The sequence below is a fragment of the Bufo gargarizans genome, chromosome 3 (assembly GCF_014858855.1).
Source record: "Bufo gargarizans isolate SCDJY-AF-19 chromosome 3, ASM1485885v1, whole genome shotgun sequence".
In the NCBI taxonomy this organism is placed as follows: Eukaryota; Metazoa; Chordata; class Amphibia; order Anura; family Bufonidae; genus Bufo; species Bufo gargarizans.
Window position 1 is genome coordinate 543322567 of NC_058082.1, and position 288358 is coordinate 543610924.

The 288358-nt window shown below is 43.2% G+C and overlaps 3 protein-coding genes across 3 annotated transcripts; 2 read left to right on the forward strand and 1 right to left on the reverse strand.

Annotated features, from left to right (window-relative positions):
• Positions 1-74215: 74215 nt before the first annotated feature.
• LOC122930583 (zinc finger protein 84-like) lies at positions 74216-185766 on the reverse strand. Its single transcript, XM_044284073.1, has 2 exons — positions 185726-185766; positions 74216-75809 (listed from the first exon to the last, which is right to left on the reverse strand). Exon 2 carries the CDS (start codon positions 75694-75696, stop codon positions 74440-74442), a length of 1257 nt encoding a protein of 418 aa, XP_044140008.1. The 5' UTR covers positions 75697-75809; positions 185726-185766; the 3' UTR covers positions 74216-74439.
• On the forward strand, positions 138099-155153 carry LOC122930581 (acidic mammalian chitinase-like). Its single transcript, XM_044284072.1, has 11 exons — positions 138099-138123; positions 142471-142500; positions 144940-145141; positions 146662-146718; positions 146801-146966; positions 148626-148750; positions 152382-152505; positions 152667-152852; positions 153153-153272; positions 153371-153512; positions 154844-155153. Exons 1-11 carry the CDS (start codon positions 138099-138101, stop codon positions 155107-155109), a joined length of 1443 nt encoding a protein of 480 aa, XP_044140007.1. The 3' UTR covers positions 155110-155153.
• Positions 185767-187812: 2046 nt separating the features above from the next.
• LOC122930580 (gastrula zinc finger protein XlCGF26.1-like) lies at positions 187813-196674 on the forward strand. Its single transcript, XM_044284071.1, has 2 exons — positions 187813-187874; positions 194827-196674. Exon 2 carries the CDS (start codon positions 194940-194942, stop codon positions 196314-196316), a length of 1377 nt encoding a protein of 458 aa, XP_044140006.1. The 5' UTR covers positions 187813-187874; positions 194827-194939; the 3' UTR covers positions 196317-196674.
• Positions 196675-288358: the final 91684 nt, after the last annotated feature.

The following is a 288358-nucleotide window of genomic DNA, read 5'->3' on the forward strand; positions in this document are numbered from 1 at the left end:
ACCACCTCCGTCACCAAGCATCTCAACCATGTCACACGGCAGCGTTCAGCTCTCCATCTCACAAACATTTGAGAGAAAGTGTAAATTCCCACCTAGCCACCCTCGATCCCTGGCCCTGAATGCCAGCATTTCTAAACTACTGGCTTATGAAATGCTGTCATTCAGGCTGGTGGACACAGACAGCTTCAAACAGCTCATGTCGCTTGCTGTCCCACAGTATGTTGTTCCCAGCCGCTACTACTTCTCCAAGAGAGCCGTGCACAACCAAGTATCCGATAAAATCAAGTGTTCACTGCGCAACGCCATCTGTGGCAAGGTCCACCTAACCACAGATACGTGGACCAGTAAGCACGGCCAGAGACTCTATATCTCCCTAACTGCACACTGGGTAAATGTAGTGGAGGCTGGGCCCCAGGCGGAAAGCTGTTTGGCGCACGTCCTTCCGCCGCCAAGGATCGCAGGGCAACATTCTTTGCCTCCTGTTTCCTCCTCCTCCTACTCGGCTTCCTTCCTCCTTCTCTTCTTCCACCTGCTCATCCAGTCAGCCACACACCTTCACCACCAACTTCAGCACAGCCCGGGGTAAACGTCAGCAGGCCTTTCTGAAACTCATATGTTTGGGGGACAGTCCCCACACCGCACAAGAGTTGTGGCGGGGTATAGAACAACAGACCGACGAGTGGTTGCTGCCGGTGAGCCTCAAGCCCGGCCTGGTGGTGTGCGATAATGGGCGAAATCTGGCTAGCCGGTTTGACGCACATCCCTTGACTGGCGCATGTGCTGAATTTGGTGGTGCAGAAGTACATTCACAACTACCCCGACATGTCAGAGCTGCTGCATAAAGTGCGGGCCGTCTGTTTGCGCTTCCGGCGTTCACATCCTGCCACTGCTCGCCTGCCAGGTACAAATGTGGCCAGCCAGGGCCCACTACTGGAGGACGAGGAGTGCGAGGATGAGAAGAAGGTGGAGGAGGATGAAGCATGTTCACAGCGGGGTGGCACCCAACGCAGCTCGGGCCCATCACTGGTGTGTGGCTGGGGGGAAACGCAGGACGATGACGATACACCTCCCACAGAGGACAGCTTGTCCTTACCTCTGAGTAGCCTGGCACACATGAGCGACTACATGCTGCAGAGTTACCCACATTTTAACGTGTGCGGACTACTGGGTTGCCACCCTGCTGCATCCACGGTACAAAGACAATGTGCCCACCTTACTTCCTGCACTGGAGCGTGATAGGAAGATGCGCGAGTACAAGCGCACATTGGTAGACGCGCTACTGAAAGCATTCCCAAATGTCACAGGGGAACAAGTGGAAGCCCAAGGCGAAGGCAGAGGAGGAGCAAGAGGTCGCCAACGCAGCTGTCTCACGGCCAGCTCCTCTGAGGGCAGGGTTAGCATGGCAGAGATGTGGAAAAGTTTTGTCAACACGCCACAGCTAACTGCACCACCACCTGATACGGAACATGTTAGCAGGAGGCAACATTTCACTAACATGGTGGGACAGTACGTGTGCACACCCCTCCACATAGTGACTGATTGTTCGGCCCCATTCAACCTCTGGGTCTCCAAATTGTCCACGTGGCCAGAGCTAGCCTTTTATGCCTTGGAGGTGCTGGCCTGCCCGGCGGCCAGCGTTTTGTCTGAACGTGTATTCAGCACGGCAGGGGGCGTCATTACAGACAAACGCAGCCGCCTCTCTACAGCCCATGTGGATAAGCTGACTTTCATAAAAATAAACCAGGCATGGATCCCACAGGACCTGTCCATCCCTTGTGCAGATTAGACATTTATAACTACCTCCCCTTAACCATATATTATTGTACTCTAGGGCACTTCCTCATTCAATCCTCTTTTTATTTTCATTTTACCATTATATTGCGGGGCAACCCAAAGTTGAATGAACCTCTCCTCTGTCTGGGTGCCGGGGCCTAAAAATATCTGACAGTGGCCTGTTCCAGTGTTGGGTGACATGAAGCATGATTCTCTACTATGACATGAAGCCTGAATCTCTGCTATGGGACCTCTCTCCTCTGTCTGGGTGTCGGGGCCTAAATATCTGACAATGGACTGTTCCAGTGTTGGGTGACGTGAAGCCTGATTCTCTGCTATGACATAAAGCCTGATTTTCTGCTATGGGACCTTTCACGCCAGCTACCGGCCGGGGCGGCGTACACGCTCTGAGGTTGAGCAGGAAGAAATCCTTTGAAGAAGCGCTGCGCAAGCTACCGTATCCTGTCACCATACCCGACAGTCGCTAGACAACCACGGATCAAAACCCCACATAGGTACAAGGTAAATCACTAAACTAAATTTAAATTCCAGCGCTGGTACCGAACATTAGTTTGTTCACTCCCATTACTGTTTATACTACCTTGGACCGGAGCAGCCGTCATCCAATTAGGTACCCAGCAGCGGCTCTATCTGCATTAGTGCACTTAGAGAAAACCTAAAAGCGACAGCGCAGGCACAATTGTAAATATTCGACCTTTCTCCTCTGTCTGGGTGCCGGGGCCTATATATCTGACAATGGACTGTTCCAGTTTTGGGTGACGTGAAGCCTGATTCTCTGCTATGACATGAAGCCTGAATCTCTGCTATGGGACCTCTCTCCTCTGTCTGGGTGCCGGGGCCTAAAAATCTGACAATGGCCTGTTCCAGTGTTGGGTGACGTGAAGCCTGATTCTCTGCTATGACATGAAGCCTGATTCTCTGCTATGACATGAAGCCTGAATCTCTGCTATGGGACCTCTCTCCTCTGTCTGGGTGCAGGGGCCTAAATATCTGACAATGGACTGTTCCAGTTTTGGGTGACGTGAAGCCTGATTCTCTGCTATGACATGAAGCCTGATTCTCTACTATGGGACCTCTCTTCTCTGTCTGAGTGACGGGGCCTAAATATCTGACAATGGACTGTTCCAGTTTTGGGTGACGTGAAGCCTGATTCTCTGCTATGACATGAAGCCTGAATCTCTGCTATGGGACCTCTCTCCTCTGTCTGGGTGCCGGGGCCTAAATATCTGACAATGGCCTGTTCCAGTGGTGGGTGACATGAAGCCTGATTCTCTGCCATGAGACCTCTCTCCAATTGATATTGGTTAATTTTAATTTATTTTATTTTTATTTTTATTCATTTCCCTATCCACATTTGTTTGCAGGGGATTTACCTACATGTTGCTGCCTTTTGCAGCCCTCTAGCCCTTTCCTGGGCTATTTTACAGCCTTTTTAGTGCCGAAAAGTGACTTCAATGGGGTTCGGGGCGAAGTTCGGGTCGAGTTCGGATCCCGAACCCGAACATTTCCGGGAAGTTCGGCCGAACTTCTCGAACCCGAACATCTAGGTGTTCGCTCAATTCTATTCGTCATCAAACTAGTCATCACAGGCCGTGCAAGATTTTGCACTAGATCTTCAATCAAGATGTCAGGGTCCAGCTCTTTCTGATCAAATTAATGAGTTAAGTATGATTTTCTTATTTATTTATTTTTATTTTACAACACTGCATTATTGCTGTCAGATGCCGCAATCCTATATGATCGAAACATCTGAGGGGGTGAGGGGGGCTCAAACTCTGCTCCCTGTCATTGCACTAACTAATTACAAAGAAATGAGTTTCGTGACAAAGTAATTTGTCACAAAGTGGTTTTTTTTGTATAATTCGCCGAGGCAGCGAATACAATTTTTCAATACTTTGCTCATCTCTACTTTCTATCTATAATTCACATATATAAAAAAAACTCCATATTATATCCAGTATAACAGATTATAAGACTTTCATTATCCATAGGTCCGTATTTCTTACAGATCTGATTTGAAGGCTGAATGAATTTGAAAAAAGTAAAAAAAAAAAGATTGATAAAGAAAATATATATACAGTATAAATATATATATATATACATTTTCAATTGTTACAATCACACTGACCCATAGAATAGTTATGTCACTAATACTGCACAGTGAACACCAGAAAATCCAACAATCCCTCCCCCCCCTAAAAAAAAAATAGGCAGAATCACTACAAAAAGTTTTTAAAAGTTATATATTTTGAAATGCAGATGAGAAAAGGTGAAATTCTTATCGTATTGTTATGGACCAAGCTTGGTTGTATATTTAGTGCTTGAAATTAGCATGAAATCTAATAAATGGTGAAAAAAATGAACTTGCCGTCATTGGGTTAAATTAAAATGATAAAGTTCCACAAATATATTTAACTGAAATGTGTAGATGAGGCCGCGCCTTGTGTATCGTCTACCACATTCACAGAGACATGTGATTGTCCACACAACAATAGTGAGAGATCGTTACCTGGACATTAGCCTCACAATGACTACTACTCAGACAGTTAAATTATTCAACCGAAATGTGTAGATAAGGCCGCGCCTTGTGTATCATCTACCGTATTCACAGAGAATAGTGAGAGATCCTGGACATTAGCCTCACAATGACAACTACTCCAGTCATTCAGATGGTGATTGTTCTCACCTCCAGATACCAGTTTAGGGGTTTGGGGCAAAAATAAATAAAATCCAAAAGAGAAAATTGAGATTTGATTTGAAAAGGTACCAATTTAGGATGAACAATTTAGGTTGAACACGTTAACTCTACCCTTGATAGGAGTGCGGTGGATTTACCAATATTTCAAATGTATTAACACAGATTAGTTCTTTTTTTATTTCTTAGCTCAGATTATAGAAAGTGATTTGAGATTCATAGAATGGATAAACTCAGTTTGTCAAATGAATAAGAAGACAGGTAATGTAATTATAAATGCCCTGATACCACCGCATGTTTGTTTTCACAGATGAATTTGGGTTGGTTGATAAATGTTTCTTATGACATCTACAGGTACAACATGTGTGTAAAACACTATCGGATGTGGACTCCACAAGGGTTATTTCATACATTGATTAATATTAAAATTAGAATATACGTAGTAGTAGGACGCACAGGGCCACTAGTCACCAATCAGGGTGCTCACAGTCAAAGTAGTATCACTCCACTACTTGATAAGGACAAAATATATATGGAAAAGACTGGGCACACCTGAGGAAATTTGGTCACTACGTTTACCACTGAGGAAGGGGATATTAACCCCAAAGCGTGTCTGGTCAGACCCCCCCCCCCCTCCCCACCTGAATGTGAGTGCACCACAAATAACCTGAGAAAGATAACTGCCGAAACACTTACTGCTATATCCACGGGAGAAGGTGATGTGGAGCTGAAACCTGGACTTGAACCAGCGGGCCCAGGTGCAACAGTTCACCAACGCGGCAAGCGAATCTCCTGGAAGACAAAAGGAAAGTATCCACTCAGAGTCTACAGGATGGCAGAAATCTTCAGGAACCGGTAAGATCGTTCTGAGAATAGAGTGATCACCGATCTGACTATTTATTTCTAGCGGGACGCCGCTAGGTGTAGTAACAGCGGGACGCCGCTGCATTCAACCAGAGTACTGTTCATTCACTCATATGCACCTGCTGTGCTGTCACTGACCTAGCGCATAGGTCTAATGCTCCACGATTGAGCTAGCAGTGACGGTGAAGTGTGCGCATGATTCAGAGTATCGCACTATCGTACAAATATAAGGATTTTAGTGTGTTGAAATTTGCACATGTTCTCAAGTATTGGAAAGACCAAATAATGGAATGATCAGTGACTTTTCATGTCGGACAGCCGCTGTGATACAATTTGTTGCCAATAGTGTATTGGAAGTATTGGACTAAAGTTGCCACTCAGCATTGTGTTGCCTATTGTTGCTGCTTATTTGCTATTTATTGGACCGAAGCTGCCACCTAGCATCTGCTGCCCAGTATTACAGTCTTTTTTTTTTTTTTTTGTATAAACTTTATTCTTTTCTTTCTTAAAACATATAATCTTGGGTCACATCAATAACATAGTATAACATATTCTATATTACAACTATAACAAACATTATTAATTATCACCCAACCACCCACCCACCACCCCTGGGGCGGAAAGGGGGGGGAGAGAGAGGAGCGAGGAAAAAAAAAAGTTACTATCAACCTAATATGGCCATTTTTTTCCAAGTCTCGTCGAATCCCGCTGTATTTTTAGTATAGCACTCAGAAACCCGTTGAATTTTAATAAGATTAACTATTGCTTCACGCCACTGTCCCACTGTGGGCGGATCTCCTTTTCTCCATTTCCTGAGTATAAGGAGTCTAGCTTGAAATAGTATTTTACCCAAAACCATTTGTACTTCCTTCTTTAATTTCAGATGTTCAGTTGCTCCCAGTATACAAACTACTGGATCTTCAATCACCTGAACATCCAGAAATACAGATATAATCTCTGCTATCTCCTTCCAATATCTAAAAAGTCTGGGACATCTCCAAAAACAGTGAATTAAATCTGCATCCCCTTCCCTACATTTTGGGCAATTATCCAATATTCTGACCCCCATTTTCTTTAACATCTTAGGGGATCGATGTAATCTATGTATTATAAAGAACTGTGATATTTTGTGTGAACCCCTATCCGACACCATTGGATAACTTCTAAGGGCATCTTTCCATTTTTCTTCGGAAAAAAGAGGCTGGAGTTCCTTTTCCCATCTTTTTTTAGCTAGTATTGTAATCCGTTCTTTCATTCCTTCCATCAATATCCCATATCTTTTTTTTGTTGCACCACTTTTTTCTCCTCCATCAGTAAATTTATATATTCGATCTGATTGTTCCTTTCTATATTTATCTAATTTTGCCCCTGACCTCAAGGCATTCCTAAACTGATAATATTTATAAATATCCTTTTGGGGGATCCCAAACTCCCTAACAAGTGTATTAAAATCCTTCAATTTATCATCTTCAAATACTTGAGCTAAATATTTTATCCCCTTTTTTTCCCAGTCAATATAACTCCTGATCGTTTGAAGTTCCCTCAAGTTGAAATTATTCAAAATAGGTGTATATTGAAGAAAACCATTTATCCAAAGTAATTTTTTAATCTGTCCCCATATGTGATCCATTACATTCATAATTCTATTTCCTGTATTATTTTTATCAAGTGTACCCGATTCCATTATCTCTAAGTGATTGTGTTCCCCTCTCCAACCCCTTTTTGTTAGTTCCTGTCTTCCCACTAAACTATTCAAACTTCCTCTTATCTGACTATATTGTGTTATCAAATAATACCTAAACCAGTTGGGAACCGCCAAACCACCTTCTCTCACTGGTAGCTGAAGCACTTCTTTTTTTATCCTGGGAATAGAGCCCTTCCATATAAATTCCCCCATTAGGCGATCAAATAATTTAAATATCTTCTGCGGGAGTCTTACTAGGGCATTTTGTAACACATAGAGTACCTTTGGTAAAAAAATCATTTTTATTAGATTTACCCGACCTTGAATAGAGAGTGGTAGTCTTTTCCAAATATGTATTTTAGTTCTAAGTTCTTTTATTACCGGGAGTACATTCAGTTTTTCATAGTCTTCTATATTGCCGGAGATTTGTATACCTAAATATTTAAAACTCTCGTGTTTCTCAAGTACTTGAAACCTTAAATCCCTCCCTAACTGCCCGTCACCCAGTACCATCATATGGGATTTCGCCCAATTAATATTTAATCCAGAAAAAATGCCAAACCTATCTATTTTATCTAATATTCTGCTAAACTGATCTCCTGTGTTGTGCATAAATAACAAAATATCATCGGCATACATTAATATTTTTTCATCTCCTTCCGCATATTGAAAACCTTTTATCTCCCCATCATCTCTTATTATACTTGCGAGAGGTTCAATTGCTATAGCGAATAATGGAGAGAGGGCATCCCTGCCTGGTGCCCCGGTGAAGGCAGGAGGCAGGGACAAGCTCCCATCCACCATCACTCTAGCTCTTGGATTGAAATATATAAGCTGAATCCATTTTATAAACCCCTCGCCAATACCAATCCTTTTTAAGACTGCCCATAGGTACTCCCATTCAATACAAGTCGAATGCCTTTTGAGCATCCAATGAAAGTATTGCTTTGTCACCTGGTTCTGTTCTAGTTAGCCTCAATATTAAGGTACACCCTTCTTATATTTGAATATATTGTTCTACCCGGTATAAAACCGGTCTGATCTTCATGGATTATACCTTTAATCACTTTAGAGAGCCTCCCTGCCAGAACCTTTGCCAGGATTTTGACATCCGTGTTCAACAAAGATATTGGTCTATAAGATCCGGGATCTAGTTGTTCTTTACCCTTTTTTGGGATCAAGGTAATAATTGCCTCTTTCATGGAATCTGGTAGATCCCCTATCCTTTGTGCCTCCTTCAGTGTTATTACTAATTCAGGTATTAAAACCCGGGAAAGGGCCTTATATATTTCAAAGGGGAGACCGTCACACCCTGGCGTTTTTTCGAGTCTTACTTTACCCAGAACTTCATTGATTTCGGCTATTGATATTTCTCTATCCAAATATTCCTTTTGGGACTGGGATATCTTTCTCCAAGCAACCTGGTCTAAATATGAATCCAACTCTGATCTTGAATATCGTACCCTAGTTTCATAGAGATCCTTAAAATACTCCCTAAAAACATTTTTAACTCCTTCCGGTGAGGTAATTATTTTATCCTTATTATCTTTAATTGCCCCCATCCAAGATTTACCTCTTTGATTTTTTACAATACCTGCCAAAATTCTCCCCACTTTTTCTCCCTCTGAAGCCAGTCTAAACCCTTGGAAGAACAATTCTTTCCTACTTTTCTCAAGCTGATGTATTTTTAGTTTTTCCCGTTCTTCATCCCATTCCTTCCTATTTTGTTCGGTAGGATTGATCATATATGCCCTACTTAGTTCTTGTAGTTTCTTTTCCAATAAATTACCCTTTTCCTTATTAGATTTTTTCCAGTAATTTACCTTTTTAAACAAAATTCCTCTCAAAACTGCCTTGGCTGTGTCCCAGACTATTAATCTACTGGCCGAATAATTGTTCTCCTGAAAAAAAAAATTTATTTCCTCAATTATATTATCTAAATCTACGATAAATGACAACCAATGGGCATTGAACTTGAACAATGGAACCTTGTTCTTCCTAGTCAAATCTATTTCAGTTACCACTGCACTGTGATCCGATAGGACCATGGGTATATACTTTATCTTAATCCTATTTAAAAGCATTACATTTTTATTCCCCAACACCATATCTATCCTTGACCATGATTGATAGGTTTTTGAATAACAGGAGTACATAATTTCCTCCGGGTTCTGATAACGCCACACATCTATCCAGTTAAATTCCAAGGCCAATTTAACCAAATCCACATTTTGTGTCCTTCCCCCTCTGCTAGAAAACCTATCCCTGAGTGGATCCATTACAGCGTTATAGTCTCCTATCGCTACCATTATACAATCTTGTCTATTCACCATAAATCTATGTAATTCATACAGAACCTCTGACTTATATGGTGGTGGAATGTATATATTTGCGATTACTACTTTAACCCCTTCTATATTACACTGTAAAAAGAGGTATCTACCACAGTCGTCCGCCTCGTGTGTAACACACTCGAATCTAATCCCACTATGTACCAAAATTGAGACCCCTTTAGAATAGGTAGTATATACCGAGTGATATCCTGCAACTATCCATCTCTTGTCTAACCACCTTAAAGATTCTTTGTCCAAGTGTGTTTCTTGGAGGCACACGATGGCTGGCAAAAACCTCTTCATCCACTCAAGGATAGCATATCTCTTTACTCTATCTCTTAGGCCTCTCACATTCAATGAAAGAATCCTAACCATCTAGCAGAGAGGGAGGGAAAAATAAATAAAAATCCCTTTCTCTTCCGTCCTCTCCCACCCTCCTCCCCCCTCCCTTAAATAGCCCCCCAAACCGCTGGTCAGCGAATGGGGCGGCTCCATTACTTTGCATATTGCTCCTTATCCCCCCCCCCCACACCTTGCCCTCAAAGACCCAACCCATCCGCCCATTCACTGGCCTCCAGTGGCGTCTGAAAAAATTCCAGCCTTCCTTTATATTCAACCATTAATTTTGCCGGGAAAAATAAACCATACTTCAGGCCTGCCTCCCTTAATCTCTTTTTGACGGTTATGTACTCTTTTCTACGGGCGTTCGTATCAGCTGAGTAATCCGGGAAGTATCTGTCTACTTGCCATTTGCTGCTATATTTATTGTTGCTTTTAATTATTATACTTATGTACAGGATTTTCTAGACACCTTTAGATCATTTTTCCTGCGCATTGTGTACTGCTTATCTGGATTTTAGATATTATATATTGATCGTTTTTTTATACTTTTAATTAGTGAATTATCCTTTTATGTATGTGCCTATAACCTTCAACAATTAAACGTAGTGAACAAATTTCCTCAGGTGTGCCCAATCTTTTTCGTAATATTAAAATTAGAAAATTTTATTGACAACATTTTATTATTTGGTTGGGCAAAAGAAATGTAGACTACAGGATGAAAAATAACATAGACCAGGACCTGTGGTTGAATGCTCTGTAAATGATTCCTAGAATATCCCGGAATAATGTAACCAGAGTAACATAATTATTTTTGCTCTATAATGTACATTATACTCCTAAGCTATTGAAAAAGACCTATCCAACTAAAGAGTATTCTTCTCCTAGATATAAAAGTATTTATGCAGTACCAATCCATATTGTATGGTTTTTGCCCAAGCTTCATACCTACTCGTCTACAGCTATTATAAAACTAAATGATATTGTGTTGTAATTTCATCCAATTAAAAGGGTTATCTGGTAATTAGTATTGATGACTTATGCTAAGGATAGGTCATCAATATAAAAATGTCAGGAATCCGACACCCCAGACCCTCGCCGTTAGCATTGCTGCCACTTCCTAGGTCATATCATGTCACCTTATATCGTCACATGGTCTTGCTGCAGCTTAGCCCTATTGAAGTAAATGGGACTGAGTGTCAAAACCAAGCACAGTCTCTATACAATGTATGGAGCTTTTCTTGGAGCTTTTCTTATGGCTGGGAGCCAGCTGTTTTGGGACTCTAAGTGGCCCCTTCCTCAGTGGTTTGGATCCTCCTTTACAGCATAAAGACAACGGCAATCAACAGCAACTACTTCTAAAACATAGTAAAAAGATTGCGACTATACCAAACTTTGTGACATCCCAAGAACCGGAACTACATATGAACTCACTGGCGCCAGTTGGGAAAACATTTGTATAAAGTAGATGTTGACAAAGAACATCGTAATCGAGACATATTTGACATCACAGCAGAAACCAACACTTTCGATATACTACGTACCTCTGGTGAAATATTCAACACTCACGTGAGTAAGCAGGAGGGGGGGGGCCAGGTGCAACTACCACGCGGGAAGCCGCGCTCTGTACACTGGATTCCGCCCGAGATTGGACCTGGCTTGTGAGTAAATACAATAGAGGATAACTAAAGCGATTTTGTTGGTGGTGGAGTCGATTGTCTAGCTTGATTCGAACATTTCAATAGCATATTATAATCGAATGGTACGGTTCTAAGATTACAGTCATGAGAATATAAACATTGATTGTGGACATCCACAGATTTTTTATGCAAAAGTTTTTTATGAGAACATTGTCACAATTGTGAAAACGCACACAATTTTTTTTTGCGATAAACAATTATATTGCGATTCTTATATTGATGATTACACTGCAGTGAGAACAGATTTAAGACGGATCCTCCCAATAGTTACTCATACATTCGAGTCCTATTGGAGAAGATTGTTCTACTTTAAGTCTGGTCAGACTATATATACTTTTCTTTTATTTATTGTATGCATTTAATGTGTGTTTTAGTCACTGGACATGGTTATTGTTTTTTTCTGAATATTCCCACAAATAAAGCACCATTTACTCCAGGTAATAGTGAGTGCCCAGCCTTTTCTTGACATTTAGCAGACAGAGAGCACCCATCCGGGAGACCTGATGCAATAGTGCTACCTGTAAATATTTTTCATCCAATCTTCTGTGATCCACCAGGTTTTGAAGCTGAGTCCTGCAGTAAATATGCTTTGCATTTCTAAGAAGCTATGCTACGAATATCATGAAGAATTGGAGAACATTTTTTCATTATGGTCAAAATGGCTGGGAAATATTAGAATTTTCTTTTCCTACTTATTTTTCTCGGGTGGGGGGCAAAGTTCCTGTGGATGGGTAGGGGTATGATTATTTATTATTGTTTGTGCTTAATCTTTGTATGATCCATAGAAGATCTATTGTGAAATAAGTTTTGGTGACTGAATGAAATTGCAAAGAAATGCAACCAATGTTCTTCTATAATGTGTAGATGAGGCTGCGCCTTGTGTATCATCTACCACATTCACATTAGCCTCACAATGACTACTACTCCATTCATTCAGATGGTGATTTATCTCCCTAAATGAAGGCTCATGCACATGAAAGTGTGCAGCACATGGTCAGAGGGTCCGCAATATACAGGCACCAGTTGTGTGAGCTCCGTAACACGGATGCTGACATATTCACTTGAATGGTTCCGCAATCCGGAAGATACGGTGCAGTGCCGAGCAGAGGCATGGAGCAGAAGCCTCCTGAAGTACTATGGAGTGCTTCTGTGGTATTTCGGCCGGTGCCTCCGCATGTGTTATGTTCTATTTTTTGCAGTGCGGAATGTTTCTTGTAGATTGTGGACGCATTGAAGTGAATGGCTCTGCATCCAAAAACAGCCTGCACACGCCCTGTGCCCGTACATTGCAGACCACTAATTGCTGTCCCCAGCACGGGCACGGGCTACACAATGTCGATTGCTTGTGCCCTAACAGTGGGAGGTGTTTTGGGGGAAAATAAAGCAAAAACAAAAATTACATTTTCAAACTATTCCAATGGACTGTTTGCTATTAAATGTACATTTTATTTCTCAAATTTTGGGGGCAGGTTTAACAACTTGGAAAAACATAAACCTTTTTTTAGAAGCATTTGTTCAGGTGCATTACTTTTAGTAGTTTGACTGGGCAGTTTTATTTTTTTTTCTAAAGAGAAGCCTGTGGTATAATACCTGGAAAAAACTAACAAACTTAGAACATGCTGCATTCTGGAAGCAACATCATGGACTCAGAAAACACAGCAAAAACCTATGAGTAGAAACATCACAAGAAATGTAGTGTATTTTATTATTTTCTATTATTTTGCACACAGCTTTTTTCCAACAAAATGTTGAATAAAACAATTAGATATAAACACTATGGATGAAGCCTTGCCTTAAACCTACCAGATATGAGTTGCACTGGTGACACTCTGCACTTGCAGGGCCTGAAACACACACACGTGCAGGCAACTGACTGCTATTCTATTACAGTCCAAAAAGTTTTTTTTTTTTTTAATGCAAGCTACTGTGACACCAGATATGAGTGGTGGTATACGCTTTGAGCCTGACACACACGCTGGCAGGCAACTGCAATTAGATTACACAGGAAAAAAAAAAAAATGAAAAGCAGACTGATGTACTAGCCCTAAAAAGGGCTTTTTGGGGTGCTATCAGGACGCTGTCCTTACAGCAGATCAGAAGAGTCTTTCAGGACTGGAGTGGACACTGAATACACTGGCCTAGCTATCGGTTTCCCTATTAAATCAGCAAAAGCTACACTGTCCCTCCTCTCACTAAGATTGCAGCTTCCAAATGAATCTAAAATGGATGCTGTCCAGGAGGTGGGAGTGTCTGGGAGGGAGGGTCTGCTGCTGATTGGCTGGAATGTGTTTACACAATGATGACGAATAGGGGGCGGACCGAACATCGCATATGTTCGCCCGCCGCGGCGAACAAGCTATGCTCGCCGGAAACTATTCGCCGGCGAATATTTCTGGACATCTCTAGTGGGTAAGTTCAACTGTTAGATATATACACTAAATAAAATAACATATGTATTAGTGAACATAGGGGTACAGTGTAAAGAGGCCTTAGTAATGGGGATCTTTATTAGAAATATTCTCTTATGCCGATTTGTTATTTGTGGAGGTCGGGTGGTGAACCCGACAATGATGCTGGTAATGAGCGGCCGAAGGGAAGGTTACGTGATCCGGGAGTCACCATTCACGTGCCCAGTTCCCTTGGATACTGGAGACACTGCAGAAGAGGCGACCAATGAGAACTGGAAGTTTCAGAGGACACGTGACTGGCTCCTCTCATGTGCTCCCTGAAGTGGGCAGAGGGAGAAAGGTCCTACGGATGGTAAACACAAGTGGTGGAGGTGATAGGCGCCGCTAGAGTCAACATCACTCGGAGGGGAGGGGGATGGTGGCAGCTCGATATGTAAAGAAATATGTATGGGGATGAATGGGAGTATACAGGAGAATGATGATGTGAGGAATATTTGAAGGACTCATGTGTAATATACTATATGGAGATGAAGATGAAATGATTAAATGGATGAGGGAAACATATAAGAAATGGTGCTAGAGGGAGGGGTGGGGGGCCTATATACCTGGACCTATATACCTGGACGTGTATACCTACACTGGACATAATGGGGGCCAATACGATAGGGGAAGTGCAATTATGTATGTGGGTAGGTTGAGGAAAAAGGAGTATGGTATACATAAATAATTATGTATAAAATAAACAACATTAACAAATATACATAAAGGATGATAATATGAATAAAGGAGGATTCTAGTGACTATAAAATATTACTCATGAAATACATAAACAGGTAAAATTATAAAAGAGATATAAATATATAATATATAAAAATGTATATATATAAATATACATATAAAACTGATGAAATATATAAGATAAGGGTGTAAATGGTTTAATACCGGGGAGGGCGCACTGGGGGCTGATGGAGAAGGCACTGGGGGCTGATGGAGAAGGCACTGGGGGCTGATGAGGGGCACTGGGGTCTGCTGGAGATGCAGTGACTGGTGGCTGCTAAAGAGGCAATGGGGGGCCGCTGGTGAAAGGCATGGGTGCTGATGGAGAAGCACTGTGGTCTGATGGAGAGGCACTGGGGGCTAGTGAGAGGCACTGGGAGCTGGTGAGAGGCACTGGGGGCTAGTGAGAGGCACTGGGAGCTAGTGAATGGCACTGGGAGCTGGTGAGAGGCACTGGGAGCTGGTGAGAGGCACAGGGGGTTAGCGAGAGGCACTGGGGCTGGTGAGAGGCACTGGGAGCTGGTGAAAGGCACTGGGGCTGATGGAGAGGCACTGGGGGCTGATGGAGAGGCACTGGGGGCTGGTGAAAGGCTACTGAAGGTTGCTGTAATGCTACTGGGGGCTGCTATGAGGCTACTGGGGGCTGCTATGAGGCATGGGGCTCTTATCTGAGGTCTGATTGGTGGTAATTCATATTGGGTTCTGAGCTGAGGTGTGATCTGAGGTCTTATTGGGGTCTTATTAACATTGGGGATCCTATTGGGGCTGTTAGCTGAGGTCTGATTAATATTGGGGGTCTGATTGGTGCTCTGATCTGAGGTGCAATGACATTTTTTTTTTTTTCGGAGCAGCTTGGAGAAAAAAGGCGTCACAGTCTCCCACACTCCTTCTGCCCGGCCAATTGAGCCAGCACCCCTGAGGCCAAGTCTGTTAGAACCCCTGAGGCCAAACCAGCCAGCACCCCTGAGATCAAGCCTGTCTGCACCCCTGAGACCAAGCTTGTCTGCACCCCTGAGGCCAAGCCAGCCAGCACCCCCGAGGCCACGCCAGCCAGCACCCCCGAGGCTAAGCCAGCCAGCACCCCTGAGGCCAAGCCAGCCAGCACCCCTGAGGCCAACCCTGTCTGCACCCCTGAGGCCAAGCCAGCCAGCACCCCTGAGGCTAAGCCAGCCAGCACCCCTGAGACCAAGGCTAGGCGCTTCACAGTAGTTATTAACCCCTTTCAGCAGTCCTCCATTCACTGAAGAGGGGACTGCTGAAAGAGGTTAAATACTACTGTGAAGGGGGGACTGCTGAAAGGGGTTAATAACTACTGTGAAGGGGGGGACTGCTGAAAGGGGTTAATAACTACTGCTTAGGCCCCCCCCCCAGGTGATGGGGTGGGGTGTGGCTTCACGGGGGCGTGATACAGTGGGCTTGTGCCCCGCATGTTTTCAACCCTAGCATCGCCCCTGCTCTCCACTCCTATGTCATGGGCCCACTACTTGTATCAGTGTGTAACAGAACAGATCTCCAGCAATCTACCTTGTATCAGCAGACAGTTTAAAATGAGAGAGCTCTTTCACTCTATAGTACAATCTTGGGTTACTACTCGTTTAAAACCTGATGCTAACATTGACCTGTAAGTCTGATCACACTTTAGTTATTTGGTCAGTTTTGGCCCTGCAAATGACCAAATAAGTGAAGTGTGAACTGAGCCTGTCAACTGCCTGTCATACTGAAGCGCAGTGACTGTTTCACTACCACAGCGGACTAGCCATGCACGTTTCTGCAATGCACAGTAATGTACAATGATGCACATGCTCTCTGCAGCCAGGAAAAAGCTGATTTTTAACTCTCTTCATTACAAATAAATTCAGATCGAAAAAATTAGTTTGGTATAGTTGAATTTTTGAAAACTTCACTCATCTGTAGTGTACGCTTGTATCTGTAAAAGAACATCAGGGGGCTGCCTGGCTTGGAGATGTGACTTTTTAAAATATTACACAACATATGTAAGTTATTCATGTTTTCTATCTGACATCCTGACCTACTTTTCACTCCATTTCTGAAAGTGGTGAAGCACACCAAATGTCATCAAATGAAATTAAAACAGGTGTCAGGCCAATAAGATTCAATAATACAAATAACATAACCTATACCAATACGCCGATAACCCCAACCAATTACGAGCATCAGCAAATGGATCACAATATATAAATGTTTATTGGAATACACACCACGCAAACATTAAAAAAATACCACAGCAAAAAAATTAGGATGAGCCCAATAATACTGCTAGAGACACAGGACCACCACTAAGTATGTGGACAACTCGACTATATATATTATATAACACGGGGGCTCCTGTCGAAAGAACAATGTTTTGGCCGCCCTCAGAGCCTTCTGAAGGCCAAAGGCTGCCATAGCAATTGAACGGCTCCCTCAATCTCAGTGCGAGGGAGCTGTTTTAGCCATGGGAGCACAAAGTCCCCAGGATTTCACAATTGCCTATTTCTTCTCAGGGGTACAATGATTATGACTGGAAATACCGCCTCTGTGTGTCAGCTATGTAAATCAGCCTCTTTAAAATGCAGACATTTTTCATTTAGTCATTCAGATGGTAATTTCCCCTCCCTGAGATGTGAGCAGCACGTGGTCGCATTGGAGTTTGCAAACAGGCCGGTCGGCAATATATAGGAAACGGCTGTGTAAGCTCCATAACACGGAGCTGAAGACCACTGAAGTACTAGGAGTGCTTCTGTAATATTGTGGCCCGTGCCTCCGCACATGCCATGTTTTATTTTTTTTGCAGTGCAGAAGGTTTCTTGTAAATTGCGGACCCATTCAAGCGAATGGGTCTGCATCTCCAAACAGTCTGTGCATGACCTATATATTGCTTGAGCCCTCAGGCCTCATTCACACGACCGTATTTTGTTTCCGTGTCCGTTCAGGTTTTTTTTGCGGATACGATGCGGACCCATTCATTTCAATGGGTCCGCATAAAACACGGACAGCACGCGGTGTGCTGTCCGCATCAGTATGTCTGTTCCGTTGCTCCGCAAAAAAAATAGTGCACGTCTTATTTTTTCGAGTTTGCGGACAAGGATAGGCATTATTACAATGGATCAGCAAAAAAAATGGATCCTCCAAAAAATGGATGCCATACGGAAAGTCATCCTTTTTTTGGCGGAACCGCAATTTGCAGGACCGCAAAACACACACGGTCGTGTGCATGTAGCCTAACAGTGGAAGGGTTTGGGGGGAAAATAAAGCAAAAACAAAAGTTACATTTACAAACTATTCAACTGGCTGTTCTTTATGAAATTTACATTTTATTTCTCTAATTTTTGGGGCTTTTTTTTTACATAAAATTTAAAATATGAAATTCATACTTTTTTTCAGAAGCATTTGATTAGTTGCATTTTTTTGGTCACACACTTTTATCAGTTTGACTGGTCAGTTTTATTTTTTTTCTAAAGATGGCTTATCTTTAAGCAATCTGGTATAACACCTAAAAAAAGGCCAAATCTCGAGCATGCTACATTCTGGAAGCGACATCATGGACTCGGAAAACACACCAAAAATGAAGGGAAACATCACAAGAAATGTAGTGTCATTATTTTCTATTTTATTGGACAGCTTTTTGCCAGAAAAATGTTGCATAAAACAAATAATTAGATAAAAGCACTATGGATAAAACCAGTCTAATGCCTTAAGCCTTTGAGCTCATGCACACGGCCGTTACCATTTTTGCGGTCTGCAAATTGCGGATCTGCATCAAATGGAATCCTGCCGTGTGCATTCTGCATTTTGTGGAACGAAGTGGCCGCCCCTTACAGAAGTGTCTTATCCTTGTCCGTTTTGTGGACAAGAATATGACATGTTCTATATTTTTGCGAAGCCACGTATCAGACATACAGATGTGGACAGGGTGCACTATCCGCATCTTTTGCAGCCCCATTGAAGTGGTCCACATCCGACCACGTGTTTTGTGCATGAGCCCTTATTCACACTTGAGGGTTTTGGTCAGTGATTTCCATTAGTTATTTTGAGCCATAACCAGGTGCCAGTGCCGTGTGCTTTTAAACCGGCTGCTTGATAAGGGAGTCAAACTGTGTTTATCCATAGCTCAGAGTCTCTCAGACATGATTTACTATTGCTGTCATTGCATTCAAGAGCTTGAGGAGGGGGAGAGAAAAATACATAAAAAAAGGGAAAGAAAATACATAACACATTTTCCTAAAAGTTTAGGAGACTAAAGGGTGTTATATATAAACTTCCTATAGAGTTTAATGGTCTCTAGGACCTAAGCGTAGCTTTTGCATCCTCTCTGACTAGTAATTATAAAATGTTTTTCTTTATTGTTTGCTCTGTAAAACACATATAACTCTTAGGAACTAACTTAAAATTCCTCGGGGAAGACAGGAAGGGAATTTGTCTCCTTTGTGTATTATATATTCTAATACATGTTCAGATGGACCTTGTCTGGGTGGAACACCTGATCATTTCTCAGGTCTCTTAACCCTGCAATTTCACTCTATCTATCACTATCTGAATGAGCTTTCCCACTATGGGGTCCCTACCTATAATCCCTGAACTAAAATCTGTGCCGGGGTAATTTGGTTTGGCTTAAACTGATTCTGATCTGAACCAAACCTTTAGAAAAATTTGGCAAACCTAAACTGACCAGAACCTTGAATGATTCGTCCATGTTTACTTTACACATGTTCAGGCCAGACTAGGACCTGTAGTTTCATGCTTTGCATACTTACATTTCTGGTGCTATATTTATCTGCCACATTTGGTTCTAGTGCTGTAAGTATTTAATGAGATCGATTCTGGTGCTTTATTTATGCACTTTGCTTAGTTCTGGTGCTGTATTTATGTAATGAGCTTGATAAGGCACCACTACTACTAGGGGATGCACAATATCCTCTCCATTCACTGCTGTGGAACCTGTGGAAAAGTCCCTTATTGGTTGATGGAGGGATCATTATGTATATTTGCAGAGCTATGTTTGTTGGGGCAGGAGGGTGAGTGCAAAAATAGCATGGCAGCGCAAGGACAAGAGGCAGCCGGACTAAAAGTACTGCCACTGGAACCCCACCCCCATAATAGTCAAAGGGGAGCGGCAATCCGCGAGCACAAGTGAACTAGTTCCAGGACGGGTCCGACAGGCTGTTCACCCGCCGGAACAGCCTGCCGGAGTCCCCTGCCGCTAGTGTGAAACTAGCCTAATTGTCAAGTGTCTCAAATAGAAAAGCATCCAAAAGGTAGAGGATTTAAAGTAGTTTTGAAGATTGTTAATAAATCTTTGATTATATTTAATATTTATGCCTCTAATAATCCAGGTGAGGAATTCCTCAAATCTTTAAAGAATTGTCTTAACTTAGATTATTTACAATATAAGGTATTGGCAGGAGATTTTAATTTAGTATGGAATATTAAAATGGATAGGTCCTTCATGAATAGATTATATAACAAGTTATTTTCTTACTTGGTATTGTAACATGGCTCTATTAAAGTAAATTGGGTCACATTATAATGCCACACTTAACCTGTGGACAGGTAAGGAGATATTTTGAGAGGAAAGGATCTGATTCTCTAAACCTAGAAAAATAAAAACCTTAAACTGATGCACTTAGTGCAGGTTACATAAATGTAGATCATTTTATTATGGGAATGTATGAGCTAGGCTCGTGAGCTGACCTTGCTCCATACAGAGCAGATGCTGGCTATGAAACAAAACTGAACCCGGTCATAATGAGAGGGATCAGAAATAACTCTGATACTGCTCATTTCACCCATTATAGGCAACAGTCAGTAGCATCTACAACATCATGATGGTTGGAGGTATTGAATTTCTTCTGTCTTCAGGGTCATTGTGACAAATTGTGGGATTCAAATTGGTTACCCTGGGACATATGTAATGCAAAAATAAAAATTGGTCTAATATTTAGAGAATTATATATCAGAACATAGCTTTAGGTAGTAGATCCTAAAATGAAGCTTCACATATGCCAAATCTATCACAGTCCACACATTTTAATGGATTGTCACCTTAGGAGGTTCTCTTATGTGATAATTGAACATTAGACACACATTGATTCACCCTTCTAAATTCTCAGATGATAGACAAGATTGTTTTTTTTAAGTTTAAATTTTTTTTTTCACATTCTGTGCATTAATATGGCTCTCTTGTGTGAATTCTCTGATGTCTAGCAAGACTTGATTTTTGCCTAAAACATCTACCATATTCAACACATGAATATGGCTTCTCTCCCGTGTGAATGCTCTGATGATTAACCAGAATTGATTTATCACTAAAACATTTATCACATTCAGGACATGAAAATGGCTTCTCTCCTGTATGAGATCTCCGATGTGTAATAAGTATTGATTTCTCTGAAAAACTCTTCCTACATTCAGGACATGAAAATGGCTTCTCTTCTGTATGAGCTTTCTGATGCTTATTAAAACCAGTTTTCTCAGTAAAACATTTCTCACATTCAGGACATGAATATGGTTTCTCTCCTGTGTGAGTTCTCTGATGTATATTAAGATGTGATTTCCGATAAAAACGTTTCCCACATTCAGGACATGAATATGGCTTCTTTTTCTGTGTGAATTCTCTGATGTCCAGTAAGACTTGATTTCTGACTAAAGCATTTCTCACATTCAGAACATGAAAATGGCTTCTCTCCCGTGTGAGTTTTCTGATGTTTAATAAGACTTGATTTCTCACTAAAACATTTCTCACATTCAGTACATAAATATGGCTTTACTCCTGTGTGAGTTCTTAGATGTCTATCAAAGTGTGATTTGCGACGAAAACATTTCCCACATTCAGTACATAAATATGGCTTCACTCCTGTGTGAGTTCTTAGATGTATATCACAGTGTGTTTTGCGACTAAAATATTTCCCACATTCGGGACAGGAAAATAGCTTTAACCCTGTGTGAATTCTCTGGTGTATCACAAGATTTGATTTATGACTAAAACACTTCCCACATTCTGCACATGAATGTGACTTCTCTCCTGTGTGGATTCTGAGATGTTGAACAAGATGTGATTTTTGAGTAAAAGTTTTTCCACATTCTGAGCAGCAATTTGTCTTCTCTCCTGTGTGAGTTTTCAGATGTATCGCAATATAATTCTTACTCTTAAAACGCTTCCCGCATTCTGGACATGGAAACAGCTTCTCTCCTGTGTGAATTGTCTGATGTTCAACAAGATTTGCTTTCATCCTTGTGAATTATCTCATGTATATAAAGATATAAAGATAAGATTTCTTTTCAAAATGTTTTCCACTTTGACAACTCACAGACATCTCACCCGGTCTATATCCAGTACTATTACTGACATTCTGTGGATGATTATCTTCTACTTTATAAAAGGGAGGTAACTTTCGGCATCTATGGAAGCCTCTCATCCAGTCTTAACCTGGAAACAAAATCATTTTTATAAGATGAGAGATTCTCTATTCATAGCAACACACAAAAAGTACAAAGGTGTAAGAAATATCCAGTATCATGTAGTCAACTGTATTTATTGAAAACAAAATTTGCCAAAGTTAGAAACACTAGTTGTCAATCAAAAATTGATAAAATCTCAGATTAAAGGGAGATTGCAACTAAATTTTATTCAGTACATTGCACTGTTGGTACAAAGTGCCAGTTAGGAGTCTCTATGTGCATAGAAACTTGAAATGTCATTTTCTAGTTATTAAAGTGGTTTTCTTATTAGAGAAAGGATCTAGTAATTGGAAAAACAATATGAGGGACATTTAAGGGGCGGAGCTAGCGCCTGAACTGACTGGATGCATGCAGCAGTAGCTCCGTCGGTTAAATCGCCCATACAGCCTGGTATATCAGCTTGTTCGATCCAGGATGGTGAAGATAGGAGGCTCTAAAGCTGGCGATTCCTCCAGCCATCACAGAACCTCGAATAACGAAGTGGAAATTGACAAATTTATCAAGAAAGCTGCCTCTGCCTATGCCGCGAGAGAAACCAAGATGGCGCTGACCTCGCTGCGCACTACTGGCCACAAGCAGACAGAGGCTCCTGAGACCGCTCACGGAGGTGAGGAGGATGTAGACACCCTGTCCATCTCCCGTACGTACCTCATAAAAGCCCTCATCTCCTCACTGGCATCTGCTTTGGAGCCCCTGAACTCCGACCTCTTGGCTATAAAGCAGGACGTCCGACACATAGGACGCAGGGTAGAATCGCTGGAGGAATCTCAAACTGCCATGATCCAGCACCAAATTGCAGTCAAACATAACCTCCATGTGATACAATACAATATAAACTCTCTTTATAATGCCATAGAGCAGTGATGGCTAACCTTGGCACTCCAGCTGTGGTAAAACTACAACTCCCAAGATGCCCCCCTTGCTTGGTTGCTCTCAGAACTCTATAGAAAAAAATGGAGCATGCTGGGAGTCGTAGTTTCACCACAGCTGGAGTGCCAAGGTTAGCCATCACTGCCATAGAGGATCAAGAAAACAGAGGGAGGCGCAATAATCTGCGCTTCAGGGGTATACCAGAGCCAGTTACCCCAGGGGACATACCCAATACCATTGTTCAGATATGCCTCTCTCTCCTGGGCCCAGATTCTGCGCATGAAGTCCTCCTGGAAAGAGCCCATAGGGCTCTTAAGCCTAAGCCAATATCCACAGCCCCTCCCAGGGACATTGTCTGCAAGTTTCTTCACTTTCCAGTAAAAGAGGCTGTTATCTCCAAAGCCAGTGAAGTAAAATCGATCAAACGGGATGGCCAGGACATTCTTCTATTCCAAGACCTTGCCCAATCAACCCTGAAGAAGAGATGGGCCTTAAAGCCACTACCAGATTTTCTCAGATCAAATAGTGTCCCATACAGATGGTCCTTCCCTTTTGGACTCTCCTTTAATCATGAGGGACACAGAATGAACATCTCGTTCCTGGACCTGGATCAAGTATTCGAGCATCTGGGGATTGAACCCCTAGAAATACAAAAACTGGGACCCTGTCCGGGACTTAGCCAACCTGTCGGACCAACTACATCTGGAGCTCTGGGAAAAGCAGAAAACCCCAAAGGTGCAGAAGATGAAACTCCAAATCAACACCCAGAAGACTTACAATGGGAGAATGAGATGAACTTATCCAGCCTGTTTCATGAGGAACCTCCTCATTGGGGTCACTCCACCCCAAATCCAATTGCTGCCTTTTTCTCATCCCTCTTCCTGTCAGTTCCCCCTCCATCAGCTTATTCTGATACTCCTTTTCTCATCCTTTTCTGGATCCCTAAGGGCGATACATCATGTGATTTTGTAACCCCCCCCCCCCATTCTCTTCTCTCCCCCTGCTCTCTTACTTCTCAACTCCCTTACTCCTAAAATACATGTCTGTAATGTCTTGTATATACCTCTTCCTCCTCAAACTCCCTTGGGAGTTATGCTACCTACCACTTAGTAACCTGCATACATTTTTGCACATATTTTTATGTTTTACTGTTCCTTTTAATTATGTTTTTGCTCTTAGACATGGGTGGTCTGGAAACAGGCTACTATACTACTGTTCCATATGGTTGTTGGGGGCTCCCTCCTCTCTGGGCTGCACTTTCCCTCTCCTCCCACCAGCTGATTATACCTATGTGGCCAGATTAACCTTCGCACCCCTACCCTCACTCTCACATCCCAACATGAATGACCTCAGATTAGTTTTGTATAATGTTAAAGGACCGAGGTGACCATCAAAGAGATGCCAAATTTTCTCACTTTTGAATAAGGAGAGGTGTTTGATAGTCTTCCTCCAGGAAACTCATTTTAAACATGGCAATTATCCTAACTTCTCCTTCTCCAAATTTGCCGTATCAATGTGGGGCCAGAGGTGCCACCTCGAGGGGAGTTAGCATTGATTTCCATAAAGGGCTATCTTTCCAATACAAATCTTACACCTAGTTTCCTAAGGGTAGATATCTCATCCTGAAGAGCCTAGTAGGGCAGACCCTATTCACATTTGTAAATGCATATGCTCCAAATGCAAATCAAATTAATTGGCTCCCCTCCCTCTTTTCGCTGGTTGAAACCCACAGAGAGGGCATCTTAATTATAGCTGGAGACTTTAACTTGGCCCTTAACCCCCTCATATATACCTCCTCCAAGAGATCCTATATTCCCTCAAAAGCTCTAAAACTACTGCAAACCAAACTTTTCAATTTAGGGGTACTAGATACTTGGCGCTGCCTTAATCCTAACTCACTTAAATACTCTTTTTATTCCTTAGCAAACAAATCATATAGCAGAATAGACTACATCTTTATCTCAAGAGAACATCTACAATCCTGCTCTTCAGCCAAGATTTGCGATATGACACTCTCGGATCACTCCCCAATATTCTGCGATGTTCATCCTGCCCCCAGGTCGGGTAAGAATATTAACTGGAGGTTCAATGAGTCCCTGCTGGGTAATCCTAACTACAAATCCCAAATTTCCTCCTACCTGGACGATTATATCTTCATTAACAATACCCCAGACCTGTCCCCCCAGGTTCTGTGGGATGCCCACAAGTCCTATATTAGGGGTAGATTAATCAGCCTTTGCTCTTTCCTTAAAAAGGAATCTGAGAAAAAATTAACAACCTTACTGTCAAAAATATGAGGGACATTTAAAACATGTTCTACTTAGTTTTGTGCCATAAAGTCACAATTAATGTCCACATTCAAAATAGCAAAATAGCATCACCAAAAAAAAACTTAAAGCTGGCACCAAAATTACAGTGCTATATATTTTGTTTGACCTCTATGCCTCAAACTTCAAAAAAACAGCAAGGCTAGAATCCAGGTTGAAGGCAGTTAACCTATAGGGCAAGAGAAACGAAGACACGGACTTCAAACTTATTTAGATTTGGATCTAGATTTCTGAAACCCAGACAAAGACAAAAATAAAAACTGTACAAACTTCGATCATAACTTCTGGAAGCCAAACTTACAGAGACTTCAGAAAATCTGATATTGACAACAAGCCCTGTTCTGGCCATACAATTCAGAGAGAACATCAGATAGAACTAATGAGGCAAGACTAATGAGGACATAAAAAAGTGCGGATTTAGGCACAGATTGGGAATTAACCCCTTTGGAACCAGATTAGATAGACACACTGTGCACTGCCACACTGAAACATTGCCCTAGATACATACTGTATATTCCAGCAACCAAGTCACACATTATAGTGAACAGTGTGACTTTGTTGGCAAATAGTGAGCAGAAATAAAACAAACCATAAATTATAAAAAAAAAAATCTATATGTCTCAATTAGATCATAAGAGCCTTAGAAAGCAATTAAGTGTGGTGAGGGACGTGGTAACAATACAGATATCCAGAAATATCACATTACCCCACTCCACCCAGGTATTAACTGCAACCTGCATAAATGATCAAAAGCTTTTATTGTTTCAGTGCAGGGAGGGGACGTCTAATACTGCGTGTCATCCACTCCATCTATTACATAGAGACACATAAGACATCACTAGTTCTACTTGGAACAGATGCTGGGAAAGCATTAGACAGAGTGGATTGGATATTTCTGTGGGGAGTATTAGAGACGTTTCATTGTCCCCTGCGTTTATCATGGAGGGGACGTATAATACTACATGTGTCATCTACTCTGTCTATTACATGGAGACACATAAGACATCACTAGTTCTACTTGGAACAGATGCTGGGAAAGCATTAGACAGAGTGGATTGGATTTTTCTGTGGAGAGTATTAGAGACGTTCCATTGTCCTCTGCATTTATCTTATCTATTTCTTCACACTACTATAACCCCAAACCCTAGGCTGTCTAATTCATTCCATATTCACAATGGCACTTGGCGGGGTTGCCCCCTTGTTTTTATTAGTTATGGAAACCCACATTCTAAAAATTCAACAATCTCCTAAAATTTCTAGATTAAAACGTTTTAATGCTGCATTTACGTCGTATTTACACTACGGTTAATATAAATATACATGGAGACATTACAGACAGATACACATTGTCCTTATACAAAGCACAGATTACAATATCTTATAATTTCTTCAACTTACAGTCAGTTCAGTGATACTTACCAGAAATGCACCCTCCACAAATTCCACAGGGCATGATCTCCAGTGTCTTCTTCTCAAGTCAGTGATCTAAGCAAATTCCCTTGGTGTATTTCAGCTTTCTGAGACATGCTTGGGTCTTTTATACCCCTTTGGTGGTTATAGCTATCTGCTCCTCCTCTTCTCCCCAGAAGATGCTCAGTCCCACCAATCAATGAAAACCTTTCATCATCAGATCTGGCTTCCCTCATTACCATATAAAATGGAATAATAATGGTGCCACCTCCTTATCAACCAGTTTAGCATTTTCTGGCCTCCTGAAATGGTCCTTCATTTACACATTGTATTTGCAGGGTAGAGACCTATTGTTCGCACTCCTATTTAGCATCTGTAAGAGATTCCTGGGATACTCCGAGACCTTTTCATATGAGAATCATTGTAAACAATGAGCATTTTACATCCTGATGAGATACATTCCATCCATCCCCTGCTTGAGTGAATCAAACTCTACGAAGTGGAATTTAATCAGAATTTTAGGGAAAATTTGAATCACCATTAAGGCGAATTTCCTTGTGCTTTCTGGTAGCAAATCGATTTTCTCTGAATGGTGGTTAAAAAAACGAAAACATACTTACCAAATGTGTTTGAGCGTGAAGAGCCATCTCCATCTTGATTGAAAATCTAATACGTAATCCAGCGCTCAGTGATGTGTGATGTCACCATTCCGGACGATGTGATGGCATCTTTACCAGTGAGAACAGGCAGGGGCAATATTCGAATTTGTGATTATCAGGCATTATTTTCGGGAAATTTTGTGATAGAAATTCACTATATGAAAATTTGCGATCAACACTACTCCTAAAGTCAAGGATATTGCAGCCTTCTCATTGGCCCACAAGCAAGAATCAGTGAGGGATCATGGGTATTGATGAAAAAATCTTGAATATTCGCAATTACGAATATACAGGTCCTTCTAAAAAATTTTGCATATTGTGATAAAGTTCATTATTTTCTGTAATGTACTGATAAACATTAGACTTTCATATATTTTAGATTCATTACACACCAACTGAAGTAGTTCAAGCCTTTTATTGTTTTAATATTGATGATTTTGGCATACAGCTCATGAAAACCCAAAATTCCTATTTAATTTTTTTTTCATATCATGAAAAGGTTCTCTAAACGAGCTATTAACCTAATCATCTGAATCAACTAATTAACTCTAAACACCTGCAAAAGATTCCTGAGGCTTTTAAAAACTCCCAGCCTGGTTCATTACTCAAAACCGCAATCATGGGTAAGACTGCCGACCTGACTGCTGTCCAGAAGGCCATCATTGACACCGTCAAGCAAGAGGGTAAGACACAGAAAGAAATTTCTGAATGAATAGGCTGTTCCCAGAGTGCTGTATCAAGGCACCTCAGTGGGAAGTCTGTGGGAAGGAAAAAGTGTGGCAGAAAACGCTGCACAACGAGAAGAGGTGACCGGACCCTGAGGAAGATTGTGGAGAAGGACCGATCCCAGACCTTGGGGGACCTGCGGAAGCAGTGGACTGAGTCTGGAGTAGAAACATCCAGAGCCACCGTGTACGGGTGTGTGCAGGAAATAGGCTACAGGTGCCGCATTCCCCAGGTCAAGCCACTTTTGAACCAGAAACAGCGGCAGAAGCGCCTGACCTGGGCTACAGAGAAGCAGCACTGGACTGTTGCTCAGTGATCCAAATTACTTTTTTCGGATAAAAGCAAATTTTGCATGTCATTCGGAAATCAAGGTGCCTGAGTCTGGAGGAAGACTGGGGAGAGGGAAATGCCAAAATGCCTGAAGTCCAGTGTCAAGTACCCACAGTCAGTGATGGTCTGGGGTGCCATGTCAGCTGCTGGTGTTGGTCCACTGTGTTTTATCAAGGGCAGGGTCAATGCAGCTAGCTATCAGGAGATTTTGGAGCACTTCATGCTTCCATCTGCTGAAAAGCTTTATGGAGATGAAGATTTCATTTTTCAGCACGACCTGGCACCTGCTCACAGTGCCAAAACCACTGGTAAATGGTTTACTGACCATGGTATTACTGTGCTCAATTGGCCTGCCAACTCTCCTGACCTGAACCCCATAGAGAATCTGTGGGATATTGGGAAGAGAAAGTTGAGAGACGCAAGACCCAACACTCTGGATGAGCTTAAGGCCGCTATCGAAGCATCCTGGGCCTCCATAACACCTCAGCAGTGCCACAGGCTGATTGCCTCCATGCCACGCCGCATTGAAGCCTCCTGGGCCTCCATAACACCTCAGCAGTGCCACAGGCTGATTGCCTCCATGCCACGCCGCATTGAAGCAGTCATTTCTGCAAAAGGATTCCCGACCAAGTATTGAGTGCATAACTGAACATAATTATTTGAAGGTTGAATTTTTTTGTATTAAAAACACTTTTCTTTTATTGGTCGGATGAAATATGCTATTTTTTTTTAGATAGGAAATTTGGGTTTTCATGAGCTGTAGCCAAAATCATCAATATTAAAACAATAAAAGGCTTGAACTACTTCAGTTGTGTGTAATGAATCTAAAATATATGAAAGTCTAATGTTTATCAGTACATTACAGAAAATAATGAACGTTATCACAATATGCAATTTTTTTTAGAAGGACCTGTATAGCACTATATTCTAGATATTTGCGAAGTGCCAATATTCACACGAAAAATTTGCGATTAGAATATTTGCGATCAAAACTAGTCATCACAGGCCGTGCAAGATTTTGCACTAGATCTTCAATCAAGATGGCAGGGTCCAGCTCTTTCCGATTAAATGGATGAGGTACTGTAAGTATGATTTCATATTTTTTTTATTTTTATTTTACATAGCATTATTGCTGTCAGATTCCGCAATCATATATGATCGAAACATCATTGTACTGACTACTTACAAAGAAATTAGTTTCGTGACAAAGTAATTTGTCACAAAGTGTTTTTTTTATTTTTATTCGGCGATGCAGCAAATCAAATTTTTTAATACTTCGCTCATCTCTACTTTCCATCTATAAATCACATTTATGAAATACTCCATACTATATCCAATATAACAGATTATAAGACTTTCATTATCCATAGGTCCTTATGTCTTACAGATCTGATTTGAAGGCTGAATGACTCTAAAATATGAAAAAAGTTTTTTTTTAAAGATTAATAAAGAAAATATATATACAGTATAAATATATATACATTTTCAATTGTTATAATCATACTGACCCATAGAATGGTTATTATGTCACTAATACTGCACAGTGAACACCAGAAAATCCAACAATCCCCCCCCCCCCCAAAAAAAAAATCACTACAAAAAGTTTTTAAAAGTTATATATTTTGAAATGCAGAGCATAAAAGGTGAAATACTTATTGTATTATGAACCAAGCTTGGTTGTATATTTAGTGCTTTAAATTAGCATGAAATCTAATAATTGGTGAAAAAAATGAACTTATTGTCAGTGGGTTAAATTAAAATGATAAAGTTCAACAAACATTCAACCGAAATGTGTAGACGAGGCCGCGCCTTGTGTATCGTCTACCATATTCTCAGAGAAACGTGTGATTGTTCACACAATAGTGAGAGATCATGGACATTAGCCTCACAATGACTACATACCCCAGTCATTCAGATGGTGATTTTCCTCCCCCCCAGATACCAGTTTTGGGGTTTGGGGAAAAAAAATCAAAAAAATCAAAAGAGAAACTTGAGATTTGATTTGGAAAGGGAACAATTTAGGTTGAACACTTTAAGGCTAGGTCTACACGACGACATTTGTCGCGCAACATTTTGTTGCACTAATGTCGCGCAACAATTTTTATAATGGCAGTCTATGGTGTCGCACTGCAACATGAAACATGCTGCGACTGCGACTCAACAGTCGCAGAAAATCTATTCGAGATGGATTTTTCTGCGACTGTTGCATCACAGTCGCAGCATGTCGCATGTTGCAGTGCAACACCATAGACTACCATTATAAAAATTGTCGCACGACATTAGTGCAACAAAATGTTGCGCCCTATCTGTCGTGTGACTTATTGTTGCGCGACAAATGTCGTAGTGTAGACCTAGCCTTACTCTATCCTTGATGCGAGTGCAGTGGATTTACCAATATTTCAAATGTATTAATACAGATTTTTTATTTTTTTTATTTCTTACCACAGATTATAGAAAATGATTTAGGATTCATAGAATGGATAAACTCAGTTTGTCAAATGAATAAGAACACAGGTAATGTAATTATAAATGCCCTGATATCACAGCTTGTTTGTTTTCACTGGTGAATTTGGGTTGGTTGATAAGTGTTTCTTACAACATGTGTGTAAAACACAATTGGATGTGGACCCCACAGGGGTTATTTCATACATTGATTAATATTAAAATTAGAAAATTTTTATTGACAGCATTTATTTATTTGGTTGGGCAAAAAAATTGTAGACTACAGGATGGAAAATAACATAGACCAGGACCTGTGGTTGAATGCTCTGTAAATGATTCCTAGAATATCCCGGAATAATGTAAACATAGTAACATAATTATTTTTGCCCTATATTGTACATTATACTCCTGAGCTACTGAAAAAGACCTATCCAACTAAAGAGTATTCTTCTTCTAGATAAAAAAGTATTAATACAGTTCCAATCCATATTGTATGGTTGTGCGAATCGGTGGGGGTGCCAGGACTCGTATACCCGGTGATCTGATAATGAAAATCATTATATTTACCAGGATAACCCCTTTATTTCTATCATTAAGAGTAGTTGTGGAATAATAGGGAAAAAAGTTAAAATACTTGTAGGCCCCAAGACTCTTCTGTGATCCACCAGGTTTTGAGGCTCGGAGTCCTGCAGTAAATATGCTTTGCATTTCTGAGAATCTATACCATGAATATCATGAAGAATTGGAGAACATGTTTTCATTATGGTCAAAATTGTTGGGGAAAGATTAGAATAGATTTTTTTTTTATTATTATTTTTCTCGGGTGGGGGGGCAAAGTTCCTGTGGATGGGTGGGGGATTGATAATTTATTATTGTTTGTGCTTAATCTTTATATGATTATCCATAGAATATCTATTGTGAAATAAGTTTTGGTGACTAAATGAAATTGCAAAGAAATCCAACCATTGCTCCCCTGTAATGTGTAGATGAGGCCGCACCTTGTGTATCGTCTACCACATTTACAGAGACGTGCAATTGTCCACACAACAATAGTGAGAGATCGTCACCTGGACATTAGTCTCACAATGACTAATACTCCAGTCAACGTCGAATCGTCGCTATAACTATGCTGTTTTTGTGAATAAACCACCATCTTCATCTTCTACACTGGCGAGTGCTGCGGATTATTATTTTATTGAGACGCTGGGACCTTTGGCCAGGATCCTCACCTGCGTGCACCACCACCTATAAAGTTACTTCTAATGGCCTCCCCGAAACTGGGATCAGTAGTGCTGCCAAAACCTCATTTTTGCATACTTCCCCCATATAGTAATTTCTACCACACTTCCCTATATAGTAATTTCTCCCACAGTGCCCCATATAGTAATTTGCCCCCACATAGCAATTGTAGCTCCTTGCCCTAGGAGATCAGTGTCTCTCAGACATGACTTACTATTGCTGTCTTGGCATTCAAGACTTTGCGGAGTGGGGATGGAAAAAACGAAATATACATAAAAAAGAGGAAGGAAAATACATAATATGAGACTAAAAAGTGTTATATACCAATTTTCAGGGCAATTAGAGGTAATTTGGTTTGGCTTGAACTGATTCTAATCTGAACCAAACTTTTAGAATAATTTGGCAAACATAGAATGTGTCGGCAGATAAGAACCATTTGGCCCATCTAGTCTGCCCAATATACTAAGTACTATGGATAGCCCCTGGCCCTATCTTATATGAAGGATGGCCTTATGCCTATCCCATGCATGCTTAAACTCCTTCACTGTATTTGCAGCTACCACTTCTGCAGGAAGGCTATTCCATGCATCCACTTCTCTCTCAGTAAAGTAATACTTCCTGATATTACTTTTAAACCTTTGGCCCTCAAATTTAAAACTATGTCCTCTTGTAGCAGTTTTTATTCTTTTAAATATTCTCTCCTCTTTTACCTTGTTGATTCCCTTTATGTTTTTTAAAAGTTTCTCTCATATCCTCTCTGTCTTGTCTTTCTTCCAAGCTATACATGTTAAGGTCCTTTAACCTTTCCTGGTAAGTTTTATCCTGTAATCCATGTACCAGTTTAGTAGCTCTTCTCTGAACTCTCTCCAAAGTATCAATATCCTTCTGGAGATATGGTCTCCAGTACTAAACCTAAACTGACCAGAACCTCGGATGGTTCGTCCATGTTTACTTTACACATGTTCAGGCCATACTGGGACTTGTAGTTTCATGCTTTGCATACTTATATGTCAATGGCTAACTTGACTGTGCAGATGATATCTGTATGTAATGAGCTTGGTTCTGGTGCTATATTTATGTAATGAGCTTGATAAGGCACCACTACTACTGGAGATGCAAAATATCCTCTCCATTCACTGCTGTGGAACCTCTGAAAAAGTCCCTTAATGGTGGACGTAGAGATCATCATGTGTGTTTGCAGAGCTATGTGTGTTAGGGGAGGAGGGGGGGGGGCAAAATTTCCTCTTGCACAGAGTGCCATGTGACCTAAGGCCAGCCCTGACTGGAAGCTAAAGTTCCTTAGATGATGTCACAAATTGAAAAGGCCAGCACCAGGAAGGGGATACTATGGTGTCAGATATCAGGTCTGGTAACCAGGCCAAAATGTATGAGAAACCATGAGTGACATTTTTCCAGACACATGTTTTACTTAGGACTACACTGGATGTTATATGCTTCAACAAAGGATGGATTTGTTTAGAAAGAAAATAGATTGTGTGTGATGTGTATGTCGCTGATCTGTGTTTGTTAGTAGAGATGAGCAAAGTATTTGAAAATTCGCTTTGGCTGCCTCGCCAAATGTAAAAAAGAAAAAAAATCACTTTGTGACAAATTAATTTGTCACAAATCACATTGCTTTGTAAGTAGTGGGTGTACTGACCGGGAACGTTGATTGCCGTCCCTCGTCATTGTACCCTTAAGATGCCCCGTTTATACATGATCGAGGCATCTAATATACATAACACAGTGTAAAAAAAAAACATACTTACATGCTCCATTTGCTTGCAATGGGTCAGCTGCCTTCTTGCTTAAAGATCTGGCGAGAAATCTTGCGCCGCCCAAGATGACGCCATCATGAATGCAGGTGTGGTGACGTAATACATCACTACACACAGGATTTCAGCCAAGATCTTCAATTAAGATGGCAGCCAGCCCATTATTTCCAAATGGAGCAGGAAAAGTGTTTATTTTTTTCTCACTATTTCAGGTTAAATCGATTCGCTACCACGAAGGTGTGTGTATGTTAGCTGCGCAGCAATGCTGTGTTTGCTAGGAGTGTGTATAGCAGGGCTGTGTGTATAGGAAGGAGGACCAAAGACACTTTTGTTATCCTGGTTCAAGGGATATTTTATTTTATGCATTCAATTTTATTCGGTGCAGAAAAATATGTTACAATGTATCAAGTATTACTCATATATCGCAAAACTTTTCGGTCAATCCCCGATATTCTAAATAAAAGTAAAATTAACATAAACAACAGAAAACCAAAACATCTGAATTAGATGCAATCATGGACCATGTCACTGTCTGTAGAAAGATGCATTTTGTTTATTAGATACAATAGATATTTTTTCTTAATGCAAAATGTTTTCCCAAATCACAAATGGCGGTAAATCACTCAAATAATACTATAGGAGAGAGATGACAGTAAGACTGCGGATTATGCCATGGAGAAATCATAATGATAAAAAAAAGGATTCAAGATTCAAGATTTTTTTGAGGAGGAACAATGTGCACTTGAAGTTTTTCCCTCTTTTCTCCCCTTTTTTATTATATCTCATGCTCCTTCTAAATTAGATTTCTTTATATTTGATATGTTATAAATATATTTTGAGAAGATAGGAGAAAGCACAGGGGGGTTAGGGAAGTTTATAATAAAGGTTGAAGCGGGACCTACAGCTCTAAAGAGCCAACCTATGTATGAGTATGGGACTGTTAAAAATCTTATCCTAAAATTTTAAAAGTTGATCTACTCCCATTATGAGAGATAAAGTATTAAGGCATTTACATGGATTGGGAGCAAATGTAACATTATTACAGGAGACATATTGTTTTCATGAGAAATAAATGGATAAAAGATGTCAAATGTGGGTGAGCTCTGCCAGGAGGATGCGTGAAATTAGGAGAAGAGCTGGGTTGATTATTTTCTTCATAAGAAAGTTTAGTGTTCTTTCAGATTAGTGGCAGGGGACTCCAGCAGGTTGTTATGGCGGATGAACAGCCTATCAGATCCGTCCTGCCTCTAGTTCACGTGTGCCCCCGGACTGCCGCTTCTTCCTTATTGACTATAATGGGACGGGGGCAGAGTTCCGGAGGCAGCACGGCAGCGCACGACGAGAAGCAGCCGGACTAAAAGTACTGCAAGTACTTTTTGTCCGGCTGCCTCTCGCCGTGCGCTGGCATGCTGCCACCGGAACTCTGCCCCCACCCACATTATAGTCAAACGGGATGGAGCGGCAGTCCGGGTGCCCACGTGAACTAGCGGCAGGACAGATCCGACAGACTGTTTACCCAATGGAACAGCCTGCGGGACTCCCCTACCGCTAATGTGAAACTAGCCTAATTGTCAAGTGTCTCAAATAGAAGAACATCCAACAGGTAGAGGATTTAAAGTAGTAGTTTTAAAGATCATTAATAAATCTTTGATTATATTTAATATTTATACCTCTAATAATCCAGGGGAGGAATTCCTCAAATCTTTAAAGAATTGTCTTAACTTAGATTATTCACAATATAAGGTATTGGCAGGAGATTTTAATTTAGTATGGAATATTAAAATGGATAGGTCCTTCATAAATAGATTATATAACAAGGAAAAAAGATTTTTCTGAGTTATTTTCTTACTTGGTATTGCAACATGGCTCTATTAAAGTAAATTGGGTCACGTTATAATGCCACACTTAACCTGTCGACAGGTGAGGAGATATTTTGTTAAGAAAGGATCTGATTCTCTAAACCTAGAAAAATAAAAACCTTAAACTGATGCACTTAGTGCAAGTTACATAAATGTACATAATTTCCTTATGGGAATGTATGAGCCAGGCTCGTGATCTGAGCTTGCTCCATACAGAGCAGATGCTGGCTATGAAACATAACTGAACCTGGTCATAATGAGAGGGATCAGAAATAACTCTGATCCTGGTCATTTCACCCTTTATAGGCAACAGTCAGTAGCATCTACAACATCATGATAGTCGGAGGTATTGAATTTACTCTGTCTTTAGGGTTTAGAGAATTATATAATCTTTAGAGAATTATATATAAGAATATAGCTTTAGGTAGTAGATCCTACAATAAAGCTCCACATATGCCAAATCTATTACAGTCCACATGTTTCAATGGATTGTCACCTTAGTTGGTTCTCATATGTGATAATTGGACATTAGACACATATTGCTTCTCCCTTGTGAATTCTCAGATGATAGACAAGATTAATTTTAAATTTGAAAAAAAAAATTACATTCTGTGCATAAATATGTCTTTTCTCCTCTGAATTCTCTAATGACTAGCAAGACTTGATTTCTGACTAAAACATCTGCCACATTCAACACATGAATATGGCTTCTATCCTTTGTGAATTCTCTGATGTTTCACAAGATTTGATTTATCACTAAAACATTTATCACATTCAGGACATGAAAATGGCTTCTCTCCTGCATGAGTTTTCTGATGTTTAATAAAACTTGATTTCAGACTAAAACATCTGCCACATTCAACACATGAATATGGCTTCTCCCCTGTGTGAATTCTTTGATGTTTCACAAGATTTGATTTATCACTAAAACATTTATCACATTTAGGACATGAAAATGGCTTCTCTCCTGTGTGAGTTTTATGATGTATGATAAGACTTGATTTCTGACTAAAACATCTGCCACATTCAACACATGAATATGGCTTCTCCCCTGTGTGAATTCTTTGATGTTTCACAAGATTTGATTTATCACTAAAACATTTCTCACATTCAGGACATGAAAATGGCTTCTCTCCTGTATGAGTTCTCCGGTGTGTAATAAGTATTGATTTCTCAGTAAAACTCTCCCCACATTCAGGACATGAAAATGGCTTCTCTCCTGTATGAGATTTCTGATGTTTATTTAAACCAGTTTTCTCAGTAAAACATTTCTCACATTCAGGACATGAATATGGTTTCTCTCCTGTGTGAGTTCTCTGATGCATATTAAGATGTGTTTTCCGATAAAAACATTTCCCACATTCAGGACATGAATATGGCTTCTTTCCTGTGTGAATTCTCTGATGTCCAGTAAGACTTGATTTCTGACTAAAGCATTTCTCACATTTAGAACATGAAAATGGCTTCTCTCCCGTGTGAGTTTTCTGATGTTTAATAAGACTTGATTTCTCACTAAAACATTTCTCACATTCAGTACATAAATATGGCTTTACTCCTGTGTGAGTTCTTAGATGTCTATCAAAGTGTGATTTGCGACGAAAACATTTCCCACATTCAGTACATAAATATGGCTTCACTCCTGTGTGAGTTCTTAGATGTATATCACAGTGTGTTTTGCGACTAAAATATTTCCCACATTCGGGACAGGAAAATAGCTTTAACCCTGTGTGAATTCTCTGGTGTATCACAAGATTTGATTTATGACTAAAACACTTCCCACATTCTGCACATGAATGTGACTTCTCTCCTGTGTGGATTCTTAGATGTTGAACAAGATGTGCTTTTTGAGTAAAAGTTTTTCCACATTCTGAGCAGCAATTTGTCTTCTCTCCTGTGTGAGTTTTCAGATGTATCGCAATATAATTCTTACTCTTAAAACGCTTCCCGCATTCTGGACATGAAAACAGCTTCTCTCCTGTGTGAATTCTCTGATGTTCAACAAGATTTGCTTTCATCCTTGTGAAGTATCTCATGTATATAAAGATATAAAGATAAGATTTCTTTTCAAAATGTTTTCCACTTTGACAACTCACAGACATCTCACCCGGTCTATATCCAGTTCTATTACTGACATTCTGTGGATGATTATCTTCTACTTTATAAGAGGGAGGTAACATTAGGCATCTATGGAAGCCTCTCATCCAGTCTTAACCTGGAAACAAAATAATTTTTATAAGATGAGAGATTCTCTATTCATAGCAACACACAAAAAGTACAAAGGTGTAAGAAATATCCAGTAACATGTAGTCTACTGTATTTATTGAAAACAAAATTTGCCAAAGTTAGAAACACTAGTTGTCAATCAAAAATTGATAAAATCTAAGATTAAAGGAAGATTGCTACTAGATTTTATTCAATACATTGCACTGTTGGTACAAAGTGCCAGTTAGGAGTCTCTATGTGCATAGAAACTTGAAATGTCATTTTCTAGTTATTAAAGTGGTTTTCTTATTAGAGAAAGGATCTAGAAATTGGAAAAACAATATGAGGGACATTTAAGGGGCGGAGCTAGCGCCTGAACTGACTGGATGCATGCAGCAGTAGCTCCGTCGGTTAAATCGCTCCCATAGAGTCTGGAATATCAGCTTGTTCGATCCAGGATGGTGAAGATAGGAGGCTCTAAAGCTGGCGATTCCTCCAGCCATCACAGAACCTTGAATAACGAAGTGGAAATTGACAAATTTATCAAGAAAGCTGCCTCTGCCTATGCCGCGAGAGAAACCAAGATGGCGCTGACCTCACTGCGCACTACTGGCCACAAGCAGACAGAGGCTCCTGAGACCGCTCACGGAGGTGAGGAGGATGTAGACACCCTGCCCATCTCCCGTACGTACCTCATAAAAGCCCTCATCTCCTCACTGGCATCTGCTTTGGAGCCCCTGAACTCCGACCTCTTGGCTATAAAGCAGGACGTCCGACACATAGGACGCAGGGTAGAATCGCTGGAGGAATCTCAAACTGCCATGATCCAGCACCAAATTGCAGTCAAACATAACCTCAATGCGATACAATACAATATTAACTCTCTTTATAATGCCATAGAGCAGTGATGGCTAACCTTGGCACTCCAGCTGTGGTAAAACTACAACTCCCAAGATGCCTCCCTTGCTTGGTTGTTCTCAGAACTCTATAGAAAAAAATGGAGCATGCTGGAAGTTGTAGTTTCACCACAGCTGGAGTGCCAAGGTTAGCCATCACTGCCATAGAGGATCAAGAAAACAGAGGGAGGCGCAATAATCTGCGCTTCAGGGGTATACCAGAGCCGGTTGCCCCAGGGGACATACCCAATACAATTGTTCAGATATGCCTCTCTCTCCTGGGCCCAGATTCTGTGCATGAAGTCCTCCTGGAAAGAGCCCATAGGGCTCTTAAGCCTAAGCCAATATCCACAGCCCCTCCCAGGGACATTGTCTGCAAGTTTCTTCACTTTCCAGTAAAAGAGGCTGTTATCTCCAAAGCCAGTGAAGTAAAATCGATCAAACGGGATGGCCAGGACATTCTTATTTTCCAAGACCTTGCCCAATCAACCCTGAAGAAGAGACGGGCCTTAAAGCCACTAACATATTTTCTCAGATCAAAGAGTGTCCCATACAGATGGTACTTCCCTTTTGGACTCTCCTTTAATCATGAGGGACACAGAATGAACATCTCGTTCCTGGACCTAGATCAAGTATTCGAGCATCTGGGGATTGAACCCCTAGAAATACAAAAACTGGGACCCTGTCCGGGACTTAGCCAACCTGTCGGACCTACTACATCTTGAGCTCTGGGAAAAGCAGAAAACTCCTAAACCCCAAAGGGGCAGAAGATGAAACTCCAAATCAACACCCAGAAGACTTACAATGGGAGAATGATATGAACTTATCCAGCCTGTTTCATGAGGAACCTCCTCATTGGGGTCACTCCACCCCAAATCCAATTGCTGCCTTTTTCTCATCCCTCTTCCTGTCAGTTCCCCCTCCATCAGCTTATTCTGATACTCCTTTTCTCATCCTTTTCTGGATCCCTAAGGGCGATACATCATGTCATTTTGTAACCCCGCCCCCCCCCATTCTCTTCTCTTCACTCCCCCTGCTCTCTTACTTCTCAACTCCCTTACTCCTAAAATACATGACTGTAATGTCTTGTATATACTTCTTCCCCTCAAACTCCCTTGGGAGTTATGCTACCTACCACTTAGTAACCTGCATACATTTTTGCACATATTTTTATGTTTTACTGTTCTTTTTAATTATGTTTTTGCTCTTAGACATGGGTGGTCTGGAAACAGGCTACTATACTACTGTTCCAGATGGTTGTTGGGGGCTCCCTCCTCTCGGGGCTGCACTTTCCCTCTAATCCCACCAGCTGATTATACCTATGTGGCCAGATTAACCTTCGCACCCCCTACCCTCACTCTCACATCCCAACATAAATGACCTCAGATTAGTTTTGTATAATGTTAAAGGACTGAGGTGACCATCAAAGAGATGCCAAATGTTCTCACTTTTGAATAAGGAGAGGTGTTTGATAGTCTTCCTCCAGGAAACTCATTTTAAACATGGCAATTATCCTAACCTCTCCTTCTCCAAATTTCCCAACTGGTATCACTGTGGGGCCGGAGGTGCCACCTTGAAAGGAGTTAGCATTGGTTTCCATAAAGGGCTAGCTTTCTAATACAAATCTTACACCTAGGATCCTAAGGGTAGATATCTCATCCTGAAGAGCCTAGTAGGGCAGACCCTATTCACATTTGTGAATGCATATGCTCCAAATGCGAATCAAATTAATTGGCTCTCCTACCTCTTTTCGCTGGTTGAAACCCACAGAGAGGGCATCCTAATTATAGCTGGAACTTTAACTTGGCCCTTAACCCTCTCATATATACCTCCTCCAAGAGATCCTATATTCCCTCAAAAGCTCTAAAACTACTGCAAACCAAACTTTTCATTTTAGGAGTACTAGATACTTGGCGCTGCCTTAATCCTAACTCACTTAAATACTCTTTTTATTCCCTAGCAAACAAATCATATAGCAGAATAGACTACATCTTTATCTCAAGAGAACATCTACAATCCTGCTCTTCAGCCAAGATTTGTGATATGACACTCTCGGATCACTCCCCAATATTCTGCGATGTTCATCCTGCCCCCAGGTCGGGTAAGAATATTAACTGGAGTTTCAATGAGTCCCTGCTGGGTAATCCTAACTACAAATCCCAAATTTCCTCCTACCTGGACGATTATATCTCTATTAACAATACCCCAGACGTGTCCCCCCAGGTTTTGTGGGATGCCCACAAGTCCTATATTAGGAGTAGATTAATCAGCCTTTGCTCTTTCCTTAAAAAAGAATCTGAGAAAAAATTAACAACCTTACTGTCAAAAATATGAGGGACATTTAAAACATGTTCTACTTAGTTTTGTGCCATAAAGTCACAATTAATGTCCACATTCAAAATAGCAAAATAGCATCACCAAAAAAAAACTTAAGGCTGGCACCAAAATTACAGTGCTATAGATTTTGTTTGACCTCTATGCCTCAAACTTCAAAAAAACAGCAAGGCTAGAATCCAGGTTTAAGGCAGTTAACCTATAGGGCAAGAGAAACAAAGACATAGACTTCAAACTTATTTAGATTTGGATCTAGATTTCTGAAACCCAGACAAAGACAAAAATAAAAACTGTACAGACTTCGATCATAACTTCTGGAAGCCAAACTTACAGAGACTTCAGAAAATCATACAATTCAGAGAGAACATCAGATAGAACTCAGAATCTAAAAGGCAAGACTAATGAGGACATAAAAAAGTGCGGATTTAGGCACAGATTGGGAAGTAACCCCTTTGGAACCAGATTAGATAGACACACTGTGCACTGCCACACTGAAACATTGCCCTAGATACATACTGTATATTCCAGCAACCAAGTCACACATTATAGTGAACAGTGTGACTTTGTTGGCAAATAGTGAGCAGAAATAAAACAAATCATAAATTATAAAAAAAAAATCTATATGTCTCAATTAGATCATAAGAGCCTTAGAAAGCAATTAAGTGTGGTGAGGGACGTGGTAACAATACAGATATCTAGAAATATCACATTACCCCACTCCACCCAGGTATTAACTGCAACCTGCATAAATGATCAAAAGCTTTTATTGTTTCAGTGCAGGGAGGGGACGTCTAATACTGCGTGTCATCCACTCCATCTATTACATAGAGACACATAAGACATCACTAGTTCTACTTGAAACAGATGCTGAGAAAGCATTAGACAGAGTGGATTGGATATTTCTGTGGGGAGTATTAGAGACGTTCCATTGTCCCGTGCGTTTATCATGGAGGGGACGTATAATACTACATGTGTCATCTACTCTGTCTATTTCATGTAGAAACATAAGACATCACTAGTTCTACTTGGAACTGATGCTGGGAAAGTATTAAACAGAGTGGATTGGATTTTTCTGTGGAGAGTATTAGAGACGTTCCATTGTCCCCTGGATTTATCATATCTGTTTCTTCACACTACTATAACCCCAAACCCTAGGCTGTCTAATACATTCCATATTCACACTGGCACTTGGCGTGGTTGCCCCCTTGTTTTTATTAGTTATGGAAACCCACATTCTAAAAATTCAACAATCTCCTAAAATTTCTAGATTAAAACGTTTTAATGCTGCATTTATGTCGTATTTACACTACGGTTAATATAAATATACATGGAGACATTACAGACAGATACACATTGTCCTTATACAAAGCACAGATTACAATATCTTATAATTTCTTCAACTTACAGTCCGTTCAGTGATACTTACCAGAAATGCACCCTCCACAAATTCCACAGGGCACGATCTCCAGTCAGTGTCTTCTCCTCAAGTCAGCGATCTAAGCAAATTCCCTTGGTGTATTTCAGCTTTCTGCGCCATGCTTGGGTCTTTTATACCCCTTTGGTGGTTATAGCTATCTGCTCCTCCTCTTCTCCCCAGAAGATGCCCAGTCCCACCAATCAATGAAACCTTTCATCATCAGATCTGGCTTCCCTCATTACCATATACAATGGAAGAATAATGGTGCCACCTCCTCAACCAGTTTAGCATTTTCTGGCCTCCTGAGATTGTCCTTCATTTACACAATGTATTTGCAGGGTGGAGACCTATTGTTCACACTCCTATTTAGCATCTGTAAGAGATTCCTGGGACACTCCGAGACCTTTTCATATGAGAATTATTGTAAACAATGAGCATTTTACATCCTGATGAGATACATTCCATCCATCCCCTGCTTGAGTGAATCAAACTCTACGAAGTGGAATTCAATCAGAATTTTAGAGAAAATTTGAATCACCATTGAGGGATCGATCATGTCAAACAAATTTAATCAGTTTCTATGAGGAGGTAAGTTCTAGACTTGACAGCGGCGAATCAATGGATGTCGTGTATCTGGACTTCTCCAAAGCATTTGACACTGTACCACATAAAAGGTTAGTATATAAAATGAGAATGCTCGGACTGGGAGAAAACGTCTGTAAGTGGGTAAGTAACTGGCTCAATGATAGAAAACAGAGGGTGGTTATTAATGGTAAATACTCAGATTGGGTCACTGTCACTAGTGGAGTACCTCAGGGGTCCGTATTGGGCCCTATTCTCTTCAATATATTTATTAATCATCTTGTAGAAGGCTTGCATAGTAGAATATCAATTTTTGCAGATGACACTAAACTGTGTAAAGTAATTAACACTGAAGAGAACAGTATACTACTACAGAGGGATCTGGATAGATTGGAGGCTTGGGCAGATAAGTGGCAGATGAGGTTTAACACTGACAAATGTAAAGTTATGCACATGGGAAGGAATAATGCAAGTCACCCGTACTTAAATGGTAAAACACTCGGTAACACTGACATGGAAAAAGATCTAGGAATTTTAATAAACAGCAAAGCTGCAAAAAACAGTGTCAGGCAGCTGCTGCTAAGGCAAATAAGATAATGGGTTGCATCAAAAGGGGCATAGATGCCCGTGATGAGAACATAGTCCTACCACTTTACAAATCATTAGTCAGACCACACATGGAGTACTGTGTAGAGTTCTGGGCTCCAGTGAACAAAGCAGACATAGCAGAGCTGGAGAGGGTCCAGAGGAGGGCAACTAAAGTAATAACTGGAATGGGGCATGAAAGATTATCAAAATTAGGGTTATTCACTTTAGAAAAAAGACGACTGAGAGGAGATCTAATTAATATGTATAAACATATCAGGGGTCAGTACAGAGATCTATCCCATCATCTATTCATTCCCAGGACGGTGACTGTGACGAGGGGACATCCTCTGCGTCTGGAGGAAAGAAGGTTTGTACACAAACATAGAAGAGGATTCTTTACGGTAAGAACAGTGAGACTATGGAACTCTCTGCCTGAGGAGGTGGTGATGGTGAGTACAATAAAGGAATTCAAGAGGGGCCTGGATGTATTTCTGGAGCGTAATAATATTACAGGCTATAGCTACTAGAGAGATATTGTTGATCCAGGGATTTATTCTGATTGCCTGATTGGAGTCGGGAAGGGATTTTTATTCCCCTTAAGTGAGGAAAATTGGCTTCTACCTCACAGGGTTTTTTTTGCCTTCCTCTGGATCAACTTGCAGGATGACAGGCCGAACTGGATGGACAAATGTCTTTTTTCGGCCTTATATACTATGTTACTATGTTACCATTAAGGCAAATTTCCTTGTGCTTTGTGGTAGCGAATCTATTTTCTCTGAATGGTGGTTAAAAAAACAAAAACATACTTACCAAATGTGTTTGAGCGTGAAGAGCTGGCCATCTCCATCTTGATTGAAAATCTAATACGTAATCCAGCGCTCAGTGATGTGTGATGTCCCCATTCCGGACGATGTGATGGCATCTTTACCAGTGAGAACAGGCAGGGGCAATATTCGAATTGTACTGATTCTAATCTGAACCAAACTTTTAGAATAATTTGGCAAACATAGAAACATAGAATGTGTTGGCAGATAAGAACCATTTGGCCCATCTAGTCTGCCCAATATACTAAATACTATGGATAGCCCCTGGCCCTATCTTATATGAAGGATGGCCTTATGCCTATCCCATGCATCCACTACTCTCTCAGTAAAGTAATACTTCCTGATATTATTTTTAAACCTTTGCCCCTCTAATTTAAAACTATGTCCTCTTGTAGCAGTTTTTCTTCTTTTAAATATTCTCTCCTCTTTTACCTTGTTGATTCCCTTTATGTATTTAAAAGTTTCTATCATATCCCCTCTGTCTCGTCTTTCTTCCAAGCTATACATGTTAAGGTCCTTTAATCTTTCCTGGTAAGTTTTATCCTGCAATCCATGTACCAGTTTAGTAGCTCTTCTCTGAACTCTCTCCAAAGTATCAATATCCTTCTGGAGATATGGTCTCCAGTACTAAACCTAAACTGACCAGAACCTCGGATGGTTCGTCCATGTTTACTTTACACATGTTCAGGCCATACTGGGACCTGTAGTTTCATGCTTTGCACACTTATATGTCAATGGCTAACTTGACTGTGCAGATAATATCTGTATGTAATGAGCTTGGCTCTGGTGCTGTATTTATGTAATGAGCTTGATAAGGCACCACTACTTCTGGGGATGCACAATATCCTCTCCATTCACTGCTGTGGAACCTCTGGAAAAGTCCCTTAGTGGTGAATGGAGGGATAATCATGTATGTTTGCAGAGCTATGTGTGTTGGGGAAGGGGGGGGGCAAAAATGTCCTCTTGCACAGAGTGCCATGTAACATAAGGCCAGCCCTGACTGGAAGCTAAAGTTCCTTAGATGATGTCACAAATTGAAAAGGCCAGCACCAGGAAGGGGATACTATGGTGTCAGATATCAGGTCTGGTAACCAGGCCAAAATGTAAGAGAAACCATGAGTGACATTTTTCCAGACACATGTTTTACTTAGGACTACATTGCAATGAAGTGTCAGAGGTGAAAAAATCTTTTATCACACTTGGTAATGACGTACAGGATTTTGCATCCACCATTTCATTTTCTGAAGTTCTGCCTGTGCATTATGTTCAGAATGATAGGCAGAGGCGCATAAAGGAGTTCAACATATGGCTTGGTAAATGGTGTCAAGAGCAAGGATTTGGCTTTGTTTCTCATGATAGCTCTACTTGGAATAGAAAGGAACTGTACAAAAAAGATGGTTTGCATCTTTCTCTCAAAGGAACAAATGTACTTGGTGAACAACTCCAAGAATTTGCAAAAGAGTATTTAAACTAGGAAGGGGGGGGCAAAAGAGTGAAAATAAAAGAGTCCAATTGCCCCCCGAAACAATGCCAGAACAGGTCAGAAGCACAGAGGTTAAGAAATGATAAGCTCAGAGTCCTATCTACAAATGCTCGCAGTTTAGGTAAAAAAATCAATGAACTTTGGTCAATAATGGCATCTGAGAATGTAGATTTAGTGGCTGTTACAGAGACATGGTTTAATGAAAGAAATGACTGGGACATAACCATACCAGGGTACTCTTTATACAGAAGAGACAGAGAAGGCAAGAAAGGAGGAGGAGTGGCCCTGTATGTGAAAGATAGCAATAAATCTAACCTAATACAAGTTGGTGAGGCCAACATAGAGTCAGTTTGGGTTACGTTGCAGTTTGCTAATCATGCAGTAACTCGTGTAGGTGTGATATATAGACCACCTGGTCAAGTTAAAGAACTAGATGATCTACTAGTTAAAGAAATAGCTAAAATGACAATGAAAGGAGAAGTTATCATCATGGGAGATTTCAATCTTCCAGATATAAACTGGAAAACCAAAATAGCAAGTTCTACCAGGAGTACAGATATTCTAAATTCCCTACTGGGGTTATCCCTACAACAAATGGTTGAAGAGCCAACCCGGAGGGAGGCCATTTTGGATTTGGTATTCACAAATGGGGATTCGGTATATGATGTCATTGTAGGCGAAACCTTGGGATCTAGTGATCACCAGTCAGTGTGGTTTAATATAAGAACTGTGAAAGAGTCCCACCACACAAAAACAAAAGTTTTAGATTTTAGAAAAACAGACTTTTCAAAAATGAAATTAGTCATAAATGAGTCCTTATCAGACTGGAACGGATTACATGGAGTCCAGGAGAAATGGGACTACTTAAAAGGTGCATTATTGAAGGCAACAGAAAATTGCATTAGACTTGTCAATAAAAGCAAAAAAAGGAAGAGACCACTGTGGTACTCAGCAGAAGTGGCCCAAATCATTAAAAATAAAAAGCTAGCATTTTGTAATTATAAAAAAAAACAGAGCAATGAAGATAAGGAAATCTACAAGATTAGGCAGAAAGAGGCCAAGCAAGTTATAAGAACTTCTAAAGCGCAGGCAGAAGAAAAACTAGCTCAGTCTATGAAAAAAGGGGATAAGACATTCTTCAGATATATAAATGAAAAAAGGAAATTAAAACAAGGAATAACTAAATTAAAAACAAAGAACAGAAGGTATGTAGAAGAGAATAAAGGGCTAGCCGACTGCCTTAATGAATACTTCTGTTCAGTTTTTACAAAAGAAAAAGAAGGAGAAGGACCTCCACTAGAAAGGATGACTAATAAATTGTTTGATGCATGTGTCTTTACAGAGGAAGATGTTCTAAGTTTGCTGTCTAAAGTGAAGACAAATAAGTCACAGGGGCCTGATGAGATACACCCAAAATTATTAAAAGAGCTTAGTGGTGAGCTGGCAAAACCGTAAACAGATTTATTTAACCAATCATTAGTAACAGGAGTCGTCCCGGAAGATTGGAAATTGGCAAATGTCGTGCCCATTCACAAGAAAGGTAGTAGGGAGGAATCGAGCAACTATAGACCAGTGAGTCTGACATCAATAGTAGGCAAATTAATGGAAACCCTATTACGGGATAGGATTGTGGAACATCTGAAATCCCATGGATTGCAAGATGAAAAACAACATGGGTTTACTTCAGGGAGATCATGTCAAACAAATCTTATAGATTTTTTTGACTGGGTGACTAAAATAATAGACGGTGGAGGTGCAGTAGACATCACATATCTAGATTTTAGTAAGGCTTTTGACACTGTCCCACACAGAAGACTTATCAATAAACTGCAGTCAATGAGCATGGACTCCCATATTGTTGAGTGGATTAGGCAGTGGCTGAGTGACAGACAACAGAGGGTTGTAGTCAATGGAGAACATTCAAAACAAGGTCATGTTACCAGTGGGGTTCCACAGGGATCTGTACTGGGACCAATTTTGTTTAATATCTTCATAAGTGATATTGCAAAAGGCCTCGATGGTAAGGTTTGTCTTTTTGCTGATGACACAAAGATATGTAACAGGGTTGATGTTCCTGGAGGGAAACGCCAAATGGAAAAGGATTTAGGAAAACTAGAAGAATGGTCAGAACTCTGGCAACTGAAATTTAATGTGGATAAGTGCAAGATAATGCACCTGGGGCGTAAAAACCCAAGGGCAGAATATAGAATATTTGACACCGTCCTGACCTTAGTATCTGAGGAAAGGGATTTAGGAGTAATTATTTTAGAAGACTTAAAGGTGGGAAGACAATGTAATAGAGCAGCATGAAATGCCAGCAGAATGCTTGGATGTATAGGGAGAGGTATAAGCAGTAGAAAGAGTGAAGTGCTTATGCCGCTGTACAGAACACTGGTGAGACCTCACTTGGAGTATTGTGCGCAGTACTGGAGGCCATATCTCCAGAAGGATATAGATACTCTAGAGAGAGTTCAGAGAAGAGCTACTAAACTAGTACATGGATTGCAGGATAAAACTTACCAGGAAAGGTTAAAGGACCTTAATATGTATAGCTTGGAAGAAAGAAGAGACCGAGGGGATATGATAGAAACTTTTAAATACATAAAGGGAATCAACTCGGTAAAGGAGGAGAGCATATTTAAAAGAAGAAAAACTACCACAAGAGGACACAGTTTTAAATTAGAGGGGCAAAGGTTTAAAAGTAATATAAGGAAGTATTACTTTACTGAGAGAGTAGTGGATGCATGGAATAGCCTTCCTGCAGAAGTGGTAGCGGCAAATACAGTGAAGGAGTTTAAGCATGCATGGGATAGGCATAAGGCTATCCTTCATATAAGATAGGGCCAGGGACTATTCATAGGATTCAGATATATTGGGCAGACTAGATGGGCCAAATGGTTCTTATCTGCCGACACATTCTATGTCTCTATGTTTCTATGTTTCTATGTTATATGCTTCAACAAAGGATGGATTTGTTTAGAAAGAAAATAGATTGTGTGTGATGTATATGTCGCTGGTCTGTGTTTGTTAGTAGAGATGAGCAAAGTATTTGAAAATTCGGTTTGGCTGCCTCGCCAAATGTAAAAAAAAAACTCACTTTGTGACAAATTAATTTGTCACAAATCACATTGCTTTGTAAGTAGTGGGTGTAATGACAGGGAACATTGATTGCCGTCCCTCGTCATTGTACCCTTAAGATGCCCCGTTTATACATGATTGCGGCATCTGATATACATAACACAGTGTAAAAAAAAACATACTTACATGCTCCACTTGCTTGCAATGGGTCAGCTGCCTTCTTGCTTTAAGATCTGGCGAGAAATCTTGCGCAGCCCAAGATGAGGCCATCATGAATGCAGGTGTGGTGACGTTATACATCACTACGCACAGGATTTCAGCCAAGATCTTCAATTAAGATGGCAGCCAGCCCATTATTTCCAAATGGAGCAGGAAAAGTGTTTATTTTTTTTGCACTATTTCAGGTTAAATCGATTCACTACCACGAAGGTGTGTGTATGTTAGCTGCGTAGCAATGCTGTGTTTGCTAGGAGTGTGTATAGGAAGGAGGACCAAAGACACGTTTGTTATCCTGGTTCAAGGGATATTTTATTTTATGCATTCAATTTTATTCGGTGCAGAAAAATATGTTACAATGTATCCAGTATTACTCATATATCGCAAAACTTTTCGGTCAATCCCCGATATTCTAAATAAAAGTAAAATTAACATAAACAACAGAAAATCAAAACATCTGAATTAGATGCAATCATGGACCATGTCACTGTCTGTAGAAAGATGCATTTTGTTTATTAGATACAATAGATATTTTTTCTTAATGCAAAATGTTTTCCCAAATCACAAATGGCGGTAAATCACTCAAATAATACTATAGGAGAGAGATGTCAGTAAGACTGCGGATTATGCAATGGAGAAATCATAATGAAAAAAAAAAAGGTTCAAGAGTCAAGATTTTTGAGGAGGAGGAACAATGTGCACTTGAAGTTTTTTTTTTAATTATATCTCATGCTCCTTCTAAATTAGATTTCTTTATATTTGATATGTTATAAATATATTTTGAGAAGATAGGAGAAAGCACAGGGGGGTTAGGGAAGTTTATAATAAAGGTTGAAGCGGGACCTACAGCTCTAAAGAGCCAACCTATGTATGAGTATGGGACTGTTAAGAATCTTATCCTAAAATGTTAAAAGTTGATCTACTCCCATTATGAGGGATGAAGTATTAAGGCATTTACATGGATTGGGAGCAAATGTAACATTATTACAGGAGACATATTGTTTTCATGAGAAATAAATGGATAAAAGATGTCAAATGTGGGTGAGCTCTGCCAGGAGGATGCATGAAATTAGGAGAAGAGCTGGGTTGATTATTTTCTTCATAAGAAAGTTTAGTGTTCTTTCAGATTAGTGGCAGGGGACTCCAGCAGGCTGTTATGGCGGATGAACAGCCTATCAGATCCGTCCTGCCTCTAGTTCACGTGTGCCCCCAGACTGCCGCTCCTTCCTTATTGACTATAATGGGACGGGGGCAGAGTTCCGGAGGCAGCACGGCAGCGCACGACGAGAAGAAGCCAGACTAAAAGTACTGCAAGTACTTTTTGTCCGGCTGCCTCTCGCCGTGCGCTGGCATGCTGCCACCGGAACTCCGCTCCCACCCACATTATAGTCAAACGGGATGGAGCGGCAGTCCGGGTGCCCACGTGAACTAGCGGCAGGACAGATCCCACAGACTGTTTACCCAATGGAACAGCCTGCCGGACTCCCCTACCGCTAATGTGAAACTAGCCTAATTGTCAAGTGTCTCAAATAGAAGAACATCCAACAGGTAGAGGATTTAAAGTAGTAGTTTTAAAGATCATTAATAAATCTTTGATTATATTTAATATTTATACCTCTAATAATCCAGGGGAGGAATTCCTCAAATCTTTAAAGAATTGTCTTAACTTAGATTATTCGCAATATAAGGTATTGGCAGGAGATTTTAATTTAGTATGGAATATTAAAATGGATAGGTCCTTCATGAATAGATTATATAACAAGGAAAATAGATTTTTCTGAGTTATTTTCTTACTTGCTATTGCAACATGGCTCTATTAAAGTAAATTGGGTCACGTTATAATGCCACACTTAACCTGTCGACAGGTGAGGAGATATTTTGTTAAGAAAGGATCTGATTCTCTAAACCTAGAAAAATAAAAACCTTAAACTGATGCACTTAGTGCAAGTTACATAAATGTACATAATTTCCTTATGGGAATGTATGAGCCAGGCTCGTGATCTGAGCTTGCTCCATACAGAGCAGATGCTGGCTATAAAACATAACTGAACCTGGTCATAATGAGAGGGATCAGAAATAACTCTGATCCTGGTCATTTCACCCTTTATAGGCAACAGTCAGTAGCATCTACAACATCATGAGAGTCGGAGGTATTGAATTTACTCTGTCTTTAGGGTTTAGAGAATTATATAATCTTTAGAGAATTATATATAAGAATATAGCTTTAGGTAGTAGATCCTACAATAAAGCTCCACATATGCCAAATCTATTACAGTCCACACGTTTCAATGGATTGTCACCTTAGTTGGTTCTCATATGTGATAATTGGACATTAGACACATATTGCTTCTCCCTTGTGAATTCTCAGATGATAGACAAGATTAATTTTAAATTTGAAAAAAAAATTACATTCTGTGCATAAATATGTCTTTTCTCCTCTTAATTCTCTAATGACTAGCAAGACTTGATTTCTGACTAAAACATCTGCCACATTCAACACATGAATATGGCTTCTATCCTTTGTGAATTCTCTGATGTTTCACAAGATTTGATTTATCACTAAAACATTTATCACATTCAGGACATGAAAATGGCTTCTCTCCTGCATGAGTTTTCTGATGTTTAATACAACTTGATTTCAGACTAAAACATCTGCCACATTCAACACATGAATATGGCTTCTCCCCTGTGTGAATTCTTTGATGTTTCACAAGATTTGATTTATCACTAAAACATTTCTCACATTCAGGACATGAAAATGGCTTCTCTCCTGTATGAGTTCTCCGGTGTGTAATAAGTATTGATTTCTCAGTAAAACTCTCCCCACATTCAGGACATTAAAATGGCTTCTCTCCTGTATGAGATTTCTGATGTTTATTTAAACCAGTTTTCTCAGTAAAACATTTCTCACATTCAGGACATGAATATGGTTTCTCTCCTGTGTGAGTTCTCTGATGCATATTAAGATGTGTTTTCCGATAAAAACGTTTCCCACATTCAGGACATGAATATGGCTTCTTTCCTGTGTGAATTCTCTGATGTCCAGTAAGACTTGATTTCTGACTAAAGCATTTCTCACATTCAGAACATGAAAATGGCTTCTCTCCCGTGTGAGTTTTCTGATGTTTAATAAGACTTGATTTCTCACTAAAACATTTCTCACATTCAGTACATAAATATGGCTTTACTCCTGTGTGAGTTCTTAGATGTCTATCAAAGTGTGATTTGCGACGAAAACATTTCCCACATTCAGTACTTAAATATGGCTTCACTCCTGTGTGAGTTCTTAGATGTATATCACAGGGTGTTTTGCGACTAAAATATTTCCCACATTCGGGACAGGAAAATAGCTTTAACCCTGTGTGAATTCTCTGGTGTATCACAAGATTTGATTTATGACTAAAACACTTCCCACATTCTGCACATGAATGTGACTTCTCTCCTGTGTGGATTCTGAGATGTTGAACAAGATGTGCTTTTTGAGTAAAAGTTTTTCCACATTCTGAGCAGCAATTTGTCTTCTCTCCTGTGTGAGTTTTCAGATGTATCGCAATATAATTCTTACTCTTAAAACGCTTCCCGCATTCTGGACATGAAAACAGCTTCTCTCCTGTGTGAATTCTCTGATGTTCAACAAGATTTGCTTTCATCCTTGTGAAGTATCTCATGTATATAAAGATATAAAGATAAGATTTCTTTTCAAAATGTTTTCCACTTTGACAACTCACAGACATCTCACCCGGTCTATATCCAGTTCTATTACTGACATTCTGTGGATGATTATCTTCTACTTTATAAGAGAGAGGTAACATTAGGCATCTATGGAAGCCTCTCATCCAGTCTTAACCTGGAAACAAAATCATTTTTATAAGATGAGAGATTCTCTATTCATAGCAACGCACAAAAAGTACAAAGGTGTAAGAAATATCCAGTAACATGTAGTCTACTGTATTTATTGAAAACAAAATTTGCCAAAGTTAGAAACACTAGTTGTCAATCAAAAATTGATAAAATCTAAGATTAAAGGAAGATTGCTACTAGATTTTATTCAATACATTGCACTGTTGGTACAAAGTGCCAGTTAGGAGTCTCTATGTGCATAGAAACTTGAAATGTAATTTTCTAGTTATTAAAGTGGTTTTCTTATTAGAGAAAGGATCTAGAAATTGGAAAAACAATATGAGGGACATTTAAGGGGCGGAGCTAGCGCCTGAACTGACTGGATGCATGCAGCAGTAGCTCCGTCGGTTAAATCGCTCCCATAGAGTCTGGTATATCAGCTTGTTCGATCCAGGATGGTGAAGATAGGAGGCTCTAAAGCTGGCGATTCCTCCAGCCATCACAGAACCTCGAATAACGAAGTGGAAATGGACAAATTTATCAAGAAAGCTGCCTCTGCCTATGCCGCGAGAGAAACCAAGATGGCGCTGACCTCACTGCGCACTACTGGCCACAAGCAGACAGAGGCTCCTGAGACCGCTCACGGAGGTGAGGAGCATGTAGACACCCTGCCCATCTCCCGTACGTACCTCATAAAAGCCCTCATCTCCTCACTGGCATCTGCTTTGGAGCCCCTGAACTCCGACCTCTTGGCTATAAAGCAGGACGTCCGACACATAGGACGCAGGATAGAATCGCTGGAGGAATCTCAAACTGCCATGATCCAGCACCAAATTGCAGTCAAACATAACCTCAATGCGATACAATACAATATGAACTCTCTTTATAATGCCATAGAGCAGTGATGGCTAACCTTGGCACTCCAGCTGTGGTAAAACTACAACTCCCAAGATGCCCCCCTTGCTTGGTTGTTCTCAGAACTCTATAGAAAAAAAATGGAGCATGCTGGGAGTTGTAGTTTCACCACAGCTGGAGTGCCAAGGTTAGCCATCACTGCCATAGAGGATCAAGAAAACAGAGGGAGGCGCAATAATCTGCGCTTCAGGGGTATACCAGAGCCGGTTGCCCCAGGGGACATACCCAATACAATTGTTCAGATATGCCTCTCTCTCCTGGGCCCAGATTCTGTGCATGAAGTCCTCCTGGAAAGAGCCCATAGGGCTCTTAAGCCTAAGCCAATATCCACAGCCCCTCCCAGGGACATTGTCTGCAAGTTTCTTCACTTTCCAGTAAAAGAGGCTGTTATCTCCAAAGCCAGTGAAGTAAAATTGATCAAACGGGATGGCCAGGACATTCTTATATTCCAAGACCTTGCCCAATCAACCCTGAAGAAGAGATGGGCCTTAAAGCCACTAACAGATTTTCTCAGATCAAAGAGTGTCCCTTACAGATGGTCCTTCCCTTTTGGACTCTCCTTTAATCATGAGGGACACAGAATGAACATCTCGTTCCTGGACCTAGATCAAGTATTCGAGCATCTGGGGATTGAACCCCTAGAAATACAAAAACTGGGACCCTGTCCGGGACTTAGCCAACCTGTCGGACCTACTACATCTTGAGCTCTGGGAAAAGCAGCAAACCCCTAAACCTCAAAGGGGCAGAAGAGGAAACTCCAAATTTACACCCAGAAGACTTACAATGGGAGAATGAGATTAACTTATCCAGCCAGTTTCATAAGAAACCTCCTCAATGGGGTCACACCACCACAAACTCAATTGCTGCCTTCTCTCATCCCTTTTCCTGTCAGACCTCTCTCCTTCAGTTTATTCTGACATGCCTTTTCTGATCCTTTTCTGGATCCCTATCTCCACTAAGGGCGATAAATCTTGTCACTTTGCAACCCCCCCTCCTTCTCTTCTCTTTACTCCCCTTACTCTCTTACCTGTCAACTCCCTCACTCCTAAAATACATGATTGTAATGTCTTGTATAACTCCTTCCTCCGCAAACAAACTCCCTTGGGAGTTATGCTACTTACCACATAGTAACCTGCATACATTTTGCCCATATTGTTATGTTTTACTGTCCCTTTTAACTACATTTTTGTTCTTAGACATGGGTGGTCTGGAAACAAGCTACTATACTACTGTTCCAGATGGTTGTTGGGGGCTCCCTCCTCTCGGGGCTGCACTTTCCCTCTAATCCCACCAGCTGATTATACCTATGTGGCCAGATTAACCTTCGCACCCCCTACCCTTACTCTCACATCCCAACATAAATGACCTCAGATTAGTTTTGTATAATGTTAAAGGACTGAGGTGACCATCAAAGAGATGCCAAATGTTCTCACTTTTGAATAAGGAGAGGTGTTTGATAGTCTTCCTCCAGGAAACTCATTTTAAACATGGCAATTATCCTAACCTCTCCTTCTCCAAATTTCCCAACTGGTATCACTGTGGGGCCGGAGGTGCCACCTTGAAAGGAGTTAGCATTGGTTTCCATAAAGGGCTAGCTTTCCAATACAAATCTTACACCTAGGATCCTAAGGGAAGATATCTCATCCTGAAGAGCCTAGTAGGGCAGACCCTATTCACATTTGTGAATGCATATGCTCCAAATGCGAATCAAATTAATTGGCTCTCCTCCCTCTTTTCGCTGGTTGAAACACACAGAGAGGGCATCCTAATTATAGCTGGAGACTTTAACTTGGCCCTTAACACTCTCATATATACCTCCTCCAAGAGATCCTATATTCCCTCAAAAGCTCTAAAACTACTGCAAACCAAACTTTTCATTTTAGGAGTACTAGATACTTGGCGCTGCCTTAATCCTAACTCACTTAAATACTCTTTTTATTCCCTAGCAAACAAATCATATAGCAGAATAGACTACATCTTTATCTCAAGAGAATATCTACAATCCTGCTCTTCAGCCAAGATTTGTGATATGACACTCTCGGATCACTCCCCAATATTCTGCGATGTTCATCCTGCCCCCAGGTCGGGTAAGAATATTAACTGGAGGTTCAATGAGTCCCTGCTGGGTAATCCTAACTACAAATCCCAAATTTCCTCCTACCTGGACGATTATATCTCTATTAACAATACCCCAGACGTGTCCCCCCAGGTTCTGTGGGATGCCCACAAGTCCTATATTAGGGGTAGATTAATCAGCCTTTGCTCTTTCCTTAAAAAGGAATCTGAAAAAAAATTAACAACCTTACTGTCAAAAATGTGAGGGACATTTAAAACATGTTCTACTTAGCTTTGTGCCATAAAGTCACAATTAATGTCCACATTCAAAATAGCATCACCAAAAAAAAACTTAAAGCTGGCACCAAAATTACAGTGCTATAGATTTTGTTTGACCTCTATGCCTCAAACTTCAAAAAAACAGCAAGGCTAGAATCCAAGTTGAAGGCAGTTAACCTATAGGGCAAGAGAAACAAAGACATGGACTTCAAACTTATTTAGATTTGGATCTAGATTTCTGAAACCCAGAGAAAGACAAAAATAAAAACTGTACAGACTTCGATCATAACTTCTGGAAGCCAAACTTACAGAGACTTCAGAAAATCAGATATTGACAACAAGCCCTGTTCTGGCCATACAATTCAGAGAGAACATCAGATAGAACTCAGGATCTAAAAGGCAAGACTAATGAGGACATAAAAAAGTGCGGATTTGGGCACAGATTGGGAATTAACCCCTTTGGAACCAGATTAGATAGACACACTGTACACTGCCACACTGAAACATCGCCCTAGATACATACTGTATATTCCAGCAACCAAGTCACACATTATAGTGAACAGTTTGACTTTGTTGGCAAATAGTGAGCAGAAATAAAACAAACCATAAATTATAAAAAAAAAAATCTATATATCTCAATTAGATCATAAGAGCCTTAGAAAGCAATTAAGTGTGGTGAGGGACATGGTAACAATACAGATATCTAGAAATATCACATTACCTCACTCCACCCAGGTATTAACTGCAACCTGCATAAATGATCAAAAGCTTTTATTGTTTCAGTGCAGGGAGGGGACGTCTAATACTGCGTGTCATACACTCCATCTATTACATGGAGACACATAAGACATCACTAGTTCTACTTGGAACAGATGCTGGGAAAGCATTAGACAGAGTGGATTGGATATTTCTGTGGGGAGTATTAGAGACGTTCCATTGTCCCCTGCGTTTATCATAGAGGGGACGTATAATACTACATGTGTCATCTACTCTGTCTATTTCATGTAGAAACATAAGACATCACTAGTTCTACTTGGAACCGAAGCTGGGAAAGCATTAAACAGAGTGGATTGGATTTTTCTGTGGAGAGTATTAGAGACGTTCCATTGTCCACTGCATTAATCTTATCTATTTCTTCACACTACTATAACCCCAAACCCTAGGCTGTCTAATCCATTCCATATTCACAATGGCACTTGGCGTGGTTGCCACCTTGTTTTTATTAGTTATTGAAACCCACATTCTAAAAATTCAACAATCTCCTAAAATTTCTAGATTAAAACGTTTTAATGCTGCATTTACGTCGTATTTACACTACAGTTAATATAAATATACATGGAGACATTACAGACAGATACACATTGTCCTTATACAAAGCACAGATTACAATATCTTATAATTTCTTCAACTTACAGTCCGTTCAGTGATACTTACCAGAAATGTACACTCCACAAATTCCACAGGGCACGATCTCCAGTCAGTGTCTTCTCCTCAAGTCAGTGATCTAAGCAAATTCCCTTGGTGTATTTCAGCTTGCTGGGCCATGCTTGGGTCTTTTATACCCCTTTGGTGGTTATAGCTATCTGCTCCTCCTCTTCTCCCCAGAAGATGCTCAGTCCCACCAATCAATGAAACCTTTCATCATCAGATCTGGCTTCCCTCATTACCATATACAATGGAAGAATAATGGTGCCACCTCCTTATCAACCAGTTTAGCATTTTCTGGCCTCCTGAAATGGTCCTTCAGAGCTGGCCATCTCCATCTTGATTGAAAATCTAATACGTAATCCAGCGCTCAGTGATGTGTGATGTCACCATTCCGGACGATGTGATGGCATCTTTACCAGTGAGAACAGGCAGGGGCAATATTCGAATTTGTGATCATCAGGCATTATTTTCTTGATTGTGAAATTCGGCAATCGGGAAATTTTGTGATAGAAATTCGCTATATGAAAATTTGCGATCAACACTACTCCTAAAGTCAAAGATATTGCAGCCTTCTCATTGGCCCACAAGCAAGAAGCAGTGAGGGATCATGGGTATTGATGAAAAAATCTTGAATAGAGTTGAGCGAACACCTGGATGTTCGGGTTCGAGAAGTTCGGCCGAACATCCCGGAAATGTTCGGGTTCGGGGTCCGAACCCGATCCGAACTTCGTCCCGAACCCGAACCCCATTGAAGTCAATGGGGACCCTAACTTTTCAACACTAAAAAGGCTGTAAAACAGCCCAGGAAAGAGCTAGAGGGCTGCAAAAGGCAGCAACATGTAGGTAAATCCCCTGCAAACAAATGTGGATAGGGAAATGAATTAAAATAAAAATTAAATAAATAAAAATTAACCAAAATCAATTGGAGAGAGGTCCCATAGCAGAGAATCTGGCTTCACGTCACCCACCACTGGAACAGTCCATTCTCAGATATTTAGGCCCCGGCACCCAGGCAGAGGAGAGAGGTCCCGTAACAGAGAATCTGTCTTCATGTCAGCAGAGAATTAGTCTGCATGTCATAGCAGAGAATGAGGCTTCACGTCAGCCACCACTGCAACAGTCCATTGGCATATATTTAGGCCCAGCACCCAGGCAGAGGAGGGAGGTCCCGTAACAGAGAATCTGTCTTCATGTCAGCAGAGAATCAGTCTGCATGTCATAGCAGAGAATCAGGCTTCACGTCAGCCACCACTGCAACAGTCCATTGGCATATATTTAGGCCCAGCACACACACAGGCAGAGGAGAGAGGTCCCGTAACAGAGAATCTGTCTTCATGTCAGCAGAGAATCAGTCTGCATGTCATAGCAGAGAATGAGGCTTCACGTCAGCCACCACTGCAACAGTCCATTGGCATATATTTAGGCCCAGCACACAGGCAGAGGAGAGAGGTCCCGTAACAGAGAATCTGTCTTCATGTCAGCAGAGAATTAGTCTGCATGTCATAGCAGAGAATGAGGCTTCACGTCAGCCACCACTGCAACAGTCCATTGGCATATATTTAGGCCCAGCACCCAGGCAGAGGAGGGAGGTCCCGTAACAGAGAATCTGTCTTCATGTCAGCAGAGAATCAGTCTGCATGTCATAGCAGAGAATCAGGCTTCACGTCAGCCACCACTGCAACAGTCCATTGGCAATATTTAGGCCCAGCACCCAGGCAGAGGAGGGAGGTCCCGTAACAGAGAATCTGTCTTCATGTCAGCAGAGAATCAGTCTGCATGTCATAGCAGAGAATCAGGCTTCACGTCAGCCACCACTGCAACAGTCCATTGGCATATATTTAGGCCCAGCACACAGGCAGAGGAGAGAGGTCCCGTAACAGAGAATCTGTCTTCATGTCAGCAGAGAATCAGTCTGCATGTCATAGCAGAGAATGAGGCTTCACGTCAGCCACCACTGCAACAGTCCATTGGCATATATTTAGGCCCAGCACCCAGGCAGAGGAGGGAGGTCCCGTAACAGAGAATCTGTCTTCATGTCAGCAGAGAATCAGTCTGCATGTCATAGCAGAGAATCAGGCTTCACGTCAGCCACCACTGTAACAGTCCATTGTCAGATATTTAGGCCCAGCACACAGGCAGAGGAGGGAGGTCCCGTAACAGAGAATCTGGCTTCATGTCAGCAGAGAATCAGTCTGCATGTCATAGCAGAGAATGAGGCTTCACGTCAGCCACCACTGCAACAGTCCATTGGCATATATTTAGGCCCAGCACACACACAGGCAGAGGAGAGAGGTCCCGTAACAGAGAATCTGTCTTCATGTCAGCAGAGAATTAGTCTGCATGTCATAGCAGAGAATGAGGCTTCACGTCAGCCACCACTGCAACAGTCCATTGGCATATATTTAGGCCCAGCACCCAGGCAGAGGAGGGAGGTCCCGTAACAGAGAATCTGTCTTCATGTCAGCAGAGAATCAGTCTGCATGTCATAGCAGAGAATCAGGCTTCACGTCAGCCACCACTGCAACAGTCCATTGTCAGATATTTAGGCCCAGCACACAGGCAGAGGAGGGAGGTCCCGTAACAGAGAATCTGTCTTCATGTCAGCAGAGAATCAGTCTGCATGTCATAGCAGAGAATCAGGCTTCACGTCAGCCACCACTGCAACAGTCCATTGGCATATATTTAGGCCCAGCACACACACAGGCAGAGGAGAGAGGTCCCGTAACAGAGAATCTGTCTTCATGTCAGCAGAGAATTAGTCTGCATGTCATAGCAGAGAATGAGGCTTCACGTCAGCCACCACTGCAACAGTCCATTGGCATATATTTAGGCCCAGCACCCAGGCAGAGGAGAGAAGTCCCGTAACAGACAATCTGGCTTCATGTCAGCAGAGAATCATTCTGCATGTCATAGCAGAGAATCAGGCTTCACGTCACCCAACATTGGAACAGTCCATTGGCATATATTTAGGCCCCGGCACCCAGACAGAGGAGAGGTTCATTCAACTTTGGGTAGCCTTGCAATATAATGGTAAAATGAAAATAAAAATAGGATTGAATGAGGAAGTGCCCTGGAGTCCAATAATATATGGTTAAGGGGAGGTAGTTAATGTCTAATCTGGACAAGGGACGGACAGATCCTGTGGGATCCATGCCTGGTTCATTTTTATGAACGTCAGCTTGTCCACATTGGCTGTAGACAGGCGGCTGCGTTTGTCTGTAATGACGCCCCCTGCCGTGCTGAATACACGTTCAGACAAAATGCTGGCCGCCGGGCAGGCCAGCACCTCCAAGGCATAAAAGGCTAGCTCTGGCCACGTGGACAATTTAGAGACCCAGAAGTTGAATGGGGCCGAACCATCAGTCAGTACGTGGAGGGGTATGCACATGTACTGTCCCACCATGTTAGTGAAATGTTGCCTCCTGCTAACACGTTGCGTATCAGGTGGTGGTGCAGTTAGCTGTGGCGTGTTGACAAAAGTTTTCCACATCTCTGCCATGCTAACCCTGCCCTCAAAGGAGCTGGCATTGACACAGCTGCCTTGGCGACCTCTTGCTCCTCCTCTGCCTTGGCCTTGGGCTTCCACTTGTTCCCCTGTGACATTTGGGAATGCTCTCAGTAGCGCGTCTACCAACGTGCGCTTGTACTCGCGCATCTTCCTATCACGCTCCAGTGCAGGAAGTAAGGTGGGCACATTGTCTTTGTAGCGTGGATCCAGCAGGGTGGCAACCCAGTAGTCCGCACAGGTTAAAATGTGGGCAACTCTGCTGTCGTTGCGCAGGCACTGCAGCATGTAGTCACTCATGTGTGCCAGGCTGCCCAGGGGTAAGGACAAGCTGTCCTCTGTGGGAGGCGTATCGTCATCGTCCTGCCTTTCCCCCCAGCCACGCACCAGTGATGGACCCGAGCTGCGTTGGGTGCCACCCCGCTGTGACCATGCTTCATCCTCATCCTCCTCCACCTCCTCGTCCTCCTCGTCCTCCAGTAGTGGGCCCTGTCTGGCCACATTTGTACCTGGCCTCTGCTGTTGCCAAAAACCTCCCTCTGAGTCACTTCGAAGAGACTGGCCTGAAAGTGCTAAAAATGACCCCTCCTCCTCCTCTTCCTCCTCCTCCTGGGCCACCTCCTCTTGCATCATCGCCCTAAGTGTTTTCTCAAGGAGACATAGAAGTGGTATTGTAACGCTGATAACGGCGTCATCACCACTGGCCATGTTGGTGGAGTACTCGAAACAGCGCAACAGGGCACACAGGTCTCGCATGGAGGCCCAGTCATTGGTGGTGAAGTGGTGCTGTTCTGTAGTGCGACTGACCCGTGCGTGCTGCAGCTGAAACTCCACTATGGCCTGCTGCTGCTCGCACAGTCTGTCCAGCATGTGCAAGGTGGAGTTCCACCTGGTGGGCACGTCGCATATGAGGCGGTGAGCGGGAAGGCCGAAGTTACGCTGTAGCGCAGACAGGCGAGCAGCAGCAGGATGTGAACGCCGGAAGCGCGAACAGACGGCCCGCACTTTATGCAGCAGCTCTGACATGTCGGGGTAGTTGTGAATGAACTTCTGCACCACCAAATTCAGCACATGCGCCAAGCAAGGGATGTGCGTCAAATTGGCTAGTCCCAGAGCTGCAACGAGATTTCGCCCATTATCGCACACCACCAGGCCGGGCTTGAGGCTCACCGGCAGCAACCACTCGTCGGTCTGTTGTTCTATACCCCGCCACAACTCCTGTGCGGTGTGGGGCCTGTCCCCCAAACATATGAGTTTCAGAATGGCCTGCTGACGTTTACCCCGGGCTGTGCTGAAGTTGGTGGTGAAGGTGTGTGGCTGACTGGATGAGCAGGTGGAAGAAGAGGAGGAGGAAGCCGAGAAGGAGGAGGTGGCAACAGGAGGCAAAGAATGTTGCAATGCGATCCTTGGCGGCGGAAGGACGTGCGCCAAACAGCTCTCCGCCTGGGGCCCAGCTGCCACTACATTTACCCAGTGTGCAGTTAGGGAGATATAGCGTCCCTGGCCGTGCTTACTGGTCCACGTATCTGTGGTTAGGTGGACCTTGCTACAGATGGCGTTGCGCAGTGCACACTTGATTTTATCGGATACTTGGTTGTGCAGGGAAGGCACGGCTCTCTTGGAGAAGTAGTGGCGGCTGGGAACAACATACTGTGGGACAGCAAGCGACATGAGCTGTTTGAAGCTGTCTGTGTCCACCAGCCTAAATGACAGCATTTCATAGGCCAGTAGTTTAGAAATGCTGGCATTCAGGGCCAGGGATCGAGGGTGGCTAGGTGGGAATTTACGCTTTCTCTCAAATGTTTGTGAGATGGAGAGCTGAACGCTGGCGTGTGACATGGTTGAGACGCTTGGTGACGGAGGTGGTGGTGGTGGTGTTGGTGGTACATCCCCTGTTTGCTGGGCGGCAGGTGCCAACGTTCCTCCAGAGGCGGAGGAAGAGGCCGAGGCGGCAGCAGCAGAAGAGGCCGAGGCGGCAGCAGCAGAAGAGGGAGCAGGGGGAGCCTGAGTGACTTCCTTGGTTTTAAGGTGTTTACTCCACTGCAGTTCATGCTTTGCATGCAGGTGCCTGGTCATGCAGGTTGTGCTCAGGTTTAGAACGTTAATGCCTCGCTTCAGGCTCTGATGGCATAGCGTGCAAACCACTCGGGTCTTGTCGTCAGCACATTGTTTGAAGAAGTGCCATGCCAGGGAACTCCTTGAAGCTGCCTTTGTTTGGGGTGCTCGGTCCCAGATGGCGGCGGTCAGTAGCAGGCGGAGTCTCTTGGCGGCGGGTGTTCTGCTTTTGCCCACTGCTCCCTCTTTTGCTACGCTGTTGGCTCGGTCTCACCACTGCCTCTTCCTCCGAACTGTGAAAGTCAGTGGCACGACCTTCATTCCATGTGGGGTCTAGGACCTCATCGTCCCCTGCATCGTCTTCCACCCAGTCTTGATCCCTGACCTCCTGTTCGGTCTGCACACTGCAGAAAGACGCAGCAGTTGGCACCTGTGTTTCGTCATCATCAGAGACATGCTGAGGTGGTATTCCCATGTCCTCATCATCAGGAAACATAAGTGGTTGTGCGTCAGTGCATTCTATGTCTTTCACCGCTGGGGAAGGGCTAGGTGGATGCCCTTGGGAAACCCTGCCAGCGGAGTCTTCAAACAGCATAAGAGACTGCTGCATAACTTGAGGCTGAGACAGTTTCCCTGGTATGCATGGGGGTGATGTGACAGACTGATGGGGTTGGTTTTCAGGCGCCATCTGTGCGCTTTCTGCAGAAGACTGGGTGGGAGATAATGTGAACGTGCTGGATCCACTGTCGGCCACCCAATTGACTAATGCCTGTACCTGCTCAGGCCTTACCATCCTTAGAACGGCATTGGGCCCCACCATATATCGCTGTAAATTCTGGCGGCTACTGGGACCTGAGGTAGTTGGTACACTAGGACGTGTGGATGTGGCAGAACGGCCACGTCCTCTCCCAGCACCAGAGGGTCCACTAACACCACCATGACCATGTCCGCGTCCCTTACTAGATGTTTTCCTCATTGTTATCGTTCACCACAACAACAAAAATATTATTTGGCCCAATGTATTGTATTCAAATTCAGCTGGATATAAATTTGAGGCCTAGTATTTAGGCGCTGGGTGACAGGTATGGGTTTAGTGACAGAATTAGACTTGGAAATGCACAGTAGCGTGTGTGTGTGTGAAGTTATTCTGAATGACCCTATGTGCACCTTCAATATGATCTACCCTTTTAGGGATAGATTTCAAATAGCTCTGATACAGCAGAAACCACTAAATATTTAAATTGCTAAATTGGGAATTGTATTTCAACCCAGAACAAAAAATGTGCTTTGACGGACACTAAATAACTTGCCCAGCCAGAACAGTACAGCGGTAACGAGAGATTTAGCGGGATATAAATTTGAGGCCTAGTATTTAGGCGCTGGGTGACCGGTATGGATTTAGTGACAGAATTAGACTGGGATATGCACAGTAGCGTGTGTGTGAAGTTATTCTGAATGACCCTATGTGCACCTTCAATATTATATACCCTTTTAGGGATAGATTTCAAATAGCTCTGATATAGCAGAAACCACTAAATTTTTAAATTGCTAAATTGGGAATTGTATTTCAACCCAGAACAAAAAATGTGCTTTGACGGACACTAAATAACTTGCCCAGCAACAACAGTACAGCGGTAACGAGAGATTTAGCGGGATATAAATTTGAGGCCTAGTATTTAGGCGCTGGGTGACAGGTATGGATTTAGTGACAGAATTAGACTGGGATATGGCCAAAAAATAACCACACTATTGCTGGTTAAATGCACTTGGTGACGGGCGCAGCTTGCCCCTGATGTAGTATATGGCCAAAAAATGAACAGACTATTGCTGGTTAAATGCACTTGGTGTCACAGCTTGACCAACCACACTACTGAGGGTTAAATGCACTTGGTGACGGGCGCAGCTTGCCCCTGATGTAGTATATGGCCAAAAAATGAACAGACTATTGCTGGTTAAATGCACTTGGTGACGGGCGCAGCTTGCCCCTGATTTAGTATATGGCCAAAAAATGAACAGACTATTGCTGGTTAAATGCACTTGGTGTGATAGCTTGACCAACCACACTACTGAGGGTTAAATGCACTTGGTGACGGGCGCAGCTTGCCCCTGATGTAGTATATGGCCAAAAAATAAACTGACTATTGCTGGTTAAATGCACTTGGTGTGACAGCTTCACCCTGATGTAGGCTTTAGCCAAAAAACAAACGCACCATTGAGGGTTAAATGCACTTGGTGACAGGCGCAGCTTGCCCCTGATGTAGTATATGGCCAAAAAATAAACAGACTATTGCTGGTTAAATGCACTTGGTGTGACAGCTTCACCCTGATGTAGGCTTTAGCCAAAAAACAAACGCACCATTGAGGGTTAAATGCACTTGGTGACAGGCGCAGCTTGCCCCTGATGTAGTATATGGCCAAAAAATAAACAGACTATTGCTGGTTAAATGCACTTGGTGTGACAGCTTCACCCTGATGTAGGCTTTAGCCAAAAAACAACCACACCATTGAGGGTTAAATGCACTTGGTCGCAGCTTGTGCTGGCGCACCACAAGACACAAAATGGCCGCCGATCACCCCAGAAAAATGTGACTGACAAACGGTCTGGGCAGCCTAAAAACAGTGAGCAATTGAGGATCAGCAGCTCAATGATCCACAGCTGCAGATCGATCAGTTATTCAAGTCCTTTGGAGGAGTTAATCTGCCTAATCTCGCCCTACTGTCGCAGCCGCAACCTCTCCCTACGCTAATCAGAGCAGAGTGACGGGCGGCGCTATGTGACTCCAGCTTAAATAGAGGCTGGGTCACATGGTGCTCTGGCCAATCACAGCCATGCCAATAGTAGGCATGGCTGTGATGGCCTCTTGGGGCAAGTAGTATGACGCTTGTTGATTGGCTGCTTTGCAGCCTTTCAAAAAGCACCAAGAAAGCGTCACAAAAGCGCCAAGAAAGCGACGAACACCGAACCCGAACCCGGACTTTTACGAAAATGTTCGGGTTCGGGTCCGTGTCACGGACACCCCAAAATTCGGTACGAACCCGAACTATACAGTTCGAGTTCGCTCATCCCTAATCTTGAATATTCGCGATTACGAATATATAGCACTATATTCTAGATATTTGCGAATTCTCGATGTGCCAATATTCACAAGAAAAATTTGCGATCAAAACTAGTCATCACAGGCCGTGCAAAATTTTGCACTAGATCTTCAATCAAGATGGCGGGGTCCAGCTCTTTCCGATTAAATGGATGAGGTACTGTAAGTATGATTTCTTATTTTTTTTATTTTTATTTTACACTGCATTATTGCTGTCAGATGCCGCAATCATACATGATCGAAACATCACTGCACTGACTACATACAAAGAAATTAGTTTTGTGACAAAGTAATTTGTCACAAAGTGTTTTTTTTTGTAAAATTCGGCGATGCAGCAAATCAAATTTTTTAATATTTTACTCATCTCGACTTTCCATCTATAATTCACATTTATGAAATACTCCATATTATATCCAATATAACAGATTATAAGACTTTCATTATCCATAGGTCCTTATGTCTTACAGATCTGATTTGAAGGCTGAATGACTCTAAAATATGAAAAAAGTTTTTTTGTTTTTAAAGATCAATAAAGAAAATATATATACAGTATAAATATATATATATATACATTTTCAATTGTTATAATCATACTGACCCATAGAATAGTTATTATGTCACTAATACTGCACAGTGAACATCAGAAAATCCAACAATCCCACCCCACCAAAAAAAAAAAATAAAAAAAAATAGGGAGAATCACTACAAAACATTTTTAAAAGTTATATATTTTGAAATGCAGAGCATAAAAGGTGAAATCCTTATTGTATTGTTATGAACCAAGCTTGGTTGTATATTTAGTGCTTTAAATTAGCATGAAATCTAATAAATGGTGAAAAAAAAGAACTTATTGTCCGTGGGTTAAATTAAAATGATAAAGTTCAGCAAACATTCAACCGAAATGTGTAGATGAGGCCGCGCCTTGTGTATCGTCTACCATATTCACAGAGACGTGTGATTGTCCACACAACAATAGTGAGAGATCCTGGACATCAGCCTCACAATGACTACATACCCCAGTCATTCAGATGGTGATTCCCCCCCCCCAGATAACAGTTTTGGGGTTTGGGGAAAAAAAAAAATTCAAAAGAGAAACTTGAGATTTGATTTGGGAAGGGAACAATTTAGGTTGAACACTTTAAGGCTAGGTCTACACAACGACATTTGTCGCGCAACATTTTGTTGCACTAATGTCGTGCGACAATTTTTATAATGGCAGTCTATGGTGTCACACTGCAACATGCTGCGACTGCGACGCAACAGTCGCAGAAAATCCATTCGAGATGGATTTTTCTGCCACTGTTGCGTCGCAGTCGCAGCATGTCGCATGTTGCAGTGCAACACCATAGACTGCCATTATAAAAATTGTCGCACGACATTAGTGCAACAAAATGTTGCACCCTATCTGTCGTGTGACTTATTGTTGCGCGACAAATGTCGTCGTGTAGACCTAGCCTTACTCTATCCTTGATGCGAGTGCAGTGGATTTACCAATATTTCAAATGTATTAATACAGATTTTTTATTTTTTTTATTTCTTACCACAGATTATAGAAAATGATTTAGGATTCATAGAATGGATAAACTCAGTTTGTCAAATGAATAAGAACACAGGTAATGTAATTATAAATGCCCTGATATCACAGCTTGTTCGTTTTCACAGGTGAATTTGGGTTGGTTGATAAGTGTTTCTTACAACATGTGTGTAAAACACAATTGGATGTGGACCCCACAGGGGTTATTTCATACATTGATTAATATTAAAATTAGAAAATATTATTGACAGCATTTATTTATTTGGTTGGGCAAAAAAATTGTAGACTACGGGATGGAAAATAACATAGACCAGGACCTGTGGTTGAATGCTCTGTAAATGATTCCTAGAATATCCCGGAATAATGTAAACATAGTAACATAATTATTTTTGCCCTATAATGTACATTATACTCCTGAGCTACTGAAAAAGACCTATCCAACTAAATAGTATTCTTCTTCTAGATAAAAAAGTATTAATACAGTTCCAATCCATATTGTATGGTTGTGCGAATCGGTGGGGGTGCCAGGACTCGTATACCCGGTGATCTGATAATGAAAATCATTATATTTACCAGGATAACCCCTTTATTTCTATCATTAAGAGTAATTGTGGAATAATAGGGAAAAAAGTTAAAATACTTGTAGGCCCCAAGACTCTTCTGTGATCCACCAGGTTTTGAGGCTCGGAGTCCTGCAGTAAATATGCTTTGCATTTCTGAGAATCTATACCATGAATATCATGAAGAATTGGAGAACATGTTTTCATTATGGTCAAAATTGTTGGGGAAAGATTAGAATTTTTTTTTTTATTATTATTTTTCTCGGGGGGGGGGGGGGGGCAAAGTTCCTGTGGATGGGTGGGTGATTGATAATTTATTATTGTTTGTGCTTAATCTTTATATGATTATCCATAGAAGATCTATTGTGAAATAAGTTTTGATGACTAAATGAAATTGCAAAGAAATCCAACCATTGCTCCCCTGTAATGTGTAGATGAGGCCGCACCTTGTGTATCGTCTACCACATTTACAGAGACGTGTGATTGTCCGCACAACAATAGTGAGAGATCCTCACCTGGACATTAGTCTCACAATGACTACTACTCCAGTCAACGTTAAAACGTCGCTATAACTATGCTGTTTTTGTGAATAAACCACCATCTTTATCTTCTACACTGGCGAGTGCTGCGGATTATTATTTTATTGAGACGCTGGGACCTTTGGCCAGGATCCTCACCTGCGTGCACCACCACCTATAAAGTTACTTCTAATGGCCTCCCCGAAACTGGGATCAGTAGTGCTGCCAAAACCTCATTTTTGTATACTTCCCCCATATAGTAATTTCCACCACACTTCCCTATATAGTAATTTGCCCCCACATAGCAATTGTAGCTCCTTGCCCTAGGAGATCAGTGTCTCTCAGACATGACTTACTATTGCTGTCTTGGCATTCAAGAGCTTGCGGAGTGGGGATGGAAAAAACTAAATATACATAAAAAAGAGGAAGGAAAATACATAACACGTTTTCCTAATAATTTAGGAGACTAAAAGGTGTTATACTGTATACCAATTTTCAGGGCAATTGGAGGCAACTGATTCTAATCTGAACCAAACTTTTAGAATAATTTGGCAAACATAGAAACATAGAATGTGTCGGCAGATAAGAACCATTTGGCCCATCTAGTCTGCCCAATATACTGAATACTATGGATAGCCCCTGGCCCTATCTTATATGAAGGATGGCCTTATGCCTATCCCATGCATGCTTAAACTATAGAAACATAGAATGTGTCGGCAGATAAGAACCATTTGGCCCATCTAGTCTGCCCAATATACTGAATACTATGGATAGCCCCTGGCCCTATCTTATATGAAGGATGGCCTTATGCCTATCCCATGCATGCTTAAACTATAGAAACATAGAATGTGTCGGCAGATAAGAACCATTTGGCCCATCTAGTCTGCCCAATATACTAAATACTATGGATAGCCCCTGGCCCTATCTTATATGAAGGATGGCCTTATGCCTATCCCATGCATGCTTAAACTCCTCCACTGTATTTGCAGCTACCACTTCTGCAGGAAGGCTATTCCATGCATCCACTACTCTCTCAGTAAAGTAATACTTCCTGATATTACTTTTAAACCTTTGCCCCTCTAATTTAAAATGATGTTCTCTTGTAGCAGTTTTTTTTCTTTTAAATATTCTCTCTTCTTTTACCGAGTTGATTCCCTTTATGTTTTTAAAAGTTTCTATCATATCCCCTCTGTCTCGTCTTTCTTCCAAGCTATACATGTTAAGTCCTTTAATCTTTTCTGTTAAGTTTTATCCTGCAATCCATGTACCAGTTTAGTAGCTCTTCTCTGAACTCTCTCCAAAGTATCAACATCCTTCTGGAGATATGGTCTCCAGTACTAAACCTAAACTGACTAGAACCTTGGATGGTTCGTCCATGTTTACTTTACACATGTTCAGGCCATACTGGGACCTGTAGTTTCAGGCTTTGCATACTTATATGTCAATGGCTATCTTGACTGTGTAGATGATATCTGTATGTAATGAGCTTGGTTTCGGTGCTATATTTATCTGCCACATTTGGTTCTAGTACTGTAAGTATGTAATGAGCTTGGTTCTGGTGCTGTATTTATGTAATGAGCTTGATAAGGCACCACTACTACTGGGGATGCACAATATCCTCTCCATTCACTGCTGTGGAACCTCTGGAAAAGTCCCTTAGTGGTGGATGGAGGGATCATCGTGTATGTTTGCAGAGATATGTGTGTTGGAGAAGTGGGGGGGGGGGAATGTCCTCTTGCACAGAGTGCCATGTAACCTAAGGCCAGCCCTGACTGGAAGCTAAAGTTCCTTAGATGATGTCACAAATTGAAAAGTCCAGCACCAGGAAGGGGATACTATGGTGTCAGATATCAGGTCTGGTAACCAGGCCAAAATGTATGAGAAACCATGAGTGACATTTTTCCAGACACATGTTTTACTTAGGACTACACTGGATGTTATATGCTTCAACATTGGATGGATTTGTTTAGAAAGAAAATAGATTGTGTGTGATGTGTTTGTCGTTGGTCTGTGTTTGTTAGTAGAGATGAGCAAAGTATTCGAAAAAATTCGGTTTGGCTGCCTCGCCAAATGTAAAAAAAAAATATCACTTTGTGACAAATTAATTTGTCACAAATCACATTGCTTTGTAAGTAGTGGGTGTAATGACAGGGAACGTCGATTGCCCTCCCTCGTCATTGTACCCTTAAGATGCCCTGTTTATACATGATCGAGGCATCTGATATACATAACATAGTGTAAAAAAAAAACATACTTACATGCTCCACTTGCTTGCAATGGGTCAGCTGCCTTCTTGCTTTAAGATCTGGCGAGAAATCTTGCGCCGCCCAAGATGACGCCATCATGAATGCAGGTGTGGTGACGTAATACATCACTACGCACAGGATTTCAGCCAAGATCTTCAATTAAGATGGCAGCCAGCCCATTATTTCCAAATGGAGCAGGAAAAGTGTTTATTTTTTCTCTCACTATTTCAGGTTAAATCGATTCGCTACCACAAAGGTGTGTGTATGTTAGCTGCGCAGCAATGCTGTGTTTGCTAGGAGTGTGTGTAGCAGGGCTGTGTGTATAGGAAGGAGGACCAATGACACTTTTGTTATCCTGGTTCAAGGGATATTTTATTTTATGCATTCAATTTTATTCGGTGCAGAAAAATATGTTACAATGTATCAAGTATTACTCATATATCGCAAAACTTTTCGGTCAATCCCCAATCTTCTAAATAAAAGTAAAATTAACATAAACAACAGAAAACCAAAACATCTGAATTAGATGCAATCATGGACCATGTCACTGTCTGTAGAAAGATGCATTTTGTTTATTAGATACAATAGATATTTTTTCTTAATGCAAAATGTTTTCCCAAATCACAAATGGCGGTAAATCACTCAAATAATACTATAGGAGAGAGATGACAGTAAGACTGCGGATTATGCAATGGAGAAATCATAATGATAAAAAAAAAAGGATTCAAGAGTCAAGATTTTTTTGAGGAGGAACAATGTGCACTTGAAGTTTTTCCCTCTTTTCTCCCCTTTTTTATTATATCTCATGCTCCTTCTAAATTAGATTTCTTTATATTTGATATGTTATAAATATATTTTGAGAAGATAGGAGAAAGCACAGGGGGGTTAGGGAAGTTTATAATAAAGGTTGAAGCGGGACCTACAGCTCTAAAGAGCCAACCTATGTATGAGTATGGGACTGTTAAAAATCTTATCCTAAAATTTTAAAAGTTGATCTACTCCCATTATGAGGGATAAAGTATTAAGGCATTTACATGGATTGGGAGCAAATGTAACATTATTACAGGAGACATATTGTTTTCATGAGAAATAAATGGATAAAAGATGTCAAATGTGGGTGAGCTCTGCGAGGAGGATGCGTGAAATTAGGAGAAGAGCTGGGTTGATTATTTTCTTCATAAGAAAGTTTAGTGTTCTTTCAGATTAGTGGCAGGGGACTCCAGCAGGTTGTTATGGCGGATGAACAGCCTATCAGATCCGTCCTGCCTCTAGTTCACGTGTGCCCCCGGACTGCCGCTTCTTCCTTATTGACTATAATGGGACGGGGGCGGAGTTCCGGAGGCAGCACGGCAGCGCACGGTGAGAAGCAGTCGGACTAAAAGTACTGCAAGTACTTTTTGTCCGGCTGCCTCTCGCCGTGCGCTGCCATGCTGCCACCGGAATTTCGCCCCCGCCCACATTATAGTCAAACAGGATAGAGCGGCAGTCCGGGGGCACACGTAAACTAGCGGCAGGACAGATCCGACAGACTGTTTACCCAATTGAACAGCCTGCCGGACTCCCCTACCGCTAATGTGAAACTAGCCTAATTGTCAAGTGTCTCAAATAGTAGAACATCCAACAGGTAGAGGATTTAAAGTAGTAGTTTTAAAGATCATTAATACATTTTTGATTATATTTAATATTTATACCTCTAATAATCCAGGGGAGGAATTCCTCAAATCTTTAAAGAATTGTGTTAACTTAGATTATTCACAATATAAGGTATTGGCAGGAGATTTTAAGGCTACTTTCACACTAGCGTTCGGGCGGATCCGTTCTGAACGGATCCGCTCATAATAATGCAGACGGAGGCTCCGTTCAGAACGGATCCGTCTGCATTATATTAGCTAAAAAAAGCTAAGTGTGAAAATAGCCTGGGACGGATCCGTCCAGACTTTCAATGTAAAGTCAATGGGGGACGGATCCGCTTGAAGATTGAGCCATATTGTGGCATCTTCAAACGGATCCGTCCCCATTGACTTACATTGTAAGTCTGGACGGATACGCACGGATCCGCACGCCTCCGCACGGCCAGGCGGACACCCGAACGCTGCAAGCAGCGTTCAGCTGTCCGCCTGTCCGTGCGGAGGCGAGCGGAGCGGAGGCTGAACGCCGCCAGACTGATGCAGTCTGAGCGGATCCGCTCCATTCAGAATGCATCAGGGCTGGACGGCTGCGTTCGGGTCCGCTCGTGAGCTCCTTCAAACGGAGCTCACGAGCGGACCAGCGAACGCTAGTGTGAAAGGAGCCTAATTTAGTATGGAATATTAAAATGGATAGGTCCTTCATGAATAGATTATATAACAAGGAAAATAGATTTGTCTGAGTTATTTTCTTACTTGGTATTGCAACATGGCTCTATTAAAGTAAATTGGGTCACGTTATAATGCCACACTTAATCTGTCGACAGGTGAGGAGATATTTTCTTAAGAAAGGATCTGATTCTCTAAACCTAGAAAAATAAAAACCTTAAACTGATGCACTTAGTGCAAGTTACATAAATGTACATAATTTCCTTATGGGAATGTATGAGCCAGGCTCGTGATCTGAGCTTGCTCCATACAGAGCAGATGCTGGCTATGAAACATAACTGAACCTGGTCATAATGAGAGGGATCAGAAATAACTCTGATCCTGGTCAGTTCACTCTTTATAGGCAACAGTCAGTAGCATATACAACATCATGATAATCAGAGGTATTGAATTTACTCTGTCTTTAGGGTTTAGAGAATTATATAATCTTTAGAGAATTATATATAAAAATATAGCTTTAGGTAGTAGATCCTACAATAAAGCTCCACATATGCCAAATCTATTACAATCCACACGTTTCAATGGATTGTCACCTTAGTTGGTTCTCATATGTGATAATTGGACATTAGACACATATTGCTTCTCCCTTGTGAATTCTCAGATGATAGACAAAATTAATTTTAAATTTGAAAAAAAATTAACATTCTGTGCATAAATATGTCTTTTCTCCTCTGAATTCTCTAATGACTAGCAAGACTTGATTTCTGACTAAAACATCTGCCACATTCAACACATGAATATGGCTTCTATCCTTTGTGAATTCTCTGATGTTTCACAAGATTTGATTTATCTCTAAAACATTTATCACATTTAGGACATGAAAATGGCTTCTCTCCTGTGTGAGTTTTCTGATGTTTGATAAGACTTGATTTCTGACTAAAACATCTGCCACATTCAACACATGAATATGGCTTCTCCCCTGTGTGAATTCTCTGATGTTTAACAAAATTTGATTTATCACTAAAACATTTCTCACATTCAGGACATGAAAATGGCTTCTCTCCTGTATGAGTTCTCCGGTGTGTAATAAGTATTGATTTCTCAGTAAAACTCTCCCCACATTCAGGACATGAAAATGGCTTCTCTCCTGTATGAGATTTCTGATGTTTATTTAAACCAGTTTTCTCAGTAAAACATTTCTCACATTCAGGACATGAATATGGTTTCTCTCCTGTGTGAGTTCTCTGATGCATATTAAGATGTGTTTTCCGATAAAAACATTTCCCACATTCAGGACATGAATATGGCTTCTCTCCTGTGTGAATTCTCTGATGTCCAGTAAGACTTGATTTCTGACTAAAGCATTTCTCACATTCAGAACATGAAAATGGCTTCTCTCCCGTGTGAGTTTTTTGATGTTTAATAAGACTTGATTTCTGACTAAAACATTTCTCACATTCAGTACATAAATATGGCTTCACTCCTGTGTGAGTTATTAGATGTATATCAAAGTGTGATTTGTGACGAAAACATTTCTCACATTCAGGACATGAAATTGTCTTCACCCCTGTGTGAATTTTAAGATGTTCAACCAGCTTTGTTTTGTCATCAAATATTTTCTCACAGTCAGGACATGAAAATGGATTATCCCTAATGTGATTAATCTGGTGTCTCACAAGATTTGATTTATAACTAAAACACTTTCCACATTCTGCACATGAATGTGACTTCTCTCCTGTGTGGATTCTATGATGTTGAATAAGATGTGATTTTTGAGTAAAAGTTTTTCCACATTCTGAGCAGCAATTTGTCTTCTCTCCTGTGTGAGTTTTCAGATGTATCACAATATAATTCTTACTCTTAAAATGCTTCCCGCATTCTGGACATGGAAACAGCTTCTCTCCTGTGTGTATTCTTTTATGTTCAACAAGATGTCCGTTTGTATTAAAAACTTTTTCACATTTTGAACATGGAAATGACCTTTCATCCTTGTGAATTTTCTCATGCATATAAAGATAAGATTTATTTTCAAAACATTTTCCACTTTGAGAACTCACAGACATCTCGCCTGGTCTATATCCAGTTCTATTACTGACAATCTGTGGATGATTATCTTCTACTTTATAAGAGGGAGGTAACTTTGGGCATCTATGGAAGCCTCTTATCCAGACTTCACCTGGAAACAAAATAATTTTTATAAGATGAGAGATTCTCTTTTCATAGAAACACACAAAAAGTAAAAAGGTGTAAGAAATATCCAGTATCATGAAGTCAACTTTATTCATAGAAAGTAAAGTTAGAGAAACACTAGTTGTCAATCAAAAATTGTTAAAATCTGAGATTAAAGAAGATTTTTACTAGATTTTATTTAGTACATTGCATTTCTCTTTTAGTAATTAAAATAGTTTTCTTTTTAGAGAATGCATCTAGAAATTGGACAAACAATATCAGGAAAATGTATAACATTTTCTACTTAGTTTTTTGCCATAAAAGTCGCAAGTAATGTCCACATTCAATATAGCGATAAAGCTGGCACCAAAATAACAGTGTTATGGATTTTGTGGAACCACTATGCCTTAAACTTCAAAAAAACAGCAATGCTAGTATTCAGGTTGAAGGCAGCTGACCTTTAGGGCAATAAAAACAAAGATATGGGGCCAGATTTATCATTAGCTCAAGTCAGAATAATAGAGTGAAAAAGTCGCAAAAAAATGTGCAAACGCTAAAACTGCACACAAATTTGTGACTTTTTCTGCTCTGCACTATGCTTGCCAGTTTTATGAAAGTGGGCGTGTTTTCTTATGTAAATGAATCTCTAGACAGATTTACTATTGGGACTATTTAAAAAGTCGCAATTTCACTCCAGTGAGGACCATGCTTATCTTATGAGACTTTTTAATAGAACATGCGACTTTTTCATAAAAACTTTCAACTTTTTCGTAAAGATGTGTGACTTTTGTAAAGCTGCTTACTGACGGATAAACTGCTACCGTCAAACCACATTTATTACAGTCTTAAAGGGCCGATCATAAATCTGACTTGGCTAAAACTGACTTTAGCCATAAGTGAAAGTGGAGTGAGCTGTCAGAGTAATGATAAATCTGGCCCATGGACTTCAAACTTATTTAGATTTGGATCTATATTTCTGAAACCTTTACAAAGACAAAAATAAAAACTGCACAGACTTCGATCATAACTTCTGGAACCCAGACTTACAGAGACTTCAGAAAATCAGATAATGACAACAAGCCCTTTTCTGGCCACACAATTCAGAGAGAACATCAGATAGAACTCGACAAGACTAATGAGGACATAGAAAAGATGTGGATTTAGACACAGATTGGGAATTAGCCACTTTGAAACCAGATTAGATAGACACTCCGAAACATTGCCCTGCCACATTACAGTGAACAGTGTGACTTGCTTGGCAAATAGTGAGTAGAAATAAAACAAACCATAAGATATCAATTTCGTCTATGTCTCAATTAGTTCAAAAGCACCACAGAAAGCAATTAAGTATGGTGAGGGACGTGGTAGCAATACAGATATCTAGAAATATCACATTACCCCCCCCCCCCCAGGTATTAAATACAACCTGCATAAATGATCAAAAGCTCTTATTGGTTTAGACCAGGGAGGGGACGTCTAATAATATTACATGTGTCATCTACTCTGTCTATTTCATGGAGAAACAATAGACATCACTAGTTCTACTTGTAACCGATGCTGGGAAAGCATTAAACAGAGTGGATTTGATGTTTCTGTGGAGAGTATTAGAGACGTTCCATTGTCCCCTGCATTTATATTATCTATTTCTTCACACTACTATAACCCACAAACCCTACGCTGTCTAATACATTTCATATTCACAATGGCACTTGGCCGGGCTGCCCCCTTGTTTATATTAGTTATGGAAAGCCTCATTAAAAAAATTCTAACAATCTCCTGAAATTTCTAGCTTAAGAGTTTTAATGCTGCATTTATATCATATTTACACTACAGTTATAATGTAAGTTATATATAAAAAAAAAAACATGGAGACATTAAATACAGAGACACATTGTCCTTATACACAGCACAGATTACAATATCTTATAATTCCTTCCACTTACATTCAGTTCAGTGATACCAGAAATGGACTCTCCACAAATTCCATAGGATATAATCTCCAGTCAGTGTCTTCTCCTCAAGTAACTGATCTAAGCAACTTCCCTTGGTGTATTTCAGCTCGCTGGGCCATGCTTGGGTCTTTTATACCCCTTTGGTGGCTATAGCTATCTGCTCCTCCTATTCTCCCCAGAAGATGCCCAGTCCCACCAATCAATGAAACCTTTCATCATCAGATCTGGCTTCCCTCATTACCATATACAATGGAAGAATAATGGTGCCACCTCCTCAACCAGTTTAGCATTTTCTGGCCTCCTGAGATGGTCCTTCATTTACACATTGTATTTGCAGGGTAGAGACCTATTGTTCACACTCCTATTTAGCATCTGTAAGAGATTCCTGGGATACTCCGAGACCTTTTCATGTGAGAATCAGTGTAAACAATAAGCATTGTACATCCTACTGAGATACTTTCCATCCATCCCCTTGGGCAAATCAAACTCTAGAAAATGGTATTTAATCTGAATTTCTAGGAAAATTTGAAATACCATTAAGGCAAATTTTCTTTGTGCTTTGTGGTAGCGAATCGATTTTCTCTTAATGGTTTAAAAAAAATCATACTTACCAAATGTGTTTCAGCGCAAAGAGCTGGCCACCTCCACCTTGATTGAAAATATCACACATAATCCAGCGCTCAGTGACATGTGATGTCACCATTCCGGACAATGTGATGGCGCCACGCAAGATTTTGCACTAGATCTTCAATCAAGATGGTGGGGTTGAGCTCTTTGCAATCAAATGGATAAGGTAAGTATGATTTTATTACACTGCATTATTGCTGTCAGATACCGCAATTATATCTGATTGAAACATCTGAGGGGTAGAGGGATGATGGGCTCAAACCCTGCTCCCTGTCATTGCACTAAATACGTACAAAGAATTGGGCTTCGTGACAAAGTAATTTGTCATGAAGTGATTGTTTTTGTAAAATTCGGCAAAGCAGCAAATCAAATTTTTCAATACTTTGCTCATCTCTACTTTTCATCTATACTTCACATATATGAAATATTCCATATTATATCCAGAATAAAAGATAAGACTTTCATTATCCATAGGTCCTTATTTCTTACAGATCTGATTTGAAGGGTGAATGACTCAAAAATTTGAAAAAAGATTTTATCATAAAAAAGAATAATAAAGAACATATATACACAGTATAAATATATATACATTTTCAATTGTTTTAATCACACTGACCCATATAATAGTTATTATGTCACTAATACTGCACAGTGAACATCAGATGACCTTTAAAAAATGTTGTTGCGGACCCCTTTGGCGCTGCCTATATCTTGATTGAATGAACTTCACAATTGAAGTGTCTGGTATTAAGAAATCTTTTATTATACAATATAGTCTATAGACTATACTGTATAATAAAAGATCTTCACTTGGTATTACCAGACACTTCACTTGGGAAGGTAATTCAATCAAGGTATAGGCAGCGCCAAAGGGGTACGCAACAGCGTTTTTTAAAGGTTATTTCTCTTCATCTGCCACCTGCCTTGAGCACACGCAGAGGACCGCGGCCGCAGTCCAAGACAACCGCACGCTGGTCGGGACTCCAAATAACCAGCAAAGTGATCTTCAGTTGCTGTGACTCTTCACAACAACATCTGTAAGCAGACTCGTAAGCTTTTTAACACAATAAGGAAGCGTTTAATGCACATGTGGAGCTCTACTCTCCCAATTTTATCTCTACATACAAAAAGTTTTTAAAAGTTATATATTTTGAAATGCAGAGGAGAAAAGGTGAAATACTTATTGTATTGTTATGAACCAAGCTTGGTTGTATATTTAGTGCTTTAAATTAGCATGAAATCTAATAAATGGTGAAAAAAATAAACTTGCCCTTCATTAGGTTAAATTAAAATGATAAAGTTCCACAAATATATTTAACTGAAATGTGTAGATGAGGCCGCGCCTTGTGTATCGTCTACCACATTCACAGAGACATGTGATTGTCCACATAACAATAGTGATCGTTACCTGGACATTAGCCTCACAATGACTACTACTCAGACAGGGATTTATCAGGGGGTGCTCCCACAACATTTTGTGTTTGTCATGAAGAAGGACCCTGATGCTTTAGAGGTATGAAACACGTCACTTGTTTACACCTTGCTGTGTGGAATTTTATAACCACTGAAATAAAAAAGCCACGTATTCACACCTGACCGGAGCTGGACTTTTCCTTCCTGTCATGGTCTTACCTCCTTGCTGTTCCCTTCGTTTGACATGTGCTGGCGGCCATCTTGGTTTCTGGGTTTTCTTGTAGCCTCCCACCCTGCGGCTCCTCCTTCCCACTGGGAGGAGCTGGATGCCTAGCTCATATATATAGGAGGTCTGTGGCTTCAGTTCCTTGCTTGGTCCTCCTGTGTTCACATGCTTCCAAGACTGCTGCTGCTTCTGGTTCCTGATCCTGGCCTCGTCTGACTACCCCGTTGGTTCCTGATTCCGGCTTCGTCTGACTACCCCGTTGGTTCCTGATTCCGGCTTCGTCTGACTACCCCGTTGGTTCCTGTTCCTGGCTTCGTCTGACTACCCTTCTGGTTCCTGACCTCTGTCTCCGCAAGACCCTGCTTCGGTTTAGCCATCCGTTCGGACTTTGCTTACGGCTTGCTCTTCAATAAAACCTTCTTATTTTCCACTTATCTCTTGTTGTACGTCTGGTTCATGGTTCCTTGACACTTCCTTTGGAATTGTCTGTATATTTTCGCATCCAGCTGCGGCGTCTGTGCCCGGAGGGTGTTGTGGAGCAGGTGAGAGCTGCCTTACACTTAATCATTGATTAATATTAAAATTTGAAAATAATATTGACAACATTTTATTATTTGGCCAGGGCTCGTATACCCGGTGATCTGATAATGATAAGCATTATATTTACCAGGATAACCCCTTTATTTCTATCATTGAGAGTAGTTGTGGAATAATAGGGAAAAAAGTTAAAATACTTGTAGGCCTCAAGACTCTTCTGTGATCCACCAGGGAGATTGAGTCAAACATCTCAAATTAAGAGAAGCGTTTTGGATCCATAAATTGGAAAGCCTAGAGCCCAAAGGATTAAACAGGGAATACGAAATTCAGAGCCTATTATAACTTATCCTGATACATCAAGTCAAAATTATGATAATATTTTTTTCTGCTTCTTTCACAGGTTTATTGATGATCCTCCTACTATTATTTTTTTCCCATCAATTTTTCCCATCTCCTTTCTACTTCTTTCCCAACTTTATTCCTAGTTCCCCTCTTCTTTGTGGTCACAAATGGATATGATATATCCTTTTTACTTATTCATGTATCCCTACCAGCTCTATATTCTATTCTATTAGCGTTAGCATCCTCTGGAATTGCAGTTGCGTCCCATGGATCACGTGGGTGCGTTTCATGGGTCACGTGATCGCGTTCCACTGGCTAACTCACTTCCGGTCTGTACGGCCGATACCGGAAGTTTCTGATGCGTTCCACATGCGTTTCACCGATTATCTCACTATCGGTTTAAACAGCCGATACCAGAAGTGATGCTCACATGGCAGAGACGCGGGCTGCCTTTAAATATCAGGCTTTATCTTCTGTACTCAGCGCTGTCTTTACTAGCGGTATCTCCGCAAATTTATCTCTACATTGCGCTTGATCTCCCTTTATCACCAGCGGCATTAGGTAAGTGAGTTCCGGACGCCAGTAGGTCTCCTTGACATCAATAGTACAACTTATAGCACACTATGTTGATATTTTCTGCACCTGCTAGAATGTACCAGTTTTTCCTTAATCAATACATTGTATTAGATGATTAATGTACCGTTAAAATCATGGTCTTGATGGGAATGTGATTGGTCAATAACCAGATGAATTGATTGCAGTACCATGACAGTCAACTTTGAAGGGGCTTACAAATGACAGTAATTAATTTATGTAATTTCTGGATAATACTACAGGGCGACCAGCAAGATTATCCAAATTAAGCTGGAGTCTTTTACTTCACGTAAACATAGTAACATCATTATTTTTGCTCTATAATGTACAATATACTCCTGAGCTACTGAAAAAGACCTATCCAACTAAATAGTATTCTTCTCCTAGATATAAAAATATTAATGCAGTTCCAATCCATATTGTATGGTTGTGCTCATGGTTGTGCGAATCGGTGGGGGTGCCAGGGTTCGTATACCCGGTGATCTGATAATGATAAGCATTATATTTACCAGGATAACTCCTTTATTTCTATCATTGAGAGTAGTTGTGGAATAATAGGGAAAAAAGTTAAAATACTTGTAGGCCGCAAGATTTTTCTGTGATCCACCAGGTTTTGAGGCTCGGAGTCCTGCAGTAAATATGCTTTGCATTTCTGAGAATCTATACCATGAATATCATGAAGAATTGGAGAACATGTTTTCATTATGGTCAAAATTGTTGGGGAAAGATTAGAATAGATTTTTTTTTTTTCTTTATTATTTTTCTCGGGTGGGGGGGGCAAAGTTCCTGTGGATGGGTGGGTGATTGATAATTTATTATTGTTTGTGCTTAATCTTTATATGATTATCCATAGAAGATCTATTGTGAAATAAGTTTTGGTGACTAAATGAAATTGCAAAGAAATCCAACCATTGCTCCCCTGTAATGTGTAGATGAGGCCGCACCTTGTGTATCGTCTACCACATTTACAGAAAATTGCAATTGTCCACACAACAATAGTGAGAGATCCTCACCTGGATATTAGTCCCACAATGACTACTACTCCAGTCATTCAGACGGTGATTTCACTCCCTAAAAAAAGGCTCATGCACATGAAAGTATGCAGCACATGGTCGCTCTGCAGTTTGCAAACAGCGGGTCCGCAATATTCAGACACCGGCTGTGTGAGCTCAGTAACACGGATGCGGACATATTCACTTGATTGGGAGCGGTGCGGAGCAGAGGCATGGAGCAGAAGCCTCCTGAAGTACTATGGAGTGCTTCTGTGGTATTTCGGCTGGTGTCTCCGCACATGTTAAGTTCTACTTTTTGTGGTGCGGAACGTTTCTTGTGGATTGTGGACGCATTGAAGTGAATGGGTCTGCATCCCCAAACAGCCTGCACACGGCCTGTGCCCGTACATTGCAGACCACAATTGTCCCCAGCAAAAGCACGGGCTACACAATGTTGTTTGCATGAGCCCAAACTGTGGGAGGGTGTCACCGCCAGCTCTCTGAGAAGGTCTGACAGATGTTCTTCTGTACCTCTTGCATGATGTTCTTTGTTTTAGTTTCACTTTGTCATCTCATTTCCTTCTCCCAGGTGTCACCTATTTAGACTAATCCTCTTTCCTTTATATTCCCTCCCATACTGCCTCACTTTGCGGTTTATACTATTTCCTGGATTGAAGTGATTGTTGCTGGAGACTTCTGTTGCTGCTTGTTCAGATAAGTCCTTTCTTGTATTGTGTTTCTTTGCTGGCTTGATTCTAGGTGACCCTGACTCCCTCCGTATTAAGTGCAATGAGCCGGTAGTCGTGTCCCCTCACTATTATAGGGTTTTCAGGTGTCACACAGTCTAGGTACGAGGGCATGCAATCGTCTACCTCTGAGATTGCGTTCCGATGTTCAGTTTTTTTCCACGCGAGTGCAATGCTTTTTGCACACGTGTGAGAAAAAACAATGTGGTATCCAGACCCGAACCCAGACTTCTTTACTGAAGTTCAGGTTTGTGCTAGGTGTTCTATTAATTTTATTATTTTCCTGTATAACATGGTTATAAGGGAAAATAATAGCATTCTTAATACAGAATGCTTACTAAAATGTTGCTTGAGGGGTAAAAAAATAAAATTAACTCACCTCATCCTGTTATTCGCACAGCCGGCATCATCTTCTTTCTTCATCTTTCAGGACCTTCAAAAGGACCTTTGATGACGTGGTGAGCGCGGTGACGTCAGCGCAGGTCCTGCTGAATGAAGATAGAAATCAATTTACTAACATCATCTCCTAGCAACCATACGCAAAAATCGCATTGCATTCGCACTTGCTTACGGATTCTATGCAATTTTCACGCATCCCCATTCATTTCTATGGGGCCTGCGTTGTGTGAAAAACGGTGAATATAGAACATGCTGTGATTTTCAAGCAACGCGCACGTGATGCGTGAAAATCACTGCTCATCTGAACAGCCCCATTGAAGTAAATGGGTTCGGATTCAGTGCAGGTGCAATGTGTTCACCTCACGCATTCCACAAAGTGGAATTTGATCCGAATTTAAGGATAAATTAGAATCTCCTAAAAGCCAAATTTCCTCTTGCTTCGTGACAGTGAATCGATTTAACCTTAACATAAAAAACAAAAAAATGAAAACTTACCACCTTCATTTACTCACTATGGGCCACCAGCCTCTATCTTGCTTGAAGATCTCGGCCGAAATTCAGAGCGTCGCGATATTCCACATCACGCCGGCTGGCGTGGTAACGTCATACGTCACCATGCCAGCCGGCGTGATGACGTAATCTTGCGATGCAAGGGATCTTCCAGCAAGATGGCGGTGGCCGGCCTGTCATGAGCAAATGGAGGCGGTAAGTTTGAATTAATGTTTTTTTATTCTTAATTTTACACTCAGATGCTGCGATCATATATGAACGCGGCATCTGAGAAGTACAAAAACAGGTGCAGTGCTATTGCAGCTCCCTGTCATTGCACCGGCTACTCACAAAAAATGCGCTTCATGACGAAGTAATTCGTCATGAAGCAAATTTTTTTGTACAGTTCGGCGAAGCAGCCAAATTGAATTTTAAAGAAATTCGCTCATCTCTAACTGCCAAGCCAAGATTTGGAGGAGAGATCCGCTGCTACCTCCTATAAGCGGGCAAGTAGCGACGATGAGAGTTGTATCGGCGCAGATGTTGCAAGAGGTCAGGGAAATGGCAATGAGATTGGTGAGTGTGACATCAGTGACATGGAGACAGTAGTGAATGATGATGTAGCCGATCACATGTGGGAGCCAGGTGAAGAGGGGTCTTCATCATTAACATTAAGGGACGAAGATGGCAGTTTGTGAGTGAGGTGGCGGTTGAGCAATCAGGGTGGTAGTATGCCCATGAGTCAGCAGGGTGGCAAAAGTGTGTGGTTTGGAGCCAAATGTGCCCGGGATAGACCATCTACTACTCAGGAGCCTACCTGTACAGAAAGAACTAGCGGTACACAGATTTATAGAGGCTGTGGCAAGCAGTCGCCGGAGGACATCAGCATGGCTGTGTGTAGAACCTGTAAGCAGAAGGTGAAGTGTGGTCAGGGTACCAATGTTGGCACTATAAAGTGGCATTGGAAAACCATGGCGCTAATGTTTTGGCACTGCCTGAGGAATCTCCTAGTGGCCCACAACTATTTTCTAGCAGTCAAGACTCCACTACCTCAGAAGAGAGCTGTGTTTCCTTTCAATCAGCTACAGGTCCTGATACTCCTCCTACTCCTTGTCAAGCATTTCACCAGCAATCAATCACTGAGGCCATTGCAAAAAGACAACAGAATGTTCACGACAGTGTCGATGTGTGAAGCCAAAACTATGGTCAAAGACAATATATGTCCTTTACGGCCCATTGGGTAATCGTGGCTCCTGCCCAGGCACACTAGCGTCATGCACCTAGTTTGCCTAGGCGAGTCACCCCAGGGAGAAACTGCTCAGAGTCCTTCAAGAGGAAATTTAATCTTGTCTATCTCCTCGTCAAATGAAGATCGTAACCATTGTCACCGATAACGGGAAGAACATTGTGTCAACGATGCGTCAAGGAGGGCTAACCAATGCGCCCTGCATGGCGCATGTCTGGTTGTAAAATGTTCCCTGTAGTCTTTCATCCACCTGCAAAACATCTTGAAAATGGCCAGGAAACTCCCCTATGTAACTTTGACGCTAGACGGTGACAGCTCATGCGTGACAGCTGCCATTTGCTCTGGCCCTTTGAGGAGGCCACTTTATTTTTCATTCTCCAGGACTATGGGATAAATGATGCTTGATAAAGGCTCTACAGCCAAAACAGCCATCCATTTGTTTCTATTTATATGCGGATCATCTGATCAATGGGGGGAAGCTTAAACATGCAAAAATATGGAGAAATTTGTGCCCGCCATATTCTTTTACATTATAAAGAACTTTGACTAATGACACATCCATCAGGTGGTAAAGGACAGCCAATTGAGACATTTCAGCACATGGACGTACCCCCTACCTTATAAATAAACCTGATCTGGCCGCCATTTTACATTCAGTGTTTTGCCAGTGTGGGAGAGGTTGCTGTGTGGAGCAGGGACAGACTGTTAGGGACACCAAACGCTAGCCACAAAAGTCGGTTTAAAGGGCTTCTATCAGCCCACTAAACAATTTTTTTTTGTTGTTTACTAATAATCCGTATACTGCGATCTCTGCATACATTAGCTAAATAATCATTTTGGTTCAGTAAAATTTGATAAAAAAAGGTATTTTTAAAATATGCAAATTACCTTGCTACCAGCAAGTAGGGCGGCTACTTGCTGGTAGCAGCCGCATCCTCCGATCCTAAAGACGCCCCCTCCGCATTGTGATTGACAGGGCCAGGGAACGGAATCGTTCTCTGCTGGCCCTGCCTGTTTACATTTAAAATCCGGCGCCTGCACCGCGGCCGTACCTATCTTCAATCTGCGCAGGCGCAATGAGAGGCGGCCGCTCGCTCGGCCGCTCCATCCTCAATGCGCCTGCGCCGGGTGTAGATGTGACGTCATCGGCGCAGCCGCATTGAGGATGGAGCGGCTGAGCGAGCGGTACGAGCGGTATGGAGCGGCCGAGCGATAGGTACGGCCGCGGCGCAGGTGCCGGATTTTGAATGAAAACAGGCAGGGCCAGCAGAGAACGATTCCGTTCCCTGACCCTGTCAATCACAATGCGGAGGGGGCGTCATTAGGATCGGAGGATGCGGCTGCTACCAGCAAGTAGCCGCCCTACTTGCTGGTAGCAAGGTAATTTGCATATTTTAAAAATACCTTTTTATCAAATTCTACTGAACCAAAATGATTATTTAGCTAATGTATGCAGAGATCACAGTATAGGGATTATTAGTAAACAAAAAAAAACGGTTTAGTGGGCTGACAGAAGCCCTTTAAGCACTAGTATAGGTGTGCTATTGATATGTGTGATACACAGAGGGGTGCGATATACTTATAATATACTTTTATAATGAGTCAAAAACACATAGATCTATATAGTGATCACCTGGAAGTCAGAGGCCTAGGGGCTAGGGGCTTACTAGGGCCATATTTATATAGGGTAAGGTTCCGGACGGGGGTCGCTCTTATCAGGGCGGGTGGTCTGTGGTTAGGCTATCAGGGCCAGAATAGCACCCCCCTGTATGGCAATATCAGGGACAGTTCTTTCCTTTAATACCACATCATCATCTAGTCCAGAGATAGATGTTTTTTGCTTCTCCTTCAGGATTCATGGATGTGCACTGGAACCCCCCGGATTGTGCTAGGACATATGGTTTTTGATTAGGTGCCTTCGAGCACCTGATTTAGTGCCGCCGAGTACTTGTTATTGCCTAACACATCTATGCTTTTTGCTTAACTTTAATAATTTAATTTATTTTCATTTTGAGCAATAACTTTTCCATTCACACGTCCGCAAAATGGGTCCGCATCCGTTCCGCAAAATTGCGGAACGGGTGCAGACCCATTCATTTTCAATGGGGCCGGAATGTGCTGTCCGCATCCGCATTTGCGGATCCACATCTGCATTTGCGGATCCGCACTTCCGCATCTGTGCTTCCGTTTCCGCAAAAAAATAGAACATATCCTATTCTCCGCAATTGCAGACAAGATTAGGCATTTTCTATTATAGTGCCGGCGATGTGCGGTCCACAAATTGCGGAATGCACATTGCCGGTGTCCGTGTTTTGCGGATCTGCAAAACACTTACGGACGTGTGAATGGACCCTCATAGTAACATTATTAAAGGTTAACTTTTATCTTTATGTATATTCTAATGGATTGCCTTCCTTGTACAATGTTATAATATACTTTCTATTTTAGAAAGTATATTATAGCGCATTTGAATTGTGCGGCAGTTGTGTGCGGTTCTGCTGCAATACTGCAGGTATATAGAGGAATACAGGGTGTGAATAGGATGCACAGAGGTGTTGGTCCCCCAAAGAAGGGTGCTCACAGTCCCACTGTCAATAGAATAGAAAGAATATTTGAATAAAAGGACTGGGCACACCTAGGATATTGGATCGGTCACTTTAATTAATGTAGTTATAATGTAAAATATTAAATTAGCAATAAAATAAAACCTTAAATAAATAACTCAGTGTTAGACAAGGACATCGAATCATCAGTAATGGCAAATGCACAATATCAATAGGTTAAAAAGTTGTAGTGACTGACATAAAAGATTATAGCAGCAAATTAGGCAAATGTATCCATATAGCAACAAAGTTCATTAGATAAAATGAATCGTATTGATAGCAGGTGGTATTTCCACCTATGAAAAATGGCTCAATACCTCGTACGGTACACAGTTCTAAATTAACCCCAAATGTTCCATGAAAAAAGGGGGGGCTAGTTCTGGTGCGGTTTTATAGGGATGCGATTTTCCCACACCAAATTATTCCAAATGTCCTCAAAGTTAAATGTTTATGTTGGGTCCTTTGGTCGGACTTTTTATAGATATAGGCGGCAAATACACATTATAGGTGGCAGTAGATAGTCTGTAATTATAGTAAAAGGCGGCAAATACATACAGTGTTCCTGGCCTGGCGGCGTCCCGCTTGCGGTCAGTGTTGAGGCTAAACTGGTATTGCCGACTTTTTAAATGGTAACGATCTTACCGGTATAGCAGGTCTCCGGTCTTTGGTGTTGGCGGTTTCTTCTGTCCAGGAGAAGCTTGCTCAGGTCCCTTCCTTCAGTCGGGAGGGTAACGTGTCCACAGTGTTCTATGTTCACTCCACGTTAGATCGCTTGTTTGAGTGTGGGCACCGTCTGTTTCTCACCTCTCGAGCAAACCCCTCAATTGGCTTCTGCACTATTCGTTGGTGTATTTGATGTGGTGCACTCACATATGTTCGGGGGTCTGACCAGACGCGTTTCAGGGTTGGAGTATCCCCTTCCTCAGTGGTAACCAGACCACCCGAACTTGGTTTCTTTTATACCTAAAAAAGGTGTTGGCTGCAAGACCCGACATGGACTCCATTCCGGAAGTTGTCTAAATATGTCCATCTTATGAATCTGTTCCGTTTTTCATTTTATTCTTTATGGCTATTTTGCCATCTAAGCAATCAATTGTACTAATTATTTTCCCATACAGATTTAGTTCGATAGGACAAGCACCTATCGAACTAAATCTGTATGGGAAAATAATTAGTACAATTGATTGCTTAGATGGCAAATTAGCCATAAAGAATAAAATTAAAAACGGAACAGATTCATAAGATGGACATATTTAGACGACTTCCGGAATGGAGTCCATGTCGGGTCTTGCAGCCAACACCTTTTTTAGGTATAAAAGAAACCAAGTTCCGGGGGTCTGGTTACCACTGAGGAAGGGGATACTCCAACCCCGAAACGCGTCTGGTCAGACCCCCGAACATATGTGAGTGCACCACATCAAATACACCAACGAATAGTGCAGAAGCCAATTGAGGGGTTTGCTCGAGAGGTGAGAAACAGACGGTGCCCACACTCAAACAAGCGATCTAACGTGGAGTGAACATAGAACACTGTGGACACGTTACCCTCCCGACTGAAGGAAGGGACCTGAGCAAGCTTCTCCTGGACAGAAGAAACCGCCAACACCAAAGACCGGAGACCTGCTATACCGGTAAGATCGTTACCATTTAAAAAGTCGGCAATACCAGTTTAGCCTCAACACTGACCGCAAGCGGGACGCCGCCAGGCCAGGAACACTGTATGTATTTGCCGCCTTTTACTATAATTACAGACTATCTACTGCCACCTATAATGTGTATTTGCCGCCTATATCTATAAAAAGTCCGACCAAAGGACCCAACATAAACATTTAACTTTGAGGACATTTGGAATAATTTGGTGTGGGAAAATCGCATCCCTATAAAACCACACCAGAACTAGCCCCCCCCTTTTTTCATGGAACATTTGGGGTTAATTTAGAACTGTGTACCGTACGAGGTATTGAGCCATTTTTCATAGGTGGACATACCAGTGCTGCTATCAATACGATTCATTTTATCTAATGAACTTTGTTGCTATATGGATACATTTTCTTAATTTGCTGCTATAATCTTTTATGTCAGTCACTACAACTTTTTAACCTATTGATATTGTGCATTTGCCATTACTGATGATTCGATGTCCTTGTCTAACACTGAGTTATTTATTTAAGGTTTTATTTTATTGCTAATTTAATATTTTACATTATAACTACATTAATTAAAGTGACCGATCCAATATCCTAGGTGTGCCCAGTCCTTTTATTCAAATATTCTAGGTATATAGAGGGACAAGTGTTATTGGAACAAATAATTTCTACTGGTGTGATATACCAGTCGCCCCCCAAAAAAACTGATTGAAGCGGGGGGTTATATACCAATATACTTTCTTTATAATGCATTTGGGTACTGTATAGAGCATTTGCGCATGCGCAAAAATTATATTGCCGATATTTTGCATTGAAAAAAAATAATGAATGGAGATTGCAAATTCGAATAATACATCTGGTATGTCACTGTCCATGTTGTGGGACTATTTGTGCACTTCTAGTAATTATTTCTTGGCTGCAAATATGAGCTGAAGGTTTTTCAGGTTCGCCTGCCATTAAAATGAATGGGACCCACCGCAAACTTACGGTTCGCGAACATTTGATCGCGTTTGCGCACTGTCCCGGCAGATGTTCGTCCATCACTAGTGTGGAACTCACCTCATCACATACTCTCAGGTACTCTGAGAGGTAGGAATTTATACCCTTATGAAGACTCCTGCTAATAAAAACACCTGAGCCGAATGGGGAGGAGTGCTGATACCAGAAGGGAAAAGAGCATAGATTCTACAGTTATGTAAAATATAAGAAAAAGACCTGGATCGCACATCCTCAATGCTATGCTTTCATCTAACTGCTTCTCAGCATAATTTACATCGCTTCTCAGCGCAATTTATCGTATACATACCCCTATGCTGCATGCTATACATGAGGCATTAGTATACACCATGGCATTATGCAGTGGACATGGAAGCAGGGAATCACTCTCCCTTGCGCAAATGACCAGATGCATGCTGAGTTGTTTGCATATTTATATTCGGCAAAGGGGTGACTAATGGCTCTCCACCATGTTAGATCCTTGCTACCAGTCCAAAATGAGGGGTCTTTGTCCACCTGATGAGAGAGAGGATAAACTCATCTACTATCTAGACATCCTATGTAGACAGTTGGTCGCTGCCCATGTGCGCCATCGCCCATCCTCATGAAGCTCTTACCGGGGAGCTCTCTGCACTAATGCTCCACTGTCATGACTGCTGGAGGCGGGTGAGGGGCCAGGAGCAGCACCAGCTCTATGAACTTAAATCTGGAGTCTCTAATGGGCACTTTTCTTCACCCGCCTACTGAAGAAACCACCCAGCTCCAACAGCAGCAGGACATGGAGCAGAATGTGAATCAGCAGGTGGTTGCATACTTCGACTGCACTCTGCCACCCCACATCCAAGATCCCCTGGAATAATCGGCAGCTATACTTAAAATTTGGCCGCAACTGGCCAAGTTTGCCCTGGACATTATTTCCTGCCTGGCCAGTAGTGTGGCATCAGAGCAGGTATTTAGTGCAGGGCAGGGCATAGTTACCTCTAAGAGAACTCTCCTTTCCAGCCAAAATGTGAAGAGGCTGACCTTTGTGAATATGAATCAGGCATGGATCAGCCAGGATTCCCACATGCCAGTGCCTAACGCATCAGACTAGATCATTCTGCGTGCCACACCAAAACATTGTGAAAAAAGACCTGTTTCTTCTGGACATGTGGTTCAGCCACTTTTTTGATACTGCCACCTGCATGATGCCACACACCTGCTGCCATCTTCTCCTTCTGCCATTATCTTGTGATGCTTTTGCCACTGCTGTAGTCCCCCACCTCACCACTCTGTGACTAGGCTTCTTTGTTGATTCCTCATGTGGTTGCCACCCTCACCACTCTGTAACTGGACCACTATGTTGACTCCTCTCGCTGTTGCCACCCTCACCACTCAGTGACTGGGCCACTATATTGACTACTCATGCAGTTGCCACCCTACCCACTTTGTGATGGAGCCACTAGTGCCCCTGTTTGGTCTTAATAACATCACTTTTTATTGTACCTTTCTTCTGATCTGTCAGAAGAACAGAAAATTTAAAAGCACAACGGATCCTGTCTTTGAACCCTGCCATCCCACATCCAAGATCCCCTGGACTACTGGGCAGCTAAACTTTCCTGCCTGTTCAAGCTTTCCTGCCTGTTAAGTTGTGTGGCATCAGAGCTGATGATTAGTGCGGCACAAGGCATAGTTACCCCAAAGAGAACTCGCCTTTCCACCCAAAATGTGGAGAGGCTGACCTTTGTGAACATGAATCAGGCGTGGATCAACTAGGATTCCCACATGCCAGTGCCTAAAGCATCCGATTAGATCATTATGTGTGCCACAACAAAACATTGTGAAAAAAGACCTGTTTCTTCTGGACATGTGCTTCAGCCACTTTTCTGATACTGCCACCCGCATGATGCCACACACCTGCTTCCTCTGATGTCATCTTCTAATCCTGCCACCACCTTGTGCTGCTACTGCCACTGCTGTTGTCCCCCACCTCACCATTCTGTGATGGTACCACTAATTTGACTACTAATGCAGTTGCCAACCTCACCACTTTGTCACTGGTCCACGGTCTTGACTCCTCATGCGGTTGTCACCCTCACCACTCTGTAACTGGGCCACTATGTTGACTCCTCTTGCTGTTGCCACTTTCCCTCACCACTCTGTGACTGGGCCACTATTTTGACTCCTCATTCGGTTTCTACCCTCAGTACTCTGTGACTGGGCCACTGTGTTGACTTCTCATGCAGTTTCTTCTCTCACCACTTCATGATGGGGCCACTGGTGTACCTGTTTGGTCTTGATGTTGGGGTTGATGTTCCTGGAGGGATACACCAAATGGAAAAGGACTTAGGAAAACTAGAGGAATGGTAAAAAATCTGGCAACTAAAATTAAAGGTTGATAAGTGCTAGATAATGCACCTGGGACGTAAAAACCCAAGAGCAGAATATAAAATCAGTGATACAGTCCTAACCTCAGTATCTGAGGAAAGGGATTTAGGGATCATTATTTCAGAAGACTTAAAAGTAGGCAGACAATGTCAAAGAGCAGCAGGAAATGCTAGCAGAATGCTTGGGTGTATGGGGAGAGGCATTACCAGTAGAAAGAGGGAGGTGCTCATGCCGCTCTACAGAGCACTAGTGTTGACGCGAATATTCGAATTGCGAATTTTTTTCTCGAATATCGCAATTTCGAGATTTCGCGAATATTTAGAATATCGTTCTATATATTCGCGAAATCGAATATTAGTTTTTTTTTTTTATTGTTATATTTTTTTCTTTCCCACTTCCCTAAAGTTGTTCTTACCTGTCCTTTGGATTCCTGGCTTCCTGGCTGCTCCAGTCAGTGGCGTTTTCAACTTACTGCTATATTCCATATTAGCTAAATTACAATCTAATCTATATGTGTATTTTACGAAATTTCGCAATATTGCTCTAACTTCGTCTTTTAGAATATTCGTAATATTGCTCTAACTTCGTCTTTCAGAATATTACGAATATTCTAAAAGACGAAGTTAGAGCAATATTAAGAACATACGCAAAAGTTGAAATTTCGATGCGAGTAATATAACACAAAATAATCACATGAAGATTTCAACTTAGCACTGCTATATTCCATATTCTAGCCTAATATGGAATATAGCTTACTCGCATCGCAATTTCGACTTTTGCGTATGTTCTTAATATTGCTCTAACTTCGTCTTTTAGAATATTCGTAATATTCTAAGAGACGAAGTTAGAGCAATATTACGAAATTTCGTAAAATACACATATTAGCCTAGCCATAGTCAATTAGCATAGGAACGTTGCCTTATACTATCAAGATAAATAATCGCAATACGCGAAAAATAAATCGCATATTATTCGCGATAATTGGAATAATTGCGAATATTCGATTTCGCTGAATATAACACGAATATTCATTCAAATATTCGCGAAATATCGCGAAATCGAATATGGCACCTCCCGCTCATCACTACAGAGCACTAGTGAGACCTCATTTGGAGTATTGTGCGCAGTACTGGAGACCATATCTCCAGAAGGATATTGATACTTTGGAGAGAGTTCAGAGAAGAGCTACTAAACTGGTACATGGATTGCAGGATAAAACTTACAAAGAAAGATTAAAGGACCTTAACATGTAGAGCTTGGAAGAAAGACGAGACAGAGGGGAGATGATAGAAACTGCTAAATACATAAAGGGAATCAGCAAGGTAAAAGAGGAGAGAATATTTAAAAGAAGAAAAACTGCTACAAGAGGACATAGTTTTAAATTAGAGGGGCAAAGGTTTAAAAGTAATATCAGGAAGTATTACTTTACTGAGAGAGTAGTGGAGGCATGGAATAGCCTTCCTGCAGAAGTGGTAGCTGCAAATACAGTGGAGGAGTTTAAGCATGCATGGGATAGGCATAAGGCCATCCTTCATATAAGATAGGGCCGGGGGCTATCCATAGTATTTAGTATATTGGGCAGACTAGATGGGCCAAATGGTTCTTATCTGCCGGCACATTCTATGTTTCTATGTTTCTTAACATCACCATTTATTTTACCGTTCTTCTGATCTGTCAGAAGAACGGAAAAATTCAAAGCACAACGGATCCTGTCTGTGGAGCATCCTTTTATTCTCTATCATATGGTCCCTATTTTGAATCAGGATTTGATCATGATTTGGAAGCCAAAAGCAGGAATGAGTACAAAATACAGAAGACATGCAAATATTCCAATCACGTGTCATCTCTGTTTTGGATCCACTCGTTATTTTTTGGCCTTAGCAATACTGAAGGATTACTGACCACATGCTGACCATGTGAAGCCGATGCTCAAAAGACAAGATCCATTTTTTGGGGGGGTTGTTCTTATGATGAATCAGAAGAAGGGCAGAATAAACAGTGATGTTAACAGAAACGTACTGCTCGCATGCTCTCCACCAGGGGCGTCGTTAGGTCAAAATATTCAGGGCTTTAGCCCCGGATGTTTTGACCAGTGCCCCGAATGTTATGCTGGCAGAGTGGCAGGGCCGTCCGCTCTGACTCTCTTGCGCTGCGCAGCGTGACCCTACACCATCCCCGCGATCCTAATCCGTATCCTGCACCGGCCCTGCACTTATTCCCCCCCCATCATTGGTGGCAGCGGCAGTTCCGATCGGAGTCCCAGCAGAGTAATGCTGGTGCTCCGATCGGCTACCATTGCAGCCAGGACGCAACTAAAGTCCTGTGTGCCATGGTCAGTTACTCTGCAGCAATTTACTTACATGTGCTGTGGCCGCCCTGCGCTCCTTCTTCTTGTAACTTGTCACAGGTCTGTGCGGTGCATTGCTATAAGCATAAGCAATGCGCCGAACAGACCTATGATGTAACAATAAGAAGGAGCGCTGGGCGGCCACAGCTCATGTAAGTATGCTGCTGACTAACTGACCATGGCAGCCAGACATGACTTCAGTAGGGTCCTGGCTACCATGGAAAACTGAACTGCCGCTGTCACCAATGATGGGAGGAGGAGGGGGTGCACTTCCCACCAATGATTTTAATACTGGGGGGGTGCACTGCCCACCAATGATTTTAATACTGTGGCGGGCGAACTACCCACCAATGATTTTAATACTGGGGAGGGGGAAGGGCGCACTGCCCACCAATGATTTTAATATTTGGGAGGGAAAGGGGGAGGGCGCACTGCCCACCAATGAGTTTAATACCGGGGATGGGTGGGCGCACTGCCCACCAATGATTTTAATACTTGGGAGGGGAAGGCGCACTGCCCACCAATGATTTTAATACCAGGAGGAGAAAAAAAGAGTCCTGCTTCGGCACTCCAAAACAACTTTGAGCCGGTCTTTTAAAAAATATATTCTTCTTTATTGAATAAAAGGTGCATGTGACAACAACGCGTTTCGAGGAATCTTAAGTCCCCTCAATCAGGTTGAAAGAATACAACTGTGTCATAAAAGTGTAAGGACTTAAATACATAAAAAAAAACGCCAAAAATTGCACAAAAAACGCACCCCTGGGCGGGAACCAAAGTTGGGGCCCGCCCCCAGGAGTGGGTAGTAGAGATGTTGCAAACATAAAATTTTCCGTTCGCGAACGCGAATTTTCGCAAACGGGCGAATCGGGCGAATTTTAAAACCCACAGGGACTCTTTATGGCCACAATAGTGATGGAAAAGTTATTTCAAGGGGACTAACACCTGGACTGTGGCATGCCGGAGGGGGATCCATGGCAAAACTCCCATGGCAAATTATGTAGTTGACGCCGAGTCGGGTTTTATTCCATAAAGGGCATAAATCACCTAACATTCCTAAATTGTTTGGAATAACGTGCTTTAAAACATCAGGTATGATGTTGTATCGATCAGGTAGTATAAAGGTTACGCCCGCTTCACAGTGACAGACCAAACTCCCTGTTTAAAGCACTGCAAAGAACCGCAAACAGTCCATTTGCACAACCACAAACTCACCATTTGCATAAGGTTGGATACCAAGCTAGCCATGTCCCATTCCTTGTCCTCACTGACGTCATTGAAGGTCTCTTCCTCCACCCAGCCACGTACAACACCAGGGGTCCCCGAAAGGTGACAACAAGCCCAATGGGACGCCTGCTGTGTTTGGTCTTCCACCTCCTTAAAGCCCCCTTCCTCCTCTGACTCCTCTTCTTCAGACTTCTCTCTCTGCATTGCCGCAGGTCTAGCAATCGACGACGACAAGGCTGCTTCTGGTGGTGATGGTGACCACAACTCTTCCTCTTCATGCTCATCTACGGCCTGTTCCAGCACTCTTCGCAGGGCACGCTCCAGAAAAAACGCTATGGGATGAGATCGATGATGTTGCCTCGGGTTTGACTGACCAGGTTTGTCACCTCTGCAAAAGGACGCATGAGCCTACAGCCATTGTGCATGATCGTTTAGTAACGCGGCCCAAAAATACCCAGCTCCGCAGAGGCTGTCCTCTTTTTTTTTTTATTAAAAAAAATCTGTTCTTAACAGTTTAATCTATGTTTTGTCCCCTATCAGGGGCCGGTGTATGGAATAGATTTTAGGAAGCGGGAGATGGAAAATGATGCTTGGTCAGTCCTCTTACTTCCAATTTGAGGCACTGCGCGTACGGCTTGTAATGTACTGTGCCACCAGATATGAGTGGTGTGTTTAAGTAGTGCTATTCCTATCAGTTTAATCCCTGTTACGTCCCCTATCCGGGGACTTGTATGGAATAGATTTTAGGAACCGGGAGATGCAAAAAGATGCTTGGTCGATCCTCCTACTTTCAATTTGGGGCACTGCGCGTGCGCCGTGCAATGTACTGTGCCACCAGATATGAGTGGTGTGTTAAGTAGCACTATTCCTATCAGTTTAATCTCTGTTTTGTCCCCTATCAGGGGCCGGTGTATGGAATAGATTTTAGGAACCGGGAGATGGAAAAGCATGCTTGGTCGGTCCTCTTACTTCCAATTTGGGGCACTGCGCGTGCGCCGTGCAATGTACTGTGCCATCAGATATGAGTGGTGTGTTAAGTAGTACTATTCCTATCAGTTTAATCCCTGTTACGTCCCCTATCAGGGGCCGATCTATGGAATAGGTTTTAGGAACCAGGAGATGGAAAAAGATGCTTGGTCGGTCCTCCTACTTCCAATTTTGGGCACTGCGCGTGCGCCGTGCAATGTACTGTGCCACCAGCTGTGCCACCAGATATGAGTGGTGTGTTAAGTAGTACTATTCCTATCAGTTTAATCCCTGTTACGTCCCCTATCAGGGGACGTGTATGGAATAGATTTTAGGAACCGGGAGATGGAAAAATATGCTTGGTTGGTCCTGCTACTTCCAACTTGGGGCACTGCGCATGCACCGTGCAATGTACTGTGCCACCAGATATGAGTGGTGTGTTAAGTAGTACTATTCTTATCAGTTTAATCCCTATTACCTCCCCTATCAGGGGACGTGTATGGAATAGATTTTAGACAACCGCAAAGAGTTGTCAATAGTTGCCACACTCATGACATAAATTTTATTCCTCTATGCGTCAATCTTGGTGTAGTGTAAACTGTGTTCGTGCGCACGTTTGGGAGATTGCAAGTGATGGGGGTTTTTAAAAGCCTATGGTCGTGCTGAGGTAGTTCAGTGACAGTTAAGTGACCCAGAAAACAATGATTCTGCAGTGTGGGCCCATTTTTGGCCTTGTAGGCTTTAATGATTACTTTAGATGACCACAAAGAAAATTAATGTTTTTTCTATGCAAAATTATCCAGCTGATCACTTTTGGTCGGTTCACAATGAAAAAAAGATAATAATAATCACCAAAAAATGAAGCTGACTTTCGTGTATATGAAAATCCCAAAAGCTTTATTGTAAAAATAAATGAACAGTACATACATGTATTATAAAACAGGCAGCACAAGGCGGGACACACAAATGAGGAGCAGGAGCCAAGGAGAGGCCGGGAGATCAGTGCACGGAAACACAGGGAAAAAGAATACTAGCTGAAAGAGCATACCTCAGATCCTCATGGCAGCAACGCCCCAAACACAATGCAAAAGAGGCAATTGTAGAGACTGAGGTTAAAATGGAAGGAACACAAAGGAACACAATTAAACATACCCTGAATGGTGCAAAGATCTCTCCTCCAACTCCTGACCCAACGCCGTTTCGCCAGTAAATATGGCTTCTTCCGGGAAAAATTAGGCATGTACACATGCCTGAAAAATTGGTGTTTTCCAGGCAGAAAGTGCACTAAAACATTGCGGCTTTAACCATAGTTGGTGGCGGATAAGTCACGCAAGTCATCCGGCATACAGAGATAAAATACAGCAGCGTGTGGACCATTTTTAGCCCAAGGCAGCTCATCTCATCAGGCCTTTTTTAGTCAAATGTATTGCCCACTGTCAGTCCCTTCGGGATCCATGCCTCATTCATCTTAATAAAAGTGAGGTAATCTAGACTTTTTTGACCTAGGCGACTTCTCTTCTCAGTGATAATACCTCCTGCTGCACTGAAGGTCCTTTCTGACAGGACACTTGAAGCGGGGCAGGCCAGAAGTTCTATTGCAAATTGTGATAGCTCAGGCCACAGGTCAAGCCTGCACACCCAGTAGTCAAGGGGTTCATCGCTCCTCAGAGTGTCAATATCTGCAGTTAAGGCGAGGTAGTCTGCCACCTGTCGGTCGAGTCATTCTCTGAGGGTGGACCCCGAAGGGCTGTGGCGATGCTTAGGACTTAAAAAGCTGCACATGTCCTCCATCAACACGTCTGTAAAGCGTCCTGTCCTTGCCGGTGTGGTCGTGGGAGGATTACTTTCACCTCTTCCCGTTAGATTCCCGTTGTGCTGTGACATCACCCTTATACACTGTGTAAAGCATACTTTTTCATTTTGGAACTGCTGCATCCTTTCTGACTTCAGGTAATTCGGTAACATTTCAGGCACTTTCTGCTTATATCGGGGGTCTAGTAGCGTGGCCACCCAGTACAGGTCGTTCTCCTTCAGCCTTTTTATACGAGAATCCCTCAACAGGCACTACAGCATGAAAGACCCCATTTGCACAAGGTTGTATGCCGAGCTACTCATGTCCAGTTCCTCGTCCTCACTGACGGTATGTTCTTCCCCCCAGCCATGTACAACACCACGGGTACCAGATAGGTGAAAACGAGCACCCTGGAATGCCTGCTGTGGTTGGTCTTCCTCCTCTTCATCAAAGCCACATTCCTCCTCTGACTCCAATTCCTCAGACTCCTCTTCCAGCGTTGCCGCAGGTCCAGCAAGCGATGCTGATAAGGCTGTTTCTGGTGGTGATGGTGACCACAACTCTTCCTCTTCACGCTCATCTACGGCCTGATCCAGCACTATTTGCAGGGCACACTCCAGGAAGAAAAAAAATGGGATGATGGTGCCTTCAGTGCGACTGACTAGGTTTGTCACCTCCTCAAAAGGACGCATGAGCCTACAGGCATTGCGCATGAGCATCCAGTAACGTGGCAAAAACATTCCCAGCTCCACAGAGGCTGTCCTAGCACCCCGGTCATACAAATACTCGTTGATGGCTTTTTCTTGTTGGAGCAGGCGGTCGAACATTAGGAGTGTTGAATTCCGACGTGTCGGGCTGTCGCAAATCAAGCGCCTCACCGGCATGTTGTTTCACCGCTGGATATCTGAAAAGTGGCCGTGTAGGAATGCCTGAAATGGCCACACACCTTCCTGGCCTGCTTGAGGACATCCTGTAAGCCTGGATACTTATGCACAAAGCGTTGTACAATTAGATTACACACATCTGCCATGCATGGCACATGTGTCAACTTGCCCAAATTCAATGCCGCCAACAAAAAACAAGTGGGCACAGTATACGCTGTGAACCTGACACACACGCTGGCAGGCAACTGCAATTAGATTACACAGAAAAAAAAAAAAAGAAAAGCAGACTGATGTACTAGCCCTAAAAAGGGCTTTTTGGGGTGCTATCAGGACGCTGTCCTTACAGCAGATCAGAAGAATCTTTCAGGACTAGAGTGGACACTGAATACTCTAGCCTAGCTATCGGTTTCCCTATTAAATCAGCAGCAGCTACACTGTCCCTCCTCTCACTAAGAATGCAGCTTCCGAATAAATCTAAAATAGATGCTGTCCAAGAGGTGGGAGGGTCTGGGAGGGAGGGTCTGCTGCTGATTGGCTGGAATGTGTCTGCTGACTGTGAGGTACAGGGTCAACGTTTACACACTGATGACGAATAGGGGGTGGACCGAACATCGCATATGTTCGCCCGCCGCGGCAAACGCGAACAAGCTATGTTCGCCGGAAACTATTCGCCGGGGAATCGTTCGGGACATCTCTAGTGGGTAGGTGGGTAGGTTAGATATATGCACTAAATAAAATAACATATCTATTAGTGAACATAGGGGTACAGTGTAAAGAGGCCTTAGTAATGGGGATCTTTATTAGAAATATTCTCTTATGCCGATTTGTTATTTGTGGAGGTCGGGTGGTGAACCCGACAATGATGCTGGTAATGAGCGGCCGAAGGGAAGGTCACGTGATCCGGGAGTCACCATTCACGTGCCCAGTTCCTTTGGATACTGGAGACACTGCAGAAGAGGCGACCAATGGGAACTGGAAGTTTCGGAGAACACGTGACTTGCTCCGCTCATGTGCTCCCTGAAGTGGGCGGAGGGAGAAAGGTCCTGCGGCTGGTGAACACAAGTGGTGGAGGTGATAGGCGCCGCTAGAGTCCACGTCACTTGGAGGAGAGGGGGGTGGTGGCAGCTCGATATGTGAAGAAATATGTATGGGGATGAATGGGAGTATACAGGAGAATGATGATGTGAGGAATATTTGAAGGACTCATGTGCAATATACTATATGGAGATGAAGATGAAATGAATGAATGGATGAGGGAAATATATAAGAAATGGTGCGAGAGGGAGGGGTCCCCCACCCCTCCCTCTCGCACCATTTCTTATATATTTCCCTCTCCATGTACATTTTTATATATTATATTATATAGGCCCCCCGCTTATATACCTGGAACTAAGTATACCTGGACATAATGGGGGCCAATACGATAGGGGAAGTGCAATTATGTATGTTGTATGACTTTGGATAGGCTGAGGAGAAAGGGGTATACATAAATAATTATGTATAAAATAAACAACATTAACAAATATACATAAAGGATGATAATATGAAAAAAGGAGGATTCTAGTGATTATAAAATATTACTCATGAAATACATAAACGGGTAAAATTATAAAAGGGATATAAATCTATAATATATAAAAAATGTACATATATATATATAGAGAGAGAGAGAGAGAGAGAGAGAAGGATGGAAAAGTCCAGTGGGAGCACCAACCAGAACGTGGGTGCACGGTCCTGTGCAGGGTAGCGGCAATCCCCAATGGTATAGGAAACGAAGAAGTAGGACTGCACTCCAAAATAGTGATAAAATCTGCAGTAGTTTATTCAACCTTGAGGAAGGCTCTTGTGAGCCGAAACGTCGCAAGACTTGCCATATTATGGGTGAATAAACTACTGCTGATTTTATCACTATTTTGGAGTGCAGTCCTACTTCTTCGTTTCATATATATATATATATATATATATATAAATATACATATAAAACTGATTAAATATATAAGAAAAGGGTGTAAATGGTTTAATACCGGGGAGGGCACACTGGGGGCTGATGGAGAAGGCACTAAGGGCTGGTGAGAGGCACTGGGGGCTGATGGAGATGCTGTCGCAAATCAAGCGCCTCACCGGCATGTTGTTTCACCGCTGGATATCTGAAAAGTGGCCGTGTAGGAATGCCTGAAATGGCCACACACCTTCCTGGCCTGCTTGAGGACATCCTGTAAGCCTGGATACTTATGCACAAAGCGTTGTACAATTAGATTACACACATCTGCCATGCATGGCACATGTGTCAACTTGCCCAAATTCAATGCCGCCAACAAAAAACAAGTGGGCACAGTATACGCTGTGAACCTGACACACACGCTGGCAGGCAACTGCAATTAGATTACACAGAAAAAAAAAAAAAAGAAAAGCAGACTGATGTACTAGCCCTAAAAAGGGCTTTTTGGGGTGCTATCAGGACGCTGTCCTTACAGCAGATCAGAAGAATCTTTCAGGGCTGGAGTGGACACTGAATACACTAGCCTAGCTATCGGTTTCCCTATTAAATCAGCAGCAGCTACACTGTCCCTCCTCTCACTAAGAATGCAGCTTCCGAATAAATCTAAAATAGATGCTGTCCAAGAGGTGGGAGGGTCTGGGAGGGAGGGTCTGCTGCTGATTGGCTGGAATGTGTCTGCTGACTGTGAGGTACAGGGTCAACGTTTACACACTGATGACGAATAGGGGGTGGACCGAACATCGCATATGTTCGCCCGCCGCGGCAAACGCGAACAAGCTATGTTCGCCGGAAACTATTCGCCGGGGAATCGTTCGGGACATCTCTAGTGGGTAGGTGGGTGGGTTAGATATATGCACTAAATAAAATAACATATCTATTAGTGAACATAGGGGTACAGTGTAAAGAGGCCTTAGTAATAGGGATCTTTATTAGAAATATTCTCTTATGCCGATTTGTTATTTGTGGAGGTCGGGTGGTGAACCCGACAATGATGCTGGTAATGAGCGGCCGAAGGGAAGGTCACGTGATCCGGGAGTCACCATTCACGTGCCCAGTTCCTTTGGATACTGGAGACACTGCAGAAGAGGCGACCAATGGGAACTGGAAGTTTCGGAGAACACGTGACTTGCTCCGCTCATGTGCTCCCTGAAGTGGGCGGAGGGAGAAAGGTCCTGCGGCTGGTGAACACAAGTGGTGGAGGTGATAGGCGCCGCTAGAGTCCACGTCACTCGGAGGAGAGGGGGGTGGTGGCAGCTTGATATGTGAAGAAATATGTATGGGGATGAATGGGAGTATACAGGAGAATGATGATGTGAGGAATATTTGAAGGACTCATGTGCAATATACTATATGGAGATGAAGATGAAATGAATGAATGGATGAGGGAAATATATAAGAAATGGTGCGAGAGGGAGGGGTCCCCCACCCCTCCCTCTCGCACCATTTCTTATATATTTCCCTCTCCATGTACATTTTTATATATTATATTATATAGGCCCCCCGCCTATATACCTGGAACTAAGTATACCTGGACATAATGGGGGCCAATACGATAGGGGAAGTGCAATTATGTATGTTGTATGACTTTGGATAGGCTGAGGAGAAAGGGGTATACATAAATAATTATGTATAAAATAAACAACATTAACAAATATACATAAAGGATGATAATATGAAAAAAGGAGGATTCTAGTGATTATAAAATATTACTCATGAAATACATAAACGGGTAAAATTATAAAAGGGATATAAATCTATAATATATAAAAAATGTACATATATATATATATATATATATAGAGAGAGAGAGAGAGAGAGAAGGAAAAGTCCAGTGGGAGCACCAACCAGAACGTGGGTGCACGGTCCTGTGCAGGGTAGCGGCAATCCCCAATGGTATAGGAAACGAAGAAGTAGGACTGCACTCCAAAATAGTGATAAAATCTGCAGTAGTTTATTCAACCTTGAGGAAGGCTCTTGTGAGCCGAAACGTCGCAAGACTTGCCATATTATGGGTGAATAAACTACTGCTGATTTTATCACTATTTTGGAGTGCAGTCCTACTTCTTCGTTTCATATATATATATATATATATATATATATATATATAAAACTGATTAAATATATAAGAAAAGGGTGTAAATGGTTTAATACCGGGGAGGGCACACTGGGGGCTGATGGAGAAGGCACTAAGGGTTGGTGAGAGGCACTGGGGGCTGATGGAGATGCAGTGACTGGTGGCTGAATGAGAGGCAATGGGGGGCCGCTGGTGAAAGGCACTGGGAGCTGATGGGGAGGCACTGGGGGCTGTCGAAGAGGCATTGGGGGCTGATGGAGAGACGCTGTGGTCTGATGGAGAGGCACTGGGGGCTAGTGAGAGGCACTGGGAGCTGGTGAGAGGCACTGGGGGGCTAGTGAGAGGCACTGGGAGCTGGTGAGAGGCAGTGGGAGCTGGTGAATGGCACTGGGAGCTGGTAAGAGGCACTGGGAGCTGGTGAGAGGCACAGGGGGCTGGTGAGAGGCACTGGGGGCTGATGGAGAGGCACTGGGGTCTGGTGAGAGGCTACTGAAGGTTGCTATAATGCTACTGGGGGCTGCTATGAGGCTACTGGGGGCTGCTTTGAGGCTACTGGGGGCTGCTATGAGGCATGGAGCTCTAATCTGAGGTCTGATTGGCGGTAATTCATATTGGGGTCTGAGATGAGGTGTGATCTGAGGTCTTATTGGGGTCTTATTAACATTGGGGATCTTATTGGGGCTGTTAGCTGAGGTCTTTTTTTCGGAGCAGCTTGGGGAAAAAAGGCCTCACAGTCTCCCACACTCCTTCTGCCCGGCCAAGTGAGCCAGCACACCTGAGGCCAAGTCTGTCATAACCCCTGAGGCCAAGCCAGTCAGCACCCCTGAGGCCAAGCCAGCCAGCACCCCTGAGACCAAGCCTGTCTGCACCCCTGAGGCCAAGCCAGCCAGCACCCCTGAGGCCAAGCCAGCCAGCACCCCTGAGACCAAGCCTGTCTGCACCCCTGAGGCCAAGCCAGCCAGCACCCCTGAGGCTAAGCCAGCCAGCACCCCTGAGACCAAGGCTAGACGCTTCACAGTAGTTATTAACCCCTTTCAGCAGTCCTCCATTAACTGAAGAGCTTGTCCCCTGCATGTTTTTTTAGCATCGCCCCTGCTCTCCACTCCTATGTCATGGGCCCACTACTTGTATCAGTGTGTAACAGAACAGATCTCCAGCAATCTACCTTGTATCAGCAGACAGTTTAAAATGAGAGAGCTCTTTCACTCTATAGTAGAATCTTGGGTTACTACACGTTTAAAACCTGATGCTAACATTGACCTGTAAGTCTGATCACACTTTAGTTATTTGGTCAGTTTTGGCCCTGTAAATGACCAAATAAGTGAAGTGTGAACTGAGCCTGTCAACTGCCTGTCATACTGAAGCGCAGTGACTGTTTCACTACCACAGCGGACTAGCCATGCACGTTTCTGCAATGCACAGTAATGTACAATGATGCACAGGCTCTCTGCAGCCAGGAAAAAGCTGATTTTTAACTCTCTTCATTACAAATGAATTCAGATCGAAACAATTTTTTGGGTATAGTTGAATTTTTGAAAACTTCACTCATCTGTAGTGTACGCTTGTATCTGTAAAAGAACATCAGGGGGCTGCCTGGCTTGGAGATGTTACTTTTTAAAATATTACACAAAATATGTAAGTTATATATGTTTTCTATCTGAAATCCTGACCTACTTTTCACTCCATTTCTGAAAGTGGTGAAGCACACCAAATGTCATCAAATGAAATGAAAACAGGTGTCAGACCAATAAGATTCAATTATACAAATAACATAACCTATACCAATACGCCAATAACCCCAACCAATTAAGAGCATCAGCAAATGGATCACAATATATAAATGTTTATTGGAATACACACCACACAAACATTAAAAAAATACCACAGCAAAAAACATAAGATGACAAAGGATAGAAAAAGCCCAATAATACTGCTAGAGACACAGGACCACCACTAAGTATGTGGACAACTCGACTATATATATTATATAACAGGAGGGCTCCTGTTGAAAGAACATTGTTTTGGCTGCACTCAGAGCCTTCTGAAGGCCAGAGGCTGCCATAGCAATTGGACGGCTCCCTTAACCACTTGCCATCTGGGCCATTTGCCCCCCTTCCTGACCAGGCCTAATTTTGCAAAACTGACATATCTCACTTTATGTGGTAATAACTTTGGAACGCCTTTACTTATCCAAGTCATTCAGAGATTGTTTTCTCGTGACACATTGTACTTCATGATAGTCATAAATTTGAGTCAATATATTTCACCTTTATTTATGAAAAAATCCCAAATTTACCAAAAATGTTGAAAAATTTTCAATTTTCTACATTTCAATTTCTCTGCTTTTAAAACAGAAAGTGATACCTCATAAAATATTTATTACTTAACATACCCCATATGTCTACTTCATGTTGGCATCATTTTGGAAATGTCATTTTATTTTATTTAGGACGTTAGAAGGCTCAGAAGTTTAGAAGCAATTCTTAAAATTTTTAAGAAAATTGCCAAAACCCACTTTTTAAGGTCTGAAGTCACTTTGTGGGGCTTACATAGTAGTTACCCCCATAAATGACCCCATTGTAGAAACTACACCCCTCAAGTTACTTAAAACCGATTTTACAAACTTTGTTAACCCTTTAGGCGTTCCATAAGAATTAAAGGAAAATGGAGATCAAATTTTTTAATTTCACTTTTTGGGCAGATTTTCCATTTTAATCCAATTTTTTCTTTAACACATCGATGGTTAACAGCCAAACAAAACTCAATATTTATTACCCAGATTCTGCGGTTTATAGAAACACCCCACATGTGGTCATAAACTGCTGTATGGGCACACGGCAGGGCGCAGAAGAAAAGGAACTCCACCTGGTTTTTAGATGCCATGTCCCATTTGAAGCCCCCTGATGCACCCTTACAGTAGAAACTCCCAAGAAGTGATCCCATTTTGGAAACTAGGGGATAAGGTGCCAGTTTAATTGCTACTATTTTTGGGTACATATGATTTTTTGATCATTCATTATAACACTTTATGGGGCAAGGTGACCAAAAAATGGGTTGTTTTAGCACAGTTTCTATTTATTTATTTTTACAGCGTTCACCTGAGGGGTTCAGTCAAGTGACATTTTTATTGAGCAGATTGTTACGTACGTGGCGTTACCTAATATGTATACTTTTTCTTATTTATTAAAGTTTTACACAATAATAGCATTTTTGAAACAAAAAAATTATGTTTTAATGTGTCCATGTTCCGAGAGCTATATTTTTTTTATTTTTTGAGAGATTTTCTTATGTAGGGGCTCATTTTTTGCGGGATGAGGTGATGGTTTTATTGGTACCATTTAGTGGGACATACGCATTTTTGATCACTTGGTGTTGCACTTTTTGTGATGCAAAGTGACAAAAATTGCTTGTTTTGACACAGTTTTATTTTTTTTACGGTGTTTACCCGAGGGGTTAGGTCATGTGATATTTTTATAGAGCTGTTCTTTACAGATGCAGCAATACCAAATATGTCTATTTTATTTTATTTGTTTCACTTTAACACAATAATAGCATTTTTAAAACCATAAAAATGATATTTTAGTGTCTCCATGTTCTAAGAGCTATATTTTTTTTTATTTTTTGGGAGATTTTCTTATATAGGGGCTCATTTTTTGCGGGATGAGGTGACGGTTTTATTGGTACCATTTAGTGGGACATACGCATTTTTGATCACTTGGTTTTTCACTTTTTGTGATGTAAAGTGACAAAAATAGCTTGTTTTGACACAGTTATTATTTTTTTTTACGGTGTTCACCCGAGGGGTTAGGTCATGTGATATTTTTATAGAGCTGTTTTTTACGGACGCGGCAATACCAAATATGTCTATTTTATTTTATTTTTTATATTTTTAACATTTTTTTTTTCCTTACGTGGGGAATTTTTTTTTTACATGTGAAACCTTTTTTTATTTTATTTTTTCAACACTTTATTTTTTAATTTTACACTTTTCGTCCCCCATAAGGTCATACAAGACCTCTGGGGGACATTTACTTCACTTTTTCTTTTTTTTTTCACTGTTGATTTCTCCTGTAACTGGGGCTGACATAGTAGCCCCAGTTACAGGAGAAATGCACCCCCCCAGAGAGGCTGTACAGCGTAATACAGCGCTGTACAGCCTCAGTGCAGGGCTGATCGAGGTCTGTGAAAGACCTCACACAGCTCATGCACTCTCCGGTCCCGGCGGTCACATGACCGCCGGGCCGGAACAGGAAGCGCATAGCGATTCCTGCTCTGCATACACAGCGCTCGGTGAGCGCTGTGTATGCAGCAATCTAGAAGGCAGGGACACCTGGGCACTGTCCCTGCCTTCTCTCTGGGGTGCCCTGCTGTCACTGACAGCGGGCAACCCGATCAGCAGCTGCACGATTAGCGTGCAGCTGCAGTTTCTGAACGGACGTTCAGAAACGTCCGTTCAGAAATAGAGATCCACCCATAGGACGTTTATATCCTATGGGCGGACGGGAGGAGGTTAATCTCGAGGGAGCTATTTTAGCCATGGGAGCACAAAGTCCCCAGGATTTCACAATTGCCTATTTCTTCTCAGGGGTACAATGTTTATGTCTGAAAATAATGCCTCTGTGTGTCTGCTATCTAAATCAGCCTCTTTAAAATGCAGACATTTTTAATTTAGTCATTGAGATGGTAATTTCCCCTCCCGAGATGCAGGCGATTGCACACGAAAGTGTGCAGCACGTGGTCGCATTGGAGTTTGCAAACAGCCGGTCGGCAATATATAGGAAACGGCTGTGTGAGCTCCATAACACGGAGCTGAAGACCACTGAATTACTATGCAGTGCTTCTGTAATATTGTGGCCCGTGCCTCCGCACATGCCATATTCTATTTTTTTGCGATGCAGAAGGTTTCTTGTAAATTGCGGACCCATTCAAGCGACTGGGTCTGCATCCCCAAACAGTCTGTGCATGACCTATATCTTGCATGAGCCCCAACAGTGGAGGGGTTTGGGGGAAAAATAAAGCAAAAATCAAAGTTACATTTACAAACTATTCCAATTGGCTGTTCTCTATTAAATTTACATTTTATTTCTCACATTTTGGGGGCTTATTTTTTTTACAAAAATTAAAAAACATGAAAATTCATACTTTTTTTCAGAAGCATTTGATTAAAAAAGGGAAAGAAAATACATAACATTTTCCTAAAAATTTAGGAGACTAAAGAGTGTTATATACCAACTTCCGGGGCAATTGGAGGTAATTTGGTTTGGCTTGAACGGATTCTGATCTGAACCAAACCTTTTGAAAAATGTGGCAAACCTAAACTGACCAGAACCTTGAATGATTCGTCCATGTTTACTTTACACATGTTCAGGCCAGACTGGGACCTGTAGTTTCATGCTTTGCATACTTACATTTCTGGTGCTATATTTATCTGCCACATTTGGTTCTAGTGCTGTAAGTATTTAATGAGATTGATTCTGGTGCTTTATTTATGCACTTTGCTGTATTTATGTAATGAGCTTGATAAGGCACCACTACTACTGGGGATGCACAATATCCTCTCCATTCACTGCTGTGGAAGCTCTGGAAAAGTCCCTTAGAGGTGGATGGAGGGATTATCATGTATGTTTGCAGAGCTATGTGTGCAGGAGGGGGAGTGCAAAAATAGCACGGCAGCGCAAGGACAAGACTTTAAGTCCATCTGCCTTTCACCATGCGCTGCCGTGCTGCCACCAGAACCCCGCCCCCACTATAGTCAAAGGGGACGGAGCAGCAGCCCGGGAACACACGTGAACTAGCGGCACGATGGATCCGACAGGCTGTTCTCCCGCCGGAACAGCCTGCCAGAGTCCCCTGCCGCTAGTGTGAAACTAGCCTAATTGTCAAGTGTCTCAAATAGGAGAACATCCAAAAGGTATAGAATTTAAAGTAGTTTTAAAGATCCAGGTGAGGAATTACTCAAATCTTTAAAGGATTTTCCTAACTTAGATTATTCACAATATAAGGTGTTGGCAGGAGACTAGATTTTGGTATGGAATATTAAAATGGATAGGTTTTTCATGCATAGATTTTATAATAAGGAAAATAGATTTTTCTGTTATTCTCTTACTTGGTATTGCAGCATGGCTCTATTAAAGTACATTATAATACCACACTTAACCTGTGGACAGGTGAGGAGATATTTTGGGAGGAAAGGATCTGATTCTCTAAACTTAGAAAAATAAAAACCTTAAACTGATTACATAAATTTAGATAATTTCCTTATGGGAATGTATGAGCCAGGCTCGTGGGCTGACCTTGCTCCATACAGATGCTGGCTATGAAACATAACTGAACCAGGTCATAATGAAAGGGATCAGAAATAACTCTGATACTGGACATTTTACCCTTTATAGGCAACAGTCAGTAGCATCTACAACATCATGATAGTCGGAGGTATTGAATTTCTTCTGTCTTCAGGGTCCTTGTGAAAAATTGTGGGATTCAAATTGGTTGCCCTGGGACATATGTAATGCAAAAATAAAAATTGTCCTAATCTTTAGAGAATTATATTTCAGAACATAGCTTTAGGTAGTAGATGCTAAAATAATGCTCCACATATGCCAAATCTATTACAGTCCACACATTTTAATGGATTGTCACCTTAGGTTCTCTTATTTGATAATTGGACATTAGACACATTTTGATTCTCCCTTGTGAATTCTCAGATGATAGACAACATTTTTTTTTTTAAGTTTGAAACATTTTTCACATTCTGTGCATTAATATGGCTTCTCTGATGACTAGCAATACTTGATTTCTGACTAAAACATCTGCCACATTCAACACATGAATATGGCTTCTCTCATGTGTGTATTCTCTGATGTTTAAAAAGATTTGATTTATCACTAAAACATTTCTTACATTCAGGACATGAAAATGGCTTCTCTCCTGTATGAGATCTCCGATGTGTAGTGAGTATTGATTTCTTAGTATAACTCTTCCCACATTCAGGACATGAATATGGCTTCTCTCCTGTGTGAATTTTCTGATGTCCAGTAAGAATTGATTTGTGACTAAAGCATTTCTCACATTCAGGACATGAAAATGGCTTCTCTCCTGTATGAGATCTCTGATGTATATTAAGATGTGATTTCCGATAAAAACATTTCCCACATTCAGGACATGAATATGGCTTCTCTCCTGTGTGAATTCTCTGATGTCCAGTAAGACTTGATTTCTGACTAAAGCATTTCTCACATTCAGGACATGAAAATGGCTTCTCTCCTGTATGAGATCTCCGATGTGTAATGAGTATTGATTGCTTAGTAAAACTCTTCCCACATTCAGGACATGAATATGGCTTCTCTCCTGTGTGAATTTTCTGATGTCCAGTAAGAAATGATTTGTGACTAAAGCATTTCTCACATTCAGAACATGAAAATGGCTTCTCTCCTGTATGAGATCTCTGATGTATATTAAGATGTGATTTCTGATAAAAACATTTCCCACATTCAGGACATGAATATGGCTTCTCTCCTGTGTGAATTCTCTGATGTCCAGTAAGACTTGATTTCTGACTAAAGCATTTCTCACATTCAGGACATGAAAATGGCTTTTCTCCCGTGTGAGTTTTCTGATGTTTAATAAGACTTGATTTCTGACTAAAACACTTCTCACATTCAGTACATAAATATGGCTTTACTCCTGTATGAGTTCTTAGATGTCTATCACAGTTTGATTTGCTACGAAAACTTTTCCCACATTCAGTACATAAATATGGCTTTACTCCTGTGTGAGTTCTTAAATGTATATCACAGAGTGATTTGCGACTAAAACATTTCCCACATTCAGCACATGAAAATGGCTTCAACCCTGTGTGAATTCTCTGGTGTAACACAAGATTTGATTTAACATAAAAACACTTCCCACATTCTGCACATGAATGTGACTTGTCTCCTGTGTGGATTCTGAGATGTTGAACAAGATGTGATTTTTTACTAAAAGTTTTTCCACATTCTGAGCAGCAATTAGTTTTTTCTCCTGTGTGAGTTTTCAGATGTATCACCATATCATTTTTACTCTTAAAACACTTCCCGCATTCTGGACATGGAAACAGCTTCTCTCCTGTGTGAATTCTCTTATGTTCAACAAGATATGCTTTTGTATTACAAACTCTCATTTTCTTAACATGGAAATGGCCTTTCATCCTTGTGAATTTTCTGTTTTCCACTTTGACAACTCACAGACATTTAACCTGGTCTATATCCAGTTCTATTACTGATATTCTGTGGATGATTATCTTCTACTTTTTAAGAGGGAGGTAACATTAGGCATCTATGGAAGCTTCTCATCCAGTCTTCACCTGGAAACAAAATCATTTTTATAAGATGAGAGATTCTCTTTTCATAGCAACACACAAAAAGTACAAAGGTGTAAGAAATATCCAGTAACATGTAGTCTACTGTATTTATTGAAAGCGAAATTTGCCAAAGTTAGAAACACTAGTTGTCAATCAATTTTTTTTAAATCTCAGATTAAAGGAAGATTGTTACTAGATTTTATTTGGTACATTGCACTGTTGGTACAAAGTTCTAGTTAGGAGTCTCTAAGTGCGTAGAAACGAGAGACTTCCTCTTCTAGTTATTTAAGTGGTTTTCTTATTAGAGAAAGCATCTAGAAATTGGACAAACAATATGAGGGACATTTATAACATTTTCTACTTAGTTTTGTGCCATAAAAAGTCACAATTAATGTCCAAATTCAAAATAGCATCACCAAAAAAAAACTTAAAGCTGGCACCAAAATCACAGTGTTATGAATTTTGTTTCACCACTATGCCTCAAACTTAAAAAAAAACTGCAAGGCTAGAATCCATGTTGAAGGCAGCTAATCTATATGGCAAGAGAAAGAAAGACATGGACTTCAAACGTATTTAGATTTGGATCTAGATTTCTGAAACCCAGACAGACAAAAATTAAAACTGTACAGACTTCAATCATAACGTCTGGAACCCAGACTTACAGAGACTTCAGAAAATCAGATATTGAGAACAAGCCCTGTTATGGCCATACAATTCAGACAGAACATCAGATAGAACTCGGGAACTAAAAGGCAAGATTAATGAGGACATAAAAAGTGCGGATTTAGACACAGATTGGGAATTAATCCCTTTGGAAACAGATTAGATAGACACACTGTGCACTGCCACACTGAAACATTGCCCTAGATACATATATTCCGACAACCAAGTAACGCAGTATAGTGAACAGTGTGACTTAGCAAATAGTGAGCAGAAATAAAACAAACCATAAATTATAACTTTTTTTTCTATGTCTAAATTAGATCATAAGAGCCTTAGAAAGCAATTAAGTGTAGTGAGGGATGTGGTAACAATACAGATATCCAGAAATATCACATTACCCCACTCAACCCAGGTATTAACTACAACCTGCATAAATGATCAAAAACTCTTATGGTTTCAGAGCAGGGATGAGACGTCTAATACTACATGTGTCATCCACTCCATCTATTACATGGAAAAACATAAGACATCACTAGTTCTACTTGGTACCGATGCTGGGAAAGCATTAGACAGAGTGGATTGGATTTTTCTGTGGAGAGTATTAGAGACGTTCCATTGTCCCCTGAATTTATCTTATCTATTTCTTCACACTACTATAACCCACAAACCCTACGCTGTCTAATACATTTCATATTCACAATGGCACTTAAGAGTTTAAATGCTGCATTTACATCGTATTTACACTACAGTTATAAAGTTATATTTAAATATACATGGATACATTAAAGACAGAGACACATTGTCCTTATACACAGCACAGATTACAATATCTTATAATTTCTTTCACTTACAGTCAGTTCAGTGACACTTTCCAGAAATGCAACCTCCACAGATTCCACAGGGCACGATCTCCAGTCAGTGTCTTCTCCTCAAGTCAGTGATCTAAGCAAATTCCCTTGGTGTATTTCAGCTTTCTGAGCCATGCTTGGGTCTTTTATAACCTTTTGGTGGCTATAGCTATCTGCTCCTCCTATTCTCCCCAGAAGATGCCCAGTCCCACCAATCAGTGAAACCTTTCATCATCAGATCTGGCTTCCCTCATTACCATATACAATAGAAGGATAATGGTGCCACCTTTTCATCAACCAGTTTATCATTTTCTGGCCTCCTGAGATGGTTCTTCCTTTACACATTGTATTTGCAGGGTAGAGCCCTATTGTTCACACTCTTATTTATCATCTGTAAGAGATTCCTGGGAGACTCCGAGACCTTTTCATATGAGAATCAGTGTAAACAATGAGCATTTTACATCCTAATGAGATACATTCCATGCATTCCCTGCTTGAGCAAATCATATTCTACGAAGTGGAATTTAATCAGAATTTCCGGGAAAATTTGAATCACCATTAAGGTGAATTTCCTTGTGCTTTGTGGTAGCGAATCGATTTTCTCGGAATGGTGGTAAAAAAACAAAAACAAAAAAACATCCTTACCAAATGTGTTTGAGCGTGAAGAGCTGGCCATCTCCCTCTTGATGGAAAATCTCATACGTAATCCAGCGCTCAGTGATGTGTGATGTCACCATTCTGTACAATGTGATGACATCTTTACCAGTGATGAGCGGCAGGGGCAATATTCGAATTCGCAATAATTTGCAAATATTTGGGCGAATATTCATATATTTGCGAATTCGAGAATTCATGATCTCCAGTCATTATTTTCTTGATTGTGAAAATCGGCAATTGGGAAATTTGCGATAGAAATTCGCTATACGAAAATTCGCAATCAACACTACTCCTAAAGTCAAAGATATTGCAGCCTTCTCATTGGTCCACAAGCAAGAAGCAGTAAGGGATCATGGGTATTGATGATAAAAATCTAAAATATTCACAATTACGAATATATAGCACTATATTCTAGATATTTGCTAATTCTCGAAGTGCTAATATTCACAATAAAAATTTGCTATTAGAATATTCGTGATCAAACTAGTCATCACAGGCCGTGCAAGATTTTGCACTAGATCTTCAATCAAGATGTCAGGGTCCAGCTCTTTCCGATCAAATGGATGAGGTAAGTATGATTTCATTATTTTTTTTATTTTTTTTTACACTGCATTATTGCTGTCAGATGCCGCAATCATATATGATCGAAACATCTGAGGGGGTGAGGGGGGCTCAAACCCTGCTCCCTGTCATTGCACTAACTAATTACAAAGAAATGAGTTTTGTGACACAAAGTGTTTTTTTTTTTGTAAAATTCGGCGAGGCAGCGAATCAAATTTTTCAATACTTTGCTCATCTCTACTTTCTATCTATAATTCATATATATAAAAAACTCCAAATTATATCCAGCATAACAGATTATAAGACTTTCATTATCCATAGGTCCTTATTTCTTACAGATCTGATTTGAAGGCTGAATGACTTTAAAATTTTAAAAAAGTAAAAAAAAAAGAAGATTGATAAAGAAAATATATATACAGTATAAATATATATATATATATATATACATTTTCAATTGTTATAATCACACTGACCCATAGAATAATTGTCACTAATACTGCACAGTGAACACCAGAAAATCCAACAATCCCTCCCCCCTAAAAAAAAATAGGCAGAATCACTACAAAAAGTTTTTAAAAGTTATATATTTTGAAATGCAGATGAGAAAAGGTGAAATTCTTATTGTATTGTTATGAACCAAGCTTGGTTGTATATTTAGTGCTTTAAATTAGCATGAAATCTAATAAATGGTGAAAAAATGAACTTGCAGTCATTGGGTTAAATTAAAATGATAAAGTTCCACAAATATATTTAACTGAAATGTGTAGATGAGGCCGCGCCTTGTGTATCGTCTACCACATTCACAGAGACATGTGATTGTCCGCACAACAATAGTGAGAGAACGTTACCTGGACATTAGCCTCACAATGACTACTTCTCAGACAGTTAAATTAACAAAAAATCTTGTTGTCAGTGGGTTAAATTAAAATGATAAAGTTCAACAAGAATTCAACCGAAATGTGTAGATAAGGCCGCGCCTTGTGTATCGTCTACCGTATTCACAGAGAATAGTGAGAGATCCTGGACATTAGCCTCACAATGACAACTACTCCAGTCATTCAGATGGTGATTGTGCTCCATCCAGATACCAGTCTAGGGGTTTGGGGCAAAAATAAATAAAATCCAAAAGAGAAAATTGAGATTTGATTTGGGAAGGTACCAAAAATTAGAATATACGTAGTAGTAGGACGCACAGGGCCACTAGTCACCAATCAGGGTGCTCACAGTCAAAGTAGTATCACCCCACTACTTGATAAGGACAAAATATATATGGAAAAGACTGGGCACACCTGAGGAAATTTGGTCACTACGTTTACCACTGAGGAAGGGGATATTAACCCCAAAACGCGTCTGGTCAGACCCCCCCACCTAAACGTGAGTGCACCACGAATAACCTGAGAAAGATAACTGCCGAAACACTTACTGCTATATCCGCGGGAGAAGGTGATGTGGAGCTGAAACCTGGACTTGAACCAGCGGGCCCACGTGCAACAGTTCACCAATGCGGCAAGCGAATCTCCTGGAAGACAAAAGGAAAGTATCCACTCAGAGTCTACAGGACGGCAGAAATCTTCAGGAACCGGTAAGATCGTTCTGAGAATAGAGTGATCACCGATCTGACTATTTCTTTCTAGCGGGACGCCGCTAGGTATAGTAACAGCGGGACGCCGCTGCATTCAACCAGAGTACTGTTCATTCACTCATATGCACCTGCTGTGCTGTCACTGACCTAGCGCATAGGTCTAATGCTCCACGATTGAACGAGTATCGCACTATCGTACAAATATAAGGATTTTAGTGTGTTGAACTTTGCACATGTTCTCAAGTATTGGAAAGACCAAATAATGGAATGATCAGTGACTTTTCATGTCGGACAGCCGCTGTGATACAATTTGTTGCCAATAGTGTATTGGAGGAATTGGACTAAAGTTGCCACCCAGCATTGTGTTGCCTATTGTTGCTGCTTATTTGCTATTTATTGGACCAAAACTGCCACCTAGCATCTGCTGCCCAGTATTACTGTCTACTTGCCATTTGCTGCTATATTTATTGTTGCTTTTTATTATTATACTTATGTACAGGATTTTTTAGACACCTTTTAGATAATTTTTTCTGCTCATTGTGTACTGCTTATCTGGATTTTAGATATTATATATTGATCGTTTTTTGATTCTTTTAATTAGTGAATTATCCTTTTATGTATGTGCCTATAACCTTCAACAATTAAACGTAGTGACCAAATTTCCTCAGGTGTGCCCAATCTTTTCCGTAATATTAAAATTAGAAAATTTTATTAACATTTTATTGTTTGGTTGGGCAAAAGAAATGTAGACTACAGGATGGAAAATAACATAGACCAGGACCTGTGGTTGAATGCTCTGTAAATGATTCCTAGAATATCCCGAAATAATGTAACCAGAGTAACATAATTATTTTTGCTCTATAATGTACATTATACTCCTAAACTATTGAAAAAGACCTATCCAACTAAAGAGTATTCTTCTCCCAGATATAAAAGTATTTATGCAGTACCAATCCATATTGTATGGTTTTTGCCCAAGCTTCATACCTACTCGTCTACAGCTATTATAAAACTAAATGATATTGTGTTGTTATTTCATCCAATTAAAAGGGTTATCTGGTAATTAGTATTGATGACTTATGCTAAGGATAGGTCATCAATATAAAATTGTCAGGAATCCGACACCCCAGACCCTCGCCGTTAGCATTGCTGCCACTTCCTAGGTCATGTCATGTCACCTTACATCGTCACATGGTCTTGCTGCAGCTTAGCCCTATTGAAGTAAATGGGACTGAGTGTCAAAACCAAGCACAGTCGCTATACAAAGTATGGAGCTTTTCTTGGAGCTTTTCTTACGGCTGGGAGACAGCTGTTTCGGGACTCTAAGTGGCCCCTTCCAGCCGGTGTGATAACGTAATCTTCAAACACACCACTGGTCACTGGACCAAAAATCCCTGTAGGGGTACTACTGTATGAGAATTAAAACATTAAACTTTATTTGATCATATAAAATATGGTTATAGATGAACCAATACCCACACACTTAAAACTATCAGATGATAGTGCTGGAATGTGCTGAGTTGCTGATTGAAACTATTTCTCTCACATTAAAGAGAGGAGATTGAAGGAGGGTGAAATGTTGTGGTTTAAAGTGTGCAGTTTTGATGCACAGGAACAAAGGATGTGACCCTATTTGGGGAACACTTAGACCTGGGCCCAGGTCGTAACTGTAAATCCTAACACCTATTAACATGGTGGACCTGCGTATCACTTGCCACTGCCACTAGTAACACACCATCCACACACACCCAGGAACGTATTGCTCGTATTCCTGAAACCATATGTACTTTTTAAAGCACATTTTGAGCACTAACATGTGCCTAAAATCGAGTGCGCCTAACACTAGTCCCCACCCGACATGTTTCGCCGCGATGCGGCTTTGTCAGGGGTTAGGGGTATTAGCTAATACCCCTAACCCCTGACAAAGCCGCATCGCGGCGAAACATGTCGGGTGGGGACTAGTTTTAGGCGCAACTTAATTTTAGGCAGATGTATGAATGCGGCATCTGTGGGGTACAATGACAGGGGTGGCGCTATTGCAGCTCCCTTTCATTGCACCAGCCACTCACAAAAAATGCGCTTCATTGCGAAGTAATTCGTCACAAACCAAATATTTTTGTAAAGTTTGGCGAAGCAGCCGTATCAAATTTTCAAGAAATTCGCTCATTTCTAACTGCCAAGATTTGGAGGAGAGATCCACTGCTTCCTCCTGTAAGCGGGCAAGTAGCGACAATGAGAGTTGCATCAGAGCAAGAGATCAGTGAAACGGGCATGAGACTAGTGAGGGTGACATAAGTGAGATCGGTGACATAAGTGTGATAAGATAAGATCGGAACCATTGTCACCGATAACGGGAATAACATTTTGAAATCGAAGCATCAAGGAGGGCTAACCAATGCACCCTGCTGGCACATGTCTTTAATCTGGTTGTAAAGTGTTCTCTGTAGTCTTTTATTCACCTGCAAGACATCTTGAAAATGGCCGGCAAACTCCCCTATGAAACTTTGACGCTAGACGTTGGCAGCTCATGCGTGACAGCTGCCGATTGCTCTGGCCCTTTGAGGAGGCCACTTTATTTGTCAGTGGCCAGGACTATGTATGAGATAAATGATGCTTGATAAAGGCTCTACAGCCAAAACAGCCATCCATTTTCCATTTTCTATTGATATGCGATTCATCTGATCAATGTGGGGAAGCGTAACTCTACCCCTGGAGACGTGCACCCTTCGATGCTCAAATTTTGTATGCTGTCCTCCTCTCTTTTTCAAGTATGGGATGAATTATGTCATTCTACTCCTTCACGTCCTGGAGCAGATGCTGATAAATCGGGCTGGCCAGGGCACAGGAGAAGTGGCACCTACATCTCACAGCCACCTGAGCTCTTTGGGGGCTGAATTGACAGAGGAGATGGAGGAGGACATTCACGCACAAGCAATTTTTACAGAAATGGGTGATTTAACTGCACAAGTGACAGAAGAGGAGCAGGAGGAGCTGGAGGGCAATGAGTAAAAGCATGCAGATGAACCCAACACACCATGGGATGCATGCTGAGTTGTGTGCATATCAATATTCGGCAGAGGGGTGACTACTGGCTCTCCACCATGTTAGATCCTCGCTACTGGTCCAAAATGGGGGATATTTTTCCACCTGATGAGAGAGAGGATAAACTCAACTACTATTTAGACATCCTATGTAGACAGTTGTTTGCTGCCCATGTGCGCCATCGCCCATCCTCATGAAGGTCTGACCGGGGGGCCCTCTCCATTAACGCTCAACTGTCATGACTGATGGAGGTGGGTGAGGTGCCAGGAGCAGCACCAGCTCTATGAACTAAAATCTGGAGTCTCTAATGAGCACTTTTCTTCACCCGCCTACTGAAGAAACCACCCAGCTCCAACAGCAGCAGAACATGGAGCAGAATGTGAATCAAGTCTGTCTTTGCACACTATATTTAGGACTCTCTTGTATTTTATTTGCAAAATTATTAAATGTTATATTTTAGGATTACCCCTCTCCGAATTATGCCTTCATTTTTGGTAATCTAGAGCGCAGATATATACCAGTTCTGACCTCTTATTCAGTTATTTATAGTAATCAGAATGTGAATCAGCAGAAGGTGGCATACTTCGACTGCACCCTGCCACCCCACATCAAAGATTCCCTGGACTACTGGGCAGCTATACTTGATATTTGGCCACAACTGGCCGAGTTTGCCTTGGACATGCTTTCCTGCCTGGCCAGCAGTGTGGCATCAGAGCAGGAGTTTAGCGCAAACCGGGGCATAGTTACCTCAAAGAGAACTGGCCTTTCTAGCCAAAATGTGGAGAGGCTGACCTTTGTGAAGATGAATCAGGCGTGGATCAGCCAGGATTACCACATGCCAGTGCCTAACGCATCAGACTAGATCATTCTTTGTGCCACACCAAAACATTGTGAAAAAAGACCTGTTTCTTCTGGCCACGTGCTTCAGCCATTTTTCTGATACTGTCACCCGCATGATGCCAAACACCTGCTGCCTCTGCTGCTATCTTCTCCTCCTGCCACTATCTTGTGCTGCAATTGCCACTGCTGTAGTCCCCCACCTCACCACTCTGTCACTAGGCTTATGTGTTGACTCCTCATGCGGTTGCCACCTTCACCACTCTGTGACTGGGCCACTATGTTGACTCCTCATGGGGTTGTCACCCTTACCACTCTGTGACTGGGCCACTATATTGACTCCTCATGTAGTTGCCACCCTCACTTCTCTGTGACTGGGCCACTGTGTTGACTTCTCATGTGGTTGCCACACACACCACTTTGTAATGGAGCCACTAGTGCCCCTGTTTGGGATTCTTAACATCACCATTTATTTTACCTTTCTTCTGATCTGTCAGAAGAACGGTAAAATTAAAAACACAATGGATCCTGTCTTTGAACCCTGCCACCCACATCCAAGATCCCCTGGACTACTGGGCAGCTAAACTTGATTTGTCACCACAACTGGCCAAGTTTGCCCTGGACAAGATTTTCTGCCTGGCCAGTTGTGTGGCATCAGAGCTGATGTTTAGTGCGGCACGAGGCATAATTACCCCAAAGAGAACTCGCCTTTCCACCCAAAATGTAGGGAGGCTGACCTTTGTGAACATGAATCAGGCGTGGATCAGCCAGGATTCCCACATGCCAGTGCCTAATGCACCAGATTAGATCATTCTGGGTGCCCAACAAAACATTGTGAAAAAAGACCTGTTTCTTCTGGACATGTGCTTCATGATACTGACACCCGCATGATGCCACACACCTGCTGCCTCTGATGACATCTTCTCCCCCTGCCACTATTTTGTGCTGCTACTGCCAGTTCTGTTGTCCCCCACCTCACCACTCTGTGATGGTACCACTATGTTGACTCTTCATGCAGTTGCCACCTTCACCACTTTGTCACTGGGCCACTGTCTTGACTCCTCCTGCGGTTGCCACCCTCACTACTTTGTCACTGGGCCACTGTCTTGACTCCTCCTGCGGTTGCCACCCTCACTACTCTGTAACTGGGTCACTATTTTGCCTCCTCATGCTGTTGACACCCTCATTACTCTGTGGTAGTGATGTCCCGAATAGTTCGCCGGCGAATAGTTCCTGGCGAACATAGCTTGTTCGCGTTCGCCGCTGCGGGCGAACATATGCGATATTCGGTCCGCCCCCTATACATCATCATTGAGTAAACTTTGACCCTGTACCTCACAGTCAGCAGACACATTCCAGCCAATCAGCAGCAGACCCTCCCTCCCAGACCCTCCCACCTCCAGGACAGCATCCATTTTAGATTCATTCGGAATCTGCATTCACAGAGAGAGGAGGGAGAGTGCTTCTGCTGCTGATCTAATAGGGAAAGCGTTAGCTAGGGCATTGTTCTGTGTCCACAGACTCATCTGCTGTAAGCACAAATTGTAAATAGAAGCAGCACTATACGATCCTTCGTCGATGTGTAAAAGGATGCAGCAGCCTCACCATGTATGACAAAGGCTGGGATTCAGCCGAAACGTTGCTGTTTTTACTGGTCTGGGGGTCGCAATAAAAGTTTGGAAGATGTGAGATGCTGCCGGTGCCATTTTTTCCACATTCATCTGCTGTAAGGACAGCATCCAGACAGCACCCCAAAAAGCCCTTTTCAGGGCTGGTACATCAGTGTGATTTTTTTTTCTTTTTTTCATATATATATATTGCAGTTGCCTGGCTGCCCATGTGTGAGAGGCTGCAGGCTCAGTCATAGACAGCACTGTGTGCACAGTGCACACCATTCATACAGGGTGTGACAGAAAATACCTTGCAGATAAAAAGAAATTCTATTTAATATTTTTCTGTGATCTAATCACATTTGCAAGCCCATTTGTGTCAGGCCCCCATACATACTGTATTGTGTCCACTGGCTAGTGGCTGGTTCGGCCTGCACTCATACCGTTACAGGGTGTCATTCACCCAAATACCTTTCAGAAAAAAAATATGCTATTTTAAATTTAACTGTGATCTATTCACATTTGCAAGCCCGGGACGGTTTGTGTCAGGCCCCCACACATACTGTATTGTGTCCACTGGCTGGTTCGGCCTGCACTTATATTGTTACAGGGTTTTATTCACCCAAATACCTTTCAGAAAAAAATAATTCTATTTTAAATTTAACTGTGATCTAATCACATTTGCAAGCCCGGGCCTTGTGTGCACACTGCCCACCACTTATATAGAGTGGCACAGTACCTTGCACGCATAGTAACACTTATCTAATAAAAAATGACAGGCAGAGGCAGGCCACGCCGCAGGGGCCGTCGTTTTCGTGGTGCTGTGATTTCCACTGGCCCTGGAATAATGGCCATTGTTCAGAGGCCACGTACCCCGAACCCAAAAATTCTGAGACAATTGTTGACTGGCTTACACAGGACACCCAATCTTCAACAGCTTCCACTAAGAACCTTGACTCACCATCCTCCTCCAGCTCAGCTTTGGTCCCCACTCTCCCGCCCGCCGCCACCACCACCACTACCACCACAGCCACCACAGCCGCTTCACTTGATCCCTCAGAGGAGTTATTTTCACATCAGTTGGATGAAATTAGTGATGCATAACCATTATTGCCAGGGGATGTAGATAACAGGGATATGTCTCAGTCAGGCAGCATTACACACATGGACGTACAGTGGGATGATGATGTTGTACCCGCTGCTGCTTCCTTTGCTGAGGTGTCAGATAAAAGTGAAGCGGTTGATGATGACGATGTGTCCGTGGATGCCACGTGGGTGCCTGCTCAAAGAGATGAAGAAGAGGGGGAAAGTTCAGGAGAGGAGACAGAGAGAAGGAGGAGACGAGTTGGAAGCAGGGGGAGGTCATCACAAGGAGCTAGTGGCACAGTCAGACAGCATGCATCGGCACCCGGGGTCAGCCAGACAGCACGCCAATCAACGCATGCTGTTGCCACCAGCAGAATGCCGTCATTGCAAAACTCAGCAGTGTGGCATTTTTTTTGTGTGTCTGCCTCTGACAACAGCGATGCCATTTGCAACCTGTGCCAAAAGAAACGGAGTCGTGGGAAATCCAACACCCACCTAGGTACAACTGCTTTGCGAAGGCACATGATCGCACATCACAAGCGCCTATGGGATCAACACATGATGACGAGTAGAAGCAGCACACAAGCTCAAAGCCACCATCCTCCTCCTGGTCCAGCATCTTCAGCCACGTCAACCACTGCTGTCCTCCTTGCCCCCTCTCAAGCACCCGCCACTCCGCCTCTCACCTTGAGCAGTTCCATCTCATCTGCCCACAGTCAGTGGTCTGTAAAGGAAATGTTTGAGCGTAAGAAGCCAATGTCACAGAGTCACCCCCTTGCCTGGCGTCTGACAGCTGGCTTGACGGAACTCTTAGCCCGCCAGCTTTTACCATACCAGCTGGTGGAGTCTGAGGCCTTCAAAAAATTTGTCGTTATTGGGACACCACAGTGGAAGGTACCCGGCCGAATTTTTTTTTATAATAAGGCAATCCCAAACCTCTACTCGATGATTGAAAAGGAAGTCATGGCATCTCTGGCATACAGTGTTGGGGCAAGGGTCCATCTGACCACTGATACCTGGTCTGCAAAGCACGGTCAGGGCAGGTATATCACCTACACTGCGCATTGGGTCAACCTGCCGGAGGCTGCCAAGCATGGAATGGTGGCTCTGCAGCGGAGTTTGTGACACCGCCACGACTTGCAGGCAGGCCTACTGCCACCTACTCTACTCCTCCTACTCCATCCTCTTCCATGACCTCCTCGGCTGAGTCCTCTTCTGCTGCGGCGTCTGAACCCCCCAGCTCCCCAGGGGCTATTCCACATCCCGGATACGACAGTGTCACACTGTCTTGGGGTTGACTTGCCTGAAAGCAGAGAGCCACACCGGACCAGCACTCCTGTCCGCCCTGAATGCACAGGTGGATCAGTGGCTGACCCCCGCACCAACTGGAGATTGGCAAAGTGTTGTGTGACAATGGAAGCAATTTGTTGGCGGCATTGAATTTGGGCAAGTTGTCACATGTGCCGTGCATGGCACATGTGTTAAATCTCATCGTACAGCGCTTTGTGTCTAAGTACCCAGGCTTACAGGACGTCCTCAAGCAGGCCAGGAAGGTGTGTGGCCATTTCAGGCGTTCCTACACGGCCATGGCGCACTTTGCAGATATTCAGCGCCGAAACAACATGCCAGTGAGGCGCTTGATTTGCGACAGCCCGACACGTTGGAATTCAACACTCCTAATATTCGACCGCCTGCTCCAACAAGAAAATGTCGTCAACGAGTATTTGTATGACCGGGATGCTAGGACATCCTCTGCAGAGCTGGGAATTTTTTTGCCACATTACTGGACGCTCATGCGCAATGCCTGTAGTCAGTCGCACCGAAGGCACCATCAGCAACCTCATCCCATCTGTTTTCTTCCTGGAGCTTGCCCTGCAAAGAGTGCTGGATGAGGCTGTTAATGAGCGTGAAGAGGAAGAGGAAGAGTTGTGGTCACCATCACCACCAGAAACAGCCTTGTCATCATCGCTTGCCGGACCTGCGGCAACGCTGCAAGAGGAGTATGAGGAAGAGGAGTCAGAGGAGGAATGTGGCTTTGAGGAGGAGGAGGAAGACCAATCACAGCAGGCATCCCAGGGTGCTCGTTGTTGTCACCTATCTGGGACCCGTGGTCTTGTACGTGGCTGGGGGGAAGAACAGACCGTCAATGACATCAGTGAGGAGGAGGAACGAGAAATGAGTAGCTCGGCATTCAACCTTGTGCAAATGGGGTCTTTCATGCTGTCATGTCTGTTGAGGGACCCTCTTATAAAAAGGATGGAGGAGAACGACCTGTACTGGGTGGCCACGCTACTAGACCCTCGTATAAGCAGAAAGTGACAGAAATGTTACCAAATTACCGGAAGTCAGAAAGGAAGCAGCAGTTCAAAACCAAATAAAAAAATATGCTTTTACACAGCTTATAAGGGGGATGTCACAGCACAACGGGAATCTAACAGGGGAAGAGGGGAAAGTAATCCTCCTCCTACCACAACCACGGTGGCAAGGACAGGACGCTTTACAGATGTGTTGTTGATGGAGGACATGCAGAGCTTTTTCAGTCCTACACATCGCCACAGCCCTTCGGGATCCAGCCGCAGAGAACGACTCTACTGACAGGTAGCAGACTACCTCGCCTTAACTGCAGATATCGACACTCTGAGGAGTGATGAACACCTTGACTACTGGGTGTGCAGGCTTGACCTGTGGCCTGAACTATCCCAGTTTGCGATAGAACTTCTGGCCTGCCCCGCTTCAAGTGTCCTGTCAGAAAGGACCTTCAGTGCAGCAGGAGGCATTGTCACTGACAAAAGAAGTCGCCTCGGTCAAAAAAGTGTTGATTACCTCACCTTCATTAAGATGAATGAGGCATGGATCCCGAAGGGACTGACAGTAGGGGATACGTTTAACTAACAAAAGGCCTGATGACATGCCTTGGCTTCAAAATGGTCCCCACGCTGCTGTATTTAATGTCTGCACACCGGATGACTTTTCTGAATTCTCCGCCACCAACTAGGGTTCAAGCCGCAATGTTTTAGTCACTTTTCTGCATTGAAAACATAAATCTTTCCGTCCGCTGCTACAACAGCGGCTACAACAGTAACATTATTTTTCAGGCATGTGTGCATGCCTAATTTTTCTGGCCTCTGGTGCTGCACTGTGGCTGCAAAAACAAAAAAAAACAAAAAAATGCACATACATGTGTCAATTCCCCTTTTGTGATCGTAACCTTGTTGTGGTGAAGGGGCTTGCGTATCACAATGAAGCGATCATCACCTCTATGAGTGTGTTGGCAATGTTGCCACACCCCAGATGATAAGGCCGTTGCTTCATTATGATCTGACCAAAAGCGATCGGCTGGATCGCTTTTTTTTTATTTTTTTTATTTTTTTTAAGTTGTATGGGTGGGTTTTTAATACATAAAATAAAAAAATCATAATAAAGTCTCTTAATAGTTTTTTAGAAATAATGCAGACAATTAAAAAAATCCCCAATTCCAATACAAAGCAATGATTAATCAATTCGACACACGTCCCCGGATAGGGGACGTAACAGGGATTAAACTGATAGGAATAGGACTAGTTAAGACACCACTCATATAGGGTGTCACAGCACATTGCTCCGTGCACGCGCAGTGCCCCAAGTTGGGAGTAAGAGGACCGATCAAGCTGCTTTTTCCATCTCCCGGTTCCTAAAATCAATTCAGTTTGGTGTATCAGAGTTTGGTCTGTCACTGTGAAGGCAGCCGAAGGTACCCGGTCAAATTTTTTTTTCACAAAAGGCAATTCCACCCTGATATGGGACGTAACAGGGATTAAACTGATGAGAATAGTACTACAGAAAATACCACTCATATCGGGTGTGACAGTAAATTGCACGGCGCAGACGCAGTGACTGTGGCGTGGATTCAAACAAAGGGGAGGGAGCAAGCAATTTTTTAACCATCTCCCCGTTGCAAAAAATCCATTTAAGAAATGGACCCCAGATTGGGGACGTAACAGGGATTAAACTGATGAGAAGAGAGAACTATAGAAAATAGCACTCATATCGGGTGAGACAGTAAATTGCACGGCACAGACGCAGTGACCGTAGATATTTTTCCCTTAAAACTGTAAATTTTCTCTGTTTAAACTTTTGTTCCGTGATTTATGTTCTATTCTGAATAAAATATTAGAATTTGGCACCTCCACATCATTGCATTCAGTTTTTATTCACAATTTGTATTGTGTCCCAACTTTTTTGGAATATGGTTTGTATCTTTATTGTAATGCATTGCCTATGTGTAATACACTGACAGTTGCCTTGGAGACCCAGCCAGGGGCTAGATCTCCTAGGCCTCTGTAGAAGCCAAGCCCCAATGCCTATGCAAGGCTTTCTCACCCATCGAGTCCCTGTCACCGCAACGTGGGGACCCGATGGAGGCCCTTACCCACTGCATACACCTATTCATCGCTGACCACAGCATAGAAGGGGTTAATCCACCGACATCTGCTTTTACAGCAATGCCAGCAGATACAGCTGTCAGTGACTGCAGGGCCTCTGCATTGATCAGGCCTGCACCACTCCAGTGCCTGCCCAATCAGCATGAAGTACTAGTACATCAAATGTCAGGAAGAGGTTAAACACACATGTGTTATGGGGAAGGACAAGGACAATATATGTCCTTTACAGTCCATTGTGTAAATGTGGTTCCCTCCCAAGCACACCAGCAACTTGGTCTAGTGATGGCAATGCTGCCTCCGCAGTAGGCACATTTGAGAGTGGTCCTCCAGCATACCACCTATACAAAGCACTGCGTTGTCATGCAGTTCTGCACCTGGTCAGTCTGGGAGAACGGAGTCAACACGTGGAGGAACAGCTTTGCGCCATTAACCAAGAAATCGAATCCTGGCTGTCTCCTCACCAACTGGAGATATGAACCATGGTCACCAATAACTAGAAAAACATTCTGTCTGTGTTGCATCAATGAGGGCTGACCCATGCGCCCCGCATGGCGCACGTCTTAAATCTGGTTGTCACCCGGGTCCTGAATTCTTCCACCCAACTGCAAATTGTCTTCAAAATGTCAAGAAAATTGTGCGTGCACTTCAGCCACCCTTACCATGGAAAACACACCCTCCTGGAGCTGCAAAGGCAAAATGCTCTTCCCCAACATCACCTGATAGGCAACATTATTACTCGTTGGAACAGCACGCTCCATATGTTAGACTGCCTGTAAGAGCAGAGGAAAGCAGTCAATGATTTCTTAAGGCTGCAGGTGGACTAGACAACTCCCCGCTGTAACTTCAACATTAGACAGTGGCAGCTCATGAGTGACACCTGAAGTTTGCTCAGGCCCTTTGAGGAAGTCACTTTATTTGTCATTCGCCAGGACTACAGGATGAATAATGTCCTTCCATTCCTTCACATCCTGGAGGGGATGCTGATAAATCTGACTGGCGAGAAGACAGAAGACATGGTGCCTACATCTCATGGCCACCTGAGCCCTGTGGAAGATGAACTGGCGCAGGAGGAGGACATAAATGCCCAGGAATTCTATACAGAACTAGGTAGTTTATCAGCCCGAATAAAAGGCGTGGGATGACTACTGGCTCTTCACAATGTTAGACCCTTGCTACTGGGAAGGATGATAAACTCAACTACTATTGAGATATCCTTTGTAGTCGGTTGGTGGCTGTGCCATTGCCCATTCTCACGAAGTTTAACCAGGGGGACCCTCAGAGCTCACGCTCCACTGCCATGACTGCTGGAGGGGTGGGGGTTAAGGAGCAGTACCAGCTCCATCAACAGCAATTTAAGTCTTGAGTCTCTGATTTTGGGGCCATTACTGTGACTCTTCATGCTGTTGTCACCTTCCCTATTTTGTTCCAGTGCCACTATTGTGACTCTTCATGCTGTTGTCACCTTCTCCACTCTGTTCCTGGACACTAGTGTCCCTGTTTGGCCGTATTGACATAATTAGACATTTTTATGTTTTTCTTGTCTTTCAGAAGAACAGAAAGAAAAAAAAAGAAACGGGAGCGTACAGAAGTCCTCTATCACATGGTCAGTACTTTGCATTAGGTTTTGATCAAGATTTGGAAGCCAAAAGCAGAAGTTTGTCAAAAACACAAAAGACATGCAAATATTTCCATGTTATCTCTGTTTTGGACTCACTCCTGTTTTTGCCTTACCAAATACTGACCGTGTGATAGAGGTCATTAAAGTCCTGCATGCAGGACTTTTTTTCCATCTCAATAAAACCGATTTGAGAGGCAAATGGCCAAAACACATGCAAATTGAGCATGAGGATGAGGTCTCTATCACACAGTCAGCGTTTAGCATCAGGATTTGCTTATGATTTGGAAACCAAAAGCAGGATTGGGTACAAAACACAGAACAGATGCGAATATTTCCATCACGTGTCATCTCTGTCTTAGTTCCACTCCTGTTTTGCCTTACAAGTATTGATCAAATACTGACGTTTTGAAGGCGGATGCTGAAACAACAGAATCCGCTTTTTTTTGTCTTTTCTTCTAATAGATCAGAAGAACGGAAAAATAAACAGTCCAATGAACACAGCCTTACTGCTGGCACCCTCCCCACTGTCATGGGGCCGCTACTAGAATCTTGGGCCACTGCACGTTTAAGTCCACGCCGATAAATTAACTTTACAGGTCAATGTTATAATCAGGTGTGAGTTCACACTTCAGTTATTTGGTCAGTTTTTTCCATCACTTTTTAAGAGCCAAATTCAAGGGCCAAGCCTACTCTTGGATTAGGCATCATGAATAAATCTGCACTTGTTCTGTAGGTTTGACCCGCACTTCCTTTGGATCGACAATAACTGATGAAAAGTGAAATGTAAACTAAGCCTAATAATGACGCACAGTCATTCTACATCGAAACAAAGGGATTCAAACGCATGTGTCTGCACTGCAACAACGTGGATTAAAAAACTCATTTTTTTTTCTCCAGTACTTTATTGGCGCTGCCTTCATGTCCTTTTTTTTGTTCCACTAAAGAGTCATTGGGACACCTGCAAGGACATGCAGCCTTTTTTTTTTTGCTTTACTTTTGGATGCTGTATGCTTTTCTTTTGGTTTAGCTAGGGTTTAGCTAGGAATGTTAGTGGCCTACACAATGATGCGTACATCCATATATGTGATCTTGTTAAATTATCCTCCAGCCCTGCGCTTTTTTTCTGAAGCTTTTAACCAGACAGCTGATTCACGCAGCTGACTGGGGCAGTGGGGAGACTGGTGAGGTGCAGAGAGGAGGAGGGGGGAACAACAGGCAATGCTTCCCTACCTATACTGTATAACATGAGCACTGCACTGGTTGATGAAGATGGCAGTCAGCCTGCTGCTCTACCAATCAGATCTCAATATTCACAGTACATGCTGCCTGTACTCACACGAGTGGCACAGCAGCCTATATGTCTTGTCAGTAGCATTGTGATAGTGCTCTGCCGGCAATATAGTGCTAGCAATGCTACATTAAATGCCCTAACCCATACAGTGCCAGGCTCTTGCCCCATAGCAGTCAGTGGCATAGCTATAGGGTCAGTTGCACACAATAGAAAGAAAGATTTGCCTGTATAAGAACACTGCAGTCATGACCACAACATCACAGACATGAAAGTCTTGATATTAAAAGGGAATTTCAAACCTTAGGACAGGAGAATCTGGGAATACCACCAGCTCATGATGCAGTATGCTATGGAGACATTGCCTGTTCCTAACGCGGGCGGTCTCAATGACATCATCACACTGCTTAAGAGGCAGGCAGTTACAATGATATAATCACGTGGCAACTGTCTGTGCTGCTCTATGACCTCATAGATTTCATGCCTACTGGACTGTGGCCTATGAGAGTGAATGGGGGAAGCCGGAGCAAATACACATATAATGTGTATGGCCAGCTTTATGTGAGACTGTCTGCTGGGCAGACAGGAAGTTAAAGGCTCTTGACAGGAAGTAGGATACATGGAGTTACTTAAAGGGTTTCTACCACTTGCATATCACATATTTGGTGATCAGACACTAGCGATCCGCTAGTGTCTGATGTAGCTTACAAGCTAATTATTACCTTAATCCGTTCGGCCCATACCTCAAAAAAAGCACTTATATCTTTATGCAAATGAGCCTCTAGGTGCTATGCAGGCGTTTTTCCAGCACCTAGAGGCTCCGTCTACCTTGCAGTTTGCCGCCCAGCGCCTCGCTCCAGCACGCCCATCTTCAACTCTATTCGATCCTCCCCCTGCTTCTGCCTTCCGAAATCTCGCGCCTGCGCCGTTCGTCGCGGCATTCGGCGCAGGCGCAGTCAATGTCTGACCGCTCCGTGCTCAGACATTTCCACTGCGCCTGCGCCGATGACATCGGCGCAGGCGCAGTGGAAATGTCTGAGCACGGAGCGGTCAGACATTGACTGCGCATGCGCCGAATGCCTCCGAATGCCGCGACGAACGGCGCAGGCGCGGGATTTCTGAAGGCTGAAGCAGGGGGAGGATCGAATACGGTAAGAGATGGGCGTGCTGGAGCGAGGCGATGGGCGGCAAACTGCAAGGTAGACGGAGCCTCTAGGTGCTGGAAAAACGCCTGCATAGCACCTAGAGGCTCATTTGCATAAAGATATAAGTGCTTTTTTTGAGGTATGGGCCGAACGGATTAAGGTAATAATTAGCTTGTATGCTACATCAGACACTAGCGGATCGCTAGTGTCTGATCACCAAATATGTGATATGCAAGTGGTAGAAACCCTTTAAAAAATATACTAAGAAAACTCTCAACCCATTTAATTTTTTTTTTTATAAAAACATAAAATATTCACTTATAGGTTGTGTGGCAATGTGAACATTGAGGTGTTGTTTGCACCAGGAGCGTGTCACCAAGGTGCCCGGCCTTGGTGGAGTAAAAGCCCTAGTCCAGGTGTCCACTAAAGTAGTTGGAGGACACCATATAGATAGTGTTGCTGGTTCAGCTATTTCAGGGCGGGCTTTTACTGGTAACAGGCAATTTGTTGGGTGGGTGCCTGAATTTGGAATATGCCCATGTCCAGGGATGGTATTTGATCCTGTTGCTGGACTTGGGTGTGGCTCCCAGTCTCACTCTGGAGAGTGTGCAGAGGCCTGGTGAGGCTTTGTCAGTGTGGTCTCAGCTAGGCAAGGCTGAGGGGCCACGAGGCTATGCAATAGCCTGGACTTTGGGGGACTCAGCAACGCCTGGGAACAAGCATTGAAAGGTCAGAGTCAGGGGGACTGCTAGACCACAACCCCCTCCAAAGATACTGCATTTGTTACAGCCTGAGGGCTGGTGGACTGTATGTCTGGGGTAAGCCACAACTGGTTCCATGTGTGAACGCTATCGTATAGCCGAGTTAGGGATACAATGTTTATTATCTTTAGGTAGAGCCCAGATGGGCAGGCTTTTTTTTTATGCCATGTTGTGTATGAAGAGTGTAAAAGAAATCACACTGTTTGGACCTGAAACCCAATAGCTATAAAGATAATTCTGTGAGAATGATCCCCAAATAAGTGATGATCCCTTATAGTTGTCAATTAGAGTTGAGCGAACACCTGGATGTTCGGGTTCGAGAAGTTTGGCCGAACTTCCCGGAAATGTTCTGGTTCGGGATCCGAACCCGACCCGAACTTCGTCCCGAACCCCATTGAAGCCAATGGGGACCCGAACGTTTCGGCACTAAAAAGGCTGTAAAACACCCCAGGAAAGGGCTAGAGGGGCTGCAAAAGGCAGCAAAATGTAGTTAAATCCCCTGCAAACAAATGTGGATAGGAAAATGAATTAAAATAAAAATAAAATAAAAATTAACCAATATCCATTGGAGAGAGGTCCCATAGCAGAGTATCAGGCTTCATGTCATAGCAGAGAATCATGCTTCACGTCAGCCAAAACTGGAACAGTCCATTGTCAGATATTTAGGCCCCGGCACCCAGACAGAGGAGAGAGGTCCCATAGCAGAGATTCAGGCTTCATGTCAGCTGAGAATCAGTCTTAATGTCATAGCAGAGAATCAGGCTTCACGTCAGCCAAAACTGGAACAGTCCATTGTCAGATATTTAGGTCCCGGCACCCAGACAGAGGAGAGAGGTCCGATAGCAGAGATTCAGGCTTCATGTCAGCAGAGAATCAGTCTTCATGTCATAGCAGAGAATCATGCATCACGTCACCCAAAACTGGAACAGTCCATTGTCAGATATTTAGGCCCCGGCACCCAGACAGAGGAGAGAGGTCCCATAGCAGAGATTCAGGCTTCGTGTCATAGCAGAGAATCATGCTTCACGTCACCCAAAACTGGAACAATCCATTGTCAGATATTTTGGCCCCGGCACCCAGACAGAGGAGAGGTTCCTTCAACTTTGGGTTGCCCCGCAATATAATGGTAAAAGGAAAATAAAAATAGGATTGAATGAGGAAGTGCCCTGGAGTACAATAATATATGGTTAAGGGGAGGTAGTTAATGTCTAATCTGCACAAGGGATGGACAGGTCCTGTGGGATCCATGCCTGGTTCATTCTTATGAACGTCAGCTTGTCCATATTGGCTGTAGACAGGCGGCTACGTTTGTCTGTAATGACGCCCCCTGCCGTGCTACATACACGTTCAGACAAAACGCTGGCCGCCGGGCAGGCCAGCACCTCCAAGGCATAAAAGGCTAGCTCTGGCCACGTGGACAATTTGGAGACCCAGGAGTTGAATGGGGCCGAACCATCAGTCAGTACGTGGAGGGGTGTGCACACGTACTGTTCCACCATGTTAGTGAAATGTTGCCTCCTGCTAACACGTTCCTTATCAGGTGGTGGTACAGTTAGCTGTGGCGTGTTGACAAAACTTTTCCACATCTCTGCCATGCTAACCCTGCCCTCAGAAGAGCTGGCCGTGACACAGCTGCCTTGGCGACCTCTTGCTCCTCCTCTGCCTTCCCCTTGGGCTTCCACTTGTTCCCCTGTGACATTTGGGAATGCTCTCAGTAGCACGTCTACCAATGTGCGCTTGTACTCGCGCATCTTCCTATCACGCTCCAGTGCAGGAAGTAAGGTGGGCACATTGTCTTTGTACAGTGGATCTAGCAGGGGTGGCAACCCAGTAGTCCGCACACGTTAAAATGTGGGCAACTCTGCTGTCGTTGCGTAAGCACTGCAGCATGTGGTTGCTCATGTGTGCCAGGCTGCCCAGAGGTAAGGACAAGCTGTCCTCTGTGGGAGGCGTATCGTCATCGTCCTGCGTTTCCCCCCAGCCACGCACCAGTGATGGGCCTGAGCTGCGTTGGGTGCCACCCCGCTGTGAACATGCTTCATCCTCCTCCACCTCCTTCTCATCCTCGCCCTCCTTGTCCTCCAGTAGTGGGCCCTGGCTGGCCACATTTGTACCTGGCCTCTGCTGTTGCAAAAAAACTCACCTCCTCTTCCATCATCGCCCTAAGTGTTTTCTCAAGGAGACATAGAAGTGGTATTGTAACGCTGATAACGGCGTCATCGCCACTGGCCATGTTGGTGGAGTACTCGAAACAGCGCAACAGGGCACACAGGTCTCAAATGGAGGCCCAGTCATTGGTGGTGAAGTGGTGCTGTTCCGCAGTTCAACTGACCCGTGCGTGCTGCAGCTGAAACTCCACTATGGCCTGCTGCTGCTCGCACAGTCTGTCCAGCATGTGCAAGGTGGAGTTCCACCTGGTGGGTACGTCGCATATGAGGTGGTAAGCGAGAAGGCCGAAGTTACGCTGTAGCGCAGACAGGTGAGCAGCGGGAGGATGTAAACGCCGGAAGCGCGAACAGACGGCCCGCACTTTATGCAGCAGCTCTGACATGTCGGGGTAGTTGTGAATGAACGTCTGCACCACCAAATTCAGCACATGCGCCAGGCAAGGGATGTGCGTCAAACCGGCTAGTCCCAGAGCTGCAACGAGATTTCGCCCATTATCGCACACCACCAGGCCGGGCTTGAGGCTCACCGACAGCAACCACTCGTTGGTCTGTTGTTCTATACCCCGCCACAACTCCTGTGCGGTGTGGGGCCTGTCCCCCAAACATATGAGTTTCAGAATGGCCTGCCGACGTTTACCCCGGGCTGTGCTGAAGTTGGTGGTGAAGGTGTGTAGCTGACTGGATGAGCAGGTGGAAGAAGAGGAGGAGGAAGCCGAGTAGGAGGAGGAGGCAACAGGAGGCAAAGAATGTTGCCCTGCGATCCTTGGCGGCGGAAGGACGTGCGCCAAACAGCTCTCCGCCTGGAGCCCAGCCGCCACTACATTTACTCAGTGTGCAGTTAGGGAGATATAGCGTCCCTGGCCGTGCTTACTGGTCCACGTATCTGTGGTTAGGTGGACCTTGCCACAGATGGCGTTGCGCAGTGCACTCTTGATTTTATTGGATACTTGGTTGTGCAGGGAAGGCACGGCTCTCTTGGAGAAGTAGTGCCGGCTGGGAACAACATACTGTGGGACAGCAAGCGACATGAGCTGTTTGAAGCTGTCTGTGTCCATCAGCCTGAATGACAGCATTTCATAGGCCAGAATTAGACTTGGAAATGCATGGTAGCGTGTGAAGTTATTGAGAATGACCCTATCCGCACCTTCAATCTAATATACCCTTTTATGGATAGATTTAAAGTAGGCCTGATACAGCAGAAACCACTGATTTAGGGAATTGCTAAGTTGGGAATTCTATTTCAACCCAGAACAAAAACTGTGCTTTAACGGACACCAAATAACTTGACCAGCCACAGCAATAATGACAGATTTAGCTGAATATAAATTGTAGGCCTAGTATTTAGGCGCTGGATGACAGGTATACGGTTACAGACAGAATTAGACTTGAAAATGCACGGTATCGTGTGAAGTTATTGAGAATGATCCTATCCGCACCTTCAATCTAATATACCCTTTTATGGATAGATTTAAAGTTGGCCTGATACAGCAGAAACCACTGATTTAGGGAATTGCTAAGTTGGGAATTGTATTTCAACCCAGAACAAAAACTGTTCTTTGGCGGACACTAAATGAATTGACCAGCCTCAGCAATAACCACAGATTTAGCTGAATATAAATTTTAGGCCTATTATTTAGGCGCTGGATGACAGGTATACGTTTACGGACAGAATTAGACTTGAGAATGCACAGTAGTGTGTGAAGTTATTTGAGGATGACCCTATCCGCACCTTCAATCTAATATACCCTTTTATGGATAGATTTAAAGTTGGCCTGATACAGCAGAAACCACTGATTTAGGGAATTGCTAAGTTGGGAATTGTATTTCAACCCAGAACAAAAATATATCCTTTGCCAGACAGCAGACAGTATTACAATTGGCTAGCCACAGCTGAAACAGCAAATTTAGGGTACTGCTATTTTGGCAATTGTATTTCCCCCCTTAATAAAATAGCAAGCACAGCCAAGCCCCTGATGTAGGATATAGCAAAAAAATAACCAAACTATTGATGGTTAAATGGACTTGGTGGCAGCTTGTGCTGGCGCACCACAAGACACAAAATGGCCGCCGATCACCTCAGAAAAAAGTGACATAAAAACGCTCTGGGCAGCCTAAAATAAGTGAGCAATTGAATAGCAGAAGATGAATGATCCACAGCTGTAGATCGATCACTTCATTAAGTGTTTTTGCTGAGTAAATCCCTGCCTAGTGCCTAATCTCGCCCTAACAGCAGCAGCTGCATCCTCTCCCTACACTGATCAGAGCAGAGTGACGGGCGGCGCTATGTGACTCCAGCTTAACTAGAGGCTGGGTCACATGCTACACTGGCCAATCACAGCCATGCCGATAGTAGGCATGGCTGTGATGGCCTCTTGGAGCAAGTAGTATGACGCTTGTTGATTGGCTGCTTTGCAGCCTTTCAAAAAGCGCCAAGAAAGCGACGAACACCGACCCAGAACCCAGACTTTTACAAAAATGTTCGGGTTCGGGTCCGTGTCACGGACACCCCAAAATTCGGTACGAACCCGAACTATACAGTTCGGGTTCGCTCATCCCTATTGTTAATATGTGATAAAAAGTTTTTGATGTAAATGTCCCTTTAACATTGCCTACTAATGCTAAATGTTGGGAAAATAATAATTTCACCAATTTATGGAAAGATAAATAAAAAATTACTCAAATCCTAACTTCTAATGACAACACCGAGTGGAAAACCAATAATTATAGACTCACAGGGTATCTATTTAGTTTCCATTAAAGCCTATTTTTGGCACATGCCAATTTGGCTTCAAATGGTTCTAATCCAAGGTGATTAAATACTTGCGAAGGTCATAGTTGTAACAATATCACACTGTTTACTTCTGGCTAACGGGTTATCTGGCTAGGAATGTTACAGAAGGGCATTCATTGGTTGGAAACATACGTCATTCATAAATCACACATTTTAGCTTCTGCCCGTCACTTCCCTGCAAAAGTCGCTGAGCACAAGAAGCCGTCCAAAAACAATATCTTAATTCTGATAACACGTTATTAAATAAAGACTTTTTGATCAAGATACCAACAAGTAAAACAAAAAAAGATTTCTGTTCTGTATTTACAGAGTAATTAATTTGTACAATTTACATTGTTAACGTGATAAGAAAAGTGGAATGGAAAGAGAAGTATAAATAGTGATACCATTCTAACTGAAGCCGGTATAGAGGCAAGATGGCAAGACTTATCCTCCTGACAGGTATGGAAATCATAGAAATGCTAAAAATTATATGGTTACAGTATACAGATGTAGTAGAGTTAACACACATGCTTTATGAGACGTGTTATCTAAAATAAGTGCGTTAAGCAAACACCTTCATTTGCTTTTTAATGGCTTTTGTTTCAGGATTTAACATGATGAATTAAGAAATTTGAGTTAAGAGTTTGTGTGTTGGGTCTTGGAATTTCTTTACTTGTGTTTCTTCTTCTAATTTATAGCTTTAGGACAGCGTGATCAAGTTCGCACCAAAATTTGATTTATACTCACTATGAGGCTGGAATATGAAGCCGTTTTTGTAAAATTCTGTCAAAATATCAAAAGTTTTGATTGGTGAGGGAGAAAAGAGGTTAAATATCGCTTTCTCCTCATTGCAGGGGACGAAAGAGATAGAACCCTAGATTTCTATTAAGTCTCCTGCTGCAAGTAAGAGAACATGATACGCAAGAACCTCAATCTCTTCATTCTAGGGATCGGTGGGAGAATCCGTCCACAGACCCCAACCGATATATACCGTACTTCTAAAATGTCTCTATGTGCTCAGTACTCAGTGGCTCTTTAACCAAAACCAGGAGTCAATTCGAAGGCAATACAAATATAAAGGAATGACTTTTCCTGCAAGATCCACTTGGTTTTGGCAAAAAATAAAATAAAAATGCATTAAAAATTGCACGTCAAAAGGACCAAAACCAGCATGTGTGTTTCCAGCTCTGCAATTTCTGGTTCAGTAGCTGGAAGATATACTGTGTAATGACATATTCCAGTATAAGAACTACAGATATGAAGGGTCCTTAAATGGGTTTTCCAACAATACAGGTTGGTTTCCTTATCCAACAGCAAGAACTCCTGTCAATTATAAGAATCAAGATCCTATTCCCCTAAATAATGGAGCAGCGGGTAGAGTAAGCTTACTGCTGCACCATTCATTCCACAGATTACCCGACCTGGTACTCCATTAATTCACATCAGGGTAACATGAACCCCATTCTCATGATGGTAACAGTCCCAGCTAAAGATGATTTGATTCAGCTGCTTTGACGAATTTCACAAAGAAATTTGCTTTGCGACGTATTACTTTGTTACAATGTGCATTTCTTTGTAAGTAGCCGTCATTAAAGCTCTCCGATGCCGCGTTTTATGGGTTTGCATTTCACAGTATTCCCTAAGTGGTAAAACTGACCTGTGATGTCCCTTAAAGTGCCTTCTAAAGTAGTAATGTACCCCAAAGTGCCTCCTACAGTAGTAATGTCTCATTGTACCCCTCAAAGTAGTAATGTCCCTCACAGTGCCACCCCAAAAGTAATGTCCCCATTGCCTCCTAGTAGAAATGTTCCTACAGTACTCTTCCTCCAGAGCAATATCCCCCGGTAGAAATGTTCCCCTCAGGGCCATCCTTAATAGTAATGTCCCCACAGTGCCCCCGCAGTAATAATGTTCCCCACAGTGCCACCTCCTATAGTAATATCAATCACATTCCCTCTCCCCCTAGCACTGACCAAGAACTGCTCTTCGCCATCTGTGATTCAGGCATACCAAACTGTAATTCTTATTTGAGAAGGACTTTAATTATTTGTTTTAAAGGTGTTATGTTCAGTGGATGTGGGGCCACTGTGTCAACCAACTGATTTGACTTTACATTAAGACCAAGGGCATTATCCTGGCAGTCCCCTAGTTTTAACTTTTTATCCCTTATACAGGGATTTAGCCTTCACTGCAAGAAAACCACCAAGCCACTACCTTCAGGAGTAGTCTCTGTGGTTGACAGTTTATCCACAAGGGTCAGAGACTCCAGTGTGGGGCACTGAGGGATCAGGCACAACTCATAATCAGTAAGAAGCTGGGGTCAGGGAAAGCAGACTATGTGTGATCTAGTAAATGGCTTAAGATCAGGGCAGGCAGATATGTGAAATACATGAAATGGGTCTGAGGTCAGGACTGGAAACAGAGGGTTAACAAGATGATCAAGCACAGGTCAGAACATGGGCAGATAATAAAATAGCTCACCTTTGCAGGATACTTAGAAAGCTAAGAGACCTTATTGCTCAAGCACCTTCCCACTGGGTAAGGTGCCCTAAGCACCCTAAGTGTTGCCAGCCATTGGCTAATGAGGATTAGGTAAAATGTGCTCTGGCCTTTTAAGAGCTGGAGGGAATGGGCACAGAAAGATGGACCTTGCTGGTAAGCAGGTTGGGGTGTGCATGGAGAGTAGGATGGCCACTGGCTTCAGCTCAGAAAGCCGGACCTCACCGGCCACGACCCCTTTGTGAAGTCATGCCCCTGCCTCCGTGAAGCCACGTCCCCATCGCTGGCTGGGAAAAAAATGGGGGGAAGAGATTGAAGAACTTTCTGAATAGAAGGTGAGCTGGGGGCAGTCGGGATGCTTCTGTCTCCCTCAGTCAGCCGCAGGGAGCCATGTCTGTGGCTCTAGTGACTGACTGGGGGTGAGAGAAGCCTCAGTCAGTTGCTGCAGCTCACGCTCAGATAGCGCAGTGCTGCTGTCTGAGTGTGAGCTACTGCAAGGGTGGACATCCCTGTGTCCGTCCAGGCTCTGCACCGGACTGAGGGCAGGGAGCCAGAAAACCGGACTGTCCAGCCTAAAACCGGACATCTGCCCACCCTAATGGAGAGACAGAGAGAGCCTGTTCACGGAGCCCTCTAGGAAGAGGAGGACAACGGGAGGTATATTTTAGGTCACTGGAGACCAGGGGCCAAGATCGGTGAGCAGAACTGCTGTGGGCTAGAGCCGCCACTGTAACAAAAGGTCGTAATAGGTTGAGTTTCCACATTCGGGTTTTTAGATGCAGTTTTTGAAGTAAAAATCAGGTATACACCCTGAAAGGAAAGAATATACTTTATAACCTCTCTGTCAGCAGATTTGTGCCTATAAAACTGGATGACCTGTTGCATGTGCACTTGGCAGCTGAAGGTATTTGTGTACCAATGTTCATAGGTTTCTGCATTGCTAAGACAATTGTTTTAATATTTTAAAGAAGCTTCTAGGATCAACTGGGGTTTTGCCGTTACATCTAGAAACTCTGCTTTCTTGGGAACTGCCACACCCTCTCCACTTTCCACTGATTGACAGAGCCAGGCATGTTGATGTTGATGTCTGGCTTTGTCAATCAAAGTGTAAAGGGCATGGCAGTTGTGGAGACAGCATAGCCTCTAGGTGTAATGGCAACGCACCCGTTGCTTCTAGAGACTCATTTGCCTATATTAAAACATAATGTTTCTCAGCAATGCGGGCACATATGAACATGGGACCCACACAGATGCCTTCAGCTGCAGAGTGCACATGTAACAGGTCAGCCTCTGTCATAGGTACAAATCTGCTGACAGATGCCCTTTAAATAAGCTCTCTATTGCTACAATCTGATATGCAATTGCACCAAAGTATTTTTATGTTTTTTATGCAAATGAGATCCTTGGAGTACTGAGGGATGGGACTAACTCCTCGGAGCACCTCTTCCATCCCCCTCCCCCTTCCTTGTTGCCACTCTTCCTCATGATCTGATTGAATGGGCTAGGCATTCTCACTGCTTAGATTCCTGGGTCACGCTTGCATTGGAAAGACTTCATCAGCGCAGCTCCTTCTGCTCTATAACATTTTGCCTGCTTGATGGAACTGCATATTTACAGTAACAATGTACTTTTAAGTGTACAATGAAAAGCAAAAGCATTGACAAATTGAAGGAAATATTGTTCAGATCTTGAAGCAGTTGTGTCTCAGACTTTGGCAGGTCTTAAAGGGGTAGAATCTCAGACTTTGGTAGCATATTATTATAAAAGGGCCCCCAAAGTAAAGGTGTGTGCACCACCCATGCAAAGTGTGCTCTTAATTCACTTCTTTGGGAATTCCAAAAATAGCCTAGCAAGTGCGCTCAGCTATTTTCAGAAGTCCCATGGAAATGGTTAAAGAGAGCTCTGTGGAAGCACAGTCAACTCTCCATTCACCTCTTTGAGACTGCTAGAAATGGCCAAACCAGTGCTCGGCTATTTTCGGAACTCCCATAGAGATTTATGGAGGGTGGCTGCACATACATGGATGTACTCCATTCACTTCAGGGGCCGTGTTCTAGAGAAAGGAGGGTCCCAGAGGTTGGGACCAGCAGCTATCTGACATTGGTGGCAAATCCTACCGATATGCCACCAGCGAATGAGGTTAGACAACCCCTTTAATATGAAAAAGGAAACTAGAAATGTAAATTCTTTTTATACAGATGAAACCATTGAAAATTAAACCCCAAAAATGTTTACCTAAAAAATTATGTTGACTGTGCCTTATCTTAACATGCATTTAATAAAGTCATTAATATTTCAATCTTGTAGGACTGGCACTGCTGCTGAACGCTCAGCTAGGTAAGTGGTAATCTGTAAACCAATGGACTTGTTTAACAAACACATAAAATAATGAAAAAGATGTGGAGTAATACATCTAAGATAATTCTAATTAAATTATGAAGCATTTCCATCCTCAACAACTGAGTATACGTGTGAGCATTTCCAAATGGGAAACCTACCTTAAGGCGTTTCTTCAGGAATGGAGGGGTTTGGCAAACCCCAACACTTGGCCCTTTGTCTTCTGTCCTGTGATGCTCCTCTGGGGTCTCATGCTGAAAATATCCAGGTTGATGCCACATACAGCCAATCACTGGACATGGTGGTAACTGGCTCCCCTTATGTCATGACAAATGGTCACAGGACATAAGAGGAGCCAGTCACTTTCGTAGACATTGATTGGCTGTAGGTGGCGTGAACCCAAATGTTTTCAGCAGGGAGGGCAACTGAGCATCCCTGGCCTGGAGAAGAAGTGGAGAGCCAGTACCGGGATGCAGGTAAGTAGGCTTCTCTTTATATGTCCGGCCAAGTGGTGTTGTTTTGCTGACCCCTATCAATTCCCATTCCTGTACAACTCCTTTAGATTAAAATCAAAACTCAACTGATTGTAAGACTAGTGAGAGATTATTTGCCCAAAAGATTATTGCCTCCTCAATGTACAAAGCAAGAAAGCTAGAGTACTGTGAAAATATTCACATAGAAATGTGGGGGACTTCTTAAAGGGGTTGTCATGTCACATGATTAAAGTGAATAAAATGAAAATTACACTTCATATAGTACATGACAATCTCTTTCTAACAAAGCTAGAGCCATCACTGCACCTCACATGAATCCTCAGGGTTGTGTCTTTTCTCAAGGGGCGTGTCCTTTCTGCTGCATCTCAGGGAATGTGTTCTTTCTGCTGCAACTCCCTCCCTATCACAGCTCAGGGGTGTTTAATTTCTGCTGTGGCTCTCTCCCTGTGATTATCATATCTGGTGGCAGTTGAAGGATGGAACTGAGCATGTGTGAGCTGGTCAGAAAAATAAGGAAAAGAACAAGCAGCGGGTGGCGATATATAGATACATTTCATTGAATAGCTCACTGGCTATACTACATTTTTAACTAAATGCAATTAACAGAGATGAGCGAAGTTTTGAAAAATTTGATTTGGCAACTTCGTGATTTGTCACGAATTGCTACAAATCAGGTATACCCAGGCCACTCTGCTTTAAGGTATGGCCTCACGGAGTGGCTGTGCTGCCTTTAATTTAATAATGAAGACCCCACTGCAAAGTCGTATTTTCATTGTTAATAGTCAGGGGGCACAATATGCAAATTATTGTTGGCCTGGCCTGCAATCTCCTGCAGGTTATTTGACAGTAAACACAGAATATTATCCAACTTCTCCAACCCCAGCGCTCTCCTGCCCTACAGATAGAAGCCCTTCTTCTGCCATCTGCTTTTCCTCCTTTTCCACATCATCTAATATTGATAAGAATATGTCACCAGGGACATCCAGCTCCTCCTCTCTCTGCATCTTGCTGACTTTTCTAGGACATGGAGACCAAGAAGGATGATTTGGAAGAAGTAAAGCTAGCAAAAGATCCTTGGTCATTATTTACACCTGCCATAAGGGTTGCAGACTGGATGATATTCCATCTTATTGGTATTGAATTACATATCGTAATTTACGCCTGATGTAGGAATAAAGGAATAAAAACTGAAGCAGAATAGGTCTCCCTGCACTCTCCCTCTCCATTATTCTTCTATTAATCGTTTTTAGCAACGCGGTCCCTAGCGCATTGGCGCTTGTCACATCTCTCCCTATACTCAGCTCACAGGCTAATTTCGGAGACCATGAAGGATGACAGTTTTCTAGGGCTGTGACATCACACAGGATGGCTATCTACAGATTGGCTGGTTGCACGGCATTATGAGTGATCTTGCATTCCCGGGCTTGTCGCTTCTACACTTAGTTTCACTTTGTAACTTGCAGCCGCCATTTTAGGGAAACCTGATTCTTTACCACAAATCGCGAGAGAATTCTAATTTGTTGCGAATCGAAGTTTTCCTAAATTCCAGAACAGAGTTCTGTTTCGAATGCTTTGCTTCACTCAACACTAGCAATTACAAAAGTATTCAGATCCAGGAGATGCTTTGAAACATTTAAAATAAGTTTCATGAGACAACCCCTTAAATGACTTCTGCTGCGGCCTCACCAGTGCTAAACAGCAAACCCAAATTCTAGGTTGTCTTTTGCCCCCTACAGACCATTTACAAGTCACAGCTACTAGTGTAAGTCTAGCAGGTAGACAGAGCGCTCTACTGTCAGCTTACTGGAGAGGGTGCCACCTCACACTGGATACAGAGATACTAGTGAGCTTTAGAAAAAGTAATATAATATATGTCTGTAGACTGTATACATATACTACTGTTTTTGAATATTTGTATGCGTGTGCTTATTTTTACTCCATATAGGCTCTGCCTACGTGCTGTCATGCTATTTCACCAACTGGGCCCAGTACAGACCTGGACTGGGGAAGTTCATGCCTGATAATATTGACCCATGCCTATGTACTCACCTGATTTATGCCTTTGCCGGCATGTCCAACAACCAGATTGCCCCAATTGAATGGAATGATATAACCTTGTACAGCTCCTTCCAAAACCTAAAAAATCAGTAAGTAGCCATGTCTTAACGTAACATTGGACAATATTGTGTTCTCGGATATATGAGCATCTTTTACTATACTTTTTTTTTTAAACTTAAAGATGTATTGCCATCTGGGACATTTATGGAATATTGATAGGATATGCCAAAAATGTACAATGGGTGCTGGCTCCACTTCTGGGATGCACTCTTAAATCAATGACTGGACTCCTAAGAGATATGAGACTTCCCAAAATAGGCAAGTACTGTCTCAGCTATCTTTCAAGTTTCATAGAGGTTTATAGAGGGGTGGCCATGCATGCGTGGCTTACTGATTTGCTGCTATAGGGCTTCCTAATAAAGGGGATATTTATGGCATGTCCTATCAATATTATATATGTCCAGGTGTGATGACCCCTTTAAATTATTTTCAAATTTGTTAAGAATGTTGCATTTGTGTTCTGTACTAAGAAGTTTTATTAACCCCTTTAAAACTGTAATATGTATATATATATATATATATATATATATATATACAGTCTAACTGCCTATGCCCCATGCAGTTAGCACATATATGTTCATAGGGGACCAGTCTTTAAACCTAGCATTGCAAAGCACTTGGATTAAAGCTCCTGCAGTCTATCAGAAGCAGGTCCCAGTTGTCAGTTAGAGTGGGGCCCCAGGGGAGAAGACAGAAGCCATTTATTAATGCTTCAGCCTTCTCCTGATCCAGCGAGTGCTATGCAGTGAATAAAGGGCCATAGTTTTTTCCTTTATTGGACCAGGTTATTATGTGATCACTGGGTGTCTTGGTTACAGAGCAGAGCTGCAGGGTCTTAGCTGACCCCGATCAGCTGTCCCTGTGTACATTGCCCCCATTTGTGGCTGTTTTGTCATGTCCCAAGAGATCTTTTAAAAACATTCTAAGGGACATATTTTATGCTAGAATATAATAACAAAAAAGTCAATAAAAATATAAAATAATAGTAAAATTAAATAAAAAACACTTCAAAAACGCCCACACCAAACAAAAAACTGTCACCATAGTTGTCCCATGCATGGAAAACCCTACATATTATATATCAAAATGAGTGAAAGATAAAAAAATCTATAGTTAAAAAAAATGTTAAAAAAATATGTTTTGCTTTTCCACAATTAAACCTAAAGAAAGCAGAATTCTCAAAAAAAAGAAAAAAACATTATTATCGGGTGTCACTAAAGAGTCACAAAAATTATTTTGGTAGTCCAACAAATAAAAAACATTCTCCCCTAAAAACAGTGCTTGTGAATAAATCCATAATCCAATTTCTGACAGTATGTGGCACATTTTTTTAAAATGTGTTTTCAAACCTGTATGGCTCTATATGAAATTGTGCCATAGGAAGTTCCCATTGTGCTCATGGAGTTCTATGCTTGCTATATTATGGCTTTGTACAACCCAGAGGACTAAAATACAATGTTCCACTTATTGGTACATGGTCTTCATACTAGAAATAGGCTCCTGAGTTAAATGTAGAGTCACTAGAATTAATGCATTTTCTTAATTTCAGAAATGGTAACCTGAAGACTCTGCTGGCCATCGGAGGTTATAACTTTGGCACTGCACCGTAAGTAGCAAATATGAAAAATGCCCAGATGCCGGTCAATCTAGACTTAAAACAAATAATCTATATTCCAATATGTTTGTAGCTTTACTACAATGGTCTCTACTGCTCAGAACCGACAAACCTTCATTTCATCTGTGATCACATTCCTGCGCCAGTATGGTTTTGATGGGCTTGACATTGATTGGGAATACCCTGGCTCCAGAGGCAGCCCTCCTCAGGACCAAGCTCTGTTTACCACTTTGGTTCAGGTAATGCTAGGTTTATGACATTCTCATATACAACCCATTCGGAAACTCTTCAGACCCTTTCAGTTTTTTTTTTCAAATTTTGTTATGTTGCGGCCTTGTGCTAAAACAGTTTTCTCCATTATTCATCACTCAGTACCCCATATTGATAAAGTGAAAAAAGATTGATAGAAATCTTTGCTAATTTAATAAAAAGGAAAAACTAAAATCTCACATTGACCTAAGTATTCAGATCCTTTACTTAGGACTTAGTTGAAGCCCCTTTGGCAGAGATTACAGCCTCCAGTCTTCTTAGGGATGAATCCACAAAGTTTACACAACTGGATTTGGGAATTTTCTGCCATTCTTCTCTGCAGACCCTCTCAAGCTCTGTCAGGATGGAATTGACCATAGGTAGACAGCCATTTTCAGGTCTCTCCAAAGATATTTTCTTGGGTTCAAGTCAGGGCTCTGGCTATGCCATTCAGGGACATTCACAGAGTAAGCCACTCTAGTCTTCTCTTCGCTGTGTGCTTAGGGCCATGTTGGAAGGTAAACTATTGGCCCAGTCTGAGGTCTAGAGCTCTGGATCAGGTTTTCATTAAGAATATCTCTGTACTTTGCTCCATTCAGCTTTCCCTCAACCATAACGAATTTACCTATCCCAGGTGCTAAAAAACACCACCACAGCATGATGCTGCCATCACCATGCTTCACTATAGGAGTGAAATTGGGCAGGTGATGATCAGTGCCTAGTTTTCTCCAGACATGATGCCTAGAATTGAGGCCAAAAAGTTTAATCTTGGTTTCATCAGACCAGAGAATCTTGATTCTCACAGTCTGAGAGTCCTTTAAGTGTGTTTTTTATTTTTTTATTTTTGTGTGCAAATTTCAGATGGTTTGCATATGTCTTTTTATTATTAAAGAGAGTCATATTTCTGGCTATTCTTCCATAAATCCCAGATTAGTCGAGAGCTGCAGTGATGGTTGACCTTCTGGAAGTTACTATTGAGTTCTTTTTACCTCTCTTACCCAGGTCTTTTCCCCCCATTTACTTATTTTAGAGGGATAGCCAGCTTCAGGAAGAGCCATAGTTGTTTTGAATGTCTTCCATTTAAGAGTTAATGAGTCCACCTTTCTCTTTGGGATTTTCAGTGAAGCAGTCTCTGAGCTCTATAGACAGTTTTGTCTCCTCGTGGCTTGGTTTTTGCTCTGATGTACATTGTCAGCTGTGATACCTTACATAGACTAGAGTGTGTCTTTTCCAAATTATGTCTAATCAACCAAATATACCGCAGGTGACTCCAATCAAGGTGTAAAACATCTCAAAGATGGGAAGAGAAATGAGAAGGCTCCTGTTGCTAAATTTCAAGTGTCATAGCAAAGAGTCTGAATATTTATGTCCATGTGAAAGTTTAGTTTTTCCTTTGCAAAGAATTTCCAAAATTCTGTTTTACTTTTTCGCTATGGGGTACTGAGTGCAGATTGATGGCAGAAAACCTGATAGTTTTTGAATTTTTTTTATTTCAGCACAACATAACAAAATGTGAAAAAGTGAAAGTTGTGAAGACTTTTTAAAAAAGCATTAGGGATAGTGTCCAAACTGCAAAGGCAGATATAAAGACTCATAGATTTATTCTCAGATTTAATTTAAAGTATTTAATGTAAATTGCATTCTTAAAGGAACTGAGGGCAGCTTTTGAGACAGAGGCTTCACAAAGCAACAAACCAAGACTCTTGATTACTGCTGCGGTGGCTGCTGGAATCTCCAACATTCAGTCTGGTTACCAAATTGCTCCACTGGCTCAGTAAGTACATAAAAGACATAATAGATGTTGTCATTGGTATACAGTAAAAGATGTGATGTACAATTTAGCTGCAAAGAATATGTACTAAAGTGAAATTTTACCATAGCTTGTAGCTACCGCTGCCAGATGTTTTTTACAAAGGCATTTGCAATTCTTTTTGTGTTCCTTAAAGACTACAGCTTTATTAGTAGTAATAGTAGTACATGTTGCAAATAATTTGTAGTATGCAATGAAATTCTGAGGCACATTTTAATTGCTTGTGAAAAAGGAGTTAAACTCTAAATAAATTATTAAAGGGTTTGTCTATCAGAGAAACATTTTTGGCAAAGGGCTCAGATCCCGCACCACTCCTGCCTGTTTAGCAAATCAGTAGCTGAGGCATGTCATTCACCTTAAAAACTTACATTAAAAAAATTCCTTAAAGGGGTTTTCCACCTTTTAGATATTGATGTCCTACAGTATACTCCAGACAGGTCATCAATATCAGGTGGGGAGTCCAACACCCAGTACCCCCACCAATCATCTGTTTATGGCAGAAGGGAGTGGCAGAAACATTACACTCAACAAAGGCAAATTGGAAAGATGACACATAAAGGCACCTGTAATGATACCGTTTTCTCAAGGTTGTATGTGAGAGTACAGGCTGTATAATGAGCACCTCTGTGAGTCTCTGTCTATCTAGTTGATGTTAGCAACTCATTGTAGCCCAGGGGTGAAAATTCTCTTGCAAAATCAGTCCTCACTCTTCATATAACACCATAGGTCCACACTATGGGATGTAGCCTTTTAACAGATGGCCAAACTTTCTCAGAAGTTTGACTTGGTACCAGCAGCGTATACTCCTGGCCAAATGCAGTGAATTCCACAACCTCACTTCATTCATTATCTACAATGACATTATGCCCATGCACCGTCATTTGTATTGGTCCTCAACCTTCTGTCTGATACAACTCTACTTACCTTCAGAGGCTGGCTTGTATTAGGGTCACTTCTCTGGTTACATGTGGCTCTCAATGCTGGCAGGTCCCTGTAATAAGATGGCATAATAATTGCTAGAAGTTAATCTCTTCAACATAAGAACTGAGTTCAGACAGCTTTTCCTCCTCCCTCTCACTTACACACAGCTCAGTATCTTTGCTCTATGTATTATGGGCTATAGTGAGACTGAAGGTGGAATTACACTGCCCGATCTTTGGGCAGTCCGAGCACTGATGGATGATAGTCATCTATCGGAGCTTGTTTGCACCAGCCTGATTACACAGGCCAATGAAAACTTTGAATGAGGGAGGAACAATTCCTACTGAGGTCATTCCTCCCTCATTCTCTTCAATAAATGATCGGCAGCACATCCCTGATTACACAGAGAGATATGCTGCCAATAATCGTGCATCTTTCATCCTGATGAAAGACGGCCATCACCCGATAAATGAGCTGATAGCTTACTCCATTATAGAGCCCATTTATTGGGAACAAGCATTTGCATTCCTGATTATTGGCCCAACAATGTGCATAATACTTACAGACAATGTGAAACACTTTAAAGGGAAATTGTCACCATGAAATGCAGTGCAATCTGCAGGTAACATGTTAAAGAGCAGGAGGAGCTGAGCAGATTGATAGATATATGGGAAAAAAAGTCAGTAAAGTAAAGTAAAAATGTATATATTTCTGATCTTTCTGACTTCATTTGCACACAGGCAGTGTTTTATCAGTGATTGATAGCATTCTCTGTGTAAGAGTGTATACAGAGATAGCGGTCAGTCAGTGATAGCTGTTTACAGAGGAGGTGTTATCAGTGATTGACAGCATTCTCTGTGTAAGTGTGTATAGAGGGGTGGATGTCAGTCACTAATAGTTGTACACAGGGAGGTGTTATCAGTGATTGATAGCATTCTCTGCATAAGTGAGTACACAGAGATTGCTGTCAGTCACTGGTAGCTGTACATGGGGGAAGTGTTACCAGTGATTGATTGCATTTTCTGTGTAAGAATGTATACAGAGATAGCTGTCAGTCACTGGTAGCTGTACACAGGGAGGTGTTACCAGTGATTGATTGCATTTTCTGTGTAAGAATGTATACAGAGATTGCTGTCAGTCACTGGTAGCTGTACATGGGGGAGGTGTTACCAGTGATTGATTGCATTTTCTGTGTAAGAATGTATACAGAGATAGCTGTCAGTCACTGGTAGCTGTACATGGGGGAGGTGTTACCAGTGATTGATTGCATTTTCTGTGTAACAATGTATACAGAGATAGCTGTCAGTCACTGGTAGTTGTACACGGGGAGGTGTTACCAGTGATTGATTGCATTTTCTGTGTAAGAATGTATACAGAGATTGCTGTCAGTCACTGGTAGCTGTACATGGGGGAGGTGTTACCAGTGATTGATTGCATTTTCTGTGTAAGAATGTATACAGAGATAGCTGTCAGTCACTGGTAGCTGTACATGGGGGAGGTGTTACCAGTGATTGATTGCATTTTCTGTGTAAGAATGTATACAGAGATAGCTGTCAGTCACTGGTAGCTGTACATGGGGGAGGTGTTACCAGTGATTGATTGCATTTTCTGTGTAAGAATGTATACAGAGATAGCTGTCAGTCACTGGTAGCTGTACACAGGGAGGTGTTACCAGTGATTGATTGCATTTTCTGTGTAAGAATGTATACAGAGATTGCTGTCAGTCACTGGTAGCTGTACATGGGGGAGGTGTTACCAGTGATTGATTGCATTTTCTGTGTAAGAATGTATACAGAGATAGCTGTCAGTCACTGGTAGCTGTACACAGGGAGGTGTTACCAGTGATTGATTGCATTTTCTGTGTAAGAATGTATACAGAGATTGCTGTCAGTCACTGGTAGCTGTACATGGGGGAGGTGTTACCAGTGATTGATTGCATTTTCTGTGTAAGAATGTATACAGAGATAGCTGTCAGTCACTGGTAGTTGAAGACGGGGAGGTGTTATCAGTGATACAGCATTCTCTGTGTAAGTGTATATATGAGATAGCTGTCTGTCAGTGATAGCTGTTCACACAGTAGAAATTACAGAGATATGTGTGAAATACAAGTTTTACCGATATTTTTTCTCCACAAAACGATATATAAATCTGCTCAGCTCCTTCTGCTCTATAACATGCTTTCTGCATAATGCACTATGTAGTGACAGGTCCTTCTTAAAGGGGTTGTCCGATCTTGGACATTGGGAGCATATTGATAGGATATACTCCCAAGGCCTAATAGGTGCGCGTCTCACCTCTGTGTACCGTCTGCAAAGTGACTGCCGTCCATTCATTTCTATGAGAGTGCCAAAAATTGCCAAACGGTGCCCTCAGCTATTTTAATATATTGAAATTAATGGGAAGTGCACCGCTCAAGCAGAAATAGCCAAGCGAATCCTCGGCTATTTTCGGCACCGTCCGTCACTTTGTGGGCTCTGATCAAAAGATAGGTGCAGGACCCACACCTATCAGACATTGGAGGCATATCCTAGTGATGGGACAATCCTTTAAATTACTTTTAAGAATTTTAAGATTTTTTTTCTTTTTTGTTGAGCAGAACAGATTTAATGAATAACAGACCAAAATATTATGTAGTTACTTGTACACAATGTTTTAAAGGTTTACTGTATTTTAGGGCTTTGGATTACTTCCATGTTATGACCTACGATCTGCATGGTTCTTGGGAAGGATATACTGGAGAGAATAGCCCTCTGTATTCTAACCCTTCTGCCACTGGTTACAACTCTTACTTGAATGTGGTTAGTATCTCTGAAAAGCTATATCTGCCAGGTGTATTGTGTATATGCTGTGTGCATGATTGTGAAGCATGACTAGCTGAGTTGATTCATCTCTGCAATAATTGCTTGCTATGGTAAAAAATCTGAAAAAGTACATTTGACAAATTCTCACTAAATTCTAGAATTACGTCATGAACTACTATCTGAACAATGGTGCCCCAGCTTCTAAACTCATTGTTGGATTCCCAACTTATGGACACACTTTCATCCTGAGCAACCCATCAAACACTGCCATTGGTGCTCCTACTTCTGGACCTGGACCTGAGGGACCTTACACTAAGCAGACAGGATTCTGGGCCTACTATGAAGTAAGACCTTCTAAACTAAATACTAAAACCTTGTAGTACCATAGAATAAGATGAGGTTCAATGAATAATATCTCTAATAGACACATAGGATACCGGTATCCGAGCCCGCTACTGGAGCACTGGCCACCGCCGTAACAAGAACCTATTTAGACAAGCAGCAGACTATGCAAAAGAAATTGTGTTGCTTCATAAAAACACCCCAAAAATAATTTACATTATCTACATGAGAAAATAAAGAAAAACAAACTTAAAAATCCTATTGTTAAACAGAATATCATACTTTGCCATTTATGTCTGCAGATTTGTACTTTCCTGAAAAATGGGGCTACTAATGTTTGGTCCTCTGCTGAAGATGTCCCCTATGCCTACCAGGGTAATGAGTGGTTGGGATATGACAATGAGAAGAGTTTCCAGACAAAGGTAATTGCATTTTTCTTTTCAGTAAAAAAAAAAAAGCTAATAAAAAACACACAACAGAGAAGTGCGCTAACATGGATTGTCACATTTCTAATTTAAAGGCTCAGTGGCTGATGCAAAACAACTTTGCAGGTGCTATGATTTGGGCAATTGATTTGGATGATTTTACTGGTACTTTCTGCAACCAAGGCAAATACCCTCTAATAACCACACTGAAGAACACTCTTGGCATACAAGCTTCCGGTGAGTATTATGTCTATAGATAGACATTATGTAGCCTTTTCCAGGAAGAATGACGATAGCCTTCGAAGCACGTCATATACTTTACGTATTCTATATTTTGAAATATTTTATTTCTTTATATGTTTTAATAAATCCCAAGTTTTGCAACTCATCTGGACAACGCCCGTAAATCCTCTTACCTTGGCTTTCTTTTTCTGTGATATACTGCCATATTCATACAAGTCACAGTCAGAGACACAATAGACAGGGCTATTGCTATTTAATGTAGAATGCTGGTTTAGTCTGTTCAGTTGCCAGTAGGGGGCAGGAAAGGATATTTCCACTTTTTAGCATATTGGTCTATATTGGATGAACTTCATAAGCTTAATGGATTAACTCAAAGAGGTTTTCCAAAGACATTTTATTCTGATGACCAGGCTCAGACTGGCCAACAGAGGAACAGGTGAATCCCCCAGTGGGGCCCACTGTAAACCTACCTGCAAATATGACCTGTCTGTCGCAGTGTGAGCAGGTAATATTTGCAGATAGATTTACACTGGGCCCCAGAATTAATTTTACTGTTGTGCCCTAAGAAACCCGAGTCCGATACTGCTCATGAGAAATCCCCATGGACAGGTCATCAGTAGGGATGAGCGAATTGACTTTGGATGAAAGTTTGTTCCAATACTGTACGGAGTAATACTGTACGGAGTAAGAGCTCCATATAGTATTAGAATGTATTGGCTCAGATGAGCCGAAGTTATTGCTTCACGAAGTCTCGTGAGACTTTAGGTAATAACTTCATAAATTTATTTGTACTGTAAAAAAACACTTGCCAAAGTCTCGAGAGGCTTTGCAAAGCAATAACTTCGGCTCATCGGAGCCAATACATTCTAATACTACAGTATTGGAACAAAGTTTTAAGGCGAATCGACTCCCACTGATTAGCTATCTGAAAGGTAGCAAGGTAGCCTCCTCTCTATCCCCCAAATACAGAGCCATACATCGAGTACATACAGTCACTTCAATGGGGCTGAGCTGCACCTAAACCATGTGACCAATTAATATGACGTCACATGGCCTAGAAGAAGCTGCGAGAAGGCCGCGGAACTACTGCGCGCATTGGGGTCTTCTCACACCTGATCTTATTGGAGGAGGTGCCGGATGTTAGACCCCCATCGATCAGATACTGGTGACCTATTCAGAAGATAGCTCATCAGTATAAAAGTCTCTGAAAACCCCTTTAATAAACTTTTTTTTTTCAGTCCACTATACAAAAACTCATGCCAACAAAATTAGTACTATAATTAAAAAATCATGTTCTAACCAACATTATTCCATTTTTTTTGTAGGATGCACACCCCCTGCTTCTGTTGCCCCAGTCACAGCTGCACCACAGACTGTGCCCAGTGGGGGTGGGTCCAGCGGTGGCGCAACTGCTAGCTCAGGAGGTAGCTCAGGAGGTAGCGGATTCTGTGCAGGAAAGGCTAATGGACTCTACCCTGTGGCCGGAAACAAGAATGCTTTCTGGCACTGCTTGAATGGCATCAGCTACCAACAGAATTGCCAATCTGGTCTTGTTTTTGACACTAGCTGTCAGTGCTGCAACTGGGCATAATCTGGGAAGCATTAATAAAGGCTGCAAAGGGAATGTTAAGCTGAACTTTCACAAGTGCTGCAAAAATAAAGAAGTGTTCAGCATATTCAGTGTTAATATTTTATTATTTTACGTTTCTTCCAAAACTAGCAGTGCGCCATACAAGTTTTTTTTACAACTACCAAGACCTCCAGTCTCACCACATAAGAAAATTATTCCCAGAGCTCAGTAGGAATCTTCAATTACATCACTATCGGAGTGAGAAGGTATCATCAAAATGTATTAGACTATGGAGATCAAAATAACATACACAATAAGGCCTCATGCACATGACAATGAAAAATGACCATATGACAGCCGTTTAAGTAACGGCCGTCACACGGCCATTTTTAGCACCAATGACAGTCTGTGGGGCTATTCACATCTCCGCTCAGTGAATAGCGTCTGTCCAAAAATAGGACATGTCCTATTTTTGGCCGTTTCTATGGCCAGACGGATCCCATTGATCGAGTTGCAGCAGTCTCTCCTCTCTTCATTGAGCAGGACCTGCCGAAGGACCTGCAATATGCGTCATGACGTAGCCACATGGGAGCGCGCAATGATGTCATCGCGCACATCGCAGGTCTTCGATAGATCCTGTTGAATAAAAAGAGAAGAGACTGCAGCAGCGCAATCAAATGGACAAGGTGAGTTATTTTTATCAAATCAACTTAAAAAAACATCTGTGGGCCACTTTGGGGCATTATTAAAGCTGGGGGCATTAAAAAAAAATGGCTACATTATGGGGGAAATTATTTTAGCAGGAGGCCTACATGGGAAGCATTATTAAAGCTGGGTGCCATAAACTAAAATGGCTGCACTATAGGGGACATTATTTTAGCTGGGGGCCTACCATCCTGTGGGTGTTCTCAGAAGGGTGGATCTAGAAATAACTATCAAGCAAATTCATCGGTATTAACGGACAGGAAAAACTGATGCAAATGGATATTAAATGGACACACAGCCAGAAAATGGATGCACACACTGATGCAAAATGGCCATGAATTTATTTTTCTCATGGCCGTGTGAATGTAGCATAAAGGTTATAAAAAGGCAAACATTGCAGCAGATCTACTGATCCACCTTAAAGTGTAGACAGTGTAAACGTAGACATGAAGCCTGAAGATGCGCCAAATTTGCCACTGTGGCTCACGCTCTACAATAAATATGGTGCACAGCTGGACACTTCCATCTAACGCTATACCACCTTACCACCTATTGATGGCCTTACATAGTGCCAACATTTTGGTGCAAATTATTACATTTCTAGCCACACACCTTTACCTTAGCCCCTTGATGATGATCGCCGTATATGTACAGCACTTGTCATCTCTTTAAAGATGGCACCTACTCTGGCGGGGAGCTGGCACTGTAGCCACCAGGTGTTTGCTGTTTTTCACAGAAGCCACCTGAACGCAATGTCTGTGATCAGCAATAACATCAATCATGGACATTTAACCCCTCAGATACCATGGTCATTTGAGGGGTTAAATTTCCTCCTAGGGCTCAAATGGCTCCCTGTTGTGAGATTGAGGAAGACATTCATTCGCTGTGGTAGCCTCAAGCCTGTTCAAGTCCCCTAGGGAGACTTTACCCCTTTAAAGTCCGGTTTTCTTTTTGCGCTCCCTGCCTTCCCAGAGCCATAACTTTTTATTTTTTCTGTTTGCATAGCCATATGAGGGCTAGTTATTTGCGGGACAAGTTGCACTTTCCAACTCAACCATTTAATATTGCATATGATGTAGTGGGAAGCAGGAAAAAAAAATTCCAAATGGGGTGAAATTGCAAATAAAAACAATTCCAACACAGTTTTACGGCTTTTTTATTTACGAAGTTAGATTTTTGATAAAAATGACCAGTTACTTTTTTTCTTCAGGTCAGTACGAATCCGGCGATACCTTATATGTATAGTTTTTCTTGTGTTTTGATAGTGATAAAAAAAATTTAAACTGGGAAAAAAAATCAGTTTTATTTTTTGTTGCCATATTTTGACCCCTATAACTTTTTTGTAATTATGTGTACGGAGCTGTATGGGGGCTCATTTTTTGCGAGGTGATCTGAACTTTTCAATGATACCATCCTGGGTGTGTGTATGACTTTTTGATCACTTTTTTTTGTAAAAAGAGGCCACCAAAAACGGCGAATCGGTCATTTGGACGCTTTTTTCTGTTTTGCTGTATGGGGAATATATATTTATATTTTTATACTATGGGTGTTTTCGCACATCGCTACACCCATGATGTGTATTTTTTTAAAAAATTTTGTTCTTTTATTTTTATTTGGGGAAAAGTGGGTGATTTGATTTTTTTTTTTTATAGTTCCCATAGTGAACTATAACATGCAATCATTAGACTCAAATGCACGTGTATTGGAATCTATGATGATTTTACTAGTTTCCTATGGAGCCTTATTACAGGCAAGGGCTCCATAGGAAATACTATGCAGCAGCCTCCTGTCATTCACAAAGACAGGGGCTGCTGCATACACACTCCAGCTCCTTCGATCGACACACAGGGGAGCCAGAGTATAACCGAAAGCGCGCACCTTGACCGCGGCATCTGAAGGGTCAAATGTACTCGAACGGCAATAATGCCAGTTGTGGACATGAACCGTGGGTGTCTGCTATAAGAAGCAGGCGGCCACCCAGGGCTATGGTGCCTGCAGCACTCAGGAGCGGGCGCCATATCTTTAAAGACCACGCCAGCGCCGTACATGTACGGCACTGGGCATTAAGGGGTTAAAGAAGTGTAAAAAATGTTCTTAAAAATGTAAAAAAAATAATAATAATAAAATCAACCTTCTGTACAGCTCACACCTCCCTTTAATACTCCTCTATGGAGAAGCACTGCTATAATAAAGTTTTTTTGTGCCTCATAGTATTACTGTTTTGTTTTATTAACTATTGCAATACAGTATTTGGTATCCCTGTAATCATAATAACTCTTACAATATAGTCAACACATTATTTATGGGGATTGGTAAACAGCGTGACTAAAAATGGTGCAATTTATGATTTCCATTATTTAACCCATAATAAAAGATGAGAGAAATTAAAATCTTGCTTATGTGTATGGTAAAATACTGAAATAAGATAATAATGCACTTATTAAAGTAGATGCAAGCACTATATATGGACAAAGTCCTCACTCTGATAAGATAAAATCTGAGACACTTAGTCAATATATTTTGATCAAAACACATCTAAGCCCGCCTACCGAACGCCAAGGTGGTCTCAGGTCAGGCGGGTCCTACTCTAAACCTACCTAAGCCGCTGGGCTTCAATGTTCAGGAGCGCAGACGCCGCACATATTGTGTGCTGCTCCTAGTCCCCTTCATGTGCATCAAGAAACCAATGGGAGGAGGAGCAAGCATAGCCATATGTACCACCTAATCAAGGCGCTCTATTGGATAGGGGAGGGGGGCAAAAGTGCAGAGGAATGCTACTCCCAAGATAATAGGTGCGCATTCACACTTGAAGGTGCCACTCCCTCAAGCAAATACTACATAGACAAAAAAAAATCCACAGAAAAAACTAAGATAAAAACATCCTGCACGATATGATATACAAATGTGCGGATGTCCCTGGCCATATTATTGAAGAAAACCACAGAAATAAGATAATAATGCACTTATTAAAGTAGATGCAAGCACTATATATGGACAAAGTCCTCATTCTGATATGATAATATCTGAGACACTTAGTCAATATATTTTGATCAAAACACATCTAAGCCCGCCTACCGAATGCCAAGGTGGTCTCAGGTCAGACGGGTCCTACACTAAACCTACCTAAGCCATTGGGCTTCTATGTTCAGGAGCGCAGACGCTGCACATATGGTGTGCTGCTCCTAGTCACCTCCATGTGCATCAAGCAACCAATGGGAGGAGGAGCAAGCACAGCCATATGTACCACCTAATCAAGGCGCTCTATTGGATAGGGGAGGGGGGCAAAAGTGCAGAGGAATGCTACTCCCAAGATAATAGGTCCACATTCACACTTTAAGGTGCCACTCCCTCAAGCAAATACTACATAGACAAAAAAAATCCACAGAAAAAACTAAGATAAAAACATCCTGCACGATATGATATACAAATGTGCGGATGTCCCTGGCCATATTATTGAAGAAAACCACAGAAGCCCAACGGCTTAGGTAGGTTTAGCGTAGGACCCGCCTGACCTGAGACCACCTTGGCGTTTGGTAGGCGGCCTTAGATGTGTTTTGATCAAAATATATTGACTAAGTGTCTCAGATATTATCATATCAGAATGAGGACTTTGTCCATATATAGTGCTTGCATCTACTTTAATAAGTGCATTATTATCTTATTTCTGTGGTTTTCTTCAATAATATGGCCAGGGACATCCGCACATTTGTATATCATATCGTGCAGAATGTTTTTATCTTAGTTTTTTCTGTGTATGGTAAAATACCCTGAAGCAAAAGAAAAACACAAAGTTATGGGTACGAATGTGAGAAGGACTAGGTGAGACGGACTAGGTTGACAAACGGTTTGCCTGAGTGACTCTTTTCCAGGCTTGGGCTGCAATGATTATAAGGCTGAATTTCGGCAAACACTTTTAGGTCAAAAGTGACAGACTGCTAAAATCAAAGTATCCGACACCATTTTATACTGCACCCAGTAAGGTCACATAAATCACTAAAAAAGGTGCGCCACAATAATACGCGACTGACCATACTGGCTAGACCCTCACTCTGATGTTAAAAGCTGAGACTTTAGCCAATATATTCTAGTCAAGAACATATCGGAGCCCTGCACACCCCGTCAAGGTATCTCAGTGTGGCGTGGGTCCTACCGCTAAACTACCTATAGTGTGTAAACACAGTCTGATAGGTGCTAAAGATCGAAGCTCCTACATACCTCCATAGTAAGATCACTAATATAATGGGAGGGAGGAGGAGGCTACGAGCCCCACCTATAACAGGCCATGTGACACAGGCTACCGGTGCACCAGAATGTTACCAATGACAAGCATTAGCACATTCAATATATATAAATAAAAATAACTGAATAAAGTGCCTAAATGGGAGGAAATACTCAACCCCAAAAACTGTAGCGTGTTTATAATCGGGGGAGCAATTCCTCCGCAAGTGATCCGTTGCTAACGGCAATCCCCTGCAAAAATGCTTACAATGTAGGATGCCAGCAGCGGACCACATGCACCACAAAAACATCCTACACAAGATGGGATAATGTGTGGATGAAAATATAAGAATACATAAATCACTGAAAAAAGTGCACCACAATAATACGCGACTGACCATACTGGCTGGACCCTCACACTGATGTTAAAAGCTGAGACTTTAGTCAATATATTCCAGTCAGGAACATATCGGAGCCCTGCGCACCACGTCAAGGTATCTCAGTGTGGCGTGGGTCTTACCGCTAAACTACCTATCGTGTGTGAACACAGACTGATAGGTGCTAAGGACTGACTTACAGCCAAGCTCCTACATACCTCCATAGTAAGATCACTAATACAATGGAGTACTCAAACAAAACAATAGTTGACCTTAGGGAAACCAGCTACAGAAAACACTGTGGAGCCTCATTTAAGAGTCTCGACACAGCAATTCCTTTGCTTGGTTTTCCATCCTTTGAGGGATATCTGGCTTTCACTGTGTTGAAGACCCATAACTGGGGCTCCACGGTTATTTTGCATATTACTGTTTCCCAGGGAGCTTTGCACTTTGGATTGCTGTGTCGAGACTCTTAAATGAGGCTCCACAGTGTTTTCTGTAGCTGGTCTCCCTAAGGTCAGCTATTATTTTTTATGAGTAGTCTCCAAGGCATTGCTCCCGTTTAGCCAGAATCTTACGCCACACTGATGAGGGGCAACACCCCAAAACAGCTGTCTGTGGATGGATAACTGGCTTAGGTCTTCCCCGTCACATCCTTAAAGCTTGTAAAAGAGTAGGATCTTGACATAGGGGCCACTTAATATGGTGGATTTGGTGATCTCTGAAATGGGGACACCCCTTTGCTTGGTTTTCCTTCCTTTGAGGGATATCTGGCTTTCACTGTGTTGAAGACCCATAACTGGGGCTCCACGGTTATTTTGCATAATACAATGGGAGGAGGGAGCACTTGCGGAGGAATTGCTCCCCCGATTATAAACACGCTACAGTGTTTAGGGTTGAGCATTTCATCCCATTTAGGCCACTTTATTCAGTGATTTTTCTTAGTAAGGTCAGCATAAAGTTGATGACAGTTTGTCTTTAAAACAATAGTTCAGTCTCCTAAATTGATAGTCATTATAAAGTTCTTCCTCTGCCTTGTATAAGAAAATAGCAAATAGAAACAACTTCTGGCTTCAGAGAGGAGTAGTTGTGCAATAATTGTTCAGTAACATGACCAAGTGTGCCCACTCACTATATTTTATCACAGATGCAGGCACAGTCTTAGATTGTCCCTTCTTCCCATATTGGCATTTAAAGGCTGTGTACAACCTTTGGAGACAATTTTTTTTTCTGATTGAATTTTACTCATTTTGGGCTAAAAATCATTTTCTCAATTGGTCTTTATTTAAAAAAATATTCAGCTGTTTGGTCACAAATGGTTCACTGTTTGTCTAGCTGTGTGAATCATAGTTTCACTTTCACGTGCCGGTCACCCTAATAAACATTTCTCCAATTACTAAAAGGTCATAAACACTTATTTAAGACACATTCATAAGGTCCCTTTACACTGGACAATTTCCTTCCTGGCAATCGCCTGCTCTTCAGAGTAGGAGACCGCTCCATTTATATGCAGCCATCTCCTTTACAGTATTGGAAAGAGTGATTGCTAAAGCCACCACTCATCTCCATACAGACTCATTGTTTGCAAACAGCAGTGCTTGTTTACCCAGCACGATCTGCTGCCAGCCAATGAAGATTTAGGTGCCTGTACAAATGAGCATATCATCCAATGAACGAGCATTTCACTTGTTCATAATCTGCTACACCTTTACACCACCAGATGATCTCCAATGAACATTCCTATAAACGCTTGTTAGTAAATATCTGACGGATTCTCAGCCTGTGTAAAGGAGCCTTTATCAGTGAGAGAAGAATTGAGCTATAATAAGGGTTTAGGAGGTTAAAGATAAGGCACTGTTCATGCTTGATGGCAAACAGTAAAAATACAGAGCCTGCTACTAGAGAATCTCAAGGCTGTACAGAGACAGGGGCTCAACATTTTCAATAAAGAGTAATTGAAAATATATATTTTAAGCATAAAGGGACTGTGTAATCACTTTTTTTATGTTTAACTTATTTTAAAGAATGTTGGATGATTTCAATTTTCCACGTATTCCATATATTTAAACAAAAAATATAATATCCTGCGGTTAACTCATTCTAATCCTGCCTCTAATGATATCACCTCTGTGTATACATAAGACAGGATTTACTGTAGGTGATTGTCAGAGCTTATCTATTCCCTCCCTGTACAATGATCTCTGCACAGGTCACAGAGCATGCCTAGAAAACTCTCCCATAGAAGTCAATAGGGTCCCCTCCTGTCCATTGTGTCTACGGACCATGGGGCTGCCGTAAAGCAATTTTCTTAATGCTTTCTAAATGCTGTTAAGAACAGCTAAGGCAAGATGGCCAGTGTTTAGGAAATAAAATAAAATAAAAACTACAATCAGAAAATAAAAACAGATAAAAAAAAAGGATATGTGCTACTATTTGGTTTTAACTGATAGATATATCTTTGGATGACACAATGCAAAAATTAAAAAAATACCCCCAAAAGTGTACATAGCCTTTAAGGGGAGCAGTGATCTTGAAGGAGTTTCCAGACTCCCAATATTACTGATGTATCCTAGAATGGTTTTCGGGCGCCATGTCACATTTGCAGAGACCCTATGGTATCCCTACGAGGGAAAAGAGAGCTGGTGTTATGGTGAACCATGGTAAGTACAAGGATATCCCTCTTGTCCTTCTACTTAACCAAATTTTTACATGGAGGAGAGCCCCGCTTTCGCCCTTTCTAAGTGGTTGACCAGGAAGAGACCTAGGGAGGCCTCTATAATTATTGCGTACTGTGCCACAAGTTATAGTACCTTTGGAATTTAGGGACTTGAATAGTAGAATACTTGTGTAATAGTTATCCACATAGAGGTGGTAATCCTGGTGTAGCAGTCCCACTAACACCTAGGACAGGGAACATTCTGGGGGTTCTATCCAGGTTAGCATGGCAGAAAAAAACCTTCCCTTTCCAAAAACTGAGCGCAGGTGCTGATCATTGACGTATGCAGTTCAGGGCAGAAAAAAATTGAATAAAAAAAAAAGACTCACAGAGGCCAAAAGTACATAGAAGGGAAGGGCATAGGGACAGCGACTGGCACTAGATCACTAAACACAGCAGAAGTTCCAGGAATACTTTCATTTCACAGTAAAACAGTAGAGCACAGTGCAGGTGCACCAAAAGTCCCAGCAGGCCACAGCACAACACAGAGGGGCACAGAACCCCTCAGCACGCCGTCACCAACTAAAATGTCACAAGCCAATCTTGTGCTGTGATGAGTTAGTATACCTTACCAGCCAATCGCAGTACCTACAGGAGAAACCAAAAAGTGGTGTCCCCTGTCCAGCACCAATCACCTAGATCTGAGCCCACCTGCATCCCCCTCCGAGTTTTTCAGTGAGGAGGTTGTAATTGGATCATCAGCATTGATCTGCAAATCACAGCAATGACGCTACACCCCCTCCCCCCTCCCACCACCTCACTCCTTGAGCATTGCTGGAAGAGCAATACCTTATCCTGGTGAACCTGCTATTATTCACAATGCCCGGTTTTCACAATGCCGTACATCCTTAATGGGTTTGGATAGTTTTAGGCACCTCTGGCAGGCTATTCTGGCAGGGAGCAGCCTGCCTTAAAAATCTGGATCTGGCACTGCCGGATGTTGCCTGATAAGCGCCATCCACTATAATGGGGACCTGTGGAGATCCAGTGGAACCCGGCAAACAAACCAAGAATCGTCCGGTTAGTCAGATAAAAAAAAACAAAAAACGATCCTATGCATCAGTTATACACATTGAGTGTCCGTTTGAGCCATTTCTGTCAGAGATCCCTTATTTCAGACAGAAAAAAAGGACTAAATGCAAGATGTCTGAAATAACGGATCTATGATGGAAATGGCTTGAATGAATGCCAAATATGCACAACTGATGCAATGGATCAATTTTTTATTATTTTTCTGCTCTTCTGCTGTGTTAGAAGACTGGAAACATAACTCCCTTAGGCCTCATGCACACAACCGTATGTATTTTGAAGTGCGTAAAAATCAGATCCGCAAAAGATACGGATGACATCCGTGCACATTCCGTATTTTGCAGAATGGAACAGCTGACCCCTAATAGAACAATCCTATCCTTGTCTGTAATGCGGACAATAATAGGACATGTTCTATTTTTTTGTGGAACGGAAATACGGACATAGGGAAATGGAATGCACTTTTTTTTTTGCGGACCCATTTATGTGAATGGTTCCGCATACGGTCCGCAGAAAAAAAAACGGAACGGACAGGGAAAGAAAATACGTTTGTGTGCATGAGCCCTAACAATACCTATGTAATAAAAAAATACAAAAACTATACTTTATGTCCAATTTTTGCAGCTGAGGTGTAAGGAACTTACCTGTCCGGGTCTAAACGGCGTGATCCTCAGCACGCTGTGGGGAGAAGCAGAGCATTGCACCGGTTTATAAGGTCGTAGACGCATACTTAACAACCAGTGCAATACTCTGTTTCTCCCCACAGCACGCAGAGCCAGAGATTACCTAGCTGCACCCATGCTAGCAAGAAAGGAATCGCCAGCACGAGGCGTATACAACAGTTAAGCTACCTGCTGTCAATGTCATCATGGTGCGCGACAGCACCAAGAAGTGAAGGATCCCGACGCCCGTGACAGAAGCACACGCACGGAGCACTAAAAGATAAAACGACATAGTGGTCATTGTTGCATGTCCATGAGTAAAAAGACGTTTTATCAAAGCATACGACCTGCCCGAACTGATAAACCAAGTTATATAAACATTGAGCAAGAAAGAATAGCGAGAGGGAAGTACTCCTCCTGAATCATGCATGCATTCGAGCAACATTGGACATCAGAATTAGCATGTGTAGCAATAAATCTAATAATGTAATCCGTTTTTTTTAGTAAAGGTCTAAGGTAGATGGACCTACTAATAAATAATCTCAGTGGTCTCTAACTCTATATACCGCACTGAGTATGTTTATTGTTTAAAGTTAAGATATAACTTTTATCTATTTCTAATAAAATAAATGAGACACTAAATAGAGTGAAATACTGCACTTATTTGGAGGGTAAACAGGGTATATAGTGACATAAGTGGCCTGGTGTGGTTCCTTATATACAGGGGGGGGGGGGTGGCCTTATAGTGAGGCGGGTAATTCTCTACCTAAGCACTATCCCTCTGTCACCTAGTCTATGTGCAGGGAATACCCCAATGGCTGTAATCGGGGCAACCGCCCTGAGAAGGACGACCCGCGGCCTCTGGAACCTCGGGCCTGTGCTAAAGTTCCCTAAACACTTACCTCCCTAGTAGATCGTTTCTTGTTCCATTATCCTATGATGGAACAAGAAACGATCTACTAGGGAGGTAAGCGTTTAAGGAACTTTAGCACAGGCCCGAGGTTCCAGGGGCTGGGGGTCGTCCTTCTCAGGGCGGGTGCCCCGATTACAGCCATTGAGGTATTCCCTGCCCATAGACTAGGTGACACAGGGATAGTGCTTAGGGAGAGAGTTACCCGCCTCACTATTAGGCCACACCCCCTGTATATAAGGAACCACACCACGTATTTCACTCTATTTAGTGTCTCATTTATTTTATTAGAAGTAAATAAAAGTTATATCTTAACTTTAAACAATAAGGCATACTCAGTCCAGTATATATAATAAAACTAATAACCGTCAATATTGAACATAATAACTCTTGGAAAATTAAAAAGGTAGAGGGACATGGAGTACTGTGTACATAGAAGAGGATTCTTTACGGTAAGAGCAGTGAGACTATGGAGCTCTCTGCCTGAGGAGGTGGTGATGGTGAGTACAATAAAGGAATTCAGGAGGGGCCTGGATGTATTTCTGGAGCGTAATAATATTACAGGCTATAGCTACTAGAGAGGGGTCGTTGATCCAGGGAGTTATTCTGATGCCTGATTGGAGTCGGGAAGGAATTTTCTATTCCCCTAAAGTGGGGAAAATTGGCTTCTACCTCACAGTTTTGTTTTTTTTGCCTTCCTCTGGATCAACTTGCAGGATAACAGGCCGAACTGGATGGACAGAGGGCTTTTTTCGGCCTTATGTTACTATGTTACTATGTTACCTTAAAATGTAAACAAAGTTTTTTTATTTTATCATTGTTTTATTATAGGTGTTTCTGTTATTACCTCCTCCTTTTCAATGTGTTATCAGTCCATCTTTGTAAGCAGTTAAAGCTCAGTGACATACTACTGAGACCCTATAATGGTGTGGGTACACGAGCTATGCCCTCAACATTACACCATTATACAGCTGGTGTCCTGCTCTCATTGACAGGATCATAGATGTCCCCAATCCTGACAGTTTAACCCATTACATGCCAGAATCAATGCTGTCTGTATATTTTACTGATATTAAGGAGGGAGAGTGCTTCCTTTCTCACCCTATTACCCTCCATGATTTTATTGTTAGTATGTAGGGTTACTATTTAAAATTAAGGCCTAGCAATGTCCCACAGGCCTGCCATGTACAGTTATCAATGAGAACCTCCTTTTAGGGATATCAGTTTTTATAGTAACAGGTATAATGCATTGCAAATCAGAAGTTTTACAGTGTATTAAATGCGCAATGAGCAGATCAAATGTTCGTGATCCTGAAAAACTTTAAAATATCTTAAGGGAAAAAATTGCCTTTAATTTTTTTAGCAAACACCTACAATATATATTTGATATAACAAATGAAAAAAAAACATATGAAATTTCTATCAGTTATATCTAATAAGCTATACAATAAAATGATTGCATTTTGCCCTACATGATAAGCAATGTAAAAGAAAAATGCCATAGTTTCAAAAAAAAATTCAATCTCACGAAAATACAATTAAGAAAGGAATCAAAAAGTTGTATGCACCAATGGAAATTAAAACTTGTCCCTCAAAACAAGCTCTCATGCAGAAAGGTACAAATGTTATGGGTCATTGAATGCAGAGATGCAAAAAATATAAAGAAAAGTTTTTTACTGTGCAAAAGTTAAAACAGTAAAAAAAAAAACTGCACATTTGGAATTTCTGTAATTGATCTGAACCAAAGAATAAAATTATGTAACTAATGCTATAACAATAGCAAACTCAAAAAGCAACAACAGAATCAGTATTTTTCATGTTGTTTGTTATCTCTTTTGAAATGTGCAAATGAAATAGATTAAAATTGCTGTGTCCTTATGAAACAAATGCAAATAAAAAGTTTGAAAAATCATGAAAACATTGCCGCACCGGGATGTGTAGATGAGGCCGCACCTTGTGTATCGTCTACCACATTCATAGAGACGTGTGATTGTCCACATAACAATAGTGAGATCCTCACCTGGATATTAGCCTCACAGTGACTACTACTCCAGTCATTCAGATGGTGATTTTTCTCCACCCAAAAAACTCTCAGGGCCACACTTTGTCTAAAACCCACCATGTGCTTTCCAAAGTTATTACCACTAGTGTTGAGCGAATTGAAGTATCCGAAGTGGTCCGCATCTTTCGTGGCCCAATTGAAGTGAATGGGTTCGCTTCTAAGCTCCAAAAAATGCCGCTCAGATGCGGAACCAAACAACGTTCGTGTGCATGAGGCCTTACGCTGCAGTTTTTCTGCACAAGAATCTGCAAAGAGAAAAGATGCTGCGTTTATAATGTGGGCAGCTACTATTAGGGAGCATTTATCCACAGTGCTTTCATCTAATCCATTGCTTTTTGCAGCATTTAATTGGCATTTTTGCTACTTTTCTGGGAAAATAACCCATAGCCAGATGTTTGCTAGAAGTAAATAAAATATTTTGAAACCCCCTCCAATTATTTGTGATGTTTTCTTCACTTTTGCAGTGTTTTTGGGTCCATAGTGAAGTTTCCAGAAAGCAGAAGGTTTGGCTTTCAGATGTTATACGCCGGGTTTCTGTAGAAAAACTTCCTAGACCAGGGATGCTCATTCTGCGGCCCTCCAGCTGTTGCAAAACTTTTCACTTCAATGGGGCAGAGCTGCAAATAGGCCAGGTGTCCGATGTACAGTGATATCATATGGCCAACGGAGAGGCCGCAGAAATGCCTTTAACTCTTTAAAGGGGTTGTCTGGGTTTCAGAGCTGAACCTGGACATATCCCCATTTTCACTCTGGCAGCCCCCTGATATGAGCATCGGAGCATTTCATGCACTGTGCTCCCACTTGCCCAGCGCTGGATCACTCCAGGCAAGGGCACTTTAAAAAAAATAATTCACTACTAAGTGGAGGCTTCCGCCTAGCAGTATTGCCAGTGACATCACTGGCACTGATGAGTGGGCTTTAGTGCTGCCCTAGCCAGGCTAGGGCAGCACAAAAGCCTGCCCATTGTTGCCGTCACTGGATTCCCAAAAAATACTTTGCCTGCACGATTCAGTGCAGGTCAAAGGAGAGCATTGGAGCATGAAATGAAAGCAGCTCTGAACCCAGACAACCCCATTAAACACCCATACACCTTTTAACACTTTTTCTCTAAGGGTCTTAGGCTGGGCCCCACCCTACTTACGATGGCCCGGTCTAAGCGCTGAAGGGCTGTACTGTGCAGTGGAGAGCGAGGGCTCGGCTCTTTACTCTCTGATCTATTTTTTCATTTAGTCCTAACGGACCCATTGCACGTGCCTTCACTATTAACCAGGCTTCTTTTTGTAAGATGTCCTTCATGCATCTCCCTAACATGGCTGATAAAGCGAGTGGCACCCTGCCCTGTACTCATAGAGCAATAACGTTCATAAAACCTCTCATATAGGTAACGAATTGTCCGACCAATGAAAACTTGTTGCAGGGGCAACAAATACAGAGCATAAACTGCAAATTTAGTTCTGCAATTCAAGAAATCCTTTACCACCCACTGATCTCCTCCCAATATTAGACTTCTTAAAGTACAATTAAAATGGCAAGAGGGGCAATGGCCACATTGAAAATTACCCTTTGAAATCATGTTATCAAGCCATAGATCAGCCAAGACCAAATGCTTTAATAATTGGCATAAATGTTATGTTATTTTAAAGAAAAAACATAAAATGATGTTGATGCTTGTTTGATCGAGTCTGTTCTGGTAAATTGTTTCATTTACAACTTAAAAGTAGCAGCTTGACACCAATGATAACAACAAATACTCATGTAAAGTTGTCTAATAGTTTTCTCCCCTTAAGGCCCCATGCACACGACCGTGTTGGTTTTTCGATCCGCAAACCACCGATCCACAAAACATTTATACCGGCCTTGTGAACAGTGTGGACCTCAATGGGGCCATGATCCACATAAAACGCTGAAGAATAGGACCTTCGTTCATCCTTAAATGGCGACTTTCATATATGTGAATTATAGATGGTGAGTCATGTGGTTGTAGGTCTGGATGGAATGTATCTCATCAGGATGTAAAATGCTCATTGTTTACACTGATTCTCATATGAAAAGGTCTCGGAGTATCCCAGGAATCTCTTACAGATGCTGAATAGGAGTGTGAACAATAGGTCTCTACCCTGCAAATACAATGTGTAAATGAAGGACCATCTCAGGAGGCCAGAAAATGCTAAACTGGTTGATGAGCAGGTGGCACTATTATTCTTTCATTGTATATTGTAATGAGGGAAGCCAGATCTCATAATGGAAGGTTTCACTGATTATTAAGGTGGGACTGGGCGTCTCCTGGGGGAAGAGGAGGAGCAGATAGCTATAGCTACCAAAGGGGTATAAAAGACCCAAGCATGGCTCAGAAAGCTGGAATTCACCAAGGGAATTTACTTGGATCACTGACTTGCTGAAGAGAAGACACTTGCTGAAGATCAAGTCCTGAGTGTGTGGAGGGTCCATGTCTGGTAAGTGTCACTGAACTGACTGTAAGGCCTCATGCACACGACCGTAGTCCGTTCAGAGGCCCTGCAAAAAAAATATAGCATGTCCTATTCTTGTCCCTTTTGCGGACAAGAATAGGCATGTCTACAATGGGCCGCCTGTTCCGTTCAGGTACACGGGCAGCTTCCATTTTTTATGGACCTGACCGTATGTGTTTTGCAGTCAGCAAATTGCGGATCCGCAAAAAAAAATGGATGACATCCGTATGCCATCCATTTTTTTTGCGGATCCATTGAAGCAATGAATAGGACATGTTCTATTTTTTTTGCGGGGCTACGGAACGGATATATTGATGCGGACAGTGTGCTGTCCGCATTTTTTGCGGACCCATTGAAATGAATGGGTCCGCATCCTATCCGCAAAAAAAATGGACACGGAAACAAACAACGTTCGTGTGCATGTAGCCTAACTCCCATCATAACTGGACACTGATTTTCCACCCTTTACAATACACATTTTCTAAACTTCTTGTATTTCATTTCTTGCTCTGAACCTTAGAATCAGACCCAGTAAGGGTCCATTCACACGTCCGCAATTTCGTTCCGCATTTTGCGGAACGGAATTGCGGACCCATTCATTTCTATGGGGCAGCACGATCCCGAAAAAAGTAGAACATGTCCTATTCTTGGCCGCAATTGCAGACAAGATTAGGCATTTTCTATTAAGTGCCGGCAATGTACGGTCCACTTAGAAGTGTCATAAAGCCGTCCAGAATGTCTTTTAAAGCTTTTTTTGTGTCCTTATGACTTAAATAAATTCTTAATTAAGAACATGAGCGACTGGAGGACAATCTTCTAGTTTGGAACTATATTAAAAAGAGGAGAAAAGCAAATGGTTAAAAGAGCTTTATGGCAATTAATATTATTATTATTATTAATTCATTTAGATTCCATCATTTCCTGGCACTAGACCAATCCAATATAAAATGTATATAAAATGCTGTACAGAAACAATGTCAATCAGAAAACAGATTCTAGTGATTTTACCATAAGAAATATGTGTCAAAGCCTCACTTCTCCACCTGGGTCCATGTGCCAGTCTCTAGGGCAGTGATGGCTAACCTTGGCACTCCAGCTGTGGTAAAACTACAACTCCCAAGATGCCCCCCTTGCTTGGCTGCTCTCAAAACTCAGTAGAAATAAATGGAGCATGCTGGGAGTCGTAGTTTAACCACAGCTGGAGTGCCAAGGTTAGCCATCACTGCTCTAGGGACAGTTGGGATCCATGTACCAATCTGTAACTCCTCATCTCCCACAATTAATTAAATAAAATGGTAGAGAATACTGAAAAATTACTTTATTATAAATGCATTACCAGATTCCTCTCATTATTTATAATGGCAGTGTCATGGTGTGGCTCACTGTGACACGGGTTGCCATGTTTCCTCACATTGGTTGCTCTGGTGTACGAGCTCTGGTGGATACCGTGTAGGCTGCTTCCCATGGGTAGGTACGGCAGCCTGTGTGTATACTGTTCTTTCACCCCTCCCTGTTGTCTGGTTCTTGTGGGGTTAATGTCTTGGTCTGGGTATAGTCGCTATGTGCTATATATTCCTGTTAGCTGTGGGCCTGGAGGTCAGTCTGTCTTCAGCTCTGATGGCTGCAGGAGCTATGCACCTGACATGGTTTTTTTTCTATCTGCCCTGTCTGTGTGGTCACCTACATCAAGCTCACCTTGTCCGGTTCCATGTCTTGTGTGCAGCTCTGTCTGTTCGCCCATGGACTAACACTCCATGGGGAACATGTATCTGCTAGTCTGGTTTTTTGCCTACGGGAAGAGGTCTCCTGGGTTCTCTGGAGAAAGGACATATTCTCCATGTATCCTGCTCTGTCTGTGACCACCATGCATCCGTTTTGCATGGATTCCAGGCCTCTACTTGTCTGCCGGTCTTTGCAGCTCTGCCTGTGATCACAATGCATCCGTTCCATATGGGGTGTAGGCATTTGTCTTGTTTTCTGGTTCCCATTATGACTTGTCTAAACAGTGTCCTGAATTTGTTTGGGTTCCTGTTTGTGTTCCTGGGTTGCAGTCTGTCCCGTGTCTTTCTGGACTGCTGGTGATTGCACCAACATCTGTCTCTGCTTGTAAGTGGCCAAGTGCACCGGGACCATCCCGGAGGTGCGATCAGTGAGCCCTCGGCTAAGTTCATCCCCACCATCAGGGGCTTTGTGAAAAATGGGGATCACTGAGCTTCTGCCATTTGGGTTTGGCCCAAAGTCAAACTAGTGCACTTAGTCCACATTACCTGCCAATTTACCCTTACCTGCTGGTCCAGGTCATGTCCTGATCTAAAGTATTCATTATGGACCTTGTCTGTTTGCTAGCTTTGGTGTGTTATGCCTGAGAGATGTTCTAGGAATCCGTATGACCCTCGCTAGAACATGACAGGCAGTCTGTGTGCCGCCGTCCTCTCTGCACTTCTCTCATCTCTTCATGAGCTCCGTTTCTATGGAGACTCAGCTAAGATCTCACCCATTGTATGGAGGATGGTGATCATTGACAGGCAGAGCAGAGAGGAGGCTGAGGAAGGTCTGTAGATCTGAAATAACCCATCCTGCTGTGCGATTAGGACCGGTTTTCTTTGTACTTATAGGATGGTGGCCATTTTATTCTAGACTAATCATTGCCCTGTAGAGAAGACAAGCCATTATAAACAACAATATGTTTGATGAATTTATAGTAAAGTAATATTTCTGTATAATAATGTTATTTAATTACTTCCCAGAGAACCCCTTTAGATATGGCTTATATACTGCCCTCAGCAAGTTATGTAGTTCCTTTGGATTTGCTTCCACAACTATTATAAACCTGCAATCTAGAAATTGATGTCCCTTACAGAAGGGGAACTAGAAGAGATACAATTGATTTACAACAATGTCTGGCCTCTTTTCCAGGCTATATGCAGCAGTGCCCAATGAGCATTATGTAGTGAAGAGAGGAAGAAGCAAAGCTGCCTCATCTATTGGACTTGATCATGTGACCATAGCTGTCCTGTTCAACTGAGACTTTATATATTATATTTCATGATGGAAATATCTGAAGTCAGTTTTCCGAGTCTGTGTTGAAGTACTTTGTGCCAAACATCTTAAATGTCCTACATTGTTTGATCAATTTGGCTCATCTTTAAATTTAACGATTTTGCCTAGAAATGTTACTCCAGATTTCTACACCACTGCTCTACTGGAGGGCTTTGGGACTTCGTTATGACTTCTTAAAAAATTCAGAGTGATAAATCTGGAGTAAAGCTCATTAGCATAGCTAACCACACCCACTTTCCATCTATTGTTCAGAACTGGTGTGTTGTCTTTGTGCTGCTGGAGTTTTGTGTTAGGCATTTGGGAAGCAGGAGCCTTAAGCAGAGAAATTGTTTATGAAGTTTAACACCTTCCCACATTATCACATACATGTAAGTGAGGGAATGCAATATCTTGTTTCTTGCTGTTCTTGTCTCTTGGGAGTTTCTACTTTAGGGGTGCATCAGGGGGGTCTTCAAATGTAACATGGTGGCTAAAAACCAGTCAGCAAAATCTGCCCTCCAAAAACCATATGGTGCTCTTTTACTTTTGAGCCCTGTCATGTACCTTTACAGCAGTTTACGACCACATAACTGCAGAATCAGAATAATAAATATTGAGTTTAGTCCTGAGCTGGAATGCCCTAGTAAATATGCCTGTGTGGCTGATATTATTGATGAAAGCCTAGGGCCAGCAACACATCAGCAGGGCATTTCTCCTAGCAACCAGGAGGATGACCGCTGCAGGAAGGATGGGAAAAGGAGTGCAGAAAAGGTCAGACAGATGCTGGTAGTAGGGAACCCTATTATTAGGCGAACAGACAGGGTCATCTGTCGCCGAGACCATGATTGCCAAACAGTGTGTTGTCTGCCGGGTGCTCGGGTTCGGCATATTGAGGATCGGATTCATAGATTGCTGGGTGGGGCTGGGGAAGACCTGGCGGTCATGGTACAGATTGGCACCAATGACAAAGTCAGTGGGAGATGGAAGGTCCTTAAAAATGATTTTAGGGAGCTAGGTGAGAAGCTCAAATCCAGGACCTCCAAGGTAGTGTTTTCAGAAATACTACCAGTGCCACGAGCGTCACTAGAGAAACAACAGGAGCGTAGGGAGTTAAATAAGTGGCTCAGAAGCTCATCCAGGAAAGAAGGGTTTGGGTTCATGGAGAACTGGGCCGACTTCGCAGTCGGTTACAGGCTCTACAGTAGGAATCCGAAAAAAAGCTCTACAGTAGGAACAGGCTGCACCTCAATGGGGAGGGTGCAACTGCCCTGGGGGAAAAAAATGGTTAGATGGCTGGAGGAGATTTAAAACTAGGATCTGGGGGGGAGGTGTCATACAAATAAGGGGATAGATAGTGTAGATAGAGAGTGGGTTATAGAAGGGGACAGTGGGGATTTAGTGGGGGCTAGGGTTAGCAAGGAAAATAGTGAGAAGACTGGGCATAACTATACATTTATAAAAAAAAAATAGAACTGATGGTAACAAGAACCTGTAATAGTAATTTAATATGTATTTTCACAAATGCAAGAAGTCTAGCTAGCAAAATGGGGGAACTCGAGGCTCTGGTACTAGAAGAACACATAGATGTAGTTGGTGTGGCTGAGACATGGTTGGACTCTTCGCATTACTGGGATGTAAATATTGAGGGTTTTACACTATTTAGGAAAGACCGGTGGTGGTGTGTGTCTGTATGTGAGGAGTGATCTGAAGACAAGTGTGAAAGAGTGGGTGAGGAGGTTGAGGATGTGGAAACCTTATGGGTGGAAATTCAAAGGGATATAAACACTGAAAAAATAATTCTTGGTGTAATCTATAGACCCCCTAACATCACAGAAGAGATAGAAACGCAACTGTATAATCAAATAGAGCAGGAATAACAGGCTGGTACTGTGGTCATAATGGGAGATTTTAACTTCCCAGACATTGACTGGGGTCATGGTTCTGCCTCAACTGCAAAGGGGAGAAAATTCCTCAACTTGCTGCAGGACCACTTTATGGGCCAGTTTGTAGAAGCTCCCACTAAGTGCGATGCTCTGTTGGATCTGGTAATTTCTAATGATGCAGAGCTTGTTGGTAATGTTACAGTTCGAGAAACACTAGGTAATAGTGACCACAATATAATTATAAAAAGCAAAAGATGAATAGGCACAACCACTTTCTGGAGTATACTAAAGATTTAATTCAGCACACGGGTATTATAACCCAAATGTTAAAAAACACATATAGACTTCCGGTTCCGGCGCGCGCATGTAAGGAGGAAAGCAGAGAGAGCTCCGTCTCCCCAGACAATTACAGCGGGCGTAGCCGAGACCCGGGGCTTCATTACCCCGACTGTTTCTCCCCCCAACAAACCGGAAGGTAGATGGAGAAGTTTGTGGTGCGCAGTGGCACCCCGCTGACCATCTCGCCTCTCCCGCCGCGTGACTTGGCTGAACTTCAGAGGGGCAAGATGGCGGACGCCGGGAAGAGGATGACTCGCTCGTCCTCACAAAATTCTCAGTCGCAAGAGTCGGAGGAGTCGATACTTACACAGCTGGATAGCACTTAGCAGGCTGGTGAGCTGGAATCCTCGTGCAGAGACATGGCCATAGCGGTGGCTAAATTACTGGCACCGGATATTAAAACCACTCTGGAAGCTACAATCTCAACTTCTCTGCAACAGCTTCAGGCCACTGTGAACCAGCACACAGAACAAGTGCAAGAGCTTGAGCAAAGGATGGGCATTGTGGAGGACGAGCTGGAGAGAGTCCATACCCAGCTCAGGGACATTACACAATCTAATAAGATGCTCCGAGACAAGGTGGAGGACTTGGAGAACAGGTCCTGCAGAAGCAATCTGCGTATCCTCGGTTTACCAGAGAATATTCCTGCGCACCAGCTGTCCCGAATTTGCTCGGTTGAGTTGCCGCAAGCATTGGGACTTCAGGACCCAGCAACAGTTGAGAGAGCACATAGAATCGGTCCGCCGCAAGATAACTTGGAGGCCGAGCCGCAGAGGCGACCCAGAACGACCATAGTGAAGTATCTGAAGTACGCAGATAAAGAGGCCATCTTGTTCAAGTATAGAAGGCTCCAGCAGCCGCTCAAACTGCGTGGCCATCAGATCCTAATTTTTGGGGACTACTCCATGGAGGTATCCAAGAAAAGGAGAGCCTTCTCGCGCATATGTACTGAACTTGTACACAAGAAAGTTAAATTTGCCCTAATTTATCCGGCGATACTGAGAGTATTTCGGAAAGATGGAGGAGTTGATACTTACCTTACACCTTATGATGCTGCGGATGCCCTGGAGGACTGTGATCTACCAAGGGACTCAGTCACGAGATCGCCTAACGGAGGAGCGGCCTCACCAAGTGGAAATCGCTTCGGTAATTCAAGAAACGTGCGGTCAAGAGCATCACCTGAAGCTTCTTCGAGAAGAAGGAGGGAGCCTGCCTCCAGTCCAGATTGGAGATGAATGTACTGATTACCGTTGAGATAGTTGAGAATCTGTGCTGAGGGGGGTGACCCATGCCTGCAAAGAGCTCAGTAAGGAATGTATGGGTTCTCGCTCCTCGTGTTTTGATTCTGTTTAGGGGGGGAGAGGTTAACAGGCAAGTTTGATACCATGGCTACGTCCTCCATTGTATGCATATTTTGCTGGGGTTAGTCGATTACCGCGGTCCACATGCGGTCGGGTTGCTCCCCCTGATTGAGGACACGCCACTGTGTCTGGGGTTGAGCAGCTCCTCCAAAATTGCCACTAATAAATTTTTTTGTTTTTCGTTTTCTGCCTTGCTAGATTTGAGTGTGTCTGCCTTTACCTGGCATTCAAACACTCCTTTGCACCTGGTGACCTCCATCACATGGTCTGGTGTGGGTGTGGCTTGCAGCCTGGCTTCATTCACATCGCACTACCGCAGCATTCATGCTGGGCGTTTGTGGGAAGCTTTCCTGCGAGCTGAATTATATCACCCCCAGACCGTGTTCACACCATAGTTAGAGCAGCGGTTAGGACCCCTTGCCATGCTGAGAACCGTGACGTGGTGCATGATGGGCTCCGATATATCCATCACTGGTATATATTGGCTAAAGTCTCAGCTTTTAATATCTTCATTTGTGTCTTGCCAGTATAGTCAGTGTTATATCTGTTTGGTGCATTCTTTCTCTGTGTTTCATATGATTGCTACATTTTGTGTAGTTTGCTCTTGTGGTGCATGTGGACCGCGCCGACGTCCTCCATTGTATGCATATTTTGCTGGGGTTAGTCGATTACCGCGGTCCACATGCGGTCGGGTTGCTCCCCCTGATTGAGGACACGCCACTGTGTCTGGGGTTGAGCAGCTCCTCCAAAATTGCCACTAATAAATTTTTTTGTTTTTCGTTTTCTGCCTTGCTAGATTTGAGTGTGTCTGCCTTTACCTGGCATTCAAACACTCCTTTGCACCTGGTGACCTCCATCACATGGTCTGGTGTGGGTGTGGCTTGCAGCCTGGCTTCATTCACATCGCACAACCGCAGCATTCATGCTGGGCGTTTGTGGGAAGCTTTCCTGCGAGCTGAATTATATCACCCCCAGACCGTGTTCACACCATAGTTAGAGCAGCGGTTAGGACCCCTTGCCATGCTGAGAACCGTGACGTGGTGCATGATGGGCTCCGATATATCCATCACTGGTATATATTGGCTAAAGTCTCAGCTTTTAATATCTTCATTTGTGTCTTGCCAGTATAGTCAGTGTTATATCTGTTTGGTGCATTCTTTCTCTGTGTTTCATATGATTGCTACATTTTGTGTAGTTTGCTCTTGTGGTGCATGTGGACCGCGCCGACGTCCTCCATTGTATGCATATTTTGCTGGGGTTAGTCGATTACCGCGGTCCACATGCGGTCGGGTTGCTCCCCCTGATTGAGGACACGCCACTGTGTCTGGGGTTGAGCAGCTCCTCCAAAATTGCCACTAATAAATTTTTTTGTTTTTCGTTTTCTGCCTTGCTAGATTTGAGTGTGTCTGCCTTCACCTGGCATTCAAACACTCCTTTGCACCTGGTGACCTCCATCACATGGTCTGGTGTGGGTGTGGCTTGCAGCCTGGCTTCATTCACATCGCACAACCGCAGCATTCATGCTGGGCGTTTGTGGGAAGCTTTCCTGCGAGCTGAATTATATCACCCCCAGACCGTGTTCACACCATAGTTAGAGCAGCGGTTAGGACCCCTTGCCATGCTGAGAACCGTGACGTGGTGCATGATGGGCTCCGATATATCCATCACTGGTATATATTGGCTAAAGTCTCAGCTTTTAATATCTTCATTTGTGTCTTGCCAGTATAGTCAGTGTTATATCTGTTTGGTGCATTCTTTCTCTGTGTTTCATATGATTGCTACATTTTGTGTAGTTTGCTCTTGTGGTGCATGTGGACCGCGCCGACGTCCTCCATTGTATGCATATTTTGCTGGGGTTAGTCGATTACCGCGGTCCACATGCGGTCGGGTTGCTCCCCCTGATTGAGGACACGCCACTGTGTCTGGGGTTGAGCAGCTCCTCCAAAATTGCCACTAATAAATTTTTTTGTTTTTCGTTTTCTGCCTTGCTAGATTTGAGTGTGTCTGCCTTTACCTGGCATTCAAACACTCCTTTGCACCTGGTGACCTCCATCACATGGTCTGGTGTGGGTGTGGCTTGCAGCCTGGCTTCATTCACATCGCACAACCGCAGCATTCATGCTGGGCGTTTGTGGGAAGCTTTCCTGCGAGCTGAATTATATCACCCCCAGACCGTGTTCACACCATAGTTAGAGCAGCGGTTAGGACCCCTTGCCATGCTGAGAACCGTGACGTGGTGCATGATGGGCTCCGATATATCCATCACTGGTATATATTGGCTAAAGTCTCAGCTTTTAATATCTTCATTTGTGTCTTGCCAGTATAGTCAGTGTTATATCTGTTTGGTGCATTCTTTCTCTGTGTTTCATGGCTATATTTTGTCTGGGGGGGGGGAGGTCGGTGAAGAGAGTAGTAGTTTTAGGGAATGGACTCTGAGCTAAGGGTATGCAGCGCTCTAACTCAGGTCGGTGCGAAAAAAGTGAAGTTCACAAAAGATTTGCTGTCTTGTTGGAGCACTTCCCAGTTCCTCAGGGAGGTGAGGGTTTGGGTGTTTTTCGGGATTACGTTGGGAGGGGGGAATGTGTTTATTATGCCATCTAATGTCATGTTTGCAATATACCTAGTGGGCTATGTGGAGGGTTGTTCGCCTCTATATCACCAATACCATTTACTCAGCTCAAATGATTAAGCTAGTCTCCTGGAATGTTAGAGGGCTGCGGTCCCCGCATAAGAGAATAACAGTTTTACGTCACCTAAAGAGACTTCAGGTTGATATAGCCTTGATCCAGGAGACGCACCTTGGGGAGGCCGATTTTTGGCGGATGCGGCGCATGTGGGTGGGACAAGTATTCGGCTCTTCCTCAGATGGAAGGAAAGCAGGTGTGATGATCCACAAGAGGCTTAGATGTGAGGTGTTATCAACAGAGGGAGATGATAAAGGTAGACTACTGAAGCTGGATCTCGATACGGATGCAGGCAAGCTAACACTGTTTAATGTATACGGGCCTAATGCCATGCAAGCTAGTTTTTTTTCGGAGCTAGAGCTGAGGATTGTGCAGGAAAACCGTAGTAGTATGATAGTGATGGGTGATCTAAATGTAGTTCATGACACTCAGGAAGACTGTAGGAGAGTAGAGCCACTAGATAGGAGAAGGCAAGGGGCGACGGTTCAGAGAATGACGCTTGGCTCCTTCTTGCAATCTACTGCCCTGACAGATATATGGAGGCACTTAAACCCGGCAGAGCGTGTGTTCACTCATTTCTCGTCTGCCCATCAGTCGTGGTCTAGAATTGACTATGCTCTTGTCTCACCGGGACTGATGGGAAAGGTAAAAGGAGCAGAGATACTAGATATCCTTATATCGGATCACGCCCCAGTGTCCCTATCCCTTTCTGAAAATGTACCCAGAGGTACGGATTTTATTTGGCGCATGCCTAGCTATCTGGCCACAGATGAGGATTTTCTCCTGCAGTTGAAGGGATGGTGGTGGGAATTTGCAGATACTAATAGGGAACACTGAGACAACCATACCCTATTCTGGGACACGGCAAAGGCAGTCATTAGGGGACGCATAATTTCATATGCCGCAGCTAAAAAGAGGAAGCTAGCCCAAAAATTGAACGTAGCGACAGAAGAGGTAAGACGTTCATATACGACCTTCCTGAATAGCCCAACAGATACTAATAAAACCCGATGGGTCACGGCTAAACACAGTTACGATTACTATGTCGAACAGAATACAAAACTGTCTGGGGATCATAAGAAAGCGCAGTTATTCAAATATGGAAATAAGGCAGGGAGGATGCTGTCGAATCTAGCCAAACCATATGTGCCTAGTACCCATATCAAAAGCGTGATAAATGCGTCGGGACACAGAGTTACAGACCCAAAAAGTATAGTGGATTGCTTTGGGCAATTCTATGCCGCTCTATACGGCCGAGCGGATTATGATGCTAATTTAGCGGAGTAGCTTATTGCTAAAACCTCACTGCCACGGCTTACAGCGGAAATGTGTACCCATCTTAATGCCCAGATCACGGAAGACGAAGTAAAAAATACCATTAAATCCCTTGTAAGTGGGAAGGCCCCGGGCCCAGATGGCTTTGGAGCGGACTTTTATAAGGGACTCAAAGAAGAAATTACCCCCTTTTTGACACAGTTGTTTAATAGTTGCCTGGAGGGTCATAGCATTATGCAATCTGGGAACATGGCATATATCAAACTCATCCCCAAGCCAGATAAGGATTTGATGCAGCCCGCCTCATACCGTCCAATCTCTTTAATTAACCAAGACCTTAAAATACTGACCAAATTGCTGACTAATAGACTGGCGCAACATATGCCATATCTTATAGGACCGCATCAGGTAGGATTTATTAAACATAGAGCGGCGGTGACTAACATCAGATCGGTATTGGTAGCGCAGACTATATACATCACGGACCTGGTTCTGTGGGAGGGGGCCCTGCCTTGTTGTCTGTCGATGCGGAGAAGGCATTCGACACTGTGAACTGGAACTGGTTGTGGAGATCCATGTCTGCTTTTGGCATAGAGGGATCTTTCAAATCATTGGTTGAAAACATCTATCAGAGCCCGCAGGCTCGGGTTAGTATACCCGGCTTTTTGTCGGCTCCTTTCCGGCTCGGCAGGGGTACAAGGCAGGGCTGCCCCTTATCTCCTCTCCTGTTCAATTTGGCTCTGGAGCCACTTGTAAAACACCTGATTCAATCGGATATTTTTAATGGGATTCGGATAGGCAGGAAAGAGATTAAAGTAGTCTACTTTGCAGACGATATCCTGCTGTTTATAGACTCCCCTCACCTTCACCTTCAAAAGATACTTGATACGTTTGAGTATTTTGGAGGAACCACTGGGTACAAAATAAATGTCACCAAGAGCCAACTGTTATTCTTAAATAACAGGGGTGCTCAAGTCCAGCTAGACCGTGATCTTTGCAACGTGGCGGTGGTACCTCAGTATCTGACCTATCTGGGTATTAAAGTAGGGCGACACCCATCCTCGCTGTATAAGCTAAATTATGATCCCCTAATTAGGAAAATAGAATTGGAGCTAGGCAGGTAGACCAGTTTGCCTCTTTCGCTTTTCGGAAGGGCTTACCTGTTAAAAATGGTAAGTTTCGCGAGATTGCTCTATCCACTTCAAACAATACCCCTCCTACTGACACATATTGATGTTAGCAGGATCCAAAGAGCTTTTGTACGGTTCCTTTGGCAGGGAAAACGTCCTAGAATAGCATACGATAAGCTTTGCCTCACTAAGTGGGAAGGAGGTCTCCAGATGCCATCAATAAGGAGATATAACCTAGCCTCATTATTTAGACATGTTAGAGATTGGCTGACAGGCACCTCATTTTTCTCAAATACCCCCCTAGAAAGTGAATTGGTAGCACCTTGGGATCTAGTAGCCTTGTTGCACACTAGAATAAGAGATCTCCCTAAACCGTTCAAAGATTATGTAGTTCTGAAGGACACTCTGGCGGCATGGAGGAGCATGCGTAAACTATATAAATTGCCCATGTATGTTACTCCTAACATGCCATTGTGGAATCTCCCAGCATTTCCGGAGGGTAGGCAATCGGGTCTATTTAGACTGTGGAAGGGTAAAGGGATTCTCGTATTGCGACATTTACTGAATGAGGGAGGTACTGAGCTTTTATCATGGCCTGAGGTCCAATCCAAGTATCAGATCCCAGCCTCACATTTTCTGTCTTATAAGCAGATACACTCTTACTGTAGGGCGCAATCAATGACTCTGGGAGACCCTGAGAGATTGGCCTGGTTTGGGGCCCTGGTGGGAGCACAGGGAAACTCTTTGTCTGATCTGTATAGAAGAATGCAGAATATTCTCTCTACCCCAATAGGGGATAAAGTATATAAGAGGTGGGAAGAAGAACTAGGAGAGGACGCAGTCACTCCTAAATTGAGGGAAGGGATGGAGAGGGTGAGACAGGCAATCGCAAATGAAACGTGGAGAGAGATGCATTTTAGGATCCTCCATAAGGCTACGTATGCCTTTGATCTGTCCTATAGAGACGCGCCCGCGCACTATCTGAGATGGTGCCCAAAATGTTCACAGCAGAAAGCTAACCTGTTGCATGGGCTTTGGCATTGCCCTCACTTGAAATCTCTGTGGGAAGACTCTGTCGGGTATATCCAGCAAGTCTGGGGAATAAAACTGCAAATGTCACCCTTGCACTGCATCTTCCATTATATTCCACTGGATGAAAAGGGAGAAATATCCCATTCTACTAGTATTAAGGGGATACATTTATTCCTTTTGGCAGTAGTAAAGACCATACTTAGACACTGGATATACCCCACAGTTCCTACATTTCAAGAAGCACTGGGGGTTATGAAATATGTCATGTATCTGGACAGGCTAGATGTAGAGAGTAGCAAGGAGAGGTCCGCAAAACAGTTCTTTCATACTTGGAAAAGATTTATTGTGCATTCTTTGACTCCGACAGAAGTATCTGAGGTTGTTAGGCCTTTTGTACATACTAAGTGGTATCTGGAAGGGAAATTGAAGGGCACATTAGGGGAGCTGGAGGTAGTCTAGAGGGGGATAACAGTAGTGATCGTTGACAATACTGCATCCGACTGCGAGCTACTTGGCCCGGCGGTTCTATTGTGAGACACTGACATGGCATTGTGAGTTGGGAGACGGTTGGGAGGGGAGGGAGGGAGTTATTTGTTAAGGGGGGGAGAAAATTGAAAAGTCGGATATGGCACGTATTATTTGCATGCTGGTCAGATATGTACAGTCATGTGAAAAAATTAGGACACCCTTTGAAAGCATGTGGTTTTTTGTAACATTTTTAATAAAAGGTTATTTCATCTCCGTTTCAACAATACAGAGAGATTAAAGTAATCCAACTAAACAAAGAAAACTGAAGAAAAGTCTTTTCAAGATCTTCTGTAAATGTCATTCTACAAAAATGCCTATTCTAACTGAGGAAAAAGATAGGACACCCTCACATGTATTCCCTCTTAAATTGGCTCAGATCTCACACAGGTATATCACACCAGGTGCACATAATTAGTAGATCGTTACTCTGCATGTTGAATGAGGCTTGCCCTATTTAAACCTCAGACATTTAGTTTGGTGTGCTCCTGACTGTTGAAGTGAGAGTGAGCACCATGGTGAGAGCAAAAGAGCTGTCAGAGGACTTCAGAAAAAAGATTGTAGCAGCCTATGAGTCTGGGAAGGGATTTAAAAAGATCTCAAAAGATTTTGAAATCAGCCATTCCACTGTCCGGAAGATAGTCTACAAGTGGAGGGCTTTCAAAACAACTGCCAACATGCCCAGGACTGGTCGCCCCAGCAAGTTCACCCCAAGAGCAGACCGCAAGATGCTAAAAGAGGTCTCCAAAAACCCTAAAGTGTAATCTCGAGAACTACAGCAGGCTCTGGCTACTGTTGATGTAGAAGTACATGCCTCTACAATCAGAAAGAGACTGTACAAGTTTAACTTGCATGGGAGGTGTGCAAGGAGGAAACCTTTGCTTTCCAAGAGAAACATCGAGGCCAGACTGACATTTGCCAGAGATAAAGTTGACAAAGACCAGGACTTCTGGAATAATGTTCTTTGGACAGATGAGTCCAAAATTGAATTATTTGGACACAACAGCAGAGGACATGTTTGGCGTAAACCAAACACAGCATTCCAAGAAAAGAACCTCATACCAACTGTGAAGCATGGAGGTGGAAGTGTCATGGTTTGGGGCTGCTTTGCTGCAGCAGGACCTGGTCAGCTCACCATCATAGAATCCACGATGAATTCTACTGTGTATCAGAAGGTGCTTGAAGAACATGTGAGACCATCAGTTAGAAAATTAAAGCTGAAGCGGAACTGGACAATGCAACATGACAATGACCCAAAACATACTAGTAAATCAACCAAAGATTGGCTGAAAAAGAAGAAATGGAGAGTCCTGGAATGGCCAAGTCAAAGTCCAGATTTGAATCCCATTGAGATGCTGTGGGGTGACTTGAAAAGGGCTGTACGTGCAAGAAACCCCTCAAACATCTCACAGCTGAAAAAGTTCTGCATTGAGGAGTGGGGTAAAATTTCCTCAGACCGATGTCGAAGACTGGTAGATGGCTACAAGAACCGTCTCACTGCAGTTATTTCAGCCAAAGGAGGTAACACTCGCTATTAGGGGCAAGGGTGTCCTATCTTTTTCCTCAGTTAGAATAGGCATTTTTGTAGAATGACATTTACAGAAGATCTTGAAAAGACTTTTCTTCAGTTTTCTTTGTTTAGTCGGATTACTTTAATCTCTCTGTATTGTTGAAACGGAGATGAAATAACCTTTTATTAAAAATGTTACAAAAAACCACATGCTTTCAAAGGGTGTCCTAATTTTTTCACATGACTGTATGTTATTGTGAGAGACGGATTGTGTATCCATGCCTGCGAGCATGAATTCTTATAACCTGCACACTTGTATGCTGCCTATTTCTCCGAAATAAAAATTGTTTTAAAAAAAAAAACACATAATAAAATGGCAATAATAAAATGGCAATCATAAATGGTAGTATACAGCTATACAACACAACAGATAATTAATGAATAGCAATACACAGCAAATAATCAATAAATAATTATAAAATTCACAGCAAACAATAGCAGCAGTTAATAATTAGCCAAAGTCTCTAGATGTAGCAGCAATGTATACCTAATTGGCAGTCAGAAATTCCCAATGTATTGAGGAGGAGAGATGCCCAGTGTGTATATCACGTTGATGTAATCGCACAAGTCCTCATGCTTATTGTAGCATAAAGTCATTTACCGCTCCTTCTCTCTGCTTTATAAATAAATGTGGCATATAATGCCTACTCACATGTATCGCAGTCCAAGAAGTGCAGGCACTTGATTTTTCGTCTGGACGCTGAAAACACTGGAGACACGTGTCCTCTGTGTAATAATGCACTCAAGGACCTTCTGCAGTGTCATCCAGTGGGAGTGTCCTTGATGATGTATTCAGTCAGATGACTGATCAGGTGATCCAGGTCCTTAAGCCAGTATAGGCAAAACACTTTGTTTTCTCGCTGGTCCTTTTTAAGATTCTTCTTTCTTTTAATGGAGTTTTCTGTGCGCACATATACTCCGGTTGAATCCGGTACCACAGTTAGCTGGACTAGACGCGTTTCGAGGCTACTTGCCTCTTCCTCAGTAGATCCAGAACTGTGGTTTTTTACTCCTTTTTATAGGGCATCTTCTAATTAAGGGTATAGTGGAAAACATGACTCCAAATCCATACACATTGGGAATGGGTCTAAATTTTATCCTACATATATTCAACTCTTGCAATGCTGCATAAGTTCCACTTTCATAAACAATATAAAAAATACATTATAAAATACTTTTTGTTTTTAAAAACGTTATAAAAGGCATAAAATTTAAATAATGGGAAATATATCTGTCGGTCACGGTTTCATTGCATTTTCATTACGTTTTCTCTGAATGTCCCATCTTCAATAATAAAATGGTAAATTGATAGATGGAGCTAAATGGTGCCTGGGAGTAAGGGGAGATCAGAGTGCTGGAAATAATACAGCCGGACTCTGATGTCCCATCAGTCCCAGGACACCACATTCAGAGAAAACCGAATACTTCTAGGTCTGCATTTAGGCCTCTTGGCACCAAAGTTCCAAATTCGAAAATCCTTCTCGATTCAATCCGAGACATGTGTTTAATATGGTTCCCTCTTCTCCAGCTTGGTTGTATTTTTTCTATTGCTATATACCGTAATGTGCTGGGATCCTGATTATGATATGTCTTAAAATGCTTGGATGTCTCGTATCCTTTACGGATATTAGAGACATGTTCGGAAACCCTTTTCTTCAGTGTTCGTTTCGTCCTCCCTATGTACTGCTTATCGCAAGTACATTGTAACACATACATTACATCTGTAGTGTTACATGTGAGGAAGTCTTTGATTTTCCATTTAAAATTATTGCTCGTAGATGTAATTTCGTCTATTTTTCTATGATTATTAGTGGTCTTGCAATTCGAGCAACTTCCACACCTGAAGAATCCTTGTAAACCCATCCATTTGTCCATAGTACTTGAATTAGTATTCTGATTATATTTAATGGTGGGTGCTACTTTAAGAGCCAAAGAGGGAACTTTGGTATAAATGATTTCCGGATTTGTTGGTAGAAGGGGGCCAACTATTTTATCTTCACGTAAAAAAGTGCCAGTGCGTATTAATTAACTTTTCCATCTTCTTATATTGTGCGTTAAATGGAAGGATAATTCTTATCTTATCTTCTCCCATTTTTATCCGTTTTTTATTCACACTTTCTTCAAAGAAAGAGGCCCTATCCATCGCCTTCACTTTATTAAGTGCTTTTTCTAGTAGCAATGGTGGGTATTGTTTTTCGTCGAAATCTTTCCTCATTTGTTTTGCCTCCTCCTCAAAATGTTCATCCAAGGTACAATTTATTTTCAAACGTCTAAATTGACTAGTTGGTACATTGGGAGGTGGCAACTTGTATGCAGAATATAACTATTTCTAGTTATTGGTTTGCGGTATGTATTGCAAATTAATTGTGGCCCTTTTACTATAATACATAGGTCTAGAAATTCCACTTGTTCCTTACTGATTGTTGCAGTGAAAACTAAATTTCTATCATTTTGATTCAATTCTGCTATAAATTCCATTAATCTGGTCTCCTCCCCACTCCATATAAAGCTAACTGTGGTACCGGATTCAACAGGAGTATATGTGCGCACAGAAAACTCCATTAAAAGAAAGAAGAATCTTAAAAAGGACCAGCGAGAAAACAAAGTGTTTTGCCTATACTGGCTTAAGGACCTGGATCACCTGATCAGTCATCTGACTGAATACATCATCAAGGACACTCCCACTGGATGACACTGCAGAAGGTCCTTGAGTGCATTATTACACAGAGGGCACGTGTCTCCAGTGTTTTCAGCGTCCAGACGAAAAATCAAGTGCCTGCACTTCTTGGACTGCGATACATGTGAGTAGGCATTATATGCCACATTTATTTATAAAGCAGAGAGAAGGAGCGGTAAATGACTTTATGCTACAATAAGCATGAGGACTTGTGCGATTACATCAACGTGATATACACACTGGGCATCTCTCCTCCTCAATACATTGGGAATTTCTGACTGCCAATTAGGTATACATTGCTGCTACATCTAGAGACTTTGGCTGCTAATATTCCACTAATTATTAACTGCTGCTATTGTTTGCTGTGAATTTTATAATTATTTATTGATTATTTGCTGTGTATTGCTATTCATTAATTATCTGTTGTGTTGTATAGCTGTATACTACCATTTATGATTGCCATTTTATTATTGCCATTTTATTATATGTGTTTTTTAACATTTGGGTTATAATACCCGTGTGCTGAATTAAATCTTTAGTATACTCCAGAAAGTTGTTGTCCCTTTTCATCTTTTGCTTTTTATTCTATATTTCTAAACTGGGTAGGTGACCCAGAGAATAGAGCACCCACTGTTATCGTCCATTGAGGTGTTTTGAGCCTTCCATTTTCTTTCCTTCTTCACAATATAATTATATTTACCCTAAACTATAAAAAAGCAAACTCTGTCAGGCAGAGCAAAGACACTGGATTTTAAAAAGGCTAATTTCCCTGGGTTGAGGGCAGTATTTCAGGGCATTGACTGGGAGCAGCTACTGTCACATAATAATACTGTAATGACCGGTGTCACGCACAGGGAGGAAAACAGGGAAAGCCCTGCCTAAGGGAGAGGGAAAGGTGGTGACCCCTAACTCACCTTGCGGCTGGCACCTGACTGCCCTGACGTCCCTAGACGGGTTCCTCACCCGTGCGGCGATCACGTGCCTAAACCCTGGCTTCCCCTGAAATGAGCCCTAGATAGTGAACGGGCCGGTGGGATCGCTAAGCCTCACCACTGCACTAAGAGGGAAACACCAGGGAGAGGACAGACCATGCAGACAACCATATAATCCCAGGTGGGCGACAACAGCAGACCACAAAGGCCCAACAGGGATCCGGAGGGTAGCGTTCTGAATCAACAGTCAGAGAACGCAGCAACACAGCTCCAGTGGGTCAGTATAGAAGTCCAGGCAGGAAGCTCTATATCTGGCAACCAGAGAAGTGGGAGAGGGGAATATAAGGAGGTTTGGGAGTGCTGGACAAGGAACAGCTGAGGAGAAGGAGCTACGGATCCCTGAGTGAGCCAAAAGGGTTTGCAAAGCAAACCCAGAAAGCTACCATAAGGAAAACAGCCCTATCTTAAATAGAGCGTGCAGCCAACTGCTGCGACTTCCTGACCCCGGGTATAACGGAGTCAGGCGTGGTTCTCGATACCCTCGTGACAAATACAGAGGTAAATGAGAGGACTTCAAATCCACATTGAGTAATTGCACTAAAAAATGTATCTCTTTAGGTAACAAGTATAAACAGCTAAAATTAAACCCCCCATGGCTTACAGCTACTGTAAAAAGAGCAATAAAAGACAAAAAGAGGGCATTTATAAAATACAAATCTGAGGGGTCAGCTGTAGCATTTGAAGATTACAAAGGGCTTAATAAAAACTGCAAAAAGGAGATAAAATTTGTAGTGTTGATCACGAATATTCGAAATTCGAATTTTTATCGCGAATATAGGTACTTTGAAAATTCGCAAATGTTTCGAATATAGTGATATATATATATTCATAATTTTGAATATTAGATTTTTTTTTAATCAGTACACATGATCCCTCCCTTCTTTTAGCTTGTAGACCAATGAGAAGGCTGCAGTATATTTGACTTTAGGAGTAGTGTTGTTTGCACATTTTTCAACTTACAACTATTAGACAAAGAAGATTGTAGCCCTATATTAGCTAAATTCCTCTATATTCGTTTTTTCGAATATTCACAATATTCAAAAAAAAAAATAATAATATAGAGCAATTTAGCTAAAATAGTGCTATAATCTTCTTTGTCTAATAGTTGTAATTTTTTTCTCATCTGAAGTTCAGATTGGAAAAAAATTACAACTATAAAAAAAGATTATAGCACTATATTAGCTAAATTGCTCTATATTCGTTTTTTCCGAATATTCGCTATATATTCTTGTTTTAGAATATTACGAATATTCGAAAAAACGAAGTTATAGCAATATAGCGAATATTTAGAAAAAAAACTAATATAGAGCAATTTAGCTAATATAGTGCTATAATCATATTTTTTTTAATAGTTTGTCACCCCCGAGGGGTTATTTCAGTACCAGGTTTTGCCCTTTGGCCTGCATGGTGCCCCAGCCTTCCAGCGATTGATGGACGTCATCCTACGGCCCCATCGTCCATATGCTTCGGCATAACTGGACGACATCATCGTGTTTAGCCAGGACTGGGAGAGTCATCTGCCCAAGGTACAGGCCGTAGTCAATTCACTTAGAAAAGCCGGACTGACGGCCGACCCAAAAAAAGTGTTCGATTGGGTTCGAGGAAGTCCGGTACCTGGTATACGTGGTTGGAGGCGGGGATTTGTCAAACCCCAGGTAGACAAGGTTGAGGCGATCAAGAGCTGGCCCAGACCTCTTACCACCAGCAAGTACATTTGTTCCTAGGTATGATAGGATATTACATGCGCTTTATCCCCGACTTTGCCACGGTAGCGGGCCCGTTGACGACTTTTAAAGGGGAGGAAGACGGTGATGGTCCGCGGGGATGAGCAGGTGGAAGAGGCATTCTCCCGTTTGAAGTCGGCTCTGTGTGGGTCCCCGGTTTTGGTGACACCCGACTTCATACGAGAATTTTTCGTTCAGACGGACGCCTCTGGAGTAGGCCTACGGGCAGTACTCTCTCAAGAAATCAGTGGGGAGGAACACCCCGTTGTCTTCCTGAGTCGCAAACTCACCACAGCGTAAACCAGGTGCAGCGTGGTAGAGAGAGAATGCCTGGCCATTAAGTCGGCCCTCGAGTCCCTTAGGTATTATCTGTTAGGGAGAAGTTTCTGTCTGGTGACCAATCATTCCCCTCTCCAGTGGATGAGCCAGGCCAAGGAGGGGAGTGCTGGGGTCACCAGATGGTTCTTGTCCCTCCAGAATTTTAAGTTTAGTGTCGAGCACAGGGCAGGCCGCTTACAGGGAAATGCAGATGCCCTGTCCCGGGTACACTGCTGTACACATGTCCAACCTCTCAGAATTGAACAGGGTGTGCAACCCTTTAGGGTTAAACAAAGGGGGGGATATGTAGGAGAGTACCTGGGGTGGTGGTAGACGCGAGGTATGTGCCACAGCGGATCCGGGCCGGCTCTTACTGGGAGCAGGCCAGGCCAGGTTTTGCAGGGAAGGGTTAAAACCCGACCAGCAACAAGGGTATGGTGTGCAATGTGGAGGTTTTTGTTCTCTGGCTGTGAGAGTGAGAGGTGGAGGTGAGCTAGGCTGTGTGCTGAGGCCTGTAAAAAACTGTGCAGGGAACCGCAGTTGAAGCCAGGAGGGATCCATGTTCCGTGGCTAGAAGCCGGACCCAGGGACTTACTTCACCAAGGAGAAAAAGGTGACATTACTCCTGGCTTTAAATAGATTTCGCTTTATGTGACGGAAACAGGCCTCAAGTAGCCTGCAGCAGGTTTGGGGCCCATTCAGGGACTTGCTGTGATTGAACTATTATTTTGTTGTTGTGTGTGACCACCCTCCATATGAACTCTGCACCGCCTTTCACTTGTATGCACCGTGTGAATAAACAAAGCACCGTGTTTTACACCACGACCGGTCTGTGTTGCCTCTATACTGCACTCGCTACCACTGCCTACCAGAGCGGATCCTCACAGCAGGTAGGGCCCCTAAATAATGCTAAAGTGGGGGGGGGGGATCACTGAAGATAAGGAAAAGGCAGAGTTCCTAAATAGTTTTTTTAGCTCTGTATATACAAAAAAAGAGAAAGGAGCTGATAATTGTGGTTCCGGGGCTGTTAGTATATCCAGTGATATACTCAATTGGCCTACTGTAGATATGGTCCAAGAAAAGTTAAATAGGGTAAATGTGAACAAAACTTTGGGTCCAGATGGATTACACCCAAGAGTGCTTAAAGAGCTCTGTTCAGTCATTGCTGTGCCCCTGTTTATAATTTTTATGGATTCTCTAGGGACTAGAGAGTGATTGGCGCAAGGCAAACATGGCGCCCATATTCAAAAAAAGATCAAGGTCCTGAACAATTATAATTATAGACCAGTTAGTTTAACTTTTGTTGTGGGAAAAATATTTGAAGGAATCTTAAGGGACCATATAAATTATATTATAAGTGATAACCAGCATGGGTTTACCAAGAACAGAAGTTGTCAGACTATTCTGATTTGTTTTTATGAGGAGGTGAGTAGTAGTCTGGACAGAGGGGCGGCTGTGGATGTAGTGTTTCTGGATTTTGCAAAGGCTTTTGATACTGTCCTTCATAGATGCTTAATAAGTAAAGTAAGGTCTATTGTCTTGGAAAGTATAGTTTGTAATTTGATTAAAAACTGGCTGAAGGACTTTTTCCAGAGAGCTGTGGTCAATGATCCCTATTCAGAATGGTCCCGGGTTATAAGTGGTGTACCCCAAGGTTCAGTGCTGGGCCCTTTATTATTTAATTTATTATTGAAATTGAGGATGGGATTAATAGCCCCATTTGTATATTTTTGCAGATGACACTAAGCTGTGTAGTACTGTACAGTCTATGGAAGATGTCCATAAACTACAAGATGACTGGGACGCTCTGAGTGATTGGGCATCAACTTGGCAAATGAGGTTCAATGTGGAGAAATGTAAAGTTATGCATCTTGTTAGTAATAATCTATGTTCTTCATATGTCCTAGGTGATGTAGCACTGGTAGAGTCACTTATAGAGAAGGATTTGGGTGTCCTTGTGGATGGTAGATTAAATTACACCACACAATGTCAATCAGCTGCTTCTAAGGCCACCAGGATATTGTCATGCATTAAACGAGGCATAAACTCGCAGAGCAGGGATGTAATACTACCACTTTACAAAGCACTGGTGCGGCCTCATCTGGAATATGCAGTCCAGTTCTGGGCACCAGTCCATAGAAAGGATGCCCTGCAGCTGGAAAAAGCACAGAGGAGAGCGACTAAAATGATAAGGGGCATGGAGGGTCTTAGTTATTAAGAAAGATTAAAATAATTGAATGTATTTAGTCTTGAGAAGAGGCGTCTAAGGGGGAACATGATTAACCTATGCAAGTATATAAATGGGCCATACAAAAAATACAGTGAAAAACTGTTCCATGTAAAATCTGCTCAAAAGACAAGGGGGCACTGCCTCCGACTGAAAAAGTTCAATCTCCAGAAGCGTCAAAGCTTCTTTACTGTAAGAACTGTGAATCTGTGGAATAAACTTCCTCAGAACGTGGTCACAGCAGGAAGAGTTGACAGTTTCAAAAAGGGTTTAGACGAATTCTTAAAGGTAAAAATCATGAAAACGTGTAGAAATCTGAGTCTCACTTCCTTCTGGGATTCGCGTCCCCACCTATCCCTTGGTTGAACGTGATGGATGTTTGTCTTTTCTCAACCGTATTAACTATGTAACTATGTTTAGTTGCTTGATGTCTAACAAAAAAAAAAATGGATATAAATGGAAAATCTGCAAAAAAAATTAGAAGTTTGGAAATTTCACTTCCATTTTTCTTTAATTCTTATGGAACACTAAAAGGGTTATCAATGTTTGTAAAATACGTTTTGAATAATTTGAGGGGAGTAGGTTCTAAAATGTGGTCATTTATGGGTGGTTTTTATTATGTACGCTCCACAAAAGGAGTTCATAACTAAATTAGTACTTAAAAAAGTGGGTTTGGAATAAAAAAAAAAAAAAAATATCAAAATTGCTTCTAAAATGCAAAGTCTTTTAATGTCCTAAAAAATAAAGAGACAATTACAAAATGATGCCAACATAAAATATATTTTTTTATAAATAAAGGTAAAAAATATTGATTCAAATTTAACACTAAAATGAAGTACTATATGTCACAAGAAAACAATCTCAGAATCTCTTGGATAAGTTAAAGCGTTCCAGAGTTATTACCACACAAAGTGGAACTTGTCAGATTTGCGAAATGTGGCCTGGTCTTTATGGTGAAAACTGGCTTGGTCTTGAAGGGGTTAAAGATAAATGTAAATTTATAAAACTGGTACCTGAAAATAATTTCTATAGAGATGGGCAAAGTTCTAAAAAATTCAATACGTCTACTTCGCAGAATTGTACAAAAAAATTTGCTTTGTGACGTATTACTTTGCTGCCCATCCCCGTCAGATTCCGTGTTAATCACTGATCGTGGCATCTGAGATCAATATTAATGCTTTTCAGGGGTTACTCAGTTAAAAAAATATAAATATTAAATTGTACTTACCTCATCCATTTAATCGCGACAAGGCCGCCGTGGCCATCTTACTTGAAGATCGAGCGCAAAATCTCGTGCAGCTCTTGAAGACGAGATTTCACACGGGATCTTCATACAGGATCTCAGTGGTGGCCTTTTTGCGCTCAAATGGATGAGGTAAGTATGATTTCTTTTACTTTTACCACCATTTCAGAGAAAATCGATTTATTACCACTAAGCATGAGGAAATTCGGCTTTGCGTTGAATCAAATTTTTCCTGAAATTCGGATCAAATTCCACTTCGTCAGCTTTGAATTGCTCTACACTAGTTATGTAATCACTAATCATTCAGTGAAACTGCCATTAAAAAAGGGGAAATTAGTGCAGAGTAAATATGACTTAGTGATCGATGCCAATGATGCTCCTGTGTGTGTCAAACTGAATTTAGTGACAGATTTATATTATTCAATGTATTTCATGTCTTATTAGCAGTTAGTATTTATAATTTTTTATATTTATTTTTTATCTGCATGTTAATTACATTTTATATTTTAACTGTTTTCTGTGTAGTTAGGAAAAAGAGAACCTTTGATCTTATCACATTTTTCTTTCTCCAGATGAAGACTGGATAAAAGGCTCCCAAGGCCATCTAATTCTATCTCCTTCTTATGAAATAGAAGGTAATCAATCACAAATTAGCAATAATAGAACTGTGCATAATCTGGGTGAGATGTCTGCAAATTCAGAATATTTGCCATTTCCATGTCCTGAATGCAGCATGTCATTTAAATGTAAAGATCATCTTGAGACTCATCTGATACTTCACATAGGAAAGAAGCAATTTTCATGTTCTGAATGTGAGAAATGTTTTAGTAAAAAATCAAGTCTTGTGCAACATCAGAGAATTCACACAGGAGAGAAGCCATTTTTATGTTCTGAATGTGAGAAGTGTTTTAGTGATAAATCAAATCTTGTGCAACATCAGAGAATTCACACAGGAGAGAAGGGATTTTCATGTCCCGAATGTGAGAAGTGTTTTAGTAAGAAATCAAATCTTGAGATACATCAGAGAATTCACACCGGGGTTAAGCCATTTCCATGTCCGGAATGTGGGAAATATTTTAATGAGAAATCAAATCTTGTGAAACATCAGAGAATTCACACAGGAGAGAAGCCATTTTCATGTCTGGAATGTGGGAAATGTTTTAGGAATAAATCAAGTCTTGTGCAACATCAGAGAATTCACACAGGAGAGAAGCCATTTTCATGTCCGGAATGTGGGAAATGTTTTAGGAATAAATCAAGTCTTGTGCAACATCAGAGAATTCACACCGGAGAGAAGCCATTTCCATGCCCTGAATGCAGCATGTCATTTAAATGTAAAGATCATCTTGAGACTCATCTGAAACTTCACATAGGAAAGAAGCCATTTTCATGTTCTGAATGTGAGAAATGTTTTAGTAAAAAATCAAATCTTGTGCAACATCAAAGAATTCACACAGGAGAGAAGCCATTTTCATGTTCTGAATGTGGGAAGTGTTTTAGTGATAAATCAAATTTTGTGCAACATCAGAGAATTCACACAGGAGAGAAGGGATTTTCATGTCCCGAATGTGAGAAGTGTTTTAGTAAGAAATCAGTTCTTGAGGTACATCAGAGAATTCACACCGGGGTTAAGCCATTTCCATGTCCCGAATGTGGGAAGTGTTTTAGTAAGAAATCAATTCTTGGGGTACATCAGAGAATTCACACTGGGGTTAAGCCATTTCCATGTCCTGAATGTGAGAAATGTTTTAATCAGAAATCACATTTTGATATACATCAGAGAATTCACACAGGAGAGAAGCCATTTCCATGTCCTGAATGCAGCATGTCATTTAAACGTAAAGATCATCTTGAGACTCATCTGACACTTCACATAGGAAAGAAGCCATTTTCATGTCCCGAATGTAAGAAGTGTTTTAGTAAGAAATCAACTCTTGTTCGACATCAGAGAATTCACACAGGAGAGAAGCCATTTTCATGCACTGAATGTGGGAAGTGTTTAACTGAAAAATCAAGTTTTGTGAGACACCAGAGAAGTCACATAGAAGAGAAACCTATTTAATATACAGAATGTGGGAAATGTTTTGGCTGTAAATTAAAGAGGTTGTCCAGGCTTTTAACTCCTTCACGCATTATGACATAACTGTATGTCTAAATGCCTGACAGGATATATAGAGTGGGCCTCTGCAGCGGTGAACGCCATACATACCACAAAAATGGTACCAATACAAAATATAGTTAGTTGCGCAAAAAACAAGCCCTCATACAGCTCTTTAGACTGAAATATAAAAAAATGATATGGTAATGCAAAGAAAGTTTAGTTTTTTTCAAATGTTTTTATGTTTTTTAAAGTAGTAAAAAAAAAAAATTAAATAACAAGTTTGGTATCGCCGCATTTGTATGGAGCCACAGATTAAGGATGTTAGGCAGAATTCATTATTTTTCAAATTTTCCACACAAATAGTTTATTTTTTCCATTTTCCGAAACAAGATATGGTAAATTAAATGATGACATTACAAAATGCACCATGTCCTGCAAAAAATGAGCTCTCATATAGCTATGTGAATGGAAAAAATGAAAAATGTGAGGAGGAAAAATGCAAAAATTTAAATAGTTCTCTTTCCTCATCTTCTCCATTGAGATCAGACCGCCATGATGATTTCTTTCAGCCATCTCTTCTCTCTGCAGAGTTTGACAGACAGACATCTTAGTTTCCTAGTTTTCCATCATCCTTCCACTTTTTGAACACCCCATCTGGCCACCTCTAATATTGTGCCTACTGTGCTCCCTATACCAGTTTCACACAGATAGTTCCCCTTCAATAATTATTGGCACACAGTGTCCTAAAAAATAACTGCACCAGGGAACAATGTCCCTGACACTAATAGTGTAAACATAATGTCCCCCAAAAATAATTGTGCTAAGCTGATACTGTGCCAGGGTGCCCACCAAAGTAACAGTGCTCCCCAAATTCCCACCAATTTAATTAACTATCTACCAGACAACACATAGTAGCAATAGTTCTCCCTACAGTAATAATGCCCCCACTGTGTCCCAGAAGTAACAATGCTCTCAAAGTGGTCATACTAGTATTCAAGTTCCTCATAATCCCTTAACTGTAATAAAGCCCACCATAATGCCCCCGGTAGTAATAATTCTCTTTATAATGTGTAACAGTAGAAAAATGCCCTCTTATAATGTGCGCCAGTACATAAAAATGCCCTGTTGTGTGGTGGTATAAAAAATACCTCCTCTTAGTGCCTCATAATGTGTGCCAATACCCCCTACTGTGTGCCCAAAAAACCCTGTTAGTGCTCCCAGTTGAGCCAAGGTCCCAATAGTGCCCTATAATTTGCGCCAGTATAAAATACTTCTATATCGTGCGCCTCCCCTTGTCCCCATGGTGCCTGACAATGTGCCAGTATAAAATGCCCCCATAATGTGTGCCAGTATATAAGATAGGGTCTCCAGTAGATGCCCCCATAGTGCTCCCCCTTCTCCAAAGTGCCCCCAATGTGAGCTAGCATATAGGATAGGGCCCCCATAGTGCTCCTCCCCCTCCATAGTGCCCCCCATGTGTGCCAGTTTATCAAATAGGGCCCCAATAGTACTTACTCCCCCCCCCCATCATAGTGCCCCCATGTGTGGCAGTATTTAAAATAGGGCCCCCAGTAGATGCCCCCATGAGTGTCAGATAGGGCCCCCCCAAACTCACAAACTTACCTTCTTGCCGCATTCAGTGATGTGATGCAAGCCTCTTCCGGCCTGTGTCCCGTGTTGTACAGGCGGTGTGATGACATCATTGTGCCACCTGCACCGGCCTCCGATAGGCTACAGGCTACAGGCACTAGGCCTGCAGCCTGTGAGAGGACTGGGGAAGGGAGACGCCTCTCCCCTGCCCCGCGACAGCATTCATCTGTATCGCCGTCCTAAGGATGGCATACAGAAAAAATTGAGAGAGATGAGCACTGTGCAGCCAGTGGTATGTGCGCCCCTGGATTATCTGTACGAGGAGACGGCTCGAGCAGCGTGCACGTGCCTTCTCCCTCTCTCTTCCTGCTCTCCACTGTATGGCTATGGGACAGTAGCGATTACCAGGAAGAAAGAAGGGAGACGGCACGTGCACACTGCCTGAGCCGTCTCCTCAAACAGTTTCTCTGTTTAGCACAGTGTATTCTTTATTGTAGCATATAAATCAAAGTTTTTCAGGATGCCTTTCGGCCCATTCAGCCTTCCTCCGCTGATGGAACAGGAACACTGGGCGGGCCGAAACGAGTCCTGAAAAACGTTGATTTATATGCTAAAATAAAGAATACACCGTGCTGAACAGAGAAACTCCTGCTGGGATTACTTATACATTGTTCATGGAGATTGCCCCTTCCTGTGCAGCGCGGACCACGGATCGAGTGCCGTCGGATTTCCTATAAGACTATTCTGAGGATAGGTCATCAATATAGGAGATCCCGGACAATATCTTTAAGTCTAGTGAGACATCTGAATATTCATATGAGGGAGAATCCATACGTGCTTAGAGTCTAGGTGGGATCCATTGTAATGTTCAGAGTGTAGAAAATGTGGAAGGTGTGGAGATTATTTTTCTCAACCGTCAAAATACTTAATTGGTAGTTGTATAAAAGACACTATCACTGAAGCCAACTACCTAAAACATAACTTTTAATAAATATAATAAAAAATCAAGAGGGTCCCTCACATGGGGACTGATATACATACAACAAGACAGACAGTAAGAAACCAAATAAGAATCAGGTATAGGGATAGATGTTGCCAGTGGTGGACCGAGGGCAATACCATATGGGTCCCTAGTGTATCCTTAGGGTATCCCTGGCCTAATCTCTGCCCAGAGATTGTTTCCATGGCCAGTTTCCTGTCAGGTACATTGTTTACAGAGGACCTTATTAAAGAAGCCAAGGATATTTTTTCAGACAAGGAATTGCCGGGTCTATCGAACTCACTCACCTGCAAGCTCACGTTTACTGATGTATATGAAGAGTATAAAAACAATGTTAAATCTTGGTGGGAAATTAAGTCCCTGGAGAGTTATCTAGAACACAAGATAATCCCCCGAGGTCTCCGGATAGGGATCACTCCCGCGGAGCGGATAAGCTCACCAGGTCTCCTGTCCCAATGGGAACAGGAATTAACCAACAGCTCACTTAGACTGATGAATATACTCCTGTGCGAGGAACAACTTTATTTTGAAAAATCATCAGAAAAACAAAAAAATGTAATAGAACTGGCTGTGTCCCTTAAAACTGACCCCGAATTCAATAGGAGGGAGTCCTCTCTGCAAACGACAGTGGAAAGATTCCAGGGGCAAATTAAAGAGAGAAAACACAGGCAGTTTAACAAGGACTTGAGAGAGTTTAGGGAGAATAGGGCCTATCAATTTGAGAAATCCCAGCCCCCCCCCCCCGGATATCGATATTTCATCATCCGAACAAGAATTTTTGGACTCTGAGGTACAAAACAGCAGGGGGAGGAATAATAACAGACGTGGTCAGAGAGGAAGGGGTCGAGGACGCTTTAATAGAAGATGGCCGAGATCGAGCGGCCAAAGAGGGAGAGATGGCGATTATCTCTCACCCTCTCCGTCCTCCTCCTCCTCATCTCTGCCCAACCCTATACCCGCGACTTTTAGTAAGGGGTGGGCCACACCAACTCCGAGACCGTACTTAAGTAAGAACATTTTAGAGGAAAATGATCAGTTACAGATTATCAATCTATCCCCTCGGACATTTAGTATAGCAGAAGAAGCTCTACTGATGCGGGGGTTATCTTTCATTCCCACCACCAGATTTGATCAATTTTTCTGGGTCAAAGATCTTCACCTTTTTACCAGGAAGCTTAAATGGCACAAATTTATGAAAAATAGTAACCAGAATACCTGGCAGTTGGGCTTGCAGGAGAGTGAGTTCGTTGATTTCAGTGTGTTTTGCGATTTGCATGAAGAGGGCTCCCGTATACCCGGCCAGGGTCCCTTCATGGACCTTCGCCCAAAAAGTAAGAAAGCACCTCCACCTATGAACTACGATCACATAGAGATATTTCTATGAATGGTTACTGAGGACATAGATAAATTGCCCCTCACAAAACCATACTTCCACAATCTGTCCGGCAGCGAAACGGAGGCCCTTCGTAACCTTGAAAGGGATGCCTCAATAATAGTTAAACCGGCAGATAAGGGAGGAAATCTAGTGCTTATGGGACACCTTCAATACAAACACATGTGCAGACAACTGTTAAATGATAGGAATTGTTATCGTGTGTTGCCCTCTGACCCCACGGAGATTTTTCTTGGGTGAGCTCACATCCATACTCAATGACGGATTATTAACAAAAGTAATTAGTGAGGCAGAGTACCGCTTTCTGCTGCCAAGCACACCCCAGATAGCAACTTTCTATGGGCTACCCAAGATCCATAAGGGCGTTTCCCCCCTCAAGGGCCGCCCTATTGTATCTGGGGTGGGCTCAATGATACAGAATAGCGGGATCTATATAGACAGTGTCCTCAAGAGTTTTGAATCCTCTCTACCGTCTTATACAAGAGACATGATGGATTTTTTTTGCAAAATTGAAGCTCTAAATATCGAATCATCGTGTTCCCTTGCTAGCATAGATGTGGAATCACTCTATAGCTCGATCCCCTATGATAAGGGCCTGATGGCAACATCTTAATTTCTGAAAACCAGGGCTGTCTGTCACAAACTGCACAATACCTTTGTGGTGACCCTCCTTGAGTTCGTACTTGCACATAACTTCTTTCTCTTCGATGGGCAATTCTTCCACCAGCTCAGGGGGACTGCAATGGGGAGTCCCTGTGCCCCGACCTATGCAAATCTCCTCCTGGGATGGTGGGAGGATAAAGTGGTCTTTCCTGACACATGCACTTGGTGGGGTGACAAGATCGTCTTCTGGACCCGATATATAGATGACGTCTTTATTATCTGGAACGGAAATTCGGACGAGTTTGATTTATTCGTCAGGGCTCTGAACATTAACGAACTGGGGCTCTCTTTCACTTCGGAATTTCACCCTGATTCGTTAACGTTCTTAGATGTCAGGGTTACAAAAACCGGATGCGGTCTTGTTACCTCCACCTTCAGGAAGACCACTGTCACAAACAGTCTACTACACTGGGACAGCCACCACCCAACCAGCCTAAAGAAGGGCATACCCCGTGGACAGTATTTACGTATGAGGAGAAACTGTTCGGACCGAGAGGGTTTTCACTATGAATCAAGGATGAATAAGAATCATGGTGATGGGGACGCTTCATGTTAGAATATACTGAGAACATGACCCCCCCTCCTCCTGTAATTAACTTATTGGTGGCCAGTGCGGCCCCCCCTCCCTTCCCAGTATTAATTATAGCCAGTGCGGCCCCCCTCCCTCTATATTCATCGGTGGCCAGTGCGGATTCCCAGTATTAAATATGACCAGTGCGGCCTCCCCCTCCCTCCCTCCCCAGTAGTATTAAATATGACCAGTGCGGCCTCCCCCTCCCTCTATATTTATTGGTGGCCAGTGCGGATTCCAAGTATTATGACCAGTGCGGCACCCCTTCCCCCCCCCCTAATTAAAATCACCCCCCCCCCATCATTGGTGGCAGCTTAGAGTACCGATCAGAGTCCCAGTTTAAATCGCTGGGGCTCTGATCGGTTACCATGGCAGCCAAGACGCTATTGCAGTCTTGGCTGCCATGGTTACTTAGCAATAAATACAAGCATTATACTTACCTGAAGAGCTGCGATGTCTGACCGGCTGGCGCTCCTCCTACTGGTAAGTGACAGGTCTGTGCTATAGGCAATGCGCCGCACAGACCTTTCACTTACCAGTAGGAGGAGCTCCCGGCCGGACACAGACATCGCAGCTCTTCAGGTAAGTATAATGCTTGTATTTATTGCCAAGTAACCATGGCAGCCAAGACTGCAATAGCGTCTTGGCTGCCATGGTAACCGATCAGAGCCCCAGCGATTTAAACTGGGACTCGGATCGGTACTCTCCGCTGCCACCGATGATGGGGGGGGGGGGGGTGATTTTAATTAGGGGGGGGGAGAGGGGAGGCCGCACTGGTCATAATACTGGGGGCCGCATAATACTTATTGGGGGCCGCACTGGCCACCAATAAGTTAAATACAGGAGGGGGGGGGGCAGTCATGTACACAGTTCTCAGTATATTCTAACTTGAAGCGTCCCCATCACCATGGGAACGCTTCTGTGTTTAGAATATACTGTCGGATCTGAGTTTTCCAAAGTGAAAAATCAGATCTGAAATAAAGTTATGCAAACGGATCCATTCTGAACGGATGCAAGCGTTTGCATTATAGGAGTGGATCCGTCTGTGCAGACACCAGACGGATCCGCTCCTAACGCAAGTGTGAAAGTAGCCTAACTTTGATTTGGTTCTGTTAATTAGTTGTTGTGTGGTCGCTGTGCATTGGCAGCGACTCACTGGATTGTCCAATTCTCTTCTGTCTCCTGACGAACCTTGCTATTTAAGGGGAAACGCGTCGAGACTAGGACTATAATTGAAATAACCAATATAAATTTATTGTATTACATTGAATGACCCAAGCATCCATATGGGTCAATTTTTGTTGTAAGGGCGCTGTAAGTACAGGTAGTCTAGGCACGGGGACAGAGTGCTCCTACCACCTGGGTGCATCTCTGGGCAGAGATTAGGCCAGAGATACCCTAGGGATACACTAGGGACCCATATGGTATTCAGTCCACCACTGGCAACATCTATCCCTATACCTGATTCTTATTTGGTTTCTTACTGTCTGTCTTGTTGTATGTATATCAGTCCCCATGTGAGGGACCCTCTTGATTTTTTATTATATTTATTAAAAGATATGTTTTAGGTAGTTGGCTTCAGTGATAGGTGTGGAGATTAGTTGTAGGACCTGCTACTTCACCATGATTTCTGATCTATAATGTAAAGGTGTTTCCAGGATTAGAAGAACCTCTTTACTGCAAAACATCTCCTCTCCTGTCCAAGGGTTGAGCGCAGCATTGTAATTCTGCCACATTAACTTTATAGAGCCATACTGCAATACCAGACATAATCTGTGGGCAGATGTGGGGCCGTTTCTCAAAGAGTTCAAATCCTGTACAACCTTTGGATATAATACAGAAAACTATTATTACTACAACTATAGATCAGCAAATCTCTTAGTTAGTTGGAGTCCTATTTGTCCAAAGTGACCTTGTAATTCAATTAGGGTGAAATCAACTCTCTTGTATTTGCATGTAATTATAATGTAATATGGCCGCTGAGTTATTTAATAAAATATATCTGTATAGCGCCACCTGCTGTTTGATGTTTTCCTTATTTCTCTATCCACCTAAGTAACATTACTGAGGAGGACGCACATGCTCACTTATGTCCGTCATCGGTCACCAGCCCTTTCCATGGTTAGAAGCCATCACAGGTGCCGGCAGGAATAACATGGACAGGACGAGAGCTGCGGCAGAAAGGACATGCACCATGAAATAAATCTACAAGAGCAATTGAAGACATTAATGGGAACATCATTGGATCCACATAATCTACAGTCTGGATTTATCTTTGTTAGAAAGAGATTATCATGTATTTTATGAAGTCAAATTTTCATTTTTTTTTTTATTAATTATGGGATAATTAATTTAATTGTAAAGTAAGAATAGTTAAATGTGAGTTGATGAGGCAGTTTAAGAAGGGGAGCAAAAGTATCTAAAAGTTTATAATATATATATATATATATATATATATATATATACAGTACAGACCAAAAGTTTGGACACACCTTCTCATTCAAAGAGCTTTCTTTATCTTCATGACTATAAAAATTGTAGATTCACACTGAAGACATCAAAACTATGAATTAACACATGTGGAATTATATACATGACAAAGTGTGAAACAACTGAAAATATGTCATATTCTAGGTTCTTCAAAGTAGCCACCTTTTGCTTTGATTACTGCTTTGCACACTCTTGGCATTCTCTTGATGAGCTTCAAGAGGTAGTCACCTGAAATGGTTCCCAGAGATGCTTAGCACTTGTTGGCCCTTTTGCCTTCACTCTGCGGTCCAGCTCACCCCAAACCATCTCGATTGGGTTCAGGTCCGGTGACTGTGGAGGCCAGGTCATCTGGCGCAGCACCCCATCACTCTCCATCATGGTCAAATAGCCCTTACACAGCCTGGAGGTGTGTTTGGGGTCATTGTCCTGTTGAAAAATAAATGATGGTCCAACTAAACGCAAACCGGAGGATGGAATAGCATGCCGCTGCAAGATGCTGTGGTAGCCATGCTGGTTCAGTATGCCTTCAATTTTGAATAAATCCCCAACAGTGTCACCAGCAAAGCACCCCCACACCATCACATCTCCTCCTCCATATATATATATATATATATATATATATATATATATATATACATATACATATAGAGAGAGAGAGAGTAAGTTACCCTGGAAACCTTCTGGCTGAGGTAGTTTGTAAAAGTAAATCTTTTACAAATGATCTGATAGGAACTATGAAAGGATTAGAAATATTGCTTAGAACAGACAAGGCAGAAGATGTGTGAGCGCTGTTTAGGGGGATGGTAGCAGTAGTAGTAGTAGTGGCAACTAAGTAGCAGGTAATGGAGGTAGTGATGGACGAACATCTGCCGTGATGGTTCGCAAAAGCGATCAAATGTTCGCGAACCGCAAGTTTGCGGCATGTCCCATTCATTTTAATGGCAGGCGAACCTGAAAAACCTTCAGCTCATATTTGCAGCCAAGAAATAATTACTAGAAGTGCACAAATAGTCCCACAACATGGACAGTGACATACCAGATGTATTATTAGAATTTGAAATCTCCATTCATTTTTTTTTTCAATGCGAAATATCGGCGTACGCACATGCGCAAATGCACTATAAAGAAAGTATATTGGTATATAACACCTTCAATAACCGCTTCAATCAGTTTTTTTTTGGGGGGGGGGGGGCGACTGGTATATCACACCAGTAGAAATTATTGGTTCCAATAACACTTGTCCCTCTATATACCTGCAGTATCGCAGCAGAACCGCACACAACTGCCGCACAATACAAATGCACTATAATAAACTGTCTAACATAGAAAGCATATTATAACATTGTACAGGAAAGGCAATCCATTAGAATATACATAAAGATAAAACGTAACCTTTAATAATGTTACTATGAGGGTCCATTCACACGTCCGTAAGTGTTTTGTGGATCCGCAAAACACGGACACCGGCAATGTGCATTCCGCAATTTGTGGACCGCACATCGCCGGAACTATAATAGAAAATGCCTAATCTTGTCTGCAATTGCGGACAAGAATAGGACATGTTCTATTTTTTGCGGAAACAGAAGCACAGATGCGGAAGTTCGGATCCGCAAATGCGGAATGGATGCAGACCCATTTTGTTGATGTGTGAATGGAAAAGATATCCCTCAAAATGAAAATAAATAAAATTATTAAAGTTAAGCAAAAAGCATAGATGTGGTAGGCAATAACAAGTACTCGGCGGCACTAAATCAGGTGCTCGGCGGCACTAAATCAAACACCATATGTCCTACCACAATCCAGGGGGTTCCAGTGCACATCCATGAATCCCGGAGGGAAAGCAAAAACCATCTATCCCTGGGCTAGATGATGATGTGGTATTGAAGGACAGGGTGGGCAAAGAATTGTCCCTGATATTGCCCTACAGAGGGTGCTATTCTGGCCCTGATAGCCTAACCACAGACCACCCTCCCTGATAAGAGCGACCCCGTCCGGAACCTTATCCTATATAAAAATGACCCTAGTAAGCCCCTGACTTCCAGGTGATCACTATATAGATCTATGTGTTTTTGACTCATTATAAAAAGTATATTATAAGTATATCGCACCCCTCTGTGTATCACACATATCGATAGCACACCTATACCAGTCCTTAAAAAGACTTTTGTGGCCCTATTAGCTAGCGTTTGGTGTCCCTAACAGTCTGTCCCTGCTCCACACAGCAACCTCTCCCTACACTGGCAAAACTATAAGTGTAAAATGGCGGCCAGATCTGGTTTATTCATAAGGTAGGGGGTACGTCCATGTGCTGAAATGTCTCAATTGGCTGTCCTGTACCACCTGATGGATGTGTCAAGGGTCAAAGTTCTTCATAATGTAAAAGAATTTGGCTGGGCGAACTGCAAGGCCATCTCTAAAGGGAGGTGGCAGTAGGAGGATTAGATGCAGCAACATGATAGTAGGAAGGCAGACAGGGGCATGATGGTGGCAGCAGCTTTATGCCACAGAACATAATGGTTGGAAAGCAGACAGTGGCAGTGGTATGATGGTGGCAGTAACTGTACAGCAAACAACATGGTGGTAGGCAGGCAGACAGGAGCAGTGGCATGATAGGGCACCCTCTGAGCAGATCCAGTCATTGGCCTCAGCTGGAGAATTGTGAAGATCCTCATGGATCCATGCCTCATTGCTTTGACAAAAGTAATATTTTATGCAGTGGTGAAGGATAACTTGGTTTGCTTGGGCGTCACAACGTCCCCTGCCATGCTGAAAATCCTCTCTGAGATTAAATTAGAGGCTGGGCAAGAGAGAACAGACTGGGCCAGTTCAGGCCATTGTTCCAGTCTGCCTGAACCACATGAAGCAGCAACACCCCATCCTGTTGGCAAACAAAGTTGGCCACCAGCATCCGCAAGAGGAGTTTCATATTTCTCCTGGTCACCCTTGTGGCAACCAGGCCAAATCCAAGGGCGCTACAGTGTCTTTCACATCATCATCATCATAAATTTCTGCTTCTCCTGCTCAGATTCCTCCTTTGCTTCGTTATCATCCATTGATCATGGAATGCATGGCCACAAAACAACTTTACATGCCCCGCAATCCAATAGTGTCAAGCTTATTTCCCACCCAGCCAAGTTGCTGATGATGCAGTCACTAGCATAACATTTGGTAGAGTCCGCCAACTTTAGGAAGTTGATAGTTTGTGCTCAGCCACATTGGAAGATACATAGTCGGCATTATTTCTCCCAAAAAGCCATCCTCACTTTGTACACATGATAGAAAACTTGGGCCACTGTTCATGATTATTGCTGTGCGCAACGTATATGCCTCGGTGGATACCTAGAGCAGCAGTTACGGGCATGAACAGCACTAGAGACAAGCAAATCTATTGAGATTCAGTTTGTTCTGATTTGCAAAATGTTTTTAAAAGTTTGGTTTGAAACAACTGGCTTCAATTGCCCTGGAAATTGGTTACACCCTCTATTCTCCTGGAAATCAGAATTTTAGCTCTTTTAGGGTCCATTCACACGTCCGTAGTGTATTGCGGATCTGCAATACACCCAGCCGGCACCCCCCATAAAACTGCATATTTTTGTCCGCAATTGCGGACAAGAATAGGACATGTTCTATTTTTTTGCAGAGCCGCGGCCCGGAAGTTCGGGGCCGAAGCCCGGAAGTTCAGGGCTGCGCTCCTAAAATGTGGATGCGGAGAGCACATAGTGTGCTCTCCGCATCCCGTTCTGCCCCATTGAGAATGAATGGGTCTGCACTAGTGATGTCCCGAATAGTTCGCCGGCGAATAGTTCCCGGCGAACATAGCTTGTTCGCGTTCGCCGCTGCGGGCCAACATATGCGATGTTCGGTCCGTCCCCTATACATCATCATTGAGTAAACTTTGACCCTGTACCTCACAGTCAGCAGACACATTCCAGCCAATCAGCAGCAGACAATCCCTCCCAGACCCTCCCACCTCCTGGACAGCATCCATTTTAGTATCATTCAGAATCTGCATTCACAGAGAGAGGAGGGAGAGTGTAGCTGCTGCTGCTGATTCAATAGGGAAAGCGTTAGCTAGGGCATTGTTCTGTGTCCACAGACTCATCTGCTGTAAGTACAGCGTCCAGACAGCACCCCAAAAAGCCCTTTTCAGGGCTGGTACATCGGTCTGTTTTTTTGTTTTTTTTATATATATATATATATTGCAGTTGCCTGGCTGCCCGTGTGTGAGAGGCTGCAGGCTCAGTCATAGACAGCAATGTGTGCACAGTGCACACCATTCATACAGGGTGGAACAGAAAATACCTTGCAGATAAAAAACTAAATTATATTTAATTTTTTCTGTGATCTAATCACATTTGCAAGCCCGTGTGTGTCAGGCCACCACACATACTGTATTGTGTCCACTGGCTAGTGGCTGGTTCGGCCTGCACTCATACCGTTACAGGGTGTCATTTACCCAAAAACCTTTCAGAAAAAAATAATTCTATTTTAAATTTAACTGTGATCTAATCACATTTGCAAGCCCGTGTGTGTCAGGCCCACACAGACTGTACTGTGCCCACTGCCCACCACTTATATAGGGTGGCACAGTACCTTGCACGCATAGTAACACCTATCTAATAAAAAATCACAGGCAGAGGCAGGCCACGCCGCAGGGGCCGTCGCGTTCGTGGTGCTGTGATTTCCACTGGCCCTGGAATAATGCCCAGTGTTCAGAGGCCACGTACCCTGAACCCAAAAAATTCAGAGAAAATAGTTGACTGGCTTACACAGGACACCCAATCTTCAACAGCTTCCGCTAAGAACCTTGACGCACCATCCTCCTCCAGCTCAGCTTTGGTCACCACTCTCCCGCCCGCCGCCACCACCACTACCACCACAGCCGCTTTACTTGATCCCTCAGAGGAGTTATTTACACATCAGTTGGATGAAATTAGTGATGCACAACCATTATTGCCAGGGGATGTAGATAACAGGGATATGTCTCAGTCAGGCAGCATTACACACATGGACGTACAGTGTGATGATGATGATGATGATGTTGTACCCGCTGCTGCTTCCTTTGCTGAGGTGTCAGATACAAGTGAAGCGGTTGATGATGACGATGTGTCCGTGGATGCCACGTGGGTGCCTGCTCGAAGAGAAGAAGAAGAGGGGGAAAGTTCAGAATGGGAGACAGAGAGAAGGAGGAAACGAGTTGGAAGCAGGGGGAGGTCGTCGCAAGGAGCTAGTGGCACAGTCAGACAGCATGTATCGGCACCTGGGGTCAGCCAGACAGCACGCCAATCAATGCATGCTGTTGCCACCACCAGAATGCCGTCATTGCAAAGCTCAGCAGTGTGGCATTTTTTTTGTGTGTCTGCCTCTGACAACAGCGATGCCATTTGCAACCTGTGCCAAAAGAAACTGAGTCATGGGAAATCCAACACCCACCTAGGTACAACTGCTTTGAGAAGGCACATGATCACACATCACAAACGCCTATGGGATCAACACATGATGACGAGTAGAAGCAGCACACAAGCTCAAAGCCATCATCCTCCTCCTGGTCCAGCATCTTCAGCCACGTCAACCACTGCTGTGTCCTTGCTCCCGCTCAACCACCCGCCACTCCGCCTCTCACCTTGAGCAGTTCCATCTCATCTGCCCACAGTCAGGTGTCTGTAAAGGAAATGTTTGAGCGTAAGAAGCCAATGTCACAGAGCCACACCCTTACCCGGCGTCTGACAGCTGGCTTGACGGAACTCTTAGCCCGCTAGCTTTTACCATACCAGCTGGTGGAGTCTGAGGCCTTCAAAAAAATTGTCGCTATTGGGACACCACAGTGGAAGGTACCCGGACGATTTTTCTAATAAGGCAATCCCAAACCTCTAATCGGTGATTGAAAAGGAAGTCATGGCATCTCTGGCATACAGTGTTGGGGCAAGGGTCCATCTGACCACTGATACCTGGTCTGCAAAGCACGGTCAGGGCAGGTATATCACCTACACTGCAAATTGAGTCAACCTGCTGACGGCTGCCAAGCATGGAATGCGTGGCTCTGCAGCGGAGTTGGTGACACCGCCACGACTTGCAGGCAGGCCTACTGCCACCTCCTCTACTCCTCCTACTCCATCCTCTTTCATAACCTCCTCGGCTGAGTCCTCTTCTGCTGCGGCGTCTGGCTGCACATCAACTGAACCCCCCCCAGATTCCCAGGGGCTATTCCACATCCGGATACGACAGTGTCACGCTGTCTTGGGGTTGACTTGCCTGAAAGCAGAGAGCCACACCGAACCAGCACTCCTGTCCTCCCTGAATGCACAGGTGGATCAGTGGCTGACTCTGCACCAACTGGAGATTGGCAAAGTGGTGTGTGACAATGGAAGCAATTTGTTGGCGGCATTGAATTTGGGCAAGTTGGCACATGTGTTGATTATGATCGTACAACGCTTTGTGTCTAAGTACCCAGGCTTACAGGACGTCCTCAAGCAGGCCAGAAAGGTGTGTGGCCATTTCAGGCGTTCTTACATGGCCATGGCGCACTTTTCAGACATTCAGCGCCGAAACAACATGCCAGTGAGGCGCTTGATTTGCGACAGCCCGACACGTTGGAATTCAACACTCCTAATGTTCGACCGCCTGCTCCAACAAGAAAAAGCCGTCAATGAGTATTTGTATGACCGGGGTGCTAGGACAACCTCTGTGGAGCTGAAATATTTTTTTGCCACGTTACTGGACGCTCATGCGCAATGCCTGTAGGCTCATGCCTCCTTTTGAGGAGGTGACAAACCTAGTCAGTCGCACCGAAGGCACCATCAGCAAACTCATCCCATTTGTTTTCTTCCTGGAGCGTGACCTGCGAAGAGTGCTGGATAAGGCTGTGGATGAGCGTGAAGAGGAAGAGTTGTGGTCACCATCACCACCAGAAACAGCCTTGTCATCATCGCTTGCCGGACCTGCGGCAACACTGCAAGAGGAGTAAGAGGAAGAGGAGTCAGAGGAGGAATGTGGCTTTGAGGAGGAGGAAGACCAACCACAGCAGGCATCCCAGGGTGCACGTTTTTGTCACCTATCTGGGACCCGTGGTCTTGTATGTGGCTGGGGGGAAGAACAGATCGTCATTGACATCAGTGAGGAGGAGGAACGGGAAATGAGTAGCTCGGCATCCAACCTTGTGCAAATGGGGTCTTTCATGCTGTCATGTCTGTTGAGGGACCCTCGTATAAAAAGGATGAAGGAGAACGACCTGTACTGGGTGGCCACGCTACTAGACCCCCGGTATAAGCAGAAAGTGGCGGAAATGTTACCAAATTACCGGAAGTCAGAAAGGATGCAGCAGTTCAAAACCAAACTAAAAAATATGCTTTACACAGCTTATAAGAGGGATGTCACAGCACAACGGGAATCTAACTGGGGAAGAGGTGAAAGTAATCCTCCTCCTACCACGACGGCAAGGACAGGACGCTTTACAGATGTGTTGTTGATGGAGGACATGCAGAGCTTTTTCAGTCCTACACATCGCCACAGCCCTTCGGGATCCAGCCTTAGAGAACGACTCGACCGACAGGTGGCAGACTACCTCGCCTTAACTGCAGATATCGACACTCTGAGGAGCGATGAACCCCTTGACTACTGGGTGTGCAGGCTTGACCTGTGGCCTGAGCTATCCCAGTTTGCGATAGAACTTCTGGCAAAGAAGTCGCCTCGGTCAAAAAAGTGTTGATTACCTCACCTTCATTAAGATGAATGAGGCATGGATCCTGAAGGGACTGACAGTAGGGGATACGTTTAACTAACAAAAGGCCTGATGACATGACTTGGCCTCAAAATGGTCCCCACGCTGCTGTATTTAATGTCTGCATACCGGATGACCTTCGTGAATTCTCCGCCACCAACTAGGGTTCAAGCTGCAATGTTTTAGTCACCTTTCTGCCTTGAAAACATACATTTATCCGGCCGCTGCTACAACAGCGGCTGTAACAATAACATTGTTTTTCAGGCATGCGTACATGCCTAATTTTTCTGGCCTCTGGTGCTGCACTGTGGCTTGCGTTACCTTGCTGTGGTGAAGGGGCTTGCGTATCACAATGAAGCGATCATCACCTCTATGAGTGTGTTGGCAATGTTGCCACACCCCAGATGATAAGGCCGTTGCTTCATTATGATCAGACCAAAAGCGATCGGGACGGCTGGATGTTTTTTCATAGAAAAAAAATTAAATTTATTATTACATTTTTTTAAGTTGTATGGGTGGGTTTTTAATACATAAAATAAAAATATCATAATAAAGTCTCTTAATAGTTTATTAGAAATAATGCAGACAATTAGAAAAATCCCCAACAATTCCAATACAAATCAAGTACAAAGCTCAGAACTAAATTATTCCAGGATGTCGTAATGGTTCGTTAATTCGCCAATGGTTAATCAATTCGACACACGTCCCCGGATAGGGGACGTAACAGGGATTAAACTGATAGGAATAGTTAAGACACCACTCATATAGGGTGTCACAGCACATTGCTCCGTGCACACGCAGTGCCCCAACTTGGGAGTAAGAGGACCGACCAAGCTACTTTTTCCATCTCCCGGTTCCTAAAATCAATTCAGTTTGGTGTATCAGAGTTTGGTCTGTCACTGTGAAGGCAGTCGAAGATACCCGGCCTAAATCTTTTTTCACAAAAGGCAATCCCACCCTGATATGGGACGTAACAGGGATTAAACTGATGAGAATAGTACTACAGAAAATAGCACTCATATCGGGTGGGACAGTAAATTGCACGGCGCAGACGCAGTGACCGTGGTGTGGATTCAAACAAAGGGGAGGGAGCCAGCGTTTTTTAAACCATCTCCCCGTTCGAAAAATCCATTTAATAAATGGACCCCAGATTGGGGACTTAACAGGGATTAAACTGATGAGAAGAGAGAACTATAGAAAATACCACTCATATCAGGTGGGACAGTAAATTGCACTGCACAGACGCAGTGACCGTGGATTCAAACAAAGGGGAGGGAGTCAGCGTTTTTTTAACCATCTCCCCATTCGAAAAATCTATTCAATTCACCTTTCCGGGACCCTTTGTGTTGTACGTAGCTGGGTGGAGGAAGAAACCTTCAATGACATCAACAGGACATGGCAAGCTTGGTATCCAACCTTGTGCAAATGGGAAGTTTGCGGTTGGGCAAATGGACTGTTTGCGGTGCATTAAAAGGGGAGTTTGGTCTGTCAATGTCTGTGAAGTGGGCGTAACCCTTACACTACTGTCATGGTCTTACCTTCGTTTGACATGTGCTGGCGGCCATCTTGGTTTCTGGGTTTCTTGTAGCCTCCCACCCTGCGGCTTCTCCTTCCCACTGGGAGGAGCTGGATGCCTAGCTCATATATATAGAAGGTCTGTGGCTTCAGTTCCTTGCTTGGTCCTCCTGTGTTCACATGCTTCTAAGACTGCTGCTGCTTCTGGTTCCTGATCTCGTCTGACTACCCCGTTGGTTCCTGATCCTGGCTTCGTCTGACTACCCCGTTGGTTCCTGATCCTGGCTTCGTCTGACTACCCCGTTGGTTCCTGATCCTGGCTTCGTCTGACCACCCTCCTGGTTCCTGACCTCTGTCTACGCAAGACCCTGCTTCGGTTTAGCCATCCTTTTGGACTTTTGCTACGGCTTGATTTCCAATAAAGCCTTCTTATTTCCACTCATCTCTGTTGTACGTCTGGTTCATGGTTCCATGACAACTACCTGATCGATACAACATCATACCTGATCGTATACACACACTGGATGTTTTAAACCATGTTGTTAAAAAAAAATGGATTGTTAGGTGATTTATGCCCTTTATGGATTAAAATCCAACTCTGTGTCAACTATGTAATTTTCCATGAGAGTTTTGCCATGGATCCCCCTCCGGCATGCCACAGTCCAGGTGTTAGTCCCCTTGAAACAACTTTTCCATCACTATTGTGGCCAGAAAGAGTCCCTGTGGGTTTTAAAAGTCGCCTGCCTAAAGAAGTCAATAGTGGTTCGCCCGTTCGCGAACATTTGCAGAAATGTGCGTTCGCCGTTCGCGAAATCTCTAATGAGAAGTACCCTATAGCTTCTCCAGGGTGACCATATTTGGAGGAAATTTCTTCAAATCTATAGAACTGGTCAAGTTTGTTGATCCAGTGCTCCACTTTTGGGATTTCAGAGGAAAGCCAGTGAGAAGGCAGGAGAATTCTGGCCGCAGCTAATAATAACGAGAAAAGAGAGGCTTTATGTGTGTTGATACCTTCTATCCCCAAAGTGAGCAAGACTAATTCCGGGGTGCAGGGGAAGGAAGTCTTGCATATCTGGTTGCAAATTTTAATTATCTCCGACCACCAGGCCTTGATTGGGTCGCAAGACCACCAGATGTGTAAGTAAAGTTCCTCTTTCTTTCTGACATCTCCAACAGATATCTGGGTATCCAGGCTTGTAGAGACTAGTTTTGTCTGGGGTCCTATACCAACGTAGTAATTATTTATAACTATTTTCCTGAATGAGAATACATCTGGAAATCATATGTGGGGTGATCAAGATCTTTGAGGTTTCGGAGGTCGACAGGGAACGCTTCAAATCTCTCTCCCAAAGACCTATTGCAGCAGGTTTAGTGGAAGAGAGGGAAGTCTTAAGAGACTTAGAAATTGTAGATATTACTTTGGGAGGAGGAAGCAAATTGCCTATCAGCCTCTCAAACCAGTTAGTCTCTTTCGGAGGGGGGGGGGTGTTTTTTATGAGGAGTGTTTCTGACTTAATAAAATGCAAGAGCATGTAATTTTGAATGGGTAGACCCAACTTCTTGTGACGTTCAGAATCAGCGGGTATACATCCGTCATGATCCAAAATATCAGAAATGGGAAGCCTGGAAGATCTTAAGGAGGTGGGGCAGCTATCCCTAAGTTCTTTAGGGGCTAGGGCTAAGATGTCTTTTAGAAGCAAGAGGGGAGATGGTAGCGTCAAAGCCACACCACTGGCCAAGAACCACCCCCAAACCTTTATTGTGCTACGAATTATGGGGTTGGGAATAGAGCTGGGTATCAGAGGTGGTTTATCGGCCAATAGAAGGGCCCAAGCTGGGATGGGTAGGAAAGCATTCTCCAGGAAAATCCAAGTTTTATGAGTAGGGTTCCTTATCCAATCCACTGCTCTGGAGAGCTGGATGGCCTTCATGTATATTTCAGGGTCAGGTAGCCCAATACCACACTGGGCTCTAGATTTAGTGAGCGTGTTAAAGGAGATACGTGGACTTTTCCCCTGCCATATGAATCTGCGGATCAATTTATTTAGGGAAATAAAATACGACTTGGGGATCTTAATAGGGAGTACCTGCATCAAGTAAGTTAATCTTGGGATTACTGACATAAGAATGTTCTTTCTCCCAAACCAGGATAGCTATGGAAAGTCCAATGAGTCCAGCTGGGTAGTTATTGAGAGTAATAGGGGTTTACAGTTTAGTTTGAAAAACTATGATAGTTATGGGGTAAGTTTTACTCCAAGGTAAGTCAGTTTCTGGGTGTAGAAGAAAAGTTGGCGTGTGCCGCGCTAATTTATAGAGCAGTATAAGGGATCTGGAACCAAAAATACAATGTGCCAAGTTCGTATTCTACACAGGTGAAAATCACAAATCCATAAAACAATGGTACACAGGCGGATCTCACAAGTCTATATATAACCTGCGAAGATTGTCAGCAACCTTTTGCTCAGCTGCGCATATGTAAAGACGGCTGCCTCACGTCTAATAATCCACATGCGATAAAACGGATGTCCGCCTGTGTTTAAATACATTGCCGGACAAACGGACTTCCGTTTGTCCGGCAATGTATTTAAACATTTAAAAAAAAAAAAATACTAAAATTGCCAAATTAAGTTCTAAAGACTTATACATTAGCAAAGGTATAAAATAACAATGAAATATGAACAATGTAAAATAGTATTAAACATAGTCAAAAACTTGCTTACAAAGTAAAACGTATAAAATTAGTAAAATAATAATATTTTCGGATCAAACCATACAGACAGATTTTATATCCCATTCGATATTATGTCCATTTGGCTGCAATGTATTCATATCATAAATCCATTGCGCCTCCCTTTTATTAATCTGTGTGGCGGGATTACCTCCACGCCAGTGACGTTTCACCAATTCTACACCACAAAATTTAAGACCCATAGGATCTTTCTGATGGAACTTTTTATAGTGTGCAGAGACACTATGAGTCTCGAGTCCTTTTTTAATATTTTTAATATGTTCAGCAACTCGAACTTTTAATTTTCTCAGTGTTCTTCCAATATACTGGAGACCACACGGACACTCCAGAACGTAAATAACTCCCATTGATTCACATGAGATGTTTCCACTGATTTTTTTAGAGATAGATTTGGAGGCAGACACAATATCGTCTTTTCTAATCATTTTTTTATCCTCTCTTGAGCTATGTGAGAGAGTCTTCTGGCACACCGAAATTGCGTAATGGCTTCACTTGGTGCGGCTTCTGTCCATGCTGCAGAAACCGCTCAAGAGAGGATAAAAAAATGATTAGAAAAGACGATATTGTGTCTACCTCCAAATCTATCTCTAAAAAAATCAGTGGAAACATCTCATGTGAATCAATGGGAGTTATTTACGTTCTGGAGTGTCCGTGTGGTCTCCAGTATATTGGAAGAACACTGAGAAAATTAAAAGTTCGAGTTGCTGAACATATTAAAAATATTAAAAAAGGACTCGAGACTCATAGTGTCTCTGCACACTATAAAAAGTTCCATCAGAAAGATCCTATGGGTCTTAAATTTTGTGGTGTAGAATTGGTGAAACGTCACTGGCGTGGAGGTAATCCCGCCACACAGATTAATAAAAGGGAGGCACAATGGATTTATGATATGAATACATTGCAGCCAAATGGACATAATATCGAATGGGATATAAAATCTGTCTGTATGGTTTGATCCGAAAATATTATTTTACTAATTTTATACGTTTTACTTTGTAAGCAAGTTTTTGACTATGTTTAATACTATTTTACATTGTTCATATTTCATTGTTATTTTATACCTTTGCTAATGTATAAGTCTTTAGAACTTAATTTGGCAATTTTAGTATATATTTTTTTTTAAATGTTTAAATACATTGCCGGACAAACGGAAGTCCGTACTTGTTCCGGGGTTAAGGATTGCCATATATGTGTTGACCTTTGGCGGCATTTGCACCGCAGCCTCTGACGAAGCTAAGTGCGAAACCCGGGTCGGGCATTTTACACGCATGTGAAAAACTGCTTTTTTGTAAGTAGATTAAAATTTTCTTACTTCTAAATCCCGAGGGTATTGCGCAATCTTTTTCTGTCCTTTATCAAGGTAATCTGGACTGTTTCGGATCAGGTGTTCCGTGCGACTGTTGCCACAAAGGGAGATTTCATCACATATTGGAGGCGGACATCAGTTTTATCGCATGTGGATTATTAGACGTGAGGCAGCCGTCTTTACATATGTGCAGCTGAGCAAAAGGTTGCTTACAATCTTCGCAGGTTATATATAGACTTGTGAGATCCGCCTGTGTACCATTGTTTTATGGATTTGTGATTTTCACCTGTGTAGAATACGAACTTGGCACATTGTATTTTTGGTTCCAGATCCCTTATACTGCTCTATAAATTAGCGCGGCACCCGCCAACTTTTCTTCTATTTTGTATTAAGGATTTTGAACCTATCCTATTAAGGGCACCGCAGCTGACTGTTCATTAGTCCACACCCACCAATTTGCTTCTGTTTGCCACTTAGTTTCTGGGTGTGCCAGTTAAAAGGTGATTCCCTCTGAAGGGAGGAAAGGGTTAAGGGAGAGAGGCCAACATGAAGCACCTGGGACTTGGAAGGGTTAACTTTAAAGTTAGACAGGGAGCCAAAGTGACTAAGTATCAAAAGAATGATACTCATAGATTTACGGGGATTAGTCGTAAGGATTAGTAAATCGTTTGAATTCAGAGCCCTCCACAAAAAGGCTTCTGATATCATTCTTCCCTCTGAGAGCTTGTAGTAAAGTTTCCATGACTAATCCCACCTGATCAGGGTTGACTATATTAGGTAGAAAGTCCTGCAGTCTAGTGGCTAGCATCTTGGCTATTAATTTGAGATCAACATTAGGTAATGAGATCGGGCGGTAGCTGGAGCATGACGAAGGGTCTTTACCTTCCTTGGGGATGACAGTAATAGTAGCTTTGGTCATATCGGCTGAAATGGAGTGGTTGTGCATTGAGAGGTTGCATATGGGAAGTAGGAAGGGGAGAAGGGAGTTTCGGAAAGTTGAGTAGTAAGATATGGGAAGGCCATCTGGACCAAGGCATTTACCTTTAGGGGTGGAGTTAATGGCCCGCGTCAACTCTGAAATAGTGAAAGGCTTTATCAGGGAGTTACGTTGGGTTGTGGTCAGGATCGGAAGGTGGAGAGAGTCTAGGAATGAGTTGATATTGGCCTTTCTCCCCAGTGAGGGGTCTGGGAGCTTAGAGGCCGGCAGATTATACAACGCTTCATAGAAGAGCTTGAATTGCTCGGCAATCGCTTTGAACACTAGGTCCCCCTCGGGGATTTAATGCTCTGGATATGTCGGGAGTCTTTTCTTTGTTTAATTCTCTGCATCATAAATGTAGATGCCTTGTTACCATGTGCAAAGAACTTCTGTTGGGCAGACAAAAAATATTTGGCTAAACGCTCATTCAGAAGGTTCTTTAATTCAGTTCTGAGAGAAGAGAGTTCCGCCAGCTGTTGAGCAAGTAAGGACTGCTTAAGAGCTTTTTCGAGTATGTGTATCCTTGATAATAAGGACATGTATTTTTTCTCTGATTCCTGTTTTAGGTAGGAGCAGAGTCCAATCAGCCTGCCCCTAATATATGCCTTATGGGCATCCCACAGGACCTGAGGGGATATGTCTGGTGTATTATTGATAGAAAAATAATCATCCAGATAGGAAGTAATCTGAGATTTATAGGTAGGATTACCCAGAAAGGACTCATTGCACCTCCAATTAATATTCTTACCCGTCCTGATTGAAGGATGGACATCACAAAAGACTGGGGAGTGATCCGAGAGTGTCATATCTCCAATCTTGGCTATGGAGCAGAGCTGTAGATGTTCTCTCGAGATGAAAATGTAATCTATTCTACTATATGAATTGTTTGCTGAAGAATAAAATGAGTAATCAAGTGAGTTAGGATTAATACAACACCAAGTGTCTAATACCCTTAAATTGAAAAGTTGAGTCTGGGGCAATTTGAGGGCCTTAGAGGGAATAGCAGATTTTTTAGAGGAGGTATCTATGAGAGGGTTAAGGGCCAAATTGAAGTCACCTGCTAAAATTAGAATCCCCTCTCTGTGTGTTTCAACTAGCAAAAGAAGGGAGAAAGCCAGATTTGGTTAGTATTTGGTGCATATACATTCACAAATGTAAAAAAAAGTCTGTCCCACCAGGCCCTTAAGAATAAGGTATCTACCCTCTGGGTCTTAAGTATGGGACTTGTACTGGAAAGTTAGTCCTTTGTGAAAACCAATGCTAACTCCTCTCGAGGCAGCACCCCCGGCCCCACAATGATACCAGTTAGGGAATTTGGAAAAGGAGAGGTTTGGATAATTGCCATGTTTGAAGTGAGTTTCCTGCAGGAAGACTCTAGAACATTTCTCCCTGTTCAAATAGGAAATAATTTGGCATCTTTTGGAAGGAGATCTCATTCCTTTAACATTATAAGATACTATTCTGAGGCCATTCATGATGGATTGTGAAAGCAGGAAGAGGGGGGGGGGGGGGCAAAAGGTGTTCTAACCTCATATATATATTCAGCTGGTGCCAGGAGCGGGGGAGTGCCGCCTCGAGAGAGAGAAGTTCCCAGCAACTCTCCTGGAGAGTGGTATAGTTGCCTGTTACCAGACCATCCATGTCTAAGAACCAAAACAAAGTTAATAGGAAGATTACAACAAAATAACATAAGCGATAACCTATGCAGGTAAAAAAGTAATAGGTAGCATAACTCCTTGGGGAGTTTGATTGAAAGGGTAGGAGATATACAAGACATTTCTGTGATGTAAGGGAGTTAAAAAGAGAAGCCAGGAAGTAAGAAGAGGAGAGGAATAAAGGAAGGGGGGGGGTTACTTAGTAACATATTGTATCGCCCTTAGTAGAGATTGGGATCCAATATAGCATCAGATAAGGAGTATCTGATGCTAAGGAGGTAACTAAAGGGAGGAAGCTTGACAGGAGAAAGGGTGTCTGGAGACAGCAAGGAGAATAGAGGTGGTGTGACCCATAAGAATGGGACCTTATTCATCCATCTGGATAAGTTCGTCTCATCCTCCCATTGTAAGTCTTCTGGGTGTTGACTTGGAGTTTCCTCTTGTGCCCCTTTGTGGTTTAGGGGTTTGCTGCTTTTCCCAGGGTTCAAGAGGTGGTAGGATTGGCAAGTCTGTTAAATTCTGAACAGGGTCCCAATTCTGTATGTCCAGAGGCTTAATCCCAAGATGAGCGTATACTTGGTTCAGATCTTGGTATGAGGAGATGTTTATCCTGCGTCCATCATACATAAGAGAGACCAAAGGGGAAGGACCACCTATATGGGGTATTCTTTGATCTGAGCCATTCTGTTAAAGGCTTTAAGGTCTGTCTTTTTTTTTCAGGTTTGATTGAGCTAGGTCTTGGAATATAAGAATGTCCTGGTCATCCCATTTGACCGTTTTTGCTTCCCTAGCCTTAGCAATGACAGCCTCTTTTACTTGGAAATGTAAGAACTTGCAAATTATGTCCCTGGGAAGAGCTGTGGGTATTGGTTTAGGCTTCAGGGCCCTATGGGATCTTTCCAAGAGCACCTCGTGCGCTAAATCTTGGCCCAGGAGAGAGGGGCATATTTAAACAATGGCCACCGATTGCAGTATACCCCTGAAACGCAGGTCATTATGCCTCCCTCTGTTTTCCTGATCCTCTTTGGCATCATATAACAAATTAATGTTATCTTGAATCGTGTGGAGGTTGTGTTTTACAGCATTTTGGTGCTGGATCACAGCTGCTTGTAACTCCTCCAGCGATTCTACTCTGCGCCCTATATGCCGGATGTCTTGCTTTATTGACAGGAGGTCAGAGCTCAGGGGTTCCAGCGCTGCTGCCAGAGAAGAAGTGAGGGCTTCTCTAAGGTATGTGCGGGAGATGGGTAGGGAGTCTGTATCGTCCTCACCTCCATGAGATGCGCCAGAAGCCTCTGTCTGTTTGTGTCCTGTGGAGTGCGACGAGGTCGGCGCCATCTTGGATTCCCTTGCGGCTTAGGCAGAGGCTGATTTTTTAATAAATGTATCCATCTCCCCTTCGTTGGTCGATGATCTGTGATGGTTGGAGGAGCGGCTTAGGCAGAGGCTGCTTTTTTAATAAATGTATCCATCTCCCCTTCGTTGGTCGATGATCTGTGATGGTTGGAGGAATCGCCAGCTTTAGAGCCTCCTATCTTTACCATCTTGGATCCAACAGGTTGGAAAATCAAGCTGTATAGGCGATGTAACCGACGGAGCTACTGCTGCATGCAGCCGGTCAGTTCAGGCGCTACGGTTTTTGGAAGGCAGATTTTGCTGGACTGGTTTTTTTGACACCATGTGCCATTTGAAGTCCCCCTGATGCACCCCTAGAGTAGAAACTCCAAAAAAGTGGCCCCATTTTAGAAACTACAGGATAGGGTGGCAGTATTGTTGGTACTAGTTTAGGGTACATATGATTTTTGGTTGCACTATATTATACTCTTTGCGAGGCAAGATAACAAGAAATAGCTGTTTTGGCACCGTTTTTACTTTTTGTTATTTACAACATTCATCTGACAGGTTAGATCATGTGATATTTTTATAGAGCCGGTGCATTTTTTTCTGTGAATTATATTATTATATTTTCATCCGCACAATGCTCCGTTTTGTGTAGGATGCCTTTGTGGTGCATGTGGACCGCGCTGGCATCCTCCATTGTACGCATTTTTTGCTGGGGATGGTCGTTTGCTGCGGTCCACATGCGGTGGGACTGCTCCCCCAATGAGAAACACACTACAGTGTTTGGGGTTTAAGCAGTTCCCCCATATTTGCCACTATATTTCCGTGATTTTGTTTTATATGTATTGAATGTGGCTTTACCTGGCATTTAAACATTCTTTTGCACCTGGTAACCTCCATCACACGGTCTGATATGGGTGTGGCTTACAGTCTTTCTTTATTCACATTGCATTAGTTGTCCTGCTATGTGGTTGTGTGGAAGCTTGGCTGTGAGCTGGATTTCATTACCTTCAGACCGTGTTCACACCATAGTTAGCGTAGTGGTAGGACCCTTGCCATGCTGAGAGATCGTGACGTGGTGCATGATGGGCTCCGATATGTTCCTGACAGGAATATATTGGCAAAAGTCTCAGATTTTAATATCTCTTTTATGACTAGCTAGTATAATCGGTGGCATATCCGTGTGGTGCATTTTTTTCTGTGATTTATATTGCTTAGATTCTTTTCACTGCGCCAGTAGCTGCTCATGCGTGACGCATGCAGACTACTGCGGCCATTTGATGAGACATTGTACCTTACACCTTCTTTCTGGAGCGTGCATTGTGTCGTGTCATTGATCAAGCCTTCGAGGAGCAGGAGCTGGAAGATGAGGAAGTCGCAATGCTAAATGAATTACCAGGGGGGACTACTCCATCTGAGACAAGTCAGCAGGAGTCTCAGGAGGAATCAGAGGAGGATGGTTGCTGGGGGGAGGAGGAGCAAGAAGAGCAGGCTTTAAAGTTTTCGGGGATCCCTGGTGTTGTCCGTGGCTGGGGGAAGGAGACCGAGGATGACATTCTCCTGGGCAATGAGCAGGAGTCAGGGCACTCCACTGCTTCCAATTTAGTGCAAATGGGGGCCTTCATGCTCCAGTGTTTGAAGAGGGACCCCCGTATAAAAAGCATAAAGGTCAAGGACCTGTACTGGGTGGCAACGTACTTAGACACCTGATACAAACACAAAATGGCAGACATGTTACCAGCATCACAGAGGGCTGGCAGAATGCAGCATTTCTAGGCCTTGCTGCGAGAGATGCTGCATTCTGCTGTTACGGGCACTGGCAGAGGAATTTCCACCCACAGGAAAACAGGTGCGGGTACTAATTCTACCGCGCCTGCAAAAAGAGGGCGGTTTGAAGTTGGTGAGAAGTACAAGTCAGAGTTACATTATAAAAAAATATCCAAATCTTTGATGATCCCCAGGAGCACCATCAATCTTATCATAACCAAAGGGAAAGAAAATGGCGCAAACCTGCCAAGAGACGGCCACCCACCAAAACTCACGTACCGGGCAAGGAGGGCATTAATCAGAGACCTAAGGTAACCCTGGAGGAGCTGCAGAGTTCCACAGCAGAGACTGGAGTATCTGTACATAGGACGACAATAAGCCGTACACTCCATAGAGTTGGGCTTTATGGCAGAGTGGTGTAATGACCGACGTCACGCACAGGGAGGAAAACAGGGAAAGCCCTGCCCAAGGGAGAGGGAAAGGTGGTGACCCCTAACTCACCTTGCGGCTGGCACCTGACTGCCCTGACGTCCCTAGATGGGTTCCTCACCCGTGCGACGATCACGTGCCTAAACCCTGGCTTTCCCTGAAATGAGCCCTAGATAGTGAACGGGCCGGTGGGATCGCTAGTCCGCACCACTGCACTAAGAGGGAAACACCAGGGAGAGGACAGACAAATACAGACAAACACATACACCCAGGTGGGCGACCACAGCAGTCCACAAAGGTTGAGTAACGACTTATAAAAACATTATGAATTTTAAAAGGCAACTGAGGTAACTCCAGGCGAAAAGCCACGGGGTTGATGATGGCTACAATTTTGTAAGGGCCAATAAACCTAGGACCCAGTTTCCAAGAGGGAACCTTCAATTTAATATTCCTAGTAGACAACCACACATAGTCATTCACTCCTAGGTCCGGACCTGGCGACCGTCTCTTATCAGCCATGCATTTGTATTTACCTCCCATATTTTTCAAGTTAGCTTGCACCTTCTGCCATACCGATGAAAGAGATGACGAAAAACATTCCTCTTCGGGAACCCCAGAAGACCCCCCCCCCCTCTTTGAAAGTACAGAATTGGGGATGAAAACCATATGCACCAAGAAATGGTGACTTGCCAGTGGATTCCTGACGACGATTATTTATGGCAAACTCAGCTAACGGTAAATATGATGACCACAACTCTTGGTTTTCAGACACAAAACATCTTAGATATGTCTCAAGGTTTTGGTTGGTATGCTCAGTCTGTCCATTCAACTGAGGATGGAAAGCTGAGGAAAAGGACAAGTGTACCCCCAAACGGGAACAAAAAGCTTTCCAAAATTTAGAAATAAACTGGGTACCCCGATCCGAAACAACATCGGAGGGGACCCCATGAAGCTTCACAATTTCACTGACGAATACCTGAGCAAGAGTCTTAGCATTAGGTAGTGCGGGTAACGCAATGAAGTGTACCATTTTGCTAAACCTGTCCACTACTACCAAAATAACTGTTTTACCCGCAGACAAAGGTAAGTCAGTGATAAAATCCATTGACAGACGTGTCCACAGTCTATTGGGAATGACGAGTGGTAATAGAGACCCTGCAGGATGTGTATGTGAAACTTTTGCGCGCGCACAGGTAGAACAAGAAGACACAAAATCCAATACATCCTGACGCAACCTTGGCCACCAAAAACGACGAGACAAAAGCTCCAAGGTTGCTTTACTACCCGGGTGCCCAGCAAGTGCCGAATTATGATGTTCCTTTAATAATTCGAAGGTTCAACCTTACAAACAATTTCTCTCAGGGGCAAGAGACTGGGGCGTCCCCCTGGGCCTCTAACACCTTCCCCTCCAAAACAGAGTGTACCGCAGAGACAACCACTCCTCTTTGTAGAATGGGCACCGGATCACTCAGATTACCCCCTCCAGGGAAACAACGAGATAGTGCATCAGCCTTGGTGTTCTTTGCCCCAGAACGATAGGTAATCACAAAGTTAAACCTGGTAAAACATAGCGACCACCTAGCCTGTCTAGGGGTGAGACGCTTAGCTGATTCGAGGTACAGGAGACACCACTCCTCAAACGCAAGTTTAATAGCTAATAGTTCCCTATTGCCAATATCGTAGTTCTTTTCTGCTGCAGATAGTTTTTTTAGAAAAGAAAGCACAAGGACGCCATTTGCCAGGAGACGGACCCTGAGACAGCACCGCCCCCACTCCCACTTCTGACGCATCGACTTCAACAATAAAAGGCTGAGAGACATCAGGTTGGACTAGTACAGATGCTGAGGTAAACCTCTCTTTTAGAGAGGAAAAAGCAACTTTAGCGGCGTCAGACCATTTAGAAAAATCAGTCCCCTTCCTAGTCATGTTAGTAAGCGGTTTTACAATAAGTGAATAATTTTTAATGAATTTCCTATAGAAATTCGCGAAGCCCAAGAACCGTTGTAGTGCTTTGAGGTTCTCAGGAAGATTCCAATCTAAAATTGCCTGGACCTTCCTAGGATCCATACGGAAACCTGAAGCAGATAAAAAATAACCCAGGAATTGTATCTCCTGAACGGCGAAGACACATTTTTCAATCTTAGCATATAATTTATTCGTCCGTAGGACCTGCAGTACTTGTCTGACATGCACCTCATGTGTTTTCAGATCAGACGAATAAATTAAAATATCATCTAGGTATATTACCACAAACCTGCCGATTAGATGACTAAAAATGTCATTAACGAAATGTTGAAAGACGGCAGGAGCATTGGTCAGACCGAAAGGCATAACTAGATTTTCATAATGCCCCTCAGGGGTGTTAAAAGCTGTCTTCCACTCATCCCCCTCCTTAATACGAATCAGATTGTAGTCCCCCCTAAGATCAAGTTTGGAGAACCACCTAGCACCCGCAATCTGATTAAACAGGTCAGGAATGAGAGGAAGAGGGTATGGGTCTCGGATGGTTATCCGATTTAATTCGCGAAAATCTAAGCAAGGACGCAGGCCCCCCATCTTTCTTTTTAACGAAGAAAAACCCTGCAGACACGGGTGAAGAAGAGGGTCTGATGTGTCCCTTAGCCAAGCTCTCAGAGATATAATCTTTCATGGCTTGTCTCTCTGGACCCGAAAGATTATATAACCTGGTCTTGGGTAATTTTGCACCGGGAATAAGGTTAACCGGGCAATCATAAGGACGATGAGGTGGTAACAACCCTTTTCAGAAAAAACATCCTCAAAATCCCAAATAAATGTAGGTAGGTTAGTTATGGAGGCGACTAAGCAATTGCTATTTAAGCAATTTTCTCTGCACTGCTCACTCCACTCCAATATCTCCCTGGCCTGCCAATCCACTACTGGATTGTGCGCTACCAACCAGGGAAGAACCAGCACCACCGGAGTGGGAAGGCCCTCCAGAACATAACATGAAAGCATCTCGTTATGGTGGTCCCCTACCCGAAGGTGTAAATTATGAACAATGTGGGTGAGGTTTCTCTGAGACAGGGGAGCAGAATCAATAGCGAATATGGGAATGGGTCTCTGTAACGTACAGAGAGACAAACCCAAAGTTTGGGCAAAATGGGCAAATTTACCCCTGCTCCACTGTCTAGAAAGAAAGAAATAGTCTCCGTCTTATCACCAAAAACAATAACCGCTGGCAACACAAATTGCGATGTACGTATGGAGGAGACGTATACCCCCCGGCTGACATCCTCCACACAGCCTGGGGTTAGTAGTTTTTCCGACGGTCTTTTGTTTCTGAGGAAAGAAGGACAGACATTAATGAAATGACCCCTCTCCCCACAAAAAAAAAAAAACTCCACGCCTACGGCGAGCCTCAGGAGGACGGACCTGACAAGTAGTTCCTCCTAGCTGCATAGGCTCGTCTAAGTCCGTACAGACTAACTGCTGCTTGGGAGGGGTTACCAATTTCTCCGGTTCTTTCAACCTGTCCCTAAGGCGTCTCTCTATACGGATAGAAAGGGACATAACCGCATCAAGGGAAAAGGGGGTCTCATATAATGCAAGCGCATCCTTAACCCTTTCGGATAACCCAGAGCAGAACTGACTCCTGAGAGCCGGGTCGTTCCATTGGGTATCCGTAGCCCACCTACGGAATTCAGAGCAATACTCCTCTACTGGCCGCTCTCCTTGTAAGAGTCTCCGTAATCTTGATTCAACCAGTGCTACTCGGTCAGGGTCGTCATATATGAGACCCAAGGCCCCGAAAAACTCATCCACTGACCGAAGAGCCTGGGAATCAGTAGGTAAAGAGAACGCCAAGGACTGCGGGTCCCCCTGCAGCAGGGAAATAACAACCCCCACCCGCTGATCTTCATTACCAGAGGAGTAAGGGCGCAGTTTAAAATATAACTTACATGCCTCACGGAATGTCAAAAACGTGTCCCTTCCCCCAGAAAATCTGTCAGGGAGAGGGACCTTGGGTTCCGCAACAACCTGGTTACCAGTAGCAACCGCTGGGCTTGCGGTCAGTTGTAATTGCTGCTGTTGCTGGAGGACCGACGCCTTCAATCCTACCACCTCCAAAGACAGGCCATGAAATTGTTTGGACAGAGCAGCAATTTGATCCATACTGGATTCTAAGTAGGTAAAAAAAATATATATATATATATATATATTTTTTTTTTTACCTACACAAAATAAGGGCCAGAGATAATGTAATGACCGACGTCACGCACAGGGAGGAAAACAGGGAAAGCCCTGCCCAAGGGAGAGGGAAAGGTGGTGACCCCTAACTCACCTTGCGGCTGGCACCTGACCGCCCTGACGTCCCTAGACTGGTTCCTCACCCGTGCGGCGATCACGTGCCTAAAACCCTGGCTTTCCCTGAAATTAGCTCTAGATAGTGAACGGGCTTGTGGTATCGCTAGTCCGCACCACTGCACTAAGAGGGAAACACCAGGGAGAGGACAGACAAATACAGACAAACACAAACACCCAGGTGGACGACAACAACTGTCCACAAAGGTCCAACAGGGATCCGGAGGGTAGCGTTCTAAAGCAACAATCAGAGAACGCAGCAACACAGCTCCAGTGGGTCAGAATAGATGTCCAGGCAGGAAGCTCTATCTCTGGCAACCAGAGAAGTGTGAGAGAGGAATATAAGGAGGTTTGGGAGTGCTGGACAAGGAACAGCTGAGGAGAAGGAGCTACGGATCCCTGAGTGAGCCAAAAGGGTTTGCCAAGCAAACCCAGAAAGCTACCATAAGGAAAACAGCCCTATCTTAAATAGAGCGTGCAGCCAACCGCTGCGACTTCCTGACCCCGGGTATAACGGAGTCAGGCGTGGTTCTCGATACCCTCGTGACAAGTGGCCAGAAGAAAGACATTACTTTCAGCTAAAAACAAAAAGGCACGTTGTGAGTGTGCGAAAAGGCATGTGGGAGAAAATTTATGGAGGAAGGTGCTCTGGTCTGATGAGACTAAAATTTTACTTTTCGGCCAAAGAAAACGCTATGTCTGGCGCAAACCCAATACATAACATAAAGAACATTATCCCCACAGTGAGACATAGTGGGGGCATGATGTGGGGATGTTTTTTAGCAGCTGGGACTGGGAAACTGGTCAGAGATGAGGGAAAGATGTATGGTGCTAAATACAGGGATATTCTTGAGCAGAACCTGTACCACTGTGTGTGATCTGAGGCTAGGACAGAGTTTCACCTTCCAGGAAGACAATGACTGCAAACACACTGCTAAACCAACACTTGAGTGGTTTAAGGGGAAACATGTAAATGTGTTGGAATGGTCTAGTCAAAGCCCAGATCTCAATCCAATAGAAAATCTGTGGTCAGACTTAAAGATTGCTGTTCACAAGCACAAACCATCCAACTTGAAGGAGCTGGAGCAGTTTTGCAAGGAGGAATAGGCAAAAATCCCAGTGGTAAGATGTGGCAAGCTCATAGAGACTTATCCAAAGCGACTGTGATTGCCACAGAAGGTGGCTCTACAAAGTATTGACTTTAGGTGTTCCACAAGAATTAATGGAAAATGGAGATGAAATTTCTGAATTTCATTTTTTGGGGCAGATTTCCAATTTTAATAATTTTTCTGCCACTAACAAAGCAAGGGTTAACAGTCAAACAAAACTCTATATTTATTGCCCTGATTCTGTAGTTTACAGAAACACCCCATATGTGGTCATAAACTGCTGTATGGGCACATGACAGGGCGCAGAAGGAAAGAAACGCCATGTGGTTTTTGGAAAGCAGATTTCACTGGGATAATTTTAAGCTGCCATGTCACATTTGAAGACCCCCTGATGCACCCCTAGAGTAGAAACTCCAAAAAAGTGACCCCATTTTAGAAATAACACCCCTCAAGATATACAAAAAACGATTTTAGAAATTTTGTTAACCCTTTAGGTGTTCCACAAGAATTAATGGAAAATGGAGATGAACTTTCAGAATTTCACTTTTTTGGCAGGTTTTCCATTTTTTACAGTTACAAAGCAAGGGATAACAGCCAAACAAAACTCAATATTTATGGCCCTGATTCTGTAGTTAACAGAAACACCCAATATGTGGTCGTAAACTGCTGTTTGGGCACACGGCAGGGCTCAGAACAAAAGGAATGCCATTCGGTTTTTGGAAGGCAGATTTTGCTGGACTGGTTTTTTGACATTATGTCCCATTTGAAGCCCCCCGATGCACCCCTAGAGTTGAAACTCAAAAAAGTGACCCCATTTTTAGAAAATAACGGATAAGTTGGCAGTTTTATTGGTACTATTTTGGGGTACATATAATTTTTGGTTGCTCTATAGTACACTTTTTGTGAGGCAAGGTAACAAGAAATAGCTGTTTTGGCACTTTTTTTTATTTATTTAAAACATTCATCTGACAGGTTAGATCATGTGGTATTTTTATAGAGCAGGTTGTTACGGACGCGACAATACCAAATATGTTAGTTGTTTATTTCAGTTTTACATAAAGCATTTTAGAAAAAAAAAATTTGTGCCTCCACATTTTGAAAGCTGTAGTTTTATTAATTTTTTTGGGCGCATGTCTTGTGTAGAGGCTCATTTTTTTCCGGTTGAGCTGACGGTTTTATTGGTACTATTATAGGGTGCATATGACTTTTTGATCACTTGCTATCACACTTTTTGTGATGTAAGGTGGCAAACTGCCCAAACCCCTGAAGACGCCAAGTGTTTTGGCGAAACATGTCGGGGGGCAGAGTGTGAACTTATATGTTTTTTAACCAGCGCATGTCTGCACCAGCCAAGAATATAGTAGAATAATAGAGCGAACAGAGAGTGCTAGCAAGGGACCGAATTATATCTAAGTAGCGTATTGTGAGATGAACAGAGCTACATGAATACAGCATGGGAGATCGCATGTTAAATAAACAGCATGCAAAGCAGCATTCAATAGAGAGTGTTAATAGGGGACCGATACACTCCTAAGTAGCGTACTGTGAGACAAACAGAGCTACAGGGATAGAATATGAGAGGACCATATGCGAACAAACAGTATGCCAAGTAGCATCAAGTACGGCCCCCTAGCCAGCACCACCGCTCAATAAAGCCAGGCACTAGCAGCAGTGCAGACCTAGCTGATAATTTTAAGTGTCAGTTTCAGATAGATATTTTAGAGACAAGCAATAAATGTTATATTTTATATAGTCAATTAGTAACATATGTAACCCAGAGACAATTTGTGGTCCGAGTGACCTTATGTAAATTATCGTAGTAATGTGTCTCAACATATGTTAATGGGTCAATTTGTAACAAGTATCATGTCTTGTGTAGAGTCTCATTTTTTTCCGGTTGAGCTGACGGTTTTATTGGTACTATTATAGGGTGCATATGAATTTTTGATCACTTGCTATTACATTTTTTAAGATGTAAGGTGACAAAAAATGGCGTTTTTGACAGTTTTTTTTTACGGTATTAACCTGAGGGGTTAGGTCATGTGATATTTTTATAGAGCAGGTTATTACTGACGCGGCGATAGCTAATATGTCTCCTTTTTTAAATTGATGTAAGTTTTACACAATGACATAATTTTTGAAACAAAAAAAATCATGTTTTAGTGTCTCCATAGTCTGAGAGCCATAGTTTTTTTTGTTTTTGGGCGATTGGTAGGGTATGATTTTTGCGGGATGAGATGACGGCTTGATTGGCACTATTTTGGGGTGCATATGACTTTTTGATTGCTTGCTTTTTGTGATGTAAGGTGACAGAAAAATGGCTTTTTTGACACCGTTTTTATTTTTTTATGGTGGTCATCTGAGGGGTTAGGTCATGTGGTATTTTTATAGAGCATATTGTTACGGACGCGGCAATACCTAATACGTATACTTTTTTTATTTACTTACGGTAAGTTTTACACAATAACAATGTTTTAGTGTCTCCATATTCTGAGCCATAGTTGTTTTATTGCCTTATGTAGGGGCTAATTTTTTTGCGGGATGAGGTGATGGTTAGATTGGTACTATTTTGACGGGGTATACACCTTTTTGATCGCTTGGTGTGTTTTTAGTGATGTAAGGTGACCAATAGTTTATTTAGCACAGTTATTATTTTATTTCTTTTGACAGTGTTCATCTGAGGGGTTAGGTCATGTGATAATTTTATAGAGCCGTTCGATACGGACGCGGAGATACCTAAAATGTGTGCTTTTCTATTTTCCCCTTATTTTTTTACAATTATATGCCCATCACGAAATACCTTGGGGTGTCTTCTTTCCCAAATGGGGTCACATGTGGAGTATTTATACTGCCCTGGCATTTTAGGGGCCCTAATGTGTGAGAAGTAGTTTGAAATCAAAATGTGTAAAAAATGCCCTGTGAAATCCTAAAGGTGCTCTTTGGAATGTGGGCCCCTTTGCCCACCTAGGCTGCAAAAAAAGTGTCACACATGTGGTATCGCCGTAGTCAGGAGAAGTTGGGCAATGTGTTTTGGAGTGTCATTTTACATATACCCATCCTGGGTGAGAGAAATATCTCGGCAAAAGACAACTTTTCCCATTTTTTTATACAAAGTTGCCATTTGACCGAGATATTTCTCTCACCCAGCATGGGTATATGTAAAATGACACTCCAAAACACATTGCTCAACTTCTCCTGAGTACGGCGATACCACATGTGTGACACTTTTTTGCAGCCTAGGTGGGCAAAGGGGCCCACATTCCAAAGAGCACTTTTAGGATTTCACAGGGCATTTTTTAGACATTTTGATTTCAAACTACTTCTCACATATTAGGGCCCCTAAAATGCCAGGGCAGTATAACTACCCCACAAGTGACCCAATTTTGGAAAGAAGACACCACAAGGTATTTCGTGATGGGCATAGTGAGTTCATGGAAGTTTTTATTTTTTGTCACAAGTTAGTGGAATATGAGACTTTGTAAGGAAAAAATAAATAAAAAAATCATCATTTTCCGCTAACTTGTGACAGAAAATAAAAAGTTCTATGAACTCACTATGCCCATCAGCGAATACCTTAGGGTGTCCACTTTCCGAAATAGGGTCATTTGTGGGGTTTTTCTACTGTCTGGGCATTGTAGAACCTCAGGAAACATGACAGGTGCTCAGAAAGTCAGAGCTGTTTCAAAAAGCGGAAATTCACATTTTTGTACCATAGTTTGTAAACGCTATAACTTTTACCCAAACCATTTTTTTTTACTCAAACATTTTTTTTTATCAAAGACATGTAGAACAATACATTTAGAGAAAAATTTATATATAGATGTCGTTTTTTTAGAAAAATTTTACAACTGAAAGTGAAAAATGAAATTTTTTTGCAAAAATTTTGGTAAATTTCGATTAATAACAAAAAAGGTAAAAATTTCATCAGCAATGAAATACTACCAAATGAAAGCTCTATTAGTGAGAAGAAAAGGAGGTAAAATTCATTTGGGTGGTAAGTTGCATGACCGAGCAATAAACGGTGAAAGTAGTGTAGTGCAGAAGTGTAAAAAGTGGTCTGGTCATTAAGGGTGTTTAAGCTAGGGGGGCTAAGCTGCACAGATTGTGTGCGAAGTGCTCAACTGTGCAGGTCAAACGGCGATCCAGGACATTCAAAGGAGCCTCCACCCATTTACGGGCAACCAGTGAGGAAGCCACATCCTTCGTCAGCATCCACAACCACCCTCTACCATCTCAGTGTACAGTCCTTCACAGCCCCCCCAATATATAACCAGATACCCCCTTATCTCTGCATCCACACAGCTGTCTCCCATCTCAGTGTACAGTCCCTCACAGCAATAGTACGTTCACGGTAGAAAATCACACTAAAAAAGCAGGACTGTGGAGTCGGTAGATAAATGGTCCGACTCCAACTCCGACTCCTCAGTTTTTGGTACTTCCGACTCAGACTCCTTTGTATTTAATATGCGAATGTCATTACCACAGAACTACTGGCTAGGAAGCTGCTGCCTTCTCCTTTGTGTGCTGATCTTCTGCTGAAGATAGGGCAGTGGGGCGATCCAGGACGAGGCGGGGGAAGGGGCATTTATTGTAAAACATGATTTCCCTAGTAGAATCCCATTGTCATGTTTAAAGTTTAAGCTAACAATCGAGTTTACAAGTTTTTATAGCCTCAGCTGAAGGACAGCAGTTTTTCTAATGGTTCACAGCTTCAGTCTTGAGCTATTGACCATCCATTCCCTTCACTTATACAAGTGTCTAGTCCTGCAAAATACATATTTACTTCATCAGTTATCGGTGAGAGGCGAGGTTAACCATGGGCGTTGCGTTCCCTGTAACAGCGGAACACAACACAATGGAAAGTATAAGTATTGCCGCTCCTTAACTGTGCATTGCGTGCCGTATAGTGAAGCATATGAAAAGCTTCTTCATGGTCACTTAACGTGTTCGTTTTGCGGTAACGTAACGCACTGCACGCATTGGCCTTTATTCTTACAGTAGAGAAGTACCGTATTTTTCGCAAAAGTGGGGGGAAAATAGCAGTGCGTCTTATGGGGCGAATGCTACGACCGTCCGGTAATCATATCTAACTTGTGGGTATTGTTAAAGTATTCCAATCATCTTAAAAACTTTTTGGCAGTCAGGAGGCCGGGCGGGCGCTCGTAGCATAGCTCACTACGTCACGCGCCTGCTCCGCCCACTTTATGAATGAAGCAGGCATCGGGCCCTGCTGCCATTACAGAAACAGATGCCGGCCCCCATTCACTACACAGGGACACTGTTATGGGGGGGGATCTGTGGATGACACATAAGATAAGATGCTATATATGTGTCATCCACAGATGCCCCCACAATGATCCTCCATAACAGTGCCACCCACAGATGCCCCCATAACAGCGCCACCCACAGATGCCCCCATAACAGCGCCACCCACAGATGCCCTATAACAGCGCCACCCACAGATGCCCTATAACAGCGCCACCCACAGATGCCCCCATAACAGCGCCACCCACAGATGCCCTATAACAGCGCCACCCACAGATGCCCTATAACAGCGCCACCCACAGATGCCCCATAACAGCGCCACCCACAGATGCCCCCATAACAGCGCCACCCACAGATGCCCCCATAAGAGTGTCATCCATAGACCACCATTAGTTCAAAACCCACCAAAAGCACACCTTTTGGTTCAAAATATTTTTTTTTCTTATTTTCCTCCTCAAAAACCTAGGTGCGTCTTATAGGGTGAAAAATACGGTAATTAATTATAACTTTTTGTGAATTGGGACATTTAAACTAGCTTTTTTAAAAATTTTATTCCAATTTAAATCTAGTAGGAGTCGGCGTCGGTTCATCTTTTGCCAACTCTGACTCCAGGTACTCAAAATTGCCTCCGACTCCACAGACCTGTAAAAAAAAGAGTACGTGTGCTACACAGCGCGCTATTTTCCTAACCACGAGCATTACACAGTCCTTCACAGCCCCCCCTCATCTCAGTGTACAGTCCCTCACAGCCCCCCCACATCTCAGTGTACAGTCCCTCACAGCCCCCCCACATCTCAGTGTACAGTCCCTCACAGCCCCCCCCCCCCAATCTCAGTGTACAGTCCCTCACAGCCCCCCCCACATCTCAGTGTACAGTCCCTCACATCTCAGTGTACAGTCCCTCACAGCCCCCCCTCACATCTCAGTGTACAATTTTATTCCAATTTAAATCTAGTAGGAGTCGGCGTCGGTTCATCTTTTGCCAACTCTGACTCCAGGTACTCAAAATTGCCTCAGACTCCACAGACCTGTAAAAAAAGAGTACGTGTGCTACACAGCGCGCTATTTTCCTAACCACGAGCATTACACAGTCCTTCACAGCCCCCCCTCATCTCAGTGTACAGTCCCTCACAGCCCCCCCACATCTCAGTGTACAGTCCCTCACAGCCCCCACATCTCAGTGTACAGTCCTTCACAGCCCCCCCACATCTCAGTGTACAGTCCCTCACAGCCCCCCCCCCAATCTCAGTGTACAGTCCCTCACAGCCCCCCCACATCTCAGTGTACAGTCCCTCACATCTCAGTGTACAGTCCCTCACAGCCCCCCCTCACATCTCAGTGTACAGTCCCTCACATCTCAGTGTACAGTCCCTCACAACCCCCCCATCTCAGTTTATAGTCCTCCACAGCCCCCCCCATCTCAGTGTACAGTCCCTCACAGCCCCCCCACATCTCAGTGTAGTCCTTCACAGCCCCCCCACATCTCGGTGTACAGTCCCTCAGAGCCCCCCCCCCCACATCTCAGTGTACAGTGCCTTACAGCCCCCCCACATCTCAGTGTACAGTCCTTCACAGCCCCCCCCCCTCACATCTCAGTGTAGTCCTTCACAGCCCCCCCACATCTCAGTGTACAGTCCCTCACAGCCCCCCCCCACATCTCAGTGTACAGTCCCTTACAGTCCCCCACATCTCAGTGTATAGTCCTTCACAGCCCCCCACATCTCAGTGTACAGTCCCTCACAGCCCCCCCCCACATCTCAGTGTACAGTCCCTCACATCTCAGTGTACAGTCCCTCACAGCCCCCCCTCACATCTCAGTGTACAATTTTATTCCAATTTAAATCTAGTAGGAGTCGGCGTCGGTTCATCTTTTGCCAACTCTGACTCCAGGTACTCAAAATTGCCTCAGACTCCACAGACCTGTAAAAAAAGAGTACGTGTGCGACACAGCGCGCTATTTTCCTAACCACGAGCATTACACAGTCCTTCACAGCCCCCCCTCATCTCAGTGTACAGTCCCTCACAGCCCCCCCACATCTCAGTGTACAGTCCCTCACAGCCCCCACATCTCAGTGTACAGTCCTTCACAGCCCCCCCACATCTCAGTGTACAGTCCCTCACAGCCCCCCCCCAATCTCAGTGTACAGTCCCTCACAGCCCCCCCCCCCACATCTCAGTGTACAGTCCCTCACATCTCAGTGTACAGTCCCTCACAGCCCCCCCTCACATCTCAGTGTACAGTCCCTCACATCTCAGTGTACAGTCCCTCACAACCCCCCATCTCAGTTTATAGTCCTCCACAGCCCCCCCACATCTCAGTGTAGTCCTTCACAGCCCCCCCACATCTCGGTGTACAGTCCCTCAGAGCCCCCCCCCACATCTCAGTGTACAGTGCCTTACAGCCCCCCCACATCTCAGTGTACAGTCCTTCACAGCCCCCCCCCCCTCACATCTCAGTGTAGTCCTTCACAGCCCCCCCACATCTCAGTGTACAGTCCCTCACAGCCCCCCCCCCACATCTCAGTGTACAGTCCCTCACAGCCCCCCCCCCCCACATCTCAGTGTATAGTCCTTCACAGCCCCCCACATCTCAGTGTACAGTCCCTCACAGCCCCCCCCCCACATCTCAGTGTACAGTCCATCACAGCCCCCCCCCCACATCTCAGTGTACAGTCCCTCACAGCCCCCCCCCCACATCTCAGTGTACAGTCCCTCACAGCCCCCCACATCTCAGTGTACAGTCCCTCACAGCCCCCCACATCTCAGTGTACAGTCCTTCACAGTCCCCCCACATCTCAGTGTACAGTCCTTTATAGCCCCCCCCACATCTCAGTGTACAGTCCCTCACAGCCCCCCCACATCTGTACAGTCCTTCACAGCCCCCCACATCTCAGTGTACAGTCCCTCACAGCCCCCCCCCACATGTCAGTGTACAGTCCTTTACAGCCCCCCCCCCACATCTCAGTGCACAGTCCCTCACAGCCCCCCCAAATCTCAGTGTACAGTCCCTCACAGCCCCCCCACATCTCAGTGTACAGTCCCTCACAGCCCCCCCACATCTCAGTGTACAGTCCTTCACAGCCCCCCCACATCTCAGTGTACAGTCCCTCACAGCCCCCCCAGATCTCAGTGCAGTCCCTCACAGCCCCCCCCCCACATCTCAGTGTACAGTCCCTCACAGCCCCCCCACATCTCAGTGTACAGTCCCTCACAGCCCCCCCATATCTCAGTGTACAGTCCTTCACAGCCCCCCACATCTCAGTGTACAGTCCCTCACAGCCCCCCCCATCTCAGTGTACAGTCCTTCACAGCCCCCCCACATCTCAGTGTACAGTCCCTCACAGCCCCCCCAGATCTCAGTGCACAGTCCCTCACAGCCCCTCCCCCCACATCTCAGTGTACAGTCCTTCACAGCCCCCCCATATCTCAGTGTACAGTCCCTCACAGCCCCCCCACATCTCAGTGTACAGTCCCTCACAGCCCCCCCACATCTCAGTGTACAGTCCTTCACAGCCCCCCCCCCACATCTCAGTGTACAGTCCCTCACAGCCCCCCCCCCCCATCTCAGTGTACAGTCCCTCACAGCCCCCCCACATCTCAGTGCACAGTCCTTCACAGCCCCCCCACATCTCAGTGCACAGTCCTTCACAGCCCCAACAGTTTCAGGACATACATTCTAGCAAGCCACCTCCCGTTAGCCCATACATTCTAGTAAGCCACCTCCCGTTAGCCCATACATTCTAGTAAGCCACCTCCCGTTAGCCCATACATTCTAGTAAACCTCCTCCCGTTAGCCCATACATTCTAGTAAACCTCCTCCCGTTAGCCCATACATTCTAGTAAACCATCTCCCGTTTGCCCATACATTCTAGTAACTCACCTCCCGTTAGCCCATACATTCTAGTAACCCACCTCCCGTTAGCCCATACATTCTAGTAACCCACCTCCCGTTAGCCCATACATTCTAGTAAACCTCCTCCCGTTAGCCCATACATTCTAGTAAACCTCCTCCCGTTAGCCCATACATTCTAGTAAACCATCTCCCGTTTGCCCATACATTCTAGTAACTCACCTCCCGTTAGCCCATACATTCTAGTAACCCACCTCCCGTTAGCCCATACATTCTGTTAGTGGTCAGTGTGACCTCAGGACATGCGCAGTAGTACAGCAGGCCGCGCTGTCCGGCAGATACCACCAGGTGACGCAGGGACCCGATCCCCCCTCAGATTCCTTCCTGTTAGGACTTTCCTGTAAGTACTGAGGTGATACAGAAGTGTCTCTCATCTGACAGACGGTCGGATTCGGTTGTTTCCTGTACATTTCATGCCTCCCGACTATGGAAATGAACAAGGAGGAACAATTTTTTCCGCAATTTTTTCCGCATTAGACCACGCCTCCAACTCCGCCCAAAACATCACTATGCACCCAATCCCAACCAGCCCTCTTAAAGGGGTGTTCCCAATTCCCATCACAGACAGTGGGGCATATCGCTAGGATATGCCCCCATCGTCTGACAGGTGTGGGTCTCACCTCTGAGAACACAGCGTGGAAATGAACGTTGGGTGCACTGTGCATGCGCAGCCGCCCTCCATAGAAATGAATAAAAGCAGGGGCTGAGTGTGCGCTGAGCGCTCCTATTCACCACTGTGGCCCCATTGTCTGTGATCGGAATACCCCTTTAAAGGCCCCACATAGTAATTATTCCCCTTTCATGCCACCAAACAGTATTTATGCCCACAACGTGCCCCCTCACAGAATTATGCCCAGCTGTGCCCCCAGTAATATGCCCAGCTGTGCCCCCAGTAATATGCCCAGCTGTGCCCCCAGTAATATGCCCAGCTGTGCCCCCAGTAAAATACCCAGCTGTGCCCCCAGTAATATGCCCAGCTGTGCCCCCAGTAATATGCCCAGCTATGCCCCCAGTAATATGCCGAGCTGTGCCCCCAGTAATATGTCCAGCTGTGCCCCCAGTAATATGTCCAGCTGTGCCCCCAGTAATATGCCCAGCTGTGCCCCCAGTAATATGCCCAGCTGTGCCCCCAGTAATATGACCAGTTATGTGCCCCCAGTAATATGCCCAGCTGTGCCCCCAGTAATATTCCCAGCTGTGCCCCCAGTAATATGTCCAGTCCAGATGGGGACTAGGACTTTGCAAATGATGATAAGACTTTTTAGACGTCTCGCCATTTGTGACTTGTTCCACCGCCGCGCTGCAGCTTTAGAGGGATTCTGTCACCAGGTTTCACCCCTGTCAGCTAAACATATGCTGATGTTCAGGGCCTCATCAGGATTCCTAATGTGGGCTTCTAAATGTGATCCGGAGCCTTATTTTGCTAAAAAAAAAAAAACTGGTTTTACTAACCTGTCACTCAAAGAAATAAGGTGCCCAAGGGGATGTCGAGGGATGCAAGGTGCCGGCCGCACCCACCGCCGTTCGTGCCCAGCGCCGCCTTTCCAGACTTCTGCACCGCCTCCTAATCCTCTGTGCCGCTTCTCGCTCTCCCTCCCTCCCTCCCCCCTCCTGCTGTAAGATCTCTGCCTGATGCGCCCGTGCGGACTTCTCGATTTGGCTTCTTAAAGCGAAGTGCGCATGCGCCGGGACTTCGCTCAACCCAGGTATGACCTGCACTCTGGCGCCAGATTCTCAGAGCCCTGTGCGCACACGCGAGATCTTACAGCAGGAGGAGGAGGGAGGGAGAGCGAGAGGCGGCACAGAGGATTAGGAGGCGGTGCAGAAGTCTGGAAAGGCGGCGCTGGGCACGAACGGCGGTGGGTGTGGCTGGCACCTTGCATCCCTCGACATCCCCTTGGGCACCTTATTTCTTTGAGTGACAGGTTAGTAAAACCAGTTTTTTAGCAAAATAAGGCTACGGATCACATTTAGATGCCCACATTAGGAATCCTGATGAGGCCCGGAACATCAGCATTTGTTTAGCTGACAGGGAGAAAACTGGTGACAGAATCCCTTCAGCGGACGCACTGTGCTAGGCACGGATCCCCTGACATCCAGCGAGGACGGCATCTTGTGAGCACACAATACAGTACTCTGCCTCCCTGAACACTTCGGCATCCACATGGTAAGCTGGGAAGTCTGACTGCGCTCCATAGCTGGTACAGGAGGCCCCTGTGCTGCCCCCTCCCCCGGCTTCCTCCCTTCTCCGCACACTTCCTTCCTTCTTGTGGAGACTCCGCTGCCCTGAAGACTTCTACCTTCAGTGCAGACTGACCGGAGACAGGGACCATGAAGCACTAAACACCACGGGGAACACAGGCTGAACCACGGACAAGAGAGGAAGGAGGCGCTGTATACGCAGACAGAGGGAAACAGTAAGCAATGGGTTAACCTCCCTTCATTATATATTCCCTTGTAGGTCCCTTCACACGAGCGAGGTCCAAGCATTGACGGGAGCACACCCGTCCTGACCTCCCGGCACTGACCGGGTCGCATAGCTTTGTATTGATTTATGATGATATGTAGGACTGAGCGATACGGCCTAAAATCTATATTGCGATATAATTTGAAAGATGTGCAGTAACGATATATATTGCGATTATTTTCTTTTTTATGTAGATACAAATACAGCGCAATCAGCCCCATGCCACTGCCATCCATGTCCCCCAGCTCCATCAGCCCCATGTCACTGCCATCCATGTCCCCCAGCGCCATCAGCCCCATGTCATTGCCATCCATGTCCCCCAGTGCCATCAGCCCCATGTCATTGCCATCCATGTCCCCCAGCGCCATCAGCCCCATGCCACTGCCATCCATGTCCCCCAGCGCCATCAGCCCCATGTCATTGCCATCCATGTCCCCCAGCGCCATCAGCCCCATGCCACTGCCATCCATGTCCCCCACTCCCCCAGCGCCATCAGCCCCATGCCGTTGCCATCCATGTCCCCCACTCCCCCAGCGCCATCAGTCCCATGCCGTTGCCATCCATGTCCCCCACTCCCCCAGCGCCATCAGCCCCATGCCACTGCCATCCATGTCCCCCACTCCCCAGCGCCATCAGCCCCATGCCGTTGCCATCCATGTCCCCCACTCCCCCAGCGCCATCAGCCCCATGCCGTTGCCATCCATGTCCCCCACTCCCCCAGTTGCCCCATGTCCCCCACTCCCCCAGCACCATCAGCCCCATGTCATTGCCATCCATGTCCCCCACTCCCCCAGAGCCATCAGCCCCATGTCATTGCCATCCATGTCCCCCACTCCCCCAGCGCCATCAGCCCCATGCCACTGCCATCCATGTCCCCCACTCCCCCAGCACCATCAGCCCCATGCCGTTGCCATCCATGTCCCCCACTCCCCCAGCGCCATCAGTCCCATGCCGTTGCCATCCATGTCCCCCACTCCCCCAGCGCCATCAGCCCCATGCCGTTGCCATCCATGTCCCCCACTCCCCCAGCGCCATCAGCCCCATGCCGTTGCCATCCATGTCCCCCACTCCCCCAGCGCCATCAGCCCCATGCCGTTGCCATCCATGTCCCCCACTCCCCCAGCGCCATCAGCCCCATGCCGTTGCCATCCATGTCCCCCACTCCCCCAGCGCCATCAGCCCCATGCCGTTGCCATCCATGTCCCCCACTCCCCCAGCGCCATCAGCCCCATGCCACTGCCATCCATGTCCCCCACTCCCCCAGCGCCATCAGCCCCATGCCACTGCCATCCATCTCCCCCAGCGCCATCAGCCCCATGCCGTTGCCATCCATGTCCTCCACAACCCCAGCGCCATCTGCCCTATGCCAGTTTTCCGCGTGGGTGCAATGCGTGACGTGAACGCATAGCGCCCGCACTGAATCCTGACCCATTCATTTCAATGGTTCTGCGTTGCATGAAAAATCGCAGCATCTTCTATATTCTGTATTTTTCACTTCTATGGGGCCTGGGCTGCGTGAAAAACACATTGCATCCGCGCGGAAAAAACTGAACAACTGAACGCAATCGCAAAACTGAGTGAACTTGCAAAATGGTGCGAGTTTCACTGAACACATCCGGACCTAATCCGTCACGCTCGTGAGAAAGGGGCCATAGGGTTGCATAACATCATAAATTAATATAAAGCAGCGCTGGGAGGTCCGATAGGTGATGGGACGCGTGGAAAAGTTTGTTTTTATTCCCCAAGGAAAGAGTTAGGGCTCATGCACACGACTGATGTTGTTTTGCGGTCCGTTTTTCTGTATCAGAGTTTTTTTTCTCTGATTTAAGTCCTCTTCCTTCCATTCCGTTATTGCACAAAACATATCCGTATGGTTTCCGTATTTGATCCGTTTTTTTTCAGATCAGAAACAGTAACTGTTAATCACCAAACACGTGACCAATATGGGCTGGGCATAGCATTTCTACAGTATGGATCCACAAAATACGGATGTGTTCTGTATTTTTTGCGGACCCATTGACTTGAATGGGGCCTCGGGCCGTGATTGGCGGACAATAATAGGACATGCTCTACTTTTTTGAGGAATGGCCATGCGGAGAAACGGAATGCATACGGAGTAACTTCCGTATTTTCTACAGCCCCATCGAAGTGAATGGTACCACATACGGTCCGCAAAAAAACAGGAACGGAAGCGGAAAGAAAATAGGTTTGTGTGCATGAGCCCTTAAAGGGGTTCTCTGGGCTTATCTTCAGGATAGGCCATCAGTATTAGACCAGACCCCGGCCATCTAATATTGATGGCCTATCCTGAATGAGGAGACGGCGTGCGCGGTGTGCCACCTCCCGTATCTCTTCGTGAGCGCTGATGCTTTACCATAGACATTGCAGCAGCGACCATGATAGGTCATCAATATGTAAAGCCCAGAGAAGGGCTTTAATAAAAGCTGATCAATAAATGATATATACCCCGGGGGGTACTAATGAAAAGTAGAATCCTATGTGAACGGAGGTTTATCTGCCCAAAACAGAATCAAAAGTAAGTGATCAATTTATATTTCTATGACCGATTGAAGGAGTGAGATAAGTATAGTACAATTAATTCAAATAATACTACAATGGTCCAAAAATCACATAATTTATTTGAAAATCACAAAAAAGACACATGATCAGCACTGGTCACAAATAGAACAATAGACACAGGTTACAATACACATTAAAAACCAAGGGGACCGATGGTGAGCTGTCGATATATATATCTGGATATAAAGTGCAAGTGCATAAATATAACCAATTGGTCGTCAATTGGAGGACATATAATATCCACAAACTATGGCTAATAAGTACCGCAATAATATCCACATGCATATATATCAAAAATTTGCCACAAAGTTGGTGTGAGATATACACCACATTTGTCAAAATAGCGGCAATAAAGAAAATTGGGGTTAAATTCAGCACATGATAGAGAAAATACTGACCAATTGATATGAATATATCGTATAGCAACACCACCGGTCCACTCCCCAACGCACGTTTCGCGTACAGCTTTTTCAAGGGGTACTGGTTGGCAGAAGGAAAGGCTATCCTAAATAGGTCAGGTGGATGCATTTCATTGGTTCTTGGACCTGTATTTAACCACTTCAGCCCCGCTAGGTGAAACCCCCTTCATGACCAGAGCACTTTTTACACTTCGGCACTACACTACTTTCACCGTTTATCGCTCGGTCATGCAACTTACCACCCAAATGAATTTTACCTCCTTTTCTTCTCACTAATGGAGCTTTCATTTGGTGGTATTTCATTGCTGCTGACATTTTTACTTTTTTTGTTATTAATCAAAATGTAACGATTTTTTTGCAAAAAAATGACATTTTTCACTTTCAGCTGTAAAATTTTGCAAAAAAAACGACATCCATATATAAATTTTTCGCCAAATTTATTGTTCTACATGTCTTTTGATAAAAAAAAAAATGTTTGGGCAAAAAAATAAATGGTTTGGGTAAAAGTTATAGCGTTTACAAACTATGGTACAAAAATGTGAATTTCCGCTTTTTGAAACTGCTCTGATTTTCTGAGCACCTGTCATGATTCCTGAGGTTCTACAATGCCCAGACAGTAGAAAACCCCCACAAATGACCCCATTTCGGAAAGTAGACACCCTAAGGTATTCGCTGATGGGCATAGTGAGTTCATAGAACTTTTTATTTTTTGTCACAAGTTAGCGGAAAATGATGATGATTTTTTATTTTTTTTTTCTTACAAAGTCTCATATTCCGCTAACTTGTGACAAAAAATAAAAAATTCTAGGAACTCACCATGCCCCTCACAGAATACCTTGGGGTGTCTTCTTTCCAAAATGGGGTCACTTGTGGCGTAGTTATACTGCCCTGGCAATTTAGGGGCCCAAATGTGTGAGAAGAACTTTGCAATCAAAATGTGTAAAAAATGACCGGTGAAATCCAAAAGGTGCACTTTGGAATATGTGCCCCTTTGCCCACCTTGGCAGCAAAAAAGTGTGACACATCTGGTATCGCCGTACTCAGGAGAAGTTGGGGAATGTGTTTTGGGGTGTCATTTTACATATACCCATGCTGGGTGAGAGAAATATCTTGGCAAAAGACAACTTTTCCCATTTTTTTATACAAAGTTGGCATTTGACCAAGATATTTCTCTCACCCAGCATGGGTATATGTAAAATGACACCCCAAAACACATTCCCCAACTTCTCCTGAGTACGGCGATACCAGATGTGGCACACATTTTTGCTGCCAAGGTGGGCAAAGGGGCACATATTCCAAAGTGCACCTTTCGGGTTTCGCAGGCCATTTTTTACACATTTTGATTGCAAGGTTCTTCTCACACATTTGGGCCCCTAAATTGCCAGGGCAGTATAACTACGCCACAAGTGACCCCATTTTGGAAAGTAGACACCCCAAGGTATTCCGTGAGGGGCATGGCGAGTTCCTAGAATTTTTTTTTTTTGTCACAAGTTAGCGGAAAATGATGATTTTTTTTTTCTTCTCTTTTTTCCTTACAAAGTCTCATATTCCACTAACTTGCGACAAAAAATAAAAAATTCTAGGAACTCGCCATGCCCCTCACGGAATACCTTGGGGTGTCTTCTTTCCAAAATGGGGTCACTTGTGGCGTAGTTATACTGCCCTGCCAATTTAGGGGCCCATATGTGTGAGAAGTACTTTGCAATCAAAATCTGGAAAAAATAACCGGTGAAATCCGAAAGGTGCACTTTGGAATATGTGCCCCTTTGCCCACCTTGGCATCAAAAAAGTGTCACACATCTGGTATCGCCGTACTCAGGAGAAGTTGGGGAATGTGTTTTGGGGTGTAATTTTACATATACCCATGCTGGGTGAGAGAAATATCTTGGCAAAAGACAACTTTTCCCATTTTTTTACACAAAGTTGGCATTTGACCAAGATGTTTATCTCACCCAGCATGGGTATATGTAAAATGACACCCCAAAACACATTCCCCAACTTCTCCTGAGTACGGCGATACCAGATGTGGCACACTTTTTTGCAGCCTAGATGCGCAAAGGTGCCCACATTCCTTTTAGGAGGGCATTTTTAGACATTTGGATCCCAGACTTCTTCTCACGCTTTAGGGCCCCTAAAAAGCCAGGGCAGTATAAATACCCCACATGTGACCCCACTTTGGAAAGAAGACACCCCAAGGTATCCAATGAGGGGGCTGGCAAGTTCATAGAAATTTTTATTTTTTCGCATAAGTTAGCGGAAATTGATTTTTTTTTGTTTTTTCTCACAAAGTCTCACTTTCCGCTAACTTAGGACAAAAATTTAAATCTTTCATGGACTCAGTATGCCCCTCAGCGAATACCTTGTGATATCTTCTTTCCAAAATGGGGTCATTTGTGGGGTGTTTGTACTGCCCTGGCATTTGAGGGTCTCCGCAATCATTACATGTGTGGCCAGCATTAGGAGTTTCTGCTATTCTCCTTATATTGAGCATACAGGTAATGAGATTTTTTTTTCCGTTCAGCCTCTGGGCTGAAAGAAAAAAATGAACGGCACAGATTTCTTCATTCGCATTGATCAATGTGGATGAAAAAATCTCTGCCAAAAAAAAAAAATGGAGGGGAAAGGCGTCTGCCAGGACATAGGAGCTCCGCCCAACATCCATACCCACTTAGCTCGTATGCCCTGGCAAACCAGATTTCTCCATTCACATCAATCGATGTGGATGAATAAATCATTGCCGGGATTATTATTTTTTTTTTATATATATACAAAGTGTTTGCCAAAGCATAGGAACGCCGCCTCCTCCTCAGCTCGTATGCCTCGGCAAACGTATCTGTCACTGCAGAGGAGAAAATCCCGTCTTGCAGCGCCGCATACACCGACTTGCGTGTAATCTGACAGCAGCGCAATGCTTCTGTCAGAATGCACATCGGTGCTGCAGCTAGTCGATCGGTTGGTCCACCTGGAAGGTAAAAAGACAAAAAAAAAAAAAAAAGAAAAAACCAGGGCAACAACGCAATAATTTTATTAACTTTGGAACAGAACATGTAACTTTAACTTTTTGAACTAAACATTAACCTGTTTGCTTACTGGTGTTTTTTTTTTTTTTTTTTTTTTTACCTTTATAGAACAAACCTCTCCTTCCCCATGGGTCAATGTGCAAAGCCTATCCTGGTGAGATGATCCCTATGCTAATAGTGTACCTGTGAGTGGTACTTCCGGAAACACTCTCCAAAGCATAGGGCAGGGTGGCCGGACAGTCAGGACAGAAATAGCGGGTGTCACGCCTTATTCCACTCCTGCTACAGACACAACATTTTTTTCGGGGTGGCGGTCGGTTTGAGGTACCAGCAACGACACTGGGGAAGTGTCGCTCGTGTAGACGGCTAACTACACTGGTGGATGGGGCCACGGAACCTCCTGGATACAGGAGGTTCGCGATGATCTCTTCCTGAAATTTGAGGAAGGATCCAGTTCTCCCAGCCTTACTGTAGAGAACAAAACTATTGTACAGAGCCAATTGAATTAAATATACAGACACCTTCTTATACCAGCGTCTGGTGCGTCGGGAAACTAAATACGGAGCCAACATCTGGTCATTGAAGTCCACCCCTCCCATGTGGAGGTTATAGTCGTGGACTGAGAGGGGCTTTTCAATGACACGGGTTGCTCGCTCAATTTGGATTGTCGTGTCTGCGTGAATGGAGGAGAGCATGTAAACGTCACGCTTGTCTCTCCATTTCACCGCGAGCAGTTCTTCGTTACACAGTGCGGCCCTCTGCCCCCTTGCAAGACGGGTGGTAACGAGCCGTTGGGGGAAGCCCGCGCGACTAGTTCGCGCGGTACCACAGGCGCCAATCCGTTCTAGAAACAAATGCCTAAAGAGGGCCACACTTGTGTAAAAATTGTCCACATAAAGATGGTACCCCTTGCCGAATAAGGGTGACACCAAGTCCCAAACTGTCTTCCCACTGCTCCCCAGGTAGTCAGGGCAACCGACCGGCTCCAGGGTCTGATCTTTTCCCTCATAGACCCGAAATTTGTGGGTATAGCCTGTGGCCCTTTCACAGAGCTTATACTATTTGACCCCATACCGGGCTCGCTTGCTTGGGATGTATTGTTTGAAGCCAAGGCGCCCGGTAAAATGTATTAGGGACTCGTCTATGCAGATGTTTTGCTCTGGGCTATAAATATCTGCAAATTTCAGGTTGAAATGGTCTATGAGGGGCCGAATTTTGTGGAGCCGGTCAAAAGCAGGGTGGCCCCTGGGACGGGAGGCGGTGTTGTCACTAAAGTGCAGGAAACACAGGATGGCCTCAAATCGTGTCCTGGACATAGCAGCAGAGAACATGGGCATGTGATGAATTGGGTTCGTGGACCAATATGACCGCAATTCATGCTTTTTTGTCAGGCCCATGTTGAGGAGGAGGCCCAGAAAATTTTTAATTTTGGAAACTTGGACTGGTTTCCACCGGAAAGACTGGGCATAAGAGCTTCCCGGGTTAGCGGTTATAAATTGTGTGGCATATCTGTTTGTTTCGGCCACAACTAAGTCTAAAAGCTCCGCAGTCAAGAACAGCTCAAAAAATCCCAGGGCCGAACCGATCTGAGCCGTCTCAACCCGAACTCCAGACTGGGCAGTGAAAGGGAAAACTACGGGTGCGGCGGAAGTTGGGGACTGCCAATCAGGGTTTGCCAGCACCTCTGGGATTCTAGGGGCTCTACGGGCACGTCTTTGCGGTGGCTGCGACGGGGTCACTACTGCACGTGCCACCGTACCAGCTTCAACTGCCCTTCTGGTGCTCGCTACTTCACCAGGTTGTACGGCAGTGCTGGTACTAGGTCCAGGAAGGGCTGCGCTGCTGGTGTATGCCTCACCACGTAATCCGACAGCACCAGCCCCACTCTGCTGCCCTTGAAGCGGATCCTGCGCAACCTGCGGTCTAGTGACACGGGGCCGGGTACGCCTGGTGGTATCAGGGACCTCAGCCTCCTCGTCCGAACTTTGGGTCAGAGAGCCACTGCTTTCTACAGGTTCGTATTCTGACCCGCTGGATTCATCAGATGAGGGTTCCCACTCCTCATCCGACTGGGTCAGAAGCCTGTAGGCCTCTTCAGAAGAATACCCCCTGTTAGACATGTGGGCAACTAAATTTCGGGGTATTCCCTGAGACTACCCAAGAAAAAAAAAGCAAGCCTGTCTTACAAAGGGGAGCCTAGCGAAGTACCGGAGGCCGCTGCGGTTGATAAAAAATATCAAAACTGATTTTTTTATCGCCGCAGTGCGTGTAAAGTGAATGTGCAGTGATCAAAAAAATAATAATTTTTTGTCACTGCGGTGGGGCGGGCGTGGGCGAACGCACGTGTGGGCGACCGATCAGGCCTGATCGGGCAAACACTGCGTTTTGGGTGGAGGGCGAACTAAAGTGACACTAGTACTATTATAGATCTGACCGTGATCAGTTTTGATCACTTTCAGATACTATAAATGTACAAATGCTGATTAGCGATACGCTAATCAGCGAATAACGGACTGCGGTGCGGTGGGCTGGGCGCTAACTGATCGCTAACTACCTAACCAAGGGACCTAAACTATACCTAAAACCTAACGGTCAATACCAGTGAAAAAAAAAAAAGTGACAGTTTGCACTGATCACTTTTTTTCCTTTTCACTAGTGATTGACAGGGGCAAGAAGGGGTGATCAAAGGGTTAATTGGGTGCTGGGAGGTGATCTGGGGGCTAAGTGTACTGTAGTGGGTACTCACAGTAATGATGTGCTCCTCTGCTCCTCTCCTGGAACCAACCGACCAAAAGAAGGAGCAGAGGAGCACAGCAGCCATATAACCCCATCATATTTACTAATATGATGGGTTATGTGGCTTCTGATTGGTTTTTTTGAAAATCAGCAACCTGTCAGCCAATGATCGTGGCCGGCAGGTTGATGACGAACTTCTTCTTTGAATTTTGCCGGCCCGCGATGCGCATGCGCGGGCCGGCATACCCGGAAATCTCGCGTCTCGCGAGAGGACGCACCGGCGCGTCCACCCAGAACAGCACGACCGCCGCGAAGACGCAATCCTGCGTACGGCGGTCGTGAGGAGGTTAATTATGTTCCCCAGGCTCACCTGAGTATTATCGCATGGCGGTCGTTGGCAGCGCCCGGCCCCCCACAAACAGGCCACCACACATCCGGCGACGCCGCGCCAGTCCGGAGGAAGGCAGTCACGCATTTCCTGCGCGACACACGTCACTCCGGAGCGACCGGCGGCACACGAGCGCGGCGCATGCGCAGATTGCCGGACACGCCACAGCCGCCATGTCGAATAAGGGCACATGGATGGATCATAACAATATGTATAAAAAAGTCAACTCAAATTACATGGAGTGGTGATATTTTACACATATGAACATCATACATAGATCTTACAATGCAACCCACAGTTTTTATTATAAAGGCATATATATATTCTAATAGCCTAAGTCAGATGTTCGTCAGTCATCAGAAGAGAATGCATATATATAAATACATGAAACCTCTCCTCATTTATATAAAGTTGACTCTAATGTATATACATATATGTATATGTTCATAAAGTGCAGGAACCTGAAGTGCAATTGCACTATACAGATGCCATGCACTTCACAGGAGTAGTAGTTATGCACATCGAATTGCACAGCAATTCCATGTGACATGCTACAATTGTGACGCATGCGCAGGAGAGAGCATAGGACAAGCCTATTCCAATATAAGTGCTGTGAAGAAAAAATTATTAGAAAATTAAGTAGCTGAAACTAAACCCAAATTGCCATAATACAGGATTTGGCAATGTGCACAATACCATAAACGTGACCCCAAATAATTATTACTCAACCTAGTTGGGGGACCTCTAATTACATACTGAGAGAACATTCAACATTGCTATTACTATCATCCTCTTATCCTCCTGTCATACACAATTTGTTATGGCAGGAATTAGCAATCTAAAGCCTCCTGTCTCCCAGTCCCCTTAATGCAAATTATAGTGCTGAAAAAGAAATAATTAATTTGACGAAAGAAGTGAATAGATAACAATATAGATTGCATTGATTCATATATAAGTGTCAAGATCCCTCAAAAAAAGAGAGAATGTATCAACCACGGCACCGTGAAATTTTCGCGTTCTCCCCTGCACAAGCGCCAATCCCCTCCAATCCAATATCACTAATGCTCGCACTATCCACATCCAAAGTCACACATAGACCCATCACATGGCCCCTCTTCATACCTCAAGCCTCTAAGTACATCAATCAGCCCCCCATCCTATCCACCGCCTAGTCATGAACACCTTTCAATCACCGCCATACACATAAACATAAAGAAACCTGGACAGAGCACAGAGCACAGAGATCCAAGGAAGAAGCATTCACAAGAATGATGCAAAAGGCACCTTATCATTCAACCCATATGGCACTTGAGTTTGAAGTTTGATTATCCATTTACTTTCCACTTGTTCAAGTCGTCTAAAGAGGTCACCTCCTCGAGAGCCCAAATTCACCTTATCAATGCCACGAACTCTCAGGTCCTGCCATCGATTATTATGTTTCAACCGGAAATGTCGCGCGACTGGTTTAAGCTTCAATATTCGTTCCCTATCATCAGCTCCCACTTTCAACGCCATCCGTATATCACTCTGATGTTCCTGAACGCGTATACGCAATTCTCGTGTCGTCATGCCAATGTAGATTAATCCACATGGGCATGTTGCGTAGTAAATAACGCCACAGGTACTACAGTTGATAAAATGCACAATCTTTTAAACATTTTTACCAGACGAGTCGTTGAAGGAAACGCTTTTTACCATGGCTTTACAAACACTACAATGTCCGCACGGTGTCGAGCCCCACTTTAGTCCCCTGGACTGAAACAGGAATTACTCGGTGGAACATAGTGGCTGGATACCAAAATATCACTAAGATTCCTGCTGCGTCTGGAGACCAGAGTGGGGGCCGAGGTGAGAACCGAGTTTAAAACGTGATCAGTCTGCAAGACAGGCCAGTATTTTACAAACGTTTTTCTGATATTATTTCATTGTGGGCTGTAATCAGTAATCATACAGACTGGTCGAACTTCATCCACCACCGTATTCAGGACTTTTTTAGGCTTTGTTGTAAGGAGGGTTTGTCGGGGTGTGTTGACAGCTTGCTGATACCCCCGTTCAATGACCACAGGATGATATCCTCTTTGTCCAAAGCGTTGTCGAAGCTGGATCGATTCTTTTTCAAAGTCCTCTGTTGTAGTGCATAGTCTTTTAGCTCTTAAAAACTGGCCGATCGGTATGGACCGTTTTTGATGTTGTGGATGAAAGGACGATTCATGCAACAGGGCATTTACAGCAGCATCCTTGCGGTGAATTGCCGTCGATAGAGTGCCATCCGTAGCCGTCTTGATATTAATATCCAAAAAGGTCATTTGACATTGAGAGATGGTCTGGGTCAGTCTGATATTCCAATCATTCGCGTTTAGTTGTACCAAAAATAAATCAAGTGCTGTCCTGGATCCCTGCCAAACAAACAAAATGTCGTCTATAAAGCGGATCCAGGATATAACCTGTCCATTTGCACCATCCATGACTTGTTGTACATATTCACGTTCCCAAAGACCCAAAAACAGGTTGGCGTATGAGGGCGCACAAGTCGCCCCCATCGCCACACCTCGCAATTGGAGATAGTATCGGTCCTTAAAGAGGAAGTGATTATGTGTGAGTACAAAATCCAACAAAATTAATATGAACTCCACCAATTCTGGCGACAAATTCCTTGTCCGCAAGAAGAAACTGGAGGCCCTCAAACCAAGTTCGTGCTGGATACAGGTATAAAGCGATTCTACATCGCATGTCACAAGATACATGTCATCCTCCATATGGACATTTTCCAGTCGTTTTAGCACATCGGTGGAGTCACGCACATAGGACGGCAGACACTGGACACATGGCTTGAGGTAGAAATCCAAGAAGCGACAGATGGGTTCGCATAACCCCCCCACACCCCGATACTATCGGTCTACCCGGAGGCCTAGTTGAAGATTTATGGACCTTCGGTAGTAGGTACAGTGTGGGGGTTATTGGATATTTCACCACCAAGCCATTGTATACCGTCCTATTGATAGTCGATGACTCCACCGTTGCCAATAGAATGGCCTGTATCTGCATCTGATAACCACTGGTAGGGTTGGATGTCAGTCTCCGGTAACAAGCAGTGTCACGTAGTTGGCGATGAGCCTCCGCCTCATACATCTCAATAGGCCAGACTACCACGTTTCCACCCTTGTCAGCCGGATTGAATACCACCATTTTCATTGTTTTTAGTTGTTTTAACGCCATTCTCTGAGAATGGTTTAAATTATCATATGGACGCTTCGTGGGAAGGGAGAACAAATCCTTCACCACCATTTTAACAAATGTCTCAAACGCAGCAGGAATCTTAGTGATATTTTGGTATCCAGCCACTATGTTCCACCGAGTAATCAGGAATTCCTGTTTCAGTCTAGGGGACCAAAGTGGGGCTCGACACCGTGCGGACATTGTAGTTTTTGTAAAGCCATGGTAAAAAGCGTTTCCTTCAACGACTCGTCTGGTAAAAATGTTTTAAAGATTGTGCATTTTATCAACTGTAGTACCTGTGGCGTTATTTACTACGCAACATGCCCATGTGGATTAATCTACATTGGCATGACGACACGAGAATTGCGTATACGCGTTCAGGAACATCAGAGTGATATACGGATGGCGTCGAAAGTGGGAGCTGATGATAGGGAACGAATATTGAAGCTTAAACCAGTCGCGCGACATTTCCGGTTGAAACATAATAATCGATGGCAGGACCTGAGGGTTCGTGGCATTGATAAGGTGAATTTGGGCTCTCGAGGAGGTGACCTCTTTAGACGACTTGAACAAGTGGAAAGTAAATGGATAATCAAACTTCAAACTCAAGTGCCATATGGGTTGAATGATAAGGTGCCTTTTGCATCATTCTTGTGAATGCTTCTTCCTTGGATCTCTGTGCTCTGTGCTCTGTCCAGGTTTCTTTATGTTTATGTGTATGGCGGTGATTGAAAGGTGTTCATGACTAGGCGGTGGATAGGATGGGGGGCTGATTGATGTACTTAGAGGCTTGAGGTATGAAGAGGGGCCGTGTGATGGGTCTATGTGTGACTTTGGATGTGGATAGTGCGAGCATTAGTGATATTGGATTGGAGGGGATTGGCGCTTGTGCAGGGGAGAACGCGAAAATTTCACGGTGCCGTGGTTGATACATTCTCTCTTTTTTTGAGGGATCTTGACACTTATATATGAATCAATGCAATCTATATTGTTATCTATTCACTTCTTTCGTCAAATTAATTATTTCTTTTTCAGCACTATAATTTGCATTAAGGGGACTGGGAGACAGGAGGCTTTAGATTGCTAATTCCTGCCATAACAAATTGTGTATGACAGGAGGATAAGAGGATGATAGTAATAGCAATGTTGAATGTTCTCTCAGTATGTAATTAGAGGTCCCCCAACTAGGTTGAGTAATAATTATTTGGGTTCACGTTTATGGTATTGTGCACATTGCCAAATCATGTATTATGGCAATTTGGGTTTAGTTTCAGCTACTTAATTTTCTAATAATTTTTTCTTCACAGCACTTATATTGGAATAGGCTTGTCCTATGCTCTCTCCTGCGCATGCGTCACAATTGTAGCATGTCACATGGAATTGCTGTGCAATTCGATGTGCATAACTACTACTCCTGTGAAGTGCATGGCATCTGTATAGTGCAATTGCACTTCAGGTTCCTGCACTTTATGAACATATACATATATGTATATACATTAGAGTCAACTTTATATAAATGAGGAGAGGTTTCATGTATTTATATATATGCGCATTCTCTTCTGATGACTGACGAACATTTGACTTAGGCTATTAGAATATATATATGCCTTTATAATAAAAACTGTGGGTTGCATTGTAAGATCTATGTATGATGTTCATATGTGTAAAATATCACCACTCCATGTAATTTGAGTTTACTTTTTTATACATATTGTTATGATCCATCCATGTGCCCTTATTCGACATGGCGGCTGTGGCGTGTCCGGCAATCTGCGCATGCGCTGGGCTCGTGTGCCGCCGGTCGCTCCGGAGTGACGTGTGTCGCGCAGGAAATGCGTGACTGCTTTCCTCCGGACTGGCGCGGCGTCGCCGGATGTGTGGTGGCCTGTTTGTGGGGGGCCGGGCGCTGCCAACGACCGCCATGCGATAATACTCAGGTGAGCCTGGGGAACATAATTAAATACAGGTCCAAGAACCAATGAAATGCATCCACCTGACCTATTTAGGATAGCCTTTCCTTCTGCCAACTAGTACCCCTTGAAAAAGCTGTACGCGAAACGTGCGTTGGGGAGTGGACCGGTGGTGTTGCTATACGATATATTCATATCAATTGGTCAGTATTTTCTCTATCATGTGCTGAATTTAACCCCAATTTTCTTTATTGCCGCTATTTTGACAAATGTGGTGTATATCTCACACCAACTTTGTGGCAAATTTTTGATATATATGCATGTGGATATTATTGCGGTACTTATTAGCCATAGTTTGTGGATATTATATGTCCTCCAATTGACGAACAATTGGTTATATTTATGCACTTGCACTTTATATCCAGATATATATATCGACAGCTCACCATCGGTCCCCTTGGTTTTTAATGTGTATTGTAACCTGTGTCTATTGTTCTATTTGTGACCAGTGCTGATCATGTGTCTTTTTTGTGATTTTCAAATAAATTATGTGATTTTTGGACCATTGTAGTATTATTTGAATTAATTGTACTATACTTATCTCACTCCTTCAATCGGTCATATATATTCTCATTAGGGGTGAGCCCTTAATTTTGTTAGGGCTACATATAGGTTTTTCAATTCATTTTTCTAGCCTGGAGGATCTGATCCATTTGAGCTCAGAAGGTCTTCACTGGAGCCATCTAATCCTGAGCCCTGAGTTCCCTGCTGGTTTGGATCTAAAAGAAAGAGGAGCCGCATTACGCAGGGCGGCCAAGTGACGCCAACATATTGGGACCAATAAACCCTAAATTCTGAACTCTGTAAATAGTTTTCATCAGTGATGAAAGTTCAGGTTTTTAAGTTCAGCTGTGATAGGACCAAATGGAATGAGGAGGAGAGAGATGCGGGACACTGCACACAGTAAGGCCTCGTCCGTGTTTGGTCAGTCATTTCCATCGGTGATTGTTAGCCAAAACCCGGTGCGCTCAAAACACAGAACAGGTGCAGATCTCTCCCTTATAACTTATGTCAGTGCAGCCTAGACTCCTGGTTTTGGCTCACAATCACTGACCAAAACACTTACGTGTAACTGAGGCAATTTTTATATCATAATTATTTATGTATTTAAATTTGGCGACTAAAAATTTTATTTGGCTCCTAAATTTTTCAATTTAGGAGCCAATGGCTCCTAGGTAATTTGTTTTTAGTTCTGGAGCACTACAGGTGTGCCCCCAGTAATATGTCCAGTTATGTGCCCCCAGTAATATGTCCAGTTATGTGCCCCCAGTAATATGCCCAGTTATGTGCCCCCAGTAATATGCCCAGTTATGTGCCCCCAGTAATATGCCCAGTTATGTGCCCCCAGTAATATGCCTAGTTCTGTGCCCCCAGTAATATGCCCAGTTCTGTGCCCCCAGTAATATGCCCAGTTCTGTGCCCCCAGTAATATGCCCAGTTCTGACGCGAATCCCAGAAGGAAGTAAGACTCAGATTTCTACCCATTTTCATGAGCATTAACCACCTAACGCAGGATTGCGGTCCGGAGGCGGCTGTCTCAGGCAGATTGACGCATCTATGCGTCATCTCGCGAGACGCTAGACTTCCTGTGAACGCGCGCACACAGGCGCGCACGTTCACAGGATCGGAATGTGAGCGATTTTTTTTTTTAACCCCTAACAGGTATATTAGACGCTGTTTTGGTCCTCTGGTGGTCCCTTTTGTTTGGGTCGACCACCAGAGGACACAGGTAGCTCTGTAAGTAGCACCAAACACCACTACACTACACCCCCCTGTCACTTATTAACCCCTGATCACCCCATATAGACTCCCTGATCACCCCCCTGTCATTGATCACCCCCCTGTAAGGCTCCATTCAGACGTCCGTATGTGTTTTACGGATCCATGGATCGGATACGCAAAACACATACGGACATCTGAATGGAGCCTTACAGGGGGGTGATCAATAACAGGGGGGTGATCACCCCATATAGACTCCCTGATCACCCCCCTGTCATTTATCACCCCCCTGTAAGGCTCCATTCAGACGTCCGTATGTGTTTTGTGGATCCGCAAAACACGGACACTGCAGATCCGCAAAACACATACAGACGTCTGAATGGAGCCTTACAGGGGGGTGATCAATGACAGGGTGGTGATCACCCCATATAGACTCCCTGATCACACCCTGTCACCCCCTGTAAGGCTCCATTTAGACGTCTGTATGTGTTTTGCGGACAAGTTAGCGGAAATGGATTTTTTTGGGGGGGGGGTTTTGTTTTTACTTACAAAGTCTCATATTCCACTAACTTGTGTCAAAAAATAAAATCTCACATGAACTCGCCATACCCCTCACGGAATCCAAATGTGTAATTTTTTTTAGACATTTATATTCCAGGCTTCTTCTCACACTTTAGGGCCCCTAAAATGCCAGGGCAGTATAACTACCCCACATGTGACCCCATTTTATAAAGTAGACACCCCAAGGTATTCGCTGAGGGGCATATTGAGTCCATGAAAGATTGAGTTAGAGGAAAGGGAGACTTTGTGAGGAAAAAAAAAATAATAATAATTTCCGCCAACTTGTGGCCAAAAAAAAATCTTCTATGAACTCGCCATGCCCCTCATTGAATACCTTGGGGTGTCTTCTTTCCAAAATGGGGTCACATGTGGGGTATTTATACTGCCCTGGCATTTTAGGGGCCCTAAAGCGTGAGAAGAAGTCTGGGATACAAATGTCTAAAAATGCCCTCCTAAAAGGAATTTGGGCCCCTTTGCGCATCTAGGCTGCAAAAAAGTGTCACACATGTGGTATCGCCGTACTCAGGAGAAGTAGGGCAATGTGTTTTGGGGTGTAATTTTACATATACCCATGCTGGGTGAGATAAATATCTTTGTCATCTGTCTTTTGACAAGATATTTCTCTCACCCAGCATGGGTATATGTAAAAAGACACCCCAAAACACATTCCCCAACTTCTCCTGCGTACGGAGAAACCACAGGCCATTTTGTACACATTTTGATTTCAAACTACTTTGCACGCATTAGGGCCCCTAAAAAGCCAGGGCAGTATAACTACCCCACAAGTGACCCCATTTTGGAAAGAAGACACCCCAAGGTATTTCGTGATGGGCATAGTGAGTTCATGGAAGTTTTTATTTTTTGTCACAAGTTAGTGGAATATGAGACTTTGTAAGGGAAAAAAAAATCATCATTTTCCGCTAACTTGTGACAAAAAATAAAAAGTTCTATGAACTCACTATGCCCATCAGCGAATATCTTAGGGTGTCTACTTTCTGAAATGGGGTCATTTGTGTGGTTTTTCTACTGTCTGGGCATTGTAGAACCTCAGGAAACATGACAGGTGCCTAGAAAGTCAGAGCTGCTTCAAAAAGCGGAAATTCACATTTTTGTACCATAGTTTGTAAACGCTATAACTTTTCCCCAAATCATTTTTTTTTTTTACCCAAACATTATTTTTTTATCAAAGACATGTAGAACAATAAATTTAGAGAAAAATAAATATATAGATGTTGTTTTCTTTTAAAAAAATTACAACTGAAAGTGAAAAATGTCATTTTTTTTGCAAAAATTTCGGTAAATTTCGATTAATAACATAAAAAGTTAAAATGTCAGCAGCAATGAAATACCACCAAATGAAATCTCTATTAGTGAGAAGAAAAGGAGGTAAATTTCATTTGGGTGGTGATTTGCATGACCGAGCAATAAACGGTGAAAGTAGTGTAGTGCAGAAGTGTAAAAAGTGGTCTGGTCATTAAGGGTGTTTAAGCTAGGGGGGCTGAAGTGGTTAATGTCATTTACATTCAGGAATTCAACTAAACCCTTTTTAACACCGTCTGCTGTGACCACGTCCTGAGGAAGTCTATGCCACAGATTCACAGTTCTTACAGTAAAGAAGCTTTGACGCTTCTGGAGACTGAACTTTTTCTTCTCCAGTCGGAGGCAGTGCCCCCTTATCTTTTGAGGGCATTTTACATGGAACAGATTTTTACTGTATTCGTTATATGGCCCATTTATATGTTTGTACAGGTTAATCATGTCCCCCCTTAGACGTCTCTTCTCAAGACTAAATAAATTCAATTCTTTTAATCTTTCTTCATAACTAAGACCCTCCATGCCCCTTTTCAGTTTAGTCGCTCTCCTCTGTACTCTCTACAGCTCCAGGGCTTCCTTTCTAAGGACTGTTGCCCAGAACTGAACTACATATTCCAGATGAGGCCGCACCAACGCTTTGTAAAGTGGTAGTATTACATCCCTTCCCCGCGAGTCCATGCCTCGTTTAATGCATGACAATATCCTGCTAGCCTTGAAGTAGCTGATTGACTTAAATGCTGTTATTTACTCTACCATCTACAAGGACTCCCAAATCCTTCTCTATAAGTGACTCTCCCAGTGCTACATCCCCTAGGACATATGTAGCACAGAGATTATTACCAAGATGCAGAACTTTGCATTTATCCACATTGAACCCCATTTGCCAAGTTGATGCCCAATCACTCAGAGTGTTCAAGTCAGCTTGCAGTTTATGGACATCTTCCATAGACTGCACGGTACTACATAGCTTAGTGTCATCTGCAAAAATAGAAATGGTGCCATTAATCCAGTCCGCGAAATCATTAATAAATAAATTAAATAATAGAGGACCCAGCACTGACCTTGGGGTCACCACTTATAACCCGGGACCATTCTGAATAGGAATCATTGACCACAACTCTCTGCACACAGTCCTTCCGCCAGTTTTCAATCCAATTACAGACTATACTTTTGCCGCATCTGCATGTACGTGATGTGATTGGGCGGGTGCAGGAGCTGTGCCTGCCCGATCAGCAGCACGGGCCCGGCTGTTACTGACAGCGATGCCGGCGGATTAACCCTTTAACATGCTGCTGTCAGCACTGACCTCGTCATGTTCGGGCTTTACAGAGGGAGGGGTTTCCCTCTGACACCATCACCCCCTCCCCCGTGCTGCGGTGACAGGGGGCCTATGGTTGCCATGGCAGCCCAGATTACTTACACAGGCATTGGTGCCTGCCAGCTACGGAAGCCCAGGAGATCCAGCCCCCATGCAACTGTCAGAGTCTTACTTTCTAAGGCCCCTTTCACACGGGCGAGTTTTCCGCACGGATGCAACGCGTGAGGTGATCGCGTTGCACCCGCACTGAATCCTGATTCATTCATTTCAATGGGGCTGTGTACATGAGTGATTTTTTTTCACACATCACTTGTGCGTTGCGTGAAAAATCGTAGCATGTTCTATATTCTGCGTTTTTTTACGCAACGCAGCCCCACTGCATAAAAATTGCATTGTATCCGCAAGCAAGTGCGTATGCAATGCGATTTTCACAAATAGTTGCTAAGAGATAGGGATGAGCGAACCCAACCTTGACCCAGGACCCCATTAAGGTGAATGGGGACCTGAACTTTATTATTTTCTGTTATAATATGGTTATAAGGGAAAATAATAGCATTCTTAACATAGAATGCAAACTAAAATGTCCATTGAGGGGTTAAAAAAAAAATAACTGACCTCATCCACTTGATTACGCAGCCGCTATCGTCTTCTTTCTTCTTCTTTATGCAGGGCCTGCAAAAGGACTTTCGATGACGTCATCGCACTCACCATGTGGTCCTTTTGCAGGTCCTGCATGTAAAATGTCAAATTGCGTGCGCACTCGCGCGGGTTTCCCACAACACATCCGGACAAAATCCGTGACGCCCGTGTGGAAGAGGCCTAAGATGCTGACAGTTCAATGCATTACAATACAGAATGTATTGTACTGTACTGAAATAGGGATGAAACCCTGAAAAGGTGACGTCCCACAGGGGGACAATGTAAATAGTGAAAAAAAGTGTTTTTTAATATAAAAAAAATTTAAGTTTTAAGTAAAACTAAAATTGTGTATAAATAAATAAAAAACAGACATATTAGGGATCAAAACAAATCACTGGGTACAGATAAAGAAAAATATAGTTCTGGTAGCCTTAAAAAGAAAGTATAAACACAACTCGAGGACAATTAAAGACCCTTAAGACGGAACTTTTAATCTACATCAGATAAAAGGATGAACAAAAAAATACACACGGGCAAAATTATAGCCCAAAAACAAATGGGCGTGTGGCGTCCACTAAAAACACCCAATAATGGAATGTGTTGATATCAGGATAAAAATGCAGTTGGTTAGGGTAGTGAAAGGGGCAAGAATCAGAGGTCTAGAGAAATGACCGGAGACAGGGGAGAAAAAGAAACTCCCCCCATACCCGCCCTAACTAGGCCTTTGCCCAGGGACAATGCCTGAGGGTGGAATTTCCCTGTCCTCGTGCCTACCCTGTCTGACCCTAAATTAGCCCTAGGTAGAGACAAATCCCCACAGAGGGGATGGATGAATTAGTAAAGATAGAAAAGGAAGTAACAATGTTCCTATCCCTTAGTGATGGTTAATTAACCACTTCAGCCCCCCTAGCTTAAACACCCTTAATGACCAGACCACTTTTTACAATTCTGCACTACACTACTTTCACGGTTTATTGCTCGGTCATACAACTTACCACCCAAATGAATTTTACCTCCTTTAATTCTCACTAATCGAGCTTTCATTTGGTGGTATTTTATTGCTGCTGACATTTTTACTTTTTTTGTTATTAATCGAAATTTACCAAAATTTTTGCAAAAAAAAAAAACATTTTTCACTTTCAGTTGTAACATTTTTCAAATAAAACTACATTTCTATATACATTTTTCTTAAAATTAATTGTTCTACATGTCTTTGATAAAAAAATGCAGTAAGTATATATTTATTAGTTTGCGCAAAAGTTATAGCGTTTACAAACTATGGTACAAAAATTTGAATTTCCGCATTTTGAAGCAGCTCTGACTTTCTGAGCACCTGTCATGTTTCCTGAGGTTCTACAATGCCCAGACAGTACAAACACCCCACAAATGACCCCATTTCGGAAAGTAGACACCCTAAGGTATTCGCTGATGGGCATAGTGAGTTCATAGAAGTTTTTATTTTTTGTCAAGTTATCGGAAAATGATGATTTTTTATTTTTTATTTTTTCTTACAAAGTCTCATATTCCACTAACTTGTGACAAAAAATAAAAACTTCCATGAACTCACTATGCCCATCACGAAATACCTTGGGGTGTCTTCTTTCCAAAATGGGGTCACTTGTGGGGTATTTATACTGCCCTTGCATTTTAGGGGCCCTAATGCGTGAGAAGTAGTTTGAAATCCAAATGTGTAAAAAATGCCCTGTGAAATCCTAAAGGTGCTCTTTAGAATTTGGGCCCCTTTGCCTACCTAGGCTGCAAAAAAGTGTCACATGTGGTATCGCCGTACTCAGGAGAAGTAGGGCAATGTGTTTTGGGGTGTATTTTTACATATACCCATGCTGGGTGAGAGAAATATCTCTCTAAAACCCATTTTTTTATACAAAGTTGTCATTTGACAGAGATATTTATCTCACCCAGCATGGATATATGTAAAAAGACACCCCAAAACACATTGCCCTACTTCTCCTGAGTACGGCGATACCACATGTGACACTTTTTTGCAGCCTAGGTAGGCAAAGGGGCCCAAATTCTAAAGAGCACCTTTAGGATTTCACAGGGCATTTTTTACACATTTGGATTTCAAACTACTTCTCGCGCATTAGGGCCCCTAAAATGCAAGGGCAGTATAAATACCCCACAAGTGACCCCATTTTGGAAAGAAGACACCCCAAGGTATTCTGTGAGGGGCACAAGTTAGCTAAAAATGATGATTTTTTATTTTTTTTCTTACAAAGTCCCATATTCCACTAACTTGTGACAGGGCAATGTGTTTTGGGGTGTCTTTTTACATATACCCATGCTGGGTGAGATAAATATCTTTGCCAAATGACAACTTTGTATAAAAAAATGGGAAAAGTTGTTGTCATTTTAGAGAGAGATTTCTCTCACCCAGCATGGGTATATGTAAAAAGACACACCAAAACACATTGCCCAACTTCTCCTGAGTATGGCGATACCACATGTGTGCCACTTTTTTGCAGCCTAGGTGCGCAAAGGGGCCCAAATTCCTTTTAGGAGGGCATTTTTTGACATTTGGATCCCCTAAAATGCCAGGGCAGTATAAATACCCCACATGTGACCCCATTTTTTAAAGAAGACACCTCAAGGTATTCCGTGAGGGGCATGGCGAGTTCCTAGAAGATTTTTTTTTTTGGGCACAGGTTAGCGGAAATTGATTTTTTTTATTTTTTTTCTCACAAAGTCTCCCTTTCCGCTAACTTGGGACAAAAAGTTCAATCTTTCATGGACTCAGTATGCCCCTCAGCGAATACCTTGTGATATCTTCTTTCCAAAATGGGGTCATTTGTGGGGTGTTTGTACTGCCCTGGCATTTGAGGGTCTCCACAATCATTTCATGTATGGCCAGCATTAGGAGTTTCTGCTATTCTCCTTATATTGAGCATACAGGTAATGAGATTTTTTTTTTCCGTTCAGCCTCTGGGCACAGATTTCTTCATTCGCATCGATCAATGTGGATGAAAAAATCTCTGCCAAAAAATGTGCAAAAAAAAAAGAGGGGAAAGGCGTCTGCCAGGACATAGGAGCTCCGCCCAACATCCAAACCCACTCAGCTCGTATGCCCTGGCAAACCCGATTTCTCCATTCACATCAATCGATGTGGATGAATAAATCATTGCCAGAATTTTTATTTTTTTTATAAAAAATGTTTGCCAAAGCATATGAACACCGACCCTCAGCTCATAAGCCTAGGCAAACGTATCTTTTATACTGCAGAGGAGAAATCTCGTCTTGCATCTCAGCAGCGCAATGCTTCTGTCAGAATGCACATCAGTGCTGCAGCTGGTTCATCGGTTGGTCCACCTAGAAGGTAAAAAAAACTAAACAAAAAAAACAGGCCGCAACGCAATACATTTTTTAACATTAACTTTATAATAACATAAAAGAACATTAACTTTTAAACACCTTTTTGAACTTTTGGAACATGAACTTTTTTGCTTACCTGTGATTTTCTTTTTTTTTTTTTTACAGGACAAACCTCTCCTTCCCCATGGGACAATGTGCAAAGCGCAAATCACCCAGAGATGTGGCGAAGTACATTATGCACTTTGTCCCAGGTGAAAGGAGAGGTTTGCAGCAGCTGTGAGTGAAAGGGCCCTAAGAGCCATGTGTGCCTGTCCTGTGTAACGCAATCCCTATGTTAAGTGTACCTGTGTGTGGTACTTCTGGAAACACTCCCCTAAGCATAGGGCAGGGTGGTCAGGGCAGTCAGGTCAGAAATAGCGGGTGTCACGCCTTATTCCACTCCTGCTACAGACACAACATTTTTTTTGTGGTGGCGGTCGGTTTGAGGTACCAGCAACGACACTGGGGAAATGTCACTCGTGTAGACGGCTCACTACACTGGTGGTTGGGGCCACGGAACCTCCTGGATACAGGAGGTTCTCGATGATCTCTTCCTGAAATTTGAGGAAGGATCTTGTTCTCCCAGCCTTACTGTAGAGAACAAAACTATTGTACATCGCCAATTGAATTAAATATACAAACACCTTCTTATACCAGCTTCTGGTCCTGCGGGAAACTAAATAAGGAGCCACTATCTGGTCATTGAAGTCCACCCCTCCCATGAGCAAATTATAATTGTGGACACATATAGTTGTGGACACGGTCAATGACACTGGTTGCTCGTTCAATTTCGATTGTCGTGTCTGCGTGCATGGAGGAGAGCATGTAAACGTCACGCTTGTCTCTCCATTTCACCGTGAGCAGTTCTTCGTTACACAAGGCAGCCCTCTCCCCCCTTGCAAGACGGGTGGTAACGAGCCGTTGGGGGAAGCCCCGGCGACTAGGTCGCGCGGTGCCACAGCAGCCAATCTGTTCTAGGAACAAATGCCTGAAGAGGGGCACACTTGTGTAGAAATTGTCCACATAAAGATGGTACCCCTTGCCAAATAAGGGTGACATTAAGTCTCAGACTATCTTCCCACTGCTCCCCAGGTAGTCAGGGGAACCGACCGGCTCCAGGGTCTGATCTTTACCCTCATAGACTCGAAATTTGTGCGTATAACCTGTGGCCCTTTCACAGAGCTTATACAATTTGACCCCATACCAGGCGCGCTTGCTTGGGATGTATTGTTTGAAGCCAAGGCACCCGGTTAAATGTATAAGGGACTCGTCTATGCAGATGTTTTGCTCAGGGGTATACAAATCTGCAAATTTGGTGTTAAGGTGGTCTACGAGGGGCCGAATTTTGTGGAGCCGGTCAAAAGCTGGGTAGCCTCTGGGACGAGAGGTGCTATTGTCACTAAAGTGATGGAAACGCAGGATAGTCTCAAATCGTGTCCTGGACATGGCAGCAGAAAACATAGGCATGTGATGAATTGGGTTCGTGGACCAATATGACCGCAATTCATGCTTTTTTGTTAGGCCCATGTTGAGGAGAAGGCCCAGAAAAGTTTTAAATTCGGACACCTGGACGGGTTTCCACCGGAAAGAATGGGCATAAAAGCTTCCCGGGTTGGCGGCTATAAATTGAGTGGCATACCTGTTTGTTTCTGCCACGACTAAGTCCAAGAGCTCCGCAGTCAAGAACAGCTCAAAAAACCCCAGTGCCGATCCGATCTGAGCTGTCTCAACCCGAACTCCAGACTGGGCGGTGAAAGGGGGAACTACTGGTGCCGCTGAAGTTGGGGACTGCCAATCAGGGTTTGCCAGCAACTCAGGGACTCTAGGGGCTCTACTGGCCTGTCTGTGCGGTGGCTGCGACGGGGGAACTAATGCACGTGCCACCGTACCAGCTTCAACCTCATCCCGCAGTTTCCAAAATGGGGTCACGTTTTGGGAGTTTCTACTGTAGGGGTGCATCAGGGGGTCTTCAAATGTGACAAAAATCAGTCTACAAAATCTGCTCTCCATAAACCATATGGTGCTCCTTTACTTTTGAGCCCTGTCGTGTACGCTTAGGCCCCTTGCAGACGAACGTTGCGGATTATGCGTTCTGGGAAATACATCCAGGCCCCTCTTGAATTCCTTTATTGTACTCACCATCACCACCTCCTCAGGCAGAGAGTTCCATAGTCTCACTGCTCTTACCGTAAAGAATCCTCTTCTATGTTTGTGTACAAACCTTCTTTCCTCCAGACGCAGAGGATGTCCCCTCGTCACAGTCCTGGGAATAAATAGATGATCGGATAGATCTCTGTACTGACCCCTGATATATTTTTACATAGTGATTAGATCTCCCCTCAGTCGTCTTTTTTCTAAAGTGAATAACCCTAATGTTGATAATCTTTCAGGGTACTGTATTTGCCCCATTCCAGTTAGAACTTTAGTTGCCCTGCTCTGAACCCTCTCCAGCTCTGCTATGTCTGCCTTGTTCACAGGAGCCCAGAACTGTACACAGTACTCCATGTGTGGTCTGACTAATGATTTGTAAAGTGGTAGGACTATGTTCTTATCATGGGCATCTATGCCCCTTTTGATGCAATCCATTATCTTATTGGCCTTGGCATCAGCTGCCTGACACTGGTTTTTGCAGCTTAGTTTGCTGTTTATTAAAATTCCTAGATCCTTTTCCATGTCATTGTTACCGAGTGTTTTACTATTTAGTATGTACGGGTGACTTGCATTATTCCTTCCCATGTGCATAACCTTACATTTGTCAGTGTTAAACCTCATCTGCCACTTATCTGCCCAAGCCTCCAATCTATCCAGATTCCTCTGTAGTAGTATACTATCCTCTGTACTATATACACAGTATACTGTCCCCTGTAGTGTGTATATACAGTGTACTGACCTCTGTAGTATATATACAGTATACTGTCCTCTGTAGTATATATACAGTATACTGACATCTGTAGTATATATACAGTATACTGTCCTCTGTAGTATATGTACAGTATATTGTCCTCTTCAGTGTTAATTACTTTACATAGTTTAGTGTCATCTGCAAAAAATTATATTTTACTATGCAAGCCTTCTACAAGATCAATAATAAATATATTGAAGAGGATAGGGCCAAATACTGACCCCTGAGATACCCCACTAGTGACAGTGACCCAATCTGAGTGTGTACCGTTAATAACCAGCCTCTGTTTTCTATCATTGAGCCAGTTACTTACCCACATACAGACATTTTCTCCCAGTCCGAGCATTCTCATTTTATATACTAACTAACGATCTAGGTTCAGGCTTGGAGTCCAGTAGCTGGAAGCAGCAATTCACAAGCAGAGGGAGATGAGAGGCAGGAAGCAGATGGAAGTCAGGACAAGCGTGGGTCAATAGCCGAGGATGTCAGATAAGTGAAGGCGCACGAGCAAGCGTAGTAGGATAATACAAGCCACGGGTCGGTACACGGATGATAACGACGATTTCACAGGAAGCAGCGAGGAGCAAGATATTGGCAGAGAGCGCAATAATCTGGCAATGAAACAGAGCAAGAACATGGCTTTTAAAGGAAGTACATGGGAGGAGCCAGGAGTTCAGCAAGGAACTGGGAAGCAATGTATCGAGCACAAGAGATCCGACAAGGTAACAAATCAGGAGTGAAGGTGGCTCAGCAGATAGAGCTGCAGCCAGCACTGAAACATTACTGGGTTCGAATCCTGACACTAACCTTTTATGTGGTACAGTGTCAAATGCTTTGGAGAAGTCCAGATACACGACATCCATTGATTCGCCGCTGTCAAGTCTAGAACTTACCTCCTCATAGAAACTGATAAAATTTGTTTGACATGACCGATCCCTCACGAAGCCATGCTGATATGGCGTTATTTGCTTATTTCCGTTAAGATGCTCTAACATAGCATCTCTCAGAAAACCTTCAAACAGTTTACCCACAACAGATGTTAAACTTACCGGCCTATAGTTTCCAGGCTCTGTTTTTGGACCCTTTTTGAATATTGGCACCACATATGCCATGCGCCAATCCTGTGGGACATTCCCTGTCAGTATAGAGTCCACAAATATCAGAAATAAGGGTCTGGCTATGACATTACTTAATTCCCTTAGGATACGAGGGTGTATGCCACCCGGTCCTGGCGATTTGTCTATTTTAATCTTTTTAAGTCGCTGCTGCACTTCTTCCTGGGTCAGACAGGACACTTTTAATGGGGAATTTATTTTTACGTTCTGCATGTCATCTGACAGTTTATTTTCATCAGTGAATACAGTGGAGAAAAAAATATTTAACAGCTTTGCTTTAAATAGCTAAACTGTGGTTATTTATGAGGGTTTCTATTATGTAAGCCACACAATAGGAGTCCATAACTGAATTAGTACTTAAGTGGGTTTGGAAATTTTATTAAAAAATATCAAAATTGCTTCTAAAATTCAAAGTCTTTTAACATCCTAAAAAATAGGGACAATTACAAAATGATTCCAACATAAAGTAGACATATGGGGAATGATCTGCAAATCTGCAAAAACAAAAAAGTGAAATTTGCTAATTTTACCTCCATTTTCCACACCTAAAGGGTTATCAAAGTTTGTAAAATCAGTTTTGAATAAATTCAGGGGATTCTAAAATGAGGTCATTTTTAGAGCACAGTGAATGATGTGATGGCAAACAAGGGGGCGCTGTGTATGTCACTTATGGGGGACACTGTATGTCACTGTTATGGGGGGGCACTGTGGATGTCACTGTTATGGGGGGCACTGTGGATGTCACTGTTATGGGGGGGCACTGTGGATGTCACTGTTATGGGGGGGCACTGTGGATGTCACTGTTATGGGGGGCACTGTGGATGTCACTGTTATGGGGGGCACTGTGGATGTCACTGTTATGGGGGGGCACTGTGGATGTCACTGTTATGGGGGGGCACTGTGGATGTCACTGTTATGGGGGGGCACTGTGGATGTCACTGTTATGGGGGGGCACTGTGGATGTCACTGTTATGGGGGGGCACTGTGGATGTCACTGTTATGGGGGGGCACTGTGGATGTCACTGTTATGGGGGGGCACTGTGGATGTCACTGTTATGGGGGGGCACTGTGGATGTCACTGTTATGGGGGGGCACTGTGGATGTCACTGTTATGGGGGGCACTGTGGATGTCACTGTTATGGGGGGGCACTGTGGATGTCACTGTTATGGGGGGGCACTGTGGATGTCACTGTTATGGGGGCACTGTGGATGTCACTGTTATGGGGGGGCACTGTGGATGTCACTGTTATGGGCACTGAGTAGAAGTGATAGGGCTCGTGCACAGAACCGTATCTGTTTTGCGGTCTGCGAGTCACGGATCCAGTAAATTAGGTTACTGTCCGTGTGCGATTCACATTTTTTTGCTGTCCTATTGAGTTCTATGGGCTTTAGATCTGCATTATGAGGACCAGAATAGGACATGTTCTTTCTTTCGCAAAACTGACATTCGGATGTGGAAAGCACATGGACGTCATCAGTGTGTTTTCTACATCCGTATGTCAGTTCCAGTAAAGACAGAACATGTCCTATTCTGGTCTTCAAAATGAGCACCTCAAATCCATAGAACTCAATGGAGCTGCAAAAAATGTGGATCGCAAAATGGATACGGCCGTGTGCATAAGGGCTTAGATACACCGCTCAGCAGGCAGGATCATACAAAATGGGATTAGATACACCGTTCAGCAGGCAGTATCGCACACATACAGTATAGGATTAGATACAGGTGTGTTTGGATACGCTTGCTGATTTAAGCTATTTTTCACATTCAGTTGATGGTGAGAGAAGAGCCTGTGGACGGTCAGTGATGGGATTAGATACACAGCTCAGCAGGATGTATCACACAGAATAGGATTAGATACACATGTGAGGGCAGAGCCTGTGGATGGTCAGTAATGGGATTTAGAATTTTGGGACTGAACAACCTCTTTAAGTCCTTTATAAAGTTACTCAATAAAAAAAATAATTGTACTTACCTCATCCATTTGCTCGTAAAAAGGCCGCCGTGTCCATCCTGCTTGAAGATCCAGTGCAAAATCTCATGCTGCTCGTGATGACGAGATTTCACACGGCCTCTTTGCGCTTAAACGGATAAGGTAAGTATGATTTCTTTTATTTTTACCACCAATTCAGGGAAAATCGATTCATTTCCACGAAGCGCGAGGAAATTCTGCTTTGCTGTGAATTCCATTTTTCCTGAAATTCGGATCGAATTCCACTTTGTTAGCTTTGATTTGCTCTAAACTAGTTATGTAATCACTAATCAATCAGTAAAACTGCCATTAAGAAAAGGGCAAATTGGTGCAGAGTAAGGCCTCATTTGTTTTGCGGTCCGTAAATCGTGGATCCTCAAAACACTGATGCCGCCTGTGCGCATTCCGCAATTTGTGGAACGGCACGGACAGCCTTTAATATAACTGCCTATTCTTGTCCGCAAATCGCGGACAAGATTAGGACATGTTATTTATTTTTGCGGGGCAACGGAACGGAGCAATGGATGCGGACGTGAATGCGGACCAAAACAACTGCCCTGTGCATGAGGCCTAAGTCTGCATTCACAAGCAATGATGGCCAGTTCGCATGGTTCGCCCGCGAACATATGCGGGCTGCCATCTTTTTTCACGAGTCTGGCGAAGCGCAGGTAAGCCCTTACCTGTGCCTGTGCGTGAGCCGGTCTGAAAACAAGTGCGGTCACAGTGCTCCAGACCCCAAATAAATACCTAGTAGCTATTGGCTCTTGAACTGAAAAATTTAGAAGCCAAATTACATTTTTAGTCGCCAAATCAAAACATAATCCAGATCGTCGTAGGGTTGTTTCGATACGAAAATTTTGATTCGCTTCAGTCACCATAAAAAAGTATTACTCAATACCACGCATCCAGATCAGCGACGGAACCTTTGACAGGTCCTGAAGAAAGAACAGGAGACCGGCAGCTACGCGATCAATTGGAGGAGGTGAGTTAATTTTTTATTTTATTTTTTAACCCTCATTGGCACTGCACCACCAATGTTTATTATACTAGGGTATTGGGGGCGCACTGCGCCACCAATGTTTATTATGCTGGGGTGTTGGGGGGGTGCACTGCACCATTAATGTTTATTATACTGGGGTGTTGGTGGGGGGGCCCACTGCGCCACCAATGAAGATAACTGACCTGTTAATACAAATACAGGAGGCGGGTGCCGGAATCAAATAGCCGGCCCGACCTCTATGACAGGGAGCTGCGATCCGCTGCAGTTAACCCCTCAGGTACCATTTGTAAATTCTAAGTCACGTTGGCGACCATCTGGATCCCTGCGGTCAGCGGGAGCAGGCAGTTCTAAGAACAGCCGGCGGAGGCCTTCGTCGGGCTGTTATCGGAACTGCCTGCTCCCGGTGACCGTATTTGTTTTCAGACCGGCACAGGTTAGGGCTTACCTGTGCCTCGCCGGACTTGTGAAAAAAAGATGGCAGCCCGCATATGTTCGCAGCGAACTATGCGAACTGGCCATCACTGTTCACAAGTCCGTGAAACACGGACCATGAGATACCGGACTGGCATCCTGCTTAGTGCAGGAGTGCCCAGCATCATTGGCCGCCGCAGTATAGTAATACACTCGTATGATCTGTACGAGTGTATCAACGTACAGAGGCGGCAACATGAAGCACACGACATCATAGCAACCAATGACGATGTGTGCTCCTGCACTAAGTAGAATGCCAGTCCGGTATCTCACGGTCCGTGTTCCACGGAAGTGTAAATGCAGCCTAAGGGCTCGTTCACACGACCGTTTGTGTCCCATTCCCGTATTGCAGACCGTATTTGCAGATCTGCAATATACAGGCACCATTTAGTTGTCATTACGCATCACGAATGCGGACCCATTCATTTCAATGAGTCCGCAAATCCGGAGATGCGGAATGGAACACTACGGAGTGCTTTCTGGGGTTCCGTTCCGTGCCCCTGCACCGCAAAAAGATAGAACTTGCTCTATCTTTTTCAAAATAGAGTGATCGCAGACCCATTCAAGTAAATGGAGCCGCGATCCCCATGCAGCTGGCACACAGTTGAGTGAATGAGCCTTAAATATGACTTTAGTGGTTGATGCCAAAGATGCTCCTGTGTGTATCAAACAGAATTTGTTGACAGATTTATTTTATTCAATGCATTTAATGTCTTATTAGCAGTTAGTATTTATAACGTTGGTACATTTTTTTTATCTGCATGTTAATTACATTTTATATTTTAACTCTTTCTGTGTAATTAGGAAAAAGAGAACTTTTTATCTTATAATTTTTTTCTTTCTCCAGGTGAAGACTAGATAAAAGGCTCCCAAGGTCATCTAATTCTATCTCCTTCTTATGAAATAGAAGGCAATCAATCCCAATTTAGCAGTAATAGAACTGGACATAATCTGTGAGATGTCTGCAAATTCTGAATATGGTAAAGATTTTGAAAATAATGTTAATCTTTCTGTGCACAAAGAAATTCAGAAACATGAACGGTCATGTTCTGAAAGAGAGAAAACTTTTAATGTGAAATCAACTGTTGCTGAAAATCAGAGAAATCAAACAGGAGAGAAGCCGTATTCATGTTCAAAATGTGGAAAGTGTTTTCGACAGAAACCACATCTTGTTGAACATCAGAGAATTCACAAAGGAGAGAAGCCATTTTCAAGTTCAAAATGTGGGAAATGTTTTGGTCAGAAATTTTTGCAAAAAAAAAACATTTTTCACTTTCAGTTGTAACATTTTTCAAATAAAACTACATTTCTATATACATTTTTCTTAAAATTAATTGTTCTACATGTCTTTGATAAAAAAATGCAATAAGTATATATTTATTAGTTTGCGCAAAAGTTATAGCGTTTACAAACTATGGTACAAAAATTTGAATTTCCGCATTTTGAAGCAGCTCTGACTTTCTGAGCACCTGTCATGTTTCCTGAGGTTCTACAATGCCCAGACAGTACAAACACCCCACAAATGACCCCATTTCGGAAAGTAGACACCCTAAGGTGTTCGCTGATGGGCATAGTGAGTTCATAGAAGTTTTTATTTTTTGTCAAGTTATCGGAAAATGATGATTTTTTATTTTTTATTTTTTCTTACAAAGTCTCATATTCCACTAACTTGTGACAAAAAATAAAAACTTCCATGAACTCACTATGCCCATCACGAAATACCTTGGGGTGTCTTCTTTCCAAAATGGGGTCACTTGTGGGGTATTTATACTGCCCTGGCATTTTAGGGGCCCTAATGCGTGAGAAGTAGTTTGAAATCCAAATGTGTAAAAAATGCCCTGTGAAATCCTAAAGGTGCTCTTTAGAATTTGGGCCCCTTTGCCCACCTAAGCTGCAAAAAAGTCACACATGTGGTATCGCCGTACTCAGGAGAAGTAGGGCAATGTGTTTTGGGGTGTATTTTTACATATACCCATGCTGGGTGAGAGAAATATCTCTCTAAAACCCATTTTTTTATACAAAGTTGTCATTTGACAGAGATATTTATCTCACCCAGCATGGATATATGTAAAAAGACACCCCAAAACACATTGCCCTACTTCTCCTGAGTACGGCGATACCACATGTGACACTTTTTTGCAGCCTAGGTAGGCAAAGGGGCCCAAATTCTAAAGAGCACCTTTAGGATTTCACAGGGCATTTTTTACACATTTGGATTTCAAACTACTTCTCGCGCATTAGGGCCCCTAAAATGCAAGGGCAGTATAAATACCCCACAAGTGACCCCATTTTGGAAAGAAGACACCCCAAGGTATTCTGTGAGGGGCATGGCGAGTTCCTAGAATTTTTTTTTTTGGCACAAGTTAGCTAAAAATGATGCATTTTTTATTATTATTTTTTTTCTTACAAAGTCCCATATTCCACTAACTTGTGACAGGGCAATGTGTTTTGGGGTGTCTTTTTACATATACCCATGCTGGGTGAGATAAATATCTTTGTCAAGTGACAACTTTGTATAAAAAAATGGGAAAAGTTGTTGTCATTTTAGAGAGAGATTTCTCTCACCCAGCATGGGTATATGTAAAAAGACACACCAAAACACATTGCCCAACTTCTCCTGAGTATGGCGATACCACATGTGTGCCACTTTTTTGCAGCCTAGGTTCGCAAAGGGGCCCAAATTCCTTTTAGGAGGGCATTTTTTGACATTTGGATTCCAGACTTCTTCTCACGCTTGAGGGCCCCTAAAATGCCAGGGCAGTATAAATACCCCACATGTGACCCCATTTTTGAAAGAAGACACCCCAAGGTATTCCGTGAGGGGCATGGCGAGTTCCTAGAAGATTTTTTTTTTTTGGCACAGGTTAGCGGAAATTGATTTTTTTTTGTTTTTTCTCACAAAGTCTCCCTTTCCGCTAACTTGGGACAAAAAGTTCAATCTTTCATGGACTCAGTATGCCCCTCAGCGAATACCTTGTGATATCTTCTTTCCAAAATGGGGTCATTTGTGGGGTGTTTGTACTGCCCTGGCATTTGAGGGTATCCACAATCATTTCATGTATGGCCAGCATTAGGAGTTTCTGCTATTCTCCTTATATTGAGCATACAAGTAATGAGATTTTTTTTTTCCGTTCAGCCTCTGGGCACAGATTTCTTCATTCGCATCGATCAATGTGGATGAAAAAATCTCTGCCAAAAAATGTGCAAAAAAAAAAAGAGGGGAAAGGCGTCTGCCAGGACATAGGAGCTCCGCCCAACATCCAAACCCACTCAGCTCGTATGCCCTGGCAAACTAGATTTCTCCATTCACATCAATCGATGTGGATGAATAAATCATTGCCGGAATTTTTATTTTTTTTATAAAAAATGTTTGCCAAAGCATATGAACACCGCCCCTCAGCTCATAAGCCTAGGCAAACGTATCTTTTATACTGCAGAGGAGAAATCTCGTCTTGCATCTCAGCATACACCGACTTTGTGTAATCTGACAGCAGCGCAATGCTTCTGTCAGAATGCACATCAGTGCTGCAGCTGGTTCATCGGTTGGTCCACCTAGAAGGTAAAAAAAACTAAACAAAAAAAACAGGCCGCAACGCAATACATTTTTTAACATTAACTTTATAATAACATGAAAGAACATTAACTTTTAAAAACTTTTTTGAACTTTTGGAACATGAACTTTTTTGCTTACCTGTGATTTTTTATTTTTATTTTTTTACAGGACAAACCTCTCCTTCCCCATGGGACAATGTGCAAAGCGCAAATCGCCCCCAGAGATGTGGCGAAGTACATTATGCACTTTGTCCCAGGTGAAAGGAGAGGTTTGCAGCAGCTGTGAGTGAAAGGGCCCTAAGAGCCCTGTGTGCCTGTCCTGTGTAACGCAATCCCTATGTTAAGTGTACCTGTGTGTGGTACTTCTGGAAACACTCCCCTAAGCATAGGGCAGGGTGGTCAGGGCAGTCAGGTCAGAAATATCGGGTGTCACGCCTTATTCCACTCCTGCTACAGACACAACATTTTTTTCATGGTGGCGGTTGGTTTGAGGTACCAGCAACGACACTGGGGAAATGTCGCTCGTGTAGACGGCTCACTACACTGGTGGTTGGGGCCACGGAACCTCCTGGATACAGGAGGTTCTCGATGATCTCTTCCTGAAATTTGAGGAAGGGTCTTGTTCTCCCAGCCTTACTGTAGAGAACAAAACTATTGTACATCGCCAATTGAATTAAATATACAAACACCTTCTTATACCAGCTTCAGGTACTGCGGGAAACTAAATAAGGAGCCACCATCTGGTCATTGAAGTCCACCCCTCCCATGAGCAAATTATAGTTGTGGACACATATAGTTGTGGACACGGTCAATGACACTGGTTGCTCGTTCAATTTCGATTGTCGTGTCTGCGTGCATGGAGGAGAGCATGTAAACGTCACGCTTGTCTCTCCATTTCACCTTGAGCAGTTCTTCGTTACACAAGGCAGCCCTCTCCCCCCTTGCAAGACGGGTGGTAACGAGCCGTTGGGGGAAGCCCCGGCGACTAGGTCGCGCGGTGCCACAGCAGCCAATCTGTTCTAGGAACAAATGCCTGAAGAGGGGCACACTTGTGTAGAAATTGTCCACATAAAGATGGTACCCCTTGCCAAATAAGGGTGACACCAAGTCTCAGACTATCTTCCCACTGCTCCCCAGGTAGTCAGGGCAACCGACCGGCTCCAGGGTCTGATCTTTACCCTCATAGACTCGAAATTTGTGCGTATTACCTGTGGCCCTTTCACAGAGCTTATACAATTTGACCCCATACCAGGCGCGCTTGCTTGGGATGTATTGTTTGAAGCCAAGGCGCCCGGTTAAATGTATAAGGGACTCGTCTATGCAGATGTTTTGCTCAGGGGTATACAAATCTGCAAATTTGGTGTTAAGGTGGTCTACGAGGGGCTGAATTTTGTGGAGCCGGTCAAAAGCTGGGTGGCCTCTGGGACGAGAGGTGCTATTGTCACTAAAGTGATGGAAACGCAGGATAGTCTCAAATCGTGTCCTGGACATGGCAGCAGAAAACATAGGCATGTGATGAATTGGGTTCGTGGACCAATATGACCGCAATTCATGCTTTTTTGTTAGGCCCACGTTGAGGAGAAGGCCCAGAAAAGTTTTAAATTCGGACACCTGGACGGGTTTCCACCGGAAAGAATGGGCATAAAAGCTTCCCGGGTTGGCGGCTATAAATTGAGTGGCATACCTGTTTGTTTCTGCCACGACTAAGTCCAAGAGCTCCGCAGTCAAGAACAGCTAAAAAAAAAACAGTGCCGATCCGATCTGAGCTGTCTCAACCCGAACTCCAGACTGGGCGGTGAAAGGGGGAACTACTGGCGCCGCTGAAGTTGGGGACTGCCAATCAGGGTTTGCCAGCACCTCAGGGACTCTAGGGGCTCTACTGGCCTGTCTGTGCGGTGGCTGCGATGGGGGAACTAATGCACGTGCCACCGTACCAGCTTCAACTGCCCTTCTGGTGCTCGCCACTTCACCATGTTCTATGGCAGTGCTGGTACTAGGTCCAGGATGGGCTGCGCTGCTGGTGTATGCCTCACCACGTAATCCGACAGCGCCAGCCCCACTCTGCTGCCCTTGAAGCAGATCCTGCGCAACCTGTGGTCTAGCAACACGGTGCCGGGTACGCCTGGTGGTATCAGGGACCTCAACCTCATCGTCCGAACTTTGTGTCAGACTGCCAGTGCTTTCTACAGGTTCGTATTCTGACCCGCTGGATTCGTCAGATGAGGTTTCCTATTCCTCATCCGACTGGGTCAGAAGCCTGTAGGCCTCTTCAGAAGAATACCCCTTATTTGCCATTTGGTCAACTAAATTTAGGGGGTATTCCCTGAGACTACCCAAGAAAAAAGCAAGCCTGTCTTACAAATGGGAGGCTAGCGAAGTACCGGAGGCCGCTGCGATTGATAAAAAATATCAAAACTGATTTTTTTATCGCCGCAGCGCTTGTAAAGTGATTGTGCAGTGATCAAAAAATATATATTTTTTGTCACTGCGGCGGGGCGGGCGTGGGTGAACGCACGTGTGGGCGACCGATCAGGCTTGATCGGGCAAACACTGCGTTTTGGATGGAGGGCGAACTAAGGTGACACTAATACTATTATAGATCTGACTGTGATCAGTTCTGATCACTTACAGATACTATAAAGTACTAATGCTGATTAGCAATGCGCTAATCAGCGAATCTGTTACTTTGGTGCTGTGGGCTGGGCGCTAACCGATGCTAACTACCTAACAAAGGGGCCTAAACTATCCTAAACCTAACCGTCAATACTAGTGGGAAAAAAAAAGTGACAGTTTACACTGATCACTTTTTTCCCTTTCACTAGTGATTGACAGGGGTGATCAAGGGGTTAATTGGGGTGATGGGGGGTGATCTGGGGCTAAGTGTAGTGTTTGGTGTACTCACTGTGATGTCTGCTCTTCTGCTGGGACCAACCGACGAAAAGGACCAGCAGAGGAGCACAGAAGCCATTTAACACATTATATTTATAAATATAATGTGTTAACTGGCTTGTGATTCGATTTTTTTGAAAATCACTAGCCTGCCAGCGGTGATCATTGGCTGGCAGGCTGGTGACGAAATACTCCTTTAACTTTTGCCGGCCCGAAATCTCGCGCCGGCGCGTCCAGGAGGAATTACAGGGCCGCCGCCAGGACGCGATCCTGCGTACGGTGGTCCTGAGGTAGTTAATATAATAAACCCTGATGCGTTTCCCCCTTTAAGGGTCACCTCATCCCGCAGTTTCCAAAATGGGGTCACGTTTTGGGAGTTTCTACTGTAGGGGTGCATCAGGGGGTCTTCAAATGTGACAAAAATCAGTCTACAAAATCTGCTCTCCATAAACCATATGGTGCTCCTTTACTTTTGAGCCCTGTCGTGTACGCTTAGGCCCCTTGCAGACGAACGTTGCGGATTATGCGTTCTGGAAAATACATCCCGGCCCCTCTTGAATTCCTTTATTGTACTCACCATCACCACCTCCTCAGGCAGAGAGTTCCATAGTCTCACTGCTCTTACCGTAAAGAATCCTTTTCTATGTTTGTGTACAAACCTTCTTTCCTCCAGACGCAGAGGATGTCCCCTCGTCACAGTCCTGGGGATAAATAGATGATGGGATAGATCTCTGTACTGACCCCTGATATATTTTTACATAGTGATTAGATCTCCCCTCAGTCGTCTTTTTTCTAAAGTGAATAACCCCAATGTTGATAATCTTTCAGGGTACTGTATTTGCCCCATTCCAGTTAGAACTTTAGTTGCCCTTCTCTGAACCCTCTCCAGCTCTGCTATGTCTGCCTTGTTCACAGGAGCCCAGAACTGTACACAGTACTCCATGTGTGGTCTGACTAATGATTTGTAAAGTGGTAGGACTATGTTCTTATCATGGGCATCTATGCCCCTTTTGATGCAATCCATTATCTTATTGGCCTTGGCATCAGCTGCCTGACACTGGTTTTTGCAGCTTAGTTTGCTGTTTATTAAAATTCCTAGATCCTTTTCCATGTCATTGTTACCGAGTGTTTTACTATTTAGTATGTACGGGTGACTTGCATTATTCCTTCCCATGTGCATAACCTTACATTTGTCAGTGTTAAACCTCATCTGCCACTTATCTGCCCAAGCCTCCAATCTATCCAGATCCCTCTGTAGTAGTATACTATCCTCTGTACTATATACACAGTATACTGTCCCCTGTAGTGTGTATATACAGTGTACTGACCTCTGTAGTATATATACAGTATACTGTCCTCTGTAGTATATATACAGTATACTGACATCTGTAGTATATATACAGTATACTGTCCTCTGTAGTATATGTACAGTATATTGTCCTCTTCAGTGTTAATTACTTTACATAGTTTAGTGTCATCTGCAAAAAATTATACTTTACTATGCAAGCCTTCTACAAGATCAATAATAAATATATTGAAGAGGATAGGGCCCAATACTGACCCCTGAGATACCCCACTAGTGACAGTGACCCAATCTGAGTGTGTACCGTTAATAACCAGCCTCTGTTTTCTATCATTGAGCCAGTTACTTACCCACATACAGACGTTTTCTCCCAGTCCGAGCATTCTCATTTTATATACTAACTAACGATCTAGGTTCAGGCTCGGAGTCCAGTAGCTGGAAGCAGCAATGCACAAGCAGAGGGAGATGAGAGGCAGGAAGCAGATGGAAGTCAGGACAAGCGTGGGTCAATAGCCGAGGATGTCAGGTAAGTGAAGGCGCACGAGCAAGCGTAGTAGGATAATACAAGCCACGGGTCGGTACACGGATGATAACGACGATTTCACAGGAAGCAGCGAGGAGCAAGATATTGGCAGAGAGCGCAATAATCTGGCAATGAAACAGAGCAAGAACATGGCTTTTAAAGGAATTACATGGGAGGAGCCAGGAGTTCAGCAAGGAACTGGGAAGCAATGTATCGAGCACAAGAGATCCGACAAGGTAACAAATCAGGAGTGAAGGTGGCTCAGCAGACAGAGCTGCAGCCAGCACTGGAGCATTACTGGGTTCGAAACCTGACACTAACCTTTTATGTGGTACAGTGTCAAATGCTTTGGAGAAGTCCAGATATACGACATCCATTGATTCGCCGCTGTCAAGTCTAGAACTTACCTCCTCATAGAAACTGATTAAATTAGTTTGGCATGACCGATCCCTCACAAAGCCTTGCTGATATGGCGTTATTTGTTATTTCCGTTAAGATGCTCTAACATAGCATCTCTCAGAAAACCTTCAAACAGTTTACCCACAACAGATGTTAAACTTACCGGCCTATAGTTTCCAGGCTCTGTTTTTGGACCCTTTTTGAATATTGGCACCACATATGCCATGCGCCAATCCTGTGGGACATTCCCTGTCAGTATAGAGTCCACAAATATCAGAAATAAGGGTCTGGCTATGACATTACTTAATTCCCTTAGGATACGGGGGTGTATGCCATCTGGTCCTGGCGATTTGTCTATTTTAATCTTTTTAAGTCGCTGCTGCACTTCTTCCTGGGTCAGACAGGACACTTTTAATGGGGAATTTATTTTTACGTTCTGCATGTCATCTGACAGTTTATTTTCATCAGTGAATACAGTGGAGAAAAAAATATTTAACAGCTTTGCTTTAAATAGCTAAACTGTGGTTATTTATGAGGGTTTCTATTATGTAAGCCACACAAAAGGAGTCCATAACTGAATTAGTACTTAAGTGGGTTTGGAAATTTTATAAAAAAATATCAAAATTGCTTCTAAAATTCAAAGTCTTTTAACATCCTAAAAAATAGGGACAATTACAAAATGATTCCAACATAAAGTAGACATATGGGGAATGATCTGCAAATCTGCAAAAACAAAAAAGTGAAATTTGCTAATTTTACCTCCATTTTCCACACCTAAAGGGTTATCAAAGTTTGTAAAATCAGTTTTGAATAAATTCAGGGGATTCTAAAATGAGGTCATTTTTAGAGCACAGTGAATGATGTGATGGCAAACAAGGGGGCGCTGTGTATGTCACTTATGGGGGACACTGTATGTCACTGTTATGGGGGGCACTGTGGATGTCACTGTTATGGGGGGCACTGTGGATGTCACTGTTATGGGGGGGCACTGTGGATGTCACTGTTATGGGGGGGCACTGTGGATGTCACTGTTATGGGGGGGGCACTGTGGATGTCACTGTTATGGGGGGGCACTGTGGATGTCACTGTTATGGGGGGCACTGTGGATGTCACTGTTATGGGGGGGCACTGTGGATGTCACTGTTATGGGGGGGCACTGTGGATGTCACTGTTATGGGGGGCACTGTCGATGTCACTGTTATGGGGGGCACTGTGGATGTCACTGTTATGGGGGCACTGTGGATGTCACTGTTATGGGGGGGCACTGTGGATGTCACTGTTATGGGGGGCACTGTGGATGTCACTGTTATGGGGGGCACTGTGGATGTCACTGTTATGGGGGGCACTGTGGATGTCACTGTTTTGGGGGGGGCACTGTGGATGTCACTGTTTTGGGGGGGCACTGTGGATGTCACTGTTATGGGGGGCACTGTGGATGTCGCTGTTTTGGGGGGGCACTGTGGATGTCACTGTTATGGGGGGCACTGTGGATGTCACTGTTATGGGGGGGCACTGTGGATGTCACTGTTATGGGGGGCACTGTGGATGTCACTGTTTTGGGGGGGGCACTGTGGATGTCACTGTTTTGGGGGGGCACTGTGGATGTCACTGTTATGGGGGGCACTGTGGATGTCGCTGTTATGGGCACTGAGTAGAAGTGATAGGGCTCGTGCACAGAACCGTATCTGTTTTGCGGTCTGCGAGTCACGGATCCAGTAAATTAGGTTACTGTCCGTGTGCGATTCACATTTTTTTGCTGTCCTATTGAGTTCTATGGGCTTTAGATCTGCATTATGAGGACCAGAATAGGACATGTTCTTTCTTTCGCAAAACTGACATACGGATGTGGAAAGCACATGGACGTCATCAGTGTGTTTTCTACATCCGTATGTCAGTTGCAGTAAAGACAGAACATGTCCTATTCTGGTCTTCAAAATGAGCACCTCAAATCCATAGAACTCAATGGAGCTGCAAAAAATGTGGATCGCAAAATGGATACGGCCGTGTGCATAAGGGCTTAGATACACCGCTCAGCAGGCAGGATCATACAAAATGGGATTAGATACACCGTTCAGCAGGCAGTATCGCACACATACAGTATAGGATTAGATACAGATGTGTTTGGATACGCTTGCTGATTTAAGCTATTTTTCACATTCAGTTGATGGTGAGAGAAGAGCCTGTGGACGGTCAGTGATGGGATTAGATACACAGCTCAGCAGGATGTATCACACAGAATAGGATTAGATACACATGTGAGGGCAGAGCCTGTGGATGGTCAGTAATGGGATTTAGAATTTTGGGACTGAACAACCTCTTTAAGTCCTTTATAAAGTTACTCAATAAAAAAAAAAATTGTACTTACCTCATCCATTTGCTCGTAAAAAGGCCGCCGTGTCCATCCTGCTTGAAGATCCAGTGCAAAATCTCATGCTGCTCGTGATGACGAGATTTCACACGGCCTCTTTGCGCTTAAACGGATAAGGTAAGTATGATTTCTTTTATTTTTACCACCAATTCAGGGAAAATCGATTCATTTCCACGAAGCGCGAGGAAATTCTGCTTTGCTGTGAATTCCATTTTTCCTGAAATTCGGATCGAATTCCACTTTGTTAGCTTTGATTTGCTCTAAACTAGTTATGTAATCACTAATCAATCAGTAAAACTGCCATTAAGAAAAGGGCAAATTGGTGCAGAGTAAGGCCTCATTTGTTTTGCGGTCCGTAAATCGTGGATCCTCAAAACACTGATGCCGCCTGTGCGCATTCCGCAATTTGTGGAACGGCACGGACAGCCTTTAATATAACTGCCTATTCTTGTCCGCAAATCGCGGACAAGATTAGGACATGTTATTTATTTTTGCGGGGCAACGGAACGGAGCAATGGATGCGGACGTGAATGCGGACCAAAACAACTGCCCTGTGCATGAGGCCTAAGTCTGCATTCACAAGCAATGATGGCCAGTTCGCATGGTTCGCCCGCGAACATATGCGGGCTGCCATCTTTTTTCACGAGTCTGGCGAAGCGCAGGTAAGCCCTTACCTGTGCCTGTGCGTGAGCCGGTCTGAAAACAAGTGCGGTCACAGTGCTCCAGACCCCAAATAAATACCTAGTAGCTATTGGCTCTTGAACTGAAAAATTTAGAAGCCAAATTACATTTTTAGTCGCCAAATCAAAACCGAATCCAGATCGTCGTAGGGTTGTTTCGATACGAAAATTTTGATTCGCTTCAGTCACCATAAAAAAGTATTACTCAATACCACGCATCCAGATCAGCGACGGAACCTTTGACAGGTCCTGAAGAAAGAACAGGAGACCGGCAGCTACGCGATCAATTGGAGGAGGTGAGTTAATTTTTTATTTTATTTTTTAACCATCATTGGCACTGCACCACCAATGTTTATTATGCTGGGGTGTTGGGGGGGTGCACTGCACCACCAATGTTTATTATACTGGGGTGTTGGTGGGGGGGCCCACTGCTTCACCAATGAAGATAACTGACCTGTTAATACAAATACAGGAGGCGGGTGCCGGAATCAAATAGCCGGCCCGACCTCTATGACAGGGAGCTGCGATCCGCTGCAGTTAACCCCTCAGGTACCATTTGTAAATTCTAAGTCACGTTGGCGACCATCTGGATCCCTGCGGTCAGCGGGAGCAGGCAGTTCTAAGAACAGCCGGCGGAGGCCTTCATCGGGCTGTTATCGGAACTGCCTGCTCCCGGTGACCGTATTTGTTTTCAGACCGGCACAGGTTAGGGCTTACCTGTGCCTCGCCGGACTTGTGAAAAAAAGATGGCAGCCCGCATATGTTCGCAGCGAACTATGCGAACTGGCCATCACTGTTCACAAGTCCGTGAAACACGGACCATGAGATACCGGACTGGCATCCTGCTTAGTGCAGGAGTGCCCAGCATCATTGGCCGCCGCAGTATAGTAATACACTCGTATGATCTGTACGAGTGTATCAACGTACAGAGGCGGCAACATGAAGCACACGACATCATAGCAACCAATGACGATGTGTGCTCCTGCACTAAGTAGAATGCCAGTCCGGTATCTCACGGTCCGTGTTCCACGGAAGTGTAAATGCAGCCTAAGGGCTCGTTCACACGACCGTTTGTGTCCCATTCCCGTATTACAGACCGTATTTGCAGATCTGCAATATACAGGCACCATTTAGTTGTCATTACGCATCACGAATGCGGACCCATTCATTTCAAAGAATCCGCAAATCCGGAGATGCGGAATGGAACACTACGGAGTGCTTTCTGGGGTTCCGTTCCGTGCCCCTGCACCGCAAAAAGATAGAACTTGCTCTATCTTTTTCAAAATAGAGTGATCGCGGACCCATTCAAGTAAATGGAGCCGCGATCCCTATGCAGCTGGCACACAGTTGAGTGAATGAGCCTTAAATATGACTTTAGTGGTTGATGCCAAAGATGCTCCTGTGTGTATCAAACAGAATTTGTTGACAGATTTATTTTATTCAATGCATTTAAAGGGAGTCTGTCACCAGATTGTGACCTTATAGACCACTTACATAGCGCTCTAGGATAGCAGTCTATGATTCTAATGGTACCTTTGATGTGTGCTTCTGAAGTTCCCCTAAGGCAAAAACTGACTTTTATTCAAGGGATCGCAAGTGCCCAGGGCGGGGTTCACCTTGTTGGAGCCCAGGCTGTTCTGCCTCTTTTCGCCATATCCCCGCCCCAGCCTCTTCCTCTGCCCGCCCCGCTCTTCCTTTGCGTCCTCCTTCTCTGCAGCCGAATCCCGCGCCTGCGCTATCCATTGCTTGGCCGGGGCATGCGCACTGCGATGCCCATTGTGGGTGTATCTGGTCCGCCTCCTCGCCGCTGTTTCTCGCCGTTGGCCGGCGCATGCGTAGTAGCTACTGCGATTCCGTGCCCACAATGGGCATCGCCGTGCGCATGCCCCGGTCAAGCAATGGATAGCGCAGGCGCGGGATCCGGCTGCAGAGAAAGAGGCTGTTCCTCTGCCCGCCCCGCAAAGGAAAAGGCTGGGGCGGGGATATGGCGAAAAGAGGCAGAACAGCCTGGGCTCCAACAAGGTGAACCCCGCCCTGGGCACTTGCGATCCCTTGAATAAAAGTCCGTTTTTGCCTTGGGGGAACTTCAGAAGCACACATCAAAGGTACCATTAGAATCATAGACTGCTATGCTAGAGCGCTATGTAAGCGGTCTATAAGGTCACAATCTGGTGACAGACTCCCTTTAATGTCTTATTAGCAGTTAGTATTTATAACGGTACATTTTTTTTTATCTGCATGTTAATTACATTTTATATTTTAACTGTTTCTGTGTAATTAGGAAAAAGAGAACTTTTTATCTTATAATTTTTTTCTTTCTCCAGGTGAAGACTAGATAAAAGGCTCCCAAGGTCATCTAATTCTATCTCCTTCTTATGAAATAGAAGGCAATCAATCCCAATTTAGCAGTAATAGAACTGGACATAATCTGTGAGATGTCTGCAAATTCTGAATATGGTAAAGATTTTGAAAATAATGTTAATCTTTCTGTGCACAAAGAAATTCAGAAACGTGAACGGTCATGTTCTGAAAGAGAGAAAACTTTTAATGTGAAATCAACTGTTGCTGAAAATCAGAGAAATCAAACAGGAGAGAAGCCGTATTCATGTTCAAAATGTGGAAAGTGTTTTCGACAGAAACCACATCTTGTTGAACATCAGAGAATTCACAAAGGAGAGAAGCCATTTTCAAGTTCAAAATGTGGGAAATGTTTTGGTCAGAAATCAAGTGTTGAGATACATCAGAAAAATCACACAGGGGAGAAGCCATTTCCATGTCCTGAATGTAGGATGTCATTTAAACATAAACATCAACTTGAGACACATCTGAGAACTCACAAAGGAGAGAAGCCATTTTCATGTCCTGAATGTGAGAAGTGTTTTAATCGGAAAGAACATCTTGATACACATCTGAGAACTCATACAGGAGAGAAACCATTTTTATGTTTGGAATGTGGGAACTGTTTTCGTCAGAAATCACATCTTGTTGAACATCAGAAATCTCACACAGAAGAGCAGCCACTTTTATGTCCAAAATGTGGGAAATGTTATAGTGGTAAATCAAGTCTTGTGCGACATCAGAGAATTCACACAGGAGAGCGGCCATTTCCATGTCCGGAATGTGGGAAATGTTTTAGTAAGAAATCAATTCTTGAGGTACATCAGAGAATTCATACCGGGGTTAAGCCATTTTCATGCCCTGAATGTGGGAAATATTTTAATGGGAAATCAAATCTAGCGAAACATCAGAAAATTCACAGCGGGAAGAAGCCATTTGCATGTCCTGAATGTGAGAAATGTTTTAATCAGAAACCACATCTTGATACACATCTGAGAACTCACACAGGAGAGAAGCCATATTCATGTCCTGAATGTGATAAATGTTTTATTGATAAATCAAGTCTTATTAAACATCAAAGAAATCACACTGGAGAGAAGCCATATTCATGTCCTGAATGCAGGACGTCATTTAAAAGTAAACATCATCTTGAGAGTCATCAGAGAATTCACACAGGAGAGAAGCCATTTTCATGTCCAGAATGTGAGAAGTGTTTTAGTGTGAAATCAAATCTTGTTCGACATCAGAAAACTCACACAGGAGAGAAACCATTTTCATGCACTGAATGTGGAAAGTGTTTTACTGAGAAATCAAGTTTTGTGAGACACCTGAGAATTCACACAGGAGAGCAGTCTATTTAATATACAGAATGTGGGAAATGCTTTGGCTGTAAATTTAAGGGGTTGTCCATGCTTTTAACCCCTTCACGCAATATAACGTAACTGCACATCATAATGCCTGAGTGGATGTATGGAGCAGGCCTCGGGCCCATTCTATACAAGGCGGCTGCCGGCTATATCATACAGCCGACACCCGCCCAACATTGACAGGGAGCGACAGTTGTACTCTTGCACCTCTTGCACCCTGTGATTAACGCAGATCTTGGCACTTTTGAATGAATGCATATGGATGCTGCTTCCTCTGGGTGCTGGCACACAGCGCAGTTCTGACATGCATTCAGGATGCAGTTTTTTATTGTAGCTAGCTGAAATTACTTAAATCATTCCCTTTATGCAGAACATCAGGGGTTAACGAGGCGGCCAAACTGGCTAAATTGAAAACTGCATCCTGAATGCATGTCAGAACTGCACTGTGTGCCAGTACCCTCTGCCTTCTGATCGGTTGCCATGGCAGCCATGGCGTTCTCCATACTGAGCTATGCGCTAGGCACAACGCAGAATGGAGAAAGTAAAAATCCTAATCACCCTAAGGGCTCATGCGCACAAACATATTTTCTTTCCGTGTCTGCTCCGTTTTTTTGCGGACCTTATGCAGAACCATTCAGTTCAAATGGTCCGTAAAAAAAAAAGGAAGTTACTTCGTATGTCCGTTCCACGAAGAAAAAGATGTCCTATTGTTCGCATTACGGATAGTGCTCTTTTATTAGATTAGGGGCCAGACGTTCCGTTCTCCAAAATACGGAATGCACGCTGATGTCATCCGTGCTTTTTGCGGATCAGTTTTTTTGCACACTGCAAAATACATACGGTCGTGTGTATGAGCCATAATAAAGATCTATTAGGGTGAATACGAGACAGGATCAAATGATCCCATGTACTAGGCCTCTAAGGGCCATATTGGTATTAAAAAAAAAAAAAGTGAAGGAAAAGTAAAAAATAAAAAACAATACCAATATAAATTTAAATCGCCCCCCTTTCTCAATTTTACATATAAAAATAAACATATTATGTATTGCTGTGTGTAAAAATGTTGGAACTAACGCCGTACATACCGCAAAAATAGTACCAATAAAAATTATTCGTTATGCAAAAAACAAGCCCTCATACAGCTTTATAGACTGAAAAATAAAAAAGTTATATGGTAATGCAAGGAAAAAGAAAATTATTGTTTTTAAAAGTAGTAATGCAGATGTAGCTGCGCTAGCGCTCATTGTTTTTGCATAGCGTTGCTAACATTGCGACTTCTCATCTTTTACTATGAATGAAAAAAACAACTGTAACTGCAATACACAGCAAGGCCAGTAGATGGCAGTGTGAACCTAAAGTACATAATAACACTACACTATGCCTAATCTTCCTAAACTATAAACCTCCTCTCCTCTGCAACCTTTCTCTACACATCCCTCCACATCTTCTTACTCTGCCTGACTGGCACTGGAGGGATATGTAGCGGCATTACAGGGTTAAGTGGGGGCTAAACCCGAGCGCTGCCCTATTTCCTTGGCTTATCCCCGCTGTCTGAGCTCAGATTAGCTCCGGTGGTGACGGAGCCGCTTCATCCCTGATACCGGCTACCCTCCCTCATCCCTACCCCGGGCTCCCCACTCTC

Excerpts from the sequence above, each read along its gene's own strand:
- LOC122930580 (XM_044284071.1), top strand. The coding sequence starts at position 194,940 with ATGTCTGCAAATTCAGAATATTTGCCATTTCCATGTCCTGAATGCAGC.
- LOC122930583 (XM_044284073.1), bottom strand. The coding sequence starts at position 75,696 with ATGTCTGTGAGTTCTCAAAGTGGAAAATGTTTTGAAAATAAATCTTAT.
- LOC122930581 (XM_044284072.1), top strand. The coding sequence starts at position 138,099 with ATGGCAAGACTTATCCTCCTGACAG. Across the intron at positions 152,506-152,666 it reads ACAACTCTTACTTGAATGTG|AATTACGTCATGAACTACTA; the intron begins GTTAGTATCTCT and ends ACTAAATTCTAG. Across the intron at positions 152,853-153,152 it reads GATTCTGGGCCTACTATGAA|ATTTGTACTTTCCTGAAAAA; the intron begins GTAAGACCTTCT and ends TTATGTCTGCAG.